A 261,062-nucleotide genomic window follows, 5' to 3' on the forward strand; every position below is an offset into this window, starting at 1 on the left:
AGGACTCTGAACTTCCACTGTGGGGGGCATGGGTTCAACCTCTGGTTGGGTAACTAAGATCCTGCAAGTTATGCGGCGTGGCCAAAAAAAAGATACTTTCATGTCAATCAGTTAGGTCTATTGTACCTTTCACTGAGATACTTCCCCTCTACTCAGGTGGCTTTGGAGTGGTTGTGGTAATCTGGGGAATCCAGGAAGTTGGGGATGTGTTTAATTTTGGATGGGTGAGCTAGATTTATATAGTATGCTGTCATTTCTGTGGATATTGCTAACCACTTCAGTGTAGGAACTGGCTTCCAGGAATATTCCTACAGCCTCTGTACTGACCTGCCATGAAAAAAAATTGAAGGCTGGAGGTCTTAGAATGAAATGAATGAATGAGTTCTGTGGTGCTCAACACAAGAGGTAGGTGGGAAATGGAAGAGAAACAAGATTTGAAATGCCCACAACCAGAAGCTGTCAATGTAAAATTCTTCCAGTAATCAGACTAATCTAAAATTGTGAGAAGATTCAATCCTCATCAATGCTTGGCCAAAATGGAAATCCACTCCTACCAGGAATATACTTGATTTTTACACTGAGTATGGATACCATTATAAATCCATCATGTTCTTTTCTTTTGTGATGGGAATCACAGAATACAAAATGTATGTGTTGGTAGGCCACAAACCTGTTGGAATACTATAAACAGTGTATATGTCCATGGAAGAAGTTGTATGTTTTATGCATCCCTACCATCAATAATAAAAAGCAAAGTTTGTTCAACCATGCAGGAAGAAATAATGAATTCTCTTTCTATTCAATCTTAGAAAACATTACAAAAACCGTGGTCCTATGAAGAGGTAATCAAAAGGTTACAGGCAAGAAAAAAAAACAAAACAAAAGATTTTTTAAAAAACTGCAGCCAAAGTATATAAGGAAAAAGTATTATAAAGATGTCAATTAATTAATTAAATTAATTTTTTTCTGCATTTTATGTTTGTGGCATTTTTATTGATTAGGGTCTCTTTTCTCATTTTAAATAAATATCCTTTTGTGTAATACAAAAAGACAATCTAAAAACAAAAACCAATCAAACAAAAAGACAAGTACATTGTAAAACCGCTAGGACAGAAAGACAGATTTGAAGTTAAATTAAAACTACCGTCAAGAGTCAAGTAAAGGACTATAATTAACTTCATCATCAACTTCAGGAAAACAGATAAAGGGACAAGATATTTGAGATAGGTTACAGTCCTGGACTATACCCCTGTATCAATTAGTTCAATTAACTGTTCGACTCTTAGATGGAAAAAATAAGTTTCAGAATAGCAGGGTAAAAAAAGGATTTTGGGCTTTCCTGGTGGCACAGTGGTTAAGAATCTGCCTTCCAATGCAGGGGAAATGGGTTCAAGCCCTGGTCCAGGAAGATCCCACATGCCGCAGAAGAGCTAAGCCCATGCGCCACAACCACTGAGCCTGCGCTCTAGAGCCCGCGAGCCACAACTACTGAGACCGAGCGCCACAGCTACTGAAGCCCGCGTGCATAGAGCCCGTGCTCCGAAACAAGAGAAGCCACCGCAATGAGAAGCCCGTGCACTGCAACAAAGAGTAACCCCCGCTCGCCGCAACTAGAGAAAGTCTGTGCGCAGCAGTGAAGGCCCAATGCAGCCAAAAATAAAGAAATAAAAAATAAAGAGAAAAAAAATTTATAAAAAAAAAAGATTTCGGGCTTCCCTGGTGGCGCAGTGGTTGAGAGTCCGCCTGCCGATGCAGGGGACACGGGTTCGTGCCCCGGTCCGGGAAGATCCCACATGCCGCGGAGCGGCTGGGCCCGTGAGCCATGGCCGCTGAGCCTGCGCGTCCGGTGCCTGTGCTCCGCAACGGGAGGGGCCACAACAGTGAGAGGCCCGCGTACCGCCAAAAAAAAGATTTCAATAAAGCCTCTATGTAAAATTTAAAAATAAAAACACTACATAAAGTTCAGAAGCCTTTCTGTTAAGGTTGGATTAAACTTAAAACCTAAAGTTTCAAAATTATGAAATACAGATTTAAAAGACTTTAAGAAAGTTTCAGCCAATATTCTAGAGTAGACTCAAGGTGAGATAAAGGGAGCCTAATAACCTCTTTTATAAATGGGCTCAAGCATGAATTATTGAATCCAATCAGAAATAATACATGAAATTGCCAGGTTAAAAAATATCCACTGTGTAGTTAGATATTTCCGGATAGTCTCAGAAAGTAAACAAGTGAGAAATCCATATAATTTATGTCTCTCTCTATAAAACAACAAAATGAGCCTTTCTTCTTTAAGACTTGGGGGCCTACATATAAGGATAATGGTACAGATTACAAGCAGAAGGCCCATTGAAAGAAACATTGATCCACATTGCCTAAAAAACAAAAGGACAAGTGTCCAAAATCGGTCCAATGGTGCCATTCCAAGAGATATTAGCACCCAAAAATATTCTGTCCTTCCTCTAAACTCCCAAGGAGAATTATCTATAATAATGGGACGATAATTCTTGTTGATACAGTGCCATTTTATCTACCTCATTCCTACTACTGTAGAACATAAAATCTTGCTGTGAACAATTTTAAAGTTGGCTGAAAAGCAAAAAGGAAAGCAAGTTCACTTTTCTTAAGAAAAAAAGAGAGGAACTTCTTGTGCCAGTGTGTGGGGGAAAAAAGATAATAAAAGACAAATTTGAGGGTATACAGTAAACTGTAAAGCGGTTGAAGGGAAATGAACTTTACTTACATTGGTTTAATAGAAGCATTCAAATAGTAAGAATCTCTGATGAGCCTATATCCTAACCTATGATTAGTGTTTTGGAATCATTAGTAGAAGAATACTTCTTTATTCTATGGGACACACCACCTACAATTTTAGGATTTGCTTCCAGACAGAAGGTACTGCAGCTCTTATGCAGGATCAGATTATAGCTGAACTAGACATTAGAAAACCTAGACTATGTATAATTCAAGAAATTACTAAAAATACTACCTCTGATCAGAGAATCTCTATAGGTAATATAGGATAAACACAGGAAGATTATGAACACAGGAGAGTCCAGATTAACTATTCCTAGAAAATTAGAAATCTTTCTTTTCATACAAATATTGAAAATGTTAGTCTGCACTTTTGGAGTATTACCTCAATAACATGGTACATATTGAAGAACCATTGCCAGATAAACTATATCCTTTAATTCAGTAGCCAATGCTTAGCCTTGCCTCACAGCAATTACAAGAGCCAACTGGTCAAAAAAACCTTATAGAGCTAGAGCTAAGATAACAAGGATAGCCACTTGTAGAAAAGGGGCACCAACAAGCTAAAGGAGCTCTAGCTGGTCCCTCTAAATAATAATAGCTCCAGAGAAATGGGAGGTACTCTGGGGCTAGGTATGCCAGTTTTGCAGACAACAAGGTGAAAAGAGGAAGAGATAAATCAAAGAACAAAACCTGTAGAAAGGCTAGGGAAAAACAAGAGCAAGGAACAGAAGGGGAGGGGGTGGCGAGGATGAAGGAGATCTGTGTCTACCCTTGTGACTCAGCCCTTGGAAAAGAGAGAGGCCAGGGAGGTGGAGAAGATCAATCACTCTCCTAGGAACCCCACTAGGCAGAGATACTTAACCAGAGGCTGTGTGCTGCCCAGTGACCCAGGGCAACCTGAAGCTGACATAGCTGGACTGGGCATTCCCTCCTTGGAGACACTCCAAGTGAGTAAAACTAAAACACTATCAAAACGGTGGCCTGTTGCAATCTCTTCATCTCTTCCTGCACTGGAAAACATAGCTGGTGCAACCTGAGGAGGGACACATGAATAAAGCAAAGAAAACCAGTCTTTTGGTGGAGCCCATGGGATCACTACAGGATCACATCCAGGGGCTGAGGGAAGAAGGCCAGAGGATGCCTCTTCTGCCCAGGAAATGCGTAAGTTCAGAGGGCTGTCAGCTCCTTTAGTTTGAAGAATCAGGACACTAGAAGCTGAGAAAAAGGGGGATGGCTGCTGGAAACTGGACAGATTTTGAAGAGAAAAAGAGGAAAGAGCTTCCTTTCAACCTGGTGTGCCCCGTCCAACTCAAGCATGTGGCCCCTACATTCTTACCACCTTGCTGGGCTCTGGAGGGGATGGGAAGCAGAGAGCTTTTAGGCCTGTTCCAATTTAGCTCCAGACAGGTTTACACCAATACCAGAACCAATCCTAGTTAGAAAATATATGACTCTTTCGTCTTTGTAGAGGGGAGTTCTGAAAAAGAGTAAAAAAGTAATTAAAATCACAAAGGAGAAGATCAATAGATGATTTCATGATAATTTAAAACTTCTATGAGGGACTTCCCTAGTGGTCCAGTGGTTAAGAGTCCACCTTCCAATGCAGGGGACGTAGGTTCAATCACTGGTCAGGGAACTAAGATCCCACATGCCACAGGGCAACTAAGCCCATGTACCACAACTACTGAGCCCACGTGCCACAACTAGAGAGAAGCCCACGCACCACAACAAAGATCCCCCGCACGCCACAACTAAGACCCAATGCAGCCAAATTAAAACAAACAAAAAACATCTATGAGAAAAATTAAAAGTTAAAAGGCCACTTGGAAAACATACAAATATGATAAAAATTAATATTCTACTATGCAAGTAGCTCATTTACATTAAAACATCCTAAAACAATACAAAAAATGGGGAAAAGGTATAAACTGATTATTGACAAAGTAGAAATTCAAATGGCTAATAAATATTGATATAAACACTGTTGAAAAAAAAAAGCAGACTAAAGCATGTTTAATGATGATACATAAAAATTCCAGATTAAAAAGTTATAATCCCCAATGCTGGCCAGGGAATAGGAACATTAACTGAAACTGGAAGTGTGAAATCAATACAATCTCTCTGGAAGGCAATTAGTCATTAAATATCAAACCCTTTGACCTAATAATTCTAGGCTTTATCATAAGGAAATAAAAGATATAGACCATGGTTATTAGAGCATTATTTATAGTTAGCAAAATAGAAATAGCTTAAATGTCCAACAGTAAGGGATTAGTTAACTACATTCATATCATGCAGTCATTAATTTTTTAAAAAATAAATGTATTTATTTATTTATTTTATTTTTGGCTGCACTGGGTCTTCGTTGCTGCACACAGGCTTTCTCTAGTTGCAGTGAGCGAGCGGGGGCTACTCTTCCTCGTGGTGTGCGGGCTTCTCATTAAGGTGGCTTCTCTTGTTGCAGAGCACGGGCTCTAGGCGCGCGGGCTTCAACAGTTGTGGCACGCTGGCTCAGTAGTTGTGGCTCATGGGCTCTAGAGCACAGGTTCAGTACTTGTGACACATGCTGCTCCGCGGCATGTGGGATCTTCCTGGACCAGGGCTTAAACCCATGTCCTATTCATTGGCAGGTGGATTCTTAACCACTGGGCCACAAGGTAAGTCCCGCCATTAATTTTCTTCGATAAAAAGTGCATAATATATTGTTAAAAAGGTGCTAAAATTGTTCATACAATATACCAATTATATAGAAAAGAGAAGTATAGAAAATAGACTATGAAGAAAGATATCAGAAAATTAAGTGTTTTAATTTCACATGTTGTATTTTTCAGTATTTTCCCAATTTTCCTTAGTGAGCTATTCATTATAGAGTATAACTATCATAAAAGAGAAAAAAAAAACAACTCAAAAAGCTATTACTGAAACCAAATGAACCTGAGGCCCTGTCATGTTCTGACCATCTTGTCTAAGACTGAAACACCAGTGCAGCAGCTTGGCCCAGGCTCCTCATTCCAGTCCTCTTGTACCCTGGCTGCCTGCTCCAGCTGAGTATCTAACTCCACCAAGGTCTGCAACTGGGTCTGTTCCCATCTCTAGGCTGATCCAGCAGGCATGTCTGTCTCTTTCTTGGAATCTTTTGGTCTAACCAATCTCATGGACATACCAGAGTATTAACTCTTAATTGTGGAAAAGTATGTAATATGGTGAAAAAAATGTAACTGTAGAAATTTGTCTACTAAATAATTAGCTTTGGTTTAAGGAATAAATGGCCAGTCAGCAATGCCTAGCTAGGGACCAACCCTCGTTTGAGTTATTTAGTACAGGGCCGATCAAGCCACAGTCCACAGACTGCGACCAGTTGGCAGTGGGCTAAGTACAGAAAGTGAGTGAGCAATAGGACAATACTGCAATGTCTTCACTGCATTTTATGAAGTACTGGTCTCTAACGGAAAGAAGGGTAACCAAAAACCTTGGCCCTTCACCACAGTTTGACACACTAACTAGAATATTTCGCCTCACCCATCTTACCCTAAGTAAACCAAATTATAGGACATCAAAGAAAAATTGTTGGGAATTCCCTAGAGGTCCAGTAGTTAGGACTCCTGCACTCTCACTGCCTGCTGAGGGCCCGGGTTTGATCTCTGGTTGGGGAACTAAGATCCGACAAGCAGCAGGTGCAGCCAAAAAAAAAAAGAAAAAAAGTTTACAGTACTTTCTACCTTTGTCTGACTTCAGGGATACTGGTCTTAACACTAAAATGTTAACTAAGCAGTTTATTTTCGTACTTCTCTTTAAGATCACAACTTCATAGCTAATAGTTTTATGAACTGACCATTGGATTTACTGATTTCCTCACGTGCTCTTGGACCTAGGCCATCCCATGTCTGCTGGCATCTGCTCCAGCCTTCTCCAAGGCCTTCACACTCACCCTTCTCCCCTGGCTCCTCAGCCTGTAAACATCCTGGAGTTATTCTCATACCAAAAAATACATATTTCCCCAAGTTCTGTCACTTTTCCCTTCCTCTCCACCCCTTCATTGTCCTAGTTTATGACCACGACCTCGACTCTAGTGTAGGCTCTCTACTGACCTCCTTGCCACCCAACAGTTGGCAGAATGATCTTCCTGAAATACCATCTGACCAGGTTGCTCCTCTAATTAAAGCTACTGGACAGCCCTCCATCACCTACAGGATGTCAAAGCTCCTTAACAGGACAACCAAGTTCTTCCATGACCCAACCCCTCCTATCTTCCTGACACCACAGCCCACATCGCACCCATTCAACTATCCCCACTTTGCCTCTTAAAGTCCAATAGTATCGAACATGGTACCATTAACTCAAGCTCTCCTTTTTGCTCTCTTGTATCTGGAATAACTTCTTTCTGCCTGGCTAACTTACTTATCCTCACCCTTCCAGACTCAGGATATCTTCCTTTTTTTTTGTTTTTGTTTTTGTTTTGGCTGCATTGGGTCCTTGTCGCTGCGCGTGGGCTTTCTCTAGTTGTGGCGAGCGGGAGCTACTCTTCATTGCAGTGCATGGGCTTCTCATGGCGGTGGCTTCTCTTGTTGTGGAGCACGGGCTCTAGGCGCACGGGCTTCAGTAGTTGTGGAACGCAGGCTCAGTAGTTGTGGCGCACAGGCTCTAGAGTGCAAGCTCAGCAGTTGTGGCGCACGGGCTTCGTTGCTCCGCGGCACGTGGGATCTTCCCAGACCAGGGATCAAACCCGTGTCCTCTGCATTGGCAGGCAGATTCTTAACCACTACGCCACCAGGGAAGTCCAGGATATCTTCCTTTAGGAAGCTCTTCCTGACCATATCAACTCAGTGCCCATCAACATTTTGCCTGAGGTAGGTGTCCCTCCTCTGTGCTCCCAATATACCCTGTAAATAACAGTATCAGAGAACTTACCATTTTGCACTGACATTATGTTTTCATGTTTGTCATTCAATCCTCAAGTGCAGGAACCTGTACCTAGTACAAACTGAGTGCTCAAATGTTTGTTGTAGTCTAGATTCCAGGTGGAACCAAATTAGACTAAAGTCTCAAATTCAGACTTTAGGCCTTGGTTTTTAAAAAACATGAACTGGAACTTACAGTACTGATATTGTTACTTAGCTTTTATAAAGTTTTCTGAGGACTAATGGTGTGAAATGACCATTAGGGAAATGACCCTACCTTATTTTAATGATTAAAAATAAAATCCCAAATTGGAGGTAAACAATATACTTGGATAGAAGCTTTTATCATCTATCCCTGACAGGACCCTGACAGACCGAAAAACAAAAGCCCTAGAGGATTGATGACCGTCCTTTTACTACTTATTGCTGCTAATTTTATACTGAGCTATAAGACAGCAGGTCTGTGAGTAACATTTAATTGACTCTGCTTCCTCACAAACTGACTCGATTTTGTCATTGCTTGTGTAACTCATCACCCACTAGACCTAATGCTATGTGTTTTGGAACCTTCGATTTCCTGGTCACACACTTTATTCACTTTAAGGAGCTCTGTACCTTGTTGAGAGAGTATCATGATCCCTAGTTCCCCTTTTCCTTCAGAGAGTAACTCACTGCTCAGGATACAGCTTCTCCCTCAGGTCAGCTCCAGATTCAGGGTTTCCAGCTTATTTTATATTAACACTATCAAGAATCACCTTAGCTCTTCCTTTGTGATAACTGGTCTTGAAAAAAATAGCCTTCCCTTTCCCGTGAGTAGCTCTTGAAAGTGTCCAATTCTTTGTAGAAATAGCATTTCACACCATGGCAAACTGTTTTAGAAACAAGACATACCAATACACCTAAGTCTTTATTTATTTGGCTCTAGGAAGAATTTGCATGAAAATGAGCCTATATGGCAAGTACAGAATGTACTGTAACAGCACCAGAGAGGTACATCCTCTCTGCTCTACAGAGCCTCAATGTTTAACATATACATGTGACGTTAGTAATAAAACCAGATAGTCCAGGAAGAAAGGAGCCCTTTAGGAAAAACTCAGTTTAGAGTGACTTTTCAAATTGACCATTCCTCTTCATATACTTAAATTCAAATAACAGATACATTCACAGGCCCAAATATTGGCATAGAATAAAATCATGTTCATTTATTTTTCTGCATCTTAGAATTTTAGAAAGCATAAAATTAAATACGTTGAATGTAATAAATTCATCCATACAAGTGCAAGTCTCCAGCTATAATGCATTTTATGGCAGATTTATCATTTAAAAAATGTACCAGTAAATCAAAAAAGAGGGAGTATGTCCATTTAACTTTTATTGAAGTGTATGTAGGAGGTCTTCAGAAATCAAATATGAGCATGAAGATATGGCCAAACATAAAATCTATCAAATTCAGTGAAAAGTTGCTGACTTTAAATAGTAGTTGTAAGAATGACCAATATATATTCTTTGTTAACAACCCTTCACTCTACAGTAAAAAAAAAAAATTCAGTAAACATTCTTTCCTAAGGTAGTTTCCCTTATATAATCAGTGATTTATCCATTTCTTTGTATACACAAATTTGTTGAACATACCAATCAGTGGTTCTCACAAGTGAAAAATAAAAGCACAAAAAAGTTTACACTCTTGTACAGGTAAATAAAAGATCACCTTGAATTAAACTGGATCTCCTTAAGGGTGTAGTATAATTTCAGTTTCATTACCTATTACATAATTAGTTTCTTACATACAAATATTGACATATTTGGCTTGTGCTTCAAAGCCTCTGCGTCTATGAAGTCCATATCAATGCAGCTCACAATTTGAAGTCACTGGGGAGTTCTTTACTGCTGCTGGGTTTGACCTGATCATGCATGAGAGTCTCCTCAGCACCCGCTGTGGCACTGCACATCTCCGAGGCATCATCGGCATCAGGGTCCAAGTCTTCAGGACAGGGAAGTTTCAGCAGCTCTTCTCGGAGCTGCGCAGTGTGACGCTACGCAGGGGAAAATGAGTGATGTTAGAACTGTAAACCCTGGGGTACTAGCACAACATCACTGGAGGGAAGAATTGAGTTCAAAACAAAACCCAAAGCATTAGGTCTACAAAAATTTAGTAAGACCTTCCTTAAGCTAGCTGCTCTAACAGGCAGTGAACAAAGTTGGCACAAATCTCTAACCTCAAAGTAACTGATGCTTCTGGTAAGCCCTGAGTACTGAGTAGCATGCCTACAGACCCTACCAATGCCCCAACACCTGTAACAAAAACAGCATTACTAATGACTTAGAGGACACCAGTCATTTGCCATATATAGTTTTAAATTAAAGAGAATAACATCTTAACTTGTAATACATGCTGCCTCTGACTAAAATTTTTGAGAGACAGTCCATAAATTAAAATAAAACCACTGCTATTTTAGTGAATGAAAACTAGGCCCTATGTAAAACGTTTGAAATCTTTCATACTCATTGCCTCATGTAATGCCTGGCTTACACCTTATAAATAATTTAATCATAAGGATTTTTTAAAACGTAAGCAAATGAAAAAGAAGATCTAGAGAGAGTACATAACTTTGTATTACCCCATACTGCCATTTAGGGAAGGATACAGAGATGTTAACAGAGAGTGGCTGGTTGTTTACAAACATTAAGTTTTAGTTTATAAATTTCTAGTGGGAGAGAAATGACCTCAAATCTCACACCAAGGGCTTTGAAAATTAGTTGTGTCAATAGCTGACTTTGAAAATTAACCAACATTTATAGAACAAGGAACTGTGCTCAACAGTAACAATGTAAAAGCAATGCGTAAAATAAGGAGGACACAGCTGGATAAAAAGAGCTGACTGTACTAGGCCATTTTATCTAAGGGACTTGAGCATCTGTGGATCTTGGTATTTGCAGGGGATCCTGGAACCAATCCCCTGTGGATATGGAGGACCAACTGTATGATCTCTGATTTTACAGAGCCTAAACTTTGGTTAGAAGTAGAAGACATATAAGCAAGATAAGACAACTACACATTTGCAGCCATTTTTAAGGTTTCAAAGTATATTTACATACTGGTAACTCGAAATTTTTCTAGCCCCAATTTCCCTTCCACCATGGACAACAGAAGAAAACACTAACTAGGGAAGAAGAAGAAAAAAAAGGACAATTATGAAGGCCCAGTTGAGGTGGGAATACTATGCCTTTATTGTGAAATTAAACTGAAGAGCTGCATACTTTTCTCAAGTAGCACTCAGCAGCAAAAGTATACCTGAGATGATATAAATTTGGACTGATTCAGGATAGAGATTTCCAAATCAGGGCATTACAGAAACAAAGAATAAGAATTTGAGATAAAAACAAGACACTGACTGAAATAACAAACCAAAAGAAGCTGGACTTTAGCCACCGAGGTTTTGTGTAAGGGAAAGATATATCTAAACGACTGAGCTATGGGAACTGAGGAGAATAATGGGGAGGAGAATCCCCGTATGAAGGCAGCACTGATAGGACCTAGCACTGACCAGGTAGGTATACTAGATGAAGCGGGAGTTAAATAAAATTTGAAGATTTTTAGACAGAGAAAAGTTGTTTAAGATTAAGAAAATACAGAAGGTTATAAAATTTGACTGAAGGAAAGATAAGTTCTCTCTTTTAGATCTTCAATGAAGAGTGATGACAGGGCATCCAAGTAAAAATGCCAGTAATATGACTTTGAGAAAGCTAAGAGCAGACAACAGTTTGCAAAGTCACTTTTAAAGAGAAAATGGCCAATGTCAGGGGTATAGATACAATGATAGAGAAAGAGAATAAAATAGTCCTAAGGGCCAAATAGTAAGGCTTCAGGTACACAATCATCCAGCAGAAGGGGAAAGAAAAAACAAGCTGAAAGAATTAAGAGTGTGAGAAGAGGAGCCAAGATAGCCCACAGATGAAAAGTACAGAGAAAAAAAGAACATTAGACCAGTGTTAGGACTGTTTTTATCAAGTAGGCAACAGTGTTACAAGAGATTATACTGAAACCATCTAATTTAAAAGTCAAGGCAAGTTTCCATGAAGTGAAATTTAAGCTGAAAACTGAATGGAAGTGAGCCAGTAGAGCAGGCAAAAGTAAGCATCTGTAAAGGCCTGGAGGGGAGAGAGATGCACAGAGGGGAGCGAGGTGCATAGAGAGCAGAGCCAGGGTCACTTTGAGAACTGGATAGCGGGTCACTTCCATAGAATGGAAATTCAACTACAAAACGTTGATTGGTGAGAGGGTTATTTAAAAATGGAGGCAAAAGTGTTAACAGCTCTAGTTTTTGTAGTAAAAGGAGAGAATCATTTTTATAATAACAGGGGCAAAATAAAACTAGCTTAAGGGGATGCAAATGTTAAGGAGAAAAAAAATTTTCTTTTTAAAGGTTTTTATAATGGAAAATCTCAAACATATACAGAAGTAAGCAGAATATAAAATGAACTCCCATGAATCTATCACTGAGCTTCAACATTTATCAACTCAGAGCTAGTCTTCTTTCATCTATAATACCACCACTTTTCTCATTTTGTTTTGAAGCAAACCCCAGATATTGTATGGTTTTACATTCATAAATATTTCTGTATGTAACCTGAAAAACAGGGACATTAAAAAAATTCACCAATAAAAAAAACCTAATAAATCCTTATCATTATCATCTAATCATTTTAAGTGAAGATACTTTTAAAGTTAGAAGGAAAGGAGCCAGTAGAGACGACCATAATCAGTGGAGGATAAAAGGAACAGAGGTGAGTAAAGACAGGTATCTCCCAAGGCAGGGAAAAAAGGGTGGCCTTTGGAGGTATGATTCCCACATAAAAAAAAAAAAAAATCTCCAAAACCATCATGTACTACATTTCCATTCTGTGAACGCCCTAGTTGAAAACAACAGCTCACTGCCCCCAAAACAGGATTGTATCACAGATGCTTCCACACCAATCAGCTGCTGGAGGCTCTGCAGCTACCATCTCCCTCATTACTCCAAGTAATAAAATTCTGGAACGTAAGAGGCTCAGGGAAAAGCTAATGCAAACTGTCATGGAGAACATTTTGTTGCCATCATTGTCAAACAACTCTATGAAACTCTGTTGGCTCAGTCCCTATACTCATTTTTAATTTTAGGAACTGTCACTTCATTGTCAAAAGGAATATATCTTTTCTATAGACTTCTAGGTAACCTCTGAACTTAATAAATTTAATGTTTCTTTCTAGCAGTCATCACGGTTCTGTCAGTGAATATACAACTCTTCTTTTAAAGCCACCGACAAGGCTCCTGTTAGGGAGGGTTACTCACCTTGAGAGCTGCTGCATGGTGAGACATGGTCCTGCCTACCCGCTTATCACTGCTGTGCTGCTGGATGTCTGCAATCCACTCCTCACACTGGGCCATGATCTCAGCTCTTTTCAAGTAAAAATGTTTATGTATAACCTTAAGAATAAACCAAGCAAGAGAACAACATGTGATCGGGTCAGAATTTAAAAGACAAAGTATGTGGCATTACAAAAACATGAAATTTAAAAGACATGGCATTTTTTTTCTCTCCACAAAACTCAATGTGGTTAACACTCTACATTATTAAGAGGGAAGAATCAGGATTATGACATCAGATGACTTGTGTTGAAATACCCAGTTCTATAAGCAGAAAATAATGCCCAATCCCACTCAGACATTTCAGTAGTTAATCCTATCCAGAGAACATAAGACATCTATAAAACAATAGAGTCAGAAGGCAAATGTAAATAAATGAATAACCAGGAGAAAAAGTATTGACAACAGAAAAACTGTCAATTTCTATCTTTCAAAGAGAACGCAAAGAACATTTAGATGAGTAAAGAGATTCTCAATCACAGGCGTTCGCACAGATATCAGAACATAGCCCCAAATAGGCAATATTATTACTCTCTTAATTTTGTCTTCTGATTAACTTATGAACAAGATTTTATTTTATGACATTTAACTCCTTAAGATAAATGTGCTTTACATTTCAGATTTTTAAAATTCTTTCTTTGAAAAACTGAGTAAAATTTCTGTGTATGTAGTAAAAGTCTATTTTTGACAAATTTAAGCTAGAAAATAGATGATTTTGGAATTATTATTCTGTATTCTGGGTGAGCTACTTACTACGTTGCCCAATGAGCTTGTCTCCTCTAAAGAAAAGGCAATAATACCTACAAAGGAAAAATTAGGAAAAACTGGGAATGGACATAAAACACCACCAATAAGTTATTGAGTTTGATGCATACAGGGATACAAAAATGAGTACGAAACCACCTGATACGAAGAACCATGATGACCACAGAATAAGATGGGAGATGAGTGCACAAGAAAAAGATACGTTTTGAAAAATACAAAACAACAATAAAAAACAAAAACAAATCCCATGAAATGAAAAAAGTAGCAGGCCACAACTGATCGGGAAAATTAGAAAAGCATTCATGGACAAGGGGTACCCCTTTAATGTGAGCTAGGTTCTAAAAGATGAGAAAGAATTATTGTTTCAAATTATACATATTTCCTTTTTGTGAAAGTCATGTCCCCACTCTGAGTCCCCTGTGTTAGCAGTTTATTCTTCCAGAAAACAAAACAAAACTTTAAGCATGAACCAACAAATTACACTGACTGTGTATACTTACAAATTTCTTTCAATACATTTCAAAACTGACGTTTAACATACACAGAAAAGTGCCCAAATCGTGTATAACTGAACGCATTTTCCCACAGTGAACACAAGAAAACAACCTCTACTTAGATAAGAAACAGAACATTACCAAGCATGCCGGAAGATCCCCTTGTGCTACTTCTTACCATTAACCCTCATCCAAAAGTATACACTATACTAACTTCTTTAAGTATGAGTTTAACTCAGTTTTGAACTTTTTATAAATAGAATCATATAGAAAGTACTCTTGTGCCTGGCTTCTTATGCTCTTTATTGTGTTTATAATATCTGTCCATCTTAATGTGTGAAGGAGTTCACTCATTTACACTGCTGTACTCCACTTTATGAAAATTCCATAATTTCTCCATTCATTCTGCTGATCAGACTGTTTCCAATTTTTGGCAATGTTATGAACATTCTCTACACCCAATATGTACACAACTGCTATTGAGCATATACCAAGGAATGGAATTGCTAGTCATAAAGCGTATATTAAGCTTATTACCTGAAAGTATTGATATGTTACAAAGTATTGATATGTCAGAGCTCCAGTTGTTCCACAACCTAACATTTGGTATCAAAAGCCTTTGAACTCTTAGAGATGCTGAAGGATAGGTAGACAGGAGCCAGACAATGTAGAGTTTTGAAGGCTATGGTAAGGACTCTGTGTTTTCATCTTCTTTTAATGGGAAGTCAATGGAGTGAGATGATCTGATTATGCGTGGAGAACCATTGTAGAAGGACAAAGTGGAAGCAGCGAAATCAGAAAACTACTTCAACAATTCAAGCAATAGGTAATGGTAGCTTGATTTTTTTGTTTGGTTGGTTTTTAAAAAATATTTATTAAAAAAAATAAAAATAAATTAAAAAAAAATTTATTTATTTGTTTGGTTGCACCAGGTCTTTTTTTTTTTTAAATAAATTTATTTATTTTTGACTGCGTTGGGTCTTCGTTGCTGTGCACAGGCTTTCTCTAGTTGTGGGGAGCAGGGGCTCCTCTTCGTTGCGGTACGTGGGCTTCTCATTGCGGTGGCTCCTCTTGTTGTGGAGCATGGGCTCTAGATGTGTGGGCTTCAGTAGTCGTGGCATGCGGGCTCAGTAGTTGTGGCTCACGGGCTCTAGAGTGCAGGCTCAGTAGTTGTGGCACACAGGCTTAGCTGCTCCACGGCATGTGGGATCTTCCCGGACCAGGGATCGAACCCATGTCCCCTGTGTTGGCAGGCAGATTCTTAACCCATGTGCCACCAGGGAAGTCCCTGCACTGGGTCTTAGTTGCAGCAGGTGGGCTCCTTAGTTGTGGCTTGCTGACTCCTTAGTTGCAGCAGCATGTGGGATCTAGTTCCGTGACCAGGGATCAAACCTGGGCCCCCCGCACTGGCAGCGCAGAGTCTTAATCACTGCACCACCAGGGAAGTCCCAGTAATGGGAGCTTGAAATAGGCTGGCCAGGGTGAAGATTTAATTAATTAATTAATTGTAGTATAGTTGATTTACAGTGTTGTGTCTGTTTCTGGATACAGCAAAGTAATTCAGTTATACATATACATACATATTCTTTTCCATTATGATTTATTACAGAACATTGAATATAGTTCCCTGTACTATATGGTAGAACCTTGTTGTTTATCTGTTTTATATACAGTAGTTTGTATTTGCTAATTCCAAACTTCTACTTTATCCCTCCCCCACCCCCTTTCCCCTTTGGTAACCATAAGTTTGTTTTCTGTGTCTGCAAGTCTGTTTTGTAAATAAGTTCATTTTAGATTTAAGTTCAATTAGATTCCACATATAAGTGATATCATATGGTATTTGTCTTTCTCTGTCTGACTTACTTCACTTAGTATGATAATCTCTAGGTCCATCCTTGTTGCTGCAAATGGCATTATTTCATTTTTTTTTATGGATGAGTAGTATTCCATTGCATATATACCACACCTTTATCCATTCATCTATCAATGGACATTCAGGTTGCTTCCATGTCTTGGCTATTGTAAATAGTGTGGCCGTGAACATCAGGGTGCATGTATCATTTTTTTTTAAATTAATTAATTAATTATTTTTTGGCTGCGTTGGGTCTTCGTTGCTGTGTGCGGGGCTTTCTCTAGTTGTGGCGAGTGGGCACTACTCTTCGTTGCGGTGCACGGGCTTCTCATTGTGGTGGCTTTTCTTGTTACAGAGCATGGGCTCTAGGCTTGCAGGCTCTAGAGCGCAGGCTCAGTAGTTGTGGCGCACGGGCTTCGTTGCTCCACGGCATGTGGGAACTTCCCGGACCAGGGCTTGTCCCCTATATTGGCAGGCGGATTCTTAACCACTGTGCCACCAGGGAAGCCCTGCATATATCTTTTTGAATTAGAGTATTCTCTGGATATATGCCCAGGAGTGGGACTGCTGGATCATATGGCAACTCTATTTTTAGTTTTTTAAGGAACCTCCACACTGTTTTCCATAGTGGGTGTACCAATTTACATTCCCACCAACAGTGTAGGAGGGTTCCCTTTTCTCCACACGCTCTCCAGCACTTGTTATTTGTAGATTTTTTTAAAATTTACTCTATTTATTTATTTATTTTTGAATGTGTTGGGTCTTCGTTGCTGCGTGCGGGCTTTCTCTAGTTGCGGCGAGTGGGGGCTACTCTTCATTGCGGTATGTGGACTTCTCATTGCACTGGCTTCTCTCATTGTGAAGCATGGGCTCTAGGCGCGCGGGCTTAAGTAGTTGCGGCACGTGGGCTCAGTAGTTGTGGCTCACAGGCTCTAGAGCACAGGCTCAGTAGTTGTGTCACACGAGCTTAGCTGCTCCGCGCCATGTGGGAACTTCCTGGACCAGGGATCGAACCCGTGTCCCCTGAATTGGCAGGCGGATTCTCAACCACTGCCCCACCGGGGAAGCCCTGTAGATTTTTTGATGATGGCCACTCTGACCAGTGTGAGATGGTACCTCACTGTAGTTTTTCTTTTTTTAAAATTAATTAATTAATTAATTAATTTTGGATGCGTTGGGTCTTTGTTGCTGCGTGCGGGCTTTCTCTAGTTGTGGCGAGCGGGGGCTACTCTTCATTGTGGTGCGCAGGCTTCTCATTGCGGTGGCTTCTCTTGTTGCAGAGCACAGGCTCTAGGTGCGCAGGCTTCAGTAGTCATGGCACGCGATCTCAGGAGTTGCGGCACATGGACTCTAGAGCGCAGGCTCAGTAGTTGTGGCCCACAGGCTTAGTTGCTCCGCGGCATGTGAGATCTTCCCGGACCAGGGCTTGAACCCGTGTTCCCTGCATTGGCAGGCAGATTCTTAACCACTGCTCCACCAGGGAAGCCCCCCTCACTGTAGTTGTGATTTGCACCTCTCTAATAATTAGCAATGCTAAGCATCTTTTCATATGCTTATTGGCCATCTCTATGTCTTCTGTGGAGAAATGTCTCTTTAGGTCTTCTGCCCATTTTTTTGACTGGGTTGTTTTTTCGTTATTAAGCTGTATGAGTTGTTTGTACATTTTGGAAATTAAGCCCTTTTTGGTCACAGCGAAAATATATTTTTCATCAAATTTTGATTATGCTTTGAATGGTAGAGCGAAATTTGTCAACAGATTGAATGTGGTATGTGAGTAAAAGAATGAAGCCACACGTTGTTAGGGTTTTGGGTTTAGACCATGGTGCTTTTACTGAGAGAAGAAAGGAAGGAAGAATCAAGAGTGCAGTGTTGCAGTGTTAAGTTTGAGGTGGTTATTATACATTCTAGTAGACTTGTCAAGTAGTTTACATATCTGGATACGTTATTTGAGTCTTAAAGGCACTAAGAAATTAATTTATGATACAAACAGGAGGAATATAAGTTTATCAAGGGCAGGAACTGACTTTCACTTTTCCTTGAGTTCAGAGTACCTTAGTGCAGTACCTAGTAACAGCTGATATTCCACACGGCTGCCAAATGAATTACTTAATGTAAGTAGCCCAAACTTGAAAAGGGACAGAACATTATGCTTAAGAGTACAAAGAAATGCATGTTTGTATTTCCTGTAATATTAGGAAAAGTAATTACCCACAGCCTTGAATACAAGCCTTTGCAAAAGTAAAATACTCAACTATGTCATTCAAAGTGCAAAGTCATTTAGTAATAACAAAAGGAAGAAACGTTTTTACATTCCTTCAGAGTATATTCATCGATACTACTTAATGAGGAGAGTTTCGCGTATAATGCTACATATAGTTCACACATAATATTTGCTTAACTGTATTAAAGATCAATTTTCTATCAGGTAAATACGCCAATTTTTCCTCTAAAGTGTTGTGTTTCTAGCACAACCTAAGAAACTGATGATCAAGGGAAACAATTTAGGAAAAAAAATGTTTCATGACAGAGTTAAAGTAAGATGTGATGAAGTAATCTAATGTGACAAGTAAAAAATACAACCATATTTTAGGCAGACTAAGGAGAGATAACTAAGTACAGGAAAAGAGCCACACTTCAGGATGTGGTAAAAATGAAAGCACGTGACAGTATCAAGACTGGTTTCAGAAACTAAGTTCAACTTTTCCTAAAGAAAAGAAAATGTCTTTTTCTTCAATTTCACACACAGATATTAGTATAAGGGCAAAGTTTCTATCTGCAAGACAATTAGAAAGTCTCTTAATCTCTAATAGAAAAGAATATTTTTATGAAGAATATTTTCGTAACATTCTAGCATATACTAACATAATAACTAGCACAGTATGCTAGTAGAACAGTAGCCATGAAAAATAAAGAATTAATAAAACTGTCCAAAAATATAGTCAGATGCCTTTTAGGAAGTAAATGGTTTAAAAAATTCACCTGTACTATATTATTACTGATTTTTCATGACTAAAAACAAGAGTAAACTTTAGTATACCACAGATATGAAGGGAAGTATAATACCTAAACTATATTCTATTATGTCTTTAATAAAGTATTTCATTAATTTTATTAAACATACCTCTTTAAAACATGGTGAAGGGTTTCTGATTTGTTCTAGCATTGCCCACTTAACCGTTGCTTGTCGAATGTTGCCATCATATTCTCGAGAACTCTGTGTGCCACTGGGAGTGCCTCTAGACCGCTCATATCCTGGTTCATTAAAATAAGGCTCAGCTACTAATATAAGGGACTGAACAGACACCAACACCTGAGGACCAAAGAAATAAAGAATAGTTATGATAGGACATTTTTACTACCAGTAAACTAATACCTTGCTTTATCAACTAGGAGTGCCTTTTAATATGTGCTTCCACATAACTTTATCACCATAAAACTGATGTTAATAATTGACACTGAAATACTTTATTATTAGAGCAAAATTAAAATAGGTACAGTAGAATCTTATATAATATTTATATATATGTTTTATATTCTTGAATCCTTGAAAAAGGAAAATAGGTATGAAGATCCTATTTCCTGAAACTACTAAAAAAACACTTGCTTATAAACATCCCATACCAATTTAGACATCATTTTGCTCGAACTGTCCTTACTCTTAAAGGGCATAAAGCTAACAATGTACTCCTAACAATACTCACTTGTAAGGAAAACTACACATGACGCAGTCTTTACTTTCATTCCAAGGAAAATTTACTTTCACGGTATCACAAAAATATTACCAGAAGCTTTCAATGGCAAGATGACATGGCTCTAAGACCAGCTCTGACCCCCTACTTACATACCAGAAGGTTTGTTTCTCTAGATATAACCAATATTGAGAGTTCACTCTTAGTTAGTATAGTACTGTTTGCTAATATACTTACATAACTGGCTAATACTACATCTTTGGAGGCAGGAAAATATTAGCTATAATTTTCCCACTTCATAAATGAAAAACAATTAGCAGCAGTTGCATTTTCTTTAGGGAAGATGATTAAACAACATCAAGGATATGCACCTTAGAAGTCAAGGAATATATTTTCTTAAAAAATTTAAAAAATGGATAACTTGAACCTGAAATATATGACCTATGAATACACAAAGTTAAATATGACCTGAAGTAACCATGTTACTGAGGCCAAGGTCAACTACGGAAAAAAAAATTAACCTGTATAATTCTGAGGCAAAGATCTCATAATTTTTAAACTTACTGAAACTAAATATATCACTAAAGGAAAGTGATTTCCCTTGGCTATATACTTTCCCCCAACTCAAATCTGACACTTCTGAAATAATCTTCCAGGGCATATTTATTAGTTCCTTTCCTTTTCCCTTTTAAATAATCTTCCTCTTATATGAGTAGGGTATATTCCCATTATCTACAAAGGCGGAGAAAGAAATTTTGTAACATAAGATTCAGTTACTTACTTAACCTCAACTCCTTTGAGACAAAATATAGTTTTATAAATCTCAAGCAGCTGGAGATTCAAACAATTTACAAACTACTTCAGATTCATAACACATCTGGTTTTTTAAAAGAGCTAAACTATATGCAGGAAATGAAAAATAGATGCTTTGTATACAGAACAAAGAAAACTATATTTGAGAAATAAATTTGAGTTTAATATTGTCTGCTAAAAAAACTGAACTATAACATCTGCATTTGATAACAAATAAATTAGCAGAGATCGATATTTCTTGGAATTAAATTCAAAGAATAATTTATAACACATGCTCTTTTCTTACTGGGTGACATTATTATTTACTTTTTACGGTCATCTTCTATTTACTTTTTAAACATGTACCTTACAGGAAATATATAAGTGCCACTTTATTTTTCTTTGGTGAACTCAGCTATTTAGGAGTCAAAATATTCATTTTATGGAATTTCTGGAGCCTTGAATTATCTGACCTACTTACTCATTTTATTTCACAGCACACTTTATTGTAGCCCATAAAACACTCTCATGAAAAACCAGTAAATAAATCCTTGGGAAGAGGATTTCTCTCTTTTAAAAGGATTTGATTTTCAACATTCTAAATTAATAGGATTTATCTAACTCTGAGAAACACTATATTTTGAAGTCAGAGAGACCAAGGTAGGCAGAATAACTTTATCCCCTCAGAATCCATTTTTTGGTCATCTGTAAATAGAAATAATACCTACTTACATTATAGGATGACTGTAAGAATTAAATAAGGGGTTGAGAGGTGTAAAACAATAGGGCTCATACGTGTAATTAATACACAATAGCTATTCTTTCGTGGAGTGAAAATGACAGCATACATCCAGAAGATAGCAAAATGCAAAACAAAATCACCTCTACTCTAAAACCAATAAATTTTAACTCATGTAATAGGGATATGCAAAAAAGCAGTCAGCATGAGTTCCATTTTGATCAACAAAACTTAATTAAAAGAGCTCCCTGGATCAAACCAAAAAACAAACCAAAAAAACCCAATATTTATCATAGCCACATCTGGCTAAAGTGTTTTCTTAGAATGAGTTGAAAATGAGTCGGTAATTAACAGAAAAATATCTATTACGTACCATAATATGCTATATATAAGTTATACTTAATAATAAACAGAATATATTTGCATTCCAAAGTGGAAGTTCACCGATTCTTAGTCAGTTCTTTGACATTTTCATAAAGTCAAGAGTCAAAAAAGCTTTTATTCATAGGCTGAATTTACAGTCCCTCTCCTCTTTAGCTTTATGTTAGCACCCACAAAACTGCAAGATGTTCTCATTATATTTTATTCAGAGGCTGACTAAATCAAGAACCATATATAACAGCTTCCTTTCACTGTCTGTGTCAAACAAAAATTTTAACCCTACCAGGCCATAACCAGTCAGCAATCTTGCCTCCTATGAATGCTTTTATTTTCAAATTATAACTTGTCAGAAGATTTAATTCTTTGACCTGGTCTGGTATGTTAAAAATTTTCATTATAGGTATTTCAAACACAGGAAAGTACAGAGTATACAATCCAAAATATTAATTTGCAACAAGAAACTATGTTATACAAACTAATAACTTGTTTAGGGTAATAGAAAGAAACCAGTCTTAGTTAAAAATGCTTTTAGCCTTTCAAAATAGTAAGCATCCTCCTCTACGGAAAATTATGCTGCTATTGAGTAGAACTATAATCAGTGGCTGATTTCCAGAACTTTCCATCTTAAGAAAAATGGTAGTATTTATATATTATTATATTATAAATATATTTATAAATGGTTGATTATGTGACATTAAATATGTTTAACTCCTCTTGCACATGACATCTTTATTAACATCCAACTGGAACAAACTATTCATAACGCATTAATATGTATTTTAGGTAGATTACAGCAACATTAAAAACCAGTCACATATGGGAATTCCCTTTTGGCACAGTGATTAAGAATCCGTCTGCCAACGCAGGGGACACGGGTGAGCGCCCTGGTTCGGGAAGATCCCACATGCCACGGAGCAACTAAGCCCGTGCACCACAACTACTGAGCCTGCACTCTAGAGCCCACGAGCCACAACTACTGAGCCTGTGTGCCACAACTACTGAAGCCCGTGCACCTAGAGCCTGTGTTCCGCAACAAGAGAAGCCACCACAATGAGAAGCCTGTGCACTGCAACGAAGAGCAGCTCCCGCTCGCCACAACTAGTGAAAGCCTGTGCACAGCAACAAAGACCCCACACAGCCAAGAATAAATAAAATTTAAAAAGTAAAGAAATTAAGTAATTTTTCCTAAGGCTCTGTAGTCTGCCTCTGAAGAACGAATCTAATAGACAACAAAGGGCAATGTGTTCCTGACTAGATGCATTTGTTTCTAGTATGATGTTTATAAAGCAGTATAACACACAAAAAACTACAGGCCAATATTTCTTAGAAATATGGATACAAAAATCCTTAAGAAAAATACTAGCAAACTGGGACTTCCCTGGCGGTCCAGTGGTTAGGACTCGGCGCTTTCACTGCCTGGGCCAGGGTTCAATCCCTGGTTGGGGAACTAAGATCCTGCAAGCTGCTCAGCATGGCCTATATATATATATATATATATATATATATATATATATATACACACACACACACACACACATATATATATACACACACTAGCAAACAATCCAGTTACATACAAAAAGAATTACACACCATGACCAACTGAGCTTTATCCCAGGAAAGCAAAGTTGGTTTATATCAAAAAATTAACATATCATAATAATAGAATAAAAAATAAGAATAATACAATCATTTCAATAGATGCAGAAAAAGCATTTGACAAAATCCAACATCTGTTCATGTTAAAAATACTCAAGAAACTAGTAGAAGGGAATGTCCTCAACATGATGAAGGGAATTTATGAAAAATCCACAGCTATTATCACACTCAATGGGGGAAGACTGAAAGTTTTCCCCTAAGATCTGGACAAAACAAGGAGATTCACTCTTGCCACAGAAAAGATACAGCCTCTCTTGTTCTTGCTCAAGTCAATTTTGTCACAGATCTGGAAATCTATATTCAGTAAACTATCTAAAATGTAGAGAAAATCATATAATAATGGTATTATTTGTAAAACTAAAATAATAAAAGTGAAATATTTAGTCAACAGTGGTGAAATAGTTCAATTATACTACATGAACTCAAAAGATTATTACATAGCATTTACAAATTATAAAATTGTAAACGGGGAAGATGGATATGCTCTACTGTTAGGTGAACAAAGCAATATACAAATAATTATCTACTATGTTAATTATGACTATGTAAACTATGTATATGACAAAAAACCCTAAAGGGAAAATACAGAAAAGATCATACTTTATGTGTAGTAAGGTTTCAAACTTGTAAAATTTAAACACTTCAGAATAAGTTTCTTTATTTCACAGGATTTTTGGTATATATTAGACATACAGATAATATAAAAGTTAAAAGCAAATCCAATTTTAAACTAAAAAACTTTGAAAACTGTAAATTTATTTTTAAAACTACATAAATCCAACAAAAATTTCAAAAATTGATTCCACTTCTCAGGTAAATCTAATTTACTTCATGAAAAACAGGATATCTCTGAGTTTCCTTTCAGAGTAAAACTGATCATAAAAATAGTTTCTGTTGACAAGAGTAACATACATGTAGACAAATATTTTAAGGTTTTTGAACTAGAATTGACAATCATTTCTGTTTTAGTTCTTTAAAATTGAAGTATAGTTGATTTACAATGTTGTGTTAGTTTCTGGTGTACAGCAAAGCGAATACATATATTCTTTTCATATTCTTTTCCATTATAGGTTATTACAAGATACTGAATATAGACTCCTGTGCTATACAGTAGGACCTTGTTGTTTATCTATTTTATATATAGTAGCCTATAGTTGCTAATCCCAAACTCCTAATTTATCCCTCCCCCCCCTACATAATCATTTCTCAAATGAAGAAGTATTATAGTTACTTGGTGGAACAAAGTAACTAAGGAACTTCCTTAGTTACTTTGCATGAATCATATAATCTGTGTTCTTCTTGAGTCTCCATATTAGCACAAAGGAAAAACTTATATTACAGTACTATTTAATTCACGGGGCTGCTTCAAGGTCTTTTCAGAGAACCTAAAAAAGTCACATCCTAAAGAATGGTTTTTCATATCTCTTTTACCTAATTCAATGTAAGAATGTAGGAAAAGAATCCTTTCAAGGTGGGTCAACTTTAACAGGCTTACCTGGGCATAATTTATGGTGGTCTTTCTTAAAATAAACACTAAACTGCAAGTGTGAGTTTAAACTATCATGCACCAACAGTGGTTTATTTCTGTTTCCTCAATGATCAAGCAACAAAGTTAATTACTATTATTAATATGTCTGTCTCTTTGCTGGAATTCTGAACTATTAAGATAAAACATCAGCAAAGAAAATTTGATGGGATACTATATGACATTTTATTTTATGTACTCAAATGGCTTGTGAAAATTAACTTAAAAAATTCAAGACTATGAAACATGTGTGCTAAGTGCTCTGCCAAATAAGAATGGCAAATCCCAAGTTTTATGGATTCCAGGACAGTACTTCTAAACCTCAGATGAGACCCATTATTTTTTTATTTTTATTTTAAAATTTATTTATTTTTGGCTGTGTTGCGTCTTTGTTGTTGCATGCGGGCTTTCTCTAGTTGCAGCAAGTTGGGGGCTATTCTTCATTGCGGTGGGAGGGCTTCTCATTGTGGTGGCTTCTCTTGTTGCAGAGCACGGGCTCTAGGAGCGCGGGCTCAGTAGTTGTGGCCCACGGGCTCTAGAGCACAGGCTCAGTAGTTGTGGCGTACAGGCTTAGTTGCTCCGCAGCACGCGGTATCTTCCCGGACCAGGGGTCGAACCCGTGTCACCTGCACTGGCAGGTGGATTCTTAACCACTGTGCCACCAGGGAAGCACCGAGTCCCATTATTAACTAGATTACAGAAGAACCATATCATGTGTGGAGAGATATGTAACACTAGTAGTTATTAAATTCTACTCACCTGAGTTTGAGCCTTATCGTGACTGGGAGATGGAAGAGGCTAATCTGTATTGCCTGATCTTGTTGCACCAGAGTGTACTTTAAGGCAAGTTAGGGATTTTTTAAAAGGGAATTTTGACAAAAAGAAAATTCTAATGTCCTAACTTAAGATTCTAAACTCAAAATGAGCTATAACTCCATTGTACTAACTGCTCACCTATAAGCTGTTTAGTAGGTACTTCCTATCAATCTAGCTTTTTATTTTTTATGGTTTACTATGTTTATTCTTGGTCGCTAAAAAAAAATGTTCTTAAACCAAGATGGTTCCTTATTTTCTAAGTGAAATTGTAAGAGAAATTTGTTTACTTGCAAAAAGCTTGAGGTCTGAGGATTCCACTTCTCTTCTGGTCTTCCATGCCATGTATTTAAGATGCTTAAACAAACCTGAGGAAGAAGGGGGAAAAGTATAAACAGAATTGAAAGGAGTGCTTTTTAAAAGTAATCTGCCGGAACTAGAAATAAAATTGAAATGTTATTATGTCAAAGTATCTCAGTTTTATGTACCCCCAGAAAACCCTAAGGGTTGGTCTGTTAAAACAAATTGGTATCTTCAAATGTGATCCAGATCTGTGTGGCATTACAATTTCTTCATAATGAAAAGTGAGTTAGCAGCTATTACACATTAATACAAATAACATATTTTTTAATGAAAAATAACTCTTTTCCAAACAACAACAAAATATTTTTTGGTGAGGAAAAGTGGTATTGTTTTACATTTAAGAAAATCTCTTTCAAAATTCTGTAAATTTTGAAAATGGGTTATAGCTTAATAGAAGAGATCTTTTTTTTTTTTTTTTTTTTTGTGGTACGCAGGCCTCTCACTGTTGTGGCCTCTCGCGTTGCGGAGCACAGGCTCCGGACGCGCAGGCTCAGCGGCCATGGCTCACGGGCCCAGCCGCTCCGCGGCATGTGGGATCTTACCGGACTGGGGCGTGAACCCGTGTCCCCTGCATCGGCAGGCAGACTCTCAACCACTGCGCCACCAGGGAAGCCCAATAGAAGAGATCTTGATTCCATACCTGCCTCTACATTTGATTTGTTGTTATATATTGCTTTGGTTGAAATGTATGAATAAAATCTGGCCTCACGCAAACATGAAGTGGGAAAGGGGAGGACCCTGCAGATTCCCTGAAGGGTCCTGAGGATCCCCAGAGTTCCTCAGAACAAACTTGAAGACGCATTAGTTATTTGTTCACTCAAAGAGCCAAGAATGAACTCAAAGCATCTGCCAAACACAGGTCAACAGTCACTCCAGGAAAAAGAGAACCAGGGACATGTTATCTGTACTTGTAAACTAATAATTTCATGTAATGGGCAACAGATTTGGAAAATAAGTGGTCCTTAAAAAAGCAGAGAAGTCCATCTCCTTGCTATTCTCTGTGAAAACAATAATGCAAAATACATCAATTTGTTTAGTAGATAAATTCATTAATAATTTTAAAAGACTTGTATCTGAACAGTTTTGTGAATTATTGTTTGAAGCACTATCATACATACCATCCCACCTGGTTTTTAGAGCATCCCTGTGACTACCAATGGCAGGGATCTTCTCCCTAACTACAGATCTAGATCCCAAGGTTAAATGCTAGTCCCAATGTATAATAGAACAGACTATACAATTCAGGGTACTGGAATCTCAAACTCTAAACCTCTTCCCTATACCAGTAAGTCTTAAGGAAGTAATTTCTATTTTTTTTAAATTAATTAATTAATTTATTTTTGGCTGCATTGGGTCTTCGTTGTTGCACGTGGGCTTTCTCTAGTTGCAGCGAGTGGGGGAGGGGCTACTCTTCGTTGTGGTGCACAGTCTTCTCACTGCGGTGGCTTCTCTTGTTGCAGAGCACGGGCTCTAGTAGTTGTGGCATGTCGGCTCAGTAGTTGTGGCTTGTGGGATCTAGAGCGCAGGCTCAGTAGTTGTGGTGCACAGGCTTAGTTGCTCTGCGGCATGTGGGATCTTCCCAGACCAGGGCTTGAACCCAGGTCCCCTGCATTGGCAGGCAGATTCTTAACCACTATGCCACCAGGGAAGTCCAAAGGAAGTAATTTCTTAAATAATTCTTAACATCTACACTTAAACTCTATTCAAGTTCCAGACTCTCTCTTGAATAAAGTCAACATTGCTACTTTGTCTAATTTGCTCAGTTATAAAAGACCTGTTCCTTGCTTTCCCCAACAAAGTAAGGTTTACCTCTGGTTAAGTATCCTACAATAAACCCAGAAAATGAATTCCAATTTTGTGATTTGAGCTTATGGTGAAGACAAAATGATAACTTGTAAGCACAGATTGGAGGCAGGCTGCACTTTTTAAAAACAGGAAGACAAAACCAAGGGAAAACTTGGGCCATCTTTAATAAACCAGATCAACTTCAAGCATCTATTATTCTCACATCATCAAAGAGTCTGCTTATGAAATCGAGAAATTTCTTCTGACCTTCTAGTAATTTTTAAACATTAAATACTCTCAGCATGGAATTTACTACTGAAATTTCATCAAACTGTCCAAAATTACTTTGAAAGGTGATGATTATTCTTTTAAATCTAATTTTTAAAGGTTTATTGCCATATGAAATGATTTTTATTATACCTCTTCGTTAACTATTTTTGTGGAGACAGGAACGCATCTTCCTACTTACAAGAAAATATAAAACATTTTAAAACAAATTAAACTTTAAAAATAATGGTACACAATGGTACGTATCATAGAAAACATGGATAGTATCTTCAGGTAATTGTGAAAAGATAACTGGAATTGAAGATATAGAAAGTAAACAGGGGCTTCCCTGGTGGTGCAGTGGTTGAGAGTCCGCCTGCCGATGCAGGGGACGCGGGTTCGTGCCCCGGTCCGGGAAGATCCCACATGCCACGGAGCGGCTGGGCCCTTGAGCCATGGCCGCTGAGCCTGCGCGTCCGGAGCCTGTGCTCCGCAACGGGAGAGGCCACAACAGTGAGAGGCCCGCGTACCGCAAAAAAAAAAAAAAAAAAAAAAAAAAAAAAAAAACACAAAGTAAAAAGAAAGTAAAGAAAGGTGAATGGCAAAGACAGGCATCTGTCTCTATTATCTTCTGAGTGGAGATAGCTCTCAGTTGGCCAAGGAATGTGTTGAATAAGTTAGTCCCTCACAATAACCCCTTAAGACTATAAGTGCTTTGTAACACTGTTGTGTTTCTGCCATTTTTGGTTCCTTCTCTCTCATTCCTCAGGCTAATCTTTGCATACAGGGAAAAGAAGCACAAAGAAACTCATGTACTTTTGAAAAGATGATAACTAAAACAAAATTTCTGTTCAAATTACAAAGAAACTTTGGGTTACAATACTTTGGCATTAGAAACAAAAGACTGCAATTACATTACCTTGCCATCATTATAAAGGTTTGGATTGAATCGCACACTATGACCACCAGTAGTCTCTAGATTCACAAGAGGAGGTGAACTGGGATAATCTTGAGGAAAATAGACATCAAACTCAAAGCAGCCATTTGCATAAGGAGTGTCTGCTGGACCAGTTATCAGAACCTAGTATGCACATACAAACACAAAAGCCTGTGTTACTATTCCTAAATGCTACTATTTAGAAAAACAATTCAACATGAAATAAGAACAATCTTCTTACATCCTATATACATCTCTACCAAAATGTGTTAAAAATGAAGTTAAAAGTTAAAAACATACACAGGACTAGGAAACAGTTTTAAATTACAATTAAAGTGATTTGGTTTTGGTGAAAATGGGCTTTTAAAAGAGAGATGCCCAATTGGCAGCAGGAAAGCTTACCTTAACAGCAAATACCTTTTAAAATATTAAGTTACTTTTTTTCTAAGAGCTTTCCTTCATGATCTCTACATTACTGTCAACAATTTGAGATTCTAGGTATATTCATTATCATATCTCAAAGGTATGAGAGTAACTTTCTGCTTCAAATCTTCAAGTTAATATTTTAAGAAATAGCTTACTTTTTAAAAAACTAAATTAACATTTAAAAAATAAATTTATTTTATTTATTTATTTTTGGCTGCGTCGGGTCTTCATTGCTGTGCACAGGCGCTCTCTAGTTGAGGCGAGCAGGGGCTACTCTTCGTTGCGGTGGCTTCTCTTGATGCAGACAGAGCATGGCTCTAGGCATGCGGGCTTTAGTAGTTGTGGCACATAGGCTCAGTAGTTGTGGCTCGCAGGCTCTAGAGCACAGGCTCAGTAGTTGTGGCACACAGGCTTAGATGCTCCACGGCATGTGGGATCTTCCCGGACCAGGGCTCGAACCTGTGTCCCCTGCATTGGCAGGTGGATTCTTAACCACTGTGCCACCAAGGAAGTCCAAGACTTCCTTAATAATAAAATATTAAATATTTAATAGCTTACTTTTAAATATTTTCTTCTGGGATAATGAGACAAGTAGGTAAGAGGAATAAATGTTTTCACCTAACAACTTATGATAAAAAGGTTCTGAGACAACAGTAGGTGTGATGTTTCCCTTAGGGTTACTGGTAGTCCAAAAAATAGCAGAGAACCCAACAGTGAGTGTCAGAATTATTTAATGAATTATGTTTGACTCAATCAACAGATATTTAGTGTACAAGACATAAGCAGCAAAGCCTCGGGTCCTGAAAAGCTGTGTGTGGAGGCAAGTGGTACTAGAGTCCCATTCTGTGACAACTCTGATTTACATTTTGGGGCTCCAAGTTGGGATCCTTTATGTGAGGTACAGCATAATGCTTAACAGTCACAAGTTTGAACTTGTGTGGTCTATGTAGCAATAAAATACTTCCCTAGACAATCATACAATAATCAGCTCCACTGTTTGTAACAAGGAAAAGTGTGGTCAATAGGCAAAGTCTATGAGATTTCTACTGAAAATTTATCCAAAAGAGCAAAAACAAAAAAGCAAACAAGCAAAAAACCTTATTCAAATCAATGGGTCAATAGTTTTAGCTGTGTATCTAAAGAAGACGCAATATTTAATCCATGAATTAAATCAAGTAAAGAAAGGTTCCTCCCACCCCAGCTATCAAATCTTTAAAAATTACTAGCTGCAGCGTCTCTTGGAATTTAAGGGCAGATCACCACAGTGTTAAAACATAAAGCTGCTGGTTTTATTTATTATTGTACTACCATTACTTAAATCATATGAGTCTGTAAATACATAAATTTCCTAGAAAAGAAAAAGAGAGAAAAAATTTTGAAGACTGATAGTATAAAACATGAGAGAAGTATTCTGGATTACAAGGAAGAAGTCCTGTAACTTTTTTTCAACTGACCAGCATTAAATCCTTTCATAGTATGTTCTAAAACTATGACAGGCTGCACACAGTCTTTGTTCAGGGAAGGTATCTTGGTATTTTCTTCTAAATCTTTATTTTGAATAGTACCCTCATCCACATACTCTGAACTAACATTAGAAAAGGACTCCCTTGGGCTTCACTGGTGGCGCAGTGGTTGAGAGTCCGCCTGCCGATGCAGGGGACACGGGTTCGTGCCCCGGTCCAGGAAGATCCCACATGCCGCAGAGCAGCTGGGCCCGTGAGCCATGGCCACTGAGCCTGCGCGTCTGGAGCCTGTGCTCCGCAACGGGAGAGGCCACAACAGTGAGAAGCCCACGTACCGCAAAAAAAAAAAAAAAAAAAAGGACTCCCTTCACTGATGTCCAAAATGGTCAACAGAATTTTTATTAAATTTATTTAAATTCATGTTATTTCTAGTGCTTTCTGTGAATACTTGAATAACTGGATTAGCCAGGGAAATAGGAAAAAAAGTTGTTTTTTCTACCTTCATGATGTCAAGTCGCTCCTCATCACAGCGCACAAAAACACTAGAGGACGATGAAAGAGGCAGTGAGGTTGACAGCGTCACAGCTTCCTGTGCAAGGCGGCGGGCTCTGGCAGCACTGTTAGCATCGTTTGCATTTTTCACCTGAGACATGTAGTGGTAGGTTACTTTAAAACCCAATTTCCCATCTTCATCTTCAGAAACCATCTCAAACGTATCTAAAAGAAAAGAAAAAAAAAAAACACTGAAAAAAAAAAAAAAAGAACCAGAATGGAGGATAGCTGTCATAATAACAAAAAATTACAAATAAACAAATCACTAATCCTTCTTCCCCCACAAAATGGAGAGGTCTGCAATGTGGAAGAAGAGCAAACTATAAATGTTTACGTAATACCTACATATGTGTGTTAATGCTGCTAGAGCGATGGAATATGTCATGGAAGCAAAGGAAGAAATCAACTTAAATTTACAATTTGGACATGCAGGTAGATTATATAACATCAAGCATTTAAATCACAATGCAAAGTAGTAGATAAAATGAATGGTATATAATGTTTTTTGACAAAATATTTCAGAACATGAAATGCCAAAAGGTATTTCATTATATTTCATTTTTAAAAAGAGAATAAGTCTTTATATATTTGCATTTGGAATCAGAAAACAGAAATGACAGGCTGAAGTTTATTTCTGTATTACTTTTGAAATTTAAGTTAATAGGATAAAAGAGGATTATTAGGGAAATCTCTGAAGTACTTTGACAGAATAAAAGTAATGGGTTAATTCTTAACCATTTATTCAGGCAGATTTGGAAGGACTTAAAGTTATGATTTACTTATAAGCTATATGTCCATACAAAATAGAAAGAAAAAAAGTGGATTTGAACTACATCTCTAATTCAGATTAACCCTACCCCACCAATGGATGAAAACAAAGATATTTAAATATCTTATAAAACTAAATTAAAACCACCTACTGATACAAGGGCAAATACAAAGAAACAATGGTAACTTCTGATCTTGTGTTCATACAATTCTAAATATACAGAAAAACATGAAAACTACATTATAATTATCATTAATGCAGTAAATTTTACCAAGAACTTACTAAGTGCTAGGTCCTAGGCTAGGCTCTTTCAGTTAAATAATAAACAGGAAAATATATCTGCCTCAAGAAGTTTATAATCCAGAAAAAAGGGGAAGACCTATAAACAGTGTCATGGGTCTGTGCACTACAAATGTACTATGTCTCAACAAGACTTCTGAGCAGTTTCTATCAGTAAAGTTGTAAACCAGAGTTATTTCATCTGCTCAACTCTGCTGCCTTTCACATAATACAGGGATAAATTTCCTTTGAGTTTTATAAACAGCAATCCACCAGATACATACATGAGCTTATCCCCACGCCTGGAGGAAATTTTTATATCATATATCTATAAGAAAACAGGGTCTTCTAATACCAAAATTTTATTAAAATATACAATCAAAGATAATGGCTAGTTGCTAAAAACCTACATACTGCTTGATTCAGCAACTCCTCTTCTATTAATTTGTCCTATGGAAATAATCCTGGAGGTGTACAAATATTTATACGCAATAATGCCCACTGAGATATTGCAGACGTTACTAAAAAACTGGAAACAACCTAAAGGTCTAGTTATTGGTTAAACAAATGACAGTACTTTATATGAGAATATTAGGCAGTCAAGGACTTCCCTGGTGGTCCAGTCATTAAAAATCCACCTGCCAATGCAGGGCACACGGGTTCAAGCCCTGGTCTGGGAAGATCCCACATGCCGAGGGGCAACTAAGCCTGTGCACCACAATTACTGAGCCCACGTTCTAGCCCCTGCTCACCACAACTAGAGACAGCCCGCATGGAGCAACAAAGACCGAGTGCAGCCAAAAAAATTTTTTTTTAAATATATAAAGTACTTTAAAAAAATAATTAGGCTTATAAAAAATATTAGGCAGTCAATAAATATCAAGTTGTATAAGAATCGTGATATGAGAAAATATTTGATACATAAGTTAGAAAACGCAGTTTACTAAAAAACAACACAACAGAAAACCCGTTATTTTTTCTAAATTATTCTAAAAGTCAATGGATAGCAAAACTCAATTACATTTAAAGTCACGTCCAACTGGCAGAGTTTATGATTTTAAGTGATATGAGAGAAGCCTCCTGGCTGACTAACATTAATCAAAGGCTCTGGCCTATGACTCTGACAGTTATGACATAAATCTCCATTTTTTTTGGACTCCTACTTTGGTGTTCTTTTTGATATAGTCAATGTCCTTTGGGCTGGTTCTCAAGAATGAAAAAGAGGGACATACAATAATAGTTAATAATGGTCATCAAAATTTGGAATTCTAGTGTTTATTCATAAACCAGCACCTTATGAAGGGTGCTAATATGATCTTTTCATCAGTCCTTACTTGTCAAGAGTTTTGGAATGGGAAAGGCTACATTTTCCAAAGGTATATCCCTTGGAATTCTAAAATGGTAAGAGTAACAGACTTGGTTCAAAGTCCCAGGTCTTGGCTTCCTTCAGACAAGGATATGCAGACATGGAGGGGTAAAGAAAGAAAACCACTTTCTGCCTGTTTGTTAGACATTTGGCTTTGTTTTTTTCCTGGTTTCTACTGAATCATGATTTCCAAACATAACTATAAACACAGATATAAATTCAGAGATAGAAAGATGATAAAAATTTTTGCATGTGTGTATATATAAACATACATACACACATATATAGAGTATATGAATAATTCATGTAAAAGCAAGCTTGAAATTCTTTAATTTTACTAGAACACATTGCAATAGCACTATTAAAAAATGTAAAATGAGAGCTGAAGAAATAGAGAGTACAATTTCAACTTACCAAACTGTAATTTCTTCATGACAGCCACATATTTTTCTTCAAGTGATTTCAATACTGATAAAGGTTTGGGTTTCATAGCCACCTTCTTTGAATATTCACCTAGTTTTTTTTCTGTTATTTAATATTTCAAGATAAATAACATAAGTATACATTTTCGAAGAGTAAAACAAAAAAACTATTAACTTCTAGAGTTCAGAATTTGAATTCTGAAAAATTACCAAACTCTTCATAATTATCTTCCTATTGTACCCTTTTAAAATTAAAAGATTTCTTTCTATTTCATAAAAATAACTAATAGGGCTAAAAATCTTATCAATTTTAAAGCTTAAATTCTTAAAATGCTAATTAGATTTCATCTATTCAGGCAAAAACAGCAGAAATAAAGCAATAGATGATGAAGAATCATTTATTTCTTCCATTGCTAATATGTGAAAATGCCAATTTTAACTGAATTCTTACACACTATTAATGTACTGTTTTCTATCTAATACAATTGCATTTTTCAATTTCATAACTTTCAGTGGGAAGAGAAATTTATAATGCATGCTGTCAGCCTACCAACAGTCTTAGAAATCATACACAGTAGAGATGAATATTTTAAAATTAGAGACTATACAAAATTAGCTTGAAAACCTGACATAGAACAGAATCTTTAAGTAAATGACTTGCTGGAAAACCATTAACATAGAGGGAAGAGAAGGCGGTTTTCAGTAGTAAATGAAACATCTTTGTATCAAAAGAAAAGGAGCATAAAGAGAATAGTGCTGTACCTTGATTTGCTTGCCGCAAACTGGTAGTGGCTGCATAAACAATCTCAGCAGTCCTCTGAATGTCTGGCACCAAAAGAGTAAGTCCTTCTGGCTCTTGATCAGATGCATCTGGTTTTACTCCTGTTTTAACATTTTCCCTTTTAGATCTGAAAAGTTTTTTTTAATATGAAAAGAAATGCAAGGAAAATTAAGATTTTAGTTTTGAAAAATAAATACTTCCATAAATCAGTAACAGTTTAAAAATCAACATGATAGTCTGCATTTCATTTGACATACACATGATATATACCAGGAGTAGTTTAAATCAGATTCATTTTGAAGCCATAGGATAATGCCTAGCATAATAACCAGTTTCCGGTAGGTTGTCTCTTCATATGCAAAAACAGACAAGAGTTAAACACTGTAGAAATGTCATACTGTAAAAAGACCCCAATACCTGGTATGTCCTTCGATCCACACCTTTAAAAACATACTTACAGTAACTATGTACCTAGAAGTAGAGAAATCACTTCTGTATCTAAAAGTAAAAGATCCTCTGCCTTCTAAGACTTGGGAATCAAAGATCCATAGGTGGTTTTTCAGTTTAATACTCTTTGTATTTCACTTAGAGTATATTAATTTCCAAGGGGGGGAAAAAAAGAAAAATTCCAGAATAAAGTGCAGGTTCACTACTAGGTAACTTAATATAATGTGCTTCTATACACTGAATCTTTATTTAAACGTTAAGTTTTAGGGCATAATCATTTTAAAGATATTCTTCTGTATTCCCTATTCAGGGTCTAATATAGACTCAAATTAAATTTTCTAGGTGAATGCAGTAGCATTTTATTAACAAGGTTCACTAAAAACAGCAACTAAGTATCAATTTCCTTTTTTCTATTTCAACTCTCAGCATGTTTTACTCACATCATCATTACACTACTTCTTAGATACTAAAAATCTACATCTTTGTTAATTCATTAAATAGATAATTTAAAACAAACTGAAATCACATATAAATAAAAGCGTTTAAAATGTTTATGCTAAGGTATGATCTAAACTACGCATCATTCATTTTTCTAGTTTGTACAGCTACTAACAAAAGGACATGGCTATTATGTTAAAACAACATTTCACAAAGTGGGCATGGAGCCTTAGAGAACTATAAAAAGACTGACAGAAGATAGAAGAGTCTTTAACAAAATAATATCATGCAATCTATGTCCAAATAAACTGTTCTTTATCACAAAGACAAAAATCTGCTCAGAAGCAATTCAGTGCTTAACTTTAGGTAGATAATAAGAGGTAAATTAAGAAGAGCCACTCAGATGGATAACAAGGGTAACCGGATTTAGTGTTATGCATGAGTCTTGAATTGGCTCCCACACTGTGTGAAAATCTAGCATCCACAGATATTTTTATACCACCTCATACACCACCTCACCTGGCAAGAGGATTTAACTTAAGAACCGTAATGTGTCACTGGGTTACTGCTTTTTCTCCTACCCTCTCTTCTTATCTTCCCTGATGTATATGTAGGAGTCACAGAGAACACATGGCCAACTCTCATTTGCTACTCAGGAACCACTTGGTAGATGTTTTGCTGTGTATCATATTAGGCATCAACCTCTGTGTGTGAACATGTATACGAACATATATGTTTGCATATGTAAGTAAGGAGAATATAGTGAATGAATGTTTTAAGACTGAAATAGACATTTTACTGCTAGAATCAAATAACATACTGCATCTTTTATAGCTATGAAGTTAAGCTGAGACTACAGTTTAATAGTGAGTCTGACAATTTTTTAAATAAAGATATGATTCTGGTAGACAAGATCAAACAGATTCTCAAATTCTGCATTTACCAATGGCTGTTCACAAACTTTGTGAAACACTGAGAGTCAAGAAAAAACACTTAAGTTGATTGATAGTACCCCCTCTGAATTTATAAAGACTCTCTCTCTCCCCAGTTGCAAATGATTCTCTTCCTGGGGCTTAAAAAAATTCTTAATTAGAAGGGCCACTGAACAATAGGAAAACAACAGTAAGTAATTTGAGAAAACAGAAGAGTTACGGTTATAGCCATAATAAAATAAAGATGGTTTCCTAAATCTATGATTAGTCAGTTGATCCATTATATTCTCAATAAAGATGTCACTTAAAGAAACATATCTTGCCAAGCAGAGAAGGAAGATTACAGGAGTGAAGCTCATTTCTCCAGAATTAGGGTATTTTCTCCTTGAAGAAACAAGAACCTCTGGCATGGAGAGTAAACTGCCTCAATGCAATTTAGAGCAAGTTACCCTCAGAAAACTACTGATTCTAAATTTCAAGCCCTATTCATGAATACCAATTTCCTAACTCCAGTTTTTCAAAGATGATTAGTAGGAGAAATCTCTATTATTAAAATACTGCAAATAGTTAGGATAAAAATTTTTGTTATTTTTGACCACAAAATTTTAAAAATGTTTAAGAATTTTGCAAAAAGATCCACAGAAATTTTAAAAACAGCATTTTTTACACCAAATGCGTAGAAGAAATAATCACATACATCTTGAAGATAATGGCTGAATCATAAAGCAGACATAATTAGACCTTTACAGCAGGTTCTAACGAGAATTTTTTATGTGGATAGTCTTTTTGAAAAAACATACAGCAGAAAAAGGAATAATCTTCAAAAGGTAAAAGTACTTCAAATATATGAAGAACACACACTACCTGCCTGATGATGACTACAACTAGTCATTGTCTGACATTAAACTACAGACAGCAGTCTCTTTTCTATAAAAGCTGCAGGTTACTGTCAACCCATATGTAGGCCCAGCTCATGAAAAAAGGCCATACCTTAGCTCACATCCTGAAGTCTGTGTGAAAAGCTATTTGAGTTCAAGGCACCTAGCTGGAAGTAGGTCTTTGAGACTGACAATGGATCCAACATGGTAAAAGCAATCAGCGACGGCCGCTACCATGGTATCCGCTGCTTTGTGCATACGTTGAATCTGGTTGTGATCACTGCCCTGAAGAAATACGAGGAATCAACTGAAGTTTCTACTATTGCACAGAATTATCTGCAAACATTTTCCACTATGCTGTGAATTCCAACGACACAGCTAATAAATTAAGCAAATTTTGGCTCTGTGACATATAATCTAAACTAGGATGTGAGCAGAATGGGCAAATCTTTCTTGTGAAAACAAAAAGAAAAAAGAAACCCATAACTCAACATTCAGTTATATTGAACTGCTTCTTCTAATTCTACCACCCACATTAAGTTGGATACTTGTATGACTACAAGATATCAGAATTATGTTCTCTTATAATCTATAAACTAAAAACAGCTTAATACAACTATCTTCTTGGTTGGACATTAGGAAAGACCACTTCAATCCCCTGCACTCCTAATTCTAAAGTCAAAACTATCAAACTGTTGAAATAAACATTTAAAAAGCAGAACCACATTGAAGAAGTAATCAGGACACCACGTGCTGAAATGTCCAGATTCAGAAGTATTAAGAATTAGTGTCTTAGAGGAAGATTCTAAAACTACAAGAGAATGAAACTTCTATATTTACCTATAAAACAATGCACCATATCCACAGTTCTAAAGCTCTTTGCCAGGAATTATAGTTTAAAAAAAAGTAGAAGTAAAAGTAAGCAGAAAGATTTTTAAAAATATTACTGTGGAGAATTATTTGCTTCTAATGTCTATAGAAAACACGAAAATAATTTTTGAAATGCACCACTAAATGGGATAAGACCTTTGTAAGATGAATGTTTTCCATGCTTATTTTAAAGCTTAGTTTTAAACTTTAGATTCCCTTTTGTTTTTACTTAAATTCTTTCCAAATGGAAGTACTGGTTTTAGTTTTCAATATGATTTAAATGAAAGTAGAAAATAAAATCTTCTTTGTCTTAAATGAAGCATAAATGAGCAATAGGAGAGAAGGGAATATTCAAAACAGAGGTATGAGAAGCCTTTGAAAATAAAACCTTGATTTTTAGATTAGATAAAAATATAATAGTTTTCCAGTCAGATTAAACATCACAGGACAAATACGGTACTGTGTGCTGCTGTGGAATGGAGTTGCCACAAGTAATATGCTTCACCAGGGGACAATCCAACTGGGGCTAAGAGATATTAAAATAAATGTTGGCACTGCTGTCTCCACCACCAAGTAAAAAAGGTTGACAAACCACTGAATTTGTTCAAGGTCATCACAAAAAGAAACTTAAAAAGTATATATATATGGTTGCAACAAATTCTTCTTGTCTAAGAAATCAGGCCTTTTTCACTTTGTAGGTTTGAGAAACAGAGGAAAAAGAAAAGATAGGAAATGTTTTTCCAATGAAAACAAATGTAGGAGGACTGGAACTGAAATTCTTTCTCAACTGAAGCCCTAAAGGAACTAACTTAAAGGAGTTAAAACAAGAGAGTTTGATAGAAAATATGCCGTTTAAGAAGTAAATTAACTAATCTTATTGCTTAGTTGGATAAAAATGAATTGGGTATTTCTACAAGACAATTCAGTTATTTTAAAAACTGATGAACTTTGCACCGGAAGACACTTTGGGATAGCTAAGGGAAAGGGCAATCAAGGATGCTTACTTTAATAATGCTATTAAAGAGAAGTTCAATGTTGAGAACACCTTACACTCAACAGAGTCATTTGTGTCACGTCCTTATTAGCAATTAAGATTATGTGATTGGCGGCAAGTGCCTTTTTCAAACTTCTGGTGAAGCTATCAAATACTAAATATACAAAATATGATTATTTGCCTACTGGAGTCGAGCAGGAAAAGTCTGCACAAAAGATCAAGGACAAAATATCTGCCTTTGCTCCAACTCCAAGGAGGCTACGAAGTGCCACACTTACTCAAAAGTGAAACCAAACTACTATGGCTGTACTGTGACTTCATTTTGAGATAACACAGGTTGAAATGGCCAGCAGATGAATTTCACCAAGAATGGTACTTAAAATCTGAAGGGCTCACATTTTCACACTGTGATTATTTTGTGGGCAACAAAATGAATTTTCACACTAGATAATTATATTTCAAGTGGAAACAATACATATATAAAGGTTTAAAGTATTACGCTACCTGATGCCACAAATCCCTTTATTAATGGAGGTGACAGAGTTGCTTTCAAGTTCTTTCTTTTTTAAGAATCTAAAATAAAATGCTGATCGACAACTGGTCATAAACAGGCAGGAGTTGTTTTTTCTATTTGTTATTTAAATATCGAGTTTTGCTAATAAACTCTTTAATTTCTTCTTGACAAGGGAGTTAAAGATATTACAAATATAGGACATACTAAGATAGTAACAAAATTCAGGAGATGGAAAACAAGAGGGTGTTTAGCGGGGTGGGAAGAGGCTTCTCCAGCAACATAGAGAAAATAATTATATCTCCAACACACCACCCTAGTCTATGCAAGTAGACACCAAATCAGCTTGAAAAGACAGTAAAGGAAAAATACATACATCAATAACTAAGAAATTTTCAGAGGAAATGTTTTTATTGATTCTTTTGAGCAAAAAAAAAAAATCAAATGGGTAAAGCTGACTTAATCCTCATTTAAGTGATAATTACATGAAGTTGCTACCAGCTCATGTTCTACAGACCACAAAACACAGTTTACCTTACTTAGGTTACCTTAGTGATCTAGTAATTATTACTTAGGCACAACTCGAATGGCTATGCATATCTAACGAAATATGCTGCCTTTTAACATCTTATCATAGTGTTAAAAAAAATTCTTCAGGGGAGTGAAAAAAGATAAGCAAAAGAAAATATAAGAAAAATTCTGTAGAATCTGCATTCTTATATATACTTTTTTAATTATCAAAAGCAAAATTTTCAATTAAAAAATGTTACTTGTCAACATTAAAAATATTTATGTATCCTAACTTTCCAAAGCCAAATCAGAAATAAGTTCACACTTCGATTTCTAATTATTCACTGATGCATAAATCCAATTGTTCTTTGGAAGTTAAGTTCAATTTAGTAAATAAATATACTTGATTGGGACATTAGGAAATTTGAGGTCTTATCATAGCTCTCTGCCACTAAGCACGAGACCTTGGAACAAATCACAGTATTTATGGACCTTGTTTTCATCATTTATAAAAAGGGGGATATGAACTATCTGAACTCTTAAGAGCATTCCTTATAGTTCTAAAACCCTGTAGATATTATGGGACAGGTAACTTATCGTGAAGTGCCCAGAAAGATTTACAAACTAAATCTTACTTAGCAAGAGACTTCAAATTCAGCAATTAAGATTGCTTGAGATTTTGTCAGAAGTAAGATAGTGGAAACCATCTTGAAACATAAAGCTCATCTAATGTAATCTGACAAGGAATAAATAATCATTTTATATGTTATGCTACTGAGGTAGAAGTATTAAGTCAATTTATAATTTTTAATGAGTTTATGTTTGTTAATCACTTAAATAATAGAATAAGCTGTACTTTGGTACTTGATCTAAGTGTTTTTCAGGAATCAGCTAAAGCTGAAGTCTAGCCATTACATGTCACCTTAGTGATCAATGAACAATTTTGGTAAAAGGTAGCAATGGGGTATAAAAATAGAAGTATCTGGACTACGGGTCAATCAACTTGTCTTTTTTTTTTTTTTTAAATTATTTATTTGGCTGTGCTGGGTCTTAGCCGCGGCATGTAGGATCTTTAGTCGCTGCATGTGGGATTTAGCTCCCTGACCAGGGATTGAACCCAGGCTCCCGGCCTTGGGAGCATGGAGTCCTACCCACTGAACCACCAGGGAAGTCCCTCTTTCTTCATAAATGTTGTTTTTGATAATGAACACTACAGGCATCAGGAAAGTGGGGAGCTAAATCCCAGATTTATTACCTATTAGTAAGTTTTTAAATGTTAAATTCTAAGTAATAGTTTCATTCTTTGTAGAACAAGAATATTTTCTTGTCTACCACACAGAGCAAAAAAAACTAGTAATACACATCTAAGAACTTCTGAAACTCTATTTCCTACACAAAAGTTAGGTTATAATATTATTCCTTGTATTTTTTACACAGCTATATGCTACTATATATTTATTATAACTTTTCCCACATTTAAAGCAGTTTGGCTTATTCTTCAGAAACAAGAAGGGAAATCAATAAAAACATAGAGGCTGGAACATAAATATTATACTAATCAAAATTATTTCAAACTGACAGAACAAAAGGAATTCAGAAAATACTTTTGTCTTTTATCTGCCTAAGTCATTAATCTGACAGTTAGAAAAATTCATTTTTACCAGATTTTTTTTTTTTTTGCAGTAGGCGGGCCTCTCACTGTTGTGGCCTCTCCCGTTGCAGAGCACAGGCTCCGGACCCGCAGGCTCAGCGGCCATGGCTCACGGGCCTAGTCGCTCCGCGGCATGTGGGATCTTCCCAGACCGGGGCACGAACCCGTGTCCCCTGCATTGGCAGGCGGACTCTCAACCACTGCGCCACCAGGGAAGCCCCATTTTTACCAGATTTTGATCTCTCATAACTGGCATAAAATTAAGTGGTAGTGACCTTGGACTTATGTGCAGTAAACATCTAATCACAGGCTGTCTTTGGCATGTGTCTAACAAACACTGCTTACACCTTTATACATCCTTTACCTCCTACTTTTGTATCAGGGTGTCATTCTCACATGCGCTCCCCCTCGCCCCCGCCCCAGCCTCTCTCTTTTGGCCCCTAGGGAACTATTTCTTCCACTGCTTGTAGATATAAAAATTAAAAGTATTAAACACAAAAATCATCAAATTATAAAACTAAAAAAAAAAACAGAAAGTAAGGCTTTTTGGATAAAATAAATGAAAAACTTTTTTTTCTGCATTCGGTAAGAAAGAAAAGTGTCAATATTGCTATACTGAGGGCACCTGAAAAACGGAACATTTATGGTAATAAAGTTTTCAAAAACTATGCAAGAAAAAAGTACAAAATTTCCATATGATAGCATCATGAAATGTCCCAATTTTGTTCAAATTTTAAGTGATAGATGATATTAGAAAATGGCCTAAGTAGAAAATTACATTTAACATTATAGGTACATTTAAGGTATGTTTTCAAAATGGTATAAAACCAGTGTACAAAACATGCTATTATATACTTAGAAAAAAATTAATTTCTGAAATAGTCCTCATAATTAATTATCTAAATGTTATCTGTTTCAGACAAAAGTTGGAAAGTGCTGAATGTAAAAATTCTCTATTTTGAAGCAATACACTTTTGCCTAGTCTTTAGTTAGGAATGTTTCCCTGACTTATCTTAATATAAATGTTTACTAATAATCAGCCAACAGCAATATTCATCAGTTTATTTATGTTAACCATTAGACTCAAATTAACTCTAAGCAGTTATTGCAAATTGTGAATCTTGAGAGGACTTATTAGGAGAGGTGGTAGACAGTAAAATATAGAATCATGAGTAAAAGAATATTAAAATATCATCATCTTTAAGAAGTTCTTAATGCAATTTGTACAGTAAATATTTAACAACTTTTTAAAGACAGACTAAATCACAATCAATCACTCCTAGGTGCCACCTTGCCATGTCAACAGGTTAGTCTTGCCAGGAAAGATGAACATAATAAACTAGAAGTATATACATTTATTCCTTGAATAGTGCTCTGGTTTACACTAATACCAATCCCATCAGAATACTGTAATTATCTGTCACCAAACTAATCCTCACCCATAGGAGAGTGAGGATGAGAATCAAAATACCACTCTAAATTGTAGCCACATTAAAACAAAAGCAAGGCTAGTCTGGCTTCTGCTAACTTTCGATTCTCCCAATTAAGCACAGATAAAAGGGGGAAGGAGAGTAAGACAGTCAATGGACATACATCATCCCATTTCTTCTCCTTTTTAATTTTGTTAGTTTATATTTGCAAAATGCCATTACTTTTAGAGGACTTGATATATCCTATTAATAAAGTTTCCCAAAGCGTGAGAAAACATTAAGTGATAATTAGACATGGTATTAGTTAACTGAATTGAAGAGTGAGAAAACTAGTCTCTTTCCAATGAAAAGAAAGGTCTCAGTAAGCCTTTGGTAATTTCTTAGCATTGTTAAATCTTCCTTATTAAAACACAAAACGGGTTTGGAGTCAGACACTAACTTTTTTTTTTTAATATTTATTTATTATTTATTTATTTTTGGCTGCATCAGGTCTCAGTTGCAGCACATGAGATCTTTGTTGAGGCACGCAGGATCTTTCGTGGCGGCACTTGGGCTCCTCATTGTGGTGTGTGGGCTTCTCTCTAGTTGTGGCGCAAAGGCTCCAGGACGCATGGGCTCTGTAGTTGTGGCGCATGGGTTCCAGAGTGCTTGGGCTCTGTAGTTTGCAGCACGTGGGCTCTCTAGTTGAGGTGCACGAGCTCAGTAGTTGTGGCGCACAGGCCCAGTTGCCCTGCAGCATGTGGGATGTTAGTTCTCTGACCAGGGATCAAACCCGCGTCCCCTGCCTTGTAAGGTGGATTCTTTACCACTGGACCACCAGGGAAGTCCCAGACACTAATTTTTTAAATTTAGTTTATTCACTTTTAGACTTATCTTCTATTTATGGCAAATGATACTGGTCCGTCTGATATGTTAGTAATGTGAAGTTTCCTCTTTAAATAAAATGTTTGGTTAAGAAAGAAAATCTGATCTAAAGAAAGATTCTAGCAAAAGCATGGGTGGTATAAGGTTTGAAAGTTCCTCCTCATAAATGCTGAGGCTCTTCACTCTGACAAAGAATTTCTACCAAGAAAAATTTCCTTCAGTTTTCAACCATGAAAATGGTTTGGTTTATTTTGATCCGATTAATAAAAATCCCATTATCACATGATACTCTTTTAAGATGAATTCTAAAATAATATAGACAAAAGGCTCTAGAAAAATTAAATCTAAAGCCTACTTACTGTCATATAAGTTTTCCACATATACAATTTTGGCTGGATGACAGCTTTAAGGGAAGAGAAGAATTGTATGAAAATGAATGTAGTCTCACCCTGTCATTCCTAAACCTTAATATAAAAGATTTTAGATTCTCTGCTAATGATTCTGAGCCTCTGTCAAGCCAATAGATGACTGTTTTCTGTCTTCAGTAAAATAACCTAGTAGGATTAGTACTGGAGAACTTCTGCGTAAGATTACAGACTTCAGATTCTGATATGTTAACAAAGGAAACCATGCTCCAAAAACCATTTATTCGATAGCACTTACACTTTATTGAAGGAGATCTCCAGGGATAAATCCGCAGTCACTGATACTAACACATAGGCAGAATAATGTAGTTAATAAGTAATTTAAAGCCTGAGTTATATTATTTCTTTTTTAAAGTCAAACATCTGAAACATAGACAGTATTTCTACCTAGGAACTAACTTTCTTTTAAGTCCATAATTTTAGAGCAAGAATGCTAATAGACTCAAATCCTCAGTCCCCAGAATGGCAGGATGGGAGAGGACACAAACAGCTCAACTGTCAAGACAGAAAGGATGAAAATCTCTTCCATGGCAATTTAGTCTTGTTCTAACTCCCACCCTAACCATTCAGATACACTGCAAGACAATCTTTTTTTTTTTTTTTTTTTTTTTTTTGCGGTACGCGGGCCTCTCACTGTTGTGGCCTCTCCCATTGCAGAGCACAGGCTCCGGACGCGCAGGCTCAGCGGCCATGGCTCACGGGCGCAGCCACTCCGCGGCGTGTGGGATCTTCCCAGACCGGGGCACGAACCCGTGCTCCCTGCATCGGCAGGCGGACTCTCAACCACTGCGCCACCAGGGAAGCCCCTAAGACAATCTTTTTATAATGCAGATCTGATTAGATCTCTGCTGAAATCCTTTCAATGGCTCATCACATTTAAGAGTAGGTAACTATGAAGTTCTTCAAGCCCCTGCTTTCCTCTCTAGCCTCATTTCCCACCCCTATTTCTCACCCGAAGGACACCCAGGCACACCAAACTTCTTTATTCTCTACATTTCGCTGAATACTTGATGCTTTCTTTCACTCCAACATTCTTCACACAGCCTGGTACATCAGGCCCCTGCTCCTCTTTATTTAGCCAATTCTTATGTATTCTTTGGGCTTCCAAATCTGGGTTGATCCTCCAGTAATGTTTTAAACTTCCAATATGCCATGTACTGTGTTATTAAAACTGCCTAGTTATTGTTTCCCCCATAATCTGTCAGTCCCTTAGAAAAAGTCCTAATTTTCTTGTTATGCTCTCATGAACATTCAATAAACATCCGTTAAATGAACAAATCAGTGATGCTCTTGTGACTAGGCCAGATATCACCTATCTGAATATAAGCGCAAGCTTCTAAAACACTAATTAGATAAAAGCAAAGTAAATGATCTGCCTTTTCAGCTTCTTCATGATATTTTCCTAGTTCCTCTTATAGAAGGTTTCAGGCTTGGAGGGGAGAGTCAGTTAACCTATATAATCTCTATCATTCTTTGAATTTTGAGATCAAAATTAGTTGGGTTTAAGCATTGTCCTCAAGACAGGATACTTTTTTTTTTTTTTTTTTGCGGCACGCGGGCCTCTCACTGCTGTGGCCTCTCCCGTTGCGGAGCACAGGCTCCGGACGTGCAGGCTCAGCGGCCATGGCTCACGGGCCCAGCCGCTCCGCGGCATGTGGGATCCTCCTGGACCGGGACACGAACCCGCATCCCCTGCATCGGCAGGCGGACTCTCAACCACCGTGCCACCAGGGAAGCCCAAGATAGGATACTCTTAATTGGATTATTCCAACCAGTAAAAGTAAACTTCCTCTTTAGATTTGGGCAAAACGTTTTAATTTCTTTCATCCAAAAAAGCTAAAAATTGTAAGTATAACATATACAGAAGAAATAATATCAATGTAAATCATTATATGTAACCACAATTATCATCCAGAGACCTGCAAATTACATAGAGAATCTATCTTTTCTTTATCTAATATGACAAAATTGTGCTATGTTAAATTTTCATTTGGAGGGAAAGAACTGCATGCCTTTTGTGTATTTCTGGCTTTTAGAAAGAAAAAAAAAGTAACAAATGAGAAATAATAAGAAGAAAACAAGGCAATACAATAATATACATAAACATAATTAGTAAACTAGTACTTGCTTTCTTGCTTTAAAAAAAAAAAGAAAAACCTATACTAAATAGATGTACTCTATCTACCCTTACCTATTTTTCCCCTGAGCCCCCAGGTGCAGATGTGGCCAGGACACCCCAGGGAATCACCCACAGTCAAGGCATCCCCCCCACCTGCCTTATTTCTTACTGAGAGAAAAAGAGACAAAAATAATGCAAAAATGTTCTGAGCTGGGGAACACCTACACATTATTTTTAAAGTCATAACTCCAAATCCTGATGAAGCACTAAAACACATCCTAAAAGTGATATGTAAACAGAATGTAATTTGCCTTGACCATCCTCTTCGAAGAGTATCCTGGGTTTTGTTTTTGTTTTTAAATACAGTTGGGGATCAGGTAGAGGGGAGGGGGGAGGGGGAAGCTTTGCATCTTGAAACAGTGTTAAAAATAAATTTAGACCAATTTCTGTGGGTATAAACTTTACAGGAAATTGGACTATACTGTTCACTTTATTAGAGTTCTAGTCTGATGAAAATATAAAAAGAAATACATTTAAGTTTTGACAGGCTGGAAAAGAGTAGATTTTCCCCTCTTTCTGTGAAGTGGAAAGTGAATTCTCAAGGTGCCAAACCTTGATAGGAAAGTAGGGATGTTATAACATGTATGTCTTTGCTGGCTTCTTTTTGTAACAGAGGCTGTATTCTACACATATATAAAAAAAAAACAGATATCATGAGGAATCTTGACGAAGAGGCACATTCAAACCATAATACAAAACTCTCTTTAGTGTTTGTCAGTAAAATAGCTTTAAAATATAGTTAACTGCACAGGGTCACTGTAAAGATAAAATAAAAAATGAAATGATCTCTGTGAACAGTCATGATCTTTATGTGCACGTTTTTTTTTCAATTTAAAAAAAATTAACTAATTTATTTATTTTTGGCTGCGTTGGGTCTTCATTGCTGCGCGTGGGCTTTCTCTAGTTGCGGCGAGTGGGGGCTACTCTTCGTTGCAATGCGCAGGCTTCTCATTGTGGTGGCTTCTCTTGTTGCGGAGCACGGGCTCTAGGTGTGTGGGCTTCAGCAGTTGTGGCTCATGGGCTCTAGAGCGCAGGCTCAGTAGTTGTGGCGCAGGGGCTTAGCTGCTCCGTGGCATGTGGGATCTTCCCGGACCAGGGCACGAACCTGTGTCCCCTGCATTAGCAGGCGGACTCCCAACCACTGCGCCACCAGGGAAGCTCCCTACATGCATGTTTTGCTGGTACAAAATTTAAAAGTTTTGAAGTGTCATTTTTTCTTGGTGAAAGATTTTAAAGAATTTCTTTTTCCAGGTAACCAAGTAGAAAAATAAAGAGCTCCTGTTAACTGAAACTCAGTTATCCTCTATCCGCAATTAAATTTTTGTAGTGGTTCATTAATACATTTCATGCAGAAGTTTAATTTTTAAGAAATTATACTGCATGTTATGTGAACAGGATATACATTAAGAAAAGCAGCAAAAACGGCACTCTAGGTCTGCAAATTCCATTCACTTAGCTCAGTTAGAAAATCAGACCTTTAGTCTGATGATACCACACTATTTTTGTATAATTATGTTAGCTACCTAGGTTACCAGTTAGAAAGATTTTTGCCATAATGAAGGATGGGACCAAAGATAATATTATTTTCTTCTCTACAACATAAAAAAGTCTCACACTATCAAAGAAAATATACCTTTACATTTTCCCTCCCTGGTAAAAGAGTATGAACCTACAGCTTTTTATATCGCTACCAACTGGGTCTTCTTTAATCTCTTCTCTAATTCATGATTCTTACTGCCTGGCAGTGAGCCACTAGTTTTTAAAGTGATATTGACAGTACAATAAAGCTAAAAGAGTCAGAATAATCTGAGGAGTTGATTCCTTCTGAAAAATGAAAGCTGACAAAAACTATTCCTCCAATGACCAATTCTCTGCCATCATTTGATGTATACTGAGTTTCTCAAATTTTAGGCTACTAAAAAAATAAGTGAGAACAGGTAGGACAAATATATTGCAAAGATGGTAAAGAAGATTAACTGATTCAAAAGACCACTAACAAAGAAATAAGCTTCCTCTAGCCTAATTCTGAATGTTTATGCAAACATCAGAATTTATGCCATCTTTAAGTAAAACTGACAACCATTAAACAGATTCTGCTAAGAGAATGAAAAAGGTTACCAGGAAAAGGTTTTTAAAAAAGTTTTTGATAAGAGGACTCACCATCTGATTTCTAGCAAGGTATAAACTTAACCAAAGATTCATTTAAAACTTCAATTTTCCACGAAGATAAAATACTAACTTTACTATAACTTCAACAAATAAATACCAAATCCTCTACCTTCTAAAAAACATTATAGCATGAATTATAACATATGTATCAAAATGAAACTAGTAATTCCTAAAGCCAACAGTTCTAATTCTATGAATCTACTCTGCAGAGATTTTTGCAAGTCCCAAAAGATGTATGTCAGAGGTTATTACAAATTAGAAATAACCCAAATGTCCACTAATAGATGGTTAAGTAAAATACAGCATCTATATACAATGCATAATCAGAAATATTAAGAACATCATCAGCAATATGTATTTACTGAGAGTGAAGGTGTCTTTCACCTCAATATTGAGTAAAACTAGCATCTATCTGTATAATAGGTACAATGTGATAGCATTTAAGAAAAACTCTATCTATAGCTATAAGATCGCATAGGGCGATGTCTGGTAAGCCACTGTTAATAAACGTTTCTGAGTGTAGGATTTGGTGGCTACTTTCTCTTTGCAGTTTTATTTACTGCTTGTGCATATGTTTGTTTAATTAGCATACATCATTTTTAAAAAACCAACAAAGCTATTTTAAAAAAGATAGTAAAAGCCAAGGTCAAAAGAAATGAACAAAGTATAGTACCTTAAACGGTTGGTGTAGGTATCAACACAGGTCTTCATTTTGGCTAATAATGTACCAACAGAAGTTTGACACTCTGACTGTTCTTCTTCCTCTTCACCATTCTCTGCAGAAAGAGGCAACAATAGGGGCACCATGCACGTACAAGAAGCAATGGCCCGGAGCAATTCTAGCAGAGCTCGATAGAGTGGCACATGTCTTGCCATGTCGAGAACTGTAAGAAGGAAGAAGGGGAAAGCATAAAATGAGCAGATGTGCAATATAAAAGTAAGTCCACAGCAATGTAGCTTCTACTTGGATCTTAAGATTAATTGCTTGGTTGGTAAGTGGACTAAAGTAGATGTTCATGAAGCACCAATGTACAAAGTGTAGCACTTTTAGGGAACAAAAAAAAATGAAAATGGCACAGAGTTGGGGAGACAGCAAGAAATGTAATTAAGTAACTATTTAGTTATATCACACATAAAAATGATTAAATAGTCCAGATAATACATTATGGCAGTAAATACATTTACTTATTTACTTAAAAAATTATTTATTATTTATTTTTGGCTGCATTGGGTCTTTGTTGCTGCATGCGGCTTTCTCTAGTTGCGGCGAGTGGGGGCTACTCTTCGTTGCGGTGAGCGGGCTTCTCATTGTGGTGGCTTCTCTTGTTGCGGGGCACGGGCTCTAGTAGTTGTGTGGGCTTCAGTAGTTGCAGCATGCAGGCTCAGTAGTTGTGGCACATGGGCTCAGTAGTTGTGGCGCACGGGCTTAGTTGCTCCGCGGCATGTGGGATCTTTCCGGACCAGGGCTCGAACCTGTGTCCCCTGCATCGGCAGGCGGATTCTTAACCACAGTGCCACCAGGGAAGCCCTAAGCTATGATCTTATCCCAGTTATAAAAAGCAACAAACAACATTAATTAATCCTAAATATTAATCTGACCTCTATAAAAAAGAAAAATACTTAGTGTTTTAGATAGCGTGTTCATTAAGAGGTAGAAGATTATTTCCCAATGTTATTAAATAATGTATAGTTATAATACTTTCCTCAGAATTTGCTGTTTCTCCTTACATTCTTTTGAATGGAGTTCTATGAATGTAATTTATGCTCCGTATTACAATATTACCTCCAACTAATCCACACTTCACTGTTCAACATTCTATTCCCAGAAAAATAAAGCCAACTATAAGAAAGCATAGTTGTGTTTTTTGGTTTTTTTTTTTTTTTTTTTTTTGCAGTACGCGGGCCTCTCCCTGTTGTGGCCTCTCCCGTTGCGGAGCACAGGCTCTGGACGCGCAGGCTCAGCGGCCATGGCTCATGGGCCCAGCCGCTCCATGGCATGTGGGATCCTCCCGGACCGGGGCACGAATCCGTGTCCCCTGCATCGGCAGGTGGACTCTCAACCACTGCCCAACCAGGGAAGCCCAGCATGTTTTTTTATAATATAGTAAATAACATATATTCTTACATTAGAAAAGCAGTAATATAAATTACCTGCTAAATCACATCACGTTAAGTAATTCTAAACATTAAAGTGACAGAGGGTTATTATGTATACACAAAAACTGTCTTAGGGGTTTAATAACAGACACTTTGCCAGGATAACAATCCATGCGATTGAAAATGAGGCAATATTGTGTTATTATAAGACAATAAACTTGGAGAATTAAATCTAAAATGTTCTGAGATATAGATATAAATAAACTATTCGATCCAAAGAATATAAGAAATGATTTGACATAGGAAAGAACTTGCATGAAGAACTTGCTCAAGACTGTATAATCAGTGAAGTGGAGCAAGCAGGATGCACACACAGGTCGTCCAGTTCTGAAGTCCAGACACTTAACTACTGAAATATAACGGCACTCAATAGTCACAGTTTCAGAAAAAAACACTAACATGATTTACCAACAGAGAGGAAAAAAAAGTGTTCTAGGCATGGGAAAAAATTTAATATGGCCTGAAATTCCTCCTAACAGGTTCCTTAAAGCACACTAAAAAGTGCTAGGTGCCTTTAAGCTTTAATCGGTATAGTTCATAATCTTAAATATTTTCAACATACCTTACAGCACAGTCTCAAATTTAGCTACAACATTCAAATGGTAAAATAATAAATTTCCCTCTTAATATAATTTAATTCTCTAGAAACTTTAAGTGGCACTTGTTATTTAAAAAAAAATCAAAACTCTAAGTAATCCAAGCAAAATCACAAAATCATTTCCCGATGAATTATTTATAACTTTCAAAATCAACTTATTGAGGCACAACTTACAGTCAATAAAATGCACTAATTTTAAGTACATATTCAATGATATCTGACAATATACACTCCTGTGTAATCACTGCCAAAATGAAGATACGTAATATTTTTATCATCCCAAACACCTTTGTAGTTAATCATCCTCCTCTGGACAGCTTCAGGCAACCACTCCTATGCTGTCACCTTGGAAAGCAGATAAGCAACAGAGAAAACCAACAATGCCAAATCGGTTCTTTTTTTTTTTTTTAAACATTAAAAAAAAAACACTTACTTATTGATTGATTGATTGCCATGCAGTGCGGCTTGTGGGATTTTAGTTTCCTGACCAGGGATTGAACCCGAGCCCTCGGCAGTTAAAGCACAGAGTCCTAACCACTGGACCGCCAGGGAATTCCCCCAAATCAGTTCTTTAAAAATAAATAGCAAATCTCAATAGCCCCCGTCAGTTAAAAAAAATTGAATTCTTACTTTAAATCCTTTTCATTAAAAAGCTCCATATGGCTTCACAGGTAAATGTTATCAAACACTTAAAAAACACATACTTTTTTTTTTTTTGGCCACACCACGTGACTTGCGGGATTTTCGCTCCATGACCAGGGATTGACACCCCCCCCACCCCCCCACCCCGCACTAAGCCGGCTGTGAAAGCACCTAGTCCTAACCACTGGACCGCCAGGGAATTCCCTAAAAAACACATACTATTAATTGTATGTGGTGTACTTCAGAAAACAGAGGAAGTGGTAACAACTCATTTTATGAGGACAAAATTACCCAGATACCAAAATAAGACAAAGACATTACCAACAAAAAAAAGGAAGAAAAGAAAAAAGAAACTACAGATGAGTATCCCTCATGAACACAGAAACAAAAAAGTAAAATAAATCACAACCAAGTGGCTTTTATTCCAGGATTGCAAAGTCGACTTTACATTTGAAAAATCAATGTAATTCACCATATTAACAGACAAAATAAGAAAAGCCATATGATCATCTTACCAGATCTAAACAAAGTATTTAATGAAATTCAAAATCCATTGATGATAAAACTCTAACCAAACCAGAAACAGAAGAAAACTGCCTCAAGCTGATAAAGGGAATCTATAAAAAACCCTACATCAACCACCATATTTAATGGTGAAAAGACTGAACATCTTTCCCCCAAACTGACAACTTCTGCAAGATCTAAACAGTACAATAAGAAAAAAAAAAAAATCTTTTAAAGAAATAAACAAAACTCATAGAAATTGGAAAGAAGAAATAAAATTGTCTGTCTTTAATGTTCATGGCATGATTATCTTTCTATACAGAAATCCTAAGGAATGTAGCACAACTACTGAGTTGTACAAGGTAGTAGCATATCAGGTGAATAAATAAAAATCAACTGTATTCTTATATACCAGTAACAAGAAAATAAAATTTTTAAAAAAGTATAATTTACAATAGCATAAAAAATGAAATTGGGATAAATTTGACAATTTCAGAAGTATAAAAACACTGCTGAGGCTCATTAAAGGAAATTTAAACAACTAGATATACAATGCTCATAGAAGACCCAATATTGTTAATAAGTTAATTCTCTCCAAATTCATGTACAGATTGAATGCAATTCCAATCAAATTTCCAATGGGCTTTTAGTTGGGGGGTAGAAACTGACAAGATGACTCATATATATGGAAATGCAAAGGACCTAGAGAGTCAAAATAATTACAGCTGAATTTTATTTGCCATAAGATTATAAATTCTGCAATCAATGCATCTTAAGAGTTAAGTAAACTTTATAAATATTAACTGGTCAAATGCTTGCCTTTTTTGAAACTATCTGGTAGGACAAAGGAACAAGAAACAAACAAATTTACAATGATACTTTGACTAATAAAATCTCTGAGAGTAGAAATCCTCTAGGTAAAAACAAAACAAAAATACTTCGCAAATCATGCAAAGCCTAATTGTTTAGCTGAATACCTATGACTGACAAAAATACTTCCATGTAGAATTTCTATTCATTCTAGCCCACATAAAAGTTACAAGAGCTTGGGTATATAATCGCTGATGTCCCAACACCAGCCTTTTACTCTTCTCTCCAATTCTGGTAGAAATAGCTAATCTGTGTAAGTTCCAAATATTTTCATACTCTCATCTTCTATTACCAATCTGTCTGTTCATACTTCTAGCTATACATGCTAGATATAATGTTACTGATTACTATTTCTGGATGGTGGTCCATGAGGTAACTTAGGTTAAAATTTATTTTTACTTTCTCCTTCGTGCTTTTAGGCATTGCTTAATACTTATAGCCTGCATAAAACCATGTCTTAAATTTGCTTAAAATAACCTATTATGTGTATATATGTATGTGTTTGGAAAAAATGGGTTAGTGAGCATGTAACTGAAAAGCATGGCCATATGTTTATCTGATGAAGCTGGTGATGGAACTCAAAGGGGTTCATTATGCTACATTCACTAGTTTTACATATTTTGAACTTTTACATAATAAAAAATTTTATTAAATTGTCATGGTCATTAAAGACAAAGTTGGGGGAATGTTACAAACTGAAGAAGGTGGAAAAGGTTACTAAATGATTCTAGATTAAATTTTGGACAAAAAGCAATTTTTTTCTTTGCTATAGAGGACATAATTGGGACAACAGATGAAATATGTATGGTATCTGTGGATTGGATGATTAGATAGGTGTATTCTATCAATGCTTTTTTTCTGATTTTGGTTACTGTAATGTGGTTATGAAGTAGGCTGCCTTTGTGTTTTAGGAAATAAACAGTGAAATACTTAGGGGTAACAGAGCTATCATATCTGCAACATATGTCTCACAATTGGTGCAGAAAAAATAATGTGTGTATGTATAAAATTTATATATGCTTACATGTATAGATAGACAAAAGAAAGGAAGGAAGTTGGTATCAAACTCCTAGAAAGGCATGGGGTGCGGGGGGACTTCGCTGGTAAGACTCCGTGCTCCCGATGCAAGGAGCCCGGGTTCGATCCCTGGTCGGGGAACCAGAGCCCACATGCATGCTGCAACTAAGAACCCTCATGCTGCAATTAAAGATCCCGCATGCCAAAATGAAGACTCCGCGTGCCACAACTAAGACCCGGTGCAGCCAAAATAAATAAATAAATAAAATAAATATTTTTTAAAAAAAGAAAGGTGTGGGGAAATAGCCACTCAACATTACTGGTATAATGTCTATGGAGCACAAGTTACAATCTGTCAAAACAACAAATTGGCATACCCTTTGAATCATCAATTCTAGTTAATTCTGAAAACTAATCCTACAGATAAAATTATCAAGGTAACCAAAATTAGTCACTGCAACATTGTTTATAACAGCAAAATAATCCATTTATGTTCATTAGATGGAGCTGTTTCGATTACTAAATATCAATTACGCAGTCATAAAAATGAAGATGTGCCTTATGCTGCATTGGAACAAATTCCAAAATACCTAAGGTGGGAACAGGAGGAACAAGGAATAGAAATGGGGTTGTATGGGGAATTCCCGGGCGGTCCAGTGGTTAGGACATGGTGCTTTCACTGCCAGGGGCCCGTGTTCAATCTCTTGATTGGGGAACTAAGACCCTACAAGCCTCATGGGTGTGGGGGGGAAAAAAAAAAAAGAAAGAAAGAAAGAAAGAAAGAAATGGGATTGTATGGTATAGTGCCATTTCAGTAAATATAACAACAACGTAAAAGGTAAGGAAAAAGAATATGTATTCATATTTACTTGTTTTTTATATATACATATATACACACACACACAGGATCTCTATTAAAAAATATAAGAAATTAGTACTATTGATTATCTCTAGGGAGCTAAATTGGTCGGCTAGAGGACAGGTGCAGGAAGACAACCATTTATTAGATACCATCTTAAAACTTTTGAATTTTAAAACAAGTGAAGAATATAATATTTGGATAAAGAAAAAAATGTGTAATTTAATAAAGCTGATTAATGTTACAGGTAAAAGGCACATGATATAGTACATTTAGGTATGTGTTGAATTTTTACTTTCAAGGAATTAATGGATGCAAAATATCCCACTATAAGGATATAGAACAATTAATGAGAGGTTAAAAATTTTATTAGGCTTTTGAAACCTAATTTTTTTTTCGCACCAGCTTGACAGCATGAAGAGTTCAGTGAACCTGCTCCGCCATGAAACAGATACAAATTTTTTAAAAAACATCACCACTCAAGGCCCTAGAAATAGTCCAAAGAGCACACAACAAACTGAGAAAACATTCATTTAAGAAAGTCTACTAAAACTCAGTAAGAAAAACAAGAAGCTAAAGTATTTGAACCAAGATCCTACTCTCTTCCTGCTCTCAGCAAGAAAGCAAACTCACCACAGACTGGTAGAACCTGAGCTCCCTCTTCCCCTAGCTTGAGTTAGAAGATTATCTCCCCAGGATGGGAAGATCTCAGCATTTCTCATCCTACCACCAGCTACTTGCTGCTGTGGCTAAGTTTCAGATAAGTAGAGCTAAGAGGCAGATGCTTCCTTTTCCCCAGACCCCACTTATGGTACTGGGGATCTGAATAGATAATTCTCCAAAAAAGATACACAAATGACCAGCAAACACATCATCATTAGTCATCAGGGAAATGCAAATCAAAACCACAATGAGATACCTGCCATCTCACATACACTAAGATGGCTGTAATTTAAAAGTCAAGGAGGGGCTTCCCTGGTTGGCACAGTGGTTGAGACTCCACCTGCCGATACAGCGGACACGGGTTTGTGCCCCGGTCCGGGAAGATCCCACATGCCGCGGAGCGGCTGGGCCCGTGAGCCATGGCCGCTGAGCCTGCGTGTCTGGAGCCTGTGCTCCGCAACGGGAGAGGCCACAACAGTGAGAGGCCCACGTACCGGGAAATAAATAAATAAATAAATAAAATAAAAGTCAAGGAATAACTTATTACCATGTGAACCAGCATTTCCACTCCTAGGTATACAGACAAAGTAAATGAAAGGAGGAACGAAAACAGATATTTGTACACTCATGTTCACTGTTATTCACAATAGCCAAAAGGTATAAACAACTCAAATGTCTATCAAATGATGAATAAGCAAAATGCAGTAGATATCCATACAGTGAATTATTATCCAGTCATAAAAAGGAAATCGAGTACTGATACATGAAACAATATCAATGGACCTTGACAACACTGTACTGAGATTAAAAATTTAAACAAAAGACTACATATTACATGATCTGATTTATATGAAATGTTCACAGTGGGCAACTCTCTATACATAGAGAGACAGTAGATTAGTGGTTGCTTAAGGCTGGAGGGGTGGTAAGGAGAAAGAGGGATGATAGCTAAGGTGTATATGGTGGGGTTTTTTTTAATTAATTAATTTAATTTATTTATTTTGGCTGTGCTGGGTCTTCGTTACCGTGCACGGGCTTTCTCTAGTTGCGGCGAGCAGGGGCTACTCTTCGTTGAGGTGCGCAGGCTTCTCACTGCAGTGGCTTCTCTTGTGGAGCACGGGCTCTAGTCGCATGGGCTTCAGTAGTTGTGGCGCACAGGCTTAGCTGCTCCACGGCACGTGGGATCTTCCCAGACCAGGGCTCGAACCCACGTTCCCTGCATTGGCAGTAACCACTGTGCCACCAGGGAAGCCCTGGTTTCATTTCGTTTTCTTCTTTTTTTTTCTTCTTTTCTTTCCTTCCTCCCTCCCTCCCTCCCTCTCTTCCTTCCTCTCTCTCTCTCTCTCTTTTTATGGCTGCATTGGGTCTTCGTTGCTGTGCATGGGCTTTCTCTAGTTACGGCGAGAGGGGGCTACTCTTCGTTGTGGTGTGCGGGCTTCTTACTGTGGTGGTTCCTCTTGTTGCAGGGCACGGGCTCTAGGTGCGCGGGCTTCAGTAGTCGTGGCACACAGGCTCAGTAGTTGTGGCTCGTGGGCCCTAGAGCACAGGCTCAGTAGTTGTGGCGCACGGGCTTAGCTGCTCCACGGCATGTGGGATCTTCCTGGACCAGGGCTCGAAGCCATGCCCCCTGCACTGGCAGGCAGAATCTTAACCACTGTGCCATCAGGGAAGCCACCTCTGGTTTCTTTTTAAATTGACAAAAATGTTCTAAATTTGATTGTCATAACAGTTGCACATAACTGTGAACATGCCAAAAATCAGTGAATGTGCCCTTTAAGTGGACAAATTGTATGGTAAGTGAATTATCTTTCAATAAAGCTGTTATTAATTTTTTTAAGTACTTATTCACATACCATTTGCTCCTTTTTCTTCTGGGATGTTTATTTTCTTCAATTGCTTAATAATATTACTTTGTATATGAGACAAAGAACACAATAAGCTTTCCAAACATTTCCCCCAATATGATGTTTTGATTTTCAAATATATGCAAACATAGATGTAAATGCATACTCATATAGCCTCTTCCAACTTGAGACCAGCAAAAGAATGAAGTCTTGGAAAAACTTTCTGTCTTTCACTCACGTTTTGAATGGCTTCCATTTCTCTATTTAAGTATTTGAAACATTAGAATTTCCACTACTATAAATGTAGCCAGTTATCCAAAGATTTCCATTTGTACTGCTTTATAAACTTATTTATCAAAGTATTGCACACAGTGTTTTATTTTCCCCAATCCCCTTCCATGCAGCATACAATGAAAAAAAGAACAGAGTACAAAAATCATCCCAATAAAAGCCCTAGCTAGTTATTTTGTGGATATTGACCAAATGATTCTAAACTTTATATGGAAAGGCAGAATAGCCAACACAATAATGAAGAAGAAGAACAAAGTCAGAGGACTGATATGACCAGACTTCGAAGCTTACTATAAAGCTACAATAATCAAGATAATGTAGCACTGGCGAAAGAACAAATAGATCAATGGAACAAAAACAGTAACAAGAATCTGTACATGACGGTTTATAGCAGCTTTATTCATAACTGCCCCAAACTGGAAGCAATCGAGATGTTCTTCAAAAGGTGACTGGATAAACAAACTGTTATATATCAATACAGTGGAATATTATTCTGCAATAAAAGGAAATGAGCTACCAAACCAAGAAAAGACATGGAGGGAACTTAAATGTATATTGCTTAGTAAAAGAAGCCAATCTGAAAAGGTTATACACTGTTATGATTCCAAATATATGACATTCTGGAAAAGGAAAAACTATGGAGCCAGGAAAAATATCAGTGGTCACCAGAGGTTTCACTGTGGGGAGAGAGAGGGTGGGATGAATAGAGCACAGGAAATTTCTCAGGGCAGTGAAACTATTCTGTACAATACTGTAATGGTGAAATGCACAACACCAGGCATTTGTCAAAACCCATAGAATGGTATAACACAAAGAGTGAACCCTAATGTAAATTACTGACTTTAGTTAAAAATAATATGTCATGTCACTATTTGTTTATCAATTGTACCATGTACCACACTAATACAAGATGTAACAGGACACTATGAGTGGAAGGGGGTGGTGATATGTACTATCTGCTCAATTTTCTGTAAACCCAAAGCTGCTTTTAAACTAGTAGTCTATTGATTTTTTAAAATTAGTCTATTAATTTTAAAAAATTAACTACCTAAAATTATAGTACTTTACGTAAAATTACATAAGAATACAGGTAATCCAAGACAGGTTGATTTTTCAAAAGCAATTAAATGGTTATGAAGTTATCAAGAACAACAAGAAAAACCACAAAATGAGAAGCTACCTCTCCATTACACGAATAAAGCCGAGGACAGCCTACCATGCTGATACTCAATACTGAAGAGAGGGGGAAAAGAATCTGACAAACATGAAGGGTTGATAATTTTTAAAACACTTTAAAATCTGGAAATAAATGGGCGTAGAGAAAATAAGACAGCTCTTCTAAAATAAATGAAACATGATACTTCTTTTTATGCTATTGTTGTTTATCTTATTCAATTAAGTTAGCAGTAAGAGGATTCCAACTGGGAATCTTAAATTATGGAAAGAGAAGATACTCTCTTCATATCAAGGAGGGATGCAAGCAAAAGCTGTGGAGGCAAGGTAATAGGCAGTGGACAATGAGATTGAAAATAGTAAAACCAGGGCAAGACAAAATTATGGGTCTGATTTACAAAGAACTTTAAATAAATTTCAGTACTATGCCATTTCTTATGACACACATTTTAAACTTAAAATAGGAAGGTTTTGTATATTTGCATTTTTCTTGACAACAGTCAGTTACATAAACAAGTGTGCTCATTTTAATGTCAAATTCCACCCAGATATTAATGCATCCGGCAATCTATGCTTATGCCAGGAAACTGGAAAATGATTATTCGTATCTGATTTTACATTACTCGTATTTTTCTTTTAAAGACTTATGTCTGAATATCCCTGCAGAAGGGAATCTGGAAAACTAAGGGAGAGCTAATTTTTGCTCACTTTTTTAAGATATGCACTTTTAAACTAACATGTATGGGTGGTCAGCGAACAAGAGGAGTCCGTAAATGTAACAAACTCTTAATGAAATACAAACGAGTACAAAATACACCAAGTGTTTCAATCCTGAATTCCTTAATCCTATGTTTGGCCATGCAGAACTTCATCAGAAAACTTTAGGTGTTTTTCCACACAGCACACTTCATCATTAATACAGGATTAAATGTGACCAGCCTGACAAAGAAGAGCAGGGGCATGACACTGTTATGCAACTCCATGTCTGCAAGGGTGGCTTGCAGCAACTTCTTCACTCAGCAAATGCCAAGTGCATGTTCAATGTTACTGCTTACCACCAACCAAGTAAAGACACTATCCTTTGGATCCTCAGATGAACCTGTTTGCTGAATTATGCAATGCTTGAAAACTACCTTGGAAGTATCATCAACAACTACAGATGCAGGTGTGTGACACTACTATATAATTATTTCAGTAAGAGAAATTTTCTAATTTGAAAGTAGTTACTAGTACTAGGTAAAAGAATAAAATTCTCATCTTCTGTATTTGAAACAACATTTCAATGGGGAAAAGGATATTCAAATGGCTGGAAAAAAACAGAATAGTTTAAAGGTTGATAGGAAATTTATAAGAAATAATCAAAAAGATTAGTCATTTTTTCCATGAAACACATGATCCAGCATGGATAAAAGCTAAAAATAATTCTAAGAAAAAATGTAAAACATTTACTGCTTGGCTGACTACTGGCAGAAGCTCATCAATTCTTACCAAACAGTTACAGTGAAATTCACCACGGATTACTAATGGAAAAGACACACCCCTTCTGGACAACTGAAAACATTTGCCATGTTCAATAAAGAAGTTTGTCCAGGTTTTTTGTGCACTTCCTTTTCTCTGAACGTAAACAGAAGTTCTCCACAAAGAGAAAAGGTCCATTCATCACTACTGTGGACTAAAGCAGGATAACTGGGAATACTTTATTCCTGATGCAATGTAGGGTAAGGAACACTTCTCTTTTAATTATTTTGGAACTTGGACATTTATAGAAAATATTTTATAAAAACTATAAATGGAGTATAAGCTTTAAAAATTGTGAATCACTGTTTTGTATACCTGTAATTTATATAATATCATACATCAACTATACTTCAAAAAAATAAACTCTGACATTTAGTAACTTCATTATTTTAGGCTAAAATATGGTGATTATACATATTAGGTATAAACTGTAATTCACATTAAATACATCAGCTTAGTTAAATATACATAAAAGACTTAAAAAATGTATTTATAGCTACTAAATATACACCCAGAATATATAAATGACAGTATCTGTGTGCCTTTTCATTATATTTTCTATTATTCTATCCAACTGTTAAAATGATAATAGATTATTTGAAGTTCTACTAAAATGCCTCTATTTTCTATCATGTTCCACCACCTTCAACAGAGTAAATCAGAACTGCAGGCTGAAAAATAATGCAACAAAAGCAAGTACAATAAATTTATTTCCTATTTCTCTGTATAGTTCAAAGATACCTTTCCTAAGGATTTGTTTCACAGTCAACTTTCTTCTCTAGACCAAGAGATTTTTGGGGAAAATGGGTACTCCTGTCATCACTACAACAGAAGATGTAAAGAAGCAAGAAGAGAAAGAAGAAAATGAAGAATCTGTCTTGACCATGTTAGGCATTATTGGGATAGTACTTAACTTCTTGGTAGTAGTTATTGTGTATATCTATATCACAAGCTGATTGTCTCTTTCATGGGGTTGCATTCAGGACAAAAGCCAGCTCTAACAAAAATGACTTCTAAGAATAACCTTTAAAAGAATATTTCCAGAAGATTATGACAAACATTCCAGGGCAAGTGCCTGGCTCTAAGGGCAGTAACCAGGGTAAGTGCCTTACTCTAGGCACTGCAGTGAATATGTGGATAATAAAGATTTATTTCTGTATGCCAGAAAACACACAAGATCCAGTAATAGAAATAAGACACAAAAGCAACCATGCAATGGATTTTTTTCTAAAAGTACATATTGAATATGTATCATTTTCATTCCAATTGCTTTTAAATTTATGTTTATTTTAAGCCTCTAATAATTACCTAATATAGGAAAGGAAAATTTTTTCAGCATGGGAAAGAAAACTAATAAAATCTACAGAAAAATAAAGTTTTATTCAGTATCAATAAATGCTGAATATTCTCAAAAGCATTGTCTTCCTCTGGATTTATACTTAATATCTCAAAAGAAATGCATGCTTTATAATAATTTTTTGGTAGTTACGCATTTGTAACTATAAGATTGCATAGAAAATAAATACTACATAGAAAAAGCATCTTGTTTTTTTCTGATGTTCTTCAGCATGTGTTGACTTTATTTCTCTGATCAATTTCAGTAATATAAAACGAGAGGCCCACCTAAAGTATAAAAACCTCAACTCAATCTAATAAAGTAATACTTGTTTATGGAATGTTCATTTGAGTGGACTCAAAAACTAATGTGAAAATTAAATAATAAATTGCTCAAATATTTATTTTCAATTAAAGAATTTATTCATCCTACTTTGCCTAACTTGAAATATAAAGTCATCCTACATTTCACGGAAATATCACATGGAAATAAAGCAATCAGAGATCCTTAAATTATTTCTCTGTAAATTAAAAATCCTTTCAAGTAACTGAATACTAAAATTTAATCCATAACTATATGCAATCAACATCCCTACAACTAGCGTGGTTAGTATGCATATCTTAAAAGATAATCATGTAACAAATATATTCTGTCTGGTAAACTACCTTATTCAAAAGGCAGCTCCATTTTTCAAAGTACCAATCCAATAATTTGACTTTTACACTTATAAACCTTCCTAACGCTAAACTATTTTCTTCCCTAGCAGATCAATAGTTGTAGAAATTATACTTGAACAACATACAGTTTTTTTAAAAAAGGCTGAAATAAACACTGGGTACAGTAAAGTAAGAGAGAATTTTTTCATCTAGGATCTTAAATTCTCACTAAAATGTAACTCAACGAATAAACCAAAAATTCTTCCTTGATACTATACATTTAAAAACAAAACATGGCTCTGCAATAAAGATCTTTGCAAATGAGATTACTGAAAGGATATTTTAAGTGAGCATATATCATCAAGAATATTTGTACATTAATAAAATGTTAGTTCGAAGTTGTTTTACTGCAGAGCCATGAATTTAATATGTAATTAGTAATAACTCTATCACATACAAGTGCTGTAAGGAAAACATGAATGAGTCTTACACAAATACTTTGATAAAAATAACTTCTGTATGTAAGGATTCATACACAATATTTCAATTTTTCCATTGTTTAATTTCTTGAATTTATACCTTTCAATCAAGCCTTAGCCAACAAACTGTTTTGGGGATTCATGTCAACCCTAGAATATGTTAAACTTTGGCTGAAGTTGGCAGTTAAGCCAGCCACTAGGGCAAAATAATGAAATAAACGGAAACCCTATCAAGAGGTCAAAGATTTTTGGCAGAATATCAAAGTATGAATGTTTTTTACACAAGTCAAGGCCAACTTGCTCTACTCAGCAAGAAGGATATTATACTGGGGGCGTGATACACACACACACACACACACACACACACACACACACACACACACACACATACATAATCTTTTACAGTTTCTCATGTAAGCCTAATTCAATGATTGTTTTAGTCAATTCCCTTTTTATGCTTTTAAAAAGTATTCTACTGGGAATTCCCTGCTGGTCCAGTGGTTAGGGCTCGGCGCTTTCACTGCCACGGCGCAGGTTCAATCCCTGGTCAGGGAACTAAGATCCCATAAGCCACACTGCACTGCCACACATAAAGTATTTCACTAATTTATCATATAAGCATCTAGTATGTGTAATATTTGACTATGTAATGGCAATATAACTGGCATAAATAAGTTTGGAAACAAATATAACTCTTAATAGGCTTACACTTTAATTAATGGGAAATTTTATATATATATATATATATATATATATATATATATATGTGGCACAAGTCAAGTTGTTTATAGAAGAAATGAAGAGTTATAGTTCATTTGGCAGGTTGGTTAGGTGGAATTTTATTAAGAAGGTGTGTACTATAAACAGACTACAATGTGAGAAGTGAAAATATAAACAATAGATACACTGGCAACTAACAGGAAGAGAAGGACCACTCTACTTTGGGTAAACAAGGAAGGTATCTTTAAAAGGTTCCAGGTATTTTACCCTTACAAATCTATACAAATCAAATCAACTGGAGATCAGATAAATTTTAATTTAAGCAACCTCTCTCTCCCTTATAAAATTTATGCGACATAATCGTTTAAGAGACAGAGTAATGTATTCCATACCAAAGACATTTCAAAATAGAATACCTTTGACAAACAGGAAAATTCTAGATAAAAGAAACTTACGTGTGCCAGATACTCTGAGTGGCCACTAACATGCTCAAAATTTTGGTACTCTGTACTCTTTTACCAAGAATGAAACAGCAGACAGGATCTTGTTTTTGACTCATATGCAGAAATAAAATACATTAAATGCAGGCAAGTGTTTCAGATTTTATTTGTACTACTCAGATAATTTTTAAGAAAACTGGGGCCATATTATAACACAGTTTGGAATTAAAAACCAAGTGACCTGCAACTTTACTTAGCAGAAGAATCTTGTAAAATCTTCACCCATTTCTGACAGACTCATTATTAAAACAGTGTAAAGAAATGGCAATAAAATACAGTATAACTCAAAAGTTTCAAATGAACTTTACCAAGAAAACCATAAATAAGGATATGATGTTAAGAACTATGTGTTATGACAGCTCAATAATTTCTACTTATTTGTTTCTCAGGCAATGTGTATCAACAAAACAAGCAAAATAACTATTTTCGTAAATGATAAAGTAATATATTTTCTACTGATAAACCACTATATTTTCATGTAACGGTACTAATATAATTTGTAAGCCCTCTACAAACAACAGGCCCTCCTGAATTTGCTGCCCTGAGCCCTGAAAAGATAGCAACGGTTCCAACTGTACGTTTACTCTGAAGGATCTTTTTAGTAATAACTTTTGGATTTAAAGAATGTGGTCATATTTAAGACATTTGCCATAACAACAAAATTAACTTTATTCTCTCATAAAATTAAAGGTAAATACTGAATTTTTGAGGACTATAACCTAAGATATATTCCAAAGATATATTGGATTTTAACCCAAAATCCATTTTCCTGAGGAAAATCAGGTGGTATAAGAAAGCTTGCAATAATGGATTTTGTCCCATTATAGCTAGTTACAGAACTACCATACCAATATTATGAAAAAGAGGAAATTTTAATACTAGTATATACTATCACTTAGCTAAGACAACCAAGCCAAATTAGTAGATACTTTATAATGTTCTCAATAAAAAAAAAAGTTTTGTGCTTGTTCTCCTTTATTCCTTCCTTTAACATATCACATGTATTCATTTCTCTCTTCCATAGTGAAAAAATCCATTTATATCTTTTTTAAATTTGAAAATATGTGAGCTTAGTAATGGCCACATCACAGCTAAACAGTAAAACGTGGCAACTGAATAAATTTCTCTGGATTTCATTTGCTCTTTCCTAATCTGACACTATGAAACACGCACTAAAAAGGTAGAGATTTTATAACACTTTGATAAAGAGTTTCCAGCATGCTCTACTATATTAATGGCAAGTAATTTAATGTGCTCAGTGGTGCTGTTTTCTGAAGACAGGAACAAGTCATTTTCCAAAACGGGAATGAGAATGATAAGGGTGAGAGACTCTAAAGTAACATTTTACCTGCTAATTCTCACATTCATACAGTTTTACAAAGTATTTCTAGCAATGAAATGAGATCGCCATCTAGTGGCCAGTGGGGTAACTGAAGGCTTACTCAATAGCGTGTATGTAACTGACAGCAGCCTGAGGAAAAATGATCCTCGTTCACAACGCAGCTTTCAAAATAACATGGCTGTGACAAATGGAACTCAGAATGTTGGGAAAGAGAAATTAAAATGAGCACATCCTTCATATGAATATTCTCCTATCTACCTAAGAAATCTCATGAAAATAACTACTTTCTTCCTTTTAAGATTTTTATCATTCCTTTTAAAAATGATACTAGAGATAAAAATAGCCTAATACAAACATATAAATCACTTATTTGTTTCAGTTACCTACCTTGAAGCTGTGGCTTCAAATTCACTGTTCTATACACAGAGTTACCTTAATGACCATTGTTCGCCTCAAGTCTCACTCTTTCACTACTTGTGCTGTGTGCACCCTTTGTTTCTATGAAAAAAAAAAGGCTCCTAAAAAGCAATTAAGTGGTCAAAGCAACACCTCAAAGGCTAAGAGGGAACATAAAGTGCTATCTCTTGACAAGAAAATTAAAATCTTAGATCATTTAAAAAGTGGCATGTCGCCTGCCAAAGTGGACTGGTAAGGCTGATAAGAATAAACTGAACGTTCATAAAATAAAACAGAAAGAAGTCAAAATTTGTGGAAGTGTTAGTGCTGTCCTTACAATGGCAAAAATGGTTTCTCTGGTTCATGATAAAGTGCCTGCAAAGACTGAGAAAGCATCAAGTTTGTGACTAGAGGACATGTCACAGAAGCATATCCCCGTTGAAGGCAAAACAATGTGTGAAAAAGCACTTGGCCTCTATGAGCACTACTGTGAGGGGGTTGAGGAGAGCTGAGGAGAGGAAGTTCAAGGCTAGTAAAGGATGGTTGGCTAGCTACGGAAAGTGCTACAGTCTTAAGAACTTAAAGAGCACAGGAGAATCGGCATTCCCAGAAGAGCTCAAGAAACTCACAGAAGAGAAAGGCTATCTTCTAGAGAAAGTCTTCAACTGTGATGAAACAGGCTTATTCGGGAATAAGATGTCCAATCATACCTACATCCATAACAGTACCAAGCAGGCCGCGGGGGCTCTAGGCCTGGAAAGATAGCTTTACTGGTGCTGTGTGGCAACACAGCAGGTCACATGATCAAGCTAGGCCTCATCTATGAAGCAAACAATCCCCAGGCCCTTGAAAACAAAAATTGCCTACCCGTGTGTTGGCAATGCAACAAGAAAGCCTGAGTGACAGCCATCTTGTTGAGATGGTTCCACCAGTGCTTCATTCCTGAAGTGAAGAAATACCTCAAAGAGAAGGGGCTGCCAATAAGGTCCTCCTCACAATGCTCCCAGCCATCCCCAATGTCTCTGCTTTGCCAACAAGAACATGGAAGTGATGTTTCTGCCTCTTAACACTATCTCACTACCACAGCCACTTGACCAATGGATCATCAAGTGCATTATTGAGGTGACTTACACCCACTTCACCTTCAGGAGGATCCCTGCTGCCCTTGATACTAACCTTGACTTCAGCATCGTGGATTTATGGAAGAGCTTCACAACTATAGATGAAACTGTCCTTATTGCAGAGGCTGCAGATGCCCTAAAGCCCAAGACCGTTAACGCATGTTGGAAGCCATTATGGAGTGGGGTAGTCAGTGATTACCCATTATTGATGCAGAAGTCAGGAATATCTTGAATGTTGCAAGTGAAGTTGGTGGAGAAGACTTCACTGATATGATGTGAGGACAACAAGGAACACACAGAAGAACACAGAGAAACCTTTCCCAACAAGGAACTCAAAGATCTACTGAAATCCTTGACAGATGATGATGATGATGATGATGATGATACAGCAGAAGATCTAGAAGAGGCAGGGCTATCAATCTGGACACTTGAAAAATTTGCAGCAGTTTTTCAAAAGGTGGAATTGTTAAAGGATATGATCCTGAGTACATCCTCCAATGGAATGAAACCTCCGTGTCACCCGAGGGATAACAACATAAGTACAACCACTGCAAGATTTGTTTGATGATGCAAAGAAAAGAAGAAACAGCTTACAACAATGTTTCTAACTAAAGCACCTGCAATTGTGAAGCCTTGATCTTCAATACTTCAAGACCCTCAGCTCACAACCTCCACACATCAAGACATCATTATTATTGGGCCTCCTCCAAAGTATCAACATCTGCAATTAGAAGCTGGTTCTTCCAACACAGATGTCCTGTCAGTAGGTTCAAGTTAGCCTGATGTCTCACTGCTTACCTACATGCTACACATCTGTCGCCTCACCATAGGCATAAGACAGCAATCATCATCATCATCACATGACGGTTAACAAAAGAGAAGAACCAGGGTTTTGGTGAGTGTTAACACAGTGTGTGTGATAAAAAGAAAAAATTTATATTTTCTCTATTTATAACTATATTTTCTATATGTACTTATATTTTAAACATTCTATGTATTTCTCTTTCATTAAATGAAAGCAGTCTGTATGTGCTGAAAGGAAGAAAATATGTTGTTGTTGCTGGTGTGTACTATGTAGTTAGGTCTATGATGAGTGTCTCTGTACTGAACCTGTAGACTTTTTTCTTGTCATTATTCCTTAAACAATACAGCATAACAACTATTTATGTAACATTTACATTGTGTTAGGTATTATAAGTAATCTAGAGTTGATTTAGAGCATACGGGAGGATGTGCAGAGCTTATATGCAAACACTATGCCATTTGATATAAGTGACTTGTGCTCCTGTGGATTTTGGTTTTGGTGGAGGGTCCTGGAACCCATCTCCCAAAGGTTAACTATATTTTACTACAGCTCTCCAAAGAGCTTATTACATTCGGCTTGTGTTTTTGCATATCATCTGCTAGCAACGTAAGCAAGCCATTGAATATAACATCTCACACGAAATTATTAGCACTGCTCTCACACTTAAAAACCAACTTGCTGGATATGCTATAAAATAGTCTGTATTCTGTATAAATGTCAATATCATGAAAGACAAAGAAAAGTTGGGAACTTTTCTGGATTAAAGGAGAACAAAGATATGACAATTACATGAAGTAATAGATTCTGTATTGGATGCTCTACCTTATCCCAACCCCTCAAATGGCCAAAAATAATATTCTACAGACCAATGACAAAACTGGAAAATGGACTTAAGACTAATTTTATAAAATAAGAATTTTACTAAGTTCTGAGAAGACTGACTAGATAATTTGTTCAGATTTTAAAATGTCACTTTAAAAATTAGCGTTTTAACCAAAATTGATATTTACTAATATATTAAGTTACATTTTCTTGAAATACATCTATAACTCATATTTAGAATATTCTAAATGGGCATACTTAAATAATATACCTTGTTCCTTAAAAACTATGGATTGAATATATCCCAAGTTCCAAAAAATTTTCTCTGATAAATGAAAACATCATTTAAGAGGTGTTCTGCCAATTATCTGACCTACTTATCTTAACTAAGTTAATTATTTTATATTAATTTACCTTAACTTAAAATCTTATTTCAAAATAATTTTTGTAATGTGGTTACAAAATGTGGTTCAAATATAAATGTGGTACAAATATAAATCTATCAATTAAAATTATACCACTATCAATTAAAATTATACCACTATCAATTAAAATTAAAATTATACCACTGGACAAAGTACCAGATTCAAGCATATAAATCTCAACCTTGGGCAAAGAAATGTCTTTACTCTGGGAAAATAATCACAAAGGAAAGGCAAACGTTAAATTTCTAAAGTAGTTCCAAGATAGACTATCTTAAGTCTCTGCAATTCCATATGTTTACCAGAATCAAGGCTTATTTATTAAAATACACACTTAACAGAAAGTGCACCTACTTGAATAGACTATTTTAAACAGTAGAAGTAAGTAATACCAGATTTCCTTTTTGATTCTGAACCATAAAGATAAAAGCTCAGTGTTACACAAGGACTGAATTTCCGAACAAGACAAAATTAAAAATTTCTGAGAGGTCATACAGTTTGAAAGTAAAAGGATTAATAATATTTTAACAATGTGGAAGGAAGTAAAGAGAAACCTTATCTTACTCTGTTCAATTTTTCTAAACGATTTAATGTTAAATTGCGGCACTGATCTGAAATACTTAAGTTTACAGCTCCAAATATTTTACTTAATCAAAAAATATATTGTGCATTTGACATCTATTTTTTCAAAAAGACAAGTCTGATGGATCAAACAGGTCAATCTAAAAAAAAAAATCAATTACATAACACCTCAATATTTTTATGAAAAAGTTTGAGGTAGGCTGGGAAATGGTGTGTTTGGAATCACAATAAACTTTTCAAAGTGGAGAATATGGGCAGTAATCCCTTTTCAAATACGAGTACATTTTCCATCCATCCAATTGCATTTGAACTGCTACCACAAATCAAAATAAACTACTTCAAGATTCATTTCCATTGCTTTCCTTACCTATTCTTCCTTAATAATATAATTAAATGTGTAAGTGTTTATTTTCTTGAGTAAGAATATGAATAAAAGCAGAGATAAGAAGCAGAGCAAATATTTTAAATTTTAAAATGAATAAATAAAATTAAAGGTCCTGGCTAAAAGGAAATGTTAACTGTTTGTTTTTCTTGGCAATACTTGTATGTCACTGAGTGTCTAAATAAAACATAAACTTTCTATTCTTATTTAGGAAAAGAATACATTTCTTGGAAGATAATTCCACAACCAAGAAAATAATGAACTAGTTTCAATCAATAATCAATTGTATATTGACAAAGTAAGTAACTATGGTACTTTTATTACTGAATTTGTAAAAACTAATACCCATTGTCAAGTATCTATGGACTTGAATAATTCATCTATCTGCCTTTCTTCAAATAACTACTGTCTGAAATTCTAATATTTGAGAAAAACATTAAAAACACATAGAAATTCAATTAATCGTATTCAGATCAGAATATTGTCATGAAACTGCTAGCCTTTGCCCTATCATTTTCAGTTACAGGTTATTAAAAGAAAAAAATGTATTTTCACAGTTGAAAACAAAGGGATAATGAAAACTTTTATTTATGTTATAGATGACTACATAGTAACAAATTAGGGGCCCCCTAAAACAACTAACTGTTTCTCAAATAATTTTAAGAAATAAATCCATCAAACTCACACCTATATATATCAGTGAAGGATAATTTCAAATATCCCAATTGAACCTTATTATTTAAACTGATAATGATAAAATAAGTAAACAAAAGTAATCATCCACTAAGATATTTCAAAGGACTAGTTACAGTGTGATTTACCTGAGTCATTTCGTAGATAAGATGACATGGCTGGGATGAGGCAGGACTGACTGAGAAGCTCTAGAAGAACAGATGGAAGGGCATTACTGTTCTGTCCTCTACTCTCGTGAGATGACTGAGCTTCTCCATTTACAGCACCACTTGCAGGATTTATATAACTTGCAAGAACCTAAAAATAAAAATTGTTGGATTTAAACTGCGTTCTATCTTTGTAGTTTAAAAGCTCATATTTTATGTTAGTCAATCTGAATACCAAGAGAATGTATTTTCAACTCAATCAATGCCTCATACTACATGTTTTAAAAATGACGTTTTTTCTTTAGATTTTCAAAAGAGGGTATGCTTTCCATGATGACGTACTGTATGACCAGACATACAGAAGCAATCCACCTAAGAACATGAACTTAAAAGCTTAGTAGGAACTCTGAGATTATTTATTTCATTGAATAGATTCAGTTTATAGTTTGAGGGTGATGGAATCTTAGAATTTTATACAAGAATAAGCTTATCATCCTAGAACTGCAAAAATTATGTTCAAAGACTTCACCAATGCTCTAAAAAAAAAAATGGACAACTAATTTTAGTCAATTAGTTGATCCAGGAACAAAAGCTAATCTTTAAGAACGTACTCTTCTCATTTCTGTGGTATTGAAGACTTTATAAGCTAGTTCACCTTGCCCAGTTCTAGAAAACTTATAGAACAATGTGAGAAACAAAGATATAAAAAATAGATTTTTTTAAAGAGTCCAGATATAGCACTTTAGATGAGAAGTTGACCAGAAGAAAGTAGACATGGCACAGTCCAGTTATTTGATAATTTCATCTTTGTCACTTTCCTCTCAGTGAAGAAGCTAAGAGGGAAGAATTTAGAGTTACAAGTAGGGAAGAGAAATCTCTGTCCAGTATCTTAAATGTACTGAGAGCAAGGAGTACAATGGGCTGTATAAAAGTAGCTTAGGATGAGATGGATAGTCAACAATAGTTAAAAATCAATACAACAACAAAAAATTTAACTATTATCACTGACAATATCAACTTTGCAAATATACCTGCAGGAGACAGGTAACATGTTCCTCTTCCAGCCTCTGTTTAGTTAAGGCTTGTTCCACATCCCATCCAGAAGCTGTAGAGCCTGTTCCAAAGCCAGTCCCTTTGGCCCAATAGAGCTGCTGTTCCTCTGTTGATGTAGGGTTGTGAGAGCTTGATACTGGTGGCTTATAACAAAAAATTAAAATGTATTACTATTTGGTTTCATTTATCATCAAAAATTTATCAGTAGAAATTTAAATAGTTTAGCTTCTATGGAGAACAGTTTGGCACTCCTTAAAAAAATTAGACAAAGAAAGACAATGTGACCCAGCAATTCCACTCCTAGGTATACATCCAAAGACATAAAAACTGATACTCAAACAAATACGTTACTCTTATGTTCATAGCAAGACCATTCACAATAGCCAAAGGGTCAGCCCAAAAGCCCACCAATGGCTGAATGGATAAACAAACTGTGGTTTATACATACAATGGAATATTATTCAGCCATAAGGAATAACGAAGTTCTGATACATGTTACCTGGATGAAACTCAAAAACATTATGCTAAGTCAAAGAAGACAGACACAAAGGTAACATGTTGTATGATTCCATTTATATGAAATATCCAGAGTAGGTAAATAAACAGAGACAGAATGCAAAGTATAGCTGTCAAGGGTTAGGGGAAGGGAAAAATGGGGAACAAATGCTTATATTTAAGAATAGATAAATGGGGACTTCCCTGGTGGCGCAGTGGTTAAGAATCCACCTGCCAATGCAGGGGACATGGGTTTGAGCCCTGGTCCAGGAAGATCCCACATGCCGTGGAGCAACTAAGCCCGTGGGCCACAACTACTGAAGCCCACGCGCCTAGAGCCCGTGCTCCACAACAAGAGAAGCCACCGCAATGAGAAGCCCACGCACCGCAACAAAGAGTAGTCCCCACTCCTTGCAACTAGAGAAAGCCTGCCCGCAGTAACAAAGACCCAACACAGACAAAAATAAAAATTAATTAATTATTTTTTAAAAAGGATAAATGAAACTTTAACAATGTTTCCCAGGAATAGATAGGTCAAAGCATTTTAGGGCCTAAAGAGTCAATAACTCAAAATTAAACAGAGAAAACAGTGAAAGGAATAGGGATATGAGCCAAATCTTTTAGGATGAATCTATAATGGTGTCATATGTTTTCAATTAAAGGAAACTTCAACTGAGTAATGTAGACTGGCTCACCCCTGTTTTGCCATTGCTAAAGAAGCTAAGAAATCTAATAATCACCTGTCAGTTTATATAAAGCATGCTTATTTAATTTTAGAACTAAATTAAACTTTGAATACATTGAAGTTTTTGTCATAAAAACTCTTAAGAGTGATTACTCCTTTGTTATCTTGAAGTGTTTTTGAAGTATCAAACTAAGATTAAATCACAAAACCATATATATTTGAAGATTTTATTCAAAGTTTGTCAGATTTCCAGTTAAAGACAGATTTGCTTGGAGACTGGCTAATATCAGAATCACTGAAATTATTTTCCTAAATTAAGGGTTGAACAAGGACTATTTTTCCTAATAATTTATCTTCTTCCTTCTTATTTGGTGTCATTTCCTGAAACAGTCTCTGTTAGGTGATGCCTTGATATTTTTTCCGTTCACTGTATTCCTTCTTTTTAATTTTTGCCACGGTCAAAAAAAATAAAATGTTAATGAAATGCCGTATTTTCTACTCTGTGAGAGGTAAACATGGACAGATGCTTCAGTTTATTAAAGTCTAATTAATAATTGTCTTTCTAAAAAGTTTTATATATTTTATGAGATGTCTTACACATCTTTTTCAGATTTATTTATAGATATTTTCTTTTTCTTTTGGCCGTGCCACCCAAAGGATGTGGGATATAGTTCCCCGACTAGGGATTGGAAGCACAGAGTCTTAACCACTGGACCCCCAAAGGAAGTCCGACATTTTCTATTTTTGATACTATTCTAAAAGACATCTTTAAAAAGCTCATTTGGGACTTTATTGGTGGCGCAGTAGTTAAGAAACCACCTGCCAATGCAGGGGACACAGGTTCAGTCCCTGGTCCAGGAAGATCCCACATGCGGTGGAGCAACTAAGCCTGTGTGCCACAACTACTGAGCCTGTGCTCTAGAGCCCGTGAGCCACAACTACTGAGCCTACGTGCCACAGCTACTGAAGCCCACGCACCTAGAGCCTGTGCTCCACAACAAGAGTAGACACCGCGATGAGAAGCCCATGCGCCAAAGGGAAGAGTAGCTCCCGCTCCCCTCAACTAAAGAAAGCCAACACGCAGCAACGAAGACCCAACACAGCCAAAAATGGATATAAATAAAACGACACCTTCTTTAAAAAAACAACAACAACAACTGAACCTACCTCTGTTTGATTGAGGCTAGAGTTTGGAACTCGTGGGGCATGGTGGCTCAGAGCAGAGAGACAAACAAGTATGAGGTGTAGTGCTCCAATTTCCAATGCCATCCTCCGCAGAAGCACACCATCGTCAGTCGTCAAAGGTGTAGTGCTAAACAAGCTACGAAGGACATGGAAAGGAAGGGTTGGGAGCACATTGGCTGATGGAGATTGCAGGATATGACCTAGATTAAAAGGAGAAGAGAACTCAATATTAAAAATATTTAAAAACACAATAAGGAACAACACACAAGCTTACAAATTTATAATGGCAATGTAATATAAAATTATTTCATTATACTTATTAGAAAGCAACCACAAAATAATATCAGAAATAGTGATATCTTAATCTTTAATATTAAAGTGTCTAGAAAAGCTCAGTAAGAAGACATCAGATACATAAACTCCAAAAGAAAGCTGAAATATACTCATATGATAAAAGTTACAGACTGTCAAAATTATTATAATCTAGAATTTAAGCAAAAACTAACAACTAAAAAAGAAGCATTAAAAGTTTCTTACAAGAGTATGAAAGTAACTGCTTGCCTTGGAAGTAGTTTCAACCATGAATGCAAGAGTGTAACAATTTTGTTTTGTTTGCAATAAAGTTTTGTGCTATGTTCTAGCTAGGGAGGGGCCTTAAATGTAAAAAAACAAAACAAACAAACACCCACTCCTAAATGAATGGGAGATGAGACTACTGTAAAAAGGTATGTCAGAATTATGCTTTTTAATAAACATTCATTGTATATTCACTAGAAATAGTTTGAAATGACCTAAAGACAATTCTTTTTCCTTTTTAGTGTTACACCTACTATCTCATAATAGAGTCCTAAAATACTGTGGTTCTTATCCCTCTAGGTACTTAAAAAATCAGATGAAGCAATTAGAAATTCCCGATCTATTAAAATAAGTATATACAATTTATATATGAAACCAAACAAGCAGGACTTATTTAGTATATAGACACTGTAATTTAATAACAATTATTACAAAAATATTTAAAATTATGTCAACATTTTTGAAGAATTCCATCAATATGAAAATACAAAAGAAAAAGTCCATGCAATGAATATTCAACAGCTTCAGTTATAGGATTCATGAATAAATTCATATAATTTTATTGGATTATATATACTTCGTTGTACAGGGTTTAAAAGTGTATACTTTCTAAATGGCATGTGAAAGATATCACCTCTAATCAAAACCACATGAGTTTAAAGTAAGATTAAAAAATACTAATTATCAAATGTAATGGTAATTGAAGAATTAGAGGTAAACCAAATGAAAATGTACTTGCTAGGCTACCCTATGATTTTTCTTTGTTTCTTCTATTAACACAACTGCCAGCCCAATGGAAATAATCATCATAGCTTTCTATTATTATTCTCTATTATTATTATATTATGAAATAGATTATCATATAGTATATTGTTATAATATTTTCTTCATTCTGTTCTCTTTTTTTTTGCGGTACGGGCCCAGCCCCTCTGCGGCATGTGGGATCTTCCCGGACCGGGGCACGAACCCGTGTCCCCTGCATTGGCAGGCAGACTCTCAACCACTGCACCACCAGGGAAGCCCCATTCTTTTCTCTTTAATCTAAATATTGCTACCAGATTCACTGAAGAATTTTTTAAAAAGATTCTCATCATATCACTACTTCACTTAACATATTTTAATAAATTTTAATTACTATTTGGAATAAAATCTGAAGTTCTTAAGAAGCCTTTCCATGATCTGTTATCAATAACAACTTTTTAAATGAGTTCTCAGTCCTGCTTTATGCAAATTTCATCAGCCAACTTATCCCCTCTCATATGAGCATATAAACACTGCTCAAATCATTCCTTCCTTCTGAAATAACCATTCTCAACCTACATTGACAATTTCCTTCAAGGCCCCACTAAAAACTACAATGCTGTTTTATTCACATTGCTGGGTAGTAAGGAAATGATCTCACACTTGTAAGCCTCCATAATACTGTACTTCTCTCAAGGCTTTTATAACTTGCTAAGTCTATATGTGTATATACATTCCTCATTGCTATTACTGGAACACATTAGCTACTTGATGGCAGGATCTAAATACCTGCTTCATCTTTAAATGCCTCCAACGGTGCCCAGCAGTTTTGTAAGCACTCAATATATAACTTTTGAATGAATAAAGAAGTGAAAATGAAGCTTCTTTAGGATTTATTATATCTATTATTGGAACTAAGTTGCCAATAAGAAATTATCTAGTAGCTAAACTATGAAATAAATGATGAATAATAGGTAATGATCTGAGTAATTTTACACAACCTACCTACATTAAATTTCATTAATAACACTAAACACTTACTTCCTTCTCCATCATCTGTCACTCCCAAAACCAAGCGAAGAAGGCACTGGGCATGTTTTCTTTCTTTTAGTAGCACTTCAGCATAGCCCGGAAGACGAAGAAATAATCCAAAAGCAGCCAAAGAATGGGCAGGTATGGGAGACATGGTCTGTACTGCTGACTTGATAGGTGGAGGTTCAGCAGCAATGGTTTCTGGTGCTTCATAAACTAATTCCCCTGATTGTTCAATAGTCACCCATTCAAACTGATCACTATCCTTTGGTTTCTCCTGAGTGGTAGATGTTACAACTGGAGCACTCACCTAAAGAAAAAACAATTTTGTTCGGCTATTTGTATGTTTCAACATCAGATTCAAACTAAAGACTTGAATTCAAATGATCTCCTTAAAATATAAGAATATAAAAATCAATAAAGGATGTAGAACTGATCACTTTGGTGTATACCTGAAACTAACACATTGTTAATCAACTATACTCCAATATAAAATAAATTTTTTAAAAAAAATCAGTAAAAGGACATGTTTTTTAAAATGAGTTACATGATACCATGAGTATGGTGGTGTCTGCCAAGTATCTCTACTCTAAAAATTACTATTTTCTCCTTTGGAATTAGTTAAGTATCTGTAGACAGGTTCTTTGAGACTATATAAATACCCTGTTTTGCACTAAACTTTGATCATTAGAGTTAGCATTTTTATGCTGTGTGAAATAATAATTATTACAGTGGTTGCCAAATGGTGATTTTCTAATTCTACCATTCCTGCTACATTAGTTGGCACTGAACTGTTCACAAAAACGTTTCCTTCTTCTCCATCTATTTATTCATTCATTTATTTATATCCGTATGATTCTAATTTTACTCTATAAGTTATAATCTGTTACTATCATTTTATCTGATGCCCAAGGAGAATCAGATTTGGTCAGTGGAACCCCCTCAAAGCAGGCTTCTGTATCTAGGCTCATCTTGTACATTCTCTGCCCCAATCCTAGAATTTTTCCAAGGGGCACTGGTTTTAGTGGAAACGGTATTTTAAGAAGAAGATATGGTATATAGGAATGTACACACTGCTGGGGGTAGTCTGATTCCATGCCCTATAAGCAAACAAGTCTAGGAAAAAATATATAGAAACATGTATATCTGTGACTAAATATATAGACAAAATTTCTAGCCTGTACTCTTCCATATGCCATGGTCATGAAAAACAAAGGTAACAGAATTGTTACAGATTACAGGAGACTAAAGAGACAACTGAATGCAATATATGATCCTGAACTGAATCTCTGACGATTACCTCCCTCAAATCATGCAAAAGAAATTGAATTTTTTTCCTTTTGCCCTTGAGAACATTAGTGGGACAACTGGCAAAATGTGAATAAGATCTGATCACTGACTTATTTTACTGTTAACCACAGGTAACATTTGCTTATTTCTTTGCACGTCTGGTAATCTTTCTATTATACACCGTACATTGTTGATGAGATGTTGTAGTAACTCTTAGTTCTATAATCACACTCTGCAATGTGTTCAGTTTTATTTTAGAAAATAGTTAAATTACTGATAGGTCACCTTGAGGCCTTCTGTAAATTTATTAGGAGAATCTATTTTGGTTTTGCTCTTATTTCTCAAGTGAATCCCTGATTACCGGGATGCCATCTATACTCTTAATGTGTGACTCATTTTCAATTCCAATAGAAAAGCCAAGATTTTTACCTCTAACTTGGAAGGAATAGAACTGCAAATTGTCTCCTCCATGCTGGAGAGACGCTGAAATCGCTGGACAGCTCTTTCACCCTTCTAGTTTTCCCTCAAGAAACCTATGTATCCGTAATTCAGGAGCCAGCTATTGTTGTGCAGAAATTCATGTGCAGAAATTCATGTGCAGAATTCCTGGAGCTCCCCCATCTGTGGCTCCCTCCTTTCTGAATTCCTCCCCTTTTAATTTCCAGCCAGGATGGAAGAACCAAACTCCTCTGTAGCTTTTGCATGATTTCTACCATCTTACCCCACAGAGCCTGAGGAGTACTCTCAGGAGAAAAGTCACGTAGACACTAATCTCACCTAATGTGGTTCCATTCTTTTTGTGTTTAAATCCTCTTCAATATGTGCCTACTTTTAGTCGCTCTCCAGAGCCTTTCAACATTTTTTTTTTAAATAGTCTGTCCAGAGTTTATATATACAGGAGAGTTAATCCTACACCTGTTATTCTGTTTTACCAATTTACCTTTTATTGAAAGAGTAGTAATGTTGAGGGAAATGTACAAAATTTTCTTCACTGGGTATAAAATTCTAGGATGGCAGATTTTTTTTCTTTTTACATTTCAAAGATGTAATTCCCTGGCTCCCAAGGTTTCTGATGAAAGGTTAGTTGTCAGTGTTATTGTTACTGTTTTGAAAAGAAATGAGTCGACTGCTTTTTTGGCTGGTTTTAAGCTCTTCTCTTATTTTTGTTTTAAGCAGTTTATCATAATGTTCTTAAATATGAATATCCTGCTTGGGGTTTACAGAGCTTCTTGAATTTTGGATTGAGGTTTTATATCAGTTCTGGAAATTTTCTTCCTTTCTGTACTGTTTCTGTCCCTGTTTCAATCCACTCTTTTTCTGCAACCATAAATTCACATCAGAATTTTTCACTTCTAGCTACAAGTCCATATAGCTCTTATGTTCTTTTCATTCCTTATACATTCCGTGCTTCAGTTTGGATGATTTCTTTTGACGCATCTTCTCTATCACTAATTTTGTAATCTTTAGTGTTTAATCTGTAGAAAAACCCATCTAACAGTTTTCTTAATATGAAGTATTAGAAATTCCCAACCCATTCTACAAGACGGTATTACCCTGATACCAAAATGAGACAAAAACATCCTAAGAAAGTACAGACTAAAATCTGTATTCATTTCCTATATGGTAAGCTATAACACATCACCACAAACTTACTTAAAACAATACAAATTTGTTATACTAAAGATCTAGAGGTCAGAAATCCAAAGAGAGTCTTAGGGAGCTAGAATCAAAGCTTTTGATCCTAAATATCAAGTGTTCCTTCTGGAGACTCTCAGGGAGTGTGGGTTCCTTGTGTTTTCCAGCTTCTAGAGGCTATTCACATTCCTTGGCTTTTGGCCGCTTCATTTGAACCTCTGCTTCCACAGTCACATCTCCTCCTTTGACTTTGCTACCCTTGTCACACAACTTTCTCTATTCTTGGCTTCTGTTTAGATGGCTGAGGGGATCCACGAGTAATATGACTGATCTCTTCAAATAGCACTCTGTGTGACTGAATGCACTAGCATCTTGATTTTTCTGAGGCACCAGCAAAGGTTGAACAGCCACATCTTTGGCTTTTTCTCCAGAGCATGCTTTTCTGACAGCAAATCTCTAGTTTTAGCATCTTTTGCAATCTGGATAGACTGAGAATTTCTCAAATTGTCAAGTGATAGTTGCTTGTTGCTCAACAGTTCTTTCCTCTCACATTTTACTATTAGCACCAAGAAGAAAACAGGTAACTCTTCACACTCGGGTTGGAAATGCAACTAAATATCCAAGTTCATCACTTACAAGTACTGCCTTCCACATTCAGGACATAAATATGCTAGGATTTCTACCAATAAAAGACAGGGATATCCTTTCCTCCAGTTTCCAATAACATGTTCCTCATTTCTTTCTAAGCTGCACCATTAGTACTTTTAACATCCATATTTCTACCAACAGTCTGCTTAAGCCAATTTAGGTATTCTCTATGATACACAGGTTCTCTCTACTGTGATCCTCACTTTCATCTGGGCCCTCACTGGCAAAGGCTTTCCATCCATAGTTCTACTAGTCATCTGTTCAAGGCAATCTAGACCTCTTTTTATCATGTTCCTCAAAATTCTTCCACACTCTGACAACTACCCAATTCTAAAGCCACTTCCACCTTTTAGGTATTTATTATAGCAGCACCCAATTTCCACTCAATATAATAAAGCATACTGAATACTGAATTAGGGAAGTCATTTTCATTGAACAACAATAATCTTGAGAATGTCGAAGTTTTTTCCATTTCAAACTTTTGGCTGTATCATTACATTTTCTAGGAAGAAATAAAATTTTACTCATATTTTTCTGTGACAGTCATCTTATATCATGGTTATATTATCTTAAAATAAAAATAGCATAAGCTCTTTGAATAGCAGGTTAAGTAATAACCATTTACTGAATAGGTATTATTGTGGATTGAACTGTATCCTCCCAAAGATATGCTCAGGTCTTAACCCCCAATACCTGTGAATGTGACCTTATTTGGAAATAGGGTCTTTGCAGATGTAATCAATTAAGAGATGAGGTCATAATGGCTTAGGGTGGACCCTAAATCCAATGACAGTGTTGTTATAAGGAGAGGGAGATACAGAGACACACAGATACACAAAAGGAAGATGGCCATGTGAAAAGGCAGGCAGAAACTGGAGTGATGCCGCTACAGACCAATGAATGCCATTAACTGCCAGCAATAACCAGAAGCTAAGAAGAGGCAAGGAAGGATAATCCCCTAGAGCCATCAGTGACCATGGCTCTGGTGACACCTTGATTTCAGACTTACAGCCTCCTGAGCTGTAAGAAAATTAAATTTCGGTTGTTTTAAGCCACCCAGTTTGTGATACTTTGTCACCACGGCCCTAAGAAACTAATGCAAGCATACACACACACATACACACCCCCCCCCCAAGTACACACACACACACACACACACCCCAAGTAGATAAAATTAGAGAGAATAATTCCCCTACCTCAATCAACAGAAATAAAGAGCTTGGTGTTTACAACTCTCCACGCATCACACTCCCCCCTCATTAATAGCAGAACATCAAAAGTACACACCTCAGTGACAGTAACATCAATGAGCAGGGGAAGAGGTTAAATTAATGTTTTAAAAACTACTTAAATGGAAATGGCACTTAAAAAGGAATAAAAGTTAAGCCAAAAGACATAGTGTATTTGGGTAGAAGCATACACTACTATTTCACTCTCCCATTTCCAGTAATATCCGTAATTAATATCACACCTTAGGAAGCACAGAAACAAAAATGTTACAGTGTGATGACCATGAAATCAAAGTAATGCTACAGTGTGATGCCCCTGGCAAATCTGCCTGGTCTTCAACATTTCTTTACCAAATTAATTCTTACACAGCTCCATATAGGCTGAGCTTTGAAAGGTTTATACACTACTCAAAGACTTTAAGGGAAACGGTACTTCCAAATGTTAACTTAAACACAAACCAGAAAACAGAAGGTCTTTCCCATGGAATGATATAATTATTTAGGAATCTTATCTTACCTGTTGAATTACTTCTGGATATAGCATGGGTAGTCTTTCTGCAATAAGAGCCAGTCCACCCATTCCTGCAAAAACTTGTAATGGTGACTGAATGGGACAGGTTTCAAGTAAGGATTCATCCAGTATCCCATCCATACATTCATCACTTGGAGTGAGAGCCTCATCGTCGGGACAACTACCAAGTAAATCTCCATGATCTAGAAGAATAATCGCAAATAACCGCTAAGAGAGGGTCTATTTTTATAATACTTTTTCATTTACAAAGCAAATACTGTTGTCATCTCTCTACTCAACAAAAGAGCATAATTATCTTAAGTTATTCAGATACAGCTATTTTAGGCTAGATGCTACAAACACGTTTAGATAACTTCTGATGTTGCTTCCTATAGTCTTACTACTCGAAGTATATGGTCCATGGACTAGTAAGCATCAGTATCAGCCTGAGAGCTTCTGAAATGTAGACTCTCAGGTCCCATCCTAGACTGTGTAGGAATCTGCATTTTTATAATGTTCTAGGTGATTTTCAAGCATACTGAAGTTTGAGAAGTACTGTCCTTTAGGGCAAATAAGTAAAACATCAGAGACTCCAGAAAATATCAATGTATGTGCATGTTATGCTCTAAAGTATCCAATTAGGAAAAACTGAATAATGACAAAGACTTTTCTTACTGAAAACTGAAAATTATACCATATTGGTTAACTTCAAATCACTCACAGAGGAAAACCAAAAGTTTATGTTCACACATAACCAGACCCTACGAACATTAAAACAGACAAATGATCCTGCTGAAAATCTGTGCAAAGAAAATGTACTAAAATTTATTAAAGAGTACAAAAGGCTAATAATTGAATCTTTCATCATGAGAAAGACTGACAATAAATAAGATGACACCATATCCACACTATGAAAATCATTGCTTAAATACCATTTATAGTAGTGAAAAATCAGAAACAATCAGATTCCTTCAACAACTGTGAAACAGATAAATTATTATATTAATTATATATTAAAAATAGGCAATAAAACGCACATTTATAAATATTTAATTGAATATATAAAAATAAAAAGGTAAGAAAATGTATGATCCCACTTTTGTTTAAGGTAAAAAAAATGTTTATGAACACAAAATATCACTCAATATAAATTATCAATAAATTGGAAATTCTAAATTGGGGTTCTCACTTTGATTATAAAATTATGAACAATTCACATGGCTCATGCAGAAATAATATTTTTAAAAATCAGGGAATTCCTTGGTGGGCCAGTGGTTAGGACTCCATGCTTTCACTGCTGAGGGCCCAGGATTGATCCCTGGTCGGGGAACTAAGATCCTGCAAGCCACACAGTGTGGCCAAAGGAAAAAAAAAATTAAAGCAGAAATTAAAGCATATGGGCCCATAAAATAAGTGATGCTACTCAAGGAATTAACATTAATTTCCAATGGAAATAATGGCAATTTTCTATATTTACAGATAACTCAGTCATAAAGAAAGAAAAGGATCTCAAGTTGATGTAACAAAAATGTACATTAAGTCATCAGCTATACAAATCCCTGCCTGCTCAGATTACAGACTGCAATTTTAAAGAAATATCATATACATACCTTTCTCAGGGTGCAGTCTTTTAAAAGAATCTGTTTTTGACAGACTTGGGTCTGTGATGACTCTAGAACCCAATTTAACTGTCAGATCTATTGAACGGTAACCTTGAGGAAGTTTTCGGTCATATAGCAGAGTTAAAAGTTGGGCAAGCGTCATTTCAGCTGGCAACGGCTGGCCTAAAAATGACATAACTAAGTTAAACCTGGAATCCGAGAGGGAGACATTTACTTGATTCCGTTTACTCAATTACTTAATGCTTTTACTAAGTTAAATTACAGGGAAGAGTTTGATTCTGACACCAATTTCAAAGCAATTTAAAAACTGCCCACAGAACGTTTACAAAACTCAAATTTACTTCTGACATATGTGAACAAAAATATCTATACAAAGTGTTAATCAGTTGCTAACCAAATCCCACCAACATCTTCTGAGAGCCACAGTGAATAGAGAAAAAAGAAACATTCCCATAAATCTGGGCTTGGCAAATCTTTTCCATAAAAGGCCAGATAAAAAATATTTTAAGCTATGGAGGCCATATGGTCTCTGCTGCAACCTACTAACTCTACTGTAGCATGAAAACAGCTATGGACAATACATAACTGAATGGGCATAGCTGTATTCCTATAAAAATGTTTTTACAAAAAGAAGCATCCGGTCCACCTGCGATAGTTTACTGACCTCTGCTTTAAATCAACAATGTAAAGCTAAGAAGTAAAATCCAGTCAAAGTTAGTTGGCAATTTGATTATAATGATACAGCACAAAAATGCAGATAAAATGGTTATCACCTTGACCAACGGAAGGTATACTGGTCAAAGAATATGTTTAGGTAGAGAGGAAGCTTAACTATCAGGGCTACATCTAAGAATTCCACAGCTAGAACTAATTCTTTAAAATTAGCCTCACACTGCATCCTACATAACTTGTTATGAACACACAAAAACATTCATTTTACTGATCATTTTACGGCACATTCATAAGAAAATTCAGGAAGCAAGTAAAGTGTACAAATGCAACATTATAGTGTTAAAAGGGGTACGAAATAGGTTACTCCCTTTTTGTTCTCACTTCTTTTGGAGGGAACTATATGGACAAAGTTTCACTAAATTATTTATCTCATCAATAGCACCTGATTACACATCTGATTTGTACACTTGTAAGATTACTAAAATTTCTTATATGTTTTATCACTGTGAACACTACCAGCTAAGAGTTTGTGGAACAGGTGAAACACAGGGACAGTGATTATTTTGTTGGCAGCCTCTGCTCCTGAGGAAGCACTTCCTGTTTTATCGGGCATTGTCCTCCCTCTCCTGGATGGTGGGCGAGGTGGTGTAGATGACACAGCACGTTTAGATTGGGATTTCAGCCCTAAAAGAAAAAAAATCACCAAGATTTTATATAGCCAACACACTCATGAAGTAAAAGTGTATTCCTACAATATATTACTAAAGCGCCACATTCCTAACGCCAAAAGATAGAAATATTTCTTCTCATTAAATATCTATTCTCTTGATTCTACCTGTCATGTATTATACTCCATGAATAACTGGCTGCATGTGTAACTATTTTCCAAGAAAGTATAAATTAACTCCTATACTCTCTGAGATACATATAGATGACCATCCATTTACTAGAATGTAATTTTGTGCAAATATGTACAGAAAATCTTGTGTTCTTAATTTTTCTCTGAGATAGGATGGATTAAACCAATACATAGGTCTGCTATTTGAGGAGTAAGGTAATCTAGGCTGAGCTTTCTCTTCTGAACTAAGAATTTTGTTAAAGAAAATATCCTCCAAAATTATCACTTATCATGGTCATTTTTTTCTTCTTCCTGCATCTAACAGTAAAAACTCATTTTTCAACCAATTCTCTTTTGATGATTTTTATTTTCTAATTTTATGTAATAAGCACAATATCATAAGTAAAACTAGTGAATACTTTTTCATTTTTAAAAAAAAGGAGGTTACAGGGACTTCCCTGGTGGTCCAGTGGTTGAGAATCCTCTTTCCAATGCAGGGGATGCAGGTTCAATCCCTGGTCGGGGAAGTAAGATCCCACATGCCATGGGGCAACTAAGCCCGCGTGCTACAACTAGAGAGAAGCCCACACATCGCAACTAAGACCCGATGCAGCAATCAATCAATCGATCAATAAATAGGAGGTTACAGAAAAATTCCTTAACACTTACTGAACTTTTAAGAGTGTAATTCCCAGTACGCTGTCAAACTGAAACAAAATATCTATTTACACATGCTGAGTATCTGATTAAAATATACTAAGCTCAAAATAAGTTTAATAATTCCAGTGCCAAAAAGTAATGGATTTCTGGTGCAATAATTGTGTATTTAATATTAAGACATCATTACGCCAGCTTTTTGCATTAATACTTTTTATTACATGAAGCTCCTGTAAATATAAATTGTTACAGTTTACAGAAACCCAAACAAAATCAAGATCATAAAAAAAAAAAAGCAAGCAAGCGTACCTGAAGCAACAACAACACTGTAATTGTCCTGAAATCCATTTTCTGCCTTAACTTTTTCCTTCTCTTCATGGTTTTTCTTTTCTTTGTCATCTTTTTGTTCATTAATTAGTTTAGCAGTGATACTTGGTGTATCTGTAAGAAATTTTTATGCAAAATACATTGCTTTTCAAAATGGTTAAGAAGGGAAGCAATAAATATCTTGGGGATGTTTACACAAGATTATTATTATCACTAATACAAAGGCAATGTAAATGGTCTGGAAGGAATGTTGTTAAGGAAAATCTGACATTCAATTCTCATTATCAACGAAAGGAACTCATCACTCTCCTTAGGCCAGGATATTTAAATTCCAATCTCTAGAAAATATTATGTATTACAATAGTCTACCTCTAGAGGCAGTTTTGAAAACCATTATCAAGAGCATTTGCTTTACTGTAGGCATAGTTCAATCTGCTTGCCACGTAACATCAATTTCAGTCCTCACAACATGCAAACGAACGAAGAATATTATTTTCAAAATAGGGTAAACAGCCTTATTAGCAAGGTTACTCATACAACCTGCAAAGGGCAATATGGAATTCAAGCTCAGGACTCCTCCTAATGCATTACATTAGACTTCTATTTTATTCTACAAATAGCAGTATAAAGGAACAAATGTAAGTAACAGAGGTTTCTGGTTTTGTTGTTTTTATTTGGTTAGGAATCTTAGATAAAGTGATATATTTTACAAGTACTTTTAAGAATGAATACTGGGCTTCCCTGGTGGCGCAGTGGTTGAGAGTCCGCCTGCCGATGCAGGGGACACGGGTTCGTACCCAGTTCTGGGAAGATCCCACATGCCGCGGAGCGGCTGGGCCCGTGAGCCATGGCCGCTAAGCCTGCGCGTCTGGAGCCTGTGCTCCGCAACGGGAGAGGCCACAACAGCGAGAGGCCCGCATACCACCAAAAAAAAAAAAAAAAAAGAATGAATACTAAAGACCTTCATAGATAGTTACTACTCTGAAATCATATTTTCTTTCATGCTTTTGAATATGGCATGGTATTATAAATCATAAAATAAATGATGACCATACAGTGATCTTATTTAACCATTAAGAAGCTCAAAAAACTGGATGAACTGTTCTGACATTAAGAATGTTTTTCACTAAATGGATATGACTGATACAGGCTCTCTTTTTACTTTTCTAACTTAACACAGTTATGATCCAGTGCTTTATTATAATGTTAAGGTAAAATGATCAAGTGATAAAACAGCATCTTTTGTATTATTTCCTATTTTGTAGCTTTCTTTGAATATCTGAAAATATCCCTGTGATCTCAATTTCTAGAACCTCTTCTAAACTACAGATTGCCTTTAGACCATTTCTATTTTTGTGAAATTAAAAAAAAAAATTAAACACTGTTAATACAGCAGCTCCCCCTTATCCATGGTTTCATTTTCTGTGGTTTCAGTTACTTGCAGTCTGAGGATATTAAATGAAAAATTCCAGAAATAATTAACTCATAGGTTTTAAATTGCTTGCTGTTCTGACTATAATGACGAAATCTCACTGGATCCATCCCACTTGGAATTCCCAACCATGTCATCGTCTGCTCTGACATTCAGTCATGGATGTCAGTCGTCATGGCTTAGATAACCCAGGATCACCCAAAGCAGATGATCCCTCTTCTGTTCCTCCTTTGGATGTATTGTTAGAAGGTCAAAAGTAACCTAAGCCTATGTTCCCAATGCCTATGTCATTCACCTCACTTCATCTCATCACGTAGGCATTTTATCATCTCTCATCATCACAAGAAGGAGGGTGAGACAGTACAGTAAGATTATGTTTTTTTTTTTTTTTTTTTTTGGCAGTACACGGGCCTCTCACTGTTGCGACCTCTCCCGTTGCGGAGCACAGGCTCCGGACGCGCAGGCCCAGCGGCCATGGCTCACGGGCCCAGCCGTTCCGCGGCATGTGGGATCCTCCCAGACCGGGGCACGAACCCGTGTCCTCTGCATCGGCAGGCGGACTCTCAACCACTGCGCCACCAGGGAAGCCCAGTAAGATTATTTTGAAAGAGAGAGACCACATTACCTAACTTTTATTACAGTATATTAGGTAATTGTTCTATTTTATTATTAGTTATTCTAGTTGATCTCTTACTGTGGGCACAGTAAGAGATTAACATATATATCATATTTATCATAGATATGTATGGATGAGAAAAAACATAGTATATACAGGGTTCGCTACTGTCTGTGGTTTCAAGCATCAACTGGGGGTCCTGGAATGTATCCCCTGCAGATAAAGGGGGACTACTGTAATAAATACATAATGCAACAATACATTTTACTTTCTCAGAAAAACAAGCAAGTAACCCCAAATGGCAAAAAGAGTTACACAAGTCAGAGGGAAATATTTAAGTAATAAAAAATTCACACAATCATAGTTCATTAGGTGATAAGAATTTATATTCTTTATTTTTATATTACTTTGTTATCTAAGACTCCTAACTAAATAAAAATAACAAAACAAGAATATATATAGTGTTATCTCAATAAATGCCATTCAAACACTAAAAGGTATCACTGAGAAAGATTTTACTCAATTTACTGCTTAAAATTGTTCTGGTTTGGATTTCCACCTGTGGCCAAAATGAAATAACAAAGACCAGATTACTGTCCTACTTGAAATAACTAAAAATTAGGAAAATATATGAAATAAAGTTTTCAGATACTGGGCATCAGGAAGGCAGGACAGTGATTCCTGGGTGAATGGAAACAAATGAAGTAAGCACTAGGATTGCACCAGCTTATTTCCCGCAATTTCCCAGACCATAGCTCAGCACAACCGAGGCATCACTCAAGGTGAGGATACAGAGATGGGAAGACAAGGGCAGGTTTGGCTGCAGTTCACAGGGCACAGTGCCAACGAGGAGAGATCTGCACAGAGAGTGAGCCCCAGTGATCTATAGAGGGTCTCCTCTAATCTGGAATGCATACTGACAAGCATTACATACAAGGAAACCACCTAAAGGGCAAGGAAAATACTTTTAAAAAGTAGCAAGGGGGGACTCCCCTGGTGGTCCAGTGGTAAAGAATCCACCTTGTGGGCTTCCGTGGTGGCGCAGCAGTTAAGAATCCGCCTGTCAATGCGGGAGATGCGGGTTCGAGCCTTAGTCTGGGAGGATCCCAAATGCCATGGAGCAACTAAGCCCATGCGCCACAACTGCTGAGGCTGCGCTCTGGAGCCCGCGAGCCACAACTACTGAAGCCCGCGTGCCTAGAGCCTGTGCTCCACAACAAGAGAAGGCACCACAGTGAGAAGCCCGCGCACTGCAACAAGGAGTGGCCCCCACTTACCGCAACTAGAGAAAGCCCGTGTGCAGCAGCGAATACCCAACGCAGCCAAATATAAATAAATTAATTAATTTTTAAAAAAAAAGAGTCCACCTTGCAAGGCAGGGAACGCCGGTTCAATCCCTGGTCGGGGAATTAAGATCCCACATGCCGCGGGGCAACTAAGCCCGTGCGCCACAACTACTGAGCTCGCGTGCCACAGAGTCCACGCGCCCTGAAGCCCGCAAGCCACAACTAGAGAGAAGCCCACACGCCACAACGAAGAGCCCATGTGCTGCAAAGAAAGATCCTGCACACTGCAACTAAGACCCAACACAGCCAAAAAATAAATAAACAAAATAAATCAACATTAAAAAAAAAAAAGTAGCAAGGGGATGAATCCCAGGTTCTAAAAGGAGGGCTGGAATACTTAGTATTCCCAATGCCTAGTGAATTTCTAACAGAATTATCAGAAGAGTATAACCTCAGCAGTGGGGCCAAATTAACCCCAGACCTCTGTTTTCAAATGTGGTACTGTGCTTCTATTCCAATACAGTACCTCCTTAAAAGTAAGTCCAGTAAAATTAAAACACTAGTTCCTTAGTCTCGCCAGACACATTCTCTATGCTTAAAAGCTACTGCACTAGATAGTATAGGATTATAAAATATTTCCATCATCACAGTAAGTTCTGCTCTAAATTAACAGCTGCTCTGGTCCCACCTAATAAAGCTTATTAAAAGCTGGTCCTAAAAGTAACGTTCTGTTTTTAAGTAACATAACTACATCTCAGAAAGAAATAAAAAATATTTATTAGAATACAAAAATATCCACCATCCAGAAAAGTAAAAATCACATTGTCTAGCAACCAACGAAATTTTCTAGGCAAATTAAAAAAGCAGGGGCTTCCCTGGTGGCGGAGTGGTTGAGAGTCCGCCTGCTGATGCAGGGGACACGGGTTCATGCCCCAGTCCGGGAAGATCCCACGTGCTGCGGAGCGGCTGGGCCCATGAGCCATGGCTGCTGAGCCTGCGCGTCTGGGGCCTGTGCTCCGCAACGGGAGAGAGGCCACAACAGTGAGAGGCCCACGTACCACACACACACAAAAAAGCAGTAACACACAATCCACAATGAAAAAACAAAAATCTACATAAACAGATCAATATATTCAAGACACTAGGGACTTTCCTGGCAGATCCCGCGGGCCGAGCGGTGCGACCAAAACAAACAAAAAACAAAAAATCAAGACACTAGAAGAAAGCTTGTACACTTTAAATAAAGAGAAGGACATATATAGAAAAGAACCAGATATAACTTCCAGCAGATTAGATACTGAAGTCAATTTGAAGATAGAACAATATAAATTATCAAAAATTTTAAAGCGGATGAGGGGAAGATGGCAGAAGAGTAAGAGGCACAGATCACCTTCCTCCCCACAAATACACCAGAAATACATCTACACGTGGAACAACTCCTACAGAACACCTACTGAACGCTGGCAGAAGACCTCAGACCTCCCAAAATGCAAGAAACTCCCCCACGTACATGGGTAGGGCAAAAGAAAAAAGAATAAACAGAGACAAAAGGATAGGAACAGGACCTGCACCAGTGGGAGGGAGCTGTGAAGGAGGAAAGGTTTCCACATACTAGGAAGCCCCTTCGCGGGCGGAGACTGCAGCTGGCGGAGGGGGAAGCTTCGGAGCCGCGGAGGAGAGCACAGCAACAGGGGTGCAGAGGGCAAAGCGGAGAGATTCCCACACAGAGGATCGGTGCCGAGCGGCACTCGCCAGCCCGAGAGGATTGTCTGCTCACCCACGGGGGCGGGCGGCAGTGGGAGCTGAGGCTCGGTTTTCGGTCGCAGCGCAGGGAGAGGACTGGGGTTGGCGGCGTGAACACAGCCAGTAGGGGGTTAGTGCACCACGGCTAGCCGGCCGGGAAAAGTTTGGACCTGCCGAAGAGGCAAGAGACTTTTTCTTGCCTCTTTGTTTCCTGGTGCGTAGAGGGGATTAAACGCGCTGCTTAAAGGAGCTCCAGAGACGGGCGTGAGCCGCGGCTAAAAGCACGGACCCCAGAGGCGGGCATGAGACGCTAAGGCTGCTGCTGCCACCACCAAGAAGCCTGTGTGCGAGCACAGGTCACTATCCACACCCCGCTTCCAGGGAGCCTGTGCAGCCTGCCACTGCCAGGGTCCCAGAATTCAGGGACAACTTCCCCAGGAGAACGCAAGGCGCGCCTCAGGCTGGTGCAATGTTACGCTGCCGCCGCAGACTCGCCGTGCACTCCGTGCCCCTCCCTCCCCCCGGCCTGAGTGAGCCAGAGTCCCCGAAGCAGCTGCTCTTTTAACCCCGTCCTGTTTGAGCGAAGAACAGACGCCCTCCAGCGACCTACACGCAGAGGCAGGGCCAAATCCAAAGCTGAGCCCCGGGAGCTGTGCGAACAAAGAAGAGAAAGGGAACTCTCTCCCAGCAGCCTCAGAAGCAGTGGATTAAAGCTCCACAATCAACTCGATATACCCTGCATCTGTGGAATACATGAATAGAAAATGAATCATCCCAAATTAAGGAGGTGGACTGAGAGCAAGATTTATGATTTTTTTCCCCTTTTCCTCTTTTTGTGAGTGTGTATGTGCATGCTTCTGTGTGAGATTTTGTCTGTATAGCTTTGCTTCCACCATTTGTCAGAGGGTTCTACCCGTGCGTTATTTTTTTTCTTTAAAAACATTTTTTTCTTAATAATTATTCTTTATTTTAATAACTTTATTTTATCTTACTTTATTTTATCTTTTCTTTCCCTCCCTGCCTCCCTTCTCTTCCTTCCTTCCTCCCTCCCTCCCTCCCTCCCTCCCTTCCTTCCTTCCTTTCTTTCTTTCTTTCTCTCCCTTTTATTCTCAGCCGTGTGGATTAAAGGCTCTTGGTGCTGCAGCCAGGACTCAGTGCTGTGCCTCTGAGGTGGGAGAGCCAACTTCAAGACACTGGTCCAGAAGAGACCTCCCAGCTCCACACAATATTGAACAGCGAAAATCTCCCAGAGATCTCCATCTCAACACCAGCACCGAGCTTCACTCAACAACCAGCAAGCTACAGTGCTGGACACCCTATGCCAAACAACTAGCAAGAACACAACCCTACACATTAGCAGAGAGGCTGCCTAAAATCATAAGTCCACAGACACCCCAAAACACACCACCAGATATGGACCTGCCCACCAGAAAGACAAGATCCAGCCTCATCCCCCAGAACACAGGCACTAGTCCCCTCCACCAGGAAGCCTACACAACCCACTGAACCAACCTTAGCCTCTGGTGACAGACACCAAAAACAACAGGAATTACAAACCTGCAGCCTGCAAAAAGGAGACCCCAAACACAGTTAGATAAGCAAAATGAGAAGACAGAAAAATACACAGCAGATGAAGGAGCAAGATAAAAACCCACCAGACCTAACAAATGAAGAGGAAATAGGCAGTCTACCTGAAAAAGAATTCAGAATAATGATAGTAAAGATGATCCAAAATCTTGGAAATAGAACAGACAAAATGCAAGAAACATTTAGTAAGGACATAGAAGAACTAAAGATGAAACAAGCAACGATGAACAACACAAACGAAATTAAAAATACTCTATATGGGATCAATAGCAGAATAACTGAGGCAGAAGAACGGATAAGTGACCTGGAAGATAAAATAGTGGAAATAATTACTGCAGAGCAGAACAAAGAAAAAAGAATGAAAAGAACTGAGGACAGTCTCAGAGACCTCTGGGACAACATTAAACGCACCAACATTTGAATTACAGGGGTTCCAGAAGAAGAAGAGAAAAAGAAAGGGACTGAGAAAATATTTGAAGAGATTATAGTTGAAAACTTCCGTAAGATGGGAAACGAAATAGTTAATTAAGTCCAGGAAGCACAAAGAGTCCCATACAGGATAAATCCAAGGAGTAATATGCCAAGACATATTAACCAAACTGTCAAAAATTAAATACAAAGAAAACATATTAAAAGCAGCAAGGGAAAAACAACAAATAACACACAAGGGAATCCCCATAAGGTTAACAGCTAATCTTTCAGCAGAAACTTTGCAAGCCAGAAGGGACTGGCAGGACATATAAAGAGATAAAGGAGAAAAACCTACAACCAAGATTACTGTACCCAGCAATGATCTCATTCAGATTTGATGGAGAAATTAAAACCTTTACAGACAAGCAAAAGCTGAGAAGTTCAACACCACCAAACCAGCTTTACAACAAATCCTAAAGGAACTTCTCTAGGCAAGAAACACAAGAGAAGGAAAAGACCTACAATAACGAACCCAAAACAATTAAGAAAATGGGAATAGGAACATACATATCGATAATTACCTTAAATGTAAATGACTAAATGCTCCCACCAAAAGACACAGATTGGCTGAATGGATACAAAAACAAGACCGATATATATGCTGTCTACAAGAGACCCACTTCAGACCTAGAGACACATACAGACTGAAAGTAAGGGAACAGAAAAAGATATTCCATGCAAATGGAAACCAAAAGAAAGCTGGAGTAGCAATATTCATATCAGACAAAATAGACTTTAAAATAAAGACTACTAGAAGAGACAAAGAAGGACACTACATAATGATCAAGGGATCGGTCCAAGAAGAAGTTATAACAATTGTAAATACTTATGCCCCCAACATAGGAGCACCTCAATACATAAGGCAAATACTAACAGCCATAAAAGGGGAAATCGACAGGAACACATTCATGGTAGGGGACTTTAACACCCCATTTTCACCAATGGACAGATCATCCAAAATGAAAATAAATAAGGAAACACAAGCTTTAAATGATACATTAAACAAGATGGACTTAATTGATATTTATAGGACATTCCATCCAAAAACAACAGAATACACATTTTTCTCAAGTGCTCATGGAACATTCTCCAGGATAGATCATATCTTGGGTCACAAATCAAGCCTCGGTAAATTTTAAAACATTGAAATTGTATCAAGTATCTTTTCCAACCACAATGCTATGAGACTAGATATCAATTACAGGAAAAGATCTGTAAAAAATACAAACACATGGAGGCTAAACAATACATTACTTAATAACGAAGTAATCACTGAAGAAATCAAAGAGGAAATAAAAAAATACCTAGAAACAAATGACAATGGAGACACAACGACCCAAAACTTATGGGATTCAGCAAAAGCAGTTCTAAGAGGGAAGTTTATAGCAATACAATCCTACCTTGAGAAACAGGAAACATCTCGAATAAACAAACTAACCTTGCACCTAAAGCAATTAGAGAAAGAAGAACAAAAAAAACCCCAAAGTTAGCAGAAGGAAAGAAATCATAAACATCAGATCAGAAATAAATGAAAAAGAAATGAAGGAAACGATAGCAAAGATCAATAAAACTAAAAGCTGGTTCTTTGAGAAGATAAACAAAATTGATTAACCATTAGCCAGACTCATCAAGAAAAAAAATGGAGAAGACTCAAATCAATAGAATTAGAAATGAAAAAGGAGAAGTAACAACTGACACTGCAGAAATACAAAAGATCATGAGAGATTACTACAAGCAACTCTATGCCAATAAAATGGACAACCTGGAAGAAATTGACAAATTCTTAGAAAGGCACAACTTGCCAAGACTGAATCAGGAAGAAATAGAAAATATGAACAGACTAATCACAAGCACTGAAATTGAAACTGTGATTAAAAATCTTCCAACAAACAAAAGCCCAGGATCAGATGGCTTCAGAGGGGAATGCTATCAAACACTTAGAGAAGAACTAACACCTATCCTTCTCAAACTCTTGCAAAATATAGCAGAGGGAGGAACACTCCCAAACTCATTCTACGAGGCCACCGTCACCCTGGTATCACCCTGATAGCGAAATCAGACAAGGATGTCACAAAGAAAGAAAACTACAGGCCAATATCACTGATGAACATAGATGCAAAAATCCTCAACAAAATACTAGCAAACAGAATCCAACAGCACATTAAAAGGATCATACAACATGATCAAGTGGGGTTTATTCCCAGGAATGCAAGGATTCTTCAATATATGCAAATCAATCAATGTGATACACCATATTAACAAACTGAAGGAGAAAAACCATATGATCAGCTCAATCGATGCAGAGAAAGCTTTTGACAAAATTCAACACCCATTTATGATAAAAACCCTGCAGAAAGGAGGCACAGAGGGAACTTTCCTCAACATAATAAAGGCCATATATGACAAGCCCACAGCCAACATCATCATCAATGGTGAAAAACTGAAAGCATTTCCACTAAGATCAGGAACAAGACAAGGTTGCCCACTCTCACCACTCTTATTCAACATAGTTTTGGAAGTTTTAGCCACAGCAATCAGAGAAGAAAAGGAAATAAAAGGAATCCAAATCGGAAAAGAAGAAGTAAAGCTGTCACTGTTTGCAGATGACATGATACTATACATAGAGAATCCTAAAGATGCTACCAGAAAACTACTAGAGCTAATCAATGAATTTGGTAAAGTAGCAGGATACAAACTTAATGCACAGAAATCTCTGGCATTCCTATACACTAATGATGAAAAATCTGAAAGTGAAATCCAGAAAACACTCCCATTTATCACTGCAACAAAAAGAATAAAATATCTAGGAATAAACCTACCTAAGGAGACAAAAGACCTGTATGCAGAAAATTATAAGACACTGATGAAAGAAATTAAAGATGATACAAATAGATGGAGAGATATACCACGTTCTTGGATTGGAAGAATCAACATTGTGAAAATGACTCTACTGCCCAATGCAATCTACAGATTCAATGCAATCCCTATCAAACTACCACTGGCATTTTTCACAGAACTAGAACAAAAAATTTCACAATTTGTTTGGAAACACAAAAGACCCCGAATGGCCAAAGCAATCTTGAGAACGAAAAACGGAGCTGGAGGAATCAGGCTTCCTGACTTCAGACTATACTACAAAGCTACAGTAATCAAGACAGTATGGTACTGGCACAAAAAAAGAAAAATATATCAATGGAACAGGATAGAAAGCCCAGAGATAAACCCACGCACATATGATCACCTTATCTTTGATAAAGGAGGCAGGAATGTACAGTGGAGAAAGGAGAGCCTCTTCAATAAGTGGTGCTGGGAAAACTGGACAGGTACATGCAAAAGTATGAGATTAGATCACTCTCTAACACCATACACAAAAATAAGCTCAAAATGGATTAAAGACCTAAATGTAAGGCCAGAAACTATCAAACTCTTAGAGGAAATCATAGGCAGAGTACTCTATGACATAAATCACAGCAAGATCCTTTTTGACCCACCTCCTAGAGAAATGGAAATAAAAACAAAAATAAACAAATGGGACCTAATGAAACTTCAAAGCTTTTGCACAGCAAAGGAAACCATAAAGAAGACCAAAAGACAACCCTCAGAATGGGAGAAAATATTTGCAAGTGAAGCAACTGACAAAGGATTCATCTCCAAAATTTATAAGCAGCTCATGCAGCTCAATAATAAAAAAACAAACAACCCAATCCAAAAATGGGCAGAAGACCTAAATAGACATTTCTCCAAAGAAGATATACAGATTGCCAACAAACACATGAAAGAATACTCAACACCATTAATCATTAGAGAAATGCAAATCAAAACTACAATGAGATATCATCTCACACCAGTCAGAATGGCCATCATCAAAAAATCTAGAAGCAATAAATGCTGGAGAGGGTGTGGAGAAAAGGGAACCCTCTTGCACTGCTGGTGGGAATGTGAATTGGTACAGCCACTATGGAGAACAGTATGGCGGTTCCTTAAAAAACTACAAATAGAACTACCATATGACCCAGCAATCCCACTACTGGGCACATACCCTGAGAAAACCATAATTCAAAAAGAGTCATGTACCAAAATGTTCATTGCAGCTCTATTTACAATAGCCCGGAGATGGAAACAACCTAAGTGTCCATCATCGGATGAATGGATAAAGAAGATGTGGCACATATATACAATGGAATATTACTCAGCCATAAAAAGAAACGAAATTGAGCTATTTGTAATGAGGTGGATGGACCTAGAGGCTGTCATACAGAGTGAAGTAAGTCAGAAAGAGAAAGACAAATACTGTACGCTAACACATATATATGGAATCTAAGAAAAAAAAAGTGTCATGAAGAACCTAGGGGTAAGACAGACCTACTAGAGAATGGACTTGAGGATATGGGGAGGGGGAAGGGTAAGCTGTGACAAAGCGAGAGAGTGGCATGGACATATATACACTACCAAATGTAAAATAGATAGCTAGTGGGATGCAGCCGCATAGCACAGGGAGATCAGCTCGGTGCTTTGTGACCACCTAGAGGGTTGGGATAGGGAGGGTGGGAGGGAGGGAGACGCAAGAGGGAAGAGATATGGGAACATATGTATATGTATAACTGATTCACTTTGTTATAAAGCAGAAACTAACACATCATTGTAAAGCACTTATACTCCAATAAAGTTGTAAAAAATAATAATTTTTTTTAAATACAGGGGGAAAATGGGGGGGAAAAAGGAACAAAGCTTCAGTGAGTTGTGAAACAACTTCAAGAGGCCTCATAAATGTGTAACTGGAATCACCAAAAGAGAGGAGAGTGACGGGGAGACAGAATATATTTGAGAAACTAATAGCCAAAAAATTTCCAAATTTGATGAAATTTATACACCCACACAGATTCATGTCCAAAAACTCAAATCATAAGAAACATGAAGATAACTACAAGGTATATTATTTGATGATAATAATAATCAAAGTGCTTAAAAACAATAATAGAATTTTAAAAAAAAGACACATAACCTTTATTATTTGAAAGCAGTATAGTCGAAAGCTATAGGCAGTGGGTAAAAGTATGGCTTGAATAATTTTGGATTACTTGTTTTCATACATGTTAATAAAATACACATGCACATGTTAAGATATCCTAAGATATGGCTAAATATCACAAATACACCTTAAAGTACCAAAGCATTGCTAAACTCAGGTTAAACTCAGCACTTAGAAGTTTCGGATATTTGCTCAGGATAACTTTGTTGGACTTTTTACTAGGATGTACTATTCTTCCACAGCAATATGTTTTATTTGTTAATTTTTAGTTAATAAAGGGAACTATTTTGTTAAATATCCTAAATGACAGACCATGACATTTTAGAAAATAGTATTCATTTAAAGATAAATAAAAATGTTAAATTTCCAATTATTTTGTACTATGTCTATACTTTTCCATTATCAAGTTAATGCATGAAATCTCAAAAATTGAAGTTTAGTACTCTTCCCCACTTCCTTCCTTCAATTAATTAATTTTAAAGTTTTTCTTCATCATATAGAAGGCACAATTTCAGAAAATTGAAATTTAGAAAAAAGTTTGCAAAGTCAAATTTTCACAAAAGTTTAGCTGTAACAGGTAAGGTGGACATTTTCAAACAAGAAAAAACTGTTACACATTTATAATATATTCTAATATTTTACTGTATAACATGTAAAAATGTAGGAAAGTGTTATAATTTTATGCACACATTTCTGTTAGATGCAGTGTCTAAAACTGGTAAAGAATCTTTTCTACATTATTTTCTCAAAGTGATCATATCTGTTCACGTGGTTTAACTTACCATCTATGTACGTATGTATGGTAACAACTCCCAAATCTCTTCAACTCAGTCTTTTATTCTAAGTTTTGATTTCTATTTCCAACTAACAAATAGCGCCAGTTTTTTTTCTGGATACTCCTAACTTCTTTCAGTTATCAGTGTTGCTTAAAGACTTACGTACCCCCTCTAATGTATACAGATAGAAACACACTGACTTATATTTAAATTAAAATGCAAACATTTAAAATTTTCAGTTTATTTTTTATTCTGACAACATACAAAAGATCATAAATACTTTGAGAGGTAGAATATATGTCCTGCTCACTTTTACATCCCTAGAAGAAATTACTGTGTTTACACAGAGCAGATGCTCAATGAATTCATCACTGATTAGGATTTCTGAGAGGCAATAAACCCAAACTAACCAGTCAATTTGTATTCTACCTCAAAAAAATGCTTTTACTTTAATAATTTATATCCTGTTTAAAGGTATCATTGGAGAGCTCTTGAAAAACTTAGGGGAAACGTGCTCTCTGCTTTCTTCAGTGTTATAAACAATAAGGTCACCAGCTGATTCTACCTACTGACCACTCATTTCTCCCCTAGATTTAGTAAATGTTTATTACTTAGAATTCTGTCATGCAACCTAATACACTGTAATTCATCTACTATAAAACAGCCCAGGGTTTCCCTGGTGGCACAGTGGTTGAGAGTCCGCCTGTTGATACAGGGGACACGGGTTCGTGCCCTGGTCAGGGAAGATCCTATATGCCGCGGAGCGGCTGGGCCCGTGAGCCATGGCCGCTGAGCCTGCGCGTCCGGAGCCTGTGCTCCGCAACGGGAGAGGCCACAACAGTGCGAGGCCCGCGTACCACAAAAAAAAAACAAAAAACAAAAAAACACAGTCTGATGGTTTATCATGAGAAAATTCCATCAATGGCTTCCCACAGCTTGTCTACATTTCCAACTGCCCATTCTGTCATTACTACACATAACAAACATCACAGCAAAAGAATTACAGGTGCTGGAATGTATTGTACATTTTGTCCACTGCATCATGCTTCTAAATGTGAAGCTACCTTGACCTTTTCTAGTCATTAAATGGTTGGTGAGTGAGTGAATGCAATAAAGTTATAAAAATAATAAAATTCCTATATACATCTAACATAAAGTTAAAGAAACACAAATATTTAAATGTGACTTGCCTGACACTCTGTCAAGAACTTCCGATAATGTTGTTGAGACCGGCAAATGAAGTGTACGGAACTTGTGGCCTGCTCCATACATTGGATGCTGGATGACATGGCTAGTAGCATTAATTCTACCCTTGTACAGCTGGAAATAAATTTAGAAGAAATTAAGAAGGTTTTTTTGAAATGTATATCATTATATAACAATTTCAGAAGCATAAAAAAACAATTCAGTAATGCATACAAAAATGTAAAGAGTTTATTTTATATATTTCTTCAAATGTGGCATGTCTGCCATGCGATTTGTTCATCATACTTTGCATTAGCACTATTGTACCTAATAATCTGTCAATCCCACCCCCCAAATCAAATTATACTATCCATGGCAAGTTACAACTAGGTTATTTTGGACAGAGAGGGTTAGCTGAGATTTTTAAGTCCTATGCTTAAGTATAAAGGTTGTGCTAGTTTCACTTTGCTAGCACAACCTCTGATTTCTAATTTCATTTCATTTCATTAGAAATTAGAACAGAGATAACTGAAAGCTCTGACATGAAAACATAAAATATTTTTACACACAGCTCATCATAAAGATTTAATTTAATTGTTAAATACTCACTGGGCAGGGAGACTGAAGAAACATTGTCACTTTCTCATCCTCTAACATCAGTTGCAAAAATAATCTACGTACAAACCCTGAAATGTTCCCTGATGTTGGAAGGTTCCCTCTTTGAGGAGATGTCTGAAATAGTTCACAGAGAACCTGGCAAAGTGAGAGATTTAAAAAGTTAAATGAGGTATTTACTTGCAGCTTTATATTTTAAAGAACAAAGAGGAAATTTAAAATGTGGATTAATAAGTGTATTTGAATTCATCAAATCAGCAATTAAAGATTATATGGAAGTAGACAAAAAGTTAAAAGTGAAATACAAATTTCTGTGGATGAGAGAAGTTACTACTACAGGGTTTTCACATAATAAATACCCAGCAAAACCAACTTAATTTTAACTTCAGTCAATATCAATGTGGTTACAATACAACAAAAATTTTGAAAAAATATATTAAAAATATAAAACAAAGCCTTAACAAGAAGCTAAGTGATGATTATTAGGCCAGAAGACAATGGAACACAAAGTTTCATACTACCCACAGGCACAAACCAAATTGTGAAATGTCCGTATTCAAGGACTTGGTTAAAATTGGTAATTTAAGCATTTCTTTCAAATTAGACACATTAAGTAGATACAGTTTCCCAATAATTAATTACTTTATGCAACAAAGTACCTTCCTCTTCTTAAAGTTAAATCATTCAGTATATTTTGAAAATTATGATAGCTCATCCTTCTAGATTCTAAAATTATGATAGCTCATCCTTCATTAATAGTTTAACCTGAATAAGCACTATCAAATAAGGGGGTAAAAATAGAAGCTGGTTCCTATTTATTGGTGTCTACCATGTCTCAGACAGGCTCTATGCTAGATACTTCATATACATGATCATATTTAATCCTCTCAAAAGAAGAAAACCTTTTGAGAGGCAGGTATTACTATCTCCATTTTATAGTTTAAACAACTTGCTGAAGATCTCAACAGACAGAAACTGGCAAAAAGCAACTAGAATTATGCTCCAGATAACTCCAGGTTTCAACATTTTTGGCTCTGTGGACTTAATACAATAAAATCATCTTTCATACCTTTAATGTGATTTGTCAGGAGTCTCCTATCTGAAACTTATTCTAATGTCTGCTTCATTAGAAGCAAATCAACAGCTCTAACAATCCGGTTACTATAAAATGCAATGCCTCAATGCTGTGAGGCACTTGATGGCCACCTTCAAGTGGTCAATCCTGTTCCAATAGCTGAAGCGTTGTTTTTTTGTTTTTAATATTTTTATTTATGTATTTATTTGGCTGTGCCGGGTCTTAGTTGCGGCATGCGAACTCTTAGTTGCAGCATGTGGGATCTAGTTCCCTGACCAGGGATCGAACCCAGGCCCCCTGCATTGGGAGCGCAGAGTCTTAGCCACTGGACCACCAGGGAAGTCCCTGAAGCGTTGTTCTTTTGATTAGGGGCAGTTTTTTAAAAGGAGGAATGTATGATCTTTAGCTAGAATCTCCATGAATTTGCCCATCATTCATCAGAAATAATAACTGATTTATGTAACAGTTGAGGAGAGGAGGGAGGAGATATCAGTAATTTTAATTATGGTTTAAATTCAAATCCTTAAATGCAACCAACCCCAAACTTCACCATCACCTGGCCTTAATACATGATCCTTTCTGAGCTAATTTCAAGAGTGCCATGTTACAGCACATTAAAATAATAAGACACTGGAACATAGCCAGTTCTTCTACTCTTACCTGGGCCATCAGCTTTTGATTATTAGGGTGACATGAAATGCACTGCAGAAAGAATGCAACAGTTGCATTCTCAATTGCTGTCCTCTGTTGAGTAGTCAATCCTGTTGTAGCAGCTGAAGAAAGAGAAGCTGATCTTGCACTGGTCTGTTGTGCACCTAAATTATGTCCTCCAGAAGTGGACCCAGAGTGACACAATAAAAACAGAAGTGCTGTCCATAGCGGATTGACTTCAGACCCACCAAGCCAGTCTTTCATAATATGGCTATTGCCAACTTCTGTCAAAAACCTAAGAATAGGAGCAACCAGGTCTGCTGTGATAGGCATCTTATTACATTGTTGTGGAACGTGATGCCGCCTGAGTTTGTCCTGGGAAATATCTATTGATTGAGCAATGCTTTCAGAATAAGAAATGTGGCTAAAACAGAAACTAGCCAGACTCCTCACAAGAAGAGAAGGCAAACCTGAGTCCAGTAATTGTTTGATAGCTTCTGGAGATTGAGAAGAGGAAGCAAGGGTTGCCAAATGTGATTCAGTTAGTGCAAGAGGTGCTTGTGCATTTTTAGAGTCATCTGTTAAAGATGAACTAAGATCTTGCTTTTTGCTATCATCTGTCATGGACAGTCCATGGTGACACTGCATTGGAGGAGGGGTAATTCCCATCCAGCCCATAAGCAAAGAAAAATAACTTGGGTGTATGTGGCACATCGAGCAAAGTAGACTGTCAACAGCTTTCTTCAAAACCATGTTGCAGGAAAGAGACATGGACCAATTAAAAAGTAACCTACGGAATAAAAGATACCATGTTAACAATATATACACATATTTAGTATGACCTCTTTGTCAATTATTTCTACTAGAAATCACTTTCATGAAAATTATATAGTTTGACGTTCAATATAATGACACTGTAATGTTTCAGGAAGACTGTGATAAACATCATTAAGTACTTCAGTAGATTGGAAGTTAGATTAGATTTGTAAAATGAGTATAGAAAACCAAGAGATCTATATCAAAATGGTTCTACCATTCTCTGTGTGACCTCAAAAAAATGACATAAAGAAACAATTAAAAAAATTATACCTAAGAAATGTCTAGACTGAATTCGACATTATTAATGGCTTTAATTCATATCTGCAAAATGAAAACTGTTAGCAAGTTTCACTAATAAGTCATGGATTATGCCAACTGATAGGACCAAATATGAAAATGACAAACTAGAGGACAAAAAGCCAACCTTTTAAGAGTCATGGAACTCTTCAGAAATAAATTATTATATTTTGCTATAGACTTAGCAGTTATTAGGCAGTCAGCTCAACAAAGCCTTAACTGAGTATGGTGAAGAAATGTGGGTTAAGTGGAAACTACTTGTCAAAAGAGCAATCATAACAGCCATCTAGAAAGAAGTAAAAACAACCAATTGTAAAAACTGTCTAAAGTAGTCTCTCAAAATTTCTAGCTACACTTTCCCTCCAAAGTTGCATATTAAAGATAAAAAAGATTCTGGCAGGTAAATTTGCAGATGAGAATAAACATTATGATCTGCAGGAGAATATATTAAACATTCCAATTTTAGGTGGGAAAAGCAGCAATGACACTAATGTAGCTTCTTAAAACTTGAAGATAAATTAATTAAATTTGTGTACCATATCGTTTCGAAATTATACCGATTATACTTAACTAGTACTTTTTGAAGTATTATTTTTATATAAATAAAAATGTAAAATGCTGTTTCATCAAGTAAAAATCTAAAGTGATCTAGTACTAGGGGAAAAGAGAATTTCACAAATCATACTTACTCAAAGAGCTCTCGGTCTAGCAGTGCTGGTAAATCATACTCTACCAGCAGCTCATAACTGTGCCACAGAATTGCTGCTACACAGTGCAAGTGAGAAGGAGATGGCATCAAAAGACCATACTCTATTGTTGAAGAGTTAGGACACATGTAGCTCATCCTGCCACTTCTTTTCATAGCAGCCACTCTTGCAGAATCACTGACCCATTTTAACAAGGCTTGAATTCTTAAAAGAAGAAGATGAATTTGAATAACCAATTATACTCCAGCTGACATTTAATACAGATAAATACCACCACTGCATGTAAGCAATGTGTTTATCGGAATAATATACTGATTTTTCTCAATAGTTTTAATATATCAATAAAATAGGAGGGAAAAGGAATTATACAATCAATGACGTCATAGTAACTCTAATTTTCCAAAACCCTACCAATCTTAAGCAATGAAAATGTTTGAGATAACTCAAGTCTAATTCAGCAAATAATCATTGATTCTTACCTCATTTATGACAGAATATATAAATATCCAGAATTACAGGATACACAGCTTAAACAAACTCACTCTGTCCTCTAAATTTTCACTCACCTTGTAACAAATCCACATACCACAGAGCAGCGATCTGGGGCCAGTTCTTCATTGTGCAGAATTTCATGCAATACAGCATGAAATGTTTCACAACTCAGGCCCCCAAGCATTAAATACTAGTAGTAGCCACCCACCCTCTTTCACTCTGACAACAGAATAGCCCCAACATATGTTCTTTTTCAAGTGCCACTCTACACTCAAGCCCCTAGAGCTGGAGACCACAAAATGAAAGCAAAAGGCTTTTTAAAGCAGTAATGCTTTGGAGTTTGTATTTTGGGGAGGTGGGAGGTGAGACTTACTGTCAAGTTCTTAAAACACTGTATTTATCTTTGTTTTTGTTTACTTTTAAATGTCTAGTTTAGAGCACAAGATTCTCTGCTTCAGGGTAAAAGAAACGGGAATTGGAACGTATATAATACTACTTAATCCCTCTCTCTACCCTGAAGGACTGAAGGGTAAGATGCTTTAAACTGCATATGACAGGACATAAGGACAAGTCATAGAAAAAGAAGGGAGATGAGGCAATTACAGAAGAGTAACATTTTCTAGAAAAACAGCAGCCAACAATCTTGTCATTAATGTTAGTTCTGAAACATTTTGAAATATTTACATTTGCATTTATGCTAAGAAAATAATTTTAAATGCAATTTTCTTCTTATGATAAAAAAAATTTTTTAAATAATCACAAGAGATTTAAAGAAACCTATTCTAGAAAAATATTTAGCACATATTTTTAATGTATTTTTAAATCCTATTAACAATTATGAATTGACATAAATTCGTATTTACTTTGTCAAAAATACTCCAGTATATTTTTAAATATAATACAGGTATCACATAGTTTATATAAAGCAAAAAGTTTAATGGAAAGGAAGTCAGCCTATTTAATATTTTAAAGTTACCCTGTTGAAACTAATTATACTTTGTTCAATATGTCCTTTAAATATTTTTAATCCAGAGAACCTGAAAGCAATGAGCCTAAACTAAATGAAAGCTATTACATTACCAGAGATTAAGTAACAATTTTTCCGAGATGCCCTCACTGTCTGTCACTCTAATTCATACCCTTAAGTCTGACCTTCATAAATCTTCCCTTATGAGTGACACTGCTCTGTCTTCCCAGTCCTGAGGGCACAAGCTGGACTCAATAAACTTTACCTCTCCAGTATTAGCACAATGTCAAGCATATAGCAACTACTTGGTAAATAGCTATAAAATGAGTAAGCACCTACAAAAAATAATCTGTTAATAATTTATGAAGTAAGACATTTAATAACATACCAAATGATTTCATTTTAAACACAAACTAATAACAATATTAAAGAATATTAATTGGATATAAAATATTCAATATACTTCAAAGGATATTAACTCAGGAAACAATCTCTAGTATGAAGATAATTTATATTATTTATAGAATCACACACTCTATAAATATGTTCTCCAGATATAGACGATATACATAAAACCGGAGAATACCAAAGTATCATTTAAAAATTTATCAACTGAAACATTTTTCAAAATTACTTGGAGTCCCTATCAATTTGGAGGTAAAAGACATCAAGGAAGATCTACACTAGTAAAACTCATCTAAAATTACCTATACCGAAAGATCACTAAACATTTAGGTGAAACATTCAGATATTATTTACTTGGTATGATAATGTTTCATTTTGTGGTAGGAAGCAGGAGAAAGAGGGTAAGGAGTATATGAAAAGTTGTCCGTGAATAATATAATCAATAGCAATAAGTAATCAATAAAAACAAACATTATTACTATTAACAAAATACTCCAAGTACCTAATATTGACACAATATTCCTATATTTCTACATGTTTAGTAATACCTAAGCTTAACTTTTATGAAAAGATCTAAAAAGAATGCATTCCAGGACTTGCCTAGTGGTGCACTAGTTAAGAATCCACCTGCCAATGCAGGGGACACGGGTTTGAGCCCTAGTCTGGGAAGATCCCACATGCTGCGGAGCAGCTAAGCCTATGCACCACAACTACTGAGCCTGTGCTCTAGAGCCCGCGAGCCACAACTACTCAGCCCGCATGCCACAACTACTGAAGCCCGTGCTCTGCAATGAGAAGCCACCACAATGAGAAACCCGTGCAACACAATGAAGAACAGCCCCCACTCGCTGCAACTAGAGAAAGCCCACGAGCAGCAATGAAGACCCAACACAGCTAAAAATAAATAAACTAATTAATTTAAAAAAAGAAAAATAAAGCATTCCAAGTAACATTCACTACATCTGATTGTGTGTATGTGTGTCCTCCTATGAAAACTGAGATCACCACATACCTACCTGTCTTTTGTTCCAGGATCCTGAGTTGTCCCAAGCTGGTAAAGAATATCTATCGTAGAGTCAGAAGAGAGTCCATTCAGTCTTCCAAAAAGTAAAGGGCTATTCAAATCTTGCAACAAAGAATCAAAAGGAATAATTTGCTAAATAAGCAAATGGGATGAGAAGATTTGCTCAATTTAATCTTAAATTATTCATTAAAAATAACTTCTGTAAATTTCAACAACAGAAACAAAACTCCAAAAATAATGAAGCCATAATGGAAGTTAATTTCAGAAACAGAATTAATCACAAATATCACATAGTTCAACTGTCATTATTTTGCAGATATGTAAAAATTAAAATATCAAAATTGTCACCTGTAGGATCACTGCCTGATGCTGCACAATTTCTCAGAAGAATGTCTATAAGCTTCAGGCCAATTCTAGTGGACTGCAGTCCTATCTTTACAAGCACAACCTCAATGTTGGGTGAATGCATTCCACAGTATGGAGACATCAATAAGGCAGCACAAGTCTGTAGCAGATTAGCAGTAGGTGCAGCTGCACTTGCCATCATTCCTTCCAGATCACTTATGTGAGTAAGGCAATGATGTAATAACCGTAACCATCCAATACTGCAATACACAACACAAAATGGCCTATATGGGTAAATTTAAGTAGCTTAAATTACTTCAGGGGTAAAACAAAACTTCTCAAAGATCAGCATGTTGTGGATGGACCTAAAGATTGTCATACTGAGTGAAGTAAGTCTGACACAGAAAGACAAATATCATACAATATCGCTTATATGTGGAGTCTAAAAAAAAGGGGTACAAGTGAACTTATTCACAAAATATAAGTAGAGTCATGGATGTAGAAAACAAACTTATGGTTACCAGGGGGTAGGCTGGGGGAGGGATAAATTGGGAGATTGGGATTGACATATATACACTACTATATATAAAATAGATAACTAATAAGAACCTGCTGTATAGCAAGGGAACTCTGCTCAATACTCTGTAATGACCTACATGGGAAAAGAATCTAAATAAAAAACAAGGAGAGGATATGTATTAAAAAAAAAAATTCCTTGTGACTTATAAAGCAGAAAAAAAAAGAAAGAAAAAAATGAAAAGATCAGCATGTTGTATTTCGTAAGTAGCACCAATCTACGTTAAAAAGTACTTTTAGAATACTGTAACATCAATAAAGAATTAAACACACAGTAAGTTTCCCCTATAACATAAAAAAATACTTAAGTGCTAGTAGCATGTAGGAATTATGAACTTCCTTTTTATTTAATTAGTCAGGAAATGTTTTTGTATATACATATATTTATATGCATAAATATAAACTGCAAAGGATCACAGAATTGCAAAACTGTAAAGTCTTGACAGCTCAAGAATAAAAAAGAAATCCTAAATTTTTTTGTCAGGTAAAACTTATATTAAGACAATCTATAAAATTTTCAACCATCAAACGTTACCAGAAGAATGTAAATTAAAGGATATATTCAGATCCTTCTTTGTTTGGTCAGTTTGTATGGTTCAAATCTAACCCTCTGCAGACTGGCAACTTAGGAATGACCATATAGGGCTAGGTGCCTATCTATATGATCAGTTTGTATGCTTCAGATGTATTCTTGGGGATAGGCATTTGGAAATGCTTACATAAGACTACAATCCAAAGAACTGGAACCCACACCCACATATACCACATTGTGGATCATCCCAAGGATTAAACATACATAAATCTCAATTTTAACCAGCCTCAAGGTTTTGCTTCTATAGAATTATTCTTTATTACACTTAATAAAATTATGATATTATTTAGATACCTATGGAACAAAGAATTTCCTAAACTCTAAAAAAAAAAAAAAACAAAAAAAACCACAGTATAAACAATTTCATGAAAAGCACAGAAAGGTTTTTCTTAAGAATGAGAAACCACATACCTTGTTTTGGATACCTGATCTTCAGATGGAAGAAAAGGATTATTAACTGTTGCTGAAGAAGTGGTACCAAAAGCAGTGAGGCCCAGTAATTTAATTTGTGAAAGGCCTAATGTGCTGGCATCTCGTGGACGATGAAGTCTAAGGCAGACAGCAGAAGCTACTTCAGCTTTTACAAGCTGAATTTTTATGTAGGTGAGACCACTTGTGACAACAGGAGTGGATAATGGTAGCATATTTACCCCATCTGCACTTACTTCAACAGACACTGAGGATGGGCAGGCTACAGGAAGAGAAAATTGAACAATTACTAAAGGAAAAGTAAACTAGAGTTCATATTTTAGTGGCAATCCCAGTAAAACAGCTTTCAGTTATATTCATTATGAACTCATAAAAAGAAAATGTATACACCAAGTCATACTTTGTCACTGACTTTCACCATAATTGATTTTACAGCTATTATATGAAATTCACAGTATAATAAAAATTATATTTAAAAAATTCTAACATTAACCTAAAAAAGAGTAACTGAAGATATGCAATCCACATGTACTTAATTCGCTCCAAGAAAAGAAAAATAGGCAATAACTTACTCTATTATTTCTACTTTACTCAGAATTATCACCAACAATATGGTGATTAATATGCTATGGTTTACTGTTGTAAATTGGGAGGAATGTAACTTAAAAAGTACTTTTTCACAAACTCATTATTTCACTACTACCATACTGCTATGATTTTAAACACAGTTGAATTTAGAAATTGCTTTTGCCTCTAATCTGTTTTTGCCTTTCAAAATTTAAACAAACATCCAGAATACTTAAAAATAAAACCATTTCCTGCTAAAATTTAAGAAGGCCCAATAAAGTAATAACTGGCAGCTGTTATGGGAAAATTTCTTTCTCACAAACATGGAAGCCCATATAATAAATTTATCTATCAACTAAAACAACCTTTGAACTTTGACTTTAATTTCAACTGTAAAATTAGGAAGTAACTTTTATTATTTGCCAATTACACTCCTGGTTTACACTGAGAACTAGACAAGTCACATCAATTTTTAAATTTAATCTCACCTTTTGAGATAAGTATTATCCACATTATTTAATCTCTTTGAATCTGTCAATACAAACTGACAAAGAGATTAAATAATTCAAACCCCCAAATGAACAAAGGCACATTTTATATTCAAGCCCATGTTTGATTCTAAAGGCTATGTTATTTCCACTGAAACACACTATATCTTCAGTTTCTGCTCCAATCCAAAACCAAAATTATTAATCACACTTGTATTGGAGAACACCTAACCTACTGATTTTTCATAATGTACAGAGTTCTCCATTGTAACATCCTTCCTGTCCCAATTCCTATGTGCAAATTCTAGCTACACTCCAAAGCCACCATTCACATGAACCACTTTCTCCTTCTGAATAAAAGGAGCTTCCTCCTCATCTTAGATTATCCCCTAAGTCTTACACTGACTTATATTTTGCCATGTAATATAATTATTTTTGACCTGCTAAAACACTGTGCATTAGTCTATTTTTCTTCTGCCATTTTATTCATTATATCTATTTTTATCTAACGTGTGGATTCCACAACTGTATTAGAGTATAATAATCTAATCTTGCAAATAAGTGGAAAAATTGATTCTTCCAAATATGCCAGGGGTCTACAAAATTCCCTATAGTTCTTCATTAAATTACTCAGTGACATATGACAGCAATGAGAATCAATCAATGAAGATAAATGACTGTGACAACTTCAACAATTCTGTACAAATTATTATATTTATATTGAAAGAATTTGGGGACCCTCATAAACTTAAAATAGTACTTCATATTCCTTCATGAATACTTAAAGGAGTTCCTGCTCCTTTTAATGTACAACTTTTCTAAAAATTCTTTTCAATTATTTAACGTTGCGAAGTTACAACCAAATGTATTCAATGAAAATGCATCAATTGAATGATACTCAAAATATTAAAAATCTAAAGATCATAAATATTCAAAATATCACATTCAAAGTATTAAGGCAGATGTAATTACCTTACAATGGGAAGGGGAATCTATGCTAATTTCACCTTACAGAGCTAGGACTGAGGACCAGCCTAGAAAAACTAAGACTGCTGTCTACAGCTGTATAAACTAACTCATTTTATCTTAATGCTATATAGATAGCTTCATAAATTTGAGGGAAGAGGAAAGGCAAAATAATATATAACTAGAATATATTTGTTTAAATTTCATCACACACTCTATTTGTTTCAGGGAAATAGCCATGTCAATTCATTTGATGGGAAATGATTCGGTGGTAGTGTTAAATATTATATTAAAACTGTTCAAAATTAAGCGATCTGGAAATTGTATCTAAGTTAATCACTGTTTGCTAAGTATTTTTCTCATTTTTTAAATGCTTCTAAATTATAGTTTATTTTCATGATGGATCTTTACAAAAAATATTACTCACTTGCAAGAGATGCAAGGTGAGGTTGGATATGTATCTCTTTAAGAAGCACTGCTGCAGGAAGGTGAATGGTAAGGTCGCACCAAGCCTCCTCTGGCAGAAAGATGTAGGACCAAGCAGCAGAGCGAGCTCTTCTATGGGGTGGTGTGGCCTGCAAAAGCACCTCAGCTGGTTGGGCAGTAGGACTGCTAGATGTGATTGTACCTACAGAAGTATTTTAAATAAAATAAAAACTTGCAAAAGAAACCTAATAAGGCATCAAGAACTATTCAAACCATAATAATTACACTAGAAAAATTAGCTAAAAACATGAACATTTAATACTATGAATGTACTTAATACATTTAGCATAATTTGTTACAGTATTCACAAAACCTCAGGACATCCAGTCAACTGGCAAGGCGACAAATTCACTGTTAACTGCTGCCTAATTTCTATGCACTAACATGTCAAATGAAAACTAAACTAGCAACAACAAATCTAGCACAGTAATTCTCAAATGATTTAAGTAAAAAACAATGTCCAATACAGGCTTCAGCTTGAAAATAATCACCTTTATTCTAAATTGTCAATATTCATGAGTTAGAAATATGAAAAGAAAAATATAAAAAGAAACTATGTAGAATGGAAAAAAAGAATAACTATATAAATCTGAAACTTCTTATAAAAAAAAGTACCACTCCAAATAAGAAGGAACAAGTCCTTTAAAACTAACATTTACAATGAAAACTGACATAAGAATCTACTACTTAGTTTCATAAATTGTGTTCTATTTAAACTCAGAAATAAAAACAAATTTTACTACTAAAGAACAATTAAAAACTTCCTTCTAATCAGTAGAATGTTTGGAAAACTACTACTTTTAAAATCAATGGCTTGTAATTGAAATGGTGATACTGTAACACAATCAACTTACTTTGACAACTATTTTTGCTTCATACCAGCCAATTAACTACTACTTAAATTCATACCCATAAGATGAAATAACTCTTTTCTTACCCAGGGGTGCAAAGTTATGGATCCCTTCTGCATTGTCAGGCTCAGAAGCTAGTATTCGTGTTTTCAAAGTGCTGTCAACAGCTTTATTCGGACCAGAGTCAAGAAATTTCATAATAGTTGATACCATACTTCTTGCAGTGTTTACAATAGCCCTTGTACTAGTAACCATATTGTTGCAAATGAGCTGAACACCACCTAAATTTAAAGAGAATACTAAATGAAAATTATCTTAACATAGCTGATTTGACATTGAGTCAACTTTCACAGAAGACTACAAAAATAAGAACATAATTTACTATCAAATGGTTACACTTAAATGACAGTTTTGTAAGTTTGTCTTACCCATATCGTGGAATGCTTTCAAGGCATCACTAGTATCCAGTACTCTCAAAATGAACCACAATAATGGTTCAGATAACTGGCAAGTAGCGAGAGAGCCCTAAAAAGAAAACCATACATGTATACTGTGATTTTTAAAAGGTGATTATTAATTTCCTGTGAATTACGACAACTAAATTTCTTATTGAATGTAATATTCTTTTACAGTTAATTATTATAAAATGGCAACCTTAACCTAAATCACTAAATACAAAATGTCTGCCAAAATATTTAGGAAATCTTAACCTGAATCAAAAAGGAAGTGAACAGTCTCCTCTCTGAACTCAGCATTTTTTGCATCTGTGTTTACCTACTATTATCATTTTCTACCTGAAATTAAGGTGCATCGATTTTGTTTTCGAGTAGACAGTGCTTTCATTTAAAACATGTATCCTTCTCAAATATCTTTGTATCTTCCAATGGGGAAATATATATACACATGCAATGTATATTTATGAAAATGGTAATTATACACTGACATATAGAAGATTCCTTAAGAAACTGTTTTAAAATCTGCTTTTGAAAAAAATGGTAAATGGACTAGAAATTAAAATAATCACACTGGCTCCTAAAATCTCATTTTTTAAAAAGGAAATTTAAAAAGTAGTAACATTCTAACCTATGTCTCTTTTAAAATGACCCTAACCCCTTTTAACTGAAAGGAAACTAAATATGTAATTTAAGCTTCAAAAAAAATACTCATATTAAATTTTCATATGTAACATCTACGAAGAACATGTTGGTTTTCAACTATGCTATGGTTAGGGAAAAGGAAAGAACTACTTCTTAAGACAATGGAAAGAAAATCTAAAATTTAAAAATATGTTAAACATTTTATTCTTACATCACTGTAGTCATCTTTGACAGTTTCAAGGAAACTTTCCTCTCCAACTTCTACTAGTAATCTATAGTTCTCACCTGCTGACTCCATTCATTTTCCAACATATAACTAGAATACTCTGTCTCTGTCTTACAAATAATTCTCTGCTCCCATTGCTAGTAACTACTTAAATTACTGCAATTGTTGCTGGATTGAACTTACCTGTCTGCCCATATATCCACAGGCCATGTAGGTTAAAATTGGCTGCAGCATCATGTGAACTGTAGAAGCTTTTTTACTAAGTGTTGTCAGTATGGTAAATAATCCATCCCCAACTGATATGGCATCTAACCCACCATGAAAGTTTTCGTGTTTGGTGAGATGTAATCCACTTGCCCCTAGTTTAAATAAAAAGATGACACATTTTTAAAAAGCATATCCTTAAAAACCATAATAATTAAAATAGAGTCTTAAAAGCCATTTTACCCCCAAACCACTGAAGGATGGGTACATAAAAGCTGTGTGTGTGTGTGTATACATACACACATATCTAGAAATTAAAATATCTCTCATAACATTCAGTAGAGGATGTTTTTTGGTATCTTTTATAGGAGATACCTCTGTTGTTGGTAACAATAAAGTTGCCCTATTACATGACTGAGGAACATCATTATACATACCAAAAAGAAAAGGAGAGAAAAATAAGTGATACTATTACGTGACTAAACTTCAAAACTTTTAATCAAAAAGATATGGTTGTTTCCCTTACATGAAAAAAGAAATACTAATAAGCGAAAATATATCAGGAATGGATTTTGTCACAATTTACAGAAGTTTAATTAGTTAAAAAAATTAACATATTAGCTTTCAAATAGGTAGAAAAGTAAAGCAACAATATATAAATTTTACATTGATATATGTGTCATAGAAACTGTTAAACTTGAACAAAATTTTATACTTCACTTTTTAAAAAACTGTGAATAAATAAATCTTACTCATTCCCTAATACAAAATTCGATGTGAAATTCTTCATCGTTAAAATGTTAGTGATACGTGACTATAAATTATGGTACCTAACTTACAAGACTGATTTTTTTCTTAATTCACTACAAGTTATTTTGTTAGTATTTTCCAATTTTTAAAAAATTCACACTTAAAAATTTTCAACTGATTGAAGCCACTCTATAAAAGTTTTCACTAATAAAAATCAGTCATGCTAAGAAGTTTACAAAAAAGTAACTCTGCATTATAAAGTAAAAAGAAAATGAATTCATACATTGCTAAAGGAAAGAGATATAGTACTAGAAACAAGTATAAGATTAATATTCTTAATATTAATACGTACCAATTATCATCGCCATGGCACTGCTATTACACAGGCCCAGAGCCGACAAAATCTGGCTCATTATCTGTTGGTTGGCTAACACTAAGTCAGCGACATATGCAGGTGATCCTTGAACACTACTACTGCTTCCATTACCATCTTTGCCTCCTGAAACTTTTTCTTCATCTGAAACACTGTCTGTCGTATTGGTGGTCACAGACACTCTTGCACTGTATTCCCTATTGCCCGAAAGAGGCAGCTGTACTAAAATGTTAACCAGTTTTAACAAATCAAACATGAGTTGATCTCTTGTCATTTCACCACAAACTGCTTTTGCATCACCTGGACGAATGAGGTTGGCAAAGAGTCCCCCAAAGCATGCTCGAGCACCCACTGAGCTATCTGATCCACTTCGAGACATTACTTTGTCTGAGCAAGTGATATAGTGGTGCACTAAAAAAGTGACAGACTCTATCACAGCAGAAATAGTACTAACTGAAACGACTTCAAAATTCTGCTCCAAAGTGAATTCTAAGAGCTTTACTTGGGCATCAAGAGGTCCTTGGCCTGTCTGGAAGGCACCCCTGCAGAAAAAGAGAGAGGATTAAAAATTAATCCATTTTAAATTGTTTTGAAAGGAGTAACCACCAGAATACAAGAAAGCTAAACAAAAATTAAACTGCTGGTATTCACTATTTCATTTTGTAGCAAAGAGTTTCCAGCTCTTCTGAGTTCTTCTTGTTCTTGCCTCCATTTTATCATATAAAATAAAAAATGAATTCCCTTCCAAATAGAAAACTGAAGGACAAGTAAATCAAAGAGATGATTTTGAAGCTACAGACTAAAATAATTATATATCACAAGGCACTCCTCATAATAAATGAGCTCTGGTTTGTTACAACCTCAAATGTTGTTAGTTTAAATATTTCTTACTGATTTTGATTTTCAAAAATTAAGATTCAATCAAGTAATTCTTATGCATCAAAATTGAATGCTCTCAAGTTCTACTTATGCCTAAGAAATAGAAAGCTGGAAAGGTCATTGGCCCCAACTTACCAATTAAAAAAGCCAAATTAACTCTAAAGTCATAACTTTTCTTGAACCCATCAGAGAGCTAAGGTCAAAAGAGTACCAAAAAGCCTGAAATCCATGAAAAGATAGGCACCTCCTCCAAGAAGACAGAATATGAGCATTGGCTTTCCTGTCGCAGAATCTGGGAAGTCGAGATGCTGGCAATATGCATATGGTTAAGAAGAATTCAGCTAAAATACTTTACAAGTTGTTAAACCCCAGGTATGTAAGCGTGGTAACACTGAACCCTTGGAGTTCATACCCATTCACAGGCATCCTCCCTCACCAACCCCCACACATATCTTGCCCTGTGCATCTATTCCATCTGGCTGTTCCTGAGCTATACTTTATATAACTGGTAAAATAAATAAAGTGTTTTTCCTGAGTTCTGTGAATCCTTCTAGCAAATTACTGAACCTGAGGGGGGGATTGTGAGAACCCCTGAATTTGTAGTCAAATGATACAAAAATGTGGGTAACCTGGGGACCTTGGACTTGTAAGTGCCCTCTGAAGTAAGGGCAGTCTTGTGGGATTGAACAGTTAAAACTGTAAACCTGAGGCTAACTTTGGATAGTGGCAGAATAGAACTGAACTGTAGGACACAGGTTGACGTCAGATAATCAGGGAAATGGTGTTAAAAAAGACACCATGTATTTGGTGCTAGTGAAAAAACCCCTCAAATACCAATAGCTGTTTCCTACCACTGGAGAGAAGGAAATGCTCTCCTCAGAAATGGCCAAAGATATAAGCCAGAGTTTGGCTGACAAAAAGAAGGAAAAATTTATTGAGAAAGCTCCTTCCCCTGAGGTTCAGTCACAGAGGGCCTGCCAAAGACTGAGGCTGGAAACAATATCGGAAAACACCTGCCATCACTAGGAGTCTAGTGAACATTAAGAAACAAGCAAAAGCAGTTGACTGCTAGAGATGGAGCCATGGAGAGAGAGTCCCTCTGTGGTACAAATGTATAAGGAACAACAAAAGCTAAGGATGGAACAATAAAACTGGAAACCACCCCCTTTACCCTGACTCACATCGAAACAGAAGCTAACTAGATCATTTTGAAGCTGACAAAACACAAAAGGTAACCATAGCAACAATAAAACCAAAGCCAGGTCAAATCTTGAAAAGAGTGATTCAAATCCTCACACTAATCACCCAGTAGAAGAGGCTTGTCCATTTCCAGGCATAAATACTATTTACTTCAGTGTCTAAAAGATATGTGATTATCCAAAGCAAAAATTGTACGGATGTATTATGTTTACAGCATATGTAAAAGTAAACATATGATACCTACATCACAAAAGATGAGACAAAGAAACTGTAAATTTACTGCTAAAGTTCTTACATTATATGTGAGCTAAGATATAATAATATATGAAAGCAGAATGTGATGAAATAAAGACGTATATTGCAAAGCTAGGGAAAACACTATAATCAAAATTTCTGTTATAAATAATAATACTAGAAACAAAATGAAATCATTATAAAAATTACTTAATCCAAAAGTAGGCAAGAAAAAAAATTTTTAAGGGAAGAATAGATTAAATAAACAAAACTGGCAAAGTGATACATTTTAGTCCACTAAATCAATAACTACATTAAATGTAAAGTGGTCTAACAGATCAATTAAGAGACACATATTGTCGAACACTTATACAAGAAAAACTGAAAGAAGGAAATAATAACTATTAGAGCAAAATTTAATGAAATTGGAAATGAAAAAATAAAGAATATCAACAAAGCTTTAAGTTGCTTCTTTGAAAATATCAATAATATTATAAACCTCTAGCAAGAATGACCAAGATAAATAGATTAAAATTACCAATATCAGAAATGATAGAATGAATCAAACTACATACTATAAAACATTAAAAGCATAATTGAAAAAATTACAAATAATGAATTCAACAACACAGATGAAATGAACAAATTCCTTCAAGACACAAACTGCCAAAGTTCACTCAAGAAGAAAGAAAACCTGAATAATCTTTTACCTATAAAATAAGTAGAAACTTTTTTCTATTAATACAAAGAAAACTCCAGACCCTGGTTGTCTCAATGGCAATTACTATCAAATATTTAAATAAGTAATAATCCAATTTACACAACCTCTTCCAGAAAACAGAAAAGGAAACACTCATTTTAGGAGTCCAGGATTATCCTGACATAAAAACCAAAGGCATTATTTTTAAAAATGCAAATATCTCTCATAAGCAGAGATTTTGAAATCTTCAACAAAGCATTTGCGCCACCAGGGAAGCAACAAAGCATTAACTACTTAAACAAGCAAGATATAAAAAGGATAATACATCATGACCGAGTGAGTATATATCCTGGGAATGTATACTGAGCAACACTTAAAAAAAAAAAACAATGTAATTTATCATACCTACAGATTTTAGAAGAAACAATATATGATCATTTCAGTAGGTGCAGAAAAAGCAAAAAGACATACGTACTATTCACTAACCACATGACTGTACAAAGAAAAATCACAAATATATATATAACTCTACGTATAACTATATTTTTGTATCTATGTCTATATGAATAACTATATCTGTATCTATAAATATACCTACAACTCCTCCCAAATTGATCTACAGATTCACGCTTATTCAGTCACAATGGAGCAGAAGTGTTTTTTTGGTTTGATTTGTTTTTGTTTTTGTGGGGGTGGTAGGGGATCAATAAGCTGATCCTAAAACTTACATGTAAAAGCAAAGAAAGCAGAATAGCCAAAACAACTCTAAAACAACAAGAACAAAGTTGGAAAATCCACACTACCAGACCTCAAGAAATAATATAAAAATACCAAACCAGTGTGTTATCGGAAAAGAACAGACAAAAACATCAATTCTATAGAGTCCAGAAATAGAGCAAAACAAATATGGTCAATTGATTTTTGGAAAAGGCAGAAAGAGAATTCAATTTAAAAAGGATGTGTTTTTCAACAAATGGTATAGTAACAATTTGACATCATCCACAGGCAAAAAAAAAAAAAAAAAAGAAAAAAAAGAACTTAGACCCAAATGCAAAATTTAACTCAATATAACCTACGTGTAAAACCTAAAACAATAAAATTTCTAGAAGAAAGCATAGAGAATCATCTCTATGACCTTGGGTTAAGCAAGGATATTGTTATGAAACAAAAATAATAATAAATAAAAGAAAAAGCTAACAAAATTTCATCAAAATTAAAAGCTGCTTTTTCAAAGATATTGTTAAGAAAATGAAAATATAATCCACAGACCAAGAGAGTATACCTGCAAAACATTTATGTGATATAAATGACTGCCCTCTTCATATGAAGTCTGGGTACTTCTTCTCAACCTATAGTATTAATTGAACTAAAAAGCTGCAGGCTAATTTATACGGATGCCAGACACTTTCTTAAAAACATACAAAGAAAACAAAAGCTAAGAATATATTTGGGCCAATGTTATGGACCCAATTAAAGAAAATGTGCTAGGAAATGTATGAGGTGTGTACAGGGTGGAAGAGGAGCTGGAAAAAAAAATTCTTATTAGTTTTTGAGGCACGTAAACCTATAAATACCTTTACTTATAAAAAAAGATATAAAACAGATTTTTTAAAAAAAGACAGCATGTTATAAACTAAAGCAAGATTGATATTTCTGTAGGAAATGTTAGAGTAAATGCACTGAATTTTCACATGAAACCTTTTACTGCTAGACCCTACACAGACAGAACGATACTAAAGTCTACATCTAATGAGTGTGTTTAGAGGTCTCACATACAGTTTAAAAAAAAGCCTAGTTAAAAGAAAAATGAACTCCATGGTAACTGGTTTTTGCTTCTTAGTTGGTTTTATTTACATCACACAAAAACCTCAAGTTCATGTTTTCCAAATACACAGATGCATACCGTAACAGCATGTTTTTGGTTTTGTGAATCTACTCCTTCCCACACCTGTGCTTCACTGTGTATACACTACAAACAAGTTGAACTACAACCACATTAGTGTTTTAAAATAGTTATAAAGGAGGAAGAAAACAAATGAGGATAGTACTATAAAATTTTCTGCAGCTATGAAAACATATGCCATATAAATTTTTTGCGTTAATTTTTATACTGGTTTCAGGCATTTTGCTACTGATCTATGAAAAATAACTATTATTATGAATAAATTATTAATTTTATAACTATTATAAATCATACCTTTTTCTGATTTCTAATATTTTCGAACTAATTTTTAAAGAGTGACATAATCTACAAGTGATCTTAATCATTTTCTAACATAAATTTTTAAAAAATTCACTGGCACTTCCACAATGAAATTAAATAATAAATATAGCAAACAGCACCTTTAATTTCTTCCTGATACTAATGGGAAGTTTTAAAATAATCAAACATACTAGACTTTGGTTTGTTCATAATGTTTTTTGTAACTTTAAGATGATACTGTTTATATTTCATTAAAAGTTTTATCAGAAAGTAATGTTGGATTTTATGAAATGCCTTAAACTATGACGAAAATGACTCATTAATATGATATATGATATCGAAGCATTCACGCATTTTAAGAATCAACCCATCACGGTCACAGTTTATTCTTTTTAACCTATTGCCTGACTTTGGTAATCAATTTATTTAGGATTTCTGTATGAGATTAGTATTTAATTTTCTTTTTTAAGATATCTTTTTTGGGTTTTATCAAATATAGGTTTCAAATAAAATTGCTGGTAGCTTTAATTCTCTACCTGTATTCTAGAATAATTTAAACAGCTTCAAGTAAATTTCACCTAGAAGGTTTATACTTCCTAATCTATGAACCCGTTATTCCTTTCACAATAGAAGGAGTTCAGGATCTGGGAGAGCCATAATGAAAAGAAGTGAAAACAACTGGGAAACATACCAATAAACCTTTCCCTCTTAATTCCTAATATCGTCCTGCTTATCTGTTCCCAGATAAACTCCCAACAAATGCTAAGGGAAAATTAATTTGGAGGATTACCTATTGCTTCTATATCAGGAATATATGTAACACCTTGACATTTACCTTTCTGTTGAAAGTATATGAATTAGCTTGAGCAAAAATTCACTGAATATCTGAGGACATGTTGAAGAAAGATGCACTTGTAATCGGGTAAGAAATTCTTGCATAGCTTGCGTAGCTGTTGGACCAACCTGAAGAGAAATGAAATTCTGTTGACAACTGCTTACTGATCCCATCTACAGAATTATTCATTTAAAAAGTATCATCTGTATGCCTTCTTTGGAGAAATGTCTACTTAGGTCTTCCGCCCATTTTTGGATTGGGTTGTCTGTTTTTGTGATATTGAGCTGCATGAGCTGCTTGTATATTTTGGAGATTAATCTTTTGTCAACCTAAATGTCCATCAACAGATGAATGGATAAAGAAGATGTGGCACCTATATACAATGGAATATTACTCAGCCATAAAAAGGAACGAAACTGAGTTATTTGTAGTGAGGTGGATGGACCTAGAATCTGTCATACAGAGTAAAGTAAGTCAGAAAGAGAAAAACAAATACCGTATGCTAACGCACATATAAGGAATTTAAAAAAGCGGTTCTGGGGCTTCCCTGGTGGCACAGTGGTTGAGAGTCCACCTGCTGATGCGGGGGACACGGGTTTGTGCCCCAGACCGGGAAGATCCCACATGCCGCGGAGCGGCTGGGCCCGTGAGCCATGGCTGCTGAGTCTGTGCGTCCGGAGCCTGTGCTCCGCAACGGGAGAGGCCCGCGTACCGCAAAAAAAAAAAAAAAAAAAAAAGCAGTTCTGATGAACCTAGTGGCAGGGCAGGAATAAAGACGCAGACGTAGAGAACAGAGTTGAGGGCACGGCGGGGGAAGGGGAAGCTGGGATGAAGTGAGAGAGTAGCACTGACATATATACACTACCAAATGTAAAAAGGATGGCTAGTGGGAAGCTGCTGCATAGCACAAGGAGATCAACTCAATGCTTTGTGGTGACCTAGAGGGATGGGATAGGGAGGGAGGATAGGCTCAAGAGGGAGGGGATATGGGGATATAAGTATACATATAGCTGATACACTTTGTTGTATAGCAGAAACTAACACAATATTGTATAAAGATGTGGAAAAAAAAATTCTCTTTCCCTGTAGAGAAAAAAAAATAAAAAAGCATCAAACGTTAAGTCAAGAGCCATACGGGTGAAACTTTTCATTTGAAGAACAAAAATATTAACAGTGATAGCAGGAAACCAATTAAGCTTTTAGATCTTGATATACTTATTTTAAATCGAAAATTATAGCTTCTATTGTCAATATTTTTTTCATTATGGTTTAGAATAACTTATGTTACTTTTATTTAATTCAATACAGAAAAAGACTCACCTGAATTACACAAGAATATCTTTATAATGCTTTCAAAAGCACAAAGAACTTATGTACTGATTTTCACAATCTTCTTAATTATCCCATTTCAAAACAAAAGAACTCAGACTCACGTTAAGTGATTCACAAAAGGTCATGCTTCTAATGACTAGCAGAGCAAATACTAAAGTGAATTGGGGAAAAAACCCTACAAAAAACCCCTTAAAGCTAAAAACGAACCTGTATCTATTTGTAAAAACAATGCTTTCCCAAACTTCTATCTCTTCAATGAAAAAAAAATGATAGTGAGAACCACACCAAGTACCCTGAAGTATGTTTTGGAATGTTATGATCATAAAACCCTAGAGGAGTTTTGGAAAAAACAAAATGCAATGTAATTCTCCAAACCATTTTAAAGTTAACAATTTCTAACACTGAGTATAAAAATCATAACATTCATAACCAAACTACAAAACCAAAATATCTGAGGAAAGCTTGACCTTCAGTAACTTTTACTTTGCCTTTAAAAAAAAAAAAAAGAGAGGAAAAAACACTACTTTATACAGCGGCATGTTCCCTGACACCTAGGCTCTATCACTAACTAGTTGTATAATTGTGGGCAATGCAGATAATGCATGTTTACTCATATGTAAAATAAAGAAGCTGGAATTAGTGATTTCAGGAATCTTCACATTCCAAATTCATGCAATCTTTATGTGTAATAATCACTTGATAACATGCCTCTACCCCCATCAAAACTCTGGCCCAATCTAATTACAAGTAGTTTGTTCCTTCTCATTTTTTTCCTTGTCTGGTTTATTTTATGATGATCTACAAAAATCAAGTCTATTCAGTATGAGAGTACTGACTAAATGTATCCAACAGAACTTAAGCTCCAAGAAAGGCAGAGACTCGGACAGGGTAACTACTTAAATCCCTAGCACCTAGAACAGCACCTAGACCTAGCACATAGATAAGCACATAGCTAAGAAATAAAAGATGACAACCTTGCAAGATAATCTTGAATAACGTCCATTGGAAAGATGCTATGAACACTAAATATATTTTATGTGAAAAGAAATATAATGAAGGAAAGATATTTTTTAAAGCAGTACAATATAACAAAAGCTAAACTGATATAAAAGAAATCTCTGGTTAGACTAAAAATGTTTATAAGCTCTGATATATCTTCTTTTTCTGAATTAACAAAAGCAATATTTTTTTTCATTTCAGTTTTGAGATATAATTGACATACAGGACTGCATAAGTTTAAAGTATACAGCATAATGATTTGACTTAATACATCATGAAACGATTACCACAGTAAGTTTAGAGAACAGCCATCGTCTCATATAGATACAAAATAAAAGAAAAAAATTTTTTTTCTTTATGATGAGAAGTCTCAAGATTTACTCTCTCAACAAGTTTTTGCCTTCTGGCTACCTTCATCCAATTCCCCCAACCCCTGCCTCTGGTAATCACGAATCTGATCTCTTTTTCTATGAGTTTGTGTCTTTTTGTTTTGTTTTGTTTGCGGTATGCGGGCCTCTCACTGTTGTGGCCTCTCCTGTTACAGGCTCTGGACGCGAAGGCTCAGCGGCCATGGCATGTGGGATCTCCCAGACCGGGGCACGAACCTGTGTCCCCTGCATCGGCAGGTGGACTCTCAACCACTGCGCCACAAGGGAAGCCCTGTTTGTTTTTGAAGTAAAATTCACCTACAATGCTATATTTGTTCTTGGTGTACAACACAGTGATTTGATATTTCTATACATTTCAAAATGCTCACCACAATAAGACTAGTTACCATCTGTCATCAAAAAGATATTGCATTATTATTGACTATACGCCCCACACAGTACATTTTATACTGGTGATTCATTTATTTTGTACCTGGAAATGTGTACCTCTCAATTTCCCTCACCCTCCTTCCCCCACCCCCATCCCCCATCCCCCATTCTGGCAACCAGCTGTTTGTTCCCTGTATCTAGGACTCAATTTCAGTTTTCTTATGTTTCTTCATTTGCTTTGTTTTCTAGATTCTACATATAAGAGAACTCATATGGCATCTGTCTTTCTCTGTTTTATTTCACGTATCATAATACCCTTTAGGTCCATTGATGTCATCTTTTTGTTTTTTGTTAAATAAAATACTTAATAGCATAAAAGAATTAAGTTAGGTGACCTGTCAATCTTGATAATAGAGGTCACTTAACATAACACTTTTTTTTTTTTTGCGGTACATGGGCCTCTCACTGTTGTGGCCTCTCCCATTGCGGAGCACAGGCTCCGGACGCGCAGGCTCAGCAGCCATGGCTCACGGGCCCAGTCACTCCGCGGCATGCGGGATCTTCCCGGACCGGGACACGAACCTGTGTCCTGCGTTGGCAGGCAGACTCTCAACCACTGCGCCACCAGGGAAGCCCATAACACATTATTTTTAAAAATTTTTAAATTCCCCAATTTTTTAAATGCTTCCCTAACATTAAGGTTAATATCTGTTTAGAATGTTTCTCAAATTATATGAAATTAACACCAAAAATATATCGCTACATTAAAACATCCAGTAAAATTCCAAGAGAAAACTTACTACCTGCTATAATTCAGTTTCAGCATAGCTATTATTATATGTAATTCAAAACATTTTATTACATTGATACATAAAAGGCCATCATTTAATGCTTTAGTAATGAAAATTTTATGTATTTAACTGCACTTAAAATTTCCTTTACAAATAAGTTTACTGTATAATCTGGGCCTATCACTGGCTTTCAGAAGTCACATTACCTGTGGACTGTGTTGATTTGTTCCATGTGGACTGGTGCCAGAAAGAAATTTCACTAAGACATGAATCAGGTTTGGATCTGAAACCAGCAGATGGGCAGTACTCTCCTGAGTTCCAATGGCAGTACTGGAACCAGCTATAAAACATTAAGAAAAAAAAAAAGTCCCCAACGAAAGGACCCCGAAACAATGGAAATGCAGTATTTAAAACATCTTTTAATTTCAAAGGAAACTCACATATTCCTGGGAGTTACTAAAAGGATCTGAATCTCTACTGCACTGACTGAGCCTCATTCTCTATTTTCATCTGCCATAGATCTCCTGCCTCTCTCCTAGTTTGGCTGTGAAAAATACCTAGTTTAATGTGCATCTTATTCAGTATACAGTCAAGTGGAAAAGAAATAACTAAATGCTTCCTGTCCTTTTGGTGAGCCTATTCTTAGTAATTATTTCCCCCTTCCAGAAATAAAGATCTATTTTTCAGGTAAATTTTAACACAGCCTTCTAAGATAAACTGAAGCAAAACCTATTCATTTTTGCATGTCAGCTACATAAAGGTTGTATACTGTTAACTGATACACAGACAATGCACAAGTTTTCTGAAGTGAATAAAATATCCTTGAGTCAAATCTATCTTCAGTATCACATAGGGATGTTTTCAATCCCATATTTGGAAAATATTATATTCCAAATGAAAAATGAAGTAGCATTTTGATTCTCAGCAATGATTTTAATTAATACCTTTATCAAGGTGACGCTGCTTTCTAGTCAATGAAATTAAGCCCAAAGAGAATGGGGATGAAATCCACCCACCTGCTGTCATAACCTACAGATGGAATGAAGATTTCAATTCACAAATGGCTACTCCTTGCTCTCTAATATGAACTTGGATACCTACTTCCCAACAACCTAAGAATGTCAGATAAAATCTAGACCTAAATGTAAAAAGTAAAACCAGTAAGCAGTACAGAAGATAATGTATGAGAGTATCTTTGTGACTTTGAGATACAAAAAGCCACAGAAAGCACTAAAAGTTCCTTTCTTAAAAGGTTCAGAAATTAATTTTACTATCTTAATTGGGAAATAAAGGAGTGGGGTGAAGAAAGTAGGAAACTAATAGGACTTTAGAATCTGAGAAGAAGCGATTAGGTTCAGTGAATGTAGGTTTTAGATGTGAAAAGCATACACCGAGGAACCTAGTCATATACGTTCATGAATATTATAATGAATAAATCATCTTTAACTGCTAAGTTACTTTAAAAAGAATAAATAACCAACACAAGACATAGACTAACATTAAATACTTGACTTTGTACTCTAAGAGTAATCAATTTTTAAAAACTAGTAAAAGTTTTTAGAAGGTAAAAATATAATTTGATCTTGTAACTGTAGATAGATGAGAGTATATAATCAAAGTAAAGAAGCACAAAGGGCAAGAAACATTAAGAACAACAACAAAAAGAACAAATTCAGAAGAGACATATTCAAATAAAGAATTTAATCATCTTCACAACTATATCACTTCTTGAAAAAATCTTTTTCAAGAATCTCATAGCAAGAATAATAAAGCATATGTCAGAGATTTAAAGGAATAAATATTTGGACTTACGATTAAGCTGCATGTTTGTCATGAGTGTTAGACTATGAAGAACAAGGCACCATGTCCGGAGCAAAGTATTGGGATACCACGCTAACACCGTGAGAAAGCTAGTTATTGATGCTACGTAGAAAAGAGAAAGGAGAAATTTTAACTCAGAAAAAGCAAATGTTTACTAAGAATTAAAACAAAAAGAATAAATTTTAAAACATGACATTATTTTTTTAAATCAATTCACTACCTTGTGTCCTCAAAACATATAAATAAAAGTTCCCCATTAAACATAACTAAAGCATTAGAGAGTCAATAAGATTTTATATCTAAGGTTAAAGCTCATCCCATGACAAATAAAATAACATGTCATCACTATACATTTGTTGTCCTTTCCAAACTACAGGCATTTCCACTGTAACACAATTTGTGCTTTACTAAAAATCCTCACATTCTGCAAAGCCAAAAATTGAAAATAATAGGGCATATTGGAAAGACAGGGATGGGGTTGACCGTTCAAAACCAATGTAACTTCACAGAAAAAGCACAAACTAAAACAATAACTAAGTCACCTGCAAGGCCTAAATAAGAAGCACATGCGGCAGGTGGAGAAGCCAAAAGTTATTAAAAATAAACAAACATAATACAGTGCCCAGTTTTTGCCCTTAAAACACTGTGTAGAATGGCTGATTCCAGATCTCAGGCAGGAAATATAGTTTGGAACACCTATGATATTAAAATCTAACAAAGATATAGTTGTGTATTTCACAAAAAACAAAACCAAAAGAATCTAATGAAGCATCATCTTACTGACCACAAACAGCATAATTTCAGCATCAATAAACATAATGATTGTAACAGAAACGTAAGAAATACTTTAAAATCACGAACTTATACAGATATTTACTAAGGAAACTAAGTGGTCATGATTATAGACTACTTGTGAACCAATTAATTTTTAAATTTAATTTTAAAATACAGAAAATTTCTAGCATTTTTCCTGGCTCTATATAAAAACTGTATCTCCAAAGGGTGACATGATAGCACATGAAAGGAAGTTTCTCTTTATGGAAGTATTTCAGTTAATAAAAAAGGAATAACAAAATTAGACTATCTTCATTTCAAAACTTCCTGTGAACTGCTACTAATTCTAGGCATTAATCATTAGTGTCTATTAACAACATAAAAAAAAGACAACCTATGAAACTGCCTTAAAAAAAAAACCTCTGGGCTTCCCTGGTGGCACTGTGGTTGAGAGTCCACCTGCCAATGCAGGGGACACGGGTTCGTGCCCCGGTCCAGGAAGATCCCACATGCCGTGGAGCAGCTGGGCCCGTGAGCCATGGCTGCTGAGCCTGTGCGTCCGGGGCCTGTGCTCCGCAACGGGACAGGCCACAAGAGTGAGAGGTCCGCGTACCACAAAAAAAAAAACAAAAACAAAAAAAACAAACTCAAATCAGATTAAGCTCCATGTCTAATTACCAATTTATAGAAAGTAGAGAGGACATCATAGAGATACAATCACTAAAAATTGGGACCTAGGGAATCTTGAAAGACAAAACAACCAAACTTTGCAAGGGGATTTAAAAAAAAAAGACAGATTAGAGGAATTAAGAAACATAATTAATTAAAATGTGTAGACTCCATATGGAATCTATTTCAAATATACAAAAAAAATTCTGTAATAGTTTAGACAATTGGAAATTTGAATACTCACAAAATACCTGATGACAGTAAGAAATAATTACTTTTTTTACCCTTCTATTCACTCTTGTTTATGCTTAATGTTTCTCACAATAAAAAAGTTTTAAAAACTGATGGGAGTAAAATTTATAATAATAATCATTAATACAGTGAAACAGAAGGAAACCTAATAATTAAAGTAGGGCCAGCTCTTGCTGAGAGAATGCAGATGTTAAGTAGGACCGTAAGCCAGTGTGGCTGTCACTAAGGCTGACAGACAGGCCATGTGAAGGCCATGCATGATGCACATCTCTAGAGAGAAAGCATCAGGAATAAATGATTTTTACTGTTCTTTAAATAGATTCCTATAGCCTGAGCTGAAAACTAGTTCTATTCCTGTTGAAGGATATTATTCAAGTCTCACTATTCCCACATTCCTGCATTTGCCAAGAAAAAAAATGAAAGAACATAATTTCTACAAAAAATTGACATCCTTCTCCAATTTACCAATTCCCTAGAGGTATTTCACATTTTTAAAAAAGACCAGTTGCAAAAGAACAGCCTATGAACAAGACAATACTTTAAGGAACTACAATGTAAAGATAAACAGAACATTGTAGATTTGATGTCTGTGTTATACACAGACATAATACAGACCAGAGAATAAGTTTTCTGTTCTCTTTCCTGCAAATTATTAAGTCAGTATTTTAAATATGTTTTTTTCACTACAACATTACAACCCTAATGACAAAGATTAGGTGTTAACCTAATCAATACCTTTTTAGATTGTTTATGCTACGTTAATAACTTTCCTTCTAATAAATCTTACCTTGATTTAATGAAATGACAGGTATTCGATTAGCATTATATAAAAAAATGTCTGCTCCATTTTCTTTGTTTCCAGACGAACTAGAATTCAGACTCAATGTGAGCCACAACTGGAGAAGTGATTCCAACTGAAATAGAATGTAAATTGACAGAAAGAAAATGTACCTATTAGGAAATACCATTTAAGCAAAAATCTCATGTATGAATCCTTATGATTATGAGTAAATAATTTTTCTATTAAATACTTCTTCTGGGGACTTCCCTGGTGGTCCAGTGGTGAAGAACCCACCTTACAATGCAGGGGACATGTGTTCGATCCCTGGTCAGGGAACTAAGATCCCACATGCCATGGGGCAACTAAGCCCACGCGCCACAACTACTGAGCTTGCGTGCCTCAACTAGAGAGCCTGCATGCTGCAAACTACAGAGCCCACACGTTCTGGAACCTGCTCGCCACAACTACAGAGCCCATGCACTCTGGAGCCTGCGTGTCACAACTAGAGAGAGGAAACCCTTACACCACAACTAGAGAGAAACCCTTACGCCACAACTAGAGAGAAGCTGCAATGAAGAGCCCACATGCCACAACAAAAGACCCTGCATGCCTCAGCTAAGATCCTGCGTGCCACAACTAAGACCCAACACAGCCAAAAATAAATTAAATAAATAAATAATAAAAATAAATGTTAAAGAAAAATACTTCTTCTGGTTATTTTCAATTCAGTTCACAAGCAAACACATCTTAAAATTCTAGATCAAATGAAATTTAACTGAATTAAAATTTATAATTCACCTAATATAAATGTTTTACTAAACTAAAAGACGTGATTCAAGTCTTTAAATGCAGGTGTGTGTATAATATGTAGTTGCAACAAAAGCAGTAAGCTTATAATCATAAAAGTTATAAATAACCTATCACTGAGGAGCTGGGTTAATCAAAGTATCTCCAACATTTTTTCATCTGAGTATGACAAAGAAATCATCCCTGTCTGGTTGAGACTGATCTGCCCGTTTATTTTCATCTTTTCTAGGCTGGCAATAATGTCTAAAAATACACAATTTCTCCTGAAGTCATACCTGAACGTGATGGACTTGAAGCATGGAAAAAAGTTTGTTGAAACAAACATTTAACATTGGGACAGATGATAACTGTACAATGAGCTGGCTGGATTGGTTCGCTGCTTGTAAACCCCCTAGAAGCGAATCATCTGTTCCAGTGGGAGACTGTGATACTGAAAATTAAACACAGTTATGATTTTATACACAAAGTATCAGGAGAAATGTTAACTAGTTATTAATATGTACAGGTAAGTCAAGGTATATTTTTTTAAAAATTAAAATTGCATTCTTTAAAATGGTTCAGCATTGTATTATTTGAAAACCTGTTTTTACAACATTACTTGAAAGTTCAAAAGATAATCACCACAAAGAGAAGCTCCCAAATTCATAGGACTTGTCCACAAAGGGAGAAGAACCTTACTCTCTATAAATTTTTATTTTCAATTTTTTCCTAATTAATAAGAGGGAGGAGAAAAGGGAAAGAAAAAAGAATCCTGCCTATTTCTTGAGAAGGTAGTTTTAGAATAACCTAGACTCTAATCCATTGATTCTCAACCTTGATAGCACATTAAAATTGCCTGGGAAGTGTTCAAAAATTCTGATGCCAGGATACACACACCAAACTAACTGAGTATATATTCATGGGGAGCAGAGAAATAAAGGGATGTTAAGAGAGTTTTTCATATATTTAGAAAGTTTTATATTAAAAGGAGAACACAGTTCTGCACAGGAAAATAATCAAAAGATAGAATATATCGAGAAACAGAACACTAGACGAATCTTCTCTTTTTCTCCTTTTTTATATACTTCCTAAGGCAAGAAATACAGAATGCAAACCAAAAGAATTCAATTTAACATAGGAAGATCTAAAAATCCAAATTTCTCTATTGAAATGGGTTGGGAACTTTACTTCATAGGAGAAGGACATGATGTGCTTCCTAGGTTCTAGCTAATATCTCTACACCTTTACTCACCACCATTACCCACCATGTTTTTATTTTTCTTGGCCTAAGAAAAATAAAAATATCACCATCACCTCAGCACAGCTCCTATGTTAAGAGAGACAGGCTGCTATCTAACTATACTCACCTGACAGAAGGGGATCTACCCAAGCCTCGAACAACATCAACAGTCAGCAAACCATGTCCTAACGGCCAAATCTGACAGGCCACCAGATTCCGTAACACGGTTTCTTTAATAACCATGCCTATTCATTTAGGTATATATTGTCTACAGCTGCTTTCCTGCTACAAAGTCAGAGTAGACCTGCAACACACCCTGTATAGCCCCAGAAAGCCTAAAATATTTACTATCCAGTCATTTACTACAAAAAGTTTTTCTTCTTTTGCTGTAAATAATTAGGTAGTAAATCCTCTCAATTCTGTAGTTCCATCAGGCCCATTTGGCTATCTTCATTATCTAAGTCTTCCATCTTGGTCTTAAAGGAAGATAAAGATGTTACTATTAAGAAACCCACTTTATCATAAATTTGGATATAATGCAACGAACTCCCAGGCAGCTAGCTATGCAGGCTCCCCCAGGAATTTCATTAACCGCACACCACCACCATAACAAAAACATGACTCAGGTTTTTGGACTGAACTTATGAACACTACATGGAGGTAATTTGTTCCCCCTCTGCTCTCCTGATTCATTAATCCTTTGTCTTATTTCTCAACTTCCTACTAACTTAGCAAGGGAGAATTTAAAAATCCATCCTTACTGAGTGCACCTGAAAATAATCAGGAGATGAACTGTTCATGGTAATTCTCTAAGAATGGTGACTTTTACTCACAGGTAGGAGATGTATTTGTTAATGCCTGTAAAATGGAATCTGCTTCTAGGGTTGACATCATTTTCAACATAAGTTCTGCTTGTTGTTCAAGTCCAACTTCTAGACGAGCATCTAGGGCTACAGAAAGCAATTAAAAGAAAAAACAAAACCTATTTGATAATTATTATTCACGTCCTACTTCCTACAATAAAATGTTGACATCTGAACCCAAAACAGGGTGAGTAGTGTATCTTCACATCAGAACAACCTGGCATGGGGTATCAGAGTTACAGCAGGTAACAACATCTGTGCAAAGGAGGCTAGAGATGGGAGAGTAGATATATAAAGAGAGGTAGATCAAGTAAGTGAAGTAATGATAATGGAAGCAAATAAATTAAGAATAATGAAAATCAGGTACCTCACTATCAGAGAAAAGAGAAATATGGAAAAGGAAAAAACTAATATGAAGCTTATGGAGTAGATTACTGGTAGATTAACTGATACATCAATGTGGACTCATGGCATTCTAGACGGATAGACAGACAAATATAGAAATAAATATAAACACAAATGTGTGTACACACTCCCTAGATTTATCCATCAAGAGAGAGTGTGGAACAGCCAAAAATTAACAGCAAGTCTATCTAGCACTCAAATCTTGAATTCTTAATCACATTTCTCCACTAAAAGGTTCTGAAATACCATTTTCATTCATGAAGTGGCTAACTCCCAGTCTGGGGAAGGGAAAGTAAATGATGAGCCTGGGGCATTTTGTTATGCCAGGAAACAGGGAAGTGTTCAAAGAAATATGAAGACATTTCAAAAAGACAGAGACCAGATTAAAGGAGATACCGTGGTCAAATCAGGGACATTTCGAACATCAAAATAAATAATGACAACACTGCGAATGTACTTAATGCCACAGAATTGTACACTTAAAAATGGCTAAAATGGGTATTCTCTGGTGGTACAGTGGTTGAGGGCCCACCTGCCAATGCAGGGGACACGGGTTCATGCCCCAGTCCAGGAGGATCCCACATGCCGCGAAGCGGCTGGGCCCGTGAGCCACAACCGCTGAGCCTGCGCGTCCGGAGCCTGTGCTCCACAACGGGAGAGGCCACAACAGTGAGAGGCCCGTGCACCGCAAAAAAAAAAAAAAGGCTAAAATGGAAAATTTTATGATCTCTTGAATTTACCTCAATAAAAACAAGAAAATAATGATAACAAATTATAACCCACTGAATAAAATAGGAAACCACTGGTCTATTCAAAACTAAGTGAATAAAATAATAACTTTTTTAAAAAAGAATAGATTCCAAATATTATTCTGCCACTCCAACCCATCAAAACTTTCTTACAAAAGGGAAAAGAATAACTTTTCACTGGAAAATATTGGTAGACATCTCCTTTATCAAGTAATTCAACTTAAAGCCACCAGCAGTGGTCCAAATTAAAATCATGAGCCACCTAATAGGATGCAGTAAGAAAACCTGAGCAGTACACTTTCTTGATATTTATGCCAAAAACACATGACCACAATCTAATTGTGAGGAAATAGCATACAAACCCAAATTGAGGGACATTCTACTGAACAACTGGCCTATAATCATCAAAAGCACCAAGGTCATGAAAGTTACCTCTGACAAAGTGTGGCAGACTGAATAAGACTAAAGAGATATGATAACTACGGTTGATGCTTGAACAACACAGTTTGAGCCACATGAGTCCACTTATACATGGACTTTTTTCAACAAATATGTACGCACCATCCATAGTTGGTTGAATGCATGGATGCAAAACCTTGGAGACGGAGGGCCAACTGTAAAGTTATACACAGACTTCCAACTGTGTGGGAGTGGGCCCCCCACCCCCACCTTATTCACGGGTCAACAGTAAATGCAACACACAATTTCGTACTGGATCATTTTGCATAAAGGGCATAATTTAGACATAACTGCTGAAACCTGAATGGGGTCTTAGAGTTACTAATGTTAATTTCCTGATTTTGATGGAATGTGCTTCCTGATGTGTTTATGTAGAAGAAATGTTCTGCTTTGTAAAACAAACAAAATAAAACAAAAAAACACCAGATTACCAACTTACTCCCAAATGGGTCAGGATAACAAATGTTCTCTGTATTAACTTGCAACTTTTCAGTAAATGTATGATTGTTTCAAAATTTAAGAAAAGATTTTATTTTTAAAAAAAGTTATATACTCTATGTGACTAGAAGAGTGCAAAAATAATACTCAACGTGATTTCATTGTTTACAAATAAAATATAAATTTATTATTAACAATAAAAATAAAAGGAAGCACAATTAATTAAAACCACCAGCAAACCCACACAACTCACAAATATATTTTGCAAAGTGTTATTCTGAGAAACAAAAAATAGACCATAAATAGAAGCTCTTCTAAACTGACTGACACACAGCTCTGAATGACACTCACTCTCACGGCACCCCTGCAATAATAAACCCTCTCAGCAAACACTCAGGATCGAATTCTCAGGAGACAAAGAATACATGAATTGAGGACTTGTTTTAAGAATAGCTTATGCCTTAAAATATGAACACACACTTACCCTGAGACACTGAAACACTAACTGTCTGTGATCCATTCTTCTCTGTATTTGCTGGTGGCTTTGCTACAGGAATTCCAAGACCTCCTATGTATGGGTTGTAATTGTAGGTGCCATAATCAGCACCCCAATAGTCATACCATGTACTGCTTATTGGCTTAAAAGAATAGGAAAAAACTGTGGTTTATTTTTGCCTCTTCACGAAGAGTGACATATTATTTACATTACCTAAAGTCAAACAGGGCTACAAAATAAACGTTCTCCTTATCCTTTAAATTTCTGAAACATAATCTTAATGATTAAAGGAATGGTTCATAATATTCTCTCCATTTTACCCCAAAAATCTAAAAACACCTTATTTGTTAGACTCTGAGAGGTAATTAACATCTTTAATAAAATCTCTTACACACAAAATGAACCAAAATAAAGTATTAGGGAGGTATCTCCTTTAGAAAAAGTAACAGCTAACAAAGAAGGAGATTCTGCAATGAACCCAACTTGGATAAGCTTAAATGCTGCTTGAAATGTCAACAGTCCATAACCATACCTCCCATGCTTATTAGTGGTTCTTACTATCATATAAGATGTTAGTGGCTATATTAATAAAATGATGTAAGTCCTCCGTATACTATTCCACTAGTTCTATAAAAAATCTACTATAGTACCTAGAGGAATTTAATTTTGAGTAAGCTAAATAATGGGTTATATTAGGTGTATACTTTCGTCTTTTAAGTAATTAATAAACCAGAAGTATAAGATGAAAGGTTTTAATTGCAAAGAATACTCTACTGTATCGTACCTTAAAAACTTTGGCTGCAAGAGGATCCTTTTCCAAATCAATATCTAAAGGATCAATGTCAACTTCCATTAGATCCTGAAGTAGCTCAAGATCAATTTCTTTATCTTTTTCCAAAGAGGAAAGAGGAGGTGCACCTTCAAATAATTGAAAGTGATTTTTTTTGGTGGAGTACATAACATAAAATTTAACCAATATATTGCTTTTAATTACAGAAAAAGTTAATTTACTTATACATAATATATATTTCTACTGATACAAAAATCTCTAAATTTTTATACCTGACAATTAAGCATAAGTATGCAAAAATATCACCCTATAACACACAATTAAGAACACCAGTGCAATAATATGTGACTTCCTAGGGGAAAATACCATATGATTAATCCTTGTTGAATCAAGTTACATAAACTTTGTTGTTAAAAATAATCATTAACCATTTCTAGAATAAACAATGTTATTCGTTTTATTGCCTCCAATAAGTAATTCATTATATTACATCCAGTAGTTAAGGAAATAATACCAGGTATTACAGTGAAAAGCAAAGATTTCAGTTTTAAGACTGCTATTCACCTTATTTTTCTATCATGAATTGGAAATGATTTTGCTCTCAGATGACTCCAAATTTTTAACTAGCCTTTTATGCCTTACAACTCTTATCTTCCTTCCCTTCCCACCCTCTATTATTCAACATATATTTATAGAATGCCAAGAAAATACTAGCCTGTATTAGGGTCTGAGTATATAAAGATTAATAAAACAAATGTCCACCCTCCAACAAATTAACAGAGGTTCAGAGGTGAGGGTACACTACAGAAATTAAACCAACTACAACGTAATAGGTGCTATCAGAGGCAATCTAGAATGTAGGCAGCACCGACGGCAGTCTCCAGCATTGCTGGTGGTAATGGAAAAAGCTTCTTGGAGGAGAGCATGCTTTATGGGAATCTTAGATAAGAAGTTCATCATGCAAACTAGAGAAGAAAGTCTACTCCAGATAAAGGGACTATCAGACAGAAAGGATAAAATCATGACAGAATCTAAGATTAAGGAATGAAACAGATGAAATGACCACAGCATTGCAAAACAGTCTTCAAAAGTAAGGAGTACACCACAAAGGACTGTACACGCTAAGATACACATTATAGTTTTTGAAAAGGCAGAAAACAAAGAAAGAAAAAGAGAACAAGAGCCTTGCTATCTTTACCACTGTGTATCTTTAACTGTTTTCTAGGTTGTAATTCTTTCAACATAGCCAAATAAGACCATATCAAGATAACACAGACCCTGTGAAAGGATACCATTTTATTTTAATATGCATTCAGAGAATCAAAGCAAAGCATACTTATCAGGAAAATAATTGATATGGTTACTAAGGCCAAAGACCTAATATAAAACTTAATTTTATACTTCATTAATATTCTTAATTTTGAAACATGTTTCATTTTCTTAAAAAAGAGCTACGGATATTTTAAGTAAAAAATTTAAAGAATGTACCTGTTATATCATGTGTCAAAGGTTCATCTATAGTTTCCAGCAACTGAGCTGAAGACTGCTGCAGGGCGTCATCAGAGTCACCAGCTGTTGCACCTACATCATCACTCACTGTTCCTTCCTCCATGGCTTCTGCAGCTACTGGAGCCAGCAATTCTCCTGCAGGTAAGAAGAGCATCCTAACTGCTTTAGTAATTAGTAAACAGACATCCAAAACATAGTTTTTCATCCAGTATTGAGAATAGCATGTGTACTCTACCAACCACAAAAGAGTCTGAGGCAAATGAGTCCACACCTACCCAAGGAAATGCTAGGGCTCACTGCATGACCTTCAAATGCTAACTAATAGCAAACACAAAATGTGCGATATGAACAAGGAGTTATTATAATCACTTTACACACATTAACTCACTTATTCATCAAAATAACTTCATAAGAAAGATACTTTTATTATTCTTATTTTACAGATGAAAAAACTGAGGAGCAGGGAGTACCTTCCTCAAGTGCACAGAAAGAATTAGGAAGCAGCCCACTGCTGGTATTAATAAGGAAGCTGACTAGCTCCAATATCCCTGTACTCTGTAACCTAACTCCTCCATAAAAACTTGCATTTATTACAAGTGTCAACATAATTAAACGCAAAAGTAATTCTAAATGGTTGCTACTGCCACACATGAAAGAGACATTTTATACTTTTGAGGAGCTCACAGTTTCCTTTAAAGACTAGTCAAGCAGCAACAAGCTAATTTTGACATACCTTATTAAAAATAAATCCTAACAAACCTGCTAAAATATCCTGTAGCATACAAGTTAAGGAATATTGAGCCCAAGCACCACCCCAAGATATATCTCCTCTATTGAAGTCAGTTCCAACCAAAAGTAACAGCAGTCTTTCCAGTTGGGGTTCATTCACAATCTCACACAGATGTATAGTTGGCCTCGTGGCATTCGCAATGCGTGCAAGAACCTGTAATACATTTTATAAAATCATACACTTAAATAGCAATTAAATATGTTTTCTCCAAAAATAAAGCATTGAAGTAACTGCTTTCAATGAGATATGCTTTTGATGTCAAAATAATTATTTGATGTAAATGCAAAAGAAATGTAATTTCATGGATCAAATATTAAAATCCAGGTAAAAACCTGAGTTGAATAGTTTAAAATAATTTCTATAAGCAATGAATATGCTACAGGAAAGCTTTCAGGGCATTAATACACCCTTCATTGCTATAATCTGACACTCGTTTGTAGATTTCCTATCCTGATAATAATAATTTCCTATCCTAATAGACAAAAGGTAGGCTGTAGATAGACATACCCACATTACTTACATTTCAAATCTACATTAATCTAGTTTTTACTAGGTTAAAAATATACATTAGGGGCTTCCCTGGTGGCACAGTGCTTGGGGGTCCGCCTGCCGATGCAGGGGACACAGGTTCATGCCCTGGTCCGGAAAGATCCCACATGCCGCGGAGCGGCTGGGCCTGTCGGCCATGGCCGCTGAGCCTGCGCGTCCAGAGCCTGTGCTCCGCAACAGGAGAGGCCACAACAGTGAGAGGCCCGCGTACCGCAAAATATATATATATATACACATTAGGTCTCCTAAGAAATAAGTGCCAAAATATTTTTAAAACCTTTCAAGGCACATTAAAAAAAAAACTAAACTGCATAAAAGGAAAACCAGTGAAAGCACTTTTATTTCTCTCAAAAATCAATTAAAAACTGCATTTTTTCTTATTTCTTTTTCTAAGTCTGTATAATTATAAATTATGCCTAATTCATTTACTTACCTTACAAACAAATAATAAGAGATCTGCATGGCATGTAAAATCCATGGAGAGGAGAAAAAGGACAAGTTTCTGGACTACTGAAATACAACGTTCATGGGCCAGGGTAAATGGAAGTGGTTCTATCTCTGGGCTTTCCTTTGTTGTTGTAACTTCTGTGTCTAAATTAGAACGAGACCACTCTGCTGTCCGACGTAATCGAATTAAATCCTTAAAGTGCTGTACACAGAAATTTACAATATTTAAACCACTGTTTATTGAATGAAAATTCTTTCAGTAAAAGTTTATTTATGACATGAAAATATTCACTCAGAAAACTTACAACTTCTAAAGAAAATTTTTAGGCAAACCATAAGCTTCAAAAAGTAAGACTATTAAAAACTATACTGACCAATATACCTCATGTCCTATTTTAAAATAAGGTATCAGATACATAGCAGAATATCAGAAAGGTGAAATTCTATAGAAAGGCTACAACAGGTCAAATCTAACATTTTAAATAAATATTACCAAAACATCCTAAATATAATCATAAAAGGTGAATGGTAAAGAAACCTATATATACTAAGTACAGAGTATTAATTCATTTCAAACTCTGATGGAGTAACTGTAATTTCATATTTATAGAAACACAATATGTAAACTTGGTTGCTACATATAAATGTTATCTCCCAAATTTAAAAAAATATATCATTATTTTTAAAAATTTTACATATAAAGGACACATTAGGAAACCCATATATTTCCTGAGTCCTTTTACCTTCAATTTACTGGAACACAATTCACTTTAGAAGAAATACACTAGAAAAATATTTTAAGCCCACATTAATCATATATTTACTTGAGTTAAAAGCTACCTTTCCCAAAAAAGGTACATAGAATAGATTTTTGTTGATAAGTAGAATAACAAAGTTTCCTGATCATTACTAAAAATACTTAACTATTCAAGTAACTTAAAATACTAAAAGGGAGAGTGACTTTTCTAAGATAATTACATTAAAAAGTAAAGATCATACCTTTGAGGTCGCCTGCTTTAATTTGGCTTGCTCTACCAGAAGTTTATATGATGATCCTTTGTTGCTTTGTATTTTTTCTTTTTCCATCTGTTCCACCAAAGCCTTCTGTTTTGCTTTTAGTAAGTTAAGTTGCTTAAAAAAAAAAAAAGTTAATCTTATAGTTAAGTGTTAAAAACAACAAAGTAAATTATTATACTCCTCAGAATCTATACATCAAACTAATGGAATAAGTAATTCTCTGAAAAATCTAGTTTAAACTATGTTGCTGATTTTTTAAAAATCACTTCCAAATTCCAAATAAAAGATCTCCCCCTGTTGTAATTAAGAAGTAATCAATTTCTTACCCATGGGAGAAGGGAAATAACTGGAATACGTTTTTATGTAAGCCACTAATGAGATTGACTGATGGAGTATTTTTTAAACAGAGGAAAAGAATTATTTTTAAATACATGGGGAAAATTCTTTTATTGTACAATATTGGCTTTTATGGGAATCTTCAAAAGTAGAACATTTTTTGGTATGTCTATGTTTTTTATTAATTAAAAAGTTTATTGCAGTAACTGTAAATTCACATGCAGTTGTTAAAAAATAATGCAGAGATCTCTTGTACACTTTACCCAATTTGTTGGTTCAGGTATCCACCACTACAGTTAATACTGTACACCATCACCATCACAAGGTTTTCTCATGTTGTCCTCTTATGCTGCCCGCCCTCCTCCCTCCTATCCTATCTGTCCCATCCCTACCCCTGGCAACCACTAGTAGGTTGAAATGAACAAATAGACCAACAAGGAGAAAAAAATTTCTGCTTGAAAGACCTTGAAAATCTGCTGAATGACAAAACCACTTTGCCATATATCCATTATGCAGAACATTACTCTAAACAGAAAGTCACTAGAACATTATAGCCATAATTATAAATGCACAATTTAGTTAAGAACTTAATCTACCTTTTCAAGGAATATTTCCTAAATTTCTACTGTTGCTACATATTTTTGTTATCAGCAAGAAAAAGAACATTATATTATAAAGAAATATCCATTTGGCTGTTATCTCCATATATGAAGCAAAATATATCATAAATTAAAACCAGCATGCACGTGTATTAAATAATCAATACATGGTATGTGAATGTGAGAACAAATCAGTATTTTCAGAAAATTGTTCCAAAAGTTCTACAATTAACATATACAACAACTGCAATCAAGAAAAAATATAATCTTTATTTTGAAACAACCATAATCTTAATCAACAATTTATATTGCTGTACAAAGACATTTTTTCCCTAACTATCTGAGAATAAGTTGGCAACCTGATGACCAATCACCCCTGAATACTTTAATGTGTATTTCCTAGAAACAAGACCCTTCTCCTACAAACCATAATACAACCACTGAAATCAAAGAAGTAACATCCATGCACTACTAACAACTAACTATTCCTCAGACCCCACTTTTTTTTTTTTTTTTTTTTTTTTTTTTTTTTGCGGCACGCGGGCCTCTCACTGCTGCAGCCTCTCCCCTTGCGGAGCACAGGCTCCGGACGCACAGGCCCAGCCGCTCTGCGGCACGCGGGATCCTCCCGGACCGGGGCACGAACCCGCATCCCCTGCATCGGCAGGCGGACTCTCAACCACTGCGCCACCAGGGAAGCCCCAGACCCCACTTTTAAGTTTTGCTAACTGTCCCAAAAATGTCCTTTATGATAAAGCATAAAATAGTAAAATACTGCTAAGAAAAATCCACTGGATCATTCTCTAGGTTTGTTTTCCATCTTCATATCCTAAAGTAAATACAGCAAATATAATCATTAAGTGCTCAATAAATTTTAGCTGAATTTGAAATTTTAGGTGATTATTAGTACCACCTAAAATTAGTTAGGAGTCTCAAATGGAAAAAGGAGTTGAGGGAAAAGCTTCACATCATTTTTCTTGCAAAAGGCCAATAGCTGCTCATAGTTGAAAAATTCAGTAGTAAAACTAAATAATTTATTGCTGAGTTCATATTTTTTAAAAAGCCCAAAAGCTTTCACAAACTTTCAGATCTTAAAGGCGTTCTTATAAAATCTCATTTCATCTTAAATCAATTATACAAATATTTTTAGATGACACACTAGGCTCTATACCGGGTATCAAAGATACAGTATGTATTCCTGTATATACTGTAAGACAAAGAGGAAGACACGTTTTAAAATAAAGAACTGGCTCATAAGAATCTGACATCAGCTATAAACTCAGGTTAATAAAAGAATCCCAACAAAAAAGTATGATAAATATAATGAAAGGAAAAATATAGGGTACATGGGGAACATATTTTATGGGATAATAACTGAGAAACCAGGGAAAACGTCTTTGAGGAAGTGAATGTAAACTAACATGTGAAAAATAAGTTAGATTATCCAAGCAAAACAGTAAATTCAGTAGTTGGTGGGAAGGAGGGGAGGGATGGGGGATAAGCACATACTAAAATCCTGGATAAAAAAACTGGTGTAGGTGGTCCAGGAACCCACATTCAGTATGGCTAGACCAAAATTCAAACCTGAAAGTTAGATGGGCAGATGACAGATATACTAAAGCTATGTTAAGGAGTTTGACCGTCATCCAAAGTTCAACTGGAAACAACTAATAATTTAGAGAAGGAGTGATATGATTAGGTTTGTATCTAAAAGAACTCTGTAGGGGCAGCATGAAAAATGGATTGGACTGAGAAAGAACAAAGGCAGATAGGCCTTCTGACTAGGCAAATGACGGCTGCACTTAGAATGGTAGTAATAGACATGTGAAGAGGTAGACAGTTTTTTGTTTTTTGATGTGTACCATTTTTAAAGTCTTTATTGAATTTGTTACAATACTGCTTCTGTTTTTTTATGTTTTGGTTTTTTGGCCATGAGGCATGTGGGATCTCAGCTCCCAGGGATTAAACCCACACTCCCTGCATTGGAAGGCGAAGTCTTAACCACTGGACCGCCAGGGATGTCCCTACAGTTTAAAGGACATTACCAAAAATCTGTAAACTACGTATTGTTGCCATCTTACAAATAAGGAACTCAGACTCAAAAGTGTCAAATAATTTCCCTAAATTAACTAGTTCATTAAATATCATACCTAAGGTCTGATGGCAGGTCTATCTCATGCAATGTCTCAAACATTAAAACAAACCAAACAAACAAAAAAAAATACTGAAAATTACCTGTTTATGATGAACTAGCTGCTTTCTTATTTTTCTGGAATATAATCTATCAAGGCTACTGCTGCCTTTGGAAGACCTATTTATGTTCTGGGTGTGCAGATTATTATTAATAAAACTCCACTGGTTACCTACAGGGCAAGGAAAAGTTGTATTAATAATTCTGTTAAATGTGATTTTAAAGTACTATTCACACCCAGAAAACATAAAATGATAAATGTGTCAATAACGACAAAGCAATTTTTAAAAAAATTAAGGAAACCATCATAAAGAAATTGCTAAGAACATCTGACCTTAGAAAAGTTAACCTAGATCCTAAATGACTTTAAGACCACAGTTCTCTCTGCCTCCAATCCTTTCATTAACAGCCAACTTTCTCCACAACTGTTTAAAATTGATCTCTGTACAACACAACTTTGATAATGTCGCTCAACTGTAACAACAACAAAATGCTCACTATTGCCTACTTCAAACTCACATGCTTTTTGTACAGGGACCCAAAAAAAGGGATACTCAATAATCTGATTTAATGACTGCAAAAATAAAGTTGGATAGTTTAAAAAACATGCTGTGTAGCTCTACTTATTCTCATTTTGGAATGTGTCCAGATTATTCCTTGTCACTCTGCTCAGTTCAGGCTTAATCCCATACTTTAACCATCCTCAATGATTTTTTCATGTCTGCTTAACCTAATGACATCTTTTTCTGTTTTCTATTATCCCTTTGTCAAGTCAATTCAAATTCTTCAAGCCCTAAAAAAATGTCTTCTACTAATGTATTTCCATAATACATGAATACTGTAAATAAAAACTAACTCCTCCCATACCATCTGTTACATTCCAACTTTACAGGTAGTTGTATTTAATTGTGTCTTAATTCTACATCCTATAACTGAGACATATAGCATTTGTTAAAAATATTCCCTGTACATGAAAAGAATTCCCCACCCTATTCTCAAACATAATGTGTACCATAAACAACTGATTCATTGGGCTGGCCAAAAAGTTCATTCAGGATTTTCTGTAACATCTTATACCTATAAAACATCTCAAGTGATCTTTTTTTAATATTATAATCCTAATAATGTATAAAATTCTAAGTTTTAAGGCACTTACTATCTGTATTTACATATTAGATGTAGCTACTTCATAAAGTCTTATTAACTTGGAAGAGGAGAAGAAAATTTGTCTTGCACTTTGTCTTTCATTTAAAAAATTTTCTGTGCTTTAAGCTTATGGAGAAAGATTACAACTCGCAAAAATCTGAGAATTTCTATATCTAAGCATAAAAGTCATTTGTAGTTAATTAGTAGAAACATTTTATAATAGTAAATGGAATGATATACTAAACTAAATACAATAACTCTCCACAGATTTCCTTTTTATAAACTTCACCTATATGTATGTTATTCCTGGTAAAGTTAATTAATATTTTACATAAATTACATACAGCTGGAATCTCCAGGCCAATGCCAGTTCTGGAAAAACTGGGTAGTCACTCAAAATCCCCACCAACAGATTATTATAAACTTCTGATACCTGTCATAAACCTCTCCCTGTCTTTACCATTCAAAGGTTTCTTTGCAGCTGCTGCTTCGTCTTCTACAGTTGCCACATAATCCAGCAACCTGGACACCAGCATAACAACCCAACTGATCATGGGAATATCTAGTACTCCTGAATAGAAATGTGAGGAGAAAAAATAATCAGGTGACTCTAAGAATCCTAATGAAATCTGATAAAATAATTATAAAATTAAGACATTTTATAAATCCAAAACACACCATATAATTATGAACACTAATATTTATAGTAAGCCTCAAAACTGAAACCTATGGCCAAAAATGAAGTAACACATCAAATCAAATGGAAGACTTGACAAATGCTTCTTGGTACAAAAATAGATTCATAAGTGTAGCTTGAATCTAACAGGTAATAACTTATAAACTAGAAAACAAGGTATAAGAAGCTATTCCTCGACTTACAGGTGACTGAAATTTAAAGTCTCTCAAGTTATAATTCATACAGTTTTAAACTATGCTCTAAAGTTTTTATTCCAATAACAATTGTCTTGCTCAAATGAAACTCATTATCCATCATGAGAACAGCAATGCTGCCTTAAAGCTTAAACACAAGAGTTTGATTTTATCTATGATAGTATAAAAACAACATACCCACAATAATTCCCAAGTTCAAAACTCACATAAAGAAAAGGTAACATATTTTAAAAAAGCAGTAACCATATGGCAGTCAATCACACAAAGGCTGATCATTCTAAAAAGTCTACATCATAAAACTATTAAAGTGTGCAGCAAAATGAATAGTAAAATAAGTATTTCAGACTAGTCATTTTATAAAAGCAGTATTTACAGGAATCTTAAGTTTTTACTAAAGATCACTAATTTAAATAATACCTTCTGTCCTCCTATGCATGGGTAACTGCGGCTGAAGAGGTGACAGTAAATTATCCAACAGATTAAGTAAGCTTTCTAATACTCCACTATTACTAAGTGATCTCTGACCAATGCAGGAAAGTAACATGAAGACCCTAAAAAAAAAAAAGATACAAATAAAATAGCCAATATGAATCACTTTAAGTGTTCATCTTAAAAATCATTCACTTTGTAATCTAAGAGAGTAATGATAGAATATCTGGTTATTAGTAAGATTTATATCTGGAAGTATAATGTTAAAATTAGCTCTTTTTCAGCTACTGCTTATATTTTCTAATTTTATCTACAAGAAATCAACTAGAGAGAACTGTATAATAGACTCAAAAATATAAATTTGATACATAAAATAACATGATCTGATAGGAAATATTTGTAAACACAGATCTATAAACTCCACAGATTCAGTTAGGAAACTAAAGAATATAGTCCAGTTACATCATGTAGAATCTTCTTCAAAATGCCCTTCACTGGGCATTCCTCAAACTGTGAAAAGACAGGCTTTAGTTCATTTCTCCACACTCAGTATCCACATACACAAGATTTCCAAATCTGAACACTGCGGGAAGCATAAGTCACTAATAACAAATTACTCCAATATTTTCTGACCTACCTATCCTGTGGGAAGATGAGAAGTTGCTCTGAATTGTACAGTTCCTGAAGAACATTAGAAAGAAACTGGCCCCACCATCTTTCACCACCACAGAGTTGAACCAGTAGAAGACCAGTATGTAACCGTATCTTTGGGGTTCCACTGATGCACAGGTGTTTAAAAAGCTCTTCACAGGCCTGGGCATGGAATGTACTCTGCAAAACTGCAGGAACAGAGTGCCCTATTACAAGAAAGAAAACAGTAAAATTTCCTAGTTAAGAGCATGCTATAGTATCAACATCAGCATCCCTAGATAGGCTTTCCTCTTTACCAGCATATTTTTGGTCTATTTATTTTCCTATTCATTTATTTACTCCTTATATGTAGAATTTTAACTGTCAAATACTTGGAGAAAAGAAGAATTAGCAATTATATCAATTATATTTCTTTTTCTGTGGAGTTCAGTGTATCAGATGGCTGTGTGTGCACGTGCGCACATTACATCATATATAATAATCAAAAATAGCTCCTGGTTAGAAAATGACAGTTCTGTATTAGATTAGCAATTTATTAACAGTTTTCACCGTTGCACTTTCAAACATTATTTATTGTTTTGCTAGTAACACAATGATATGACACATCAATAGCGGAAACTCAAGAAAAAAATCATCAAAAATCTATTTAAGAGATAGCCTCTCCACCAGAGGACAGACAGCAGAAGCAAGAAGAACTACAATCCTGCAGCCTGTGGAACAAAAACCACATTCACAGAAACAGAGACAAGATGAAAAGGCAGAGGGCTACATCCCAGATGAAGGAACAAGATAAAACCCCAGAAAAACAACTAAATGAAAATAGGCAACCTTCCAGAAAAAGAATTCAGAATAATGATAGTGAAGATGATCCAGGACCTCGGAAAAAGAATGGAGGCAAAGATCGAAAGGATGCAAGAAATGTTTAACAAAGTCCTAGAAGAATTAAAGAACAAACAGAGATGAACAATACAATAAGTGATTCCTACACTAGAAGGAATCAACAGCAGAATAACTAAGGCAGAAGAATGGATAAGCGACCTGGAAGACAGAATGGTGGAATTCACTGCTGCGGAACAGAATAAAGAAAAAAGAATGAAAAGAAATGAAGACAGCCTAAGAGACCTCTGGGACAACATTAAACACAACAACTTTCACATTACAGGGGTCTCAGAAGGAGAAGAGAAAGGACCCGAGAAAATATTTGAAGAGACTGTAATTGAAAACTTCCTTAACATGGGAAAGGAAATAGCCACCCAAGTCCAGGAAGCGCAGCGAGTCCCATACAGGACAAACCCAAGGAGAAACACGCCAAGACACACAGTAATCAAATTGGCAAAAATTAAAGACAAAGAAAAATTATTAAAAGCAGCAAGGGAAAAAACGACAAATAACACACAAGGGAACTCCCATAACGTTAACAGCTGATTTCTCAGCAGAAACTCTACAAGCCAGAAGGGAGTGGCATGATATACTTGAAGTGATGAAAGGGAAGAACCTACAACCAAGATTACTCTACCCAGCAAGGATCTCATTCAGATCCCATGGAGAAATCAAAAGCTTTACAGACAAGCAAAAGCTAAGAAAATTCAGCACCATAAAACCAGCTCTACAAAAAATACTAAAGGAACCTCTACATGGGAAACACAAGAGAAGAAAAGGACCTACAAAAAACAAACCCAAAACAATTAATAAAATGGTCACAGGAACATACATATCGATAATTACCTTAAACGTGAATGGATTAAATGTTCCAAGCAAAAGACACAGGCTTGCTGAATGGATATAAAAACAAGACCCTCCGGGAGGATCCCACATGCCACGGAGCGGCTGGGCCCGGGAGCCATGGCCGCTGAGTGTGCGTGTCCGGAGCCTGTGCTCTGCAGCGGGAGAGGCCACAGCGGTGAGAGGCCCGTGTACCGAAGAAAAAAAAACAAAAACAAGACCCACATATATGCTGTCTACGAGAGACCCACTTCAGACCTAAGGACACATTCAGACTGAAAGTGAGGGGATGGAAAAAGATATTCCATGCAAATGGAAATCAAAAGAAATCTGCAGGGCTTCCCTAGTGGCGCAGTGGTTCAGAGTCCGCCTGCCGATGCAGGGGACGCGGGTTCGTGCCCCGGTCCGGGAAGATCCCACATGCCGTGGAGCGGCTGGGCCCGTGAGCCATGGCCGCTGAGCCTGTGCGTCCGGAGCCTGTGCTCTGCAACGGGGGAGGCCACAACAGTGAGAGGCCCGCGTATGGCAAAAAAAAAAAAAAAAAAGGCAGAAGACCTAAATAGACATTTCTCCAAAGAAGACATATAGATGGCCAAGAAGCACATGAAAAGCTGCTCAACATCACTAATTATTAGAGAAATGCAAATCAAAACTACAATGAGGTATCACCTCACACCAGTTAGAATGGGCATCATCAGAAAATCTACAAACAACAAATGCTGGAGAGGGTGTGGAGAAAAGGGAACCCTCTTGCACTGTTGGTGGGAATGTAAATTGATAGAGCCACTATGGAGAACAGTATGGAGGTTCCTTAAAAAACTAAAAATAGAATTACCATATGATCCAGCAATCCCACTACTGGGCATATACCCAGAGAAAACCATAATTCAAAAAGACACATGCACCCCAATGTTCACTGCAGCACTATTTACAATAGCCCGGTCATGGAAGCAACCTAAATGCCCATCGACAGACGAATGGATAAAGAAGATGTGGTACGTATATACAATGGAATATTCCTCAGCCATAAAAAGGAACGAAATTGGGTCATTTGTAGAGATGTGGATGGATCTAGAGACTGTCATACAGAGTGAAGTAAGTCAGAAAGAGAAAAACAAATATCGTATATTAACGTATATATGTGGAACCTAGAAAAATCGTACAGATGAACCGGTTTGCAGGGGAGAAATAGAGACACAGATGTAGAAAACAAATGTATGGCCACCAAGTGGGGAAAGCGGCTGGGGGGGTGGGATGAATTGGGAGATTGGGATTGACATGTATACACTGATGTGTATAAAATGGATGACTAATAAGAACCTGCTGTATAATAAAAATAAAGTAAAATTCAAAAAATTTAAAAAATAATCTATTTAAGAAAAACAAAAATAAGGGGAAAAAATGAATTAACCTAAAAACACATTACATAAAAACATCAGAAAGGATACCAAAATAAACAGAACCCAGGAAATATGAATACAACAAAACATGCAACAAAATCACATCAAATATATTTCCGGCCTTTTTAAATACTTAAGTCAAATACAAACCATTGGAAGAGTGAAGAAGGCTGAGTAAAGTGTCCAATAAATATCTGATGATAGTACGTAACTGCTCTGTGGAAGACGTCTGAATTAAATCTTTTGGGTCTGAAGTTTCATTCAACATCCTCCTACTTGCTCCAAGAGCTACTCTGAGCCTCTGCACTGCATTATGAGCCAAATTTAGTTGAAGCTGTAGCTGAATACAGTCCTGATAGGCAGAAAAGACCCTGCTGTCCTCCTCGACGGCCTTGTCTGGCTTTCTCAAAAAGTACTGTGCATTGTTAGCACTGTTGAGAGGAGGAAGATCAATACTTTGCAAAAGAGTTTCTAGTCGATGACAAGCCAAGTTATACCTGTAAGTAAAAAATAAACGAACAAAATAATTCCTGCAATGTTCTCTTTGACATACATGTACGAATACACACTAAAATTAAATCTCTAAAACAAGTTAACACACAACCATTAAAAAGAATTAATCAATGTCAATTCATCAATTGGTAAGTACTAAAAAAAAAGAACCAATTATTTAATCACAATATATTAATGCATTAAACATTATTGTAACATGCTAGTGTCCTACTGCCTTTTTCTCTTTTCTATACACTTATGAAAAGTCATTTCTTGACAAGTATGTGGGAGACATTATAGAAAATATAGGGTTTCAATAAGACTAAAATATATTGCAATTTTCTACTAACCTGCACTGTATATCCTCCTGTAGAGCAACCATCATTGTTAAATGCTGGTCAATTTCTGGTTGGTTTGCAGATTCTCCCTCTCCCCTCAGAGGATCATGCATTAATTTCAGTTCACTCTCCCAAGGCAAGATATAGGTATGACCATAGTAAAATCCTAATGGGATTTTAGCTCTGGCATTTGTACTTCCATAGCGTCCAATGACAGTGATCTGAAATGAAAACTTATAAATATACATAACCACCCATCTACCACAATAAAAATCTGAGTCATGTATTTTAAAAGATAATTATATTATAAATTATAAAAAGATACTTTTGTTTTTATTTTTTAATTGAAGTATAGTTGAATTACAATGTTGTATTAATTTCTGCTGTACAGCAAAGTGATTCAGTTATACATAATTTTTCCATTATGGTTTACCACAGGATATTGAATATGGTTCCCTGTGCTATAAGGATACTTTTAAATTATATGTCTGAATATTTTCCATAACTTATCAGAAACATGGAAGGCATATCAATTCATTTTCTTGAAGTTCTTTACCTTCATGAATCTACACACTGGAGGTGGTATCAAATCATGAAGAATTAGTGAATGGGTGCTTATATCTGTTGCCACTACCAGTCGCCTCCCATCAACCTCTTCTCCTAATGTCCAAATGTCAATTGACAAGGAGGCCAAGTCTCCACAAGTGGGAATCAATACGTCTGTCAACAGTATTGGTCTACCAAAATCCAAGGTCACAAATCTCCTTGCTCCTATGAGAGATAGAGAGCAACAGCTGACACAAAATACCATGTATCAATTAACCAAAAGACACACTCTGAAACAATCTGGAACATTCATCTTAAAATATGAAATCAACTCACTAAACTACAAACAAGAAGAAATGTTAATAATTCTCATTCAAAAACTGTCTAAAACCTCAATTTATATTAGTTTGAACCCCAAGATTTAAGTAAAAAATATACAAGAATAAGTTTGTTACTATGAAGGCAATCAACTGTACATATAAGCTTATTTTAAAACTTTAGAGCAAAAAAAGGTAAAGCAGCAAAAATATAGATTAATTCAATGAAGTACCTGTCGGTTTTTCTTTCAGTCATTTGGTCTTTTAATTTTACAACTAAATGTATTTATTACTGATACCAAATTTTATTATTTGATTTTGGTTTTCTTAAGCCTTATTTAACATCTTTTGGAGTTGCATCTTACATTGGGGTTAAGATGTAAAGGACAAGCGTAAGGCTGAAATCACATGTAGTCATTACTACCACACTAAAAAATCTCTGAGGAAGGTCCTCCAATGGAGACAGATAAAACTTACTTACAAACAATGCTTCCCTCCCATACTGACACATCACTGTCTCTTCAGCTCAGTACCAAATGAAGTAGAAGGCTTACTCTTAAGGGCGACACTAAAGAGACAGTATGTCTTTTTTTTGTGTAAGCTCATATATTAACAAAAGAATGATCTGAGAGAAACAGAGGAGCAGATTTGCATCTCTCAACTCACACACATTTCAGGAATAAGCTCAATTAGTGAAACAGCAGGCATTAATAAAATCCTACTTATTTTTCTTCTTTATTGTGTTAGGGGCAGATAGTAACCTTACCAGTTACATTTTACAGTGAAGGAACCCAACTAAATTTAACTTGTAGGACTAGTGCTATCTCCACAGAGCCATTTTAAGGAAAACAAGGCAGTATTTTCCTAAACAGAAAGACTACTGAACAAAAAACATAATTCTCCCCCCTTTAGGGGGCTTACGTGCCACAGTCGAGTCCACAGATAGAAAACCAAATCATAGTGTAAACAACTGCTGACATTTCATAGAGACTGGACAACAACGAATTTCAGTCTATATGCCATGAACACTAATTACTGTTACCAATGAATGATTAGTTGGGCAGAAAACAGCATGTAACACTTTAATTTTTAAAACTCTCTCTTCCAAAGAGGAAACAACCCACTGCAATAAAGCAAATATGGTTCAACTCTTCATATGATGAGAAGTGATACAGTATGCACTATATACATGTTAATTCCTCCTATAAAACATACCTAAGGACTTCATTAAATTCTGCTGCTGTTCAAGCCCAGAAATAACATTTGGTAAGATAATAAGGCAAATATTGCCTACAGTGTATTAGTAAACATGCTCTAATTAAAAGCAACTATCCTGATCACAGGTCTGTAGCATATAAGCACGGTAGAAGCCTAAGTAAAATTTGAACTATCCAGAGACCATGAAATGTTAGTAATCCTACTCAGTTATTTTAATTAGCAGTAATTTTGTCAGCTATTCTCAAAAAATGGTTCCAACATTAGAATGCTAGTCTTAATGAATACTTCTTTAAGCATAATTTTTAGTGTAATGGTAATTGATCAGCTACAATAAAGACAGATATTTATGTCAACCATAGTTCAACAGACGAGATTCTTTTTTTTTAAAATTAATTAATTAATTTTTGACTGCATTAGGTCTTCGCTGCTGCGTGTGGGCTTTTCTCTAGCTGCGGTGAGCAGGGGCTACTCTTCGTTGCGGTGCGCAGGCTTCTCATTGCAGTGGCTTCTCTTGTTGCAGAGCACGGGCTCTAGGCACGCGGGCTTCAACAGTTGTGGCTCCTGGGCTCTAGATCGCAGGCTCAGTAGTTGTGGTTCACGGGCTTAGCTGCTCCATGGCATGTGGGATCTTCCCAGACCAGGGCTTGAACCCATGTCTCCTGCATTGGCAGGCGGATTCTCAACCACTGCACCAGCAGGGAAGCCCCAGGTGAGATTCTTATACAGAAGAAATCCACTGTTTGGATACAATTAATGAAACCACTCAGCAGCACTCTTCCATTCAACTTGGTAAGCACACAGCTTGAGCCTTATGTAATGTTTATTCTTGGTAAAAAGCACTTTCCCAAGAGCAGATGTGATTTATTTGCACAGGAAAATCAAACTACAAAATATTAAGTCTTCAAAGGGCCAGCAGACAAGGCAAAAAAAATATTTTAAGCAAATCAAAGATTACCTGAATGCATCCGTTCTATAATAATGGACTGGTGAGGGGGAGGCTGAAGAAAATGTGAAGCATGAGAAATTGCAAGGGCTAGACCAGAGCCAAGTGGATTCTAGAAAAGAAAAAAGTATAACTCTATATTGATATCACTCTTGCTCTATAAAAACTAATAACCATAATATAAAGTTAACAAGTCCCATTTCCAGATGTATATTCTGTAACATTAAATAAAAAATCTAATTTGATATAACAAGTTAACATAATAAAACTTTGCTTTCTAAAGTTAGCGTATACATCAAAATACTTTTAAATGTCTAAGCGAACACCTATTTAAAATATAGTAATTTACCATTCTGGACTTGTTGGAATTTTTGTTATGTGCAGCAAGATTGACTGCTGGGGGATCAATAACTGAGCCTGGGAAAAGCTGTGCAAGTTCGGCATTAATCACAACGGAAACTGCTTCATTGGGTGGGGTGAGTGGTGGAGTCATAAAAAGTGGTGTTGTTTTTGGAGTGGGTGGAATAACATCAGATGGATGAATGAAGAATCCAGGGGCTGCCACTGGGTTGGAAGGCACAGAGTTGTGAACAGGACCTACTGCTGATGCTGCGGATGCTGCTGCAGCTGCTGCAGCTGTTGTCTGATGTAACTTGGCTTCCAGCTTCGCTTTCTGTAAAAGAAGTAAAAGCAACAAATATAGACTAATCCTGCCTATCTAAATTGTGGGGAATACTACGTGGGTATATATTGTGAAAATAAACATGATTAACTGTATCCTAGTTCAATAAAAAGGAAATTAAGTAAAAAATGGACTCAACATGGAGTACTTCTATGCTATATATGTGTGTGTGTGTGAGTGTGTGTGTGTGTGTGTGTATAATACACACACACACACACACATACTTCCTTAAATATTTGATATAAACTTTCCTGAGTATTTGGGAAATAGGAATTTCTCAAAGCAAAGGCGGAAAGGAACCAGAACAATTAAATGTAAATAAGGAAAGAAAGTTCTCCTCAAAACAAAATATTAACAGGAAATGGATTCTCATGCTGCCTAACCTGATACAATTTGTCACCTGGAACTGTATGAAGTTTCCAAAACATCTGCTATTATTAGTAAATTTTAATTCACGCTAAGTTAATTGGTCTTTAAAATGTTGTTTTAGGTTTTTCAATCCATTAAAATAGTAACTTTTAACTCTTATGTTTGACCAAGAGTGTTTATAAACAGAGTAAAGGATGGAACTTACTTAAAGACTGCAAAGAAAATATCAATTATATTCCCCCAGATATGTATCAAAGAAAATGCATTTATATAAGTTTTAAAAATTTAAGTATATCACAAAGATGTTACCTCAATTTTTGTAGAAAATGATTAGCTCAGATCGGTCAACCTTTACAAAAATAATGGTCATTTTTACAGTATTTTTTCAGCTTTTGAAGTTTAGAGACAGCATGAACAAAGAGCCAAATAGTCTCCAACCTGTTGCTGAAGCTTCAAAAGCTGCTGCTGTTTCTCTTGCAGCACCTGCAGCTGTTGCTCGGCTGAAGCCATTGCATGAGAGAGAGACTGCAAAGCTACCTGGGCTGCTGAACTCAGGGCTGTCGAAGCTTCCCCAACTGTCCCAGATGATAGTCCACCTACTGCAGGAGTAACCCCGAAGGAACTCACTGGCATAAGACAAGGGGGGAAAAGAAACAGGATGAAGAAAAGGTTCACAGAGAAACATATACAAAGTATATACTACTTTCACACTAAAACTACAGTTAATTTTCCTTTAAAAAATAAGACTCTTTAGAGGAAATCTTAATGGTAAAAGTATATCAATAATAATAGTATTCAAGTATAAGGGATCCAGGAATGACTTTTGATCAAAGAAAAATTAGTATGCTTTTGAGTTTAAAAATGTTGTCAGCATGGAAGAAATTTCATTTAACATGGCTAAACTCTTACGCAATTTGAGCATAAGAAACAGGCTGAGTTTCCTTTACTAAGTTTCTTACAGCAACACCACCTTCTTCTCCCTCCCCTAAAAAGCTCAAACAACTTTCAATTACAAGAACATCATTTAACAAGACTGACAACACCTATTTCCTCATTTAAAGCATAGCCTGGAAAAGAGAATCTTGCCCACAAAGAATATGCAAAGCAATGTTTCCTACCATATGCTCCTCAGAACATAAGAAGAGGAGAAGCATGTCAGATGCACAGTCAAATAAGTCTGGCACACACTGCTTACCCATGAACATTACCATCATTACAGGCCTATGAAATCGCACGAAGTTAAAATTTTTTTACTCCTCTTTTCAATGTTATTCAAATATACAGCATAAAAGAACTTTTTTCCCATGATATATTTACCAGTATCTGTGTAAAACATTTTGGAAAAAGATGAAATAAAAACTTAATTTCATAAACTCACACGATTAATCTTCGACAAAGGAGGCAAGAACATACAATGGAGAAAAGACAGTCTCTTCAGCAAGTGGTGCTGGGAAAGCTGGACAGCCCCATGTAAATCAATGAAGTTAGAACACACCCTCACACCATACACAAAAAGAAACTCAAAATGGCTGAAAGACTTAAATATAAGACATGACACCATAAAACTCCCAGAAGAGATCACAGGCAAAACATTCTCTGACATAAATCGTACCAATGTCTCCCAAGGCAATAGAAATAAAAGCAAAAATAAACAAATGGGACCTAATCAAACTTACAGGCTTTTGCACAGCAAAGGAAACCATAAACAAAACAAAAAGACAACCTGTAAGAAAATATTTGCAAACGATGTGATAAACAAGGGCTTAATTTCCAAAATATACAAACAGCTCATACAACTCAATAACAAAATAACAAACAACCCAATCAAAAAATGGGCAGAAGACCTAAATAGACATTTCTCCAAAGAAGACATACAGATGGCCAATAGGCACAAGAAAATATGTTCAACATCACTAATAATTAGAGAAATGCAAAACAAAACTACAATGAGGTACCACCTCACACTGGTCAGAATGGCCATCATTAAAAAGTCTACAAATAACAAATGCTGGAGAGGGTGTGGAGAAAAGGGAACCCTCCTACTCCTACACTGTTGGTGGCAATGTGAACTGGTGCAGCCACTATGGAAAACAGTATGTAGGTTCCTTAAAAAACTAAAAATAGAATTGCCATATGATTCGGCAATCCCACTCCTGGACATACATCCAGAGAAAACTCTAATTTGAAAAGATACGTGCACCCCAATGTTCATGGCTGCGCTATTTACAATAGCCAGGACATGGAAGCAACCTAAATGTCCATCAACAGACGAATGGATAAAGAAGATGTGGTACATATATACAATGGAATACTACTCATCCATGAAAAAGAATGAAATAATTAATGCCATATGCAGCAACATGGATGGACCTGGAGATTATTATACTAAGTGAAGTAAGAGAAAGACTGACTTATATTAAGGAAAGATAACTGTTACAATAATAACAAATGTTTAGTATGTATTACCTACTACCTTACACTGTTTTAGTTAATTACTACATTCAACAAATGAACCCTGAAGGGCAGGTACTATGATTCTGGTCTTTAGTTGATTAAGTAAAGAATGGCTCAGAGAAGTTACCCTGTAGAGTTACCTAATGGTAGAACTAGGGTTAGAACCAAGGGCTGTGTGAAATCAAACCTAACATGAGGCATAGTGCTAAGCATGGAACTTACATCAACTCATTTAATCTTTGCAATGGCACATGAGTAGGTAATATATTATCCCATTTTACAGATAATGTATCTAAAATTGAGGGAACTATATGGCAGAAACTAACACAACATTTTAAATCAACTATTCTCCAATAAAAATAAAAATAAATAAAATAAAATTGAGGGAAGTAATCTGCTCATAAATACCTGAAAAGGGGAGAAAAAAGGTAATCTGACAGCCTATCTTAACATCTAACAATGACTATATTATGCCAGAATTCAAATAAACTATTTTTAAAAACTAAGCTATAATCACAAGATTGAAATAACAACAAAACTGTGCATAGCCTCTTAACAATTAAAACTCAACTTAAAAAAAAAACATGATCATTACAGTGTAGCCATCATACACCTCATTTAACTTGCACAAATTCAACTATGTAAGCTTGGGCAAAGAAAGAGCAATCATAACTCATATAAGTTGTGTGCTGCAAAATGAAATCCACTTGCTCCATCAAGTGTTCCACCAAAGCAACAGCAGTTCATTCCAACTCTAGAGGGAAAATTATTAGACTTACTAAGGCATTTATGTTGTACTTGTACTTTGGGGTAATTTAAGTGGTTTTTCAATATTAACCATGTGTATTTTAGCCCTTTACTGATTTTAAAAATCTAATGCCCAAATAATATTTAAAGGAAAATGAGCTAAGTCACAAGAAACACATAAGAGACATAAACAACCCAAGAAAAATAAGTCATCCTGCTACTATAAAACTAATTTTTAAATCTTTTGCACAGTCTGAGTTTTCAATACCATTTTCTATTTTTATACTAAGAGCCTCTAAAACTAGATATAAAAAAAAAGAGGTGAGAACAAGAAAAAGATGACTACCATCACCATTCCTAATCAGTATAAATGCAGGAAGTCCTAGGAAGCATGACAGAGCAAGAAAAAGAAATAAAAGATATAACAACTAGACAAACAACAAAGTAAAAATCTCTTTATTAACAGATGATATAATTGTGTATATTTAAACTCCCTAAAAAAAAAAATCCCTAAGAATATACAATCTACAAGAATTAATAAGTTAATATAGCAGTGTCACCAGGTATGAGATTAATATACACAGATCAATTATACTTCTATAGACCAGCAAGAAAAACCTGGAAATAAAATTAAGAAAAATAGCACTTATAATAGCATAAAAAATCAAATAGCTAGGTACAAATCTAAAAAGGATGTGCAAAACTTCTAGTGCACCAAGAACTATAAGACATCACCAAGATAAATGGAATACCTAATTTAGCATAAATATATACTAAAGAATATTACCATGTTAATGGACTGGAAGTCTTAATGTTAAGATGTCAATCCTCCCAAACTGACTTATATTCAAACCCCATATTAAAATACAATAAGTTTTTTGAGTATAAATTATCAATCCAATTCTAAAATTTAAATGGAATTACTGAGATCTAATGTACAGCACATTGATTATAGATCATAATACTGCATTATATACTTGAAAGTTACAAAGAGAGTAAATCTTAAATGTTCTCACCACAAAAAAGAAATAGTAATTCTGTGACGCGATGAAGGTATTAGCTAATGCTATGGAGGTAATCATTTTACAATATATAAATTTTTCAAAACAACACACTGTACACCTTAAACTTGCTCACTGTTATATGTCATTTATATTTCAATAAAGCTGGAAAAAATGGAAATACAAAAGACCCAGAATCTTTATGAAAGAGCACCTTTAAGAAAAAGAATGTTGGTGGATTACACTCCTAGGTATACACTCAAGAGAACTGAAAACATACATCACAATGAACACTTAACACAAAAATGTTCACAGCAGTATTTTTCTTAATAGCCAAAAAGAGGAAACAACCCAAATGTCCATTAACTGCTGAGTAGATAAACGAAATGTGGTATATCCAAAAAAATTTTTAAGTGGTAAATATAAAATGGAATATTATTCAGCTACAAAAATGATGTACTTAGACATGCTAAATGGACAAACCTTGAAAATATTAAACCAACTGGAAGAACCCAGACAAAAAGGTCATATACTATATGATTCCACATTTATGGGAAATGTCCAGGGTAGGCAAATCCATAGACTCAAAACAGATTAGTGATTGCTAGAAGATGGGGGAGAGGGGAATTGGGAGTGACTGTTAATGGTTACAGGGTTTCTTTCTGGAGTGATTAAAACGCTCTGGAATTAGTGGTAATGACTGCACAACACTATGAAAACTTCATATATAAATTTTCTAAATCTACCAAAAAAGAAAAAAAGTTGGTAGATTTGTACTAGCAGATCTTAAGACTTAACATAAAGTTACAGTAATTAAGACAATGAGGTACTGGCATAAGGCTAGATAAACTGACCAAAGGAACAGAAATGACCCACACAGATAGCAAACACATAATTCTGAAGAGAGGTGACATTGCAGTAGAGTGAAGGAAAGATAGCTTTTCCCCCACAAATGATTACACATCAGAAGAGAGAAAGAGTAAACTAAGATGAATTAGAAGAAAATACCCATAGTAAAAAAAGAGATTTAAAAGTTGAAATTATGTCAGTTATAGTGATGAAGTATAACATACATGAAATTGGAGATGCAAAAAGAAAGAAGATAAAAAACAGGGCAGAAGCAGTGTTTCAACAGTTAATGGCTGAGATCTTTCTAAAGCTGATGGAAGATACGAAGTAAGCATTCAAGAAGCTCTGTGAATCCCAACCAGGATAATTACAACTGAAACCACATATAGGAAATCATAGAAAAATGCTGAAAACAGAGAGAAAGGAGGTGAAGGGGAGAAATCAAGGAGGGCGGGGGAAGAGTATGAATCTCAAAAACACCTTGAAAACTGACAATGACATTAAAAAAGGAATAATAAGACTGACAAGTGATGTCTAACAAAAACAGTGTAAAGTAAAATGAAAGATTACCTTTAAATAACTAGAAGAAATAATAGCTGGCTTACAATTCTATAACATGTGAAATACTCTTCAAGAATGAAGATGGGGGCTTCCCTGGTGGCGCAGTGGTTAAGAATCCACCTGCCAATGCAGGGGACATGGGTTCAAGCCCTGGTCCAGAAAGATCCCACATGCTGCGGGGCAACTAAGCCCATGCGCCACAACTACTGAGCCTGCGCTCTAGACCCCACGAGCCACAACTACTGAGCCCACGTGCCACAACTACTGAAGCCCGCGTGCCTAGAGCCCATGCTCCACAACAAGAGAAGCCACCGCAATAAGAAGCCCGCACACCACAACAAAGAGTAGCCCCCGCTTGCCGCAACTAGAGAAGGCCTGTGCACAGCAATGAAGACCCAACGCAGCCAAAAATAAAATAAATAAAATAAATTTATTTTAAAAAAAAGAATGAAGATGACATATCTTGATCCAAACAAGCCAAATGTAGAAAGTTATTATTATGATGTTCAGAAAAATTTAATTAAGTACTGAAAATTAGATGATACTATGACATTGATTATACGAATTTATTAGATTATGATAAAGTGCATCATAATAAACCATAGTTAACTTAGATAATTATAATAAAAATGGAATCAGTTATTAAAGAGGACATCTGCATTGTTTAAGATACTATGTATGCGGGGCTTCCCTGGTGGCGCAGTGGTTGAGAGTCCGCCTGCCGATGCAGGGGACACGGGTTCGTGCCCCAGTCCAGGAAGATCCCATATGCCGCAGAGCGGCTGGGCCCGTGAGCCATGGCCACTGAGCCTGCGCGTCCGGAGCCTGTGCTCCGCAACGAGAGAGGCCACAACAGTGACAGGCCCGCGTACTGCCAAAAAAAAATAAAAATAAAAAAATAATAAAAAAAATAAATAAATAGATACTGTGTATGGATAATGGCTGTCATTTATCTAATTTTTCAAGAAATATTTGAAATTTTCCTATAGAAAACTAAGTTAATTCATCATCAGTAGACAAGAACAAAAAAAGTGATCTTACAGAGTTTTCAGACATAAAGAAAAATCAAACCACAGAAAAGCTCAAAAGCAAAGAAACAGAGAAATGAAAATGGAGTTATGAAATAAATCCAAATGAATACTGAATATAAAAACTATAATAATAACCATGGAATTAAAAAACATATAAAATTAAGGTACAAAGCCACATTGCCATATAAATTAGAAAGGTGATAGATAATGTTCAATATATTAGCACTGTATGGTAAAAAGAAAAGCAACTGGATTTCTGGATGTCAAGGATATGTGTATATTATGCTCTCTGGGATGATTGCTAAAAATATTATAATAAAAAGTAGAAAAATAGCTCAATAAAAATACAATCACCAATAAAATGGAAACAAAGGAGAAAAAGAAACATCTAACAGGCAAGATGAGAAATCTAATAGAATATATGAAAAACATGGTAGATTTGAATCCAAATATATTACTAAGTATATTAAATGTAAATAAACTAAATACTCCAATTGAAAGAAGGGGAGGAAAAAAGCAACTACATTCTGCTTATAAAAGACATGACTAAAATGAAAGGAGACACTGAAAAGCTGAAAGTAAAAAGCAGGAAAAATATATACCATACAAATAGTAACTAAAAGAAAGCTGATAACTGGTAGAGAAATATCAAACAAAGTAATTTAGGAAAATCAGTCTTAGAGAGAGAGAGATAATACCTAACGATAAAAGATTCAATTCACAAGAAAGATACAACCATTCTAAATTTATATGGTAGCTTCAAAATGTATAAAATAAAAATTGTTGAAACTAAAATAGACAAATCCACAGGTATAATGAAAGGAATTTAACATGCTGATCTTATTAACTAAAAACAAAAAAAAAAAAAAAAAAAGATGAAATAATCAAAGACAGAGAATTTGAAGACCACAATTCATCCAAGTGGATATACAGAGCACACTTCACCAAGTGCAGAGTAAACATTATTGTCAAGCATTATTGCTGATCCTCTGCAATTCCCAATAAATTTTGCAGACTGACAAAGTATTTCTTTTGACCCCACAGCATTTTAAATAGAAATGAATAAGATGATAACTAGAAAATCTTAACATGCTTGTAAATTAAGGAGTGCATTTTTTAACGTTACTTACTAAAGTTGAATATATGAAAACCCTATAAAGCAGCAAATCAACTTCTACAGTCATAGCTAAGAGAATAGTGTATCCACTAGTACTAACAGCACTACAATATAACAACCTAAATGTCACTCAAGAGTACACAAATCAATAGTGGGTACATAAATTTTGTTTTATTCAGAGAGTAGAATCGTAAACAGCAATGAAAATGAACCAACTATCTATATATGCAATGATATAGGTGAATTTAACAACGATAACATGGAACAGAAGGCTGACCAACAAATACATAAATGCAATTCTATACTATACAGACCCTACTCAATCAGTGTTTAGGAACACGTAGCTAAGAGGTTATACAAAGAAACAAACAAAAACCAAGAAATGATTACTCTAAAAGTTAGGACAATGTTTACCTTTTGGAGAGAGTGAGGGAAAAATAAATGGAAAGGGGGCACGAAGAAATCTTTTTTAGAGTACTGGAAATGTTATTTCTTGACTTGGTGGTCACATGGGCAGTTTGTGTTGTGATAAATTGCTTCACTATACAATTGTTTTCTGCACCTTTCTGTATGCGCATTATATTTCACAATTAACATGTTTCAAAAGAAAAGGAGACAGGAAGCTGAGAGACTACAGTCATCTTCTAGCACCTTATGATCACTAGTCAGGACTCTGCCCTAACATTTAGTAAGTATCCCTCTGCTGGTGGTGGTTTCAATCTGGGTGGAATACAGAGGTGAACGCTTATAAAAGCATAGACTACCTTTGGAAAGACAAGAAACGGGTCCTACTGTACGTTTTACAGGAGTAGAAATGGGTAGGAACGTGAGGAAATACTTTTCTTTTTCAAACCAGATCTTTTATGTTTTAAATTTTATAACTTCTGAAAGTATTACTTATTCAAACACATTAATTTTCTTAAAATAAAAAATTAATTTCATGACAGTTCCAAAAAAAAAGTCTGATTTAGAACCAAAGAGTTTTCTGGAAGTTTAATTTCTTGTTATCGCATGTTTCCATACCACTGTAAATATATAAGTTTCTACAAAATGACTGCAATAGTCCAAGAAAACAAACACAAATGAATTTTGACCCTTCTGGCATCTCCATATGAAATATAAAATTTTATTTTTAAATTAAAACTCTCAGCTACATAAGCCATGAATTTCACTTAGTGGTTACTTCTACAATTGGAAGATACAAGATGATTCTGAATAAAAAGGCACTCAAAGGACTGTTAATTTCCCTTTAAAACACTTTGCCATTCTGGACCCAAGTGCAAGATTAAATTTTTCATGACTTCTCAAGCAAACTATTTTTACTTTCTGTTAGACAGTTGAAGAAACAAAAAGACACCTACTTACAAAAAACCATCAACAGCAGAATTCATTCAAGACAATATTCAAAAACACTTCTGGGACTGTAATATAAATGTAAAACCATATACCAATATTTTTAATTATAAAAACTTCAATTATTTGTGCCCAGATAGAACTAACTGTAAATAAACACTGATCCTACAGTGTGAAGAAAAAACACAGAAAGTAAGATATACAGAATAAACAGAAGTTCTTCTCACTGATTATTCATTTAAAACATCAACAACACCATATATTCAACACACACAAATACTGGTTCATATATCCAAAGTTGTTTTAAACTAGCTGAAAAAACAGTATTTCATCTTCACTCATCTCAACCTTCTCAAAGACATTACCAAATATACCTTTAACTTTAAACGCAAAAAATTACATCATGATGCCAAAGTGACCATCAAGACTGATTGCTGAAGGTGGGTAATGAAAATATAGTCTATTGTACTCGTCCCTCTACTTTCGTTATGTTTGGTATTTTCCAAATTAAAATGTTTCTAAAAACGCACATACATAAAACAAAAAGATTTAACATAGGGTTCTAGAGGGTAGGAAAAAACCCATGAATAGACTTAGAAAAGAATATGAAACCACTTATGATTTTTCCCCAAAATGTGCCTCCTACCAATAAGTTTCTACTAAACATGACAGCAAAGGAATTTACATATACTATAAACTGATATGTAAATACTGATATATCACTTTATTACAACATAAAATATGTAATAAAAGAATGTATATAATAAGAGAAGGTATATACCAGTAAACGTACTTGCATCATCCCTTTCTATTCTGGTTCCATCACTAGTTGACACACAAGTAAAGTGCAGAGGTTCAACTTCTAGAAGTCCAGTGAGAGATGTGAAACTACCTTCAGCAGCTGTGCAACTACTGACCTTTCCATTTCCTAATACAAAAAAGAGACAAGTTTTATAAAACGTGAATTAACCTTAAAAAGGCAATAGTCATATTGAGAATTATAGCTACTACTTCGATTTTAAATAGAAAGATGTATAAATGCATAAACACAGGGTTTACACAGGGCTTCAACAATGGACATGGTATTAAGAAAACACACAGATACTAGTCTCCTTACTACAAAAGCAGAGTTGCAGAGAAGCAACCTAGTGGCCATTCACATTAACAAGAAACTATAACAAGTGATTTAGATTTTAAATGAGGAATAGAAGACAAAAGAAAAACAATTAATAAATAAATAAAATAGATTTTAAATGAGGGGAAAAAATAACCAGCTACTTAGATTAGCTATTACTCAATCTGTTTAAGTATGCAAAATATCAGAATACATTCTATGATGTCAACAGTACAAATGACACTTATTAAAAACTAAAAAAAATTCTAAAATATTAGCAAGGTTTATCTATAAATTTTATATTTTGAATATAATATCAATATTCTAGAATGAGATATGCTACCTTATAATCATAAAAAGTTTAAGTTGGCACATGTAGTAGTAAGAAAGAAAAATCAAATGGTCACAACTATGCAAATCATAAAACCACAGTAAGAAGACTGGACAGAAGAACACAAAAGAATTAAGAGTGGTGTATATCGTACAAGGGGAGGAAGAGGGAAGGGTTATTTTTAGTACTTTTCAAATGTTCTAATCAGAGCACTACTTTTAAACAGAATTCTTTAACACACAAAGTAAAACAGAAAGAGAAGATGGAAAGAATGGAGAGATATGAAAAATATCATCAAACATCTGAAGGAATAAATTAAACGCAAGACTAAACTGTCAAAACCTTGTTCTCCAACGTCCCATTGGCACCCAGCATAGGACCTGACACGTGTGTTAAAAAAATATTTATTGAGCACTTATTCAATAGAAGACATGGGAGATACAAGAAAAGGGACAGGCCCTAGTTGTCATGAAATGCATATTCTGTTCAAGGTTACCAGGTATTAATTAATTATACAACTGAACCAAAAAAAATTCCTATGCTTTACTTAAGTTCAAAGGATAAATAAATCAAGGGGAAATCAATCTATGCCAGGGGTAATAAAATACTTCCATGATGAGGTGATGAGACATATGGGAAGAATAAAAGATTTTTATGTCTTTATTTCACTGGGACGGGAATCCAGGCAGAAGAAATGACATGAGTGAAATCCCTTCAGTAGGAAGGAACATGACACATTAGAGAAACTGAAAGAAAAATGTGCCTAGAGGAACATTTCTCAACCCTAAAACCCCTCTACACATCTTTAAAATAATTAAAAGAACTTGAAAATTGAGTTTTCATTTATGTTGGCTCTGTGTGTGTGTGTGTGTGTGTGTGTGTGTGTCTATACAGAAATATTTATCAAGGTAGAAATTTTAAGATGAGAATATTTTAAACATTAATTAGTATAACAGTAATAAACTCATTAGGTATAAAACTAAATAGCATCTTTTGATGAAAAATGACTGTTATCACCAAGAAAACAAGGAATAATGGTCGTGCCAAGAAGGGCCGCAGCCACATGCAGCCTATTCGCTGCACCAACTGTGCCCAACGCGTGCCTGAGGATAAGGCCATTAAGAAGCTCGTCATTCGGAACATCGTAGAGGCCACAGCCATCCAGGACATTTCCAAAGCGAGTGTTTTCGATGCCTATGTGCTTCCCAAGCTGTATGTGAAACTGCATTACTGCGTGAGTTGTGCCATTCACAGCAAGGCAGTCAGGAATCGTTCTCGGGAAGCCGGGAAGGACCGAACACCTCCACCTGGATTTAGACCTGCTGGTGCTGCCCCACGACCTCCACCAAAGCCCATGTAAGAAGCTAAGTTCTTAAAGACTAAAGAAATACTGCCCCCTGGAAAGACAATAAAATGGAAATTATACTTTAAAAAAAAAAACAAAAATAATGAGAAGACTGGTGATGTTTTATATTCTTGCAAATCTCTTTAAAATTTGGCTTATCAGAAGGTAGTTGGATTTGCCTATCTGCCTCTGCATTCAATGTATTACAATAGGATGCTCTGGCAGAAATACATGAAGAAACGCCGACCCAATACAAATATGTGATTGGAAAAGAACGGAATATTTTAATAAAGTATTAAATATTCAAAAACTTGGAAAGTGGTAGTTTAGGATTAGTTGCAATACGGTATCTGAAATCTTAAAAAAAGAACTTCTCAAACTCTATCTTAAAAAATCTTAAAAAAAGAACTTCTCTGGGCTTCCCTGGTGGCGCAGTGGTTGAGAGTCCGCCTGCCGATGCAGGGGACACGGGTTCGTGCGCCGGTCCAGGAAGATCCCACATGCCGCGGAGCAGCTAGGCCCGTGAGCCATGGCCGCTGAGCCTGCGCGTCCGGAGCCTGTGCTCCGCAACGGGAGAGGGCACAACAGTGAGAGGCCCGCATACCGCAAAAAAAAAAAAAAAAAAAGAACTTCTCAAACCCATGCTTGATGTTGAATCACCATGCATCAATCATAGGGAAAATACTGGTCCACTGCTATATACAGATCTTCCAAATGTTAACACATTTCATCATATAATATCAGAAAATGACATTCACTAATATCATCGTAGGCCATCAGAAAAGTCATTAAAGCTCATTTCAGAGGAAACAAGTTTTCCAAAATTCTAATTTCTGCTTAAAAGTCTGCTTCTAATATTGGCAACAAATACTATCAACTGGATGAATACTGACAGGCATTTTTTATTCATTTTTGAGAAAATACCTGCCAAATAATCAAATCTGAATAAACGTATTTTATCAGTCATTCTTGCAAATAAAAATGGTATACACCATGAAATAAGCAACTAGTTCAGCTTATAACTCTAACAACTGCACAAGTGCACTTCCTTGAAACAACCATGGTTCTTCAGCATGCAGCAGAAGTGTTTCATGCACACTTCCCATTTCATCACAGAATACTTAAAAGATGCATACTCGTGAGTTCAAAATTTAATAAAATTAACAATTTTTACTGTTTCATCAAAGGTATTTCTAAGTGAAACTGCCATACTTCTTACTCTAAGTGCATGGGGAAGAGCATCAGGCTTTTGCACAATCAGTATGAATGTCAATGCAATGAAAAAAGGCAAGTAACATTGTTTTATCATGAAAACATTTAACCCGTGGACTCCCTAAAAGGATCTCAGGAACCCTGAGGGGACCTATGGACCACACTTTGAGAATCACTGGGCCACAGAAAGAAAACTAACAGGGCAGATCACACAAGATGTTCTATGCTATATTAGAGACTCTGGACTGCACAATTATGGAAAGAAATGAAAAGTATTTTAAGAAGAGACAGAGAATGATCAGATCAGGTTTGCATTCAAAAATGATTGCATTCATTGCATTGTGGAGAATGTATAGAAGTGAGCCAAGAACAGGTGCAGAATGACCAGTTAGAAAGCTATTACTGTAGTCCAGGTTCAAAACGACTGTGGTTTAGATCGTAATACTGCGATCGTGGGAAGTAAGAGAATGGGCAGATTTGAAATATATGTTGGTGGAAAAATAGAATCTAACGACAGCCTCATTGTGGAGGATGAGAAAGAGAGGATAACATTCAGATTTCTGTTTTGTGCCATGGATGCCATTAACTGAAAAAAGGAATGCTGGATGGTGAGAAATAAAATGAAGAGACGTTCATATGGAGACATATATCACGACTTCTAAGTCCCTTCTTCTGGGACTATGATACTCTATAATATAGAGCATGGCTGCTCTTGCTTATTTAACCCCCAGGCTTGGCCTGAGCGTTACGGTCCTCTCCTTACGTTCTCTCTATAAGGAATTTCATTCTATCCTAAGGAGTTCAGAAGGCATCTACAGGTCTAATTCTAACCCCTCCTTTGAGTTCTATTCATAATTTGACAAGTCACTTAGATAGAGACACACTGGCAGTAAGGTAGTCAGGAGCCTAAGTCATCAAACAGAGGAGATAACACCAGTATCTAAGGCAGAATAAGTCATTAAAAAGCAAGTAACAGACCAGAAGTATAGTATGACCTCTTTCATTAAAAATGCTCATAAACACATGTAGCAAATAAGTCTAAATAGCTAAGCATTCTGTTAACAATGGTAATCTAAAAGGATGAAGAGGTTAGAGTTGAGACATTTTATGTTTTATTTATATTTCTATATTTGATTTTTCTCTTTTGCTTTTTTCACAACTCATAATTTACAAACCTGAGACTAACTCCCAAAATTTACTTATAATTAATGTGGTAATTATCATAGTATATTTACAAATAAATTTTTTAACATTTTGGTTTACTAGCAACACCTGCAGTAAGTTCGGTAAGATGGAAGAAAACAAAAAACAAAGCGATCATTGCTCTATCTGACAAAACTAGAAAAACACCAAATTCCAGCACCTGAAAAGATTATACAAATAGTGTTATACATTCAATCCTAAAAACATATTCTTTAGAAATGCATACAAGAATACATGTAACATGGTGTACCAAGTTCACCTCAGGAGAGTGTGACAGAAGATGCAGAAAATTATTTTTTCTTTCTGCATCTTTGCTTATTAAAATAAGTATAAATTAATTTTATTTTCATATTTTGTAATATGAAATAACATGTTCTTTGAGTTTATGAACAACAAAGGCACACCACATAAAACTGAAAGGACTACAACAAATAACCAAATTTTAATCTCTTATTAGCATTAACGTCATACTGACATGCAATGAAACACACACACACACAAAAACCAAATTTGCAACCCTTTCAAAAATAACTTCAATATTTTTTGAGGGGGGAGTTAAGAAACAAAGGCAAATAGTTTAATGACTCACGGATACTAAAGTTAAGTTCTAAAAACTTTTAGTTCTCAAAGATAGAATGTAGTGACTACAATCTATTAAAAAATCAATGGTAACTTAAACCCAAGATATAAAATTCAGAAATTCCTTTAATAAAAGACTTTACTACCTGAAAGGACATCTGATAAATCAATTTCATCTGACTGGACACCAATGCTGCTGTTGTATACATTTTTACAAGAAGAGCCACTCATCTCCAAATCAAAGAGGACTGGATCGAATGGTGAACTATATAATCCATATCTGAAAAATAAAATAATGTCCTAACAATTTTCCTGTCAGCCATCTAATTAACAAATTATCTATTTACTTAGTTTTCAAAGCAGTTTTTACACAGGGCAGAAGGCGACACTATTAACTCCTTAAATTCACTGAATCTCAACTGTGTTCCCTGAAAACCTATACTCCAAAAGATACAGTCCAGAGACTCAATAAATGTGATTTCAATTAAGCTGATAACTAATGAACCAAGACAACCTTCATCTGCAGTCTGAATCAAGAAAGAGCTATCAAGCACCCCTCCCTTGCCTCAATCATTACATTGACTCAGCAGAAGGTACAAAGGCTTTGAGTAACATCTCATTGAAATCAAGATTTCTAATCTATAAAGATTACAAAAATCCTTGCTTTAAATAAGATACTTCAAATAATGAAGATTAGGCAAGAACTCAAATCTAACCTTTAGCTATTTCTTAGTTCATTATGTTTAAGTTTTAGAAAATCAAACAGCAGATAAAGAATACTAGTTAACGGCAATAAGTGATTTACATAATTTTGCTTACAAAGTTTTAACAACAAAGAAACAAATTACCTTAAGTGCTTCTACCATTAGCAAGATACACCACTTTTAAGTATTTTAATATAATTAGCCCTCTGAATAACCATCTCCAGGACTTCCAAAGTTGTTAAAGGGAATTATTTTCAGAGAAAATAAAGGGAAGAAAAACTTAAGCAAATATATATAATAACAATTATGTGCAAAGGTGGTATCATATCCAAAAGGCCCATGATTAGTCATTTCATAGATTAAAATACCTTGTCTGAAGCAAAGCCTCCATTGGTGTTAGCCTGTCCTGTAACTGTCTGGACACAGCAGTAAGCAGAGATGCACACGCGGTACTGCACCCAGCCAAATCTTCATCTTTAACATAATTCAGTAAGACAAAATACCAGTAGACCGAACCTGAAAACAACAACAACAAATCAGTTGTTTAAATCACTGTTTCTTTTCTTCATTTTTCTCTAACAAAGAGAACTTCAGATTTCATATTTATCAGTATGTCCCCTTTTCCTAGAAGGATTTTCTGGAAATAAAATCTGTAAGGGCAAATTACAAAGAAGGACTAACTCCTTGGAGGACTCTAAGAGGACACTGACAAAGAACTGCAATCATATTTTTTGAGAAGTGTATAGGATCAACTTAGTCGTTTAGGTTTTCAGTAACGTGAGATGACTCTGAGGGACATTTTATAATAGCTAGAAAAGCGGAGATGTCAGGTCCTTCAAGCCATCTTTCCTAAAATACTATTTCTCTGTACTAAAAATTTCAGAACCAGTTGATGGCAGTGAGCTACAAATAATATACTTTAGCAAGTGAATGAAGTATAGTTATTCCATACTGCCAGTTAGATACAGACCAAAGGTGATAGTAAAAGGTGACCATGATGATGTATTTTAAGACTCTAACTTGAGATATCTAACTAAATACATCCCATAATTTAAGCACCCTACCACTAACACTATCCTCAAGAAACTGTTTTAAACACCAGAGACTATTAAAGTGAGCAACCAAGTCCAAAACATTCTACTCTATAAAACAAACAGTTCATAGTCTTAGTCAATATATGTTCAAGGTAAATATAAACAGACATTTTGTCTAAATTAAGGTATTGATAAAATAACCATTTATCCTAACTTTGAGCAAACTTTTTTTCTGGTATACCACCAAGATCAAATCCTTGTGGAATATGTTTATCTCATTGAGATAACTTGTTGAATGGTTATTTATAAAATAAAAGACTGTGAGAAATGCCCACAAAAAACTAACACTAGGTAAAGGACAAATCTGTAGCCCTTCATAGTAAATTCCTACCTGATAACTACATTCATTTTTGAATGGCATTTCCAGTCTTTAGGTGCTGTAAAAAGAAAAAACAACCCACTGGCTCCTTTTAGGGAATCAGAGTTTGCCACAGACCCTACCATTCTCACACAATATGTTTATGAACCATTCTTCTTATTTATGTCATCTCTCTGGCACTTACTGACATTTTAGTTTGTGAACAACCAAGCAACTCAATTATTTTAATGAAGTACAGAAAATGTATGAATTGAGATGACCTGGTTATTTACATAAATCTCCCATTAACTTTTTCCTAAAAATATTATCGAACAGAGAGTATCTGCCTACCCAATCACAATTTAAAACCCCTTAAAAAACAGATAAGCTACAGAAAAAAAGAAAACTAATTGAGAAAAAAAAGAAAGTTACTACACAGCCCCAAGCATACTGTGAGATATTTCCTAAGGCTACAGCTATTTGTGATTGAACTAATTTCACATACCACCAGTTGCTGCTGCAGGTAAGAACGACATATTATCAAGTAAGGCCTTCAACAGAACAGATCCAAATCCTGGTTGACATGGGTCACATTTGCCATTACTGAAAACAATTTTAAAAGAAAAAATTTAAATACATTACTCAAGGTTTAAATCCAACTCTAAACATGGTGTAGTACTTTTAAAATATTTAAAATGTGTTCATACAAATTGGAAGAAAATCTGCCTTAAAGCCCTATAGACATGCAGAAAGATAGTAGGGATTGATTATACTAAGGGTCTTTGTAACTGTTTTCTTACACATTAAACCACTCTTTTTTTTTTTTTCTTTACCAAAAAGGGCTAACAAGCAGGTATAGTCAATATAGACTATTAGCTTTTAAACACTTCCTAGATAGTTTCAGGGTTTAGAGAAAATGATCTGCATAACACTACAAATAAGTCTGGTAAAATTATTATGTAACTGGGAACAAGGCCTCAGGTGAACAATCCAAAGACAATCAGGGACAGTAGGAGTGCAAGTGGGGAAGGGATCCCCTTACCAAACTCCCCGAAGTCTTCCTAATAGGCAAAGAAGCCTAGTAGAATTCTTTTATTACTAGATTTATTTAACATGACATTTTGCCCAAAAAAACCCAAATTTTTTCTTAGAATCTCAATAATCCTCATCAACTTTTGAAAATCCTCTTAAGTTATACATATATTCAACAGGGGCCAAATAACACTATAGACAAGGTATCCCCTGCCAAACTGCAGGTGCACCTGCAACGTATATTTTCAAATTAAAAAAAAAAACAGGGGCTTCCCTGGTGGCGCAGTGGTTGAGAGTCCGCCTGCCGATGCAGGGGACATGGGTTCGTGCCCCAGTCCGGGAAGATCCCACATGCCACGGAGCGGCTGGGCCCGTGAGCCATGACCACTGAGCCTGCGTGTCTGGAGCCTGTGCTCCGCAACGGGAGAGGGCACAACAGTGAGAGGCCCACGTACAGCAAAAACAAAGAAAAAAAAACCAACCTGATACACAAGGCTAGAAATCGTGCACACTTATGGGCTATGCTGCGTCCTGCCTCAAAGAAGCAAACATGTACAATGTCTAAAAGACATTTTCGTGTTTTTGAAAGCAGGCTCTCATTTCCTTCCTTTGAGCTGCAAAACAATAGCAGATGTTTAGGCTCATCTTGAACTTCCAATCATAACATCCAAAGGGCAATCCGTGGTAAATAAAATCTTATTAACCTTCCAGGTCCATTTGAATGTACTCCAGCTAACCAACAAAGAATATCTAACACAAGGCTCTGGGCATGTTCTGTGATTTGGCCATCATCTGCTTTTCTACACAAAGTGTTAAGAAGTTTCTCATGAAATTCTGAAAACTGTAACATGGCACATCGTTGCACTCTACAAAAAAGAATATATAAACACATTAACAACCAAAATAGAAAAGTTAAAACTAAAGCTATTTCAACCTGGTTGGACATATAATGTTTCATTTGAAATCATTACTATCACAATTTAAAAAAAGAACTTTTGAAAATTCCCAAACACTATAAAGACACCAGGGATGAACCAATGAAGTGGAAAGACAATATATACCATCACTGAGATAAGTTCTTAAGAGAAATGAAAAGCAAATAAAAATTTTCAAGTAAAAGTCAGGATTTAAAAATTTTGTGTATTTTGGTATATTTATTGGAATTCTTCCTTTGTACTCCTATTACTTTAAGAATAGTACAAGAAAATGAGGTTACCTTTCCTTAGAAATTGAAGTTTTCTTAAATCTTCGGATGGTGACTGAGACTTCCTGAAGTAAGTCACAGCCCCGGAGGTTTTCGGATTTACGGGTGCCACTTGCATTTTCATTCTTAACATTAGAGGATTTTTCCTAAACATACAAAAATAAATAACTGAATGAACAAACAAATGAAACAAAAAAATTATTTACTATTAAAGTCTATAAATAAAAGAATATAACTGAATTATGGCTATCAAAACATAAATCTCACATTAAAATGACAGCTTTCACCCTCATATTCAGTAAATGACTAATTTAGCCCAGAATTATAACAGGGAAAGAAAGAAAGACATAGTCGGGCTTCCCTGGTGGTGCAGTGGTTGGGAGTCCGCCTGCCGATGCAGGGGACACGGGTTCGTGCCCCGGTCTGGGAAGATCCCACATGCCGCAGAGCGGCTGGGCCCGTGAGCCATGGCCGCTGAGCCTACGCGTCCGGAGCCTGTGCTCCGCAACGGGAGAGGCCACAACGGTGAGAGGCCCACGTACCGCAAAAAAAAAAAAAAAAAAAAAAAAAGAAAGACATAGTCACTGTTTAAAGGTAATAATCCAATGAATTAAGATTATAAAGCCAAAGTCTTGAGTCTAAGTCCCAGCTACAGCTCTACAAGATATGCGAGCTCCCCAATCTCTAAGGTTCACTCACTTTCAACATGAAAAACTGGAGGTAATAACACCTGCTCTGCCTACCTCAGAGTTATTTTGAGGATTAAATCAGATAAAGTACACAGAAGTCCTTGAAAAATTGGAAGACCTATACAAATATAAGATGATTAGTGTTACTGGTACTGCTATTGTTGCTTATGAATAATGATGATAGAGAAACAAAATCTCTCCAGAGTTCAGGAAAGTCCAAGATCAAACAAGTATGAGGAAACTGCATGATATATAGCTAGTTGTAGAAAATGAACCATGAAAATTAAGATACATCTCTAAAATCACTTCTCAACTTCTGTTCCTGCAGTCTCTCAAATGTTTACAAAACAAACAAACAAACAAAAAAAAGTAGCGAATTATCAGTAGAGGGCAGAGAAACAAACTCTCACACCCAAGGAACTAAGAATAATTATACAGGGAAGTACCTGCTAACAATTATTCCCTACTGAATGTACTTTATATAAGCTAGGTAGTCGGCTTAAAGTTAATTCAAATATTTTCTCCTTGATTATATTTTTTTAACTTGCTGCAGAGAAAAAATACAAACAAAGTGTCTATTGATAAATCAATTATGGGCCATACTACTTCTAACAGTGTGTCAAATCTCAACCACCATGTTTAAAACAGCACGTTACAGTTCAAAATGATACTGTTTCATACCTTGCCTGCTGCAACTTTTGCCAAGAGTGAAGCAAGTGAATAACCCTTGTTACTCTGGTGTTTTAGGGATGGAAGTCTTACTACCGGACGTATACCACCATTACAGATCTCATCTGTTCCTCTTTCATTCACTGCCTTGACATGGATTAAAAATGAACGATATTTTCCTCCTGCCATACCTAGAGGAGTGGTACAGAAGGGGGTAAATTATTCAATCACCAAAAAATCAAATTGTTTTTTGTCTTCCCAGAGCAAGTTAAATTAACTCCACAAAAAGAAAAATAACACTTGGCCAGAATTTTCGAATTACACTGTTTACATACAATATGGCTAAATAACCTTTGGTAGCAAAAGAACAAAAAGCACAGGAGTTATATGAACAGCCTAAGATAGAAAGTTTTGACACCTCGCATGTTTTACCCCAATCAAAGAAGTTATTCATTTTAATAACAGAAATTTTGTGAACTACAGAAAAACACAAAGAAAATACTGTCATTAAAGCACCACCCAAAGATAATGATGTATCGTATGTGTATCCATCCAGTCCTTTAATGCACGCATGCACAGACATACATATGTGAATGCATACATACACATAAGCATTATAGTATTACAGTTGAAAAAGCACAGGCTTTGGAGCCACTACCTGGCTTTAATAATGGTTCTGCCATTTTATTAGGCATGTGACAAATTAACCTCTCCATGGTTCAGTTTCTTCAAAAGTAAATGAGAATAATAATAGTACCTACCTCAAAGGTAACTGAAACACTTATAACTGCATGGCACAAAGGAAGCACTCGATAAATATTGGTTGTTATTATCACTAGCTTCAATTTTATATGGTTTTAACTAAGTTGAGATCATACTATACAATCTATATGTAAAATTTATTGCAAAAATACCCTCAAACTAATATACCCATGAACAAACCATAAGCTGATTGTTGCCTAAGCAGGTATGAAATCCTTCTGTAATTACAAAAGCTACTTTTGTTGCTTTCCACTGATCTGTCTGCCTACTGTGCTAGCGCCACACTGTTAACATTCCTCTTACCGCTGCATTATTCTAGGTTCTAGAATCTAATAAGACCCTCCACCTCAATCTTCTTTTTCTAAATGTCTCTGGCCAACATCATCCTTTTATTCATCCACAAAAATTTAGCAATCATTTTCTCCAGTTCAAAGTTTTAGGAATTTGATGGGAAGAAGAGTCATTTCTACTAAATTCTGGGAAAATTAACACTTTTACATTATTGAGTCTTTTGAAATACATGTTATGTAATTTTATCCCCAATTTTGTCAAAGCCGACATTTTAATTTTCATATAAAATTTTCAGTTTCACACTCTCATTCAACAAAATTAACTTATACTCTCAGCAATATGAGAGAAGAGATATTATTAGTTTTGCTCACCACTGTAACCCAGGATGTGGCCTAACACATCATAAAGTTAAAGAGTCTCATAAAGTTAATGAATGAATGAATAAGATGTAGTCAAGGGAGTACATTCAAACTTGTGTATATACTATGTCTGCAGCTAAAGGTAAGCGTGTGAATAGGGACAAACATTATGAAGGGAATGTACACAAATTAAAATAGTTGTTACTTAGGTGGTCAGATATTTTCTTGGTTTAGGGAAGGATCTCCACACCTTACCCACCTCCAATTTTACTTTAACAATCAAGGTAAGTGTCTCATTTGTTGGCTTTTTTTATTCACCCCTGAGATACAAAGGTGAAATAAATGTCCTACTACTGCAAGATCTAATATCTTACAGATATAAGATATAAAATATACATTAATTATAATTTGTGCTTAAGACACTCAGATCATTACATCTGATACTTTCAAAACTCCTCTATAAAAATTCCATAAGCGAAGATATTATAACAATATACAACACTCTGAAGACACAGGACTTTAAATTGATGGAAAAGGCAAACATGCCAGAACATGATGTCTGGTTATTTGAAGAATTCTGTATGTCATGCTAAGTCATCCTACATTCATCTTCTTTATGCTTTTTTAAAAAGCACTGAGACCTTCAAGACACAGAAAGTAGGATCTGAAGTTTCACATAACAATAATCACTTATGAGAGGAAATTACCTCAGTTACCAGGAAACTGATGGAATCACTAATGAAAAGTCCCCCAAAAAACAATCTTACTTTTCTGAAATCAGTTTTTTCTAATCTACTTTTACAATTGTGGGATTATTTATTCTGCTTTTGTAAAATATGTTACTTCACCTTTAACAAGTTTGGGGCTTGTTAACGTCAACATCCCAGCATGCCCTGATAGATCAAGGCCACTAGCAAGCCATACTGGCCCACACAGAATGTCTTCTTTATGATCTTCTAAAAACGGACATAATCTAAGACCTAAAAAGAAAAATACACATTTTTAAGTTAGCTTATAATTTAAAATGTAATATTTAATAAGCAAATATCCATCCCATTTACATGTAACAGCACCACACAAAATTCCATATTTGAATGTGTTCAAATAAGAATTCACTATCATGCTAAGGAACTATAATCAATTATCTGATATATTATGTTGCTTTTCCACTCCCATATTATTTACATTCACCTTGATTAAAAAAAAAATTATAGAACCATGACATGATTTCAAATCTCAAGATATTAAAAAACAAGAATGCAAGTATTAGTGCAGCTGTGTTCACAGAGATGCGCTGAAAGTTAAAGCATACTGCCAAAGCAGAATTATAGGTTATTCTTAACTGTGTTCTTAAAACCATGTTTTTGCAAGCCATAAGGAAATCTTTGCCCAGCATGATGCATTTGGATCACTACTCCTTTTACTGTCATGGACAACAGCTCTGTAATTTAACTCACACTGTGATTCCTCTACATCCATGTGCTGCATTTCTTCATTCAAATCAACCAGGGACGGTTTCCCATTTTGTTCCACTTCAATGTTAAGAGCTGGAGACAAAGGAAAGGTGATCTGCCTATCTACTGCTGTTTCTAGAGGATAAAAATATTAGTAAACTTAATTTTGCTTAATATCAATGATTTATGTGCCTAAAATTCTAAAATTCTCTGTTAAACTGGGAACTGCAGTGATTTTTATCACAGATGCTAAAATGGTTGTTAGGAGAAGAAGAAAATTAGATTCAATTGTTTCATACACTCTTCTCTCTTTTAATGGTGAATATTCACCTGAAGAAATAATCTGCTGGCAACTAAACTAAGAATTCTTACCCTAGGCTACACAGTACTGCACCTGCAGACTTTTGAAAATACCAACACCTAAGTCCTATCCCAATTACATCAGAGTCTGTCATGATTCAAAATAATACACACACACACACACACACACACACACACACACACACATACACACGTATATATACAAACGCACATATATACACGAACACATACATACATATTTGTGAAACAGGAAATTTTTCAGGTTTCAATGTTTTTACCCCTGATGTGAAGTAGCCATTTTACTCTTAAATTATCCCCAGTTTTTTAAATTATCCTATTAAGAAGAAAACACTGAGAAATAACATCTAGTTTCCAATATGCCAAATATGTACAATCTATTTTAATAACTCAATACATCAAATTCAGAACTTGTAAGAAAGATAAAGATGAATGTATTTCTGGCATTACCTTCTGGGTTTTACTAATAACCTTAAAAGAATATGTGACTCCATAACAAAGCTCTTTTCCCAATCAAGTCTCCTCTTAGGAAGAGAAATGCGTAAGTCTAGTAATGCTAAAAGTGAAACTAACTCACACAGGAACTAACTGCATTTCCCAAGAACCATAATTAAATTACTCAAGTTTATGCAAGTCTGAACAACAATGAGTTACTGAAAAGCTCTTAAATGTTCTCTGGATTAACTTTTCTAAATAGAACCACAAAAAGTAAAGAAGGAAAATACCACAGGGGTGGGGGGGCAAGGAGGGACGTCAAACCTAGACAGCCAAGTTGAAAATTCGTTTTTTTAAGAAACCAACTACAAGATAAAATCTTCAAATGTAAAATTTGATCCATTCTTACCATTGACTTTCCCTAAGCCTGGAGCTTTATTTTTCAGCAGTGTCACTTGTATCTGTGGAATATTGGTGATGTTTGAGTTCAAAACAAATTTGAAGTCCACATGTCCAACCATACAAGCTTTAGGTAGAACCAATTCAAAAACGTGTTCATCCCAACTGTTGCTGTCAAGTAAGGGAGAAAATAGTAAATAATGCGAAAATCTTTCTTCAGCCGTAACTATCTTACCACTAATATCACCTTTCATACTCTGATTTGCAGCCTCCAACAAAACTTAGTGCTTCTCAATCAGATCAGGAGAGAAGATAAGCAGTTCTACTGAGAAAGATTAAACTTAGGGCAATGAATAATCTTACCTCAGGAATCTCTACCTGCCTTCGGAACTGTACATTCCAAAAAGCCCTTGTTCCCCTAAGTGTGAGCTACTGGGCATCAGAATTACGTGCAGATTCATGGGGCCCACCCTGAATCTAAGAGAGGGGTCACAGGAATCTGTATTTTAAAATAAGAACTTTTTGTATTTCTTATACATGTCCATTCTCTGATTTTAAATTCTACATATATGCTGTAAAATAAAACTCCACTAAATTCCAGATTCATATCCAAATGCCTACTAGGTATCTCAAACTTATCATAAATAAACCCAAATTACTTGATAACTAACTTCAATATCAGTAAAAAGAAATTTCATTTCTCAATCCAAAACATTAGTCATCCTTAACTATTCGCACTCACACCAGATGCTCAGTATATTAGCATACACTATTCCTTCTACCTCCAAACTATATGTGACCACTCCTCACTTCCTCCATCAACTATCATCATGGTCTAAGTTACCATCAACAGCACCATAATTACCTGAATTACCACAACAGCAATCAAGTTAGAATCCTTGCTTCTATCACTTCCCCCCAATACACACACCACAACCACTCGTAATCTACTACCAACACAGCAGTCTTAATGTATCCTTCTAATATATAAATTATATCGCATCACTCCTACATTCAAAACCATCTAACATCTTCCCATCTCACTCAACATGAAAGTCTCACTATGGCCTATAAAGATGGTCATGATCTGGCTACCAACCATTTCCTTTGATCTCACCTCCTACCACTCTCCTCCATGTTCACTGCACTCCAATAGTAGTGTCCTTGCTCTTCCTAAAATTCATAAAACATACCTCTCAGGGTCTCTGTACTTGCTATTGTCTCCAAATTAATGCCTTCATGGAGGCCTTTCTGAGGGCCCTTATATAAAAAAATATCACACATATCTTCTCTCCTTCTCTCATGCTCACACACATGTACACACCCAACAACTATTCTATCACCATACTGTTTTAACATGCTTCAGAGCTTTTATGACTATATATGACATAGTAGATATCTGCTACTGTCTGTCTATCCCCACCAGAATGTAAATTCCATGAAAGCCATATTATTAGTGCCTTCAAAAGTACTTGCACAATTGGGAGACTGGGATTGACAAATACACACTGCTATATATAAAATAGATAACTAATAAGAACCTACTGCATAGCACAGGGAACTCTACTCAGTACTCTGTAATGGTCTATATGGGCAAAGAATCTAAAAAAAGAGTGGATATAGGTATATGTATAACTGATTTACTTTGCTGTGTACCTGAAACTAACACAACATTGTAAATCAACTATACGCCAATAAAAATTTTTAAAAAACAGAAAAAAGGAAAACTCATATTAAAAAAAAAAGTACCTACACAAAACAAACATTTAAGTATTTAGTCACACAATCCACAAATTTATTTAACAAACTAACTGCAATGATGGATTACTCTTAGCATTTTATCCTACAACTAAGAATATAGGAATTTCTAAAATTAAGGTGACAAATGAAAGGAACAAAGCTGTTAATATGCAAAAGTTAAGAAAAGAGTAACATATATAATAATTCTATGTTGTCTCTAACAAATATATAAGATGAGCTTGGAAGAATGTTTTACCTGTCAGTCTGTAGTTTCCAAGTTCTAGTATGCTGAGCAGCATCTCCATGATGTTGCTGATGCAAATGCTGAGGATGCCTCCTTTGCTGCTGTTCTTGTTGAACTTCTACCCAGCATGGAGGAACAGTAGCTGAAAACCGTGGAGTCAAAGTCTCAAAGCGGGTTAGCTCCACTAGAGACGTCAAGATGTCAAGGGTAAATGGCTGGTCCACCAATAAATCAACTCCTTAACAACAGTGAATGTAGAATTTGAAATAGGTTTTAAAAAAAGTTTTAATCCATGTTTTTTGTCTAGTCAATTACAACATTCACCAAATGGCCTCAAAGTTAATAATGTAGGCTCAGATACCTATATACAACTAAAGCAACTAGCACTGACTACATAACTAGCATTAAGAAAAATCCATCTTGAATATTTTAAATTATAGAAAGGGTACTTATTGGAGAAACCTAAACTCAACCTGTTAGAAGAGCCCTGACTGAGCTTTAACGAGCACCAGGTTAACAAGGGCAACAGAAGTAGTGGTGCTGAAATGCAAGCCTGACTTACATCAGATCAATAATTAACTTTTACACTTTGTCATTTACAAAACAAAATGCTAAACATCTGCAAGCACATAATATCTGCCCCTCTTTACTCTATTAAAAAGTAATTTTTAAGAAGTCAAAGCTATACTGACGGCAAACAAATACTTACAAACCAAAAGCTTAAACAGCATTTTTTCCACTTCTGGGGTAGTTAAGAATACCTTGTATACATACCAGTATTATAAGAGTAACAACCTGCTTCAGAGAGATTAGTTTGCGTTTACAAACATATGTATTCACATCTGTGAAATGCCTAACGTAGAACAAAGCTGAAAAACTGTTGTTCTTATTCCAATTAACAAAAATAACTTTTAAAAAAGACTAAAATATGAAATCTAATAAGTTTACAATAGCTTCACAAAGAAAGTTTACACTGCATTCTATAAAATTATTACAAGTGTACTTCAAATTACATTTTTCCTCAAAGCTTAGAGCTTTTAGAAATCTGACTGAAACTGTATTAAATGTTGTTTGTAAACATTAACAGCATATCAATGCTCCTTCTTTATTTCTTTATAATCTAATTCATCTTTACTAAATAGTATTTTTATGGAATTTATATGAAAACTCTTATTACACCAATACCCTATAAAATATGAAAACATTCAATATGTTAGCTTTTTAAACCAACTTGTGTAGTTAATCAAGACAATCAAGTCTAATTATACATAGCAAGAGACATGAATCACTTTATCTCAACCAGAGGATAATCTTGCCTCCCCAGGGCCATTTGGATGAGGATAATTGTGTGTGCTACAGCAATCAAGTAGGTAGAAGCCAGAGATACTCCTAACACAGCACAGGACGGTCCTCCCACAACAAAGAATTACCTAGTCCGAAACGTCAATAGTGCTGAGAATGAGAAACCCTGCCTTACGGTAGTAAAGACTGCTATATATTATACAAGTAATCACTAAAATTAAGATATATTATACTAGTAATCACTAAAAGTTTCCCTTTGGTGCAAAGAAGAATGATCAAATGCACAAATATAAGTATTCATGAAGAACAAATACCAACTTCCTGTATTATTTGTTTGGAATACATTTGAGTTTAAACACATTTTTTCTTTAAAGATTCATTAAATTTCTTTTAAATGCTAGGTTTGGGGAATAAAATGTGGTAAGTGCTAAGAATAAAACATAACAGCACAATGGAAGTACAAAAGGACTGTGGTATAGGGAAAGGATAAGGAAAGAGAGCTTAGTGTAACATATGAAGAGCATGAAACTGAATACACTTAAGAAATCATGAAAAGTTTCCTATAACTGGAGGTTGAGAAAAAGACTAGTTATTAGCCCACAGAGCAAGTAAAGATTTTTAAGCAGGAGTAACAATGCTAACATTACTTCTTTTGAAAAACAAGTTTTGGAGGACAGTAGAGAAGATGGGTAGGAGAAAAGGCAAAAACAACAAACAAAACAAAACCTATCTAAAGGTTCACAATGGGGCAATGAAAGTCTGAATATATCACCCCTGAGAAAGAATATTTTTTCAGCATTTTTATTCCAGTAGTAATGTTAGTAATATTAGCCATTCCACTCACTTTACACTTACTTAATGAACTCTTCTCTTTTTCATATGCTTTGTTGCTCCCTAACTAGACCGAAAGCTCCTTAACGACCAAAATAATGTTTTTACCTCTTAGGTGACTTCACCAAAACTGATCAACCTACCACAGGTTGAGAACCATTTCTTATTCTAATGTTTACAACATTTTCCAACTACTGAAAAAATAGTGATAAACAATAGACAAAAACAAGCCTGGCAACAGAATGTCCACAAGGAAATGAACTCTCTCAAAGTAACCAAGAATTGACTATAAATGAAATAATGTTTAAGATAATATAAGAAAGATCCAGAAAACTTTGAACATCACAAGAATTTGCATTTTTAAGAATCATTTTAAAAAGTTAATACCATACCTGAAATGCCAGGACTTGAAGGATTTGATAAAGGTTTGGAACCTTCTGAAGACGGTTCTATTCCTTTAGAAAGAGATCCATCCACTAGTATGTCAGCTTCATCAATATCATCACAGGTTCCTCCAATTTGGAGAAAATGAAGCTCACCACCTACAGTGTAGTAAAATTCCATCAACGTAGGTACATGAAAAATAGGTAAACAGACAAGTGTCTACTACTTAGTTAAGAAACTTAATTTATTTTAATTTCACTCAAAAGCAAAAAAAGAGGGCTACCAAAGTGACATATCTCTAAGAATTCAGAAATCAAACTGTCAAGGAAAACTAAATTTAATGATGAAAATGGCAAATACATAAACATATGTAAAAATAGTTTATCTAGTACTTACATGTGTAAGACACTATTTTAAATGCTTAATTCATTTAGTCTTCACAAATAACCTTAAAGTAGGGAGTATAATTGTGGCCACTTTACAGATGAGGAAACTGATGCACTAGCTATATTGGAATCCACAGCCCAATCTCTTAATCACAGCAGTAACAAAACTGAACAAAGATTCTTAATTTTTTGAAGCATTCACAATAAAATGAAATCAAATCAAATTTCTATTTTTCATTATTTCTATCACAGAAAAGAAAATGGAAAATGAGCTTAGCAAATATTTAAGAACAAAAAAAAAACAAGAATATTTGGAGATTCGCTTCCAGAATAATAAGGAAGACAAAAATCTTATTCCTGAAAAGCATCTATAAAGTTGGACAAAACTGTAATTTAAACAGAGTGGGTCAAACGGTGAAAACCAGCAGATACGCTACTACTGCCACAGGGGACTCTGATTTGTAAAGCTTGTCCGCTTAAAGTGGCTCAGTGGCGAAAAGAAGGCCCATCTACTCTGCTATCCGAGGTCAGAATCCTGTGTAGGACAAGCAAAACACTAGAAATAACGAGAGATTAAGAAAGAAACATAGGGGGCTTGGTAAACATTCCACACATCCCACATTGATCAGAGGTTGCAAATATGTGCAGCAAAGACCAGATGGGGTCCAAGCCATCAACATATTCTCAGTCAACCAAGTCCCCATGCCTACGTAGAAAAGACCTGAAAGGGCACAAGAGAAAATAAAAATAAAGATAATAACAGCCAAGGCACACCTGAACACAACCTTACCAGTAAACGTGTTTCGTCACAGCCAATTATCAAAATCATTGGCTGAATACTAAACTATGTGGACAGAGAGGCAACAAATAAGATACAAGTCTTAAAAATAAAAATCAGAGGGTTTCCCTGGTGGCGCAGTGGTTAAGAATCCGCCTGCCAATGCAGGGGACACAGATTCGAGCCCTGGTGCGGGAAGATCCCACGCGCCACGGAGCAACTAAGCCTGTGCGCCACAACTACTGAGCCTGCGCTCTAGAGCCCGTGAGCCACAACTACTGAAGCCCGTGCACCTAGAGCCCGTGCTCTGCAACAAGAGAAGCCACTGCAATGAGAAGCCCACGCACCACAACAAAGAGTAGTCCTCGTTCGCCGCAACTAGAGAAAGCCCGCCCGCAGCAACAAAGACCCAATGCAGCCAAAAATAATTAAGTAAAATAAATACATTTTTAAAAATAAATAAATAAATAAAAACCAGAGGGGGGAAAAAATGAAAAAAACATCAGTGGCTGCTCACTGCAAACGAAACAGATTTCACAGATTTAGGCCAGGTGGGTTACCAAATAACCAATGCAACAACCACCTCCAAAGGGGGGTAAATCATAGTCCAGAGTTTCTACAACATTATTTAAAATGTCTAGTATTAAATTAAAAATTATAAAACATGTGAAGAGTGACACATGCTCAAGAAAAACAAAATCAATGAGAAATATCTCTGAGCACCCATATTTAGATTTAGCAGACAAATACTTCAAAGAAGTTATTGTAAATATTTTATAGAATAAAAGGAAACCAGGTATAGAGAATTAGAAGAACGAACGGTGAAAATGACTCAACAAATAAAGAATCTCAACAAAAAAACAGAAATTATTTTAAAAGAACAAAAGGCAAATAAATCCTAGAGTTGAAAAGTATCTAAAATGAAAAAGTTCACTAGAGACTCAATGCAGATTTGAGATGACAGGAGAAGGAATCAGTGAAATAAAAACAGATCAATAGTTGTGTGTTATATATGAAAGTTGTTAAGAGTAAATCCTAAGAGTTCTCATCAAAAAATAATAATAATAGGGAATTCCCTTGTGGTCCAGTGGTTAGGGCTCCACACTTCCACTGCATGGGGCACAGGTTCGATCCCTGCTGGGGGAAGTAATATCCCACATGCCATACGGTGTGGCCAAAAAAAAAAAATTAGCTTATAACATTAATTGTAGATTTTTATCAAAAGACTCAATGTTTCTCCATGAGAGTCTTATGCTATTTGAATATACTCACAAGACAGAGTCAAATCCATTTGATTTACAGTCTACAGTGCTTTTCAAAAATCTACTTTATGGACTGTCATACATACATTTTAAAACATCAACTTTTCTGTCCTCTTTATTGTTATTAATCTCATCTTTTCAAATGCATCTTGATCAGTCAACCCTTAAAGAACTGGGGGATAATTTTTAAAGTGGTTAACTTCTCAGGCTTTCTCTTGTCCTTCAATTCATCTAAATAAATTCCATTACATGAGATCACTTCCTAGAAATTTTCATTGTCCAAACTCCATGAAAACATTAATCTATTTCATAGCTTAAATACTATTTCTCCTCTGAATCGCCAAAAGCTATCTCATCAAATAAATCAAATCATTAAACTCTGATTGCGTTTGTGGAAACTACTAGTATCTTATGAATATGTGCCCTGGGACCAGGTAACTCAGGTTCCAAACCCAGCTCCACTTCCAGATGGCCTACAGCAAATTATATTGTTTTCATTTTTTAAATCTTTCAGATTAAAATATTCCAAAAAGTTCAATGTATGGGTGTTCTGCTTTTATTACATTGTGGCAGTTTAATGTAGTTTAAGCACTCTGATGACAGACTGCCCAGGTCTGAACGCTGACTCTGTCATTTATTAGCTCTGTGACTTAGGCAAGTTACTTAACCTCTTTCCCTCGGTTTCCTTATCTGTAAAATGGAGACAATAACAGTACATAACTCATAAAGTTGGTGTGATGACTAAACAAATTAACAGAGGTAAAACTCTCACAGAAATGAACTGGCATATACATGATTAATAAGCTCAATTTATCCTTGACACCACATAGTATTTTAATGTTTTTTCTGAAAGTTCTATTATTCTAAAATTATTCTACACTGCTCATTTTTTAAAATAATCTAGTTGGATTTTGATGTTATTTGAAGATTTTTTTTCCCCTTGTTATTTCACTAGATGTGTTTAAAAGAAGGCAACCCACACCACTACGTCCACTGTTATCCTTCTTAGCCAAACTCTTAAAATCTTTTTAAAGAGAGGAAAAATTCAGGTTAATTCCTACCAGAACCACAAATGAGATGCATAACTCTTCCCAAACCCAATTCCTCTGCTAAGCATTGGTTATAGTTACTTAGGCTTCAAATATTTCCTGGCCCTAAATTCCTACTAAACAATCAATAGGACTATTCATTTTCTTGATATTGTCAGTAATTCCTTAGTAACACTATCTGTTACTCTGTATGAAGCCTCAAATGTTGCAAAACTGATTCACTATCAGCAAAAGGTTAAGAGTAAATAAGACAAGAAAAATTTATTTGGCAAAACTAATAATTATTTACTAAATACTTTTATTTCAGAAGGAAATAAGGACATGTATTTGTGCCAGAAACTTTACATACATTATTTCATTTAATTCTACCAAGCCTGGAAATAGGCTGCCTCGTCCTAGTTTATAAATAAAGAAACAAAGGTTTACTGAGTTTAAAGTAACTTGTCCAAAGCCACAAATTTGAGCAGATGCAGAGTCAGGACTCACAGAAACAACAGCAGGTTATTTTCTTGAGGTTAAAGCAGAGAAGATACTTTCTGAGAGACTTATTAACTTATTTAAATTAGAATCCTTACCTAGGGCAGTAGAAAAAAGTTTTAAAAACAGTTAAAACAGTAGAAAGATTTACGACTTCATTATAAAAAAAATAAATTTCCATCTATATGGATCTAAAATTCATGCTAAGTATGCACATAAATGAATGCCATATACATTGATTTTATAAGATTTGTAGAAGAACCAAACTAATCAATAGCTTACCTTTGGTGCATGCACACAGCCTGTCTGTGCCCGAGCAGTAAATGACAGAAACAAATGTGTCTTGTTCCTCAGTGCCCTCCTTTTTAGGAGGTTCCACTTTGGCCAAAATTTCAAAGTTTGAAAGATCTAATATTTTTACATATCCTCCCTGAGTGGTTATTACCAGGTGTCCAAGAGTAGAAATATCAGACTTTTTCTCTCTCTCAATGCCATTCTTTGAGGTTAACTGCATTTCCTCAGCAGGTTCCTCATAGTCATCCTCTCGATTATCCAGTATATCTGGCGGAAGCAAAATGAGCGAGGTAATTGTGTCCTGGGGATCTTTGATATGTTGGATTTTTATTGGCTCCTCTTCTAAAGTCACTATCCGAGTGGCATAATTCATTTTATAAAGTATTAAATATCCACCACTAACATTCCTCTGCTCAGGTTGAATTATCAAAGGAGTCTGTACATCTGCTGGTGATTCGTGTTGGATTATACTAATATTTGCACCATTCACTACAGCAAGATTTGATTCCAGCTCACCTTTCCGTCTATTACATAGTGCAGAGTTTAACTTATTTAAATTATTCAAGGCCTCTACTTGATTTATTGCACTCAAGGATTCAACAGGGCATGTCCGCAGTCCTACTAATAAATGAATTCCATCAGCACAAGGAGTTATTGAGTCTATACAAAGATTCTCCTCCTCCGCAAACTTTGGCAGCCTCAAACACTGAACCAAAGTCCCAGGCTTGGGAAACACAGAGTTCCACTTCTCAGAATCTGGAGAGGTAAGGTTGGCTGCTGCATCTGCAAATTGCTGAATGTAAGTCACAGGAGGATCCTGCAACAACAACTGCTCCTGACTATCCAGCTCCATTTCAATAATCTGTGGAACTGTAAAACCATCATCGTGCAAACTTTTACTCATTATATTGTTCATCTGTGAAAAGATTTTTCCTGCTTTCTCATCAGATTCCTTGATGCTATAAAGAAGCAAAATGGGTAAAGTCCTTCTTACCAGAGGAAAATTTAATTCTGAATTAGTGCAGGATTCATTGTCAGTTGACCCTTGTTCTGATATACTTTCACCCTGAGTTCTGCTTAAACCATCCAGTGACCTGTGAGAATTACTACTAATGGGTGAGGTAGCAGGAGATTTATATGTTAATAAACCTCCAGCTAATAAACATGGAAAGGGAATGTTGTGTTGTTCCTGGTGCTTTTCCTTTGTCTTTTCACTCTTAGAGTTGGTTAAGCAAGGATTTGCCCCAAGTTCTTCAAGATCCTTAACAGTATCTTCAAGAACATTTGCAACAATCTCCCACTGAAGTTTTTCTGGCTGCTGGAGGATGCTGAGTGCTGTTATATCAAGGCTCACGTCCATGGCTTCCTTCTGTGATGCATGCCCTTTGAAAAGGAACAATATTCATTACAAATGGCCTTGTGAATATAAATCAAAATCTGTAGTATAACATTTTCATTAATTTTCTTTTTTTTGACTCATCCAGTTGGTGCATTTTAATTACACTAGTGGAAGAATTTAAGACCTTTTAAAGGAAATTTAATCAAACCTGAGATGAATCTACTCAGAAAAACCACAGATGAATCTACTCAGAAAAACCACAGAGGTATTAAAGAGTTTCAAAAATCATTTTTAATTCAGAATACATTCTCCTGGCAATCTGTGAGCAAAATCTTTAAAAAAAAAAAAAAAAAAGGAGGAAAAAGGGTTAAAGAGTGAAGACATTATTAGTATCAAAATAAAAGATTTCTGTCCTTCAACTCTAAACCAAAAATATACTCAATACTACGCATATGTCATTTATGCACTTTGAAGAATATCCATGAAACATTACTGTAATCTCAGTTCATCACCTCTCTCCCACCCCACCATGCTAATTATCAGCTGACTGTCATAGCATGCAATTTATTTCTAACCTCAGCTCAGAAAAAATAATAACTAGAAAAAAAAGTTCCCAAAATTAGTCATTTTAAGTGAAATATAAGTGTCTTCAGTATTATCCTCTCATTTATAGTTCATTTCAAGTCAACTACATTACAATACCCTTACTGACCTTTTGTCTACCGTGTGATCTTCAAGCTGTCCCCTTACAAATAGTATAAAGGTCATTCCTCAGTCTCAATGCTCCAAAAATACCATCTCTCTCAACACAAAACCCTGAAGTAGGTGTCAGTCAACCTCTAAACCAGCTATAATCTCTTGATACTGAATGCAAAGTTTCAACCAATCTGTTTTTTTCCTCAATAGCACAAACTATCAGGCAACAACATTATTAGCAATAATAATGTAAAGGTCACTCTATGTAACTTGTGGAAATACCAAAAAAACTGGAATTGGTTTTACAATTTTAGATTAAGAAGAGCATAGAAGAGTAAGGAAATAAGTATAAAATAACTCAAGGTGATTGCATGGAAGTTTGAAAGTTACCCAAGTACAGGAATGAGCAACAGAGATTCATGGAACATCCAACACTTGAGATATACTGAAAGCTCTGTTTACACCATTTTTGTTAACGATTTCATATGCAATATCTTCAAAATGCTCACGGACAGCTTTATCTAGACTTTCCCATTTTCTCAGCATAAACTTCTCATTTCACACAATGTCACTATTATCATCTAAAACTAAATCCATTTCTAGCAAAGCAGAAAAAACTTTAGTTATAAACTTAACAATTTAATTGTACTAATGAAGCTGTTTAACCACTCATTTGACTGTATTCATGTGCAGCCTTTATATTGCCATGCAATATTTATATATATTTACTTTACAAATTTACTCATTTAGATATGAGGCTGAAAGTTGAAACATTATTTTGAGTGAGATTTTTATAACATGCAATACACTGTAATAAATCTTGAGGATGCTAACTATCTATTGGACTAAACTGAAATTTACTTAACTGATTTTTTTTTTTTTAGTTATGGTAGGAAATTGCCAAGAAAAAGCTATTATGTACATATTAAAACAAAGTAAACTGACCATAAGTTACATATATTAACACACATTTAAGACAATATTCAAAAGACATGTGAGATGAGATTATCCATTAAAAAAGAAAATATAACAAGTGGCATTACTACTCTGTTTCTTCCCAACTATTTAATTGATGTCTAGGAAACAGCATATGCAGTACATTCTCCTCAGAAGATTGACAAAGCATGACCACTGTCAAATACTGCAGTAAGGAAAACTGTCATCTTTACTTGTCTCAGAATTTCTCAAACCTGTTGGACCACAAAATAAATTTTTACAGAACATACCTACAAATATCCTGCAGTATAATATTCTTCAGATAATCATATTGGGAAACCCTTCTCTATTCTGCTTACTTAGGTAGTAGTGTCAACCCACAGTTCTGCCAACCAAACTTCCAGAGGTTTACATTAGGCATTTTCCTAAAACCATCAAATTTCAATTTGAACCGTTCTTCAATCTCTTGCCAAACATTCTTCTCCTTCTACACAAGAAGGTATGTACCCTTAATTCTGATATATGAACCAAAGAGCAAACTTTTCTCTCTGACATCATCTACTTACAAAAGTCATAACCTTCAACTAATAAACAGATAAAAGTCTCTTAGTCTCCACTCACATTTTTGAAATTAAGAAATATATTCTACAATTTTTCAGACCACATCATTCAATTTGACAGGAAGAACTTGGAGTTAGTAAATTTAAGTTTGGAAATAGCATCTATGACTTATTTTAGATACTTCAGGAATAAAATATATCTCCCATTAATATCACAAGCTCCAAAATTCACTAACAGTCTCTCAATATAAAAGAATTAGCTTAGAAGATACATATTTTACTATAAATCAATGAACTACTTACAAATCCTCAAATGAGGCAATTAAAAATTCTGAACTGCAAGAATTTTTTTCTCTTACCATGGTTACCTTTTAATACTACATGAGGACACCACTCCCAACCCTGAATGAGGTATCATAAAAAGAGTCAACAAAAATATACGGTAAGTGGGAAGTGAAGTAAACAGGACTACAGAATCTAAAGGAAGTGTGAAAGATCAAACGGGCGTAGATGAAAATGATAAAGGTAGAAAGGGGATAAGGAAATAGATCAATATATAAGTACTATAATTACAAAAATACCTACTGAGATCCCTAGACCCAGAGGAAAGAGCTAGGCCACAGCATACAAAGGAAAGGATAATAGCTAGAATCAAAAAATTTAACAGCAGAAAAAGGAACAGTTAGTTCAAATACTTCACTTGACAAAGGAAAAACTGAAGCCCAGAGAGTTTAAGTGACCTGACAAGACCAAAGACTTATTTTGCAAGAGTTCACGCTCTAACCAGATCTCCAGATAACCAGTGACCAATGTATTATTCTTCATCAGATTTTTCAAAATGCACTAGTAGCCCTTTCTTTTGCAAAGGGATAACAAAGTGGAAAAAGAGCACTCTTCATCAGACTAAATATTTTAAATGTAATCAATTATTTTTCCTAGAGCTAATTACACATTTGTATATTATTTGGGGCCATTTCCTACATTTTTCTTGATTGTTTTCATTGCTAAGAACTACCTTAAAAGACAAATGAGGGTTAACCCAAAAATCAGTGCAGTATTCTGTTTGGTGGCTTTAAAAAGATTTTACAACAAATTGGAATTGAGAGCACCTGCTACTCTATACTAACTTTAGACACATAACTTTTAACAACTGAACTATACAAAACCAATTCTCCCCTAAAGAGATTTAATAAGTCATATATGTCCTTATTTCATGACATTTGACATTAGAAAATAGCCAGAATTTAATAATGGTCACTTCTTTAAAATAGTGGCTACTTCCCAGGTAATCTGTTTACATATTTTTATCTTAATCAATTGCCAAAATTTTAAGTAACAGATGTTAATATCACTATTTTATATATTAGGAAGTGCAATCAGACTATAATAAGTGACAGAGTTGGGCTTCCCTGGTGGCACAGTGGTTAAGAATCCGTCTGCCGAGGCAGGGGACACGGGTTCGTGCCCTGGTCCAGGAAGATCCCACATGGCGCGGAGCAACTAAGCCTGTGCGCCACAACTACTGAGCCTGCGCTCTAGAGCCCACAAGCCACAACTACTGAAGCCCGCGTGCCTAGAGCCCGTGCTCCGCAACAAGAGAAGCCACCTCAATGAGAAGCCCACGCACCGCAACTAGAGAAAGCCCATGCACAGCAACGAAGACCCAACACAGCCAAAAAAAAAAAGTGACAGGGTTAGGATTCGAATTCTGAGATGCCTTGCCTATAATATAACTACATTAAAATATGAAGCATACTCTTTTGCCTTAATATTTCATAAGTTAATGAACAAGGCAGCATTTATTTGATGCCTTAATGTCTATGATTTTATACTTTATAATTTATTCTCTATTCACCTGTGTTTTGGGGAGAATAAGAAATCATTAATTAATAAGTATTAATTTAAATGTTACTTATTTAACAATACAATACACTATACAAATAAGCTGAACACATTTGGAAGAGTTTAATGTCCCTGAAATATGTGACAAAGATTTAATAAGATTCATTTTAATTCCTTTGGCTCAAATAGGTACTATTTAAATTTTAAGTATGAAACTCTATGAACACACTACTAATTCAAGATCTCTGATACATAATATTTGAGATTTCTTTGTGTATTAATGAAAATTTAGAGTTTGCACTAAGAAATACAGAATTAAGTGGTATTTAGCTTTACCTAAAAACTATATAAATACAAGGATATAAAAAAAAGATTATCTAGTATTTTTTACATACCTGTCACAGAATCTGATCTGGAGTGCTCTTCACTGTCTGAATCCTCCAGTAAATCATCACTTAAAAGATAAATTAAAAATTAATTTCCATTTCAAAAAAAGTATACATAACATGAGACAGCAAAGAAAAAAGGACAATGTTACCACCATTGTTTTGCATCTCAAACAAGCATCACACAACTAGCTTAAATGATATATAAGTAGTTTGAGACCCTAACTGATTAACAATGCTCATAATGAATCATCTTAAATCATTAAATAAATGTTTGCCTGAAATAGAGTGTGGTAATCTCTAAAAATTTACAACAGAATCTATGGGAATTCGACAAATGAATAGGTACGACTAGGGACAGTCTGGGTAAATAAAATGAAAAAAGAGAAAAACAGCTAATAAAATCAAGCTCAAGCTTCCAGTAGTAAAATTTTAGTAACTATTCTATTACTGAATTCAGAAAAGTTACCCTAAAACCAAATAGAATAGCTGTATAAATATGTGTGTATGTAAGTGTTTTCACACAGATACGCATTTCATTTGTGTTTTGCTCTTGGTTTTTTTTCCTTGTTCGGGAGGGGCTGTTAAGACCACCTTGATAAAGCAGGAAAACTACTAGAACTCATAACTTAGGAGTCAAGACAACAAGACTCTTTTTCCTCTTCACTCAGGTGGCCAAGAAATTGCCAGCCTCTCTCTTTGCATCTAACGTTATCCTCAGTCTCCACTGTTAGCAAACAGGAAAAAAGATATAATTACAGACCACTCTAGCACAACATTAGGCAGTGTATGAACTAACAATCAGCACATTTACAGCAGTTCTAAAATTCTGATAACCTAAACTACAAAAATTAAAAGATGCATTTCACAAGAAGGAAAAGTAATTCTCCCTTTTTGAAACAATATATTGCACCTGCCATCTGAAATACCTAGGCATTTATAATTTTATTTTATTATGAAACGTAACCTGGAAATGTCCCTTAGAAATGCTTAAAGTAATGTCTGAAATTGGGGTGGGAAGATACTTGCTTAGATATTTTTGACATAATTTCTGTGTTTCAGTCTTTTCAATTGGTAATAACTAACCATAAACAAATTTTGTGCTATAATTTAAAAATAAAAAAGAATGTGAAAAAGATGAGCTGCTAATTAGCCTCAAGCCATTCAAATATTAACTGGCTAGTTTCAGAAAAAATAATAAAGATATTTGGAAAAATAAATCCTAAGAGGAAAAATGAATGATTGGGAATTATCCAGAATGAAGAAGTCCAAACCAAGAAGAAACTATAGGTTTTGAGGGCTTTTGCATTAAGAAAAATAGCCCAATATTACCCAGTTACAGAGACAAAAGATAAAATCTAGTAGTAGTGTATTTTAAAGAAGGAATTCAGCTGTCTTGAAGTTACAGAGAATGTTACAAAGGGTTGCCAGATAATTGCCTTAATTAGCCCACAAAAAAACAAGCTTTATTGTGAAATTCTTCAAAATAAAATAATATTTAAAAAAACATTATTTCTTCACAGAAAAATGCTCATACTACTAAGTGATAAAATCATATGAGTAAAACCACTAAACTGTACACTTAAAGGGTGAATCTTCTGATGGGTAATGATGCATCAATAAATTTTTTTTTAATCACATGGGTTTAAAAAAAACTATACACACCTAAACGTTAACAAGACTGGATGGTATGATAATGGGGACTCTACTTTTCTTCAATTTACTTCCATATATTTTCTAATATTTCTACAATAAACATGCATTACAGTTGACCACTGAACAACACAGGGGTTAGGTGCACCAACACTCCATCCATTAAGTGGAAAATCTGTGTATAACTTATACTAATTGCCCTTCTGTATCCGTGGTTCTGCATCTGCAGATTCAACCAACCACAGATCGTGCAGTATTCACTATTAAAAAAAATACACACACAATTGGATTCACGCAGTTAATCCATGTTGTTCAAGGGTCAAATGTACTTATATAATAGACACTAGATTTACTGAAGTCTTTTACATGATATAAAACCTTTTCCAAAGTAATAAACATGCAAAAAAATATATATGGTAAGTTTAAAATGCTTAGTTAAGATTATATATGCTAATACTACAGGTGTACCTTAGTTTTGAAATATAACTAAGATATACAACACTATAAGCAATTTCAAAGATAAACTCAGGAAATTTTTGCAAATTTGAAAGACATAACATACAAATGAGGCATCCAGACAAAAATGTTAATTCATTAAAATTAAATGTGTCCCAAATATTCTTCCTTAAATAAATTCAGAACAAAAACAAATGTTGCCTTCTAAGTAGAAATAGACAAAAAACAATTGCCAAGCAAGCTATACTGCTAATTACTTTAAACTTCTTGGTTAAGCTTTAATTTCTTCAGTTAATGTATTATTCTTCAAGCTAATGAAGCAAAGCATATTTTAAGACAAAATATACTATATATACTATATCTCGTGCCACAGAGGCAGAGGTAGTCTGGCTCATTATATCTACCACCAATTCAACAGGAATCCTGCTACCTCTGGAGGAAAGGAAGGAGAGAGAAAGGGCTTGAAGCTCCACCTCTTCAGCTTCCTCCTACCACCCCGACACACAGTAATCTTTGTATATGACTCATTTCACACTATCTTGGGAGAAAAGGGTCATTCTACCCTGGAAAGATTTTAAGTCTCTTAAAAAAGCAGGCAGAGCAATTTATATCTCAACCCTAGCACACGAGCTCAGATAATACCTGTCCGCAAGAAATACTGGACAAGTGTTTACCTAAAATGTACATTTTACCAAGGTGTGTATATGTGTGTGATCTTAAAACTACATCTTGACTCAATTTTTAATCCTCAAATTACAAAACTGAGTCAAAAGTTCTAGTTAAAGTCAGTGTTCAGGACACACCAGTTTCATTATCTTCTATGAATAATTTTCCACTAATTTCGAAGTAAATCAAAGAGATCACGCATGCTTACTTTTCAGTCTTACTGGCAAATATGGTCAAATTCAAGACAACAATGGGCCAACTGCTTTCCCATCAAGCTCTCACAGGGACTTAAAATAACTGAGAGCACCATGAAGCTTCAATTCAGTCTGTTCCAGAACTCAGACCACATTCATTTACCTACTAATAATTTCCACATACTAATTAGCAAGAGGGACTAGACAGAGGTAAACTTCCCATTTTATATGTTGTGAATTCCCCATTAATTTAAATAATGAAATCATTTCCATTAGTAAAGTTTTATATTACTTCTTTTGTGTGTGTGTGTGTGGTACGCGAGCCTCTCACTGTTGTGGCCTCTCCCGTTGCGGAGCACAGGCTCCGGACGCGCAGGCTCAGCGGCCATGGCTCACAGGTCCAGCCGCTCTGCGGCATCTTCCCGGACCAGGGCACAAACCCGTGTCCCCTGCATTGGCAGGTGAACTGTCAACCACTGCGCCACCAGGGAAGCCCCTATATTACTTCTTAATGAAAGTGCATGCCACCAAATAAGCAGACTGTGAAATAAAAATGATAAATCACTGTGGTGTAACACCAACCACACATCAGTAACACAAGAAGCCCTGCAAGTGAAATGATAGATCTCAGTATACCAGGACACCTGATCAGTTACACAGGCTCCATTTCACATGGCTACCGTCAGAATCTTAAAAAGTGGTAGCTGCTGTTGCTGAAAACAAGCTGAGTGGCTTATGGACCCCTTCATTCTGCCTACATTGGGAGTATCGCAAATGTTGCTCTATAATCCTACCCAGTTCAGAGTTACAACTGCAGAGCTTCTTTGGAGACAAGTAGGTAAGATGGGATTTTAATTGACTCTCTTTCCCCCACATAGGTCAAATACAGCCACAGAAATCATCAATCTCCAGAAAAGCTGAATAGAATAGAATCCAGCACAACAATTCTACCAGAATCTTTCCTTAGCATTAATTATTGTACCTCAACTCACTGCTGACTACTGATACATTTATTGTTTTAAATAATTAGATCACCTTGCCTAGCCATGGGTTATTTCACTATTCATTACCACTTCTATATTTTAGCTGCTAATGAAAAAAGGGGAAATGAACCAAATGATTCAACTGCTCTATGAAAAGATTTAGAAGAAGGCAAAATTACAAATCTAATCCAAGGATTTCATTTCATTATTTAGACTTTACTTTTCAATGGTGTGATTATTCCCAATTGGCATAGATTGAGATAGAAAATAAAGTATATTTTATAGACTATGTTGTTTGTGAATGACAATTTCTTTCAAGAATCAATTATTTCAGATTTCTAACCAAACACTGAGTCTCTAATCTCTTGAGACTAACAACGTTTTCTGCCTCTTTAATTAGATTTAAGAGAATATACAATTTAGGAAAAGAAAACACTTAACTTCTATAAATATTATCAAAACAAATTTACATACCTATCTCCTTCCAATTTTGGTATATCTGAGCAACTAGACGAGTCTTCCAGCCATGCCAAAGTTGGTCTCCTAGATTCAACTGCTGAGCTTGGTTCTCCTGAGAGAATAAGCTGTTGTACAATTGCTGGATCATATGCATTAATTTCAAATTTTAAGTGCACCTAAACAAATAAATGAAAAGCCTAAATTTACAACGGATTTTTTCTCAATCACTAATATGTTTCTTCAAAATTAAAACATACCTTCATAAGTTTGGAAACATCCCATATACAGATCTTTCCTCGTTTCGTTGCAGCAGCTAAAAAGTGAGGGCAGCTCCCGGACCCAAAGCAAGATATTCTGTCAGTTCCATCCGTGCAAGGGAACTGCGCGGGACTTGTTGCAAGAGTGACTGACAATGGCACATTCTGTGTGTGCTCACCTTTCACAAACGGGCAGTTTGGGGAATGTCTCTCGTGTTCAGACCTTTACACAAATTAAGGAAGGGAAAGTTTACTGAACAACTAAGCCGTTAAATCTGTACACTAAAAGAGAACTCCACGATATTTTTTCTTTAAAAAAAACAATTAATTGAACTTAAAGTATTCTTTAATTAAAGACTTAAATAGCAAATTGTTTCATTTTACTGAGATCACTCTAACATGTTAAACTACTCACTTTAACAGCAATTGTTCACTTTAACTGATTACAAACAAAGCCAGTCTCAGATGAAACAGATAAATGATACAGTAAAATTTATATCATATTAATATACTGATAAAACTGTTTAATCTCCTTATATTTCTTCACACTAGTTTCCCACAGCTTTAAATAAATAATTACTTTGTTTCAGTTTAAAATTTTCTATGTATTCTACAGCATGGTGACAAAAGATAACATTACCATATTGTATATTTGAAATTTGTGAAGAGGATGTATCTTGAATTAAACATTCTTAACACACAAACACAAACTGGTAACTATTAGAGGTGATGGATATGTTAATTAACTTGATTATGGTGATCTTTTCACAATATGTATATATACTGAAACACCAGACTGTGCACCTTAAATGTATGTAATTTTTACATGTCAAAGTTATCTCAATAAAGTTGTTTTTAAAATAAATAAATAAATAATCCATACGTAGATACAGACCCACCTATCTATATAAGTGGCCACAGCTGTAAAGAGCATACAATAAAACTCTATAAATGCCATTCATACTGCAAAAAACTTTTTTAGTAAAGACCTGAAGGCAGAAAGATCTCTAGAGTATGGATAAAATAACATATATCAAAAACACAGATATACCCTTCACATTCACTATCAGACTCCATCAGACAAATAACTTTAAAGAAACTTGGATAATGTCTATAGATTGTACATTATTTCCTTCACATAAATACTTACTGAGCAAAATGAAATGGTAAATTAGTTTACTAGAAAACCCTAACATGTGTAATAAGAATAAAATACTAGGACCTCAGATCAAGATTGGTATACTGACTTAAAGAATTTTCTCAAATATTTAAAGCAGGATCAACTTAACACTTAAAAATTATCTGCCCAACTTTGTGACTACTTTATTTCTTTTTGGTTATTCTTTTTTTTTATTTTTTTAAACTTTCACTAGCTGTAATTACAAGGCATTATTTGAAATGTAAGAATGCTGCCATCCAAAAAAAGAGGCTTTTTTTAAAACCCATTTTTATACTTCCATGTCAAAGAAAGGAAAGCTATACTCTATAAAATATTCCATGGGGTATACATATTTCTTCTTACACTGCACCTACAACTTACCTATAACCATATATAAATCCTGGACACTTTACAATACACAAGGTGTCTTACGTTAACGCTTTTACATGGCATCTGCAGGCACATGATATCTGAACTGGATTCCTTCACAGCCAAACCTTAGGGTATTTTTCCTCTTTCCATCTTTCTCTCTTAACCTGAGTTTTAACTTTTTAATTAAAATTTTATTTACACAACATATGACTATCTGAAATACAGCAAAAGACCCACTTCGGTTGTAATAGCCAACCCCAGTAATCTCCTATCCCACCTCCAGGTAACCACTATTACGAATTTAATATACTTCTAAAATATTTTTATAAGTTTATACACATACATGTACATTCAGAAAATATGGGTTTTTTCATTTTAAATAAACAATATTATTATATGAATCATTCTACAACAGCTTTTTTTTTTGCTCTTTTTATAAATTTATTTATTTATTTATTTAATTTTTGGCTGCATTGGGTTTTTGCTGCTGTGCGTGGGCTTTCTCCAGTTGTGGCGAGCCGGGGCTGCTCTTTGTTAAGGTGCATAGCTTCTCACTGCGGTGGCTTCTCTTGTTGCGGAGCACGGGCTCCAGGTGCGCGGGCTTCAGTAGTTGTGGCACATGGACTCAGTAGTTGTGGCGTCCGGGCTTAGCTGCTCTGCGGCATGTGGGATCTTCCCGGACCAGGGCTCGAACCTGTGTCCCCTGCACTGGCAGGCGGATTCTTAACCACTTCGCCACCAGGGAAGTCCCTACAACAGCTTTCTTGATACAATAACATATCTAAAAGGTACTCGTGATTAATAGAGAGCTAACTGTTCATTCCTTTAACTGTTGGATCATAGTCAATTACATGAATATATTTTACTTAGGTAGTCCCCTCCTGAGAGGCATGTAAGATTTTCCAGTTTTTCACTACCATGACCATTTTGCGCTTCCTTGCATATAAGAGCAATTAATTCTCTAGTGTAAATTAGAAGTGGAACTGCTAGATAATAAGGGGCCCATTTTATTTTATTTTTTTAAAGTTCAATCTCCCTCCAAAGTGGCTCTATCAACTCCCACCATCAAAATATGAGTCCCATCTTCCCCTAAAAATGAAAAATCTTCATTCTATTCCTCCTTTCAGATTCAGAAGGTACACAGGCTCAGCTCCCTAGCCCCCATCAATCCCATTCCCTCTATCCATTTGGAGCACTGGCCCTAGGCCCTCAGAGACTCTACCAACTGCTTAAGAGTTTGAGGAATCCTGAATCCCGGGGCAAAGAAAAGGTAGAACCCTTGATTTCCTGACCATATCAAGAAAAGATGGGTTTTAAACAGCCCAAGTTGGAAATCTGAATCAACTTTCCCACAGAAAAATATTTATGAATAAAGATACATTCTATAATGTTATGGTATAATTTTTCAGGTGTGGGTTAAATAACTTTCTGAGGATCAGCCTAAGAAACTAAAATATACGTGTTAAATGGTTACTATATATATAAAGATGGTTTCATGGGGAAAAAACTAAATTCCAAACAGAACCTTAACCTAAATTGGAAATTGCTCATACTCAACTCTCAGTCAGCAGACGCAATTTCAATTTTTCATATTTTCAGTATTTCCCACTGCAACCTGGAATCCACATGCACACTCTAACAGGCTTTAGCAAGTTCACATCAGCTGATTAACATTCAGAGATCTCGAACTAATTATAGTACAAAATAAGTGGTATATCTTAAAACCAAATCCTGGCTCCATGACTTACTAGCCAAATGCTCTTCACCAAATTTTATTTTTTTTATTTTAAAATGGTATAATAATTCTTATCTCATAGAGTGACTATGGATTAAACTGGAGAATATTCTCAATTCCCTTCTATAAAATGGAGATGATAATAATACCTAACTCATAAAGCTAATGTGAGAATTAAATGAGTTAAAAATATATAAAATGTGTAGGATGGTACCTGGTAAACCATATTATATAAATATTTGCTATTATTACCATTTTATTTATTTTTGGCTGCGTTGGGTCTTCGTTGCTGCGTGCGGGCTTTCTCTAGTTGCGGCGAGCGGGGGCTACTCTTCATTGCACTGCGCAGGCTTCTCACTGTGGTGGCTTCTCTTGTTGCAGAGCACGGGCTCTAGGCATGGAGGCTTCAGTAGTTGTGGCATGTGGGCTCAGCAGTTGTGGCTCATGGGCTCTAGAGCACAGGCTCAGTAGTTGTGGAGCACGGGCTTCGTTGCTCCACAGCATGTGGGATCTTCCCGGACCAGGACTTGAATCCACGTCCCCTGCACTGGCAGGCAGATTCTTAACCACTGTACCACCAGGGAAGTCCCACTATTTCTATTAATAGGGCCTCTGAGTAGTTATTTCTAAAAATGAGGTTCCAATACATGATCTCTATTGTTTAACCAAGTTCTAAACTTTCATGCACTAGAATTCAAAACCACCACAGACTCCCTAGAATTACTTCAAAATTAGAAATGCAAATCATAAAGGCCCTCCTCCGTGGATTCTCTATTGATGACCTGCCCTCAAAAGAACAAGGCTAAACTGCTGAATTTAATCATGCTTTTTAAACCTATTTTATCATAGCCTTCTAGTTTTCAGTCAGAGTCTAGTTCCATTCTTTGGCACTTCTCCCATGTACACATCTTGGAAAGTTACACATTAGAGATCCTGTATGCCAAGTGATATGACACAGCATAGACAGCATTACCTCATTCTCTTAGGACAGAGGCAAAAATATAGATGACAAAAGGCAAGAATATTAATATACAGATATCAGAAAAATAAAATTTAGAAGCACATTTATAGAACTTAGCCTATTACATTCAGAAATATCAAGACTCACCAAGGTTCATCAGTAGGTTCCCAACAGACGAGACATACACTACAAGTAAAACACATGGCTCTATCATCTCCAGATGAGGCAGGCTGCAAATTTATAAAGAAGACAGAAAAGGTTTATCAATATTAAAATTGCTTAATAAAAACTCTTCTAAATAAGTTCATAATTTTAGGTAAAATTCCATATTGAGGAAAAGAAAATTAGCCTATACTATTAGGCCTCAACAATATACTTTTAATCCCCAAACGTTTATAAATTTGCTGCCTTATTTGAAAAATTATGTTTCATCAGCAAATGACCACTAAGTCAAATATGGGGACACACACATCCTCAATCTCTGATCTAGCATCTTCTAATTGTATTACTAAAGTATTTTAAATATAGTTAAGTATATGAAAGGAAATTGTCTAACAGGTTTATTATTAAAAACTGAATTCTATACTACTACATAGGAAAGGGCAAGTAAAAAGGAAAAGCAAACTAGTGAACGTAATTAAGGTAACATTCTTTAAGTAAAACACATATGACAAAATGACATTTATACATATATAAAATCTAAATCTGAACTGAAATATACCTCTAAAACCTAATATTAATATTTTTGAATACTTACTCTACTTAGCACTTAGTATGTCTACAGGTGTAAATATATTTTTTAGAAGACTGAGAATAATCAGCACCTAATACAGGTAGAAGATTCTAGAAAACCTATGATTTGATCTTTGCAAAAATGGAATACAGGGACTCCCCTGGTGGTCCAGTGGTTAAGACTCCATGCTTCCAATGCAGGGGGCATGGGTTCAATCCCTGGTAAGGGAACTAAGATCCCACAAGCCGCATGGTGCGGCCAAAAGGAAAAAAAAAAAAAAAAAAAGGAATACAATGAACAAGAGCTCAACAGAAAAAATATCAAGGTATCACCTAACAGACTGTTTTAGGAAATGACACCAAATAAGAAGAAGATAAATTATTAGGAAAAATAGTCCTCATTCAATCCTTAACTTAGGAAAACATATTCAGTGATTTTAATATTAGCCAGTCCCCAGATAAATCTATCTTTAACTGGAAATTTGACAAACTCTGAATAAAATCTTCAAATATATATGGTTTTCTGATTTAATCCTAGTTTAAGATACTTCAAGAACACTTCAGGATAACAAAGGAATAATCACTCTTAAGATTCTTTATGACAGTAACTTCAATGTATTCAAAGTTTAATTTAGTTCTAAAATTAAATACGCATGTTTTATGTAAATTGACATGTAATTATTAGATTTCTCAGCTTCTTTAGCAATGGCAAAACAGTGGTAGGCCAGTCTACATTATTCAGCTGAAGTTTCCTTTAACTGGTTTATTATGCCTATCTAAACTCATTTTTCTTAACTTCCTCTACTTTAGCTCCACAAAGCTTTCTATAATGTCCCATTCTCATGTCTTTTTGTCACACTCATCCTTACCTGTACACCCTCCTCTTTTCCTACATAAAACCATGACTATTTTCCCTGATTAATTCTTTCTCTTTCTAAATAATTTCTTGATCAATTCTTCAATACATATGTATTCAAGTCACACTGTACTACCCACAATGCTGCTTCCATAGTTATCTAATATATAGGTAATTTTTAATCCCAATAAAATTAAAATTTCAAGAGTAACAGCAATGTATTGCTGTTATTGCATTACCCTAACATGTACTACTCTGTTACGAATACGTAAGTCAAAACTGAAAATAAACACACACCCAGAGAGAACACTTCTCAAGACACAAATCTGGAGAATACTGCCTGCTTGTTGATTAACTGTATACATAAACATATTGTATATATCATACTTATATATAATCTGAAAGAAAATAGTTATAAAGCATTCTCAGTTATTGGTTACTTTTTTTTTTAATGTTTTCCCCTTTCATACACAGTATGTGACATAGGAAACAGCCAGTCAGTATTAAGATCAAAGGTATAAGAACAAAACTCACATTACATACATACACACAAGCACAGAGCCTGGGTGCATAAAATAGTATAATGACTGAAAAAGTATTAAAATGTTGACAATTTTACTAAAGGCTACAAAGTCATATTGCGAAGAAATTTCTGACAGCCTTATTTACCTGATGATAAAATCCAGCTTGAGCCATGGGATCTGGCTGTGCCCATCTATAGCCTACATGAGGCCATGAGGTAAATGTCTCCCGTCTGTTAGCTTCACTATACATCAATGATCTAAAAGTAAACAAACTTTATGTAACCAAAGTTAGGCATCAAATTACAGTGACACTACTATCTACCACTGAAGAAAAAAGTTTACTGGATTATCAACACAAACTGGGAATGTCTAATTACCAATTCAAATTTGTATTTTAAATTAAAAATGATCAGTTTTAGGAACTTCCCTTGAACAGAGTAGGGAAAAAAGAAACATGATAAGATAGCTACAACTGATAAACAATTCCCGGGGAGATTAAATTAACCAATGTTGCATAATTAGCAATCAGAGAGCAGAAAATCTGAAAATGTAGAGGCAGAGAACCCTACATTTTCATCATGTGACAAGTTTTGCAAAAATGGATAAAACTACAACCAAAGGAATGGTAGTTTTATCTCAACCATATTGAGAAAGTATATTCTAGTTTAATTTCTTTTTTTTTTAAGTAGAAAGCAATTTATATGTTCTTTCTCCAGAGAAATCCTTTTCCAGGAAACTTGTACTCTCCAGGGAATTGTCAAAAAAAAAGAAATCTTCACATATGTTTTCATTAAAATACATTAGCTCACTAAGAGTGAACCTGTAACAATACTAGAGTATCTTTTTAAGGGAGACTACCAAAATTAGAAAAAGTCCAAACAGCTTCAAATAAGAAAGGACTGATAAGCAGAGCTTCCTCTTCCTAACACAGAAGGGCAACTGATTTTTAAAAAGAGAGAGAAAGTGGTAAAGGTCATCACAAAGAGACCAGAAAAATACTTTTCTTTAAATTCTTCCCTTAAATTAGTACATGGTTTCCTATAATATTGCTAGAGAGCTTTAGGTTTAACTCATAGTTGTGTTCTGATTTGAAAAAAAGAAAAACAGGCACTTTGCTGGTGGTGCAGTGGTTAAGAATCTACCTGCCAATGCAGGGGACACAGTTCCAATCCCTGGTCCGGGAAGATCCCACATATCGTGGAGGAAACTAAGCCCATGCGCCACAACTATTGCGCCTGCACTCTAGAGCCCACGAGCCACAACTACTGAGCCTGTGCACCCCAACTACTGAAGCCCATGCACCCTAGAGCCCGTGCACAGCAACTACTGAGCCCATGCGCCGCAACTACTGAAGCCCGCGCACTCTAGGGCCTGTGTGCCACAACTACTGAGCCCGCGTGCTACAACTACTGAAGCCCACACACCTAGAGCCTGTGCACTGCAAAAAGAGAAGCCACCACAATGAGAAGCCCATGCAACGAAGAGTAGTCCCCGCTCACTGCAACTAGAGAAAGCCCTCACGCAGCAACAAAGATCCAACACAGCCAAAAGTAAATAAAATTTAAAAAAAATAAAAAAAAATTGTTGAGTTAGAAAAGTTTTATCATCTACAGGGTATAGATGTCTTCAAAGATCTGTGTCAGTCTCAAAACAGAAACCTGTCTATTTAGTTATATTACCAAACAAAACAGCAATAGCATCCAGTAGACCCTTACTCAAACCTCCAACAGAGTTCATCAAGGTTTTCATAAGGTTCCTAGATTCATATTTAATGAAATAAATACCACAGACTATATCAAAATTAATACTTTGAGACATTTTAACACCTCCAGAAACACTGAAAATCCCATCTAATGAATGCATTTTCTAAAATAAACCATTTATGACAGCTTGCACTGAGTTCTTCAGATACTCTCCTACTGATTGCAAAGAAAATAGCTCTGAAATTATAATCTCAAGATAGGCATGGCTCTCAGATAGGAAACATTTATTCTAAATACATACTCTTCCTTTTTCTCCCCCTCTCCGGACATATTCCAAAGAACATTTTAATGATAGCCACAGCACATATCATCTGACAGTTATTAAAAATGAAAGTCTCCACATTTTGCCCAAAAGTTAGAGATAGCAATATTACTATGGAATACAAAAATTCTTCCCAAATGTTAACAACCAAGAGAAGTTATTTACACAATAATAAAATCACTTAACAAAAAAAGGGCAATTGATTAAGCAGTTTCAGTTTACAAAAGGATAAACTAATAAATATTGCAAACTAATGTAAGAGCTATACGGGAATTCCCTGGCTGCCCGGTGGTTGAGACTCCATGCTTTTGCTGCCGGAGGCCCGGATTCAATCCCTGGTCAGAGAACTGGGATTCCCACAAGCCGCACAGTGCAGCTGGCGGGAGGGCGGGGGAGGGGGGAGCAATACTTAAGATAACAGAAGTTAAAGGTTAACTCATTCAGTAATTTTTTTGCTACATCAGCATGTACTCTTTATAAATGTACTTCAGAAAACAGCATAGGCAGTTACAATTCACATTCAATGAAGAAGTGAAAATGTAAAATGCTACATGGAAAGGGAAATGTGAACTTATCAAAACTGCTAAATTTAATATTTCAGTAAAGCATTTCTAAACTTCAGTACTGATAAATTTTATTTCAAAAACAAATCATTTAAGTTTTTCAATGAATGCATTACTGACTTTTTAGTTAGTTTTACACAAAGCAGAACTCCAATAAATCTCTAGTGAAGAAAATAATGATTGAGGTATGGTTTTTTATAATACTGTTCAAATCCAGGGCAGGCAGCATAACAAGCTTAATTCAAAATTGCCCTAGAAAAACAAAAACAGGGCTTCCCTGGTGGCACAGTGGTTGAGAGTCCGCCTGCTGATGCAGGGGACACGGGTTCGTGCCCCTGTCTGGGAAGATCCCACATGCCGCGGAGAGGCTAGGGCCGTGAGCCATGGCCGCTAAGCCTGCGCGTCCAGAGCCTGTGCTCCGCAACGGGAGAGGGCGCAACAGTGAGAGGCCCGTGTACGGCAAAAAAAAAGAAAGAAAGAAAGAAAAAAACAAAAACAAAAAAACCAAAAAATTGCTCTAACTGCTTTTTTTTTTTTTTTTTTGCGGTACGCGGGCCTCTCACTGTTGGCGCCTCTCCCGTTGCGGAGCACAGGCTCCGGACGCGCAGGCTCAGCGGCCATGGCTCATGGGTCCAGCCACTCAGCGGCATGCGGGATCTTCCCGGACCGGGGCACGAACCCGTGTCCCCTACATCGGCAGGCGGACTCTCAACCACTGCACAACCAGGGAAGCCCATCCCTAACTGCTTTTTTAACTGTTCATTTTTTAAGTAGGAAATAATATATAGCTCTTTTATTCAGATTCTGGCAGAGTCTTTTAACTTACCAAAATTTATGCCAAAGGTCACAAAATTTCATCAAGGCAAAATAATTCATATATATTTAATAATTATAATATTTTTAAGTTGACTCAAATATTTACTAAGCAAGTACAAATATGGAATTTTAAAAATACAGTTTCATAATCCCTTTAAATACTTTCCAGGCATCAAAAGAAATTGTTTAACAAGTCAAGGAGTAGTTTACTTCACTTCAGTATTTTAAGAGAAATAAAAATCTGAGTGGTTTTCAAAAATATTTTGAAATTTTTTAAATCATCATCAAATTTTACAGTTATTCTTTGTTAATCAAAAAACTTATCAATTCAATCTCACTGTCACATCTTTTTATAAGCAAGGTCATACCTGTCCACAGAACGCCCTGGCCCCACCCCAAGTTCTGGACGTGCACTAGGTAAGAGGTAAGACAATCTGTCCATCACTGAGGACGCCACAGGTAAGGCAGCAATATTTTGATTTATTTTCTTAAGTTCATTCACAATGGCACTGGCAATGGACTTCAACACATGATGAGGAAGATGAAATGTAACTGTGGCCCACTGAAAGAAAACAGGAGTGTAAGCAAAGGAAAACATACTCAATAGTTTTCACCAAAACCATGACTTATACATTATAAGATAAAGAACTATTTACAGTCTCAAGTGAGTTTACTCCATTAATTTATCATTTAAAGTAAGAACCTGCAATTACATAAAAAATGAAACTAACCATCCTGAAAAAGAAAGTTTAGAACCAAATGGTAGCACATCTTCTTACATATCTCATCCACAATTAAGGAGAACTAAAATCATTTGTAGTGAGAAGCTGCTGCATAGCACAAGGAGATCAGCTCAATGTTTTCTGATGACCTAGAGGGGTGGGATAGGGAGGGTGGGAGGGAACTCAAGAGCGAGGGGATATGGGGATATGTGTATACATACAGCTGATTCACTTTGTTGTACAGCAGAAACTAACACAACATTGTAAAGCAATTATACTCCAATAAAGATGTAAAAATAAATTAATTAAAATTTTAAATAAATAAAATCATCTGTCATTTTTCACATTCCTCCAGCACATATACAATGTTAAGCATAAACTAGGCACTTAAATATCTCCACTCATAAATATATAGTTGCACAATTCATCGCTACTGGGTTATACGAAGATTTACTTCAGATGTTGTATTTTTTGTTGTCACCATAATTCAGCAAAGTATCTAAAGCATAGACCTTATTGTCCCACAGACTTGGATTCTAAGCCCAGCTTCTCCATCAACCATGAGACCCTAGTCAAATTAACTTCAATTTCCTGCTTCTGTGAAATGGGAAAAAACAAATACCTATTCACATAATGTTTTTACAAGAATTCAAGTGAGGATTGGTACAGTGTCTAACAGAGTAAGCCTTCAATAAGTGTTAACTACAATTATTTAATATTAAAATAATTACTTAAGAAGTTAGACTGAAAAAAATCCTAAGTATTAATCTCCAAGAGAAATAAGTCTATAAAGTAATTTCATCTTTATATCCTGTTCCTGCTTGCCTATGAATGGTTTCCATTCTGTCTAATACACTCTAGGCAGCCTACTAAATTACTACTTATCTATATTACTGGAAAAACCTGTGGCCAGAAACATGACTTCCATTACCTAAGAAACAGAGAGAGAGAAGCTCTTACTTTGTTTCTAGACCTAATCTGCTCATAGACCCAGAGCCTCTTGGTTGAAAGGGAGGCCAAATCCCCTTGAGAAAGGATCCTACAACAATGCCCCAACTCTACACTGTAAATCATACTCCAAGCCTTCCCCAAAGGCACCTGTGGACATTCACTGTAGTCACTGTGAACTAGGGAACAGAAAATATTTTAATCTTTCAGGCATCACAAGATAGTAACACTGAACTGACCTAAAACATCACTGTGGTCCACTAGTGAAAGTGGGGACATGATGGTGAAGTGATTGATGGAATTTTGGCCCAAAGCTGTCTCAATGAGCTCTGTGGATCCCCAGACGTATCTTGTAGCTATTTCTCTACTTCCCAAATGTACAACTGGAAGAGAAATAGAATAGGCAACTAGAAAAATTCCTACACTGTTTCTCTGATCCTCTTGGAGTACTACTAAAGTAAGAAAGGCCAGGTGGAAGCCCCTAGAACTTTCATTTTTTCTACAAAGCTACTAAACAAAAGCAATGCCACATCCTAAGGAAATTTCTGAGATTAATGTCACTATACTAGACCTGAAAGATACAGGGGTAATCAAATTATCTCATCTCCATTTAACTGACCTATTTGGCCCATGCAAACGTAAATGGATCTTGAAGAATGACTATGGACTGTAAAATCAGGTGATGACTTCAACTGTAGCTACTGTTCCAGATGAGATATTTTTACTGAAGCAAATCAACAAATCCCTTGATATTTTGTAGGCAGCTACAATTCTGTCAAATACTTTTTTGTCTATACTAATTTTTAGGGCCATCCAAAAGTAGACTGCTTCTATCTGGCAGAAACAATAAATCTGCACAGTCTTACCCTAGGACTCATGCTCTTTACCATAATCTAGTCTGTAGAGATCCTGATCAGCCTAACATCCTGCAGATCACCACCTTGGTCTACTACATTAGTAACATCACACTAACTGGTCCAGATGAGGGGGAAGTAGCAAGGAACTTAAATGCCTTAGTAAGACACATGCAAGCCAGAGAGAATCAATAATCCCCAGAAAAACTCAGGGTCCTAAAATCTCTTTTAAGTTTTTTCTAAAGGCCCAGTAGTCTGGGCATGTCAGGATATTTCCTCCAAGGTGAAAGATAAGTTACTATAACTTGTAAAGGCAAACAATGAAAAGAGGCACAATGCTCGGTGGGCCTAAATGGATTTTGGACCCCAGCGTTCAGCATATTTGAGTATGCTGCTCTAACTCAATTATCAAATAATACATAAGGCACAAGAAGCTCTGTAGCATGTCCAGGCTGAATTGCAAGATGCTCTACCACTTGTAACTTGTGAGCATATTCAATGACACTAGAAGTGTCTGCCGCAAGTAAAGATCCTATCAGGAGTCTCTGGGACAATCACGTAGCAGAACGCTAGGGCAAAGCCATGCCCGCTCCTGTAAATAACTCTTCTCCTTTTGAGAAACAGCTCCTGGCTTCTTAGTAGTCCCTGACAGAAATACCTACCCATGAGACAAATGTCTATGCAATCAGAGTTGTTCACCACAAACTAGGTGCTATCTGACACACCAAACCATAACACTGGGTATGAGGGCTAGCCTTCATTAAGTGGTTTATAAGAAATCAGTCTTGAGAAATCCAAAAGGCAATTCAATTTTGGACCAGTTGAATAATCGAGTAGCTCACATTTCCACAATATCTACTCTTTATGACTCCTTTCTCATTCCACATTGATGGCTTCAGAGGGAACTCCTTATGATGAGATAATTGAGGAAGAAAACCTTTAGCTGTGACATACAGATGGTTCTGCACATTATGTTGGTACCATCCCTAAGTGGATGGCTGCAGCATCACAGTCCCAATCAGGACAGTGGTGAAGGTGAAATCTTCTCAGTGGTCAGAACTTCAACCAGTTCATTTGGCTGTTCTCTTTGTCTGGACTGAGAGTTGGCCAGAAGTAAAGGTCCTCAATGATTAATGAACAGTAGGTAATGTTTTGGCTAGATGTTCAGGAATTCCGAAGGATCAGGATTGGAAGACTGTTAACAAGGAAGTCAACGGTTAAAGTCTTTGGAAGGACCTCTCAAAATAAACAGAGTGTGAAAATATTTGTGAAATACGTGAATGCTCATCAAAAGGCATCCACTCTAGAGGAAATGGGCAAATTATACACACTATACGAATGTCACTCACCCTCTGGCCATAGCCACTCCAGTGCTTGCTCAATGGACCTGTATGCGAAATGCCATGGCAGCAGAGACAGAGGGTATGTACAGACCCCACATTAACTTCCTCTCACCAGGACTGAGCAGGCTAACGGCAGGTTAACCTGCCAATGGCAAATACCAAAGCTGAGGCACCAATAGGACACCATTTTCCAGAAGAAACAGCCAACTATCTGATTGCAGGTTGATTATATTGGATTCCTTCAGTCACAGACTGGGTAGCAATTTGTCTTCACTGTAATAGACACGTATTCTGGATGTGCATTTATATGTTCTGCCCACAATGCTCTGCCATAATATTATACCACTACTGGGGACTAATAGAATGGCTTATGTACCAACGAAGTATTCCATACAACTTTGCTTTTTGCTTCTGACCAAGAAAGCACTTCAAAGGGAAAAAAAAAGGCAGCAACGGGCTCTTGCCCATGAGATTGACTGGTCTTACCAGGGTATCATACAGAAGGAGCTGACCTGACAGAAAGGTGTGATGCCTTACCAAAGACTCATCTTCAGTACTAACTGAGAGAGACGTCTGAAAGTCTGGAGTTCTACCTTACAGGATTATGTGTATGCTTTCAACCGGCAAAAAACACATGACACAGCTTCTCCTAGCAGGGTTGCTATTATACGTAATAATCCATTCACAGACTTTTTTTTTTTAAGCTTTAGGCTCTAGAGGTCTTGTGTCAAGGAAGGAATGTTCCACCAAGGGTACAATGGTTCCATTGAATTAGGTATTGATACTGCTACCCAGCAATTTTGGGTTCCTCTTGTCACTGAATCATCAGGCAAAGAAGGTGGTTATTCTACTGGTTGGTATGAGGAAAACTGACAAACACAGGGAAATTGGATTGATGCTAAATCACAGGAGCAAGGAGAACTTAATTACAATCCAGGAGACTCTCTAGGGTGCCTCTAAGCTCTTCCACATCTAATAGTAACAGTGAAAGGACAATTACAACTTAACACAGTACCACAGAAGATTTGGATCCTGCAAGAGTGAAGCCTTGAGTCACCTGACCATGTAAAGACACCTGACCAGTTGAGGTGCTGGCTGAGGACAAAGGGAATACGGAATAGGTAGGAGAAGAAAGAGGCTGTAAATATCAAATATATCCTCTTGATATTACAGACCATTATAGAACTGAGGGATACAGCAACTATATATATTTTCTTCCCTTATACATAAATGATAGATGGATATATATTTAGATAGATACAGACACAGAGAGATACATTATTTCACGTAAGAATTTTTGTTGTAGTTAATTTAGTCTTTAGGTAGCACGGTTCTGTTACCTAAACGCTTGAAACTATAAATTTTAGGAGCAGTTAGTATCACCTAGGGATGGATAAAATATCTGCTGGAACTTTGTGTCTGTTCTGGGGACGGGGAGAGAATATCTTCATTTGTAAAAAGGAACAGTATGTCTTGTTAAGTAAAAGCATAATATTTTTGTTGTATGAAAGTTCAAACACATATAGATGGTATGTATGGAGATGCAGAGTGGCCAAAGGAGTGGCATGTGCCAGTTATTAAACTACTGTCTCTCGGGTCCAAACCTACCCTTTTCTTTCTTCTCCATCATGTTTGGGCTGGGATTCTGTAAACTATTATTTCTTCTTTGCCAACCAGTTTCCTGGCTGTTAAGTTCTGACAAAAGGAACACAGGATGGAAACTGGAAAGCACGATGAGGGGAGAAAGACTTGCTCCTTGCTATTACTCGTCATTACCATCAATATTGTTTTAGCGAAGGACCTGGTGGCAGCAGTTGATTCTTCTGGTCTTTAGAGGTTTTTTGTTTTGTTTTCTTAGCATTCCCAGGACCAGTTTCACAGAGCTCCCTCAGAGACACTACCATTAGCCTAGTAGCATCTCTCTTCAGAAATCTGAGGCTCAGTTCATCAAGTTCCAATCTCCAAGCTCCTGAGGTACCTACTGGATAACATCTCCTCCTCAGAAGTCTGAGTCCCAGACCCATGGGGCCTATTCTCTAAGTTTTTAAGTATCTAGGTTCTAAAAATCCTAACCTCTTGTTCCTTCAGACTGAGGTGAGTGCTGATTCCCATAGTTACCATCTGTGTATTACCTCAGGGTTTCCTTTTCGCTTTTTCAGTTCTCATACACATATTACGTCAATTCCTTACAATAAATTCTCTCTGTTGAAATACACAGTATGATTTCTGTTTTACTAAATAAAAATGTCCCATCAATGGAATAAGGGTTCATAAAATCATGGTAAATCTATAAAAATAAACTTCAATGTAAATATTAGGAAGAATACAGATGATCTATGAGGACTGATACAAAAAGATACTCAAGATACATCCTTCAATGAAAAAAAGCATGGTATATGCTATAATTTGAATGTTTGTGTCCCCCCAAAATTCACCTGTTGAAATTCTAACCCCCAAAGGGGAGGGTTATTAGTAAGTAGGGCCTTTGGGAGGTACTTAAGTCATGAGGGTGGAGTCCTCTTTATAAAAGAGGTTCCAGAGAGATCCCTTCCCTTTTCCACCATGTAAGGACACAGTGAGAAGGTACCAGCTATGACCCAGGAAGAAGGACTTCACCAGAAGAAATATCACTCAGTCGGTGGTATTCCGTTATAGCAGCCCAAACAGACTAAGACAGTACATCACAATATTTTAGTATAATTTCAACTGTACTCGAGAAAAAAAGATATTTATAGATGCAAAAGTTATTTTTAGGAAAATAGCTTTTACCTTCTACCTTTTATACCTTCAATATAAAAATTGTATATGTACTATATTTACAACTTAGGAAAGATGTTAAAAGAAAAACACAGAAAAATTAATGAAATATATCCAAGGATTTAATTCAAAGCACCATCTCCCACAGACATCCTTAGTCATCAGTGTGGGGAGGACAGAGAAAGGCAAAAGTATAGAGGTGTTCTTTCTACTACAACCCCAAAGTAATTTTTTTTAACTTCTTACCTTAGCAACTTTGTGGTTTGCTGCAGTCTCATGAGATGTATTTTTCAAACCATCTTTGAGCTGTGTGATGAACAAATCATAACCCTCCGTACTAGAAATATCTACCTTTTCTAAACATGCAGATAAGAGCTGTTGTGCCTAAATAAAAGAGATGATCACAAAAAATTAACCACAACCAAAAATGTTAAATTTAGATTCTTATACAAATATTTTAATTCTGATAGGTACTATACTAAAGCTTCCTACTTTTACGTTTTTTAAACAAACTTAGTTAAATCAAATAATGACTTGAAGGGCTGTTACAAAATTAAATGAGATAAAGCAACGTATTCAGTGTAGTACCACATAGTAAAGTTTTAGTACATAGAAGCTTTTATAAGCCAAAGCAAGATAGAAAAAACTGGCTAAGCTGAAACCATGAACAAAAGTAAAAGAGATAAAAATGTAAAGACATAAATGTAAAGTGCTCCAATGAGCTTTAAATACTCAAACTATGCAAAACCATAAGAGGGGTCACTCACTAAGTCAGCAGGTAATAAAAAAAAAGCCCTTTGCATTGTTACCCACATATTCAATATGAACTACGTTAACAGAAATATTTGGGCAATATATGGAAAAGAACACATCCACACTAATCCAACCAAACCCAGGACCCCATTCTTTAGGCAAGACAGTAACAAACTAGTGTGATGCAGGAAAGGATGCCTGGGATGGTGGAAGGACTACAAACAATATTACGTGAACAAGAGAGCTGTAATTATTTATGCAGAAAGAAAGAAAACCAGCTACAGATATTATGAGCTGGCAAGGTGGAGGAGGTGGCAGAAGCTGGCTAAATATCTAGCATTTAGGTCAGAGTAGTAGGAAAAATATTGACTTGACGGTCCATTTCATATACATGTTCAACTATTTTATTGTAATTCTGTAGTTCCTTTTAAAACCCAACAGTTTGATACCATCCTTCATTGTAGGCTACGATGTATATCCTTTATTAATATATCACATGGTCTAACTTCCTTAAAGTAGGAGAGGAAAAAATGTTCAGTACAAGTAGAACTAATTAATTCTCTGTCCAAAGATTTTAGACATGCCCCCAGATCCAGATATTCTGATGACAAAAAGATGGCTACTCTGTTTTCAGAACTCAAACCTTTAGCAACATGCTTTCAATATTAACATATACTAGATGACTGTGATATGACAGTAAATATGAAATCTAAGTAGATATACATTGGTACTTTTTTTTACAAAAAGCCTTCCAAAGAGGGAATAAAACATTTAAACTGCACTTAAAATTCACACATTAACACTTTTCATGTCCTAAAAATGGGAAATATGCTATATTGATTTTTATGAATTAATCATATCAGTCTGCCAAATGCAAAACAATTAATAATCAACAACTGGGATGAAGACAAATAATATCTCACTTTATTAGCGTGTACAGCATTATAATCTTTTATATTCTGAGATGATTTAAAATCTGATAAATCGGAAAAATGTACTTTCAAATTACATGATATGAACATCAACTCACACAAAAGGATTTAAGTTAGGGTAGATTTACAAATTAAGTAATGAATATGTAACAGAAAAATACATATAGCTAAAATTTTAAACTGGAATTGTTAAGAAACATGATACATAGCAAAGATTACTGGTTGTCAATTACTATTTATTCCTTCTTTTTTTAATATTAAAGAAAAAAGAACCACCTCAGCTTAATGTGGCCATGTGACTGAATTCTAGCCAATGGAGTAAATATGAAAAGGGCATATATGAAAGAGTTTGTAAAAGAGAACAAGAAAAATGATGGAGGGGAAGAGAAGGAAGGAGAGGATGAGGGAAGTAGGTGAAAGGAAAAGGAGAGAAAGAGGGTGGGTAATACTAGTGTGCTCCCCTGGCCTTCTGCCCACCTTTTCCTTAAGACAGAAGTAATGAGACTTGAAGCAGCTGTCTTGGACTCAGGAAATGGAAGCCAGGTGTTGAGGTAAACAAAGCTGTCCCTATAACTTGGCCCAGTACTGTTACTGGAAAGAAACTATCCTGTTTAAGCCACTGTATTTTGGGGCCTCTGTTACAGTGGTATAACCTGTACAGTTCATACTTCTTTGTTTTTATAGGGATACATATATAATATTCTCAAAGGACAACCTAATTTCATTTAACAGCTAGTAAGTCTGAAACTACATTAAGTAGAAAAGCATATTGATACTTATTTAAACTTACCTCTGTGACAGGTAATTCAAGCTGAACCACATCATCCTGCTTTGAAACTGGAGTTTGCAGAGCAGTGTCTAACAACAAGATTCCATTAAGGTCCTTTCTACACCCTACTGCATAATCATCCACAAAAATAACTTTATCCACAGCAGAAATATACTGACATTTCACCTGTCCACCTGGTTTAGCTGTTAAAAGAACAAAAATTCAACACTTAAGATTTTAAGGCCAATAGTTCATTTAAAATAAATGTTTACATGGCAACTAAATATAATAATCTTTGACTGAAAAAAAATGCTCTAAAGGACATTAGAACTGATAAATTGGAATATGTACTGTAGCTTAAAGTAACAATATGAAATTATCAGAACTTGAAAACTATATTGCTGTTATAAGAGAATATCATTATTCTTAGAAATACACATGGAAATAGTAAAGGGTAAAGGAACATGATATACGCAACCTATTCACAAGAGAGCAAAAGTAATATGTATGTATGTGTGAGGGGATGATAAGAAAATGTGGTAAAAGATTTAAAATTAAAATTAGTGAAACTGGGGGTTTCCCTGGTGTCACAGTGGTTAAGAATCTGCCTGCCAATGCAGGGCACACGGGTTCGAGCCCTGGTCGGGGAAGATCCCACATGCCGCGGAGCAACTAAGCCCATGCACCACAACTACTGAGCCTGTGCTCTAGAGCCCGCGAGCCACAACTACAGAAGCCCGTGTGCCTATAGCCTGTTCTCCGCAACAAGAGAAGCCACCGCAATGAGAAACCCGTGCACCGCAATGAAGAGTAGCCCCCACTCACGCAACTAGAGAAAGCCGGCACGCAGCAACAAAGACCCAACGTGGCCAAAAATAAATTTAAAAAAATAAAATATATAAATTTAAAAAAATTAGTGGAACTGGGTAAAAGGTGTAGAGAAGTTCTTTGTACTACACTACTTCAAAATAAAGTGTTTGGAAAAATTTTTTAAATATTCAATACTGTACAACATTGTAAATCAACTATACTTCAATTAAAATAAATACTCAATATTTTCTTTACATCTTTTTTCCAAAAGTCATTAAGCATAAAGTCAATGTGGACAGTTTTTAGGTAACTACCTCAAAAGTTCTTTAGGGCTTTTATATCTGAGATAAAATTATGGAGAATGGTTATAACCTAAGCTAAGAGAACTAGTAAAGTCTCTAGTTCAACTACCACTGAAAAAACAGTCAACTATCACTGACAATCAATGTCCCCTGAAGTTTCCACTAAATCAATTTCAGAAGAGTATTTTAACAGAAATAAAATTTCTCAGAATAAATTAGAGTAGAATTTCAAGAAGTATTACAAAAGACAGTAAAACACAGAAGCTTTAAATACCAAAAAATATTGGAAAAGATAACATCAATTTATACATTTTAATTTATAAGAGATTTATAAGGAGACTAATGTTAAGTATTCTCCCGTGAATACAGAGTCTCTGTAAAAAAGACTTGAAAGAAGGATCAACTATGAAATTTTATTGCACTAATGAAGAAACTTCTCTGGAAGCAAGCAATCCTGCCACCAGTATACCTTATTCTAAACCCCCACCACGACGCTACAGAACATTCCTGATAGTAGTACGATTATTGCCTAGTGATACAAAAGCAGAAAAGAGGAGATAAATCAGGGTCCTACTCATCAACCTATAGGACAACTATAAAACATGTTATAATCAATTAATATTAGGATTGGCTTTCTTAATCCCAGATTATTACAGCTCTCTCAAGCTCCTGGAGACATTATGTAACTGATTAGGAACTAATTCATTATCTACATAAAACCAAGAAAAATTCATGGAATTTCTATAGTTCATTCCCAGATCTTTTGATTTGAAATATATGTTAGCATATAGGAAAATAATCTCTGTAATACAATAAAACAGGAATATTGACCTAGCACTTTTGATCTCTAGGTAAAATCACAAGAAATCATACACATTATAGGAACTGAGAGTAAAATTATGTAAGAACTTGTAAAGATAGTTTCAAAACTCATTAACTATAATTTTTTTAAATAGACTATCCTTTTTTTACAGCAGTTTTAGGTTCACAGCAAAATTGAGCAGAAGGCAGAGATTTCCCATATGTGCCATGCCCCCCACACATAACTATAAAATTTTTAAAACCAAAACTACGAATTCTGTTTTATTGTTTTAGGGATAGGTAATTAGGTAAGGAACTGTAAAAAACATTATTTTGTGAAAACTTTCCCAGAGAGGTATAAAATGTGAGAATCTACGCAAAGCTTTTCAACTGGGTTTCCATGCAACCCTAGAATTCCATATAATGTCACTAGAAATTCCTCAATAGATCTTGACAAAAAAAAGTCAACACTTTTTTGGAACTTCTTATACTATACAATATTAGCCCTCAAAGTAATGCACAGTGACCAAGCAGCCTTATTGGCAATTTCTTCAGAGGTTTTCCAGGCCCACAGAGTAGCATGTAGTAGAACCGTGTTTATTCAGATGAGTCCATTCCCGATTTTTTGACCTAAGTTACAGAAGGCCATTTGTAAGCAGTGACTTGCTGTACTACACACCAGAAAGACAGTAAACTTATTATCAGCCATACTACCCCAAAGGCTCTTTGAGTTCGTGTGACCTCATCTTCACTAATTACATTAGCAAAGACCCTATTTCTAAATAAGGTCACAATCTGAGGTCCCATGTGCACATGAATTGTACAACCCACCACACAAACTCTTTCTCTGAATCTTTTACTCAGCCTGAGAACTTTATTTCGAGAAAAAGAGCTTTGCTAATGTAGGCTGATAGTATGCTCAAGATTTAATTTACATCTGGCCCTAAACAAGTTTTAGATTTCTGTGAAGAAAAAATATCCTGCAATGAACAAAGAATATTTTATGGAACTTTTCACCTTCTAACATGTTTGGGCATGTCTTTTCTTACCTAACAAGAAATAAGACCAAAGACACAAATTCTCTAACTTGGGATAAAAATGAAATCCATGTGTGCTTAAGTCTGACCCAGAACTGAGTATTTGTACAGCAAAAAAACAAGCACAGGTTTCACAGTGAGAGGTAACAATAGACATTTATTTTTAGTTATAAGAATAACAATTTTAAGTGCATAAAGGTTCATAAAAGAGATGAAACCAAGAAACCTATGTTCAAGCCAGGATGTGTCACTCAGTAAGAAAACATCTTTTCAAAGGTTTGTATGAAATTGTCTCTTAAGTTATACATTTATTCATATTGCTTTGTTCCATGGTTTTAGTAGTATTACTATGCAACACTGTTGATAAATTTTAATGCTGCAAATAACATTAACAAAAAACTTACAGGACTTCTCTGGTGGTGCAGTGGTTAAGAATCCACCTGCCAATGCAGGGGACATGGGTTCGAGCCCTGGTCCGGGAAGATCCCACATGCCGTGGAGGAACTAAGCCCATGCGCCACAACTACTGAGCCCACATGCCACAACTACTGAAGCCCACACGCCTAGAGCCCGTGCTCCACAACAAGAGAAGCCACCACAATGAGAAGCCCGTGCACCACAACAAAGAGTAGCCCCTACTCGCCCCAACTAGAGAAAGCCTGCACGCAGCAACGAAGACCCAATTCAGCCAAAAATAAATAAGTTTATAAAAAATAAAAAACTTATAACCTGTACTTAAACTAAACCTCCCAAGTTTACCTTTAAAAAACTTAAGTTCCATTTTGGCATAAGTTAGTTATTTAATAGAAATTTATTTTGTTTGCCTTCTGAGTTTAAAATGTCTGAAAATAAATTTCTCAAAGAAAGGTAAGTCATGCTTAACTAATGTTTAAATTTTCAAGAAAAGTTGGCTAAAAAGTCATTTTTGGCTTTTAAATACAGGGGAAAAACTCTTACACCTACCCTCTACGACATGTTACACCTTGTTAGAATTTTCTATAGAAGATACTTGTAAAATGACTTTGAACCCTACAGGATAAAGTTTAAAAAGAAATTCAAGCAGAAAATTTTAATAGAAGAAACACTCAAATTTCCTCCAACTATACCAGAGATCAGCAAGCTTCTTATAAAAAGGTCAGATAGTAACTATTTAAGGCCTCACAATACATATGGTCTTTCTCACAATTACTCAACTCTGCCACTGTAGTGCAAAAGCAACATGTAAATAAACGGGTATATATGTGTTCCAGTAGCATTTTATTTGCAAAATCAGGAAACAGGTTGAGAGCTACCGAGGTGGCAGGCCATAGTTTGCAGACTCCTGACTGACACTAATGACTTGCATTAGTACAGATTTTCTTTTGGGGCAGGGGAAATTTCACAAAAATAGTAGGTTAAAAATTCACAGCCAGACACAATAAGCTGCTGAAACCTAACATAGAAAAATCTTGAAAGCAACCAGAGGATATGTTACGTACAAGCAAGTAATAATTACAATAAAAGCACATTTATCATTAAAAACCATGGGGTTTGTTAGGAATTGAACCATTTTTAAAATACTGAAAAAAGAAATTCTATATTCAACAAAAATATCCATCAGGAATGAAGGTGAAATAAAGACATGCTCAGATGAGGGAACACTAAAGGGAAATTCTGCCAGCAAACCTGCTCAAAAAGAATCACAAAAGGAAGTTCATCAAAGAGAAGGGAAACTATTCAGAAATAAACTTAGAGTATCAAGAATGAGGGAAGAGGGCTTCCCTGGTGGCACAGTGGTTGAGAATCTGCCTGCCAATGCAGGGAACACGGGTTCGAGCCCTGGTCTGGGAAGATCCCATATACCGCAGAGCAACTAGGCCCGTGAGCCACAACTACTGAGCCTGCGCGTCTGGAGCCTGTGCTCCACAACAAGAGAGGCCGCGATAGTGAGAGGCCCGTGCACCGCGATGAAGAGTGGCCTCCGCTTGCCACAACTAGAGAAAGCCCTCGCACAGAAACGAAGACCCAACACAGCCAAAAATAAAATAAAATAAATAACTAAATAAATATTAGAAAAAAAAAAAGAATGAGGGAAGAGCAACAGAAATGGTAAATATCTGGGTAAATGTAAGTGATGATTCTTCACCTCAGTTCTTTAAAATATATTTGACAACTGAAAGCAAAAATTACTACAATGCCTGGGGGTCTTCAATGTCACATATATGTAATAAGTAAGTCAACCATAACTTAAAAGAGAGAAGGGTACAATAGGGCGGTATGGTTTCTATATGCCACTTAAAGTGGTAAAATAGGGCTTCCCTGGTGGCGCAGTGGTTAAGAATCCGCCTGCCAATGCAGGGGACATAGGTTTGAAGCCCTGGTTCGGGAAGATCCCACATGTCGTGGAGCAACTAAGCCTGTGCACCACAATTACTGAGTCTGTGCTCTAAATCCCGAGAGCCACAACTACTGAGCCCTCGTGCCACAACTACTGAAGCCCATGTGCCTACAGCCCATGCTCCACAATAAGGGAATCCACCACAATGAGAAACCCATGCACTGCAATGAAGAGTAGCCCCTGCTCGCTGCAACTAAAGAAAGCCCACGCAACAACGAAGACCCAACACAGCCATGAGTAAATAAAGTTCCCTAAATAAATAAATAAATAAAGTGGTAAAATACTGACTCTAAATAGACTGAGAAAAGTATGTATATTGCAATCCTTCAAGTAACTACAAAAGCACATACAAATAATTAGGCAAAAGCAATAGATAAGTTTAAAAAAAAAATCAAGCCAAAAAAAGCAGAAAGAAAAAATAAAGGAAAAAAGAGGAAACAAATAAATAATCAACTGGAGTATCTAAATCAAAATATCAACAACTACATTAAACATAAATGGCCTAAGTATGCCAATGAAAAGATAAACTGAATTTAAACACACACAAGCCAATTCTATGATGTCTACAAGAAACTTTTACCATTCTAAAAGGGTAAAAGGATGGAAAAAAGATATATCATGCAAATGTTATCATAGAAAGATGGAATAGTTATATTTAGATCAGCCAATGATCATAACAAAGAAAATCACCAGGAATAAATGAGGACATTACATGATAAAAGGGTCAGTTCATGAAGAACAAAAAGCAATCCTAAATATATATACACATAGGAGAACTTCAAAATACATTCAGCAAAAATTAACAGAACTGAAGGGAGAAATAGGCATCCATAATTACAGTGGAAGACTTCAACTTTCAGTAGTTAACAGAACTAGTAGATAGAAAACAGTACCATCAAAAAAAAAAAAACAGTACCATCAACCCATGACATTTTAAAAATATTCCACCTATCAACAGTAGAATGCACATTCATTTCAGATGCACACTGAATTATTAATCAAGACATATCATATCCTGGATCATAAGACAGACCTTAATATACAAGAAGTGAAGTTAAAAGTATGTTCTCTGAGAGCCCAGAAATAAACCCATACACCTCTGGGTCAATTAATCTTCAACAAAGGATGTAAGAATATACAATGCGAAAAAGACAGTCTCTTCAGCAAGTGGTATTGGGAAAGTTGGATGGCCACATGTAAATCAATGAAGTTAGAACACACCCTCACACCACACACAAAAATAAACTCAAAATGGCTTAAAGACAAATATAAGACATGACACCATAAAACTCCTAGAAAAGATCATAGGGAAAACATTCTCTGAAATAAATCATACCAATGTTTTCTTAGGTCAGTCTCCCAAGGCAACAGAAATAAAAGTGAAAATAAACAAACGGGACCTAATCAAACTTATAGGCTTTTGCACAGCAAAGGAAACCATAAACAAAACAAAAAGACAACCTATGAACTAGGAGAAAATATTAGCAAATGATGTGACAGACAAGGGCTTAATCTCCAAAATATACAAGTAGCTCATACAACCCAATCGAAAAATGGGCAGAAGACCTTAATAGACATTTCTCCAAAGAAGAAATACAGATGGCCAACAAGCACATAAAAAGATATTCAACATCACTAATTATTAGAGAAATGCAAATCAAAACTACAATGAGGTACCACCTCACACTGGTCATAATGGCCATCATTAAAAAGTCTACAAATAACAAATGCTGGAGAGGGTATGGAGAAAAGGGAACCCTCCTACACTGTTGGTGGGAATGTAAGTTGGTGCAGCCACTAGGGAAAACAGTATGGAGGTTCCTCAAAAGACTAAAAACATAATTACCATATGATTCAGCAATCCCACTCCTGGACATATATCCAGACAAAAATTATTCAAAAAGATACATGCACCCCTATGTTCACAGCAGCACTATTCACAATAGCCAAAACACGAAAACAACCTAAATGTCCAGCAAAAGATGAATGGATAAAGAAGATGTGGTACATATATACAATCAAATACTACTCAGCAAATAAAAAGAACAAAATAATGTCATTTGCAGCAACAGGGATGCAACTAGAGATTATCATACTAAGTGAAGTAAGTCAAAAAGAGAAAGACAAAATACCATATGATATCACTTATATGTGAAATCTAAAATATGACACAAATGAACCTATGTACAAAACAGAAACAGACTCATGGACACAGAAAACAGACTTGTGGTTGCCAAGAGGAAGGGGATTGGGGGAGGGATGGGGTCAGCAGATGTTAGCTATTGTATACAGAATGGATAAATAACAAGGTCCTACTGTACAGCATGGGAAACTATATTCAATATCCTATGATAAACCATAATGGAAAAGAATATTTAAAAAAAGAATGTATATATGTATAACTGAATCACTTCAGTGTACAGCAGAAATTAACACAATGTTGTAAAACAACTATACTTCAATAAAACAAACAAACAAAAGGTATGTTCTCTGACCATAATGGATTTAAGTAGAAATCAGTAACAGAAATATAATGGGAAACCTCTAAATACTTGTAAATTAAACAACATACTTCTAAATAATCTTTAGGTCGATGAAGAAGTCTAAACATTTTTAAAAGAATGAAAATGAGGGAGTTCAGTTCCCCATGGTCTAGTGGTTGGGATTCGGCGCTTTCACTGCCGTGGCCTGGGTTCAGTCCCTGTTGGGGAACTGATATCCCACAAGCTGCAGCACAGCCAAAAAAAAAAAAAAGAATGAAAATGAAAATATAATATCAAAACGTCACATGAAGCTAAAACAGGGACTTCCCTGGTGGTCCAGTGGTTAAGAATCCGTCTTCCAATGCAGGGGACGTGGGTTCAATCCCTGGTCGGGGAACTAAGATCCCACATGCCACAGGGCAACTAAGCCCTCATGCCACAACTACTGAGCACGCAGGCCACAACTAGAGAGCCTGCGTGCCACAACTAAAGAGAAGCCCATGCACCACAACGAGGAACCCACATGCTGCAACTGAGACCCGATACAGCCAAAAATTAAATAAATAATTTTTAAAAACAAAAAGAAGCTAAAACAGTGATTAGAGTAAAATTTATAGGAATTGAACGCTTATACTGGGGTGGGGAAGAAGGCCTTAAATCAATAACCTAAGCTTCCTACTTAAGAAAACCAGAAAAAGAGCAAAACAAGCAAAAGAAAAGAAACAATAAAGATAATAGCAGAAATCAGTGGAAGTGAAAATAGAAAAACAACACAGAAAATCAATATAAGCAAAAACGAGTTCTTTGAAAAGATCAATGAAATTTATAAAGCTGTAGCAAGACTGGCAAAGAAAAAAAAAGAAGACATAAATTACCAATAATATCAGGAATGAAAGAGGAGCTAGACGACACATTCTGTAGACATCGAAAGATAAATAATACTATGAACATCTCTATGCACATAAATCTGACAACTTAGGTCATCAAAATAAATAAATTTGACACTACAAATGTTAAGAAGATAACTGAGGAATAATACAGGTAGATCTATACACATAAATTTTGAAACATTAGTGAGATTCCTTAAAAACCACAAACTACCAAATTATCCAAAATGAAACAGATAATCTAAATTAAGGAAAGTGAATTCACAGTTTAAAACTTTTCAAAGAAATCTCCAGGCTTACCTGATTTCTCTGGAGAACTTAAAAAGTAACACCAATTCTACACAATCTCTTTCAGGAAACAGAAGAAGAGGGAACACTTCCAAACTCATTTTATGAGGCCAGATTTAACCTGATATCAAAACTAGAAAAAGACAGTACAAAAAGAGAAACTGCATACCATTATTCCTCACGCAGATTGATGCAAAAATCCTCAACAAAATAAAAGCAAATGGAGTTTAGCAATATATAAAAATGACAATACACCAGGACCAAGTAGGGTTATCCCAGGGATGCAAAACTGGTTCAATATTCAAAAATCAATCAATGTAAGCTATCATGATAATTGCTTAAAGAAGAAAAACCACATAATCAACTCAGCAGATGCATTTGGCAAAATACATCTTTTCATGATTTAAAAAAAAAAAAAAAAAGCCCTCAGCAAATTAAAAGGTAATTTCCCCAATCTGATAAAGGATGACTACAGGAAGTCTACCACTATCAAACACTTAATGGTAAAAGACTGAACACTTTCCCCCTAAGATCACGAACAGGACAAGGATATTACACTCTCACCACTCCTATGCAATATCATGATGGAAGATCTAGCCACTGCAATAAGAAACGGGGAACCAGACAGATTAGAAAGGAAGAAATCAAACTGTCCCTATTCACAGATAACATGATTACCTATGTAGAAAATCCCAAAGAATCTAAAAAACAAACAAAAACTCCTAGAGCTAACGAGTTGGGCAAGGTTTCACTGAACAAAGTCAATACACAAAAATCAAACAACTGTATTTCTATATACTAGCAATGATCAATCTGAAACCAAAATTCACCCCCCAAATTAACAGTCTACAAGAGCTCTAAAAACATAAAATAAAATACTTAGATATATATCTAACAAAAGGTATACAGAATATGTATGCTGAAAAGTACAAATGACCAGTGAAAGAAATCAAAGAAGAGCTAAATAAAACCATGGTCACAGAATGGAAGAGTCAACATAGCAAAGATGTCCTCTATAAATTTAATGCAATTTCAATCAAAATCCCAGCAGGAGTTTTGAGATATAGATAAACTGAGTCCAAAATAATTTGAAAAGGCAAAGGAACTGGAATAGCCAAAACAATTTTGATAAAGAATAAAGCTGAACAAATCACATTATATGACTTTAAGACCTGCTATAAAACTTATATTACCACAAGAATGTGTGCTACTGGAAAATGTATAGACACATTAGATCTATGGAACAGAACAGAATCCAGAGACAGAACTGCATAAACATAACCATCTGATTTTTTTAAATGATTTTTTTAATTGTGGTAAATTATACATTACATAAAACTTACCATTTTAACCATTTCTAAGTGTAAAGTTCAGTGGCATTAAGTACATTCATGTTTTGCAACCATCACCACCATCCATCCACAGAACTCTTTCCATCTTGCAATACTGAAACTCTATAACCATTGACACTAACTCCCCACCTCCATCCCTATAGAACCTGGCAACCACTATTCTACTTTCTTCTGTCTCTATGAAATTGACTAAGTACCTCACGTAAGTGGCATCATACAGTATTTGTTCTTTTGTGACTGGCTTATTTCACTGAGCATAACATCTTCAAGGTTCATCCATGATGTAGCATGTGTCAGAATTTCCTCCCTTTTTAAGGCTAATATTTCATTGTATACATACACCACATTTTGTTTATCCATTCATCCACTGATAGACACTTGGGTGGCATCTACTTCTTGTCTAGCTGGGAATAATGCCACTGTGAACATGGCATACAAATGTTTCTTCAAGATCCTGCTTTCAATTCTTTATACCCAATACTCAAACGTAGAATTTCAAGTTCATACAGTAATTTTTAATTATTTGAGAAACTGTATTACTCAAATGTGGAATTGCAGGTTCATATGGTAATTTTTAATTATTTGAGTAACCACATACTGTTATCCACAATGGCTGCACCATTTTATATTCCTACCAGTATGGCAAAAAAGGTTCCAATCTCTATATATCCTTGCCAACACTTACTCTTCTTTTTTCTTTTTTGATAATAGCCATCCTAATGGGTGTGAAGTGATACCTCATTGTGGGTTTGATTTGCATTTCCCTAATGATTAATGATGCTGAGCATCCTTTCATGTGCTTGTTGGTCATTTGTTTATCTTCTTTGGAGAAATGTCTATTTAAGTCCTTTGTTTATTCTTTAACCAGGCTATTTGTTTTTTGCTGTTGTTGAGTTGCTTCTCTGTAATTGTCTAAATATATCTGGCTATATCTCTGGATACCTGATTGGGAAATATTTTCTCCCCTTCTGTGTTCTGCCTTCTTACTCTCTTGATAGTATCCTTCAATGTGCAAAAGTTTTTCATTTTGATGAAGTCCAATTTGTCTATTTATTCTCTGGGTGTCTGTGCCTTTGGTATCATATCCAAGAAATCACTGTCATATCCAACATCTTGAAGCTTTTCTGCTTTGTTTTCTTCTAAGAGCTTAAGAGTTATAGCTCTTACACTCAAGTCTTTGATCCATTTTGAGTTAATTTTTGTATATGGTGTTTTGTATATGTTTGACTATGGTGTATATGATTGTATAATGGTCGAACTTCATTCTTTTGCATGCGGATATCCAGTTTTCTCAGCACTATTTCTTAAAGAGATCGTCCTTTCCCCCTTTGGATGGTCTTGGCCTCCTCGTCAAAAATCATTTGACCACATATGTAAGGGGTTACTTCTGTGCTCATTAGTCCATCAGTCTTTATGTCTGTCTATGCCAGAACCACATTGTTTTGATTACTGTAGCACTGTAGTAATAAATTTTGAAATCAGCAAGTGTGAGTCCTCCAACATTTTTCTTTTTTTTTTTTCTTCAAGAATGCGTTGGCTATTTGGGGTCCCTTGAGATTCCATACAAATTTTAGGATGGATTTTTCTATTTCTACAAAAAAAAGTCATTGGGATTTTGATAAGGATTGCAATCTGTAAACAGCTTTGGGTAGTACTGACTTCTTAACAATATAGAGACAATACCAAATGCTGGCAAGGATGCAGAGCAAGTGGAACTCAAAAATTTCTAATGGAAATGCATAATGGTACAGCCACACTAGTTTGACAGCTTCTTATAAAGTTAAACATACACTTACCAAATGGCCTTGCAATCCCACTTCTATGTATTTACCCTAGAGACATAAAACCTTTATTCACATAAAAACTTGTATTCAGGTGTTTATAACAGCTCTATTCATAATTATCAAAAGCATGTCCTCCCAAGACTGACTGACTAAATAAATGGTGATACATTCAAATAGTGGAATACTATTTAGCAATAAAGAGGAATGAACTATGGATACATGCAACAACTCGATGATTCTCACAGGCATTATGCTTTGTGCAACAAGTCAGTATCAAAAAGTTACATACTGGGGCTTCCCTGGTGGCACAGTGGTTGAGAGTCCGCCTGCCAATGCAGGGGACACGGGTTCGAGCCCTGGTCCGGGAGGATCCCACATGCCACGGAGCAACTAGGCCCGTTCGCCACAACGACTGAGCCTGCGCTCTAGAGCCCACGAGCCACAACTACTGAGCCCATGTGCCACAACTACTGAAGCCTGCGTGCCTAGAGCCTGTGCTCCGCAACAAGAGGCCACTGCAATGAGAGACCCACACACCACAATGAAGAGTGGCCCCCGCTTGCCGCAACTAGAGAAAGCCCGTGTGCAGCAACGAAGACCCAATGCAACCAAAAATAAATAAATAAAAATTAAATTAAATTAAAATATTTTAAAAAAAAGATACAGTGGGGTAGGTTTTATTAGCAGACTAACTTGGGAGGTTTTCTTACCAAAAAAAAAAAAAAATTATGGCTAAATACAATACTATTCAATTCAAATAAAATTTGTCTCTCATTCATCCCAGGCATATGAAATAAACTTGCTCATTTAAGATTCTAGGTGAAGTTTGAACCTCTAAACCTGGCTGCCCATTAGAATCATCAGGCATGCTCTAAAAATTAAAGAAAAAAAAATTTTTTTTAAGTATGCTTGGGCTCCATTCCAGGCCACTTAAGTGAGAATACTGGGACCCAAGCAGAATAGTTTTTTAAAAGCTCTCCTGATGATTCTAATGAGCAAGTGGGGCTGAGAACCACTGCCCTGTGCTATCTCCCCAGTCTTTCTTGTCTCTCTCCAACTACATAAATCAATGTAAAAGCACAGAAACAAATCATAAAGATTTAAACTCCTGGTGCCCACGATAAATCACAACACATTTCTACCTGCCCTACTCTAACATTCCAATCGTTTCCCCTAAAAAGTAAGAATATTTATTTCCTCTAAAATACATCCTTGATTTAACATACTCAAGTAGAGCACAATTACTTGTTTTTAGGAGCACTGCCCTTGTCACAAACTGTTTTATATAGCAAATAACTTATTCTTTTTGTCATCTGTACCTCCATTTTCTCCTCTCTATACCAAAGGAGTTTGGCTTAACTATTTTGTATCCCTCACATTTGAAGTACAATTTACAAAGAATTTCTACATTCATTATCATATCACATAATGAAGTAGTCTGGGCAAGAATTATTAGCCCATTTTAGAGATGGTAACCCAGAGAAGTGTCTTGCCAAATGCACCCACCTTTGCATGAGGCTATGATCAGTACAATGCACATATCAGAGAGGTACCTCCCACGACCTCCCCACTATTTTTACCTACTCCATTACAGAAATCTATTATTGTTTATATTCTATCTATAGTTATAGAGAACATTCCTAAGGATAGATTTCCAAATGTTCAACAACTTAAGTACGGTTACAACTACAGATTTCCAGTTAAACAAGGATATAATGCACACACATTTACCTCTGCTCCCTCCCATGCTCCCACGGAAAGACAGGAAAGACATACTAAAGAGGGCATTAAACAAGCCCACAAAGACCAAGTGAGAAGATGATAACAACAAAATTTTTGAAGTCGGAGGGCAGGTAGAAGAGTATTAACTGACTTGTTCCCCCCCATAAAAATTTCAAGGTTAAGCCAGCAAGGAGGAAAGCTCAAATTACGTGCTGCAGTATTTTTCAAATTACACAGACAATAATAAGTCTAAAATAAAAATTACTTAAAAGTAGTAGCTTTTTGCAATATTTTCTCAATTAACTAATACTAAAAACATACCTATCATAATAGGGCCCTACATTTTTTACCTTAAACTGGGAGTTCTTCAACTGAAAAATATGGGAGCCATAGCCCAGGAGGGCCAAGTCCAAGATCCTCAGGCTATCCCATCATTCATTCCCTTCCTCATGCTTTGCACTCTAATACCAAACTGCTTATAACAAATATTACCTGCTGCATGCCTCTGCTCTTGCTCATGCTGTTCCCTCTGCCTGGCTAACTCCATTTCTTTCAAGTCTCAACTGAGGTGTCACTGCTTTTAGAAAGCTTTCCAAATTTGGGAGGAGAGTGGACTTACAATTCATGTTAATATCCCCATGTGGCAAACACCTGTTGAAATGAACTATACAATTTAAAACACCAATACAAAAAGTAACATTTACTGAGTGCTTATGGTGGGTCAAGCAATGTCTACATGCATTAGTTTACTTAATATCTTTCCAAAAACCAAATGAGTTAGGTACTAATTATGAATTGCAGAGAGAGGTTAAGCATCTTGCCTAAGACACAGCTAGGAAGTGATAAATCATAGACTGGAACTCAGTCTGGCTCTGGAGCCAATATCCTTAACCACTAGACTAGGCTTTGTCTATAAATGCCAATGCCTTCCAAATCTGTATTCCCAAATCTTCAAGCTTCAACCCTGAATTTCCAAATGTCTTCTGGACATCTCTACATGGATGTCCTTCAAGAACCTCAAAAGTAACACAACTGAAATCACTATGTCCCTCTTGCTCCTCAGCATTCGCCAACAAAAGCTACTCACCACACCTTCTTGTACTTCTTGTACTTCAGGTTAATTCATTCATCCAGCTACCCAAAGTAGAAAGCTAAGTATGAGTAATTTTCACCTTGTCAGTCCCTCTCATCCCCACATTCACCAAATTATGTTGTTTCTACCTCTCAAACTAACTTAGATGCAGCTCTCATCACTTCTCACAACTGGGCATTAGCTTGGAATCTTTCTTTCTGAAAAACAAATACCGTATGCTAACACATATATATGGAATCTAAGAAAAATAAGGGGAAAAAAAGGCATGAAGAACCTAGGGGCAAGATGGGAATAAAGACACAGAGCTAATAGAGAATGGACTTGAGGATATGGGGAGGGGAAAGGGTAAGCTGGGAGGAAATGAGAGAGTGGCATGGACATATATACACTACCAAACGTAAAATAGATAGCTAGTGGGAAGCAGCCACATAGCACAGGGAGATCAGCTTGGTGCTTTGTGACCACCTAGAGGGGTGGGATAGGGAGGGTGGGAGGGAGGGAGACGCAAGAGGGAAGAGATATGGGGACATATGTATATGTATAACTAATTCACTTTGTTATAAAGCAGAAACTAACACACCATTGTAAAGGAATTATACTCCAATAAAGATGTTAAAAATAAATAAATGAATAAATAAAAAACAACTGTGATTCTGTCATAACCTACAATGGCTCCCTACCATTGATATCAACTCCAAACTTTTTAGCAAAACATATTACGTTCTTGTCTTTGCCAATCTCTCAGCTTCAACTCTAACCATCCAACCCCAACTCGTCTTCCCCCCAAAACTTCCCTGAATTTACCATGCATTTATTTATTTATTTATTTAATTTCTTTGGCTGCGTTGGGTCTTTGTTGTTTCACGCGGCTTTTCTCTAGTTGCTGCGAGCGGGGCTACTCTTTTTTTTTTTTTTCTTTTGCAGTACGCAGACCTCTCACTGTGTGGCCTCTCCCGTTGCGGAGCACAGGCTCGGGACGCGCAGGCTCAGCAGCCATGGCTCACGGGTCCAGCCGCTCCGCGGCATGTGGAATCCTCCCGGACCGGGGCACGAACCCATGTCCCCTGCATCGGCAGGTGGACTCTCCACCACTGCGCCACCAGGGACGCCCCGGGGCTACTCTTCATTGCAGTGCGCAGGCTTCTCACTGCGGTGGCTTCTCTTGTTGTGGAGCACGGGCTCTAGGCACACAGGCTTCAGTAGTTGTGGCATGTGGGCTCACTAGTTGTGGCTCGCAGCCTCTAGAGCACAGGCTCAGCAGCTGTGGTGCACGAGCTGAGTTGCTCCGCGGCATGTGGGATCTTCCCGGACCAGGGCTCAAACCTGTGTCCCCTTCATTGGCAGGCTGATTCTTAACTACTGCACCACCAGGCAAGTCCCTACACCATGCTTTTAAAGACCAATATGTCTCTGCATAAGCCAAGTACCTTGGCCTAAGATGATCATCCCTCCCACTATGTCATCTTCCCAACCCAATCATAAAGGCAACATCCTTTGAGAAGCCTTCTCTATTCTGCTCAGGTTGAAGAAACTCCCTCCTCTATGCATTCAAAGGTCAAAATGTTGCCTTAATTATTTTGTGCCCCCATGACTAGCACATGTTCAATAAATGTGTAAATGAATACCAATCAACCAGCTCTTCACATCACTGTGCTCTTTTAACAATTTCAAGTCCAAAATCAATTAACTTACATAATTTTTTTTTACTCTCCTGTAATACAAAATTACTGCTCTTATGTCTATTCGATTTCAGTGGTCACATTTCCACATACGTGGCAAACTGGAAGAAAAAAACACTGCAATTTCAACAGAGTATCTATAGTAAAAACATCTACTACACTCAGCAAACTTTCAAACAGCCACTGCTACCACAAGAACAACTTACAGAGCACATACTATATACCAGGCACTATTCTATATGTTTAACATATGTTGACTCATTTTAATTCTCACAACCACTTTATGAGGTAGATAGTATTATTATGTTCATCTTCCTGATGAGCTTCAAGATCGAATAGAACCAAGACTAAAGCTCAAGCTATTTGGTTCCAGAGGCTGATCTCTTATACTGCCTCTCATTAATAAGTCTAACACTACTGAAACAAAGACTAGGTAAATTCTTTCCTAGAGCCAAGCCATCTTTGAACATTGAATAGCTAGGAAAATGTGGGAGGTAAATGTAAAAATTTGGGTAGATATAGAGAATCTTGAAAACATAGCAAAATATTTTTTAAGAATATTAATTCACTCTAATTAATTACAGAAAAATGTTTTGTTAATAAAACACCAAATCTTTGACATAAGATAGGTCATTCTGTAGCATTACTAAAGTCAGTCAACTGAAACAGAGCCAAAGTACGTAGTCATAGCCCACAAAGATACTTGCCGAATTAAGTTTTTATAAGGAACTCAGATGTATCCAGAAGACAACTATCTTGAAAGGCTACTGAAACCCCAACTCTATACCATGTTTATAACGGAGACTAGGAAGGCTTCATGCACCAAAATTAGTCAGGACATAGTAAGTGATCTGTATCATTTACAATTTCCAAAACTGAGATCTACAGGAAGATGTTGCATTTTACCCAAATTGATGCATGCCCAATTCAGAAGTAGTAAGAAAAATATTTTCCACCTCTAAAGAGATGATAAATATGAGTGTCATCCATAAAATTCATTTCGTGAGGACTATGCAAGCTAACCTAATTAGTTTTCTACATTCCAAGACTTCTTGGAACAGGTATCTCTGAGTTCTAAGTCTGAACAAGAAGCCGTCATACCAGACAATCAATCAATCGATTAAAATTCACCCAATCTGAACTTCACTACAACTGGAGTAGAGTACAATGATCTTTTTTCTCATTTATGATCACTGTACAAACTTCTCAAGTCAAATCAAAGTCAGTGTCTTAGGGACTTCCCTGGTGGTCCAGTGGTAAAGATTCCGCCTTACAATGCAGGGGATGCGGGTTCGATCCCTAGTCAGGGAACTAAGATCCCACATGCTACGGGGCAACTAAGCCCACGCGCCACAACTACTGAGCTCACACACCTCAACTAGAGCCTGAATGGCGCAAACTACAGAGCCCACATGCTCTGTACCCCGCGCACCACAACTACAGAGCCCATGCACCCTGGAGCCTACGCGCCACAACAAGAGAAAACCCGCACGCCACAACTAGAGAGAAGCCTGCACACCACAACGAAGAGCCCAAGCACCGCCATGAAAGGTCCCGCATGCCACAACTAAGACCCGGCACAGCCAAAAACTAAATGTCTCAGAAAAGGAAAAGGGGAGATATCCATTAAAAAAATATATAAAACTAGAATGATTGTCTGAAAACACTGAGCAACTCTGGAGTTTCCTCTTCTTCACTATGACAGAGATCTGTAACCCACCTCAGAAACTGAAGAAACGTAACTTACTCTTACACATATACTACAATACTCATTGATTAATACCCATCTATATCTTCATTTACTTATGTACATATATTGCATGAACAATCTACTGGGTTGGCCAAAAAGTTCATTTGGGTTTTTTCTGTGGAAAAAACCCAAATGAACTTTTTGGCCAAGTGTGTGTGTGTGTGTGTGTGGGTGTGGGTGTGTGTGGGTGTGTGTGTGGGTGTGTGTACACACACACAGAACTAGTAATACAACAGTCTTGACTTCATTCTGACATTTAGCCACACCAACACAATGAAAGATATTTATCCAAATATAGATAATATTTGTTACCAACATTTTTATTTCCATCTACATTTTAATGAAATCTATCCTCTGTAATATAAACACTAAGTCAGTGAACAATTTTTAAAGTAACAGTGAGGGGCACGGCAATACTAAGCACCCTGTGGCTTAAGAGAATTAGTATTCACTGTGTATCTGCTTATACATATGCCTAGCAGTGTTAGGCACTTTAAAAATGTTTACCTCTTAAATCTTCACAACCATCCTATTAAGTATTAATCATAACTTACAAATGAGGAGGAAGCTGGAGTTCAGGAAGTTTAGGAAGTGAGCTAAAATTCAAAATTCAGGACTACATAAAGCCCATTCTCTCTCCACATGTCCTCAGAAAAGCTTGCTTAAAAAATATGTATATATACACAAAAAGAAAAAGAAAAAAAATGTATATATATAAATTATACATATACTATACATATATATGATGTACTACACATTTAGTGGAGAAGGGGCTCTATTTCAGGAAGCAAGAGAAAACACCACCACCAGTAATTAAATAAATAAGAAAATACTAAACAAATTAACAATACCTTACTCTTACACTGAAGCAAAAACTAGATGGATCCTACAAGATAGTGAAAAGTGGTAAATTACAAAAAAAAATCCTAAGAAGTTCAAATGTGGTGTTAAGTTCAAAAAACTTAACAGAACATCAAAATGGTTTAAGTAAAAAAAAGAGATTTACAAATAAATAAAAAACATGTTTTGAACAGTGAACACACTATTCTAAGCACTTTACGTGTAACACTCAGTCCTCACAATTAATACAGTTATCACCCCCTTTTTGCAAATGGAGAAACTGGAAAAGAAATGCTACGTAATTCAAAGTTACACAGTTCAGGGAGGAAAAAAAAAACAAAACAGAAACTAGGATCTTAACTCAAAACTTTGCTCCTTCCTATTATGCTCAATGGCATTAACAAACAATAACTAAAGAGAGGGACATATCTAGTAATATAAACAATATGGTCTAGTGGTGTACGCAGAGCTATTTTGATTTTTAAAACCCAAAGTCCACAAATAAGCATATGAAAACATGTTCAACATCATATGTCATTAGGGAATTACAAATTAAAACAATGAGATATTACACACATATTAGAATGGCAACAATCCAAAACACTGACAACGTCAAATGCTGATGAGGGATGTGAAGCAACAAGAACTCTCATTCATTGCTGCTGGGAATGCAAAATGGTACAGCTACTTTAGAAGACAATTTGGCAGTTTCTTACAAAACTAAACATATTCCTGGGACTTCCCTGTTGGTCCAGTGGCTATGACTCCGCACTTCCAATACAGAGGGCACAGGTTCAATCCCCGGTCAGAAAACTAAGATCTCACATGCCACACGGTACGGTCAAAAATTTTTTTTAACAGAAGAAAGAAAACAAACTAAACATACTCCTGCCATAAGATCCAGCAATCATGCTCCTTGGTATTTACCCAAATGAACTGAAAACTTATGTCCACACAAAAACCTAGACACAGGTATTTATAGCAGCTTTATTCATAACTGTTACAACCTGGAAGCAACCAAGATGTCCTTCAGTAGGTGAATGGATAAATAAACTGTGGTCCATCCAGACAATGGAATATATTATTCCATGCTAAAAAGAAATAAGCTATCAAGCCACAGAAAGACATGAAAGAAACTTAAATGCATATCATTCAGGGAACGAAGCCATACTGAAAAGGTTACATACTGTATGCTTCCAACTATATGACATTCTAGAAAAGGTAAAACTATGGAGACAGTGAAATGATCAGTAGTTGCCAGGGAGCAGAAGGGAGAGAGGGTGAATAGGCAGAGTAAGCAGTACCAAGGGTGAACACTAACATAAACTATGGACTTTGGGTGATAATGATGTGTTAATGCAGGTTCATTGATTGTAACAAACATACCAACGTGTGTCAGATATTCATGGGGGTAGGTGGTAAATAGAGGAACTCTGTACTTTCTGCTCAATTTTACTGTGAATCTAAAAAAATGTCCATTTAAGAAAGAAAGAAAAAACAAAAATCACCAAAGCCAAAGAAAGTGTGTTTACTTAGCAGTTAATATGTAAAGCAGCATCCATTTAACATACTCATTAGTATACATATACCAAATCAAAAATATTTATTAATATGTTGTACTAGGCATGCTGGGGAGGGGATATAAACTACTGGAGTTGGGAAAGAAAATTAAATGAACCAGTTTCACAAAACAAAATAGGGAGACAGGACTGGAAAGACTGCTAGAGGCCAGATCATGGAGGTTACTGAATGCCAGGCCAAAGAATGAGCACAGAGACTCAGAAATCTTAACTCTAAAACACTAACAGGGGGCAAATACTTGCCTAACCTAAGTATATACTGATGACTCTTAATCTAAAGAAAATGCATTTATAAACATTTTTTGTGAGATACAGATAATTTAAACATATACAGTAGTCAACAACGGTGGTTTAAAATTCACCATCTTGGCCATCCAAGTGAATACATATACATACAAGTCCTGCTCCCATTTTTCGATTTCCAACCAACACCAACAGACTACCCATAACCCCATAAACTGAACCTATCCATAAGACTACTCTATCACCCAATAAAACTCTCTATCCCCTTAAACCACTTACATCACCACTCTTTATCCCCTTTAACAAAGATGTCTTTCCTCTGGGGTAGAAAAGAAGGTGGCTCACTGCCCATGAACTGGAAAGAGGGGTCATGTTAGGGCCATCATCACTACCGGCACCTTCTGCCCATCCTATTTATAGGACTGTCACCCTCTATTCATCATTAAAGCCAAACCTACTAAGTACCTACATATTCCAGGCAAAACATAAAATGCAGCATTCCTTCCCCCATCATCTGAAGAAATGACACACACAGGACCCTATACAACCTCTGGTAATTATTATTAATAAACTGCACTTCTCATATATGAAAACACTTCAGAATTTGTCCATTGTTACTTTCAAACTTCTTTTGTAATCCTTTTGTTTTATTTGCCATAAACTCTTCTACATAATTTTAATCACATACTACTCAATTCTCAATGCATAGCTATCCACCATTGTATCCAATCCCATACTTTCTAATTAAATGTTCCAACATACCTCAACTAAGGTATCCCAAATCAGTGCTACAGTTTATATATCTACCTTTACACTTACATAAAGCCCTCCCCTTAAGTAATCTACCATTAGAGTGACTGTTTTCTTCCCTTTCATGAACAGGCACATTCATATTTGTCCAATTTCCCCAATCATTTATAACTAACTCTGGCACATATAATCTTTCTGAAACACGACCTCCAGATATAAAATCACCCTGTGAGAGTCCTCTTTCTACTGAAAACATTTTAAGACTTTTGTTAATATGGCTTTTTATAGAAATTCAAGTATATATACTATGTTACCACTTATTCAAAATTTAAAGTCATGAAAGACAGTAATAGATACCATTTAAAGATAAAGGTATATACTAAAAAACATAAAGACACGTATAAGAATGATAAAACCAAATTAAGGATAATGCTCATGGGGGAGGGAGAGTTGAAGGAATGCAATCCAGGAGGGACACACAAGACTTCAACTCTATTTGTGATGTGTTTTTTTTTTTAACCAAGTCGAGAATACATGGTTGTCTGCCACAATTGTTCTTTATACCTTTTCATATGTGAAATATATTTAAGTGAGTTTAAGAGGAAAGAAATCCAACTATTAATGAGAAGCACCCTCTCATACAGAGTGACAAGCTGTTATGTCCAAGTTGCAGTAAATGCTCATTGCTACATCTGGGACACCACTCCTGTACTTTACCTAAGCCAAGAAAAGAAAAATTACAAGACTACAATACAAACTTTCCCTTAGACATATTTTAGATGTGTTCCAGGTTTATTTTCTATAGCTATACACAGCCCATTTCTTTCACAACGCTCACAAAAACAAAAATTAAATCCTTTAACTTTGTATACCTAGATTCCCATTTACTCTTAAGTGCCTCAGACAGTAAATCAGAATAACGACCTTTCCTTATTTGTCTCTGTTAAAATACAAGTGAATGGGTAAGACCACTTCACGACTTCCACTTGGCTAAATATGGACAGTCACACACATTACATCTCTGTGCATGAGTCTAACTCACTTGTATACTAACTTTTCAATATCAATTTGTAACATCTAAATTAAGCCACTCATTCTATCGCAAATGAAATGTCGTCTCAGCCAAACGTAACCTAGCCAGGGCAATTCCAAAACACTCCACCCCAGCCCACCGAGCGTTCATCTCATGCACATTCAAAGTCCCATCCCTGGACCAACGTTTACACCAGCCAGAACTGCTCTCCTCCAATGGTGAGCCTCACACGCGCCTCCGTATCCCAACTTTCAGCTCGCAGTGGTAAAACCAGCAGAGAGGGCCGGAAGTTTCACCTAGTTCGGAACCCAAAGGAAATCTGTAACTCATACACCGCAGGTGCCGAGTTTCTCGTCCCTGGTGAGTATAAGGTGGAAGCCCCGACCTAGGGAACAAGGGCTAGTCTTCCATGGCGTCCTCCCGAATCCTAAAGTCGTCGACGGAACAGTTCAGGCACCTGGCCCGCCTACTTCCCTCCCCGCCCCCACTCCAGACCCACCCCACCCCCAACCCGGGCGCGAAGCCTGCTGTACATCCCAGCACCTGCGAGTCCCAGGAACAGACACGGATCCACTTCTCTCCACAAGAGGGTAGGGCTTGGATGTCGCCTCGGACGCTCGCCTCTGGCCACCGGCCTCTCACGTCGGGACCAACCCTGCGACCCTGTCGCTTTCTGATCTAAGAGAAGGCAGTACCGACACCCTCTCCAGGACCTAGCAGGGGGCCTGAGCTTCTCCGGTGCTGAGCTCCTAGGCCTCCTCACCTCTCCCAGAGGACCAACCCACACCGGACGCTCAAAGCCCGAAAGGCAACTCCCACCACTCCCCGCCTCGCCCGTCTTTTCTTCCCAGCTGCCGCCGCTGAAAAAGCCAAGTCCTAAGGTCCTCCTCAATCAGCTTCCGGGCCTCCCTTCACAGCCAGGCCTGAGCCCCCAGCCCTGCCCTCCGCCACCCGCTCCAGTCACGCCGCTTCCCTCCTCCGGAGGCCGAGCCCTGGGGCTGGGCGGCTTCCTTCCCCAGCATCCCGGGGCCCGGCTCCTCCCGCGGCCGGCACGGCCCCCGCCCGGCGTGCGGCACACTCACCGCCGAGCGCCGAGGCCTGCAGGGTGGCCCCCGAGGTGCCGTCGATGACTTTGATGGTCCCGCGACTGGTGACGGCCAGGATGGCGTTGAGCGCCGGGTGATAGGAGAGGCTGTGCAGCCCTTCGGCGTCGCAGCGCATGCAGCCGTCCCGCAGCACCAGCCACTCGGAGACCCCGGCCGCTCCCGCCCCCGCCGCCGAGGAGCAGCCCGGGCCCGAGGCCGCCGCAGCCGCAGCCGCCATCTTCCGGCCTGCGCTCAGCACAATCACACTGGAAGCGGCTCAGTGACAGTCCCGGGAGGTGCAGCACCACCCCCAGTCACCATCCGGGGCCGGGGGGCAAGCCGAGCGCGTTAGCCGGAAGTGAGGTCAGGCGCCGGCACGCACGCGGGACGTCGGCCGCGCGCCCGGAGGGGCCAAGCTCAGAGGGAGGCTGGCGAGGGAGGCTGGCGAAGGAGGGGGAGAGGGAGATAGAGAGGCGGGACCCGGGGCGGGAGAAGCATGCGCGGGAGGGCTAGCGCGTGCCACGCGCTTCTGGTCTGGCCAGCTACGCGTCCGCAACGTCCCAGTTTTTTTCGAGCCCGGGGAGCGGCCGCAGCCTGCGCCCCGCCCAGCTCCCCTGCTCCGGGCCGCGGCGGGGTGGATGGATGGAGAGTGGGGGGTTGGGACGTGTATTTCCGCTAGGCGAGTACCCCGTCCGGTGCGACCTGGCCGAGACGCCTTGAGGCCCGTTGCTACGGTTCCAGCTGCGCCCGGACCGTTCCCAGCAGCGCGGTGCAGCGGTTTGGCTATGGCCCAAAGGAGACCTCAGGTCTGGGCCTCGGCTTAGCAGTCTGAAAAACGTCTAGTCTGGATTTGGAGAAACCGAGCGACTTCCCCAAGCCCACGCGTATTACATCGCCCCCCGTCCCATCCCCAAATCTTTCTGTTGAACAGAAGTGCCAGATACGAGGTGCTGGGAGCGTATAGTTAAGCTTAGTTTATCCACATTCCAAACGCAAAACTTGTTAATCGGTGTGTATGGGTGTTGTGGGACTGCAGTTAAGTAAATTTACAAATCCCCTTCTGGAGCATAACAATGCTTTTTTTTAACATTTTATTTCAAAATAATTATTATACACAGTTAGTTGCAAATATAGTACAGACTTCTGTGCTCTGTCACCCCAAAACCCGTAACCTCTATCTAACTGAGAGAAAAACATTGGACAAACCGAAACTGAAGGTCATTCTATAAAATACCTGACCAATACTCCTGAAAGATAGAGAGGTCCTACTTACCCAGCGTCCCCTAACAGTTACATAATTGTAGTACAATATCAAAAGCAGCGATTTGACATACGATGTGTGTATAATTCTATGTCATTTTATCACGTGTAGATTCATGCAGCACAATCAAGGACTATTCTGTGTATTGGGGGAACATTGTATTATCCCGGAAAGCCTAATTTCCTCTTCCTTAAAATCTAATCAAAGTGCTACTGAGAGGCTTAAGAATCATTTGTTAAATGTGTAGAATAGGATCTGACATATAGTAGGTGCTCAATAAAAGTTATGAATGTTAATTACCTTCCCACATTCCTGCAGACGTCCTTCAGGAAATCTACATGAATTATCCCAACTACATCTTAAACCTGTTTATTCATATGCAAAGTTGTATTTATATAATCTATATATTCATTCCATTTTAGAATGGCAAATATGCCATTTTTATCCGATGTTGAGAGGTAACATATAATAAACTGGGAAAAATACCCAAGTATTAAAGTCTAAATGAATATCTGATATTGAGTCACTGTGGCTTCATTTATCTGTGAACTTGGGCAAGTCACTTATACATTCTGAAAATGTTCCATCAAGAGTCAAATGGAAATGATCAAATTATTTCCCCTACTTTTACGAGTCTTTGTGAAAGTACTTGTAAACTGTAAAAATGGAAACACTGGGAGATTAAATGGCTTGCCCAAGGTCTCACAGCTTGTGAGGAGGAGTATAATAGCATACTAGAGTTTGAACTTGGGCAGTTTGACTCCAAAACCCATACTCCAAACTTAAGCCTCCTGCTCAAAACTTCAGTGTCTTGAGCTAAATAAAGGAGTGCAAATGATCAAATCAAAGTGTAACTGGAGGTATCCTTCCAAAACAGTTTTTTAAATCAGAGGACTGAAGCTGAAACTATAAAAACTGCCATTTTGAAGATTTTCTCTCTCAAGACCCATTAGGGCCAAACTTTTCCATTAATCTGAAAGGTTCCCCTGAATAGGCCTTTAATACAAATCAAGCCCCCCATCTTGTTGGTAGGGAAAACAAACTAGTAAACTGAACACTAAATTTAAACTTAGTGTACTTTAATGTGCTATATTGAAAAGAATAAAAGGCATAGTTTTTTCTGTTAGACTGTGTTACATTTTTTCATTGGAAAAAATATATATATATAATTCTTTCTGTGAATTTAGATTTCTTTCACCTGTAAATTAGCTTTCTCCAAAGCTCATTACCCAGAAGATGTCCTGAAATACAACACTTTAATAATCAAAAAATTTTGAGAAAGAACTCCCTCTGTATTTCTCCTCTTGGGAGATTTATCATACATACTAGCATATATACTGTTTAACCTCCTTTTATCAACATTTCACAAACTCATATAACCATAGAACCCTGAAAAACCAGTGTTGCGAAGAGCAATCTTTAGTGAAAATTGCTGCTTGTTTTTGTGAGTATGTATTTTTGTTTGAGCACTGGCTGAGACCTCCAGACTGCAGTGAAGTGTTTCAGGACCCAGGGTAAGATTCTTGGAACTGATCATGGAAATGAAATTAGGCAAGACTGGGTGAAGTTTAGCATCAGCTGTGTTGTTAATGTCTTTCTGCTCGCGGAGTTGAGAGCAAATACTCCTGACATTGAAAATGTACTGATTTTCGTGGCTATTCTATTTTGAAGCTGTGGCCTTTTGAGGGCCTTCAGCCCAACCATTTTGGGCATAGGTGGTGATCACCTAAAGGAAGTAGAAATTCTCACAGACAATCATTCTGGAAAGAGAAATTTGCTGGAATCAGACATGTGGACTCAAAAAACAGGCCTTATTGATACAGAAAAAGCATTTTGATAAAAATCCAACATCCTATTTGTAGTGAGGTAGATGAACCTAGAGACTGTCATACAGAGTGAAGTAAGTCAGAAAGAGAAAAACAAATACCGTATGCTAACACATATATAGGGAATCTAAAAAACAAAATGGTTCTGAAGAACCTAGGGGCAGGACAGGAATAAAGATGCAGACATAGAGAATGGACTTGAAGACACGGGGAGGGGGAAGGGTAAGCTGGCATGAAGTGAGAGAGTGGCATGGACATATATACACTACCAAATGTAAAATAGATAGCTAGTGGGAAGCAGCTGCATAGCACAGGGAGATCAGCTCGGTGCTTTGTGTCCACCTAGAGGGGTGGGATAGCGAGGGTGGGAGGGAGACACAAGAGGGAAGAGATGTGGGGATATATGTATATGTATAGCTGATTCACTTTGTTATACAGCAGAAACTAACACCATTGTAAAGCAATTAGACTTCAATAAATATATTTTTAAAAAAATCCAACATCCATTACAAGGAAAAAAAAAGCCTTTCAGCAAACTAAAAATAGAGGGAAATTTCCCCAACTTGAAAAAAAAAGCGTCCACAAAACACCTACAGCTAACACCATATTTAACAGTAAAATACTGACTGCTTTCCCTCTAAAATCAGGGACAAGTCAAGAACATCCACTCTCATCAGTCCTTTTTAACACAGTACTGGAAGTTCTGGAACTTAATGGAAGTCACTGCAACAAGGCAAAAAAAAAAGAAATAAAAGGCATAAAAAGAGAGAGAGAGAGCAGAGTTTCTCACTCCCTCCCGCCCCTCTCTTTCCCTTGTGCAGTCACTGGTGATGGGGAACCAGCCTGTAGTAGGAGGAATAGAGGTGAGGTCTAAAAGAGACAAGCTTCCCCAGAACTACAAGATGATGATTGGCAGAGGAGTAAGCAGGGGCTCTAGCTGAGTGGAGGCCTGTCTGGAGCCACATAGGAACAGAGAGAGAGGTTAAACTGATTCTGGAGCTTACAGAGCAAACACTGTCCCTGAAGATTCCCTGGTAAGTACTAGAGGGAGTCTGAATGGATGCCTGAAGTCATGCCATAGGAGCTACAATTGGGGCACATTTATAACATACTCCAGTAAAACCCACAATACCCGCACACACACACACTTAAGCTATATACAAAATTGCATAAAACAAATGCTTGATATAGTAAGGGAATCTGAATTTAGGGAAGAAAAAAAACTTTGATGACAATAAAGAAATCTTTAAACTAAAAAAAAAAAAAATTGGAAATCAACAGCCTAATGCCCAATTAACTTCTCTGCTGAAGTTTACGGGGAGATTTGCCTTGTCCCAAAGCAGAATACAATGAAGTTCTAATGATTTCTAATGGAAAGGCTGATCTCCTAGAAATTCTTTCTATCTGGCCTGATATTGACAGCCAGTATATGTATCACTAAAATTCACTCTAAGGACAAAAAGCACAATGAGATACCACTTCATATTCATTAGGATGGCTACCATAAAAAACAAAACAAAACAAAAGAGAACAAAAACCAAAAAAACAGAGGAAAAAAGTGTTGGCAAGGATGTGTAGAAGTTGAAACTTGTGCACTATTGGTGGGAATGTAAAATGGTACAGCTGCTGTGGAAAATAGTATGGCTGTTCATCCAAAAATTACAAATAGAATTACAATTTGATTCAGCAATTCCACTTTTGGGTACATACTGAAAAGAACTGAAAGCAGGATCTCAAAGACATTTGTACATCCATGTTCATAGCAGTATTATTCCCAATAGCTAAAGTGCAGTAGGAACCCAAAGTTTCCATCAATGACAGATGACTGATGACTGCATAAGCAAAATGTGAGATATATATATCTATATATGGATATTATTCAGACTTAGAAAGCAAGGAAATTCTGAGTCATGCCACTACACAGATGAAACTTAAGGCCATGATGCTCAGTGAAATAAGGCAATCACATAAAGACAAATACTGTATGATTCCACTTACATGAGGTACTTAGTTAAATTCTTAGAGACAGATAGTGGAATGGTGGTTGCAGAGGCTAAAGGGAGGAGGGAATGTGGAGCTGTTTAATGGGTACAGAGTTTTAGTCATGCTAGATGAAGAGCTCTGTGGATTAATGGTGGTGATGGTAGCACAATAATGTGAATGTACTTAATGCTGCTGAACTGTGAACTTAAAAATGATTAAGATGGTACCACTACACACCTATTAGAATGGCTAAACAATTTTAAACTGACAATAACAAGTGCTGATAAGGATGTGGAGCAACAGGAACTCTCATTCATTGCTAGTAAGAATACAAAATGGGGGCTTCCCTGGTGGTGCAGTGGTTGAGAGTCCGCCTGCCGATGCAGGGGACAGGGGTTCGTGCTTCGGTCCGGGAAGATCCCACATGCCATGGAGCAGCTGGGCCCGTGAGCCATGGCCGCTGGGCCTGCGTGTCTGGAGCCTGTGCTCCGCAACGTTAGAGGCCACAACAGTGAGAGGCCCGCATACCTCAAAAAAAAAAGAATACAAAACGGTAAAACCACTTTGAAACACACTTTGTTAGTTTTCTATAAAGCTAAACATAGTTTAACCATATGAGCCAGCAATCACACTCCTAGGTATTTACCCAACTTAGTTGAAAACTTATGTCTACACAAAACCTGTACACAAATATTTATAGTAGCTTTATTCATAATCACCAAAACTTGGAAGCCACTAAGATGCCCTTCAATAGATGCATGGATAAGCAATCTGTGGTACATCTGTACAGTGGATTGTCATTCAGTGATAAAAAGGAATATACGATCAAGCTATGAAATACATGGAGGAACCATAAGTGCATAAGGCTAAGTGAAAGAAGGCAAACTGAAAAGGCTACCTACTGTATGATTCCAACCATACAACATTATTGAAAAGGAAGAAGTGTGGAGACAGTAAAAAGATCAGTGGTTGCCAGTGGTTAATAGGAAGGGAGGAGCAATGAATAGGTGGAGGATGGGATTTTTAGGGCAGTGAAATAATTTTGTGTGTTTCTATAATGACAGATACACGACATTATGCATTTGTCAAACCCCGCAGAGCTGTACAACACAAAGAGGGAACTTTAATGTAAACTATGGGCTTTGGTTAATAATTATGTAGCAGTGTTTGTTTATTTACTATAACAAATATGTCATATTGATGCAAGATGTTAATAATAGGAGAACTGAGTACAGGGGAGCAGTTATATGGGAATTCTCTGTACTGTCTGCTCAGTTTTTCTGTAAATCTAAAACTGTTCTAGAAAACTAAAGTTTATTAATTTTTAAAAATGGTCAAAATGGTAAGTTTTATATGTATTGTATCACAATTTTTCTAATAAAAAAATTTACTGTCAGGAGAAAACAGAAGCACAGTCCACATTTGTTTCTCATCACTGGGCAGGGATTAGAGTCTCCTCAGTTATTCCAGATTCAGTTTCGTTTCACATCAGTGGTATCCTAGTGTCCTGGAAAGAGGCCAGAGCTAGGGCTGTTACAGGATGTGTATATTTGGGATGTGACTATCATGATTTCTAGGAGGGAAATGCAGTCACAGGGAACAAGAGCACGCTAGCTCCAAATATTGGGTTAGTGCCAAAGATCAGTCTTCATGAAGTTAATATGTATCTAGAGGGTACTGTTTTTTTAAAAATTACTCTCTGTAGTAATTTGCACAAGCTTACTAGATTGGTGTGAGGTTTTCTGTACTTCAAAAATTGGAGGTAATCATCTTTAAATGTGCCAGTGTTTCTTGCTTTCCTTCTTCTACATGTTTTTACTGTTTTTCTCACTTCTGCTATCTTCATAGTTTTCTTGCCCTTCCTATGAAAAATGTGATACAGTGTAAAGATGAGAAATCAAACAAATTATCTCACATACATGATGCATTGTTTGGGAGACGTACTGATATGTGCAATTTACTTTGAAATGCATTAAAAAAGATAGATTGGGGATGGATGAATAGAGGAATGGATTGAAGTGTGTAGATATGGGATAAAGCAAGGATAGTAAAATGTTAATGGTGGAATCTTTTTTACTATGTTTACTATGAAAGTTCTATCAACTCTCCTGTATGTTTGAAACTTTTCATAATAAAATATTTTTTAAAATACTTACCAGAATGAAAAAATAAAATTAAACACTTGTAATCCCCCTCCAAAAGAATTCTTTTCCAGTGGAGCTTTATCACTAGTGACTAAGAGCAAGCTGCTAAATCTTCCTAACTCAGTCACCTCCTGTGTGAAATTATAAAACTGGACAAAACCAGCAGTTCCCAAAAGTCATTTTATGTGTTGGCAGCACCAGAGTCATTCTGGAGCCCCACCCTAAGCCTATAAAATTAGACTCTCACGAAATCCATATTTTTTAGACAAGTGTCTCATGGGGTTTTAGTATCAACCAGGTTTAGAAACCTTTGGACTACAGAGTCTTTTCCCATTCTGAAGTGGGTACCTGTTTATACTAAACCCTTACTAGGAACACATGTTCTTAAATTTTTTAAGGCCCAGGGATCTTATTAAAATATAGATTCTGGGGGTGGGGATCTTAGATTCTGCATTTAACAAGTTCCGGCTCTGAGGCCAATGCCGGTGATGCCTAGACCATATTTTGAGAATCAAAGAGCTAGAAGATCAGAAACAAGAGACAGGGGAACCCCCTATTTTTTCATAGGTTCAATTCTTCTTTTTGGCCAAACCACACTCACAGGAAGTGAAGCATGTTGAACACCTTCCATTTTCTGAATTTGATATAGAATAATCATATGGAAAAGCCTAGTGCCTTTTTGGTGTGAGCAGTCATTATTTCTGGAGAAAAGCTCGATGTGGCATTTAACTGAAAGTTTTGGATACCTGATCCACTTACCTTTGACACTTTCAGGCAACGATACAAAAGTTCACCAGGCTGTTCTGGATTAAGGATAGACATCTTCAGGAGCCATAGATATAATAAGGGTAAGCATAGGATTGCAGCCTGAGATTAAAGGAAAAGTCATGGACTGAAAAAACAAACCAAAAAATAGTGGGAACTCACTGGAAGTTGACTAAAGTACCTGGAAAGTTCATTTGCTTTCCTCCTTGCTTTCATACACTACCTGACTTAGCTTTCTAATAATATTTTGTGAACAATTATTGAGAATTTATTATGGTCCATTCACTGTGTTAGGTATTTATTAAGCACTTACTACAACCTCGCCACTAGTGATAAAGATGAAAGAAACAACAGAACAAAGAAACAGGTGTCGGAATTCCCTGGCAGTCCAGTGGTTAGGACTGGGCGCTTTCACTGCTCGGCCCGGGTTCAGTCTCTGGTCAGGCAGCTAAGATCCTGCAAGCCACAGAGCATGGCTGCTCCTTGGGGATTACAACTAAGTGAGCTAACAGACATTAATCAAATCATCATCAAAAAAATATGTGATTACAAATGTGATGTGTATGAAGGAAAAACTTATAGTGCTATGAAAAAGTGACTAGAGCGTGAAATCAGGCTTTTCAACAAACATGGAAGTCAAGCTGACATCTAACATCTAAATACCAGTTGAAGAGGAAAGTATTTAGGAGTATTTTGGAAAAGAGAATCTTCTGGGCTGTATGAAGTCCCTGGGGCATTTGGCTTTTTCCCACCAGTGTAGCTGGAGCTGAGTAAGCCGTGGGAAGAATGGCACAGATGAAGTTCAAGAGGAAGGCAGGGGCCAGCTTATGTCGGAGCTGGTAGGTGTGGGCCACAGTAAGGATTTGGGGCTTTACATTAAGTGCAAAGGAAAGCCATTTAACAGTGGAGTGACAGGATCTGATTTACCTTTAAAGAGACCACTCTGACTGCTATGTAAAGAGTAAATTGAAAGGTAACAGCAGGGGGTATTCCCTGGTGTTCCAGTGGTTAGGACTCCACACTTGCACTTTCTCTGCCAAGAGCCTGGGGTTCAATCCCTGGTCCAGGAACTAAGATCCCACAAGCCAGGCTCAACCAGGAAGCGGCACTCACCTTGGGTAAGGCACTTGGGTTAAGCACTGACCTTGGATGCGAAATTTAAAGAGCTGCGAAAACACTCAGTGATCCAGATTAGTCATACTTTAAAAGCAATATTTAAAAAAATAAAATCTACCAACTATGGCCTACAGTCCAGCTCCCTGTTTTTGTAAATAAGTTTCTCTTGGAAACAGGGCTGAGATCAGCTTAAGAAAATACAACAGGATTGTGCAAGTGCAGATCCTGTCTTTACTAAAAATTTTGATGCTTTTCCACCATTTTTTTGCATTTATTTTGATTTTTAAAAATACTTCATTAAAATATGATTTATCATTGAGGTTTTTGGCACCCCCATAAGTTTTGCACCTCAGGCGAGTGCCTCACTTGCCTCACCCTACAAGAGTAGAAATAGGAAGACCAATGAGGAGATCATTCACCTATTCATTCAGATTTCACATTAAAAGTCCAAATTGATGGTTTTGCTTAAAAAAATCAGATCTATCTACCCTGACCTGCTCTCTCATATGGCAACAATTCCAACTCAGTAGGTCTACTGTGGGACAAGGAAGTTCCCCTAGAGGCCTGAGGGGCTCCTGTGATTGAGAATTACTACTCAGAGGGACAAAGTGAGGGACACCTGGGAAAACCAGAACTAGCACAAGATCCTCTGACCCAATCTGTCCTCTCATTACACTGTTTCCTTTGAGCATTAATATCAAATTAATAAAACTGTACCTTTCAAGATAAACAACAAGGATTTACTGTATAGCACAAGGAATTATATTCAGTATCCTGTAGTAACCTACAATGGAAAATAATTGGAAAAAGAATATATATATATATATATATATATATATGAACCCCATGATGTGACATGCTACTGGGAAGGACATCACTTTGAAGTTTCTTGCTAAAAATGCACACCTTCAGTCTAATCATGAGGAAAGTATCAGGCAGATCCAAACTAAGGGACGTTCTACAAAAGAACTGTACTCTTCACAATTTTAGTACTCTCCAAAAGTTTCAAGGTCATGAGGACAAGGAAAGACTGAGGAACTGTCACAGGCTGGAGGAGATTTAAGGAGACACGATGACAAGATGCAATGTGGGATCCTGGATTGGGTCCTGGAACAGAAAATAGATACTGATGGAAAAGCTGATGAAATCCAAATAAAGTCTGTCATTTAGTTAATAGTATTGTATTGATGTTAATATCCTGGTTTTTATAAATGTACTATGGTTATGCAAGATGTTAACATTAGGGAAAACTGGGTGATAGGTACTCAGGAACTCTCTGTATTATTTTTGCAACTTTAGCGTGTCTAAATTACTTCAAAATAAAAAGTTAACACACACACACACACACACACCTTAAAGGTTGCTTTAGATTGATTGAGGCCCTCTGGGATGGACTGAGAGGCAAAGAGAGAGCCAAACTGCTTTGCTCAAGAAATTCACAGGACTTTGGGGAGTGATACTAGAGGAGAGGGGAGAATGTCAAAAAGGAGACAAGTCCCCAACTACAAGGCTCTTTGTGGAGAGGCAGTCATGAGGAGGGAGTGGCTGAGGGACTTTTAAGAACGGCATCCAACCTGAGGCTCTATGTTGGGCCATAATGGGCTACCACGTACCCCTTGAGTAAAAGCGTGCTCCGTGAAGGCTTGTGGTTGTACTTTGGGAACTGAATGAATCAGGAGGAGGCACAGCTGTAACACAGGACAACAAAGGGACAACACTGTGTGGGAGGTCAAATGGCAGAGAAAAAAAGAGTCAGCAGAAGCAAGAACTCAAAGACAGAGTCAAATAGGAAATATGTGGGGACCATAAGAATTTCCAGAGGTTTTGAAGGAATACTGGGTTTCCCGGGATATTGTCCTTCTGGACTATTTTACTTAAAGCTTACTTTATTTTACACTTTGTCTTTAAAAATTCATTTCCTCTCCCTCTCCCTCTTCCTTACCCATCCCACCTTCCCCACCTCCTTCTGTCTTCTGTTTGCCTGGCTTTTCCTCCTCTTCCACTAACAGTTAACCACCATTGTTAGTTTTGTACGTATCATTCTAGAAATTTTAAATATTTATTTATTATCGAATATGAGTATATGTTGTCCTTCTTTTTACTGTTATACAATTAGAAGCATACTATACATAGTTATCTGCACCTTGCTTCTTTTGCTTCAGGATGTTTCTAGAAAATCTTTCCATATCAGTTCATAAACAGCTTCTTCATTCTTCTATACAACTAACAGTAAGCCACTGATTCTATGCATCACAATGTTTCTAACCAGACCGTCTTGCTAGATATTATGGTGATTCTAGTGAAATTGCTAGGTGAAATGTACATGTATTATTTATCTTGATAGATACTGCTAAACTGTCGCACAAAAGGGAATTTTACTTAACTAATATTACTTAATTTTAAAGGACCAGTTGATCATAGTAAATTGGAGTCTTAAAGGACAAACATGCAAGTAAAACCTGGTTTTCACAAGGTCCTCATGAAAGTCTTAGAGGATCTACCATAGGGTAACCCAAACCTAAGCACACTAGGGCTACCTTCCTCTGCAGAGCTGTCTCAGTGCTTCCGGGTCTTCCTCATCATTTCTAGTCCATGTTCTTCATTAAATAATGAAAATACCAGGAATTCCACATCTAGGAATATCTTATGGATATGCCTGCAGACTTGTGAAGTGGCATGTGTATAAGACTACTTCTCAAAGCATTATTTGTAATAGCAAAAGAAGCAAGCAATCAATGCATCCATCAGTGGGGGACTGGTTAAATAATGGTTAAAAATCATACAATGGAACACTAGGCATCTGTAAATAAGAATGGAGAGGCTCTTTTTGTGGTGATACAGCATAATCTCCAAGATCTATTGGGAAGTGAAAAATATACAGTGCAGACCAAGGCGTGTAAAGGCCACCACTGTGGGAGGGACGAATACGATACACATATATGCTTGTATTTGCATTAAATATCTCTGGAAGCATACATACGATTGTTTACTTATAAGGAGAATAACTGAGTAGCTGAGGGACAGCCTTGTGAACCTTTAAAATGTTGAACCATATGGATGCAATACCTATTCACAAAATAAAATTAAACTGTCAAATAATCTTTTTAAATTTATTTTATTAAATAAATAAATATTAAATAAAATTTCATTTATTTTTGGCTGTGTTGGATCTTTGTTGCTGTGTGCGGGCTTTCTCTAGTTGTGGTGAGCAGGGGCTACTCTTTGTTGCAGTGCACAGGCTTCTCATTGCGGTGGCTTCTCTTGTTGCGGAGCATGGGCTCTAGGTGCACGGGCTTCAGGAGTTGTGGCACGTGGGCTCAGTAGTTGTGGCTCATGGGCTCCAGAGCGCAGGCTCAGTACTTGTGGCACATGGGCTTAGTTGCTCTGCTACATGTGGGATCTTCCCGGATCAGGGCTCGAACCTGTGTCCCCTGCATTGGCAGGCGGATTCTTAACCACTGTGCCACTAGGGAAGTCCCTCAAATAATTATTTTGAAAGGAGAAAAGATTGACCAATAAGGCCGTAGTGATTGTAAACACCATAGAGAAATGTTTGATCTTGCATTCAGCACCCCTGCACAGCACCTGGCCTCTAGCTGACACCCTGAGTGGTCCTTCCTGTTTCTGCTCAGTGTACTTCCTTGCACCTTTAAGTCGATGTGTCATTTTAGTGGATAATGTGGATTGGTTCACTCAGCCTGCATTGTACCCTTCTCCAGGGTACCTCCCCGGACTGGAGAGGCTAGAACACTGAAATCTATGGTCTGGCTCCTTTGCAGGTACAGCTCTGGATGTGAATTAGCTTCCACCAATTCAACACATTCGAGTGAGCTTTGGAAGGCAAAAGTGAGGTAGACGCTATTTTCCTGTTCCTCTTGCTTCAGGTGAGGTCATGGGAAAGTGGGGTTTTATTTTTTTACGGTAGCACCTTCAGTGTTCCTTCTACCGCTTCCTGGGGTTTAGGGTGCAGTTACTGTGGCAATAGGAGCCATGTTGGATTCCTGAACCCTGGAATGTATACGTGATGTTGGGGTCTTGTACTTGATCATTCAAAGTAATGGCCTCAGAAGGCAGTTGCCTGGTGAGTCAGTTTGGTATTGTTCTAGGACTCATTACTGAAGTCCCAGCCTAGAACCTGCTCCTTCAGCCCTTTCAAAGATTTTCTAAGCACATAAATCTGCATAATAAATCCCTTCATGCTTAAAATACTTCCAATGGTTTCTGTTTCCTGCACTGAACCCTAGCTGGTACAATCAATAAGATTTCAGAGAATAATAATATACTGAAATGTTCTGCCCAGACCTTCACGTTCCAATCCAGGTTTTCTAATTACCCCCACTCCAGGGTCCTTCACTGTGATTCCAACCTTGACCCCATGCTGATAAGATATACAGAGCTCAAAAGCAGTAGCCATCTGACTTTGCTACTTATCCTGATCTGACATTTGTTCCAAGTTTCTCATCCTTTGGCATAATCTCCCCTCTGGAGCTGAGTTTCTGCACTTGTGACTCAGTTTCTGATTTTTGCCTAACACCCTGGAAGCTGAGTTCCTAAATAGATGGTTAGAACACTGTCTGGATCCCTGATCCCTGCAAGCACTTCAGGCTGGAGACCAACTCGAAGAGACAGGACTCACCAGCATGGCTGTACAGGTAGTTAAGATACTGAAACAGCCACTCTCCTGGATACCCCAGTGCTTCCTCACACTTCCCCTCCCACCTGGGGGCCACATCGACCCTCCCTACAATGCATCCACTAAAGATCAAAGCTCTATCCAGCAGAGTCCTCAACGCATGGGTTCCAGAGCCATGGTCAGGCTCAATTCTGATTGGTCCTTGACTGTTCCCTATTGGTGGTCAAACACTTGAAGATCATTTCTGTATGCAGGTCTGTAGTGTCTTTGCTGATTGGGTTACCTCTTTACCTCTATTATTTATTTGCAGCTAGGAAACTTGCCTCCTATTTATTCCATGAATCTTTACTGTTCCATCTCTTGGTTTTAGATTCTAGTTTCCACTGATGTCCAAGACTTTCATATTATCCATTATGTCTTCTGACAGATCTCTTAACTAGCTCATGTCTTACTGTAGGAAAGACTCCTGGGATTATGGATCCCTTTTAAAAGCCTCAATCTTTACCTGCCTTTAGTCCTAGCTTCCTGAATCAATCCTATTCTAAACTATATTTACAAGAAAAAATTAACATTCTAAGAAACAGTATTTTTAAAACACTTTAAACATTAAAATATGCTTAAATTCTTTAGGCTAAACAAAATTTTATCTCATGACCATTATTAAAAAATAAAATCTGTGGTTATTATTTAGATCTCTTTATATAGTGACAATAATTATGTCCACACGCTTAAATTGAGTTAATCTATGTTATTGGAAAATAAAATCAAGACAGTCTGACAAAATTAGTCAAACTCACACTCGATTTGGCAAATTTTATGTTGTAAAATACATATTAGGTTTTTCCATATTATTTAGATTATTTCACCAAACAGGGAACCAATGATTGCACCATACAGAGAACAAATGATTGCTCCAAGTTATAGAATTCATAATACACTTACCTTTTAAAGGAGGATACTTGTGCTTCTCTTGTAAGGAATCTAAGAAGGAAGTTGGAAGTTAAGTTCAAAAGGAAGAACATTTAAAGTAGAAGAAATTCAAATGGGTGCATATCACTTATTTTTTTCAGAAAGGAGAACCAAGGAAATGTCCTAAATCAGAAAACAAGAAATCCTTGTGAAAATCTATTGACGTATGCCAGCAAAACAAGGGCAAAAATCAAGAACAATGAAGACATGGGATACAAGAAGACAGCAACCAACCAAAAGTCCAGCGAAGAACAATGCCAAAATGTGGCAGAGCTGGAAACAACCTGTCTCCATAGGACGTAAATCAGTCGGCCCCAAGGAACATGTATTCAAGAATGAGAACAGAATGCCTTTCATGCTGTAGATGGATAAAGGAGGTACATAGTTCCTCTTTCAGTAGGGAAAAAGAAAGGCAATTAGAATTTGTAGGAAAAACAGAAAAATTCACAAGAAAGCCACAGTCCAGATATGAAGCAAACTAAAACGTGGCTTGATTTTGAACAGTTGACTGGATTTAAGGAAAGGGACATTCTCTTAGGTGGCAGAGGGGTCAAAAAGTGGACTCATGAAGGAGGAAATGTCCTGGCATAGCACCTGCCGCTGCACTGAGTAATATTTACATAGTGATAATAAAGCAAATGTTGCTTACTGCCGTTCAAAGTTTAGAATCAGTTATAGACAAAACACTGCATATTTATTTATAGCTACATAACAGAGTGTAGTTGTCATTAACCTTGCCGTCATAAAATTAAAATACAGAAAGCAAAAGTGAAGCTGACAGAGGTTGGGTGGAAGAACAGGAGGAGAAAAGGAAAGGAGGGTGTGATAATGGCTTCATCTTACAGGGGAGACAAAGCTATTATAAAAAAATGCTGAGGAGGGACTTCCCTCGTGGTCCAGTGGCTAAGACTCCGTGCTCCCAATGCATGGGGCCCAGGTTCGATCCCTGACTGGGGAACTAGATACCACATGCCGCAACTAAGAAGTTCGCATGCCTCAACTAAAGATCCAGCGTGCCACAACTAAGAGATCCTGCCTGCCACAACTAAGACCTGACACCTGATATATATAAGCTGATGGGGACTTCCCTGGTGGTGCTGTGGTTAAGAATCCACCTGCCAATGCAGGGGACACGGGTTCGAGCCCTGGTCTGGGAAGATTCCACATGCCGCTTAACATCTAAGCCCGTGTGCCACAACTACCAAGCCCTGGCTCTAGAGCCATGAGCCACATCTACTGAGTCCACACGCTGCAACTACTGAAGCCTACACACTCTAGGGCCTGCATGCTGCAACTACTGATCCCGCGTGCTGCAATTACTGAAGCCTGCGCTCCTACAGCCTGTGCTCCGCAACAAGGGAAGCCACCGCGTTGAGAAGCCTGTGCACCGCAACAAAGAGTAGCCCCCACTCACCACGACCAGCGAAAGCCAGCGCAGCAACGAAGACCCAACGCAGACAAAAAAAAAAAAAAGCTGATGAACAGGAAATAGGAGTTTATCTTAAGTTATAAAGACTTCCAATAGAATAAAGTTATATTAAAGATAATATAACTACTAAAATTGGAGAGAAGGGAGAGTAGCTTAAGTAAAGTCCCTACCTTTCAAAGGTAGGAATAAATGTCTACAACTGATACATCAAGAAGTATTAACATAGGAATATTATTCAGAGTTATAAAGATGACTACCTGGAAAACAAAACGAGTTGCCCCAGAGAAGGAGAACTGGGATGAATGGAGAAGGAATGGCAGGGGGGCTGTGGCATTTCATTTTAAGTCCCCTGGACTGGCTAATTTTTCTTTACTAAATAGCGTTAGAGATTTGCACAGCGTGTGAACCCTTGCAGGGCTGAATTCTTATCCATGTTTTTAATATCATTTGAACTTTTTTTTTAAATGAGATTTCCTAATAAATATCTTCATTACATTTAAGATTCTTTCATAATACTAGAAGCTACAAAAATTGGTTCTCTTTCAACCTCTAATGAATATTGGCTTTTCTACAATTTCCTACAACCTAGTTTATGTATAATCGTGTATAAAAATCTCTCCTTTGCTATTTTATGAGACAAGGGTGGGATATTTATGAAGCAGGTGTAATGAAATTCTGATCTAGTTTTAGTGCCTACAAAAATGAAGGGAAAACCATAAAAATACACATAGAATAGATTCAGTAAACAAATACATATCAAGTACATATTACCTACCAGGCACAAGGCTAGCTCATAATATCCTATATCAAGACAGGGCTAGAAGCATTATTCCATCCCTAGTAGCACTTTATCTGAAATTTTAGAAAACATGTTCATTTAGTGCAGGATTTCTCAACCTTGGCACAATTGACACATTGGACCACGTAATTCTTTGCTGTTGAAGGTCTGTCCTGTGCCTTATAGGATATTTAGCGGCATCCCTGGTTTCTACCACTAGATGCCAGTAATATGCCCTCCCCTCTCCCCAACTCCCAGCAGTGACAACCAAAACTGTCCCCAGACTTTGTACCTGGTTGAGAATCATTGGGTGTGATCATATTTTCAAAGATCTAAAATTTATTTTAGAGATACTATTACTGTGCCAACATTGCTTATTTCTTTTGTGATGAATTTGTCTTGCATACCGATGAACGTTCGATTTGAGAAATACAAGGCACAGTGGCCTCCGATTCTTAGTTGAGATAAATGGAATCTTTTAGCACTGCAGTTGAGCGGCATTTTCAACTAACTTATGAATAGCAGAACAAATATGATTCGCTATTTTTAGCTTAGGGAGTCTATCTTAAACCATACATGGCTGGTAAAAATGTGAAATCTAAGCTTTTAGGATTTCTCTTGAGTTAACCAGATGGCATGCTTATGATCTGCCTACAAAATCTTTCCATTCTTTTCAAATAAAAAGCTATTTTTCACTTTCCACTTTAAGATCATATGCTTTTAGATTCTTTCCAAGTGAGAAAAAAAAAGTCCAGGCTACATTAGACACTAAAGTAAACCATCACAAGTCCTGAGATCCCTGGGACTTCTAAATTTAAGGAAAATGTCATCTACCTTCACGTTCTTTACTCTCACCTTCTTATATCTTCATGTAACCTAAGCTTCTAATCTATCCTTACAGTAACAGCAAACACATGTACACTCCTTATTTGCCAGGCCTCATTCTAAGCTCCTTCAAATTTATTTAAATTGTTTTCCCCTTTATTGAGGTATAACTGATATACAAAAACCTGCACATATTTATACAATTTGATAAGTTTGCACATATGCATACAACTGTGAAACCATCAGCGTAATCAAGGCAATAAACATATCTATCAAAATAAAATGTCTTATTTTGACTTAAGTTCAGACAGAAAAATTACAAGAACAGTACAACGAGCTCCTGAATATCTTTCACTCAGATTCACCAGTTGCTAACACTTTACTACATTTGCTTCTCCCTCCCCCCTCCATGTGTGTGTGTGTCTATAGTATGTAATTTTTTCCTGAACCATTTAAGAATAAGTTACATTATGTCATTTTTACCTCTAAATACCTCGGTGTAGTGTTTTTCCTAAAATCAAAGAAATTGACATTATTATGATACTATTATCTAATCTACATACATTCAGATTTCACCATTTGTCCTAAAAATGTCCTTTAAATCAGAGGAAAATCCAAGATGAATTTGCACATTCAATTGTCATGGCTCTTTATCATCCTTTAGTCTGGCACAGTTTCTCAGTCTTTCTTTGCAGTAAATCACATTGACATTTTTGACGAGTACAGGCCACTCATGTTGTAGACTGTTCCTCAGTTTGGATTTGTGTGATAGTTCATGATTAGATTCAGGCTATGCAATATGGCAAGAATACCACAGAAGTGATGGTGAGTTCTTTTCAGTGCTTCAAAAGACATATGAGGGGCTTCCCTGGTGGCGCAGTGGTTGAGGGTCCGCCTGCCGATGCAGGGGACATGGGTTCGTGCCCTGGTCCGGGAGGATCCCACATGCCGCGGAGCGGCTGGGCCCGTGAGCCATGGCCGCTGAGCCTGCGCATCCGGAGCCTGTGCTCCGCAACGGGAGAGGCCACAACAGTGAGAGGCCCGCGTACCAAGAAAAAAAAAAAAAAAAAAAAAAAGACATATGATATTGGTTTTTCCGAATATTAGTGATACTGTCTTTGACATTGGTTAAGGTGTTATCGGCCAGGTTTCTCCACCATCAAATTATTAGTTCACCCTTTGTAGTTAATAGGTATCTTGTAGAGAGATACTTTGAGACTATGTAAATATTCTTTTATCCTCAAACTTTCACCCACTAGTTTTAGCACCTGTAATTTTACTATTATGGTTGCCAAATAATGATTTTCTAATTTTTAATTTCTTCTACATGGCTTTCCTTTCTACTTTAAAAATGAACTTATTTTTCCTATCTACCTATGAATCTACCTATCTGTCTATCTAGTTCTATCATTGTGGTCCTGCTCTTTATTCAATAGGTTATATTC

The 261,062-nt window shown here is 36.2% G+C and overlaps 1 protein-coding gene and 1 pseudogene across 7 annotated transcripts; one reads left to right on the forward strand and one right to left on the reverse strand.

The window, feature by feature from the left end:
* Positions 1 to 7,825: 7,825 nt before the first annotated feature.
* On the reverse strand, positions 7,826 to 242,230 carry BIRC6 (baculoviral IAP repeat containing 6). Of its 7 annotated transcripts, none has more exons than XM_060026859.1 (74): positions 241,886 to 242,230; positions 218,014 to 218,195; positions 215,785 to 215,922; positions 209,283 to 209,476; positions 205,656 to 205,767; positions 203,546 to 203,628; positions 199,172 to 199,394; positions 198,930 to 199,090; positions 194,513 to 194,571; positions 188,733 to 190,127; positions 184,507 to 184,656; positions 181,994 to 182,219; positions 180,008 to 180,168; positions 178,828 to 178,959; positions 178,219 to 178,350; positions 175,971 to 176,149; positions 174,613 to 174,746; positions 174,101 to 174,262; positions 173,879 to 174,010; positions 172,870 to 172,967; positions 171,341 to 171,488; positions 170,415 to 170,548; positions 165,278 to 165,412; positions 155,909 to 155,997; positions 154,670 to 154,993; positions 154,333 to 154,432; positions 151,853 to 152,067; positions 151,309 to 151,517; positions 150,617 to 150,963; positions 147,331 to 147,550; positions 146,682 to 146,815; positions 145,807 to 145,944; positions 144,272 to 144,399; positions 141,084 to 141,215; positions 140,071 to 140,286; positions 139,058 to 139,241; positions 138,278 to 138,433; positions 136,784 to 136,917; positions 135,988 to 136,141; positions 133,423 to 133,539; positions 131,646 to 131,800; positions 130,570 to 130,696; positions 128,079 to 128,189; positions 126,473 to 126,606; positions 122,387 to 122,514; positions 116,315 to 116,877; positions 115,192 to 115,367; positions 114,114 to 114,210; positions 113,772 to 113,966; positions 112,776 to 112,976; positions 110,310 to 110,589; positions 108,734 to 108,990; positions 108,378 to 108,486; positions 105,480 to 105,701; positions 103,684 to 104,464; positions 101,943 to 102,086; positions 101,339 to 101,468; positions 87,191 to 87,322; positions 85,903 to 86,070; positions 84,703 to 84,876; positions 83,099 to 83,295; positions 77,789 to 78,089; positions 75,413 to 75,630; positions 73,044 to 73,208; positions 71,995 to 72,163; positions 50,148 to 50,358; positions 35,158 to 35,303; positions 34,388 to 34,498; positions 31,507 to 31,724; positions 29,101 to 29,262; positions 26,057 to 26,134; positions 19,290 to 19,478; positions 12,983 to 13,117; positions 7,826 to 9,685 (listed from the first exon to the last, which is right to left on the reverse strand). In XM_060026859.1, exons 1-74 carry the CDS (start codon positions 242,124 to 242,126, stop codon positions 9,506 to 9,508), a joined length of 14,472 nt encoding a protein of 4,823 aa, XP_059882842.1. In that variant the 5' UTR covers positions 242,127 to 242,230; the 3' UTR covers positions 7,826 to 9,505. The 7 variants fall into 7 exon arrangements, with proteins under 7 accessions (XP_059882842.1, XP_059882841.1, XP_059882840.1 ...); XM_060026858.1 differs by having other exon boundaries at positions 165,266 to 165,412; XM_060026857.1 differs by having other exon boundaries at positions 147,331 to 147,532; positions 155,810 to 155,997; positions 165,266 to 165,412.
* Positions 166,927 to 167,641, forward strand: LOC132435001 (small ribosomal subunit protein eS26 pseudogene; annotated as a pseudogene).
* Positions 242,231 to 261,062: the final 18,832 nt, after the last annotated feature.

The sequence above is a fragment of the Delphinus delphis genome, chromosome 12, assembly GCF_949987515.2.
Source record: "Delphinus delphis chromosome 12, mDelDel1.2, whole genome shotgun sequence".
NCBI lineage: Eukaryota > Metazoa > Chordata > Mammalia > Artiodactyla > Delphinidae > Delphinus > Delphinus delphis.

Excerpts from the sequence above, each read along its gene's own strand:
- BIRC6 (XM_060026856.1), bottom strand. The coding sequence starts at position 242,126 with ATGGCGGCTGCGGCTGCGGCGGCCTCGGGCCCGGGCTGCTCCTCGGCG. Across the intron at positions 138,434-139,057 it reads GCTACAGGATATTTTAGCAG|GAGAATTGCTGGCTCCAGTA; the intron begins GTTTGTTAGGAT and ends TCTTACCTGCAG. Across the intron at positions 102,087-103,683 it reads ATCAAAAGCTGATGGCCCAG|GTTCTCTGTGAACTATTTCA; the intron begins GTAAGAGTAGAA and ends TCACTTTGCCAG.